Genomic DNA, 227063 nt, shown 5'->3' with positions numbered 1-227063 from the left:
TGGCTCACAAATCGAAAATCAGCTTAACCCTTGCCTCCGCGGGCTTTCAGTTCGGGTGGAATAAGTCGTTTTCCTCCTCGCAGCGGCTGCTAACATATTACGCGGAACGTAGGCCTGCGCGGCGGCGATTAGAGCCGTGCTTCGAGGTGATAAATCTGAGTCCCTTCTTTCTTTCTTTTTTTTTTCCTTTGTGTCGCGTTCGTGCCATACGCCAAGATAGGGACCTGCTGTACGTCGCGGATAGCTTCCTACGTGCATAGCTAAGAAAAGTAGCCGGCTCGTTCTTCCGGTACGACGTGCGTAAAAATTCCCGCGATCGGCTAGCAACGGTCGCAGCCTCGATACTCGTTGCGGATTTTAAAATTACGACCCTGGTTGTATATTTAAAATGTTACATATTTATAAAGTTCAATTTTTTGTAATCATCAATTAAAATCTTTTTGCGACTAACAAATAAATTCTGGTTTGCAACGTTCTTGACGGAAGATCTGCTACCGTAAAACGCGCCAACTTCACCTGTTTCTCCACCTGCGTGTATCCATTACCGAATAGTAATAGCAGCGGCGAACCGTACACGTGGGTCGCGTATTCGTGACGTTACACGATGATGACGCCGCAAAATGATCGTGGACCACGAGCGGCGACGGTGCATAGAGAAGAGGGCGGGGAGGGAGAAAGGGGGTATACCCCGAGGATAACGACCGAGTAGGTAATTTCTAATCCTTAGGGCACGAATATTTCCGGCGAGTCTAACCAATGTTGCGTGAGAACGATTTACGGTTTGTCAGAAAATAATTTTACTGACGAGGTAAAACACTCGGGGGGCAATCAGCTTCGAGATTGTGCAAAGACGTGAGTGCGGTTACTCGTATTTAAATAATCGTAAACAAAAATTTTGAAACTTTAATAATTAAAATTTTATTATACTAGAAAAAAAAAATTAAAAAAATTATGCTCGCGTTACTCCCTACTGTGTAAGCTCACGCAAATACGATCACCCTATACACGTATACTCGTTCATATGTAGATGCAATAATCGCTTATATTCGTAATCGTCTCGCTTCCGCCATTAGTGTTGAGTACTTTGCAGCAGCCGAGTTCGCTTTCAGCGTCCGCATGAACAAGTCGAGCACTGTCATCCACGGCGTACGACACTTTAAGTCGCTAAAAGAACCGTGACCACCCAAGAGAGTGCGGTTTTTTTTTTATTTTGTTGCGCGCGTTTCTTGGCACAGCAATTACGCGCAAGAGCGACGACAACTGTCCTCAGGTGCTTTTGAGCGCGTTTTTAAATGCCACGATGTACTCGCGCGATAGGCTAGATTTACGGCACCGGTTGTAAATGCTGCCGGACTGGTAGACTTTATATAAAGAAAAATTAATACTCACCCAAAAGATGCTCCGCTGATGCACGATTGCCCTTTTGTGCGCGGTGAATTTGCGAAGGCCGAGATTTGTTTAAACATCCTGCATGGTGTCCATTAACGTACAGTTGTACACGAATTCCTGCACAAAAAATTTTGTCAAAGGTTATTACGTATATTATGCCAAATTTCACTATAATCTATCACAAATATGAAACTTATGGATATACATATAATTATGGAAAGGTGCTTGAAAAGAATTTTGATGCATTCGACTTTTGACCGGCAGATGCCATTTTTACCGCGATTTCTTTTTATATTTCGAGGTCAATCGCGTTGATCGTAAATTCATCGAGCATCTTAGCGATATTGTATCCTGAAGAAATCGCACCTGTGATCCGTTCCTCTCGGTCAGATATTCGCACCGAATCCCATAATTGCGCGACATACTTTCGCGCTTATTTCGTCGATGCGCACGACTAATTATTTCGATTATTAGCGTTCGGGTTGTCGTCGCGCCTGGCGATCGTTCTCATCGCGGCTATCGATGCCTGCGCTTACCCAGGAGGATCAAAGATGCCCGACGCGTAATTGATGCCCGCTCCGACATCCCGTAAATGTTCCCGCGGGTCAATTATATCCGGCGCGCGTTGACGAGCTCTCTGGCAATATTACCAGGGGTATCCCGAGCGAGCAAACTCAAGGAATCTGCTTAAATGAGCTTCCCGAACCTTCTCTTTATTCTCTTTTTCTCTCTCTCGCGCGCGCGACTACTCACCGCGACCGATATTCGTAATTAAATCCTGTCTCTTATCTCGCGCAGTCATCTACCGCGCTTCTCCCGTCCCGCTTGATAATTATCGCAAGAGTTAAGTCTCATGCCGAACATCACGATCGAGCCGCGACATTTCCTCACTCTGAGATTTACATAAAAAGTCTTTCGCGGTCGAATCGTTTATTCGCGACAACTATTATCAATCCGAGATTCCAAAGTGGGCCCCGCGGAGCATCGGTGCCCCAACGGTCGTTTATCACCGTTCCCAGCAAAGCGACGTTACTTTATCAGTGGCAGCGCGACGCCACGCGCTTGTCGGCAAGGCCGACGACAGTTAAGATTATCGAATGCACCTCTTCGAGGAATTCGAGGAGAGGAACGAGCACGTCGGAGATTAATGAAAGAAAGCGCATGCATTGCCGGTTTACTAAAAAAAAAACTTATTTTGCCGTAAACGGTCGTTATCTAAAACTTCAATTTCCATTAACGGGACGCTTTGGTGGGCGTCATTGTTTGGCCAGCTCTCGGGTGAAAAATCAACGTGATTTAAACGTCGCGATCGGCGTCGGAATTCTTTCGGCCGTCCGTTGACGTTTCGCGTCGAATACGGTCAATGATGCATCGCGATACACTACAGTACACGCTGTGCGTATCTCCGCAGCTTCCATCTCCATTACAAATTAGCCGGACGCAGCACAAAGGCGGCGTGAGCGATTCGAGGATGAATCTTAGGTATACGTTACGCGTACACACTCGTATAATATTCGTATAGACATACGGACGTTTAAGCCCGGCAGTTATGGGAAATTGATGATCGGCGCAGATTTACACAGGACGCGATCGAGGTATACAAGCATTCGCGAAGATTGATGAGCACATCCATAGACGCCTTTAGATCTAGGATGAAACTCTGTAAACGCGCGACCCATGAAAGCGATGCTATCGGGTTCAGGAGGTTTCTAAGCTTCTAATCATCACATTGTTCGTTAGAGATACAAGTTTTCGTCATTATCTAAATTTATTTTCTCAGACGTGGACTTCATTAAACCGTGTAGCTCTCTTAATCTCTTGTACGTTCGCGATTTACAAAACGATGGCGCATATCGCAAATAAAATTTTTATTATTAAAAAGAAAAAAAATAGAAAGCATAATTTTTTCGGCAAGTTGAAAGTTAAAATAATTAAATATGTTCTGTCAACGTTTTTCACTTCGTAAACTTTCCCCTAAATGAAATTTCGAGTATTACTCACAAAATTATAGTACGGAAAAAATAATAATTTCTTTATGATATCGTTTTTTTTTTTCTTTTTCTCCTCTTTTTTTTGGCAATTTATACGCCGAAGTCATTTTCTATTGTCGCGTATCCACGCCGTTCGCTCAATTAGGTACAGTTAAACGGAATGACGGCATGCTTTGTCGTCTTACGAACGAGGTTTCGGGAGCAAAATGAGATGAGGGGAGTCGAGGGTGTCGAGTCAGCTTGTTTGGCCATTAAGTTCGCGTAGCGAAGAGATGTGATCGCCATCGATCAAAATAAATCGCGAGCGAAGCCCAGCCAGCGGACAGTATCGCCGAACTTCATCGTGTTAACTTCATAAACGAGGACCATGTGCATAAGTGGTTCCCGGAATAATTTACGAGTGCACCCTTTTCGACCGTGTTCGGCTGTCGGCCGTGTCGACGCATAACGATGAATAAATGCTGCGGCAGCGGCGCTTATCGAATTGTTAGCTCTCTTTTAACTGATCGCGCGGGGCAAAAGAATTCTTTATGGACAAAGAGTAGCGTGTCAGCGTTTTATTTTAAATATTAAATAGAAAAATGTGGGTATCTCATTAAATCTTGAATTTCTAAATTAACCTACTAGAAATTTAAAATTAATTGCTTTTACTGTAATAAAAAAGAATATTTATTGAGAATGTGATCGTTACGTGTCCGAAAAAAGGCAAACTCGATTAAAATCTTACCCAGGTTACATTCCGAATTTACATTAAATATTAACCATTTCACTTTAAGGCATTCCGTATATCGCGTATTTTATTTTACGTACCGCCCGCTGTTCTCCGTGTAAGGAAATCGAAAAAGTTAAAAAAAAAAAAGAAAAAAAGAAAGAAAAAAATCTCACGAGAGTGTAGTTTGGCCCACGAAATTTGTTGCCTCGTTACACAGAAGCCGACCGCTCCGATTTCTCGGCGCGAAATTGTGATCGCCAACCTCGGCGAAACGGCGCCGTCGCGAGATCGTCTGTACGCGATATCGACGATCGCAGCGATGATCGATGGACGGATCGGCTTATCTGGGGGTCGAAACGGAGCGACGGTGAGGAACTCCCAGGTTCATTGCCACCGATCGTGGCCGACCGGCCCTATGCGGCGCGGCGGTACAACCGTTAAATATTACGTTCCCGCTCATCTGCATACTCACGCGAGTGCGTGCACTAAGGGTGCAATCGCCGACGCTGCATTGTAATTTAACGCGTGAGCATAAGCGCCGATGATCGCCGATCAGCCGACGCGTCGAAGGCCTTGCAAACTCGTGGGCCGCCCGTGATTGAATAAACAATATCGAACCTTTCGCACACGTCGATTGTTGCGCATGTAGGCGGTGAGATGCGTTATTCGCCGATCGCTCTGCCTTGAAGATGCGATCACCGATAGAGAGGCGGTACCTATGCAGCGGGCGAAAGAAAACGCGATAAACAAGAAGAACGCCCTAGTGCGTAAATGCGTTGCCCTTTCGTGCACGCAAATTTCATTACGCGAACAATCGCTTCATCTCGCATATTGAAACGCGATTTGATCGCCTCGGAGGGGTTAATGGCGGCACGAGTCGGTTTAAAAACTACCTGGACCGGAGGAAAAGAACGTGCTTTCCGCATTTCTTTTGCGTTTATTACAGATCCCGCTCGAGTAGTCTGTCAAATCGTCAAACGGGCCAAGAAATATTATTCTTGTCTCACGTCGCCTCCGTCGTATTTTCTCGTGCGCAGGTGTATTTGGACAGTTCTCGCACGTTCACATGTGTATTTAAACAAGTCCACGTAGATCGCGCCCGCGGTTTACACAGCGCGTCCAGACGCGCTTGGAAACGATTTCATGCACCTCCCAAAGAGGTAGATAAGTAGATAGATGTAGCGATCGTTCGAGGTGGAAACGATTTGTTTGCGACCACCCCGACGCGGAATATCGCTAGACTAAAATCAAAGCGGGTAAGCAAGTCGGACTTGAAAACTGGCTCCCGACCGGACGACGAATTCCGGATGGCTTCTCTAACGGGTCGTAAGTCGAGTCATCGCGTGTATCAGGCTGAAGTGCCAAGCGAAATATATCTTGAAATATCTAATTCCCAATTCCACGATTGACGACGAATAAAGAGAATAAATAACCGCGGTCTGACAACTTCTTTTTTTTTTTTTTTTTTTTTTAGTACTTACTCCTTCGTGTTTTACAAACCGTAATTCCTGCTCGATAATGTCGCAAATGGACAGCGGATTGTTAATCGGTACTTTATCAAACGTAATTAAATAAGCATAGATATTCCTAAAAGTTCTCACACTTGAGATCTAAATTTGAAACGTGATACGTTACGTAATTACGTTTCCTTCGTAATGTCGCTTGAAGATCTACGACTCCGTTCATAACGCATGCACGAGGCGTATGCGGCTTTTTCAAGACCGAACTTAATTGATGAACACTTTGTGATTGGATCATAAATCACGGGTCCTACCCTAGCCGCGCAGGACCTGTAATTCGATCAGTTTAAATTTGCCATTACGCTCTGTTTATCGCCGGCCCGGTTCATTGAATACCCATTCTGTCATGCTAAATCACGGAAGGACGTCCATTATTTCCAAATAATATTACGGCCGTGCTTTTACATTAAATTAATAAAGCCCGAATATATGGCATGCTAAAAAAGTATTTATTGCGTACGTAATTTCTTCGAAGAGGCACGCGAAAACCACGAGACTTGGCGAGATGGAAAGTGTCGACAATATTTTTCTCGCTATCTTCTCTCTCGCGAATTTCATTCCGTTATTACGTTAAAGTTGCATTATTATTCACTTTGTTTTTTGACTTCGATTTAATTTTACGATCGTGGCATAAATCAGTCGAGCATCGCGTGACGCTGTATCTCTCACTATAGGAAACGCTCAGCGTCGGGCGTGCGTTTCTTCCGGGCATTCGGCACAATATACCAGGAATTTTTTAATCCGCTTTCGACGACGAAACGCGGCGGAAATGCGTGATCTGATATGCGGCGCGGTTGCGGGCAACGCTGCGAGCATCCGAGGTTGATTTGCGATACGATCGGCTTCGCAAGTAGTATTATTAGTCGATTGTAAAGTATTCAAGCTGAGGCTCGAAAATCGGCGTGCATTACAGATGATATTCCGCCGAGCGATACCGCTCGTAAAATTCCCGACCAGATTCGGTGGATTGCAGGTAGGTGCGAAAGCGCAGGATCGCAATAAATTCGCCAAACGGTATCGTATCTAGGCTAAGATCAATATGACCACGGGTAGTGAGCAAAAAAAATATTATCCCGCTCGCGAACCGCCGTATATTATTACGTCTGAGAGTTACGGCAAACAAAAAAGATTAATCCGACAATTCGTGCATAATTTTCAATGTTTTCTCTGCGCGCTTGGGTGCCGAAAGGTGGCCGGGATTCCTTCGTTCCGCGCTCTCGGCACCCGAAAAGATCGGTTTCTTTTTCTGAATAATGAAGTGCCAGAAAGTATGATTGAAAGTAATAGACCTGTTACGACCGCAATAAAAATGATAACGCCAATATTCGTATTCGGGACGTTAACAGGTGCAGCCGTGAGTCGACAGTTCGCCTGCCAATACGGATGCGATCGGATCTCGATGCTAAACAAATCAACCTGGGTCGTTGGCATCGAAATCGTAAATCGTATATTGAACGCGGCCTGAAAGTCGGCCAGCAGGCCTGCGAAGTCAATAGCGGCTTTTGCTTCCTTATTAAAGGGATCGACCGCGCGGGAGAAGGGACGTTGACCGGTTTTCCATGATTGCGAGTGCATGTGCGCGAGAAATCTGATGCGGGAACAGACGAGAGAATTAGTCATTAATTTAACACCGAACGTAACTATTAAGGATCAAGCAAGCGTACGATTGTCGGTTACGACATATTTATAACGTCGAAATCGGAAGGAAACGCAAGTATGCAAATTGTTAAAGAACGAAACTCGAATTACGTCAAAAATTATAGCGTTTACTTCTCGGTTGATAAAAATGTTTGCGTGCAAATCGCAATCGCTCTTCGGATTAGCGCGTTTTGTAAAGTTTACGCATGCAACAACGAGAAACGGCGTTACGGATGTTTCTTTTTTATTTATTTATTATTATTATTTTTTTTTTTTATTCTTTTGCCTGTCAGTCGTTCAATTTTATTATCCGCGTCATTGGTTACAATTCCTCGGTGAGTTTAATAAGGATTTACAAATAACGGTACATGCAGGGGAGTATACTTTGCGGAGCTGCACGTCTCGCACAGAAGTATATCTGCCACAGATGGTTGAGAAGGTTTTGTACCGGCGACTTTTTAGATTCCTCGCTTGGTACGCGGTAACCACGTTGCACCTCATCGGCACTTACTTAATCTCCGTCTCGCGCGATCATTCGCATACACAGTTAATTTCGGATCGTCCAGTCCGCTATTTTATTTCGCGACGCGTCGACGTGCCATTCATCGAATCACTTTGCAATTTCAAACGTGGTGTCTTTTGATTTTGTTAACGAGCTCGTTGGACTCGACAAAATTGCGCCGATTTTGTTCTTTTATTACCCTACTAGTAAGAAGGATCTTGACCGTGTCCGATTTATCAGTTTCTATGTCGAGTGGATAATATAATAAATGATTAATTATAGGTTTAGAGTGAAATACTCAACAAGCTTTCTCGCAAGAAATTTCCTTTTTTTCTTTTCATTAAAAAAAAATTTTATAAAATACGCGAAGCAACGCATTTATCTTGAATGCATGTTCCTCACAAATGGCCTTTTCTTTCAAGCCGTTTCTCGTCGGTAGCATTAAGACGTATTAAGACGTAAAGTGCCGCGCGAAAGATCGAACGCTTGATGAGACAAATAACTTTGTCTGATGCTTAAATACAGGCGGCCGGAATTTCAATGTAAATGAACCGATATTGCAGTAGCGAGAGCACTCAATTCGATCATATGAAATCACATGAAACTGGAGCCTCGGCGAAAGAATCGTAAAACTTGTCACGATAAAAGCGCTTAAGCGAAAGGGTTAAGGCGGACTTTATAGCGCCCCATCTCACCGCGATACAGCTCGCTCGATCTCGTTTTCGGAGGATGCGCGGCCCTTTATCCTCGTTAAAAGCCTCATTCTCCCCCCCCCCTTTTTTTATCCTTCTTTTTCTTCGTCTCTTATAATCGCGGCGATGTGGCGCGCGAAAAAAAAAAACGGCGAACAAGGAGATGACGAGGGCTGCCGTGGCGACGAAACGACATCGTTCGCCTGATGGAGCCGCAAAATTACAGGCATAGGGCCCTCGTCTGCGGTCCAGGACGAGATTCGTCTCTCGAGCAAGTAAACCTCGTTGCGATTAATCAAAACTTTTCTCGACGATCCCTTCGCGACGATCATCCGGTAACGGGGTGTTCCGCGTAAATGCTGGCAAGTGACGATCGAAGTGTTCTTACTAAATATTCATTGTTGACGTGTAAAGTAGCGTCGTCAGGTCCGCGTGCTCTTGTTCGCGTAAATATAATGATAGATCGTCGACCATCACGAGAAGTGTCGGCGTGATATGCCCCGAGCTATTCGGCGATTTCAAGACGAGAAGAATGCGAAATTTTTTTTTTTTTGGGGGGAAGAGAGCGTGGTTCATTTTACTTAATATGTTTTTGTCTCGATTCTAAAACTGCACGCACACGGACAAGCTAGGAATTTATCTACCGTATAATAGACTTCGCAATAATCGCGCCTCCGTTTATAAGAACTTTTCGAGTGGTCTTCTAGCAGAAACAGGTGGCTACGTCTCTTTTTTCCTCTCTCTCTTTCTCTCTCTTTCTCCTTTTCATATTACTGCCAAAGTGTTTTATCGAACAGCAATTTTTTGACGCTCGCATCATGTAATCAAACTTATCGAATACTATCGACAGATGTCCGAACGAGAAGCCCCGTCGAGCAGGACGTGTCGTGTTAAACGTAGGTTTCTTTCGTTTTGACGTCGACGACATTCGTCACGTTAAACGCTTTATACGAAAAAAAATTTTTTTTTTCTTGTAATACCTGTTATCACTAAAATTATTTTAAGTTTATAGGAATTAACCCGAAACGATAAATAAGTTTCAAATATAGATAAATATCACGATTTACGACCGATTCTCTTCTCGTTTCATCGTGCTTTCTTAATTAAGGAAAGATCCACGTAACGATATTTGGAAACGGGTACAACGGCACGGCGCGATTTATCGTTATTATCCTTAATGACTACTTATGTTTTATGCATTATTAAACTCGTGTACCAACATGAGTCGCGATTGAAATCGCACGCGGGCGAGTGCGTTTGATGTAATTCGTTCGCGCGACGCATCCGTCATGTACGGGACACCTCTCGATCTCCGTCTTGAGAAACGAGTTGTCGACAAACGATCGGAAGAAATGCGCGATACGAGTCAGGAATGAATAGAAGGTGGACGGAGTTTTATCTCGGGTTGCATCGCGGGAGAGAGAGAGAAAAAAAAAGGAAAGACGAGGCGGAAAGTGCTCTGTGCATAGTAACGATCTATTTAAGAGCGGAGCGGTGAAACCGCCGACAATTAATTGGACACTTTTGGACAATTTAATTACCGACATTTACGACCCTGCGCGAAAGGGCGACGCCTTCCGTGGCCGGATCCCGAGAGGAATGCGTAATTGTCGATTAATCGGGCGGAATTTCGGGTCGATGAAAACCGTAAATGCGTGCGGCAGGAATAAAAATACAATCTTTTTTTTCAGCCGCGTGAGCCGACGACTCTCGCTCGGACGGGAAAGAGAATTCCATCGAGAGTGAGTGAGATCGTGTAATCTATGACAGTTCCGTGGGACCAAAGTCCCGCTAAAGAAAAATCAATTTTACATCCAGGGAATTCGTAATGAAGAGAGAGCCGCCTGTTTTTGCGATCTGCTTGCTAAAGTTCACATTTGCGTCACGATAAGAACGCATAATCCACATATTTATGAATTGTAAACGTAGAGCCGTATAAACGGCGAATAAATAATATTCGCGGAGAAATGTAGATTGCCTCTTGTGTGGCAGTCCGCGGTAATCCGATCACGGTGCTAATTAATTTTCGTATACTTCATTAGACGTCGAATTCCAACGGCGATGGTAGAATTCGAAATTATCATGATTCTGCATTCGATATAATATATGCAAATACAATTCGCCGAGTACCTATTGCGTGCAGATACCGAATATTATCTCGATACAAAACGAAATGGAGCTCGTGTCTTGATATCGAGATATACTATAAACTTTGTTTATGGCCTGTTCTGCAAGCGAATTGCAAATTTTCGCGCAATATAAAACAATTTTAATGTGTGCGCTATGCAGAATTTAACGCTGTCGCAATAAACCTTGCATCATAATGACGATAATATCGATAATGGATACCTGCTTCTGACAGTTACAGCGCTTTAATCATCTGAGCGGCTACTCCTTTTAATTTAGAAATCGTCGCTTTTGAAGACCGGAGATTCATCGCGAGAGCCACGAATTTTCTACTAGTTGAATTAATTTTGTAGCAGACTATCCCGACGCATTCCATAAATTACAGCATATAAATCACTATTTTCAACATCGACTACTCCCCTATTTGCTAACTGTTATATTCCACTAGATCACTTTGTTAATTTTTAATTTTCTTTCGATGCCCCTGCCGTAAAAACGTCGCAACGATTAAACGCAGCGGGAGTGATTAATCGGCGCCCGGCAGGCTCGTCTTGTCGCTCGCGAGGGAAACGAACGAAAGCGGCGGGTGCTTCTTTTGCCGAAGCTGTAGGTCCATCTTTGGTAAAGTACGAGCCGAAGGCGACGATAATTAGCGGCGTGTCGAACGCCACGGAGGTACCTTTACGTGCTTATCGACTTTTTAAACGACGCCAATTCATATTTCGATACGGCCGCGTGTCATGCGTACAGTGGACCGCAAAGAGTCGTGCGGAATATTGATGGGTCCACCGCTCTTCCCGCGGCGACGGTAATTGCAAAAGCACGCGAAAAAGCCGGTATTAACATCGAGTTCGCGTGTATCTACGCGATAACGGTTACCCGTGTCACAATCGGAATTTCGAGCCCAAAATTTGTAGCACACGCTGATAATGAGACGTCGAACACGGACGATCAAGCAGCTTACGCGTTCGCAACATCCAACAATGTTGTAACTATAACTTTATGCACAGCTTCGCGACCGTACGTTTTCGTGTTAAAATTAATTCTCCCCTATTTTTCTGCGTTTTTTTTTTTTTTTCTCGAGACATATCCATGTCCTGTTGTACAAAGCACAAATAATCTACACTTGTATAAGACTCGTTTTAGCTTTTGCTTCATAAATCGTTTCTGACGTTTTTCGAAAATAAATGTCAATCGAGACTTTTTACACTTTACACAGTAAAATTCCTGAATAAATTATGTTACTTTGCGCAACAAGTTATGACGTGTTCATAGATCTCGCCTCGGCGTTTTTCCCCGTAGATTATAGATATTATTTTACGATCCCGTCGGACTATACTTCGGATAACAATCAGTCTGAATTGGCTATAAACTGGTGATTTAAGCAAGTTTTGTGATGCACGATAAATTTCAACGACTCATCGACGCCCCATTCTGGCACTTTTCTATAAATTCCAAATTGATGAGAAATCAGTCGGCCCGATATTGATGTCATCGTCTTAGAAATCATTGCTTTCTACCATTATTTCGTTCTGTCCGTTGACCGTGACTGTTGGCACTGTTACGAAATAATATGCGAGACACGCATTTCTAGTTCGCACTATCTAAATCACCATAATTTGTCGTCAAAGACATGTACATGCGCGAGTTGACCGAAGTGCACGGCACATTGAGCGAAAAACATCTTTATTTGTAACTTTCTAGCGCAGTTTGATCCGCTTTTTTTCTAAATTAAACGCACGTTATTTATAATTTAATATATTTGCATAAAAATAAATGAACGAATAACTATTAATTAAACCTGACGACTCGCTTGAATAGTAAAGTTACGACTCTCTCAAAAATCTAACACTAGAAACGAGTATGTCTCGAATAACAGGACATGAGCATATTTTATCTTTTTTAAAAAAAAACAAAACGAGTATAATTGAGTCATTACTGTAACATTGTTGGATATCGCTATTAAATTTTTTCAGGCTACAATTCTTAGTTCTGTGTGACGTTGTTTCGGTAGATTAGTGCTACAAGACGCGACGTACCGCGACACTGCTCGCCGAGTGATATGATAAAAAAAGAAAAAAAAAAAAAGGAAAGGAAACGCGGTCCCGGTATCACGCAGCGAAGATACTCGCGCGAACGGGCAGAAGAAATTCAGAATAGCTCACGTGTGTCCGGTAAAGACACCGTTCGGCGACCGCAAGGCATTATATCGGGCGCGTTCGATCTCCACCGAACATAATGCGAGCTTAGGAACGTCGTCGTTACATCTCGCGCGCGTGCAACGATATAAATTGCACCGTCGGCGCGTGCGATCGGGGGGCCAATAGAGCAAGAAACACCGGCGGGCAAAGTGCTGAACGTTATGCACAATCGGGCCGATGGCACGCGTAAGATAACACGTGCGCTGCGCGGAACGCGGGGCGAAAATCGGATGTGCATCTGACGCGGGTACCGGCGGATTTATAAAAGGGTATACGGCGGTTACACTTCCTGCTACGTCGACCTTCCGACGTAATTGCACCCTCCAACGTCTTACAATCGGTCACGTATCGTATTATTCTTTTACGTGACTCAAAAAAAGAAGTTACGCATTCGTATTTTTTAAGTACCGACTGGTTAATAAATATTTTTTATTTGCGCATTTATTTTCTTTTTTTTTTCTTTTTTATTAATTTGTTTCGATATTGAAACACTTGTTAAATATATCATAATAAATTCCGGATTAAATTGTGACATAAATAATTATAGCCCACCCGACACCTATGAGACGATAATAATGCCATAAGCTGGTACTAACAGATCGACACTAAACTCTTATTATCATAACGACAGTTAAACTAATGTTTTTTTTATTTATTTATTTTTTTTTATTAGATATAAACGTCAATATTTCGGCGTGCTATACGGTATCGGCAATAAATTTAGCAGTCTAGAAAATAAGATATTAGCATCTCATTATAGAGCGATACTAGCGGAACATATTTATTTTCACTGTGCATACGATTCAAAGTGATACCGCTTGACATGTCACGCATAATTAAGAAGCGTGGCATTTACGATCATTCGTAAAAGGGATTTATGACCGCGCAAGTTCGTCAATCGGTGGCCAGGTTTTATCAGCGATGACGAAATCTATCGAATTCTCCCAACATACCTCTCTATCGCAACGATCCCGAGAAAATCGTGAGAGAAAGAAAAAGACTCGTTAGTCATGACGAATCAAGCTTCCAAGAAACGATAACGTGGACGCTGTTCTCCTTCTAGTAACTAAATTTTGTGACGAGGTATGTCGCTTTTATAGAGGCACTTGGCCGCACCGTGAATTCTTAATTTTCTTTTAACGGGCGCACTTTTATCGCGTTCCCTCGAGATATTTTATTAGCCGTCTCGCTTTAACATCCGTCCAAATGATTCTCACATGTACGCCGTGCCGTGTTTATCTGCCCAACAAAAAAGATAACTTTTCTGGCGCGCAGAGACACTTTCTCTTAGCTGTCTTTTGACTGAGAGACTCTCGAGCGTACGTCGAAATAATTACATGAGAGAAGAAACTGTTTGATCGAGAAAGAAAAAAAAAAAAGAAGAGGGAAAAATGCAGCGTGGCTGAGAGATGCGTTTCAATGTGATCGCGTCATAAATAATTATTAACACGATTTCGCGGGAAATTCGCACTGTAATTACCGCGTGCTTGTCAGCACTTAAACGCGGCGCCTGAGCCGCGCGCTAAAATTCAATAATCGAACTTCGAATGCAACTCATCGGCCGATTAATATAATCGCGATAGCGCAATTTCCAGCATCTGGCATGGAAATTTTCCTCTGCCGAGAGAATTATTAAATCGAATGGATGATTGCGCGGACAAGTAACCAGTCATTTGCAGAGCTTATTAAATTTTTCGAGAACAAACGGCCGATACGTACAATTACGAGTCGAAAAACTTTACCACCCGTTTCGTCCGCGGACTTATTGAAAGTCGGCAAATCGAAGAGCAATCTAATACCGAAATAAGATTTTATCATATCTACGCTGTCACACTTATTTAAAGTGCTTTGCGTACAAGATTTACGACTAAAGGCACGGTGCTTATGACAAACGGTGAAATTAAGCGGGCGTCAAATATATCTCATTACTTTCAAGCACGATCTCGAACGTGTCAATAACGGGCTCTTGATTAATAATTATCGATCGCTCCGTTTCGTGACTTCTACTTCTTTTTTTTTTTTTTTTTTTTTTGCATCGGGCAAAAATACATCCGGTTTTTTCTCGCTATGTAGGATCGTCGCGGTAGAACTTTTGAAACGCTTGCGCCTGTCATCGGAGACTGATGAAATCATTCGACGAACGTGGCGCGATCGTTGAACGGCGATTTATCACTTGGCAAGTGAGATTATAATCAATCCCAATTCATCTGCCGAGTCGTAATTCATTCCCGCGATTAATATAATTTAAAAAAATTAAAAAACCGCAGTTGCCGCATGCTTGTCGTAGATTGATAACCGGTAGGAAATTTTGGCGATTAATCGGAAGATTGCAAAAAAATATTTGTCGATGCGGAAATGACTTTATAACATGAATTCAAATAATCTATAAAAATATAATCTATAAAAAAAAAAATCTTACGCGCTTCTAATTAGTTTCTTAACTAGCTGGCTGGCTGGGAAAGATAAAACGATTCGTGCCTCGTGAATTTCTCGCAAATCGCGCCAATACTACCATCGATTATAATATATAAAAAGCACGAGGAAAATATTGAAAGTTATCCGACCGAATCTTTTGCCGTACCTAGAGCTCAGGGTTGGGGTTAATTGCGATTTCATTTAACGTTATCATAACACTCGCTCAACCGGTCGTGTACCAGCATATTTAGAATGATTATTTTAATGACTGAATTAGCGGCCGTATCCTTTCAATCTTCAGCGTATAATCGTACGTTGAAAGGCAGATATGACGTTTGTTGCAGCGACGGCGGCTAGCGTACGTGATTTTGCAGTGGTGTGAATCAAGTCTCACACGAAGCGCGTTGACGGAAGTCTCTTGTACGTACGATATCGCGCAATTAAACAGCAGATTAATTCGAGGGACTTTCAACGTTCGACGCGGTTAATGAAACGCGTAAAACCACTGCGCTCTACGAATCACGATTTACATTTATTTTTGTATTACAGAATGCTGTGGGGAAGATGCGTTCTCTAGCCCTCGTTCTCACGAGCTTCATCCTCCTGCTAGTCGTTCACTGTCAGGAATTATCGGTCATCCGGCACACCGATGGAGACATTTTCACCATCGAAGGTAAATACGCTACTTATTATTTTACTTGCCTAGCACGTTTTTTTTTTTTTTTTTTTTTTTTTGCGTCAATCTTAAAGAAAGGCAATTTGGGGCGAGGACCGAAAGTATCGCGTTGAAAACGCTGTAACGCGACCTAACCGCTCGCTTGAAACAAGATTTTCACTCGCAGCCTTAATATCCATTTGCAATTTCTCGCAGTGCGTGTGGTAATGATGACATTACGACAATGCGTTGCATTTGGCGGTCCGATTCGCACCGGTGATATAGCGCAAAACCTTCCCGGAGTGACGTTCCAGTACGCGGAAGCAAAGCGATTCGAGAGTGCCGAACGTGTTTCCAGGACGATTTTGCGCGAAATCGTGACACAACCGCTGCGCGAAATAAAAAGACGTTCGTAACGGATTAACCGTGAAATTACGATGTAACGGTTTGACAGCTGTCCAGCCTGTCCTTGCTCGGCCGGATTATGCGACCTGAGGATCGCGACACGTAAATTTCAACCGGACGGGCTATACGTCCTCGAGGGCCTCGCGTTACCGAGATATCCTGCAAAACACGTTTGGCACACGAACAAGTCACGGATTCTCAAAAGATTGTTTAATTGACTGTTAATGTAATAGTATGTCTTACATTAATGCGCGATATGAACGAATGTGATGCTATTTAATTAAAAGCAGAAAAAAAACTTCAAATTAACATTAACGAAACACCGCGAAAAATTAAAAAAATAAAAAAATTAATCAATGATTCGTAGACGGTAGATAAAAATTAAGATTTAATTCTTGCCGCTTTTCCGTGGGGCTAATTGATTACGGTCGGAATCTAACGTTTCATTTTCAAATTAAACGGCGCAATCTAACGTGATTATGCACGTCGCACATTATTGAAATCTATTACAGGTTCTTGCACGGAAGCCTGCACGGTACTCAGCAGCGGCACCGCCAGTCCTTACTCCCGGAGTTCCTCGAGCTCGAGCCTACTTGTGCCGAACAGCTCCTGCACGTGCCAGTGCAATTTCGACCTACCCGTCTTTCGCGAGGATCTCCACATATGCGTTAACGACATCCACGGTAATGTACCGCGCAAAATGTTCTTCGTTATGATTTATTAAGTCATCTATCGCCGGAGCGGTGACGAGTCACCGCGCGAGACATTTAGCTGCCTTGACGTTAATAATTTTCGACTTGATTTGCGCCCACCGTTACATCCTCGTGCCAGCTGGTTCAAAACCAACCGGCAGAAGCGACGCGGATTTATACAGCTCATTCCCCCGTATTTAGTTCGTCACTGGAAATCACAGCGGTATTCATCGGCGCTATCAATCTTAAACACGTCGCTCTCGACGCCGCTCATAGTAATTGCGCGTGGCTCTCAGGCTGTTCCCTTCGCGAATTATCGTTCTTCCTGTTCTTTATTGTCGCGAGAACAAAGTACCGAGTCGTCGGAGTGTTCTTACTTTTGCGAGCCGTAGTAACGATATTTACACGTCGACGTTCACGACCGAGGGTGTAGGTAAACACCAAGTTTCGCCGTAACCGAGTCTCCTTATTTATTTTTTCCCTCGTGTAATACGAAATATATTATCATAAAAATATGGTCAGGATTGCGCGTGACAGCGGCGGTTCAATCTCTTCTCACTGTCGAATATATATAATTATCTCGAGCCATAAAAAGCGCAGGGGATGTATGATTACGGCCTCGTCGCTGATCGCGCTTTCTTTCCCCGCGATATTAATAATAATACGGCGTTATATTATTTATTACACCGTCATTAATTTTCACACAGCCGGACCAGTAATCGAAATATCGTCCGCGATAGGTGGTCGCCGTATGGTATCGGCATAACAGGTGTAGCCTCCCCGGAAGTGTGTCTCTCCCGCCACGTACGTCGACGTCGAGCGGTATACCTTTCGAGTACCGTTTTTAAGCTACCGGTCGCGATTGGTCGCCATTGGGCAGAGATGAGTCGCGCAAAAATGGCCGTTCGACCAATGCAATTTCGGGGGGGGGGAGAAATTTTTTAATGCGTACATACATACATACATACACGCATACCTACGTGGCAAACATCACGCGATTAAACCACCGCCAAAACGAAATTTGAATAACTTCCCTGTCTCTGTACTTTGTTCCCTTCCCTTTCCGCCCTCGCCACCGAGCTCGTCTCGCCAGCGAGCGATTTTTCCTCGGGTATCTCAGGCGGCTTCTGCGAGGGCCGGCCTAAATGAACACCGCGCTTACGAAAGAAACCCACCGTTCGATACCGCACGGAGGAACGTGATTACACGACGAAGGGCAGGAATCAGGCAAGGTTTAGGAACGCGAACGAAACGCGGCGGGATACCATCGCGTGCGCTGCCAGGGTTCCTGATGAATTGCCGGGTGTACGTTAGGACTCATTATAATTTACAACAAGAGCCTACTTTTCGGCGGACCGAGCCTGACTTTTTTTTTTTTTTTTTTTTGCACGAAGAAACGCGCGGCAATTTATTTAATAAAACGATGTTTCTTCGAATATGAATAATTAATGTTCCCGAAAATTTTGCCCGTCACTCGAAGACCCTTCGATTGTCAAATATACTTGTCGGTGTCCGAAAAAATTATTATTGACATGGTCAGCGGCACGAATGCCATTTAACTTATATCAAACGATAATAGAATTACGCGTAATTGCATGGAATTACCATAATCACAATGTTTTAGCAAAGGTAACAATTTACTACGATAAAGTGCTTAGCGAAATGACGCTCGCGAGTGCTACTAGTTTGTTAATGCATTTGAAATGGTAATGAGATGTCAACCCGCGGGATATAAATCTCGAGGGCTTAAACAATGCAGGTAATTACCGCGGCGTTTATCGGCGAGCCTTTGATAACGTCTTTGGAACCGCGTGGAAGTTCGCGCGTTGTTACAAAATCTGATCGGCCTAAGGAGACGGAAATGTTTTATCTGATCGTGTTATTTGACACGACGATCTTTCTTATTACGGGAACTCGGAACGCGAGATGCTCACGTCTACGTGCCGAAGTCAACACGAGTCTTCCTCATCTAGCAGCCGAGCGGATTTCTCGACGAGCGGGCATACCGCTTTCAATCGAACCGCGTCATCGGAAATGATTGCTCCAGCTGTTCGAGTGAACCGTCTGTCCGTCTTTCTAAATCGTCTGCCGTGAACGCGCCGCGGTATTAAGCGCCGCGCACTCGATGCATGTGCCAGCGACTTGTTTTTACCGCGGGTCGCTTTCCTGCCCCGGGTAATCCGTCTTATTTGCCTCCGACAACGATTGGGAGAGCCTGAACCTTGAGACTTTGAATAGCTTGTAAAAAGATAAGCCTGCAGATTTGCGAGCCTCGCGTTATAAGTGCGAAATTGTATCTAAAGTAGACCTTGCTCTTCGAACGTTTCAATCGCGGCTAAGGACACGTGGACTCGTAGACGTTAGTATTGCAAATGTGTAATACAAAAATAATTGAGTCGCAAATAATACGCTGATTGGCCCCAAGTCAATGACACTTTTTATTCGATGAGCTCTTAAACGGCTACATAATTCAATGGATATTAATCAGGATTACGGAGCCACCGCTTTCAAAAGCGGCATTGAAAATGTCTCGGGATTATTTATTCGAACAGTAGTAGGTATACGCTTTCAGGAAGCCTTTTTTTTTTTGAGCGAGTAAGGCCCCGCGCGTCACCGATTCTGATTTATGGCTTCTGTAGTTTTCAAGATCTCTCCCTCTTTCTCTATCTGTCCTTTTTTCCTTTCGTCTTTTAACTAATATATCATTTACTTCGTATATTAATTACTCTGTGTACCTTGTTTTTAATTCCGACAAGCGTGCCTGACTAATTTAAAGTGAACTGGCAGACTATTCTGCGCTACAACATTTATCGTCATAATCATTCGTCAATCCACCGCCTTGATATATTCGATACATTTAATCGTTCGGACACGTATAAGGACCTATTCAGGTTATAAATAATGAATCTCTCGTTACAATTATTTATTGCCGACAATCCATTATCATTCATTATCGCCGCATCCGCGGTTCTTTCAAGCGCGCTAAAACACCCCAAATTACGTGCCATCGCGAGCACGCACACCGGCCTTTTAGCCACTTAGCACGTTGATTTTTTTCCTTCGTCCGCTGTTACACTCCTCCGCAAGAGGTAACTTACGTCGCACATCATAAAGACCGCGTAAAATATGTATAGCGGTGGCGAGAAAAAAGAAAGAAAGAGAGAGAGAGAGAGACAGAGAGAGCTGACGTTTCAAAATTAATGCCACCGAACTCACACCGCGCCAGTGATAATGTTTTTATTTATTTATTTAATTTTTTTTACCGTTAGATTATCTCCGCAATTAATAGAAACAAGATTGCAAAAAATACCGCGTTTCGGTACGCGCGAAAAGCAACGCGGCCTATCATTTTGCCACCCCGCTATTATCAATATTATTTTGCTTGTTGAGTCAAGACGTGCGATCGGCGTTGTCTCCGAACTCTCGCCAGAGGACCGAATTTACGAGCAGCCGTAGATTAAAAACGCTTCGTGGAAGAGGACGAGTTCGGGAGAAATCGCGGAGATGCGCTTTGCGTCGCGCCGTGTTTATTATCAGCTCCATAATTTTTCGGCGTGCGCATCTTGTCAAAACAATTTTACTTAAAGCTCCATACGGTTCGCGACAGCAACAGCTATCGGCCGCTTGTATATTTGTACAAGTATTTCCGCGCAACATGTGAGAAAGATAGAAAGTTACACGGCAGATTTTATCCTCGTTAAAAAAAAATATCGAACAACCGAGCTATTACACTTGTAGCTCACTCGAAAATCTGTTTACCGTTTTATTTCACTAAAAGAAACCATGCGCGAGGTATTTTTTATGAGACCCCAATACAAACTACGAAAAAAAAAATTATGTGACTTACCAATCTGCTCGAGCGGAGTTGTCGAGTTCTGCCGGTGACTGTAACATAAAAAAGAAAATATTAATGTAGACATGTCAGTTTAATTAATGAGATCAATAAAAAAAAAAGATTTTTTTTTCTAATTTATACTTACTTAAAAGTTGCTCCCCCGATGTATGATGCCTATCCGAGGCCTGCTCCTCCTCTCAGATGGGACGTGACGAGTCATCCATCCGCGCACAAGTCACTCGCGAACGCGACCGTGATTTTAAATTCGCGTAAAATTATTGATCACTTGCGCGCGATATTTTTCGTCACTGCTGTAAAGAGAAAATCCTGAAAAAGAAAACAGGTTACTGACTTACCAATCTGCATACAGCGGAGTTGAAGAATTCTGCCGGTGACTGCAACATAAAAAGAAATATATTAATGTAGACACGTGTTATAGTTTGAAAATTAATAAAAAAAAAAGTAGAGGAAATCTTTTAATAAAGATTTTATTAGAGGAATTAATGCTTACCTAAAAGTTGCTCCGCCGATGCATGATGCCTCCTGGTGGGCCTGCTCATCCTCTCAGATGGGACGTGACGAGCCATCCTTCCGCGCACTGGTAACTCGCGAACGCAATCCCGTAAAAATAAAATCGTAAAAAAGACGCCCGAAAACTGCGGCACTCCCGAAACGACCGACGAACCGACTGCGGTTCGTATTCTCATTAATATCGGCGTGCGGTACTTTAATGTCTTATTAAACGATGCGCGGCAGCGGAGTTCCTCTTGATCTGTAACAGAGAAATGACAAAATTATATTGTAGATTTGGAATGTACCTAATTTGGAAGGAAAATTGACACTATGCTTACTCCTGGGTTGCTCCGCTGAGGCAGGATACCCTTCCTGGGCCTCCTCCTCCTCTCAGATAACACGTGTAGTCATTTTTCCGCGCACTGGACGCTCGCGAACACCCCGACCGTGATTTTACAATCGCGAGAATTGTTCGTCACCTCCCTACGGTCCAGTCCGGTACTCGCGTTTAGAACAAAACCAAAAAACTACGCCCGAATACTCTGCGGAAGTCCCGGGACGACCGACGAACCGGCTGCGACACGTGCTCTCCTCGCACGGAGAATCACATGTGCTCTCCTCACACGGAGAACGGAGAGGAGACGTATTCGCGTATTCGCGTTCCCGTATTCGCGAGGTTTTCGTTTAACGCAAATGCGAATTACTTCCGGTACGGAGACACGTGCTTACTGTGCAGTGCGTAGGACGTATGTGTACTCGCGCAACCGCTGGAGAAGGACAAAGCGGGAGTGGGAGTGGTGGGGGAAATATACCTAGCGCGCGGCACGTAGGCTCGCGCTCGCTCTCACCCCGTCCTCCCCCCAGCCCCCCCGCGGCTATCTATTCTTTACTCTCGTTCGATTTAATTGTAACATTGAATTAGTATGTCCAGACAAAGACGGTACTTCCACCAGGTCGTCCACGATCTCGAAAATCGCGAAGACCGTCTTTGCCTGGATATATTAATTAAATATTACAATTAAATTGAATCTCAAAATCGCCGACTCGATTGCCGACGTTGACTCTCGCTTGGCGTGAAGCAAGTCAAACGAGAGAGACCTAATTAGCGTCGGTTTTATTCAATTAAACATTCATGCGTCACCCACTAATTTTTTAAGATAGGAGGATAATTAAATCACTCGACATTACGGTGGTTAAATTTTCTCGTGTAACATCGGGATTCCATGCTGCTTTCACCTGAATTTATTAGGTGTTTGTCGTAGCAGACGATAATAAATTTACAGAGATTTATCTCGGTCGTTAATACGACAGCTCGCCCTTGTGCCCGTATACGCGAGACGTCGTGTTTTTGCGCGAGAGTCGAGATTACGGTAATCAAGTACGAAATCGCCTATCTCGGGGGTGCCTGCCGCCGGTATAGAGTCGATGCGACCTCGACGGTAACCTTGCACCAGCGCTCGTCATCAATCTTTAATTTCCACACTTGCACAGACAGATCAACGCGCGCGTGAGTCAGTCTTCGCGTGCGTGCCTCTACAACGTAGACGATCGGAGAGTGTCGAGTGTGCGAGTAGATCCCCGAGACCCTGACCCAGGTAAGAAACGGAGATCCTCGCCTGTAATAACACACCTGAGGACCGATGAAAGAAGCCCGTACGTTGGCTCGGTATCCCGTAGACTAGTCCGCGGACACCACGTGGCGTTAAAATGCCATTGTTAACACATCTCTCTCTATTTCTCTCTCTCTTTCTCTCTTCTATTAATATAACATTATCGTATCTCATTCCGTTAGTCAAAAGATGTTACACGTTGACTTTCATCCCTCTCGCGGAGGGCAGTCTTGGCAAAATGAGAGTCTTGATTATCCAAACGTTTATTACGAATTTATTTATCTGCTTAAAAGGTAAATCAATGTCGAAATAATATTCACGTTTAACGTGTACCTTTAAAAGTGGCTTAACAATATGCCTTAACAACCTGACAGCTTAATTTGTTGCCGATCGAATGGAGCGAGCGCCGTGGCATAGAAAGAACGTGTTCGTGAATAGTGGAGGGCTCATCGCCGCCTTTGCCTATTGAATCGAATCAATGAAATTGAAAATAGGTATCGCGCACCGTAATCAGGAAGCAGGCTGCTAGTTATCCGTTCGCTCGATGAATCGCTTCTCTTGTGAATAATAGTAGAACGCGCGAAAGACCGGTGATTTCTGCGGCCGACGAGAGCCACGTTGCACCTCGCTATGTTTATTAAAGCGATCTTAAGACCTATCTTGCTTAATCGTGCATTACGATGTCCAGAAGGTTCAATGGACGTTCTCTCGCGGTCGGTATTTATCCTCTCCGATTTTAGTAATTATCTGGTTTCCTATTCAATTAACCGTTTCTAATGTAAACTTGTAAAGCGTGTAAGCTATAACAATTGCTGGCAAACAGCCCCTTTCTACATATACCACAAACATAATTTCGATTCTCTTGCAGTTAAGATGTTCGTTAGGGAAACAAACGTTATATCAACGGCTACTGCTTTCTTTTTCCTTATCGTAATCACTTCGCGCGAGCATGAATTTCTCTTCTCTACCTCCATTAGCATACTGTATTTCACTCCCTGCATAAACAGATCGTATCTTCAACACGCTAAGAACCAGGGACCAGAAATCTATCTATTACTAAAGTAAGCAAATCGTGAAAGTCTAACTGTATAATTTCGCATACGTTTCGGGTCCGCTGTTATTTCTAATACCGATCAGAAAGTACAAGTGGACAGAATGCGAATAAACGAAGAAAAAAAAAAGAAAACGATTGCTACGTAAATAGGAGGGAAAAAAAAAAGAGCAATCTCTTCTGCTCGGCCGACGGTCGTTTCAGCTTTCGCTTTGCCACACGCGTCCCTTCGTGTTTTCTCCAACGTTGAATGCAACACGCGAGATGCACCGCCGGTCCTAATTTGTTCCACGCGTCTTTCGGTTCCCTCCGCCGTGCGACACTTTTCGCGAGGTCTTCGAGCCACGAAAATTACCATCGTGAATGAAGGGTCCGTTACAGAATCGTCCACTTTAGATCCCCCTAATTACGGAGATAACGTTTATCGGCACGTCACGTTCTTCACAAAGTAACGCTGCAACCATTGACCGCGTCGCGGATCGATCGTTAACGGTCTGGAAATCCGCACGCAACGCAATTCAAGTTCTTTCGACGCGCGGGAGAAGAAGTTCCTTGACTCCGCGTTTCCTTATTATGGGGATTTCTCGCCACCGCATCTCAGCTTCGCATATAATTATAATATTGCCAGACGGCGCGAGAAAATAACCAAGGACGAGTCGTCTTTGACACGCTGGCCGATCTTTCCTCGCGGTGATTTCGCAGAGGCTCTCCGCTCGCAAAGTATCTCGTAACACTTATTTGACGAACCGCGTGTTAAATTGCACGTCAAAAAAAATACACGTTGAGCTTTACGGCTCGATTCACTTTGATATCTATGCAATTCCCGAATTTGTCATGCTTGCGCGGAAAAAAACGCATGTATGCTCTCCCTTCAGGGATTATAAAATTTTGTAACGGGATTCGAGATACATTGCGTGGAGAAACTTCCAACAGTTAAAGAGTACAACAACGCGATTATTTAACTGTCTTTCAATAGTTTAAGTTTTACCGTCGTTTCGGTTAGTTGTATCGCTCGTTCAGCGCTACCTCTCGCGTATGCGTACCCATGAACTCTAAGGTTCATCCGCAAAGGTCACGCGAAGATTCCACCTCGCGGGCTCGAACACCTCGGAACCGTTCTTTCGCGCTCGGAAACCGCTCCAGTAATGATGCAATCGTGCGAGAGTACGTGTTCCTCTGTTATACGTGCGAAACTTAATTTCCAGCAGCGTACGCTGCTCATACGCTTTGTTTGGCACCTGAATTTCTTCGCTTCGTCTTACGCGGGTTTTAATTTAATATTCGTAATATACAACGATAATTTTTAATAACAATTAAATTGCATTAAAATTTAATTAATTTAAAAAAATGAAGATTAATATCGTTACAGATTGTTGATTACTGACATTTCTCTGCCTCGCGTTAATGACGACAAGTTTTGCAAATTCTGGGTTTAACGTTTTAATCGTTCTCGACTTCCGTGTCGCCGCGTTTGTGCGAAAAGCGTGTCTGACGTTAGCGAATTAATTATAATCGAAATAAAGGAAATCGAACGCGCGTTCCTTTTCGCGTCTGGTACGGATCGTAAATTACCGTCCCCGTCCACGCCGGAGGTGGAGACCATCTCGGCAGATGGTCGGTATATCACGCTGGACTACAGACATTGACAACCGGGACAACGACGACGACGACGACAAGCACGTCGAAGCGAGCTCATTCGCACCGAATGAATATTAATCGCGCGATATCTGTCTGTCACCGGCGTTGCAATTAGCGCTGATAATGACGGCGACATCCGGCGCCGCGACAAGTACCCGCGAAGATGAATCCTTTACGATTCGATGCGTGGCACGGAGATCATCGATATGCTAATGCAAAATGAAAATTGCCATCTAAAATGACAGTACCTTAGTCACCAATGACTGTGCGAGTCGCATTGAGAATCCGAAGATGAATCGCTCTACGGTGCACACCGGATCGGAGGCAAGATCCCGAAGATTAGAGGTTTTGTCGCGTATGGGAGTAGAATTGATTTCAGGAAAATTACCGCCATTAGCTTTTCGTTCGGCGATACGATCTATTGAATAATGAATTTTTCATTGACGTAAAAAAAAGTCGGCCAATTGTGCGAGTAACGGTCTGCGTCTGCACAAAATGTTTGACTGTCGCAAGTGGTGAACGTGGATAGCACGTGAATCGGAATAGCCACGTCGAGGAGCAATTACGATAAATAAATTGAGGAAGCAAAATGAAATTTCAGCTTTGGCGCTAATGACTGTTGGAATTCTCGTTCACAAGCTGTCGGGGCAATGAGAGCACGCAAGCAAATATCGGTATAAAACATTCATCCTTGTAACGCCGCGCGTACATCATCGAGGCAGCTCGCGCAATAGTTTTTATTCTATCGTAACGAGAAAAGATCGGAGCGTTTTTGAAACATCATGTTTTAGACTCGGTCTGATTCGCTATAAAGTAAAAGTTGATTTTACGGGCGTAACTATTTTCCTATTTAATTCTAACAACGTTAATATTATTTAAATTAAAATAGAACGGAGAGATTGGGTATAAAATATAAAATCGTCGAACCTGTATGTATCTTTATGTTATTCAATGATTGACGACTTGGATTTTAATAAGATACGCGACTTTTGCGCAATTAACGAATACGGAGACATTAATAATATGTAAGATTTGTGTGCACTCACGGCACCGTAAATTCTGCGCGACTGATGTTCATGGGAACGTCGCTTTACCTAATGATTCGATGTCACCGCTTATGCATTAAAATCCATTTTTGCTTTCTCCCACCCTCCAGAACGAGGTGCGTCGCAGATTTAGCATGACCGGTAATACAAGTAACACTCTTCCGCGGCGCGTGGAAAAATAACGATAATTGATGGAGGGGTCGTTACGGAAAATCAAGGTTCGCGAAGAGGTGCACCCCTCGGACGAGGCCTTTCCCAAGCTGTTGACTTGACTAATGTGCACGCGTGTACGAATCCGACGGTCCAGAAAGATAGCTCCGACACTATAATCCGTGAGGCGAGACACTATTAACACACTTGGTTATCGCATCGAATATTATTTACAGTACCTGTCTCCTCGACACGGCGATAACAAACGGATATATAAAAATATCTTCTAAAAAAAAAAAAAAAAAAAAATTAAGTGGCCTTCCACTTTATTCAGAACGTCTTTCAGTCGTTTCAAGATTTACTGATTATTTCGTTTTATTTAAAAGAAAAGTGTTTCAAGTTAAAACGAACATTACGCGCCATCGAAGTGTGTGTCGCAGCGCTTTGCCGACTTTCGAAAATTACGAGCGTTTCTCGCGCGGTATACCTAGATACAGAATCGATAGAATCAAGGTAAAAGGTTTCACGTTAGTCTCTACGGGGTCAAGCGGCCATGTCAAGCGTGTGGCTCTCCCCAAGGCCACGTGCGCTTGTTTCGCGACTAATAAATAAACGATTCGCGAAGATAACTCGTGCCACCGTCGCTAGCAGAATGAGAGAAAGCAAGTGTGGCATTTGCATCGGTGCGGCAATAGAAGAATTAAGTACCGCAAGAAACAATGTGCAGCGGCGCTGATTTCCCTCCGAGGAGAAAGGCAGATGGTCCCGTGGTACACGATCACGGCTACTGCTTTAAATTTATTAGGAGTGTTCGCGAAAGGAAAATTTTTTCATTCGCGTAAACGAGAATATTAAAAATGTATCGTAATATGTAACAAATTTTTTTTTTCCATTAATCATTATTAATACTTAATAAATTTTTTTATATATATTTGGAATAAAAATTATATTCATTATCCCTGCATGCGAATAGTAATTTTCTCTTTCAAAGGGAGCGAAACATTCTCTAGCGTAACTGCCGAGCGATACTTCGATATTAATTTCACGATTAATCAAGCGAATGACACTGCAATCTCCTCGGGTGTCAATCCCGGCAACCAGGTGTCAAGGCCAGTCGCGCGATACACCGCGGTAGCCGGAAGTCGCGCTTTCGGATGATGCCCACCGTAGCAACAGACGTTGAATGATAATGATTCGATGTAGTTACGTAGTTAGAATTCTTTCACGCCGCGTAAACGCATCGGAAGTCGGGATACGTCGGGGCTGTTCGCAAATTGAAAACACGACTCCGAATCTCCACGAGTACCTCGTGTGTTTGCGCGAATCGGTTCGAAGATTGCCGAGAAAATCTTTCATCAAAGTACCATCGAAGCGATCCTATGAAAGATTCACGGTTACGAGAATGGCAAAATCACGCGATTGGAGAGAAAATTGGTTGAGCGCGAAACCGCGAACGAGACTTCAACAAATTTTTGAAGCCTATAAAAAATTGACCCGCTCACAATTCCTCGGTGTTTCAATCATGCGCGTTTTTGCCGTCATCGATATATGACGTCGGGTATACGTTTAGCCTTGCAATCATCGTCGCGGCAGGAAGCGCCCAACAGAATATCGCTAAATATTAAGCAAGTGCTCGTTAAACTAATTTGCTGATTATCGCGACGTGTCATCGAAGAGACGCCGTGATGAAATATCCTTCGTGATAGATGACATTTACACGGTTTCCTACACGGGTATTACGTACTTCCACGATTTCAAGAACCGTAATTACGGGATAATTACAGACGCGAAATAATTCGTACGTTATAAGATCCACGTTTTAAATGATGTTTGAAATAATAACTTCGGGACGTAAGTACAATATTTTAATGCCAATTAATAATATTGATTATTTTAGATAAGTGTGCGAGACACGATTTTGTAGAGGCGAAGAAAGACAGGCCTTTTTTTTTTTTATTTTGGATGGATAAATAACAGATTCGTACTTGTACTAGGGACTTGCAGATTAACGTAATCGCTGTTAATTAATTCGCAAACAGTATGCTCGGTGGTCTGCAATCAGTTATCTAAGTACCGATAAGAAAACACGTAAACGTGTTAAAAATACAAGAAATACGCAGGAGGTGCGTACCTAACTGCAAGCAATCAGACTTATCCGAGTCTCACGTGGCCGTAAGCCGGCAATGGCTTTCGAGCGAGATGACACTATCTATCACCTGGCTCATAGAAAACCGGACGCTACTTCTAGTTTCGCGGATTCATCGTCGTCATCGTCGTCTTACGCGGGTCAGAGTTCAATCGCGGCCGGACTGCCGCTGACTTTTGCCTCGCCGGGGTGAGCTCGCCGATCGTTAATCAACCGGTCGTTATCCAACGCTGAATCGCGCGCGGATCCCGCGGCCAGAATGCCGGCAGAAGTAAGCAAACCGATTCTCGTATAACCGATAACGTAAATTGAGAATCGAGCGGCGTTAATTAGACGTGCCTCGTGATAAATGTAAATCAGTCTAACGTTATTTCTTACGATGCAAGTCCGGCTCGAACAACCGGCGCGTATACATTCCTCGACTGCAAAAAAATAATAACGACCCTCTATAGAATCAAGATATCCTATTATAGAAAAGAAAATTCGACATAATGCATATTTGTGAGGTGCCTTCTGTTATCGCGACGTCAATTGCGACTGCACAGAACGAAGAGATGCTATCGAATATCAAGTTCCATGCATCATCATCCGTAGGACTCTAGCCGGAGTCCCGATACATTATTTATAAACGATCGGCGGGATAACTTTAATATCGAGAATGTAAATTTGCCACGACCAAACGAACTCCTCCGACGGCGTTCAAACAGGTTCTACGCACCGGCGACCAACGGTGTAATTAAACCCAATAGATCCTACCGACTCGGCCGATTTATTGCGCTCTTTATCCAATAATGTACAGTGCAAATTAGAAATAACGCACACCTTGTGCCAAGCGTTACGCGCCGCGCAAAATTGGCGGTTATTGAATTTTATGTTCGTCCCGTTCAGGGAGTATTAATACCGCAGATTAATTCGCAGAAGGCGTTTGCATAATCAAATATGCAGTTAACGAAATTTGTAAGAACACTGGGCCGCATCCAGACCGATATAAATATTTCTCGATTAGCGTCTCCCTTCCGCGAAACCGGGTTTGATTCGCGGTCTCGGAGAAAAAGAAAAGTGAAGATACAGGTGCACGCAACACCTGGGTTTTCAATGAATGCAAATGAATATTACATTAAAGTTATTATTGCCCGCACGTTTCAATCATTAAACGAAATGTAATTACATGTGTCAAGCTGTTAATGTTACTAAACAAATTACTTTTGGTACGTACATACACGCTTCTGTTATTATTGATCCTCACGCGATTATTATCAAAAATCTCAGATAATAATTTGTAAAAATGTATGCATCATTATTGAATTATTCATCGTAAAACATTGCAGAAGAACGACTTATCAACTTATAAATTATACATTGCTTTATGTTCGAAATATTTTTATGTCGCGCAACAAACACTTTAAAAATACGGTAATAAGCTTGTCATATGATTACGACACATTTTCTCAGAGAAACACCGCGTTATGCTTCTGAATAAAAAAAAAGAAGTTAAAGGAAAAAAAAAAAAAAAAGAAAACTTGTCCGATTCTGTAGAGCTCTCTTCACGAAAAGAGTTCGTTCGTGCATGCAAGTTCGCCGCGTTTCCCAGCGTTCGCGAGATTTTCGATGTAAGCCGGATCCTCGTAAATTATTCAAATGTGGTCAAAATAGCGGGGCTAGCCGTAAGCGATATTTTGCTCGAAATTACAAGCTGTCTTACGCGTCCGTCGAAATTGTTGGGTGAAACGTACATGTGATTGCACGCAGGGAACTTAGTCGCCGTCGTCAAAGACACCTCAATTTCTTTTCCGAAAAACGATTATTTGTAGAATTTACAAATCTACTGTTCCTTTTTTTACATCGTATAATATATGAAATTATGTCATTACACGCTTTCCGCGACTTATACACCGCAGTTATACGTCATGTAATATATAAAATTACGGTATATTATTTCTCAGTATCACAGTATCTCGACTTATTAATTAAAAACTATGTTTAATATCATTTAGCGATATAAAATCTCAATATTCACGTCATTGATTATGCGATTTTGTTTTCAGAATGCAACGTTGCTGGATTTGTCAACGGCAACGGGCACGTGGAGAGAGTGCCGTATGTCTTCCTACCACAGCGGGGACAGATAATATATCCGCACGCGGAGATTCGCTTCGAAGGTAAATCCGTTTAAAGACGTTTCTTACATTTAAGAAAAATTAACGCATCTACTAGCACGAATTGAATTCTCTTTCTCAAGATAAGGGGCAGCGTGCGTGAGTTTATCTCGCATCTTTTATAAAAATTCAACCAGCGTCTCCCCATCAGCACTTATTATTCCATGCTCTTTTTTTCTTTTGCGCGATCGGGTTACCAAGAAAATTAATTACCTTTTGAAACTAGGTGTGACCACTCCTGTGTGCGGGATTGCCGGTGCCCAGCAATTGGGAAGAGCGGGATGGTCCGAGCTGCGAAATCTTTCCGACACCGAGCCTCCCTTCAGATTGTTCCGAGACGAGGGTAGAACGTTCCTCCAGGTTGGTAAAAAGGACAAGTCATTCGTCTTTCTGTTATCACACAAATGTAAAATTGCAATTAGCCACGTAAACAGTATAGAGCGAAATTTGATACGTATCGCATTCCCTCAAGAAACATAAAATGAGCTCTTGGAGCCAAAATTTTGCAGTTAAACGGCACCGAGGATGCTCTTAATCATCGTAATTAACCCACACCTCGACGCCGTTCTCGCGCAAAGGAAACGAGAAAACGGTTCTTTTTATTTTATTTTATTTTTTTGTATATATCGAAGCGCCATTAAAATGCTAAAGCGGTCCAATTACCACTTATCTGTTATCTCTATGATATCAATAATTAACTCGCGACGAAGCGGTGTCGTTTTAAGAAGCAAAAATAATTATCTTCGCATATCAAAAGTTTTAATTTAAAACGATGACAATTTAATTTAATTGTTACACTTAATTGCTAATTTATTGTTTTGTTATTTTGTTTACAATTTATTACGATAAATTGCTCGATCAATTATCTCGTCGATCAGTCGATTATTTTGATTATGTCAATCAATCAATTATTTCAGTGGATCGGTGAAGCTGGACTTAGAGACGCGGCGGAGGGACGAGTCGTAACGGTCAAGCTTGTCTGCAGAGATGCGTCACCGAAGTCAACGTTTACTGGAGTTTTCACACCTTGTGTGGCCTTTAGAGTAGCCGGTTCGCCATCGAAAAACAGTAAGTGCAACAAAACTAATGATCTAAACTATTTTTTAAACCTTACAATTTCTTATATAACGAGAACACTTCCGCAAAAAAATTAATCTAAATCGTCATACAAAAAAAATACATAATTTATTAAACTTGTATTTTTTTCCGACAAGGCGTACGAGAGGTGATTTTCTCGTCGACGTCGCAGGTGTCGCACGGATTATCAGCCACGGAATACACCGCCATCGGTCTCTCCTCTGTAATCCTAGCCCTCATATACGTAGCCAGCGTATCGTTATATTTGCATAGCAGAAGGACGAAGAGAAAATCCATCGAGGAAGCGAACATCACTCTCGACGGCGGTCGAGATGGCGGCGGATTGGTGAAGAGTAATCCGTTGTTGGCTGCCACCAGACACTTTGAAAGCGACACTAATAGTGGACTCACGGAGAGCGATTTAGGCGAGGATCTGCCTGTGAGCGATAACGAACAAAATTTCGAAAATGTAAGCGCAGCACAAGCCGTTGCTCTTCGACAGTTACTCGACTTTCCGACAAAAACCGTTCCGCAGATAATTAAATAATTTTATCTAAAAGCGTTGCTTCGCACACATGATACATAGATAAATATATATTTTTCCGAACGAAGATCTATGAGAAATTTTTCCAGAGGCAGATTGCAGATATATTTGTTTTGCCTGTAATCAGACCAAGTTTACATCACTTGAAAGGTGTTACGTGAATAATAGCGTAAATGCAAGGTGCGAAGCAACTCGTTTGGTTATCTCTTGGCGCGATTCGTGAGATCTTTCCATACAGAAAGTAATCCGTCTCTCTCGCGGGATCACCGCTCGCGTTTAATAATGCATCCAATTAGCGCATTGGTTTTGCGCTCCGTTAGTCCGTACTATTCCAAGTAGGTGAGGTGCATCCCACTTTTACGCCGTGTACCGGTTGTTAGAATATCACGCACCGCGATTTCAGCGTGCTCTGCAAACCGTTTCCAGTCTCCGCGTAGCGCAATTCTTTTCTTTACCGAAACAGCGCGAACGTAAGCCGCATCGTAGCCATAAGAGATCGGGCCTTCGTACAATCTAGTCCCGTGCCAAAGAATCCCAGTGATAACGCCAATCGTTGAATTTTAATTAGTTATTAAATTGATTAATTAATTTCATGAACTTAATTACGATTAATACGATTTTAATACGATTGAAATTAGTAAAACCGACGGATTTAACGTGAGAAAAAATAGATAAGTTTGTATAATATTGTTCGGTTCGGGATCGGGGACTTCGCTAATGGATTTATCTCGCTTTCGTCCGGCTAACGATGTCGCGCGTTTTTTCAGCAGATAACGTCCGCGATCGTTCATCCGCGCTGCGTGTATCTGGAACAGTCGGATGGACCCTTTCCCGCGGGTTCTATTCTGGGCGAGAGGCTACCGGAAGAGGATGTGCGCGTCGTGGAGACGGCTGACAATCCGCATCAGCAAGATGTACCGGTTCTTCCAGGTGCTCAACGAAGGAAATTGTACTTCAATCCCGCGTACTTCGATCGACAGCTATTGCTGGTGAGTTGTTTAACGGGGCGACAAGACGGTAGGAAAAAAAAAAAATGTTGCTTATTTCCCATTCGCGCTAGTCATCCGCGTGTGCGTTTTCGAACTCTGGAATGCTTTTAATGGACATACCCTCGACGTCTGTTCGATTCGTCCGCGCTTTTTACGCACTCGATCGGAGACAAGATAATTTGAAAACAGCCCGGCGTTTTCCTAGGCCCCACCTCCGGCTGCCATCGAGTTCCTGCTCAAAATCCGAGAAGTCATCTCCATCGCCAAGCACAAAATGGCAGCGAAGAGATTCGTTCCTACCCTCACTGGTGAGTGCATCTATACTCTTCGAAAGAGAAATCGATCCTTCGGCAACAAATTGTAAGAGTGAAACGCGTAATGATATGAGCGAAATATGTTTCTTTGTGACGTAAAGGACGTTAAATGATCGTTGCTTGTTACGGGGAACTGGTGAAAATCGTGAAAGTTCAATATTACGGTTTCAAACGTCCGCGCATTTTTAGTGTTCTCCGCGTTCCTACACACATCTGTAGATTTCCAACTATTTTATTTCTTTAGTCTCGCACACTTAATTTCTTGAATTTTCCGTAATCGCTTGAGTAGATTTCATGCGTCTAATGGAAAGCACGTAAGTATTTTTTAACAACGCGAAAGCAACGGGACTTTCACTCGCTACAATTAAGAATAATTAATTCGCTATTCTCGTTTTGTCGTCGTCGTAATGAAATTGATATAAATCTGATGCTTAGGTATTCCGGAAGAAGAGAGCGGTTCCGAGCGGTGCGAATCGGCAAAGTCAAGCAAGCAACAGCAGAGAACGACCCCAAGCTCCGTCCAGGGTGGATCGATCGCGAAATCGCGCAAGTCCCAGCGGTGTACCGGATGTCCTGGTTGCAGCGAGTCCCCTCGGCAGCTTCCTGCCCTTTCTGTGCCCGATCTACCCAGCCACGGTGAGAGCAAAGTGCGCGCCTGGCTAGAGGATGTGCGACCGCCGCAGCGCCGCTGGAGGGACGCCGAAGATACTCGGAGGAATTTCCAAGAAAACGCCCGAACGTTTGCGAGAAATCTGGAGTACCTGAAGGAGCTAGCCAGACGTGATTTCGGCGATTCGCCGGACGACCACGCTAATCTCGTCGGCAAGTCGGTGTCATCGTGGAAAGATAACCCACCAATGCTGAGGACCTTCCAAAATATCGCCGCCAGGAGCGAAATTCTGGAGAACAACGATCGATACAGCGTGTCCCGTCGGTCGACTAGATCTATGATCGAGGGATCTGGGTACGATCGTCACAACCATGGCAAGCGGGCGAACGGTAGACCGTTCCAATTTACCGCCGGCGACGACGCGATAAACGCTAAAGTCCGCAAAGCTATCGAGAATTCTTTTATCAAGCAGATGGAGGAAAACGCGGCCATAGAAAGCGAGACGAAGGAGAGCGTGAAAGACGATAGAAACAGCAAAAGTGAGGACGAGTCGGCGAAAACGGAGAGATCGTCTAGCAACACGGACAAATCGGAAAAGCCGCCGTCTCAGCAATCACAGAGCAAGCCAGTGCCAAAGAGATCGAGAAAGTCGAAGGCGCCGTGCGTGCCGTCGCCGAAGAAGGAACTTCCGGACATGATTAACGAATTACCCGGCGCAAAGAACACCGCGAAACGCATTATGGACGCCGTAATACGCGAAATGGTAGACGTAAAGGCGCTGGATCACCACGCTCGATCGTCTGACTGCGTTGCAGTGACCGGCGATTACGAAGTCGATAGTCTAGAACGTTCAAAGTGCAATCGTAAATCGTCGACGTCGCCGGATCAGTCGTCGACGGACAATCAGTCAAGTCCGGCCTTGTCCACGGCGCTACCGATGGACGAGGAGCTAACGATGCAAAACGCAGTGATAAACACGCGAACCGGCGAGATGACAATGTCGAAGCTTAGTAATCAAATTCTTGCCGAGAAAAACTGTTACAATAGTCTGCCGGAGTTGATTAGCAGCCAACGATCAGAAACGTACTCGCTGGTGAGCGAGGTCTACGTGAACGACGGCTACGCCAGTCCAGCCTGCAGCGACGACAGCGGTCCGGAGATTCAATACGAGCCAGAAAATCCGGGCCATTTAACTATCAAGGTCCAAGACTCGCCGGACAACTACGTGAAGCTCGACGAGTCCGAGTACGAGCCAGACACGCTGGACCGAAAGCCGATGAAGCTACGAATCAACGATGACGTGCAGTACAACCGAGGAGAAATCGCCGCCGAGATCTACGTGGACTCACTGGAGCGACCGGCTCAGATTCTACTCAAGAGCAAGGGCAGTTTTCGCGACGAGAATTCCGCGCTGCAACGCAACCACGGAAGCTTGCGAGAGATCTACGAAGCAAGAATCAAATCGAGCTTGAAAGATTCGCACTTGACAAACGGTCACGATGCCGAGTGCCAAATAACGAACAACGAGTCCGACGACGTTCACTCGTGGAAGAAATCCAGGTACTTGACACCAGATAGCAGACAAGCGAAGAGACAACGGCAGCCGCACAATCAACCGGACGTGGTGCCGCTACCGCCCACGGACGAGATCTATCAACGACCAAAACCACCGCGACGCGTCGAGAACGCAAAGCTGCCGCCGCTGTCTCCGTCAAAAAACGCCTGGGACGGGAGTCCTGTCGGAGCGGGTAACCCTACTGCCAGCAACGGCGCTCCTGTCCCGAAAGCTGACGAATATTATGTAGGGGACCAGACCTGCCTTTGTACGACTCAGACTCAGGTCGACGTCGCGACCAAGTATGAAGTTTACAACAAGGAGCATCGCAAGGACGTCGTTCCTTTAACGGAGACGGTGTTCTTCGATGAGAGAATCGGCGAATGTACAGTGACGAACGGCTGCAGGGATTGTCCATGCGAAACGCGGATCGAAATCGAAGTTCCCGAAGACAGGTACAGGTTCTACGGACACGTGGATACCAAGGAAGAAGTGCGAGGAGCGAAAGTGACGCGAGAGAAACGACCCGTCACTAGTTCGTCTCATCACCGAAATTCCGCGAGAAATGCGAAAGCACGGTCGTGGAGTATCGATCACCGCCGGAAGGACGAGGACAGACTCCTCGGCAAAACTCAGGGCTCCAAAACAAGGCAATTAATGAAAAGCTTTTCGAAGAGCTGCGACTCTAACTCGAACGTGCTGCCGTTAACGGACAGCCGGCGTGGCCACGTCAAGATCGAGGACAGTGGCTACCTAAGTAGTACCGATAGTAACGGCTCGCACAAGCGATTACTGAAGCACGAAGTAAGCAGTGTGTCCGAAGAAACCGACGAGACCGAATCGGTGTGTGACGGTGCCAGTGAGAGCGGTGCCGAGAGTATCGGCACCGACAGCGTATTCTTTGGCAATTTTCGCAGACTATCAGAAATTTCTAAGAGCGCCGACTCTGGGGTGGACTTAGAAGCGAGGACCTCGCCGTATTATCAACCGTTTTTCGGCACGAAAACTGAGACCGCGATTGTTCTAGAGAGAACGAACTTTAGTACAAGCGACAGCGAAACCGAGAGCCTCGTTACTGTATTGCCTCCCTGTAGCAGTCAGTGCAAATTGATAACATAAAATTAAGAGGATCAACCTTCTATGGGTTCTTACTTTTTTTTTTATCGAGTAATTTTCAATTTGTTAATTGCATTTGTCGAAAAACACTTACAAAATAACAAGCTTCTATGAAGATAACGATAACACAAAGATAAATAAATTAATTTTAATAAAGATAAAATAAAGATTAAAAAAAAATTATTTTTTTAGGATACAACGCAACACAATAGTTTTAAAATATAAGTAAAAATCAAAATACGATTTGCCATCGTACTAGATAGGGTATCTAATATCGTTTCTGCGAATCTAATATTGAAATTAAAATGTTAGTGAAATAAGATGTCAGATAAATTTTTCAAGCTTTGAGGCCAGTATGGAAAAGAAGTAATTTATAAATTCATTAAAATAAATATTTGACGCGATCGTAATAGTATTACAAATATTGTTAAGCACTAAGCGCCGTGCGTGCTTAAAAGTTCACCAAGCGGGTAAGCGATATATTTTCTTCGCTCAATTTAGAAGAATAATAATTAAAAGATTTCCGCGCACTAAATATTTTTTATATCAGTATATTATTAAGCTAACTTATATGCGGAAGATTAATTATATCTATGAAATATAATTAATTTATGAAATATGTCTAGAAACATGTCTAGATTATTGAATATATTAAAAAAAAATATATGTATATAAAAGAGACTTTTAAAATTAATTATTTATATTCGTAAAATAGGTTCTTATATATTGCACATATACATATATTTTTATTTATGTATTTATTTATATTTATTACTATTAATTAATTAATATGTTAGATAAGACATTTGTGGAGTAACTCCACGAAAAAAGTGATAATGTCTTTATTACGGATAATAATAAAAATGCTTATTATTCTTGATTGATTGCAATTAATAAAATTGTCACGGTGATTGCAATCAAAGCAATATACTAGACGCCTCATTGGCCGGAAGTGCAATATTAGTTCGTAATAAAGTAAAACTGCACAATTATAAATAAGCACGATAAATTTAGATTAGAATCAATACGACAATAATTATTTACAATGCACAAAGATGGTTTCCGTTGTTAGAAAGTGCTTTGGCACAGAGATAAAATAATTAATTAGTAAAATATTACTTTTATTACTATAAATAACCTTAAGTGTCTTTTTTCAAGAAGTTTTCAAAATTCTTAATCATTGTTTTAAAGATTTATTTGCTCGAAAAATCTAATGACAGAGGAATAATTGATGTAAATAAGTCACAAAAAATAACGATATCTTGCCAAAAAGGTATTAATATTTTATATACTTTTCTATTATTATTGTAGAGCCTATGATGTTACTATTACTGTTTTTCTTTTCTTTTTTTTTTTTAATTTCTAATTGCTATTAAAATTACCGCAAATAATTATTGCAAAATTATTAAGAAATGATTGTAAGCATCATTATTTTCACCGTTTATTATTAATGAAACAATTAATATCAATCAATATGCAAAATAATGTATAATACAAGAATTATATGTATATTGTGCAACATAATTTGCGAACTTATCTTTAGAATTTCACTTCGTAAGCACCGTATTTAAGATTAATTTACCGCTATTTCTCCAAGTTTATATAAAAGCGATATAATATATTTTTATGATGTTACTAGTTATTTTGTTTGCAAAAGTTTTATATTTAATATTTAATAATTATTTAAAACTAATACATATTTCTATTTAATTTTTAGAATTGTTGTAACATTAGAAGCGCACGCTTCCACGTACCTGCCAAATGTAAATATTTAAGATAGATTTTAATATATACTGTTAATTGCATTTATACATATATACTATTTAATGTATCATTTTGCGATATTCTGTTTTAATATACATATATTTTATAAAATGTTAACTAAAGTAATATAATCCACGAACATTATTTTGCAACTTATGCCATTATGATCGTAAATATTTTCGCGAACACATGAACAAGAGAAAAAATAAGTTACGTTAATTTATTTTTTATTTAATTTAAATTACGTTTGTATTTTAGCTTGTTAACAATTATTTTAAAATAATAAAATTGTAATAGTCATATTATTTATTATGTATAATGACTTCAAATCTGGTAGTTATGCGACTGCAATAAAAATAGGCTAATATTCTTTTAAATTCATTAATTATTATAGCCTATGTAATTTTCAAATCAGGTTGTGTATCTTGTTCAAATGTTTGCATAACGATCGTAACGTAGCATAAAAGATTATGGGATAAAATTTTTTTTAGAATTATCTGGCTACTTCGGCGCGAGTTGGTGTCGGTTGGTTATGGATACGCCAAGAACGCTTTGTAAAATAAAAATTATCTATTTTCGAAGAGAGTTGAGAGCTGAATGTCTGTTAATATATCTTATCATAATCTCATATTTTTTATAGCGCGGTAAAATATTGTTGAATATCTCATAATATTCAATTGAAAAAACATTATTATTCTAGATATATTGTACTTTATCCCAAAATGCATTGTAAAACATTGTGTAACTTACCGATCGATGCACAGAGCGGAGTTCCACAACGATCCTGTAACAAACAAATATAAAATTTAAATGTATATAGAGAGATTAAAATAATGTCTACCATATAAAAAAAAATTCACGCGTCTTTAATAAGTTAATTAAACATTTAAAACCAAAGTTATCTATTATCTCAACAAGGTTTCTAAGAGATGCAATTTTTCTAGAATTAAACTTTTTTTTCTTTTACTATTAAACTCTATTATTTCAATATAAAAAAAGCGATCTCGATGGCGCATAACTGTTAATTTTTTGGTGAATAAAAAATGATGCTCACCTCGACGTTGTTCCACCAAGTCACGATACCTTTCCGAGGTCTCCTCCTCCTCTCAGAACATCGAGGTTGTATCGTTCTTCCGCACAGGACACTCGCGAAACCGCGCACCGATAAACTACAGTCGCACGATAATAGTATACGACACTCCCGGTTTTAAATATCATTGAGCAAACGCCCGATACTTGCACGATATTCGCGAAACGACCGACGAACCGCCGGCGGCTCGTATATTTAATTATCGGCGACGAACGAACATCCCTTCTTCCTCGTACTTTTATCTGAACAGAATCAAATTTATTTGTTAGATATTATCCTCGGAATATCGAGTATACGCATCGCAAGGAGCTCGTACTCATACGGAAATGACTTCATGACATAGAAAGAGCGTGTAAAGAGCACGCACAGACTTTGAATCGCTATTCGAAGTAATCGTCATATATGTATTAAATACTATTCGATGTGTACGCTCACCTCACCCGCAACTATTAGCTGTGGAATGCGAAGGATGGAAATATGTACGCGAGGCGCTTACGGTACGACAAAGGTCGCGGTGATCTAAGATTGTTTATTTCAATTGCTACGCTTAACACCCTCGATATTAAAGTCTGTATTTTATTACATTACTGTGCCGCACTTTTGAGAAAATGGTTGACGAACCGGCAGCGTCAACTCACTTGAATTTAATCCCGACAGAGCATGTTAACTTCTCCTTCGAATTTTTACATATGCGAAACAAATGTTTTGCATAGATGAGATCCTCGAGATGTTGCACACTGAGAAGCAGGTACGGTGTATGTCGCGGCGACGATGCCAGCTAGCGTACATGAAACGGACGCGTAGATATACCGTGGAGTATCAGCCGCCGAGGAACGAAGGAAGGGTTGGAGAGAGATAGAGTCACGTACGCTAGCCGCCGTCCTCGCAGCAAACGCCCTATCTGCTTTTCAGTGTACAATACATGCGCACCTACCGCGACGAAGTGATACCCATAAGGGGAAGTGCTTTATAACGTAAATTCAAGTAGCCGATGTAAGAAGGACGAGACAAGGTACGAAAAATTCAAGTTAACTATATGGTAAGTATACACGTATACGAGTATTCTAATCGCGTTATATGTACTCTCCGCGTAGAGATAATTGGTCGCAGAGACTAATTAGCGCTAACTGATACCTTTTATTCATCAAATGCAGCTATTTTTCGTCCCTTACGAAGTACGGACTGCAGAGCTCTTCTAATTGCCGTCTTGCTCGTTCGACTTCCAGGTGACCAATGGCAGCGTCTGGCGTCGAGTCAGGTAGCACGTCGTATGATCCACGTAGTATGTATGTATGTGTATGTTAATAGTATGCATGTATGTATGTATACATACATACTGTTAACGAGAAAAATGCAATACGATATTTAACACATGCATTATTCCTGCAAATATATGTTTTTACATCTTTTTTGTATAATAAAAGTTTATCAATTACTAGTCAATTATATATTATAATTGTTCGCAACACTTAAACAAAGCACTAAAAATAGACATGATTTTTTCTATCACTTGCATAATTTATTATGTACTTTTCATATCGATTAAATCTTTATACGTAAAGCTATCGATCTATATACGCACATATTACTATTTTTGATATTATTATACAATATATGTGTTTATTATATTGTATAAGTACATAACAATAAATTACAAGTAACAATATGTATTAAAATATTATTTTTTTTTTTTTTACAATAATGTACACGACGACATTAATCCTTTAAGCTAGTTTCTGTAACATTTTCTATGGGTTCAGCTGACGCTTTTAGAAGATCTCCAAGAGTTTTAAATACGTCTTTTTTGTATTGCAATATTTTTACTGTATCAGGCAGATTTTCAAGATTATATCCTTGCGCAATCAATAAAAAGTCTACTAGATGCCTCACAATATATTTAAATTGCAACAACAGCGTAGCAGTTCTAAAAAAAAACAGCATAAATTTCGACAAATTTTCATATGTTATATTGTATTAAAAAATATAAATAAAAGAAAGAACAAAAACTACTTACTCAAAACTGTCACAAGCAAATCTTAAAGTATATTTGTTGTCGTTAACTGTCATTACAATTTCAGCCTTATTGTCATCCAACTAAAAATCATAATTATATTGTAAATTATATGTTATACATATATTCTGCTACAGCTGTACTTAATGGAATTTAATTATATAATTACCTTATGACATTCAAACTTCCACATTTCTTGTGCAGCAAAAAGAAGTACTGTGAGAGGTGATATCACGCTTGTTTCACGAATTACTGTGCTACGTCTTATTTGGCAGTGCGCAGCGTTAAAGTACGTCAAAAAAGAACTCGGCCACACTTTTCGATTATAATTAACACTTTCTCCCGAAATTACAGCCTTGGCACGACCTCTATAAAAATAAGATTATAAATAAAATTACTATAAATTCGAATCCACGATTACACAAAATTACTTACTGTATTCGAAGAGTGTTAACACCTTTCCTTATGATTCCATTTTTAAATCCTATGTTTTTTTGTTCTATTAATTGCTGTGTGGCAGCATATAATACGGCTTGCACCAATTCGTCATTATTTTCAAATTCATTAACTTCAATGTTAGATTTATAACCCAAATACTTTGTATCCTTAGGCAACATACGACATTGGATTAATTGCTGAATATATGTATCTCGTATTTCTGCAAGATTATGTCATTTTTTTTAAATCAACAAAAGAAAGATTTTGATTGAATATTACACAGTAACTTACAATGAAAAATAATATTTGTTACTTACTATTTAGTGTACGTATTTTGTACGGACGGAGTCTCATGTCATAACAAAATTTCTGTGTTAAAGATGGAGTTGTTTCATTACATGTGTACCATTGCTTAAATATCCATGCCATAGCGATATGATCACTGAATGGATGGTAAATTTTTTTATTTTTCCTAATTTCTGATTTTTTGTCTAGTACATTGTGAAAGAGACTATCTTCACTAGAGAAAATAGTGGCTATCGTTGTCACAGGATGCATGCAGCTATTATTAAAACAAAAACATTTATAATATAAAAATATAATTGAAAGATGACTGATTGAAATTATTATTTAAACTTACTTGAAGATAGTGGAAAGTACCATGGCTTTACTAAACTTAGGATATGTTGGAAATAGCAACATTCGTTTACCAAGAGGTGTAAGATATTCCTTATCAGACATAGCTCCTAGATCCATTAAATACTTTACTCCCTTCTTTATTGCAGATGACGTAGGTGGTTCTAAAAATCCATTTAGAAATTGCTCCGCAGATTCCAAAGTATATGCCTTACTGGTAAGAATTACTTTTTCCAACGGATTGCGCAACAACTCTGGTATTGGATGCGCATCTAAATTTTCATATTCCCGTTTTGAGATTAAGTGATAACTTTCGCCAGGTTTAACTCGTCCTGCTCTTCCTTTCCTAAGTAACAAGTTATTATTTTAATGTAAAATAATATTAAATTAAAAAAAAAATTATGTTTTTTACGATTCAAATTAGAATAAAATTTTTTAACGCAGTTTATTTTTGAGAATTACCTTTGTTGAATATTTGCTCGAGAGACCCAACAGTTACTTATGCTAGGTAAATCTTTGTCAGCGTCCCATCGCGATTCTTTTCGTATAGCAGAATCTACAACATAAACTACATCACTAACCGTAATACCCGTTTCAGCAATATCCGTGGCCAAGATAATTTTTCGCACATCTGCCGGTGTATGTTCAAAAATTTTGCGCTGTTCATTGTGCGATATTTTAGAATGCATCGGTAAAATCAAAAAATTTGCTGTACAGGACGATGTATCTTCGATCATACTTTGTACTTTCGTAATTTCAGCCCATCCTGGTAAAAAGCACAAAATGGCACCAGGCGGCTTATGCATCGAAATCCATTTTATAACTTGTACTATTTTCTCAAAATCAACTGAAAGTTTTTCGACTTCATCATTGTAGCGAGGGTTGATTGCGTATGTTCTGTATTTCTCAATATTTGGTAAATGCTGAATATCCTCCAAGAAATTCATTTTTACAGAATACAGTCTACCCGGTACTCGTACAACGGGGCAATCGAAATACTGTTGAAACATATGCGTATTTATAGTCGCTGACATTATTAGTACTTTTAAACTGGGATTTTTTTCCAGGCATCTCTTAAGCAAATTCATTAATATATCGGTATCAATCGTGCGTTCATGTGCCTCATCCAAAATGACATGAGAGTATCCTTCTAAATTAGGATTAAATTGCAATTTTCTTAACAGTATGCCAGTGGTGCAAAACACTATCGAGCCGAGCTCTTTTGGTAGCACTTGTTCTAATTTCACTTGAAAGCCCACAACATCTCCGACATCCTCTTTTCTTTCGCATGCAATGCGATCTGCTAGAGAGATTGCAGAGATTCTACGTGGCTGTGATATCAATATATTGCAATCTGTAGCATTGCCATTTTGTGCAAAAGAGTCTAATATGAATTGAGGAACTTGTGTAGTTTTGCCACAACCTGTATCGCCTTCTATTAATAAAACTCGATTGTTTTCCAACTTAGAAAGAATGTCATCTCTATAAAACAAAACAGGTATTAGAAAATTATAAAATATGTTATATACATATACATATGTAATAAGTAAAACAAATATATTACATACTTAAACTCATGGATTGGTAGAGTAACAATTTCATCGAATTGTCTTTTCGATACTCTGTCTTTTAAAATTTTGTTGCGAAAAGTATTCACATTATCAGAACTTCTATTTTTAATGTTGTATAAATCATTATAATCATTTACGAAACTACTTTCTAGACGATCACGTGCTAAATTCTCTGTATTATTTATTACTCCAGCTATGTCGTCCTAAATATCGTATACGTATTAAAATTACAAAAATTATTAAATATATAATAAAACATAGTTTTGTATAAAAAATTCCAATTTTACCTGATAATTTTGAACCAAGTGTGATATATTATTTAACATTTCAGAAGATAATTCAATATTTAAGGCAATAGGCTTTGATAGCATGCTTCGTAAATCTGTTTGGTCGTACATAATAGGTTTACCATTTTTCAATTTGCCATTTAATTCTAACCATTGCAAGCACTTCCAAGCCGCATTTTTAAAACAAAGTGCTTTGGTTTTGCCAATTTCTTTAAAGGACATAACTTCTGGCCATTTAACATTTAAAGTAATTTCCCATACTTTAAAATTTTTTATGTTTTTATATTTTGAAGTTAAAACTGTTTTGTCCTTTAGTTCATGACCTACTATTGCATAAATAGAGTCCAAAGTACATTTTGGATCTGAATACAAGCGTTCCACTCCTGCAATTTTTATTAATTTATTATACAAAATACATTGATTAAAAAATTCAACATCTATTTCTTAGATTTATAAAATTATAATATAAATTATACATACGTTTTTTAATCATATTATCCTTATTAATTCTTTGAGAGTCATTATGGTTTGTTTCAAATTGATTAAAATTTTCCTGTTAAAATTTTAACTTTTAATAAAATTTATATTCTAATTTACTTGTAATATTTAAGGAATTTATTAAAAACTGGTTACCTCTGTAAATTTTTCTGACTTAGTCTTGAATCGTAATCTATTAACTTTTGTACTTTTATATTCAATTTCTTTTACCTGCAATAGTAATATAAATTTTCATTAAAAATTGTTTTAAAGAAATTAAATTTGAAAAATTCAAGATATTTATACAATTAATAACTTTAAATATACCTGAGATAAGTTTTTTTCTTTATCTTTCACAGAAACACAGTACTGTGCTATACTACTATGTACATGAAAGTGTTTAATTATATTTCTACCTTGATATGCTGCACGACATTGTTCAAACCTATAATAAAATTAACTGCTTTATCATTGCTACTACATATATAACTAAGTTTTCTTTAACCAAACTCTAATTAACTACAACTAATTAACAATCAAACTGAGATTGTGCAATGTAAATATAATAGTTCGTCAGCGTAATATATGTCGTTACCCAATATACCAATTATATGTCGATCTTTGCCTCGAAAGCACTAGAGACATTCCCAACATTTTTCCTTCGTAAAACGTTTTCTTTATTCCACATACATTTATTTTCTAAAAAAAACAACATTGGTTGATTGACAGACTATGCAAAAGATTTAAACAAATTAATTCAAGTGGTCAAGACACATGTTCTTACAGAGGTTATGTTATTATCAAAGATACCTTCCACGACAAAAATTAACAGATTAATCCCAAATATTTACAGCAATGCTTGCACGTTAGAAAATATCGAAGTATACTCATTCATATAAAACAATTAAGCCAATAAAACTCCACTTTTAAAAAATAACTAATGACGAAACATTTCATACTTTACCCGGTATATATTATACAATGCATGAAAGTTTATTTTATATGTTAAAGTCCATTATCGGGTGATAGAAAACCCTAGCGTGCCGACCAATCAATCACTGTGCTCCATGGATCGCTTGATCGCGAGCTTGCAACAGGCTTACGTGACTCGTTCTACTACAAACGAGAGGATACGCGGCCACGTGGAAAGCATCGGTTTCGAGACGAAGACGTCGAGGCATCCGCGTGTGTCCTTTCACGGCTCATCATCGTGTACCTGTATCTAGTGAAACGCTGTGATTGGTCGACGCGTAGTTTCTCTAGCGCGCCGACCAATCACAGCGCTCCATCGATCGCCTGATAGCGAGCTCGTAAACTCGTGCTACTGCGTACTACAAGAGGTCACGGCGAGCACGCGGTTCGAGTTCGAAACGAAAATGTCGAGGCATCCGTGCGTCGTAGCCCGTTTCTCGTGTCGAATTCGAGGATTTAAGACGGTCGGGAATGTCGTGGACTATCTCGCGAGTGTCCAGTGCGCGGAAAAATGACTCGTCACTGCGTACTGCTAGAGAAATAGTGCCGCACGCCGATATCTATTTATACGAGCCGTAGCCGATTTGTCGGTCGTTTCGGGAGTGCCGCCAGTTTTCGAGCGTTTTTTTTACGATTATATCTTTTTACGGGAGTGCGTTCGCGAGTGTCCAGTGCCGCGGAAGGATGGCTCGTCACGTCCCATCTGAGAGGAGGAGCAGGCCCGGGACGGGCATCCTGCATCGGCGGAGCAACTTTTAGGTGAGAATAAATTTTTTAAATAAAATCTTTAATTAAAAAAAATTTACTTTTTTTTTTTAACTTTATGAATTGATATACCAGCATCTCTACATTAATATTTTGCATTTTATGTTACAGTCACCGGCAGAACTCTACACCTCCGCTGTATGCAGATTGGGTAAGTCAGTAACTTGTTTTTATTTTCAGGATTTTCTTTTTACAGCAGTGCCGAGAAATAACGCGCGCAAGTAGATCAATAATTATCGCGAATATAAAATCACGGTCGCGTTCGCGAGTGACTTGTGCGCGGAAGGAGGACTCGTCACGACGTCGCAACTGAGAGGAGGAGCAGGCTCAGGATGGGCATCCTGCATCGGCGGAGCAACTTATAGGTAAATATAAATTTTTTCTTGTTTAGAAAAGCTTGAAAAAAAATAAAGCTTTACCTTTATAATAATTTAAATAGCATCATGTCTACATTAATGTTTTATTTTATGTTACAGTCACCGGCAGTTTCAACTCCGCTGAAGCTCATGGAGATTGGTGAGTCGTAAGATTTTTTTTCATAGTTCGTAATTGAGTCTCTTGAACCAGCAACCCGTCGTCGATCATAGGTTATTCAATTGTAATTATTAAATAAAAATTATAATTAATTAATGCCCCCAATTATAATGACGCGCACGAATTAGGACCTTTCGGAAAATAGCGCACGTGAAGCGTGAGCATAGTTTGTTCTAGTATTAACAAATTTATCGTTTTGTTTCCTTTTAAGTTTCTCAACCACCTGCATAGGCGCACGATCAAATTTTGTTTAATAATGTTTAGTAAAATAGAAAAACGTTTTTGTTAAAAGGGTAAAAGTAAGTATAAATGATGTCGATAAATATAGGAAAGATAGCGGAGTATTAATTTATTTTAAATATAGTAAAAATAAAAAAATAATATATGCATATGTAGAGTTACAATACACGTTATTGTTAAATAAGTACATTTTTTACTACATATATAGCTTCATTGTCACAACCAAATAGTAGCGTTGATCTATTGATATCGATACTGTTTACTGGTTTGTGCATAGTAGCACATAATGAAGTCACATTAACTTTTCCATTTGTACTAATTGTGTTCAGCCAATGCATGTCTGAAGAATCTAACAAAAAAAATAAAATAGACACAAACAAACCGTTAAAATAAATTCTTTACAACAATCGTGTCTTACGCTAATTACATTCGAGATGCATACCGAGTTTGAGTTTTGAACTCTGTGCGTTATTCCAATGCCATAATTCTCCATTGACAGAACAAGTGAAAAGATTATCAGGTCTGTCTTGATGGAATAGTATTTCGCTGACAGCTTTAGTATGTGCATTGAGCTGTGACATTGGATAAGTATTCTGTCTTAAATCCCAGACGGTTAGACTACCGTCATCTCCACCAGCGATTACAATATGTCTTTGTGTAGGATGATGTGTGATACTTGTAGCTGCTGCCTGTAAAATCATTTAGTGCTTTATAAAACTCACATAAATTTAATGGAATCTTAATTGAAAAAAATTTAAAATTATATATTAAAGTTATAGCAAAAATAATATGAAACTTACTTTAACTTGGTCAGAAAGCATAAAAGTAGTTGCAGGTGCATCTCTGTCATTTCTCAAGTCCCAAACTTTCATGTGTCCTCTTGAATTTCCTGTAAGAACTTCATTGTGTTTTAAGAAGTCAACACAATATATAGAACAGCTATCAGCATTTTCTGAAAAGAAAATAATTTAATATAATTAAACTACATTTTACAAATATATATTAACCTTTTTAAACAAAGGAATTTTTTAAAATTTATATTTGCTTTCATGATTAAAATCAACCAATGATGTGTGTGTGTGTGTGTGTGTATTTTCCAAGTAATATTAAGACTAATATATTATTATAGTATTTACGGATAATTCTAATTGGTTTTTTTTCCACAGCTGTAAGAAGATTGAGCTTTCCATCTTCCCCTACTGAAGCTATATCTTGTTCAAAGGTAGATAAAGCAGTGCAAGAAGCATAATCTGTTGTTCTATAAAAAAAATATTTATGAGAATAGAATATTTATAACATTTTAACTTTCAGGTTTAGCACAACTAGTTTTATCAATTGCTTACTTAAAGCTATGTATAAACTCCCATGCCATATGTTCTTTAAATTCAGTACAGGTTTCCTCATCAATTTGCAATAATCTTATTGAACCTAAAGATGAACTAGCAACAAAGAAATCTTTGCTGATAAACTGAAAAAACATGCTTCATTAATTTTTTTATGCTTAAAATAATGATTAATTTAATCAAAGAATAATAGTACCTTCAGTTCAGTTACATCTCCAAGAAATGAATATGATGATTGGATTACAGGATATGGTTCTTCATCAAAATTTGTTTTAAATGTCCAATATGTTATTTTATTAACCTGAGTAAAAGAAATTTGAGGATCAAAGTTAAGTTTCAAACTGCTTCAACTCATCGTTGTTGCAGATTCTTAAAATTAACAGAATTGCTAATTTTATATGTAATTTACATTATAATTTATTTTATATATAAAAATAAAAAAATTATCTGCAATTTATAGGTTAGGTGAGCAGAGCTCTTACCGGGTTATCCCAACTACCGGTTAAAAAACTCCTTGCTTCCGTAAAATTTCCATGTTGCCACCTTATTTTCAAAATTTTTTCAGATACGAACGTCCCATGTACATTCTCACCCATCTTTTGATAAAAGCCGGTAGAAATTCAGCTGGAGATAAAAATTAAATATTACAGTGATCTGCAGCGATCACAGTTATATGAGTGACTAGGTGACCACCACTCCAACTTCGCACTTCTCCCGCTCAAATGATAAAGATGCCATTGGCTGTTATACAAAACTAATTTGTAGCGCTAACATGAAATGTTTTCTCGACGCGATCTCATCGGCAAAAAAACGAGTAAGTCTATTTTTAAGAGCGAGTGGAAGCCACTGCTGTTTATAATTTCGGTCACATGTGATGAATCCATAACGTTGACGTCCGGCGAGATGTCGAAGACCACAGGTTACCCCGCATCTTTGTTGTGCTTCATTTCGCTCTATTTGGCATGTAGTAGTGCCAGTGAATCTTTGAAAATACGTGAGTACTACATAATTATTGTACTACGTCAACAACTTTCGATGAATGTCCGGCAAAATGTAATTAAAATTTTTTTCTATGTGCTGCAGCTTGAAATTAAATTAAACTAATATTTAAAATATATATAATATATATATTTTTTTATAACTCTTTTATAGATATTCTGTCTTTAACATAGCATGCATTTTCTTTGTTTATCAAAGATATGGATTTATTTGCGGCATCATACTGCAATTTTTAGCGACGATTGAGGCCAATGTCAGCAACGACGACGTTACAGAAACGCAGCATACCACTTGTAAAATTGCGACAGAAGACGTGGTCGCAAATGCACGTGCCACTGTTAAAACAGTACTCACTGGAGTATGTAAAGGGAGTAAGCGAATATCAAGATTTATAATACAAAATATAATGTTAAAGATAAAATTGCAATATTTAATTAATTTATGTTATTTTACATGACAAGATTCTAGCGTGTTAAATAAGAGTTTATGAAGCTTTCAACTGTAAATTTAAATAAAGACAATCGTCATTTCCTCCGATGTTAAATTTAGTTTTAAAGTCGATTGACTTTTTTACTGAGACGATAAGAAGATAATCCCGGTCTCGTAAATTTAGAGAAAGTTAATTGTCATTGATGAAAACGTATGTTTTCAGAGACAATGGACGAAAAATTCACAAGTTTAGAGGAAAAATTGAGCAAGCAATTCGCGGATATTAAATGGTTACTTTACAACATTCTGGAGCAATCAAACTATTTAAGGAGTATGCGAACCGCCAATCTCCATATGTTCGACGACTATTTATTATCTCCGAGGCAAGATGAGATCGATAAATTAAATAACACCATTCAAAATTTATTAATATTAAATGGTGAGTATAATCATTATTACGCTGCACATTGCAAATTAAAATTTTTTAATGTTTATTATAATATGCATATATTAAGACAGTTTATATTTATAATACCGGTATACTAAAGTTAACTATGCTTTCAACTAAATTCAGAATAGTTCTTCAAGTAACTGATGAGATTTGAAGTCTCAAAACTTTGGAAGTGCCTCCACTATTATACAACAGCCTATCTTGCACGTATGAATGAAATTAAGGACTTGATGGTAAAAGAACGATCGATGTTCTAACAGCTACAAGTGCTTAATTTTATTTAATTATACATTTACATAACAATTAAAAATAAGTAGTTATTCTAACGTAAAATTTAAGCAAACAAATAATTTCTGTGTAATTAAATTGCATTCCAAAATTTAATATAAAAAATTAATTGGTTTTATTTTTATCGATTTAGTATAATGTATAATCTGTTTTCTAGAAGACAAGGTTACGCATAACGTGATGTTGTAGCTTTATACGTGTTATCGCTTGTGTAATTCTATTCTGGTATAATGAGACCCCGAAATATAACGTGGATGACGCGTGTAGAAGTCTTGCAGTACTTGCATAATATTCATTGTTATACTTTATAGCCTAAGCTAAGCATTTGTATGTAAGAGATCCACGGTTTTATGTAAATGGATTCTGCGTTGAGGAAAGAGAGAAGGTGAGAGTTCGCCTTGTTCACGGAAGGACAAAGCTGAAGCTTAGTCGGGATAAACATGATTCAAACAAAATGAATTGTATAACGAAGTACCGAGATTTATTTCAAGAGTTTCAGTACATGATTAACTTCGTTGCGTTTGAATAGTAAAAGCTTCGCTTAATCCGTTTAGAAACCGGTAAAAATTGTTGAATTTGTGCAATTATGTCGTATTATTATTATAAAATTTTAATTATTAAAATATATAAACATTTAATTAATAATTGATCGATTAATAAGTAAGACTAAATAATGTTTAATTTTTCAGTTTGAGCTAAAAATGCTCATTTTGTGATCTGGGATCAAACCTTTTAAATCTATGTTTTTTTTAATATATAAATTATAAAAATAATATATTAACGCAGAAAAAATAATGATTATGAGTAAAGAATTAAAACTCGAAATTGACAATTATTTCTTATTTCAGGTTCAGCGAATGCATTCGCTTATTATTGGCGCGTGAAGAACTTTAACATAATGCTGGCGAATTGGCCAACCGGCCGTTCAATGCGTAGTCCTACCTTTTATGCGGGTCACAGTGGATACGCCATGTATTTGAAAATTACTCCGAAATATTTTCCCGATGGTACAATCTTCGTAGGCGTCGGATTAACCCGTGGCAGTTATGACTCTGTTCTCGCGTGGCCGTTTCCTCACAGAATCCGTCTCGAGGTATGAGAAATGCGAACGAAGTTAAGTTAGATAATCCCAGAAATAAATCAGTGACTTTTAAATAAAATAGAATTTTAGAGGGTTTTAGAATCGTGAGTAATGCAATTGTGAAGTACAAACGAGAACCCGCGGGTGAGTCAGTGATTCTTTAATATATAGAAAGAAGAAAAACATTTACGCTGGGATGTCGAATCGAATTTTTATTACGACTATCTACGAAAATTTTTTGAGGAATTTTTAGAACAAAAGACTCTTAATACGATTGAATAATTTCGAACAGAGTTAAAAAATTGCGACTGCGTGGGATCTTCTGTCCTCGTATCGCATTACGAAAGGGAATCAATGCGTGATGAAATTATAATCACATTTTATTTATATATTTTTCTATTTTTCTTTATTTTCGCAAAGTAGAAGAAGTAAGAGATAACACAGTTCACGTTTATTTTCTATGAACTTATTTTTTAATAAGTCTATTTTATCTAACTAAATATAACATCTTTATGTTGTGTTATTAATAAAATATGATTAAATATTTATTTATGCACAAATAAATATTAACGTGATGCAACTTGGCAGGTATTAGATCATTCTTTGAGAGGAGCTCGTGAAGATCGACGGTCCCGAATTTGGGATCCAGTGACACTTTGTACAGAAGATTTCTGGGGTAGACCCACAAAAGCAGTGGACAATCCGGAATGCGTCGGACTGAGTATTCCCAAGCGCGTAATTTTACCAAAATCATTACCATCTCAACGATATTCAGGTAACACTAAATACATGTGGAATGGAAGTGTAATAATAAAACTTATCGTTTATCTGTAAGTAAGTAATATCATAATTATGTTTCTGTGCATATATATCAGTGAAACGATGTTTTCGTTACGTTTTTACAATATCATTTGCAATACTATAAACACTACTTTGATTACTCTTGCTTTAATTAAATAAAACATGTAATAATTGTATAAAATATTGGTAAAATATTAGTAAAAAAAAAAAAACAAGAAAGAGCAAAATCAATGAAGTCATTATCTTGTGTATGAATTAAGTGTATCTTATAGAATTTATTGAGTACAGATTTGATTTAACAATTATTTAAAAAATATGTAAATTTTTTAATTAACTGTTAACAAATTAATTTAAATGTTTCTTTGGGAGGATCAGGTACGAATAATTGCATAACTGTCAAAGTGCTCCTGCAAATAAATGAACGTTTCTAATCTAATTTTATCTAACACCAATATTATACTGATTACATTTTTATATGCTTCTTTTGTGAATACATTTGTAGCGATAAAATTCCCGGTAGTCGTACATAAAATTAAATATCATATAATTGTACAATCTCATTATTTCGATTTTTTTAATTACACAAAACGGAAAAACGAAATTAAGTGTATGAAGTTAGAGGCACCGTAAAGTGAACAAATTAATACAACGGCATTCTATTAAAAAAAAAAAAAAAAAATATATATATATATATATATATAAACTTCGCTTAAAACAATATGATTTCATTAATATAATTTCCATAGCATAATTGTAAATAATTTTAAGATATACATTTAACAACAAGAGGCCCAAATTAACTTTAACTGTTCAGTGATGCCCGTTCATCCGTTACGTTACGTCCATTAAAATTAGCTTTCCATCGTATCACGAAGAGGCAACTGACCCGAGGGATAAATCCGCGGTATTTGTTGTAATCGATAATCGGACTGGTCACGATCCATCGTCTTCCAAACATTCTGTTTGGCAGCGTTCAGTAGTGCCTTGTACAAAGAAATCGGTAGTTGAATGTTGTCCGTCATTTCAAGATCCTGTAAATCTCGTAGAGTGGAATAGCCTCTCTTCTTCATTCTTCTCTCTTCCGAAATAAATCTTCCGCATCCTATTAAATACGACAAACGTTTTAATATTTCCTAAAAAGCTTTTTGAATCATACATTTGTCTTATAAAGAATTATTAATTGCTCACTAAAAATTGTTTCTTACCTGTAAAAGCATTGCAAAAGGGTCTCTTTGATTTGATTGTTCTCTCCGGTTTTAAGGCATTTAAAAGCTGCCGTTCAAACTGTAAAAGTGAATTCTGACCATCCGACTCGATTAGAACGATTTTTATCTTTTTAAAAAGTGCAATATCCAATTGATATTTAGTATTAAGTTTGTATAGAAAATCATCCTCTTATTATTAATCCATTGTATGTTTTCGCAAAATAAAATGACAAGATTTGTCTGTATTTATCGCTATGATACAAACGCTTTGATATGTAAATTGAAAAAAGTATTAATTAAAATGCATATTTTTTTACCTTATCTCTTAGAGGAACTTCAGTATTTGCCATCTTCAACAAGCATATGCAAGCCAGCGTGCAGCAAAGATATTTGGTAATCTGTATGAATGAACGAAGAAATTAAGGAAAACATAAAATACTTTTGTACATTTTTTACAAGAACGCGACGAGTGAAGTAACAAAAATAACGATCATCAAACGGACGTTGTACGAACAGTTCACAATAAATGCTGACGTTATGTAAGTACCCAACATGTAAGCTGCTTAAACATCCGAGATCAATATTATATGATGGTTAATTAACAATTAGTGAAGTCGTTACGTTATTTGGAACGTCATATGAAATACATTCAATTTAACTTAATTAGTTTAACAAAGATAAAATCGATAATGATTTCGCATATATCAACGTTTTTTCTATTAATATAATATGCTTCACAGAAAATTAAAATCGACTTGCATAATATGAGAATGAAAAAACAAGATTTACGTCATCACCGTGGTATTTTAATATGCGATTGTTTCTTGTAAAAACGATCGGTAACATTTGTTATTTTATATTGGAGAAACGCTCGGCGTCTATAGATTAAACATTTTCTTATTACCATAAAATATTCAATAATGTGCATTTTATTTTAATATTTGCATATTTTCTTAAAACAAGAGTAATTTTTTAACATATAAACTTATTAGAAAGATTTTATATGCTATTATTTTTTTAAACTTACATGGTTAAATTGATTAAAAGTAGGCAAATCATAAACCAAGTAATAATTAAAATAAAATTAAATAAATTAAAATAATAATAAGTTCTGCTATCTATATACAAATATATTTTTACATACGTATGTATATATAAGTTTAAAATTTAATTTACATTTGTAGTTTTATAATATTACTTGCATTTATTAAAGCTGTTATTTGGTTTTTAATGATTTGCACGGATTCGTAATATTTAAATTTATAGCAATTAATAAATTGCACTATTTAAAAGCCAAGATAAAAAAATGTGCAGAGAATCGTTTTCATAGTTAATAAACTTTTTAATTGTAAAAATTTTTTCTTACTTGTCTATTCTAATTTTTCTAATACACTTTATGAAATTGTTTTAGAGAAAGAAGTCAAGTCTACCACCAACCTTCATATCGCGATCTTCCTTCCGGGTTTGTAAGACTTTTGGATTCTTCAAGACACACCCCCGAAGTGATTGATAAAGAAGTTACGTTCTCGATTAACTGTCGATTCGAAATACGTCTTTGTATGCCAAAGAACAGAATAATCGCGCGCGGTTGAAGCCGCGGCTTCTCCCTCTCGTTTGAGGGGCAAAATCGCGCGTCCGCTCTTCAAATACAATCCTCGCCAACCCCCACCGTTCGAGTACGTATCATGGGGTGAATGCAAACGCCTGGAGAACGCATGACCACAAGACTGTAGAATGACGATCGTATTTTACACCTCGGAAATCCCTTCTATCCTGAGGACACATTTCAGACACATTTCGTGGGCGACTTATAGTTTATACATCCGGCTTAATCCTCTCGAAACAATTCTTTTTCACATTTTTGTTAAATTTTGTTGAGCGACCAGTTGAGATGCAACCGAAAAATATTTTGCGTGGGTCGGTGATTTTTATTATATTTTATATTTAATAAAAAGATGAAATACTGTACGCGATTTTTCAATAACCGTTATATCAATAATGGTTATTCTATGATTACAGATTATAGATTGTAACCGAACTTGAAGATCGTGACCGTTCGCAGAATATGCATCTTATGCAGATCTAATAATTCATGTTGCTCCTTAGAACCTACGGATCATAAGTTATCATAGGTCACAGGATTTAACGATCAAGTCTCAACGAGATATTGACGCACCAACGCATCGCAACTATTTTATTGCGCACCGCTCGCGAGAAAATTCTCGTTCTCACACTTCGTTACGATATTGTACTAATTGGTTACGAATTTCAAAGCAATTTGGTACGTACGTGATATCCAAGTCTGCTACAAAACAATGACGATTAAATTGATATTTTTGACGAAAAAAATTGTAACGCAGTTCGTAGAAACTTTTATTGGAATATTGCAGAGATGTTCGAAATAAAAATTAATGTGGGTACATATGTGGCATCGATCGAACAGGAATTTTATAACGACGATGATTTGAGAGCTCGAAAGTGATTGATCTCGAAATCGCGAAAAAATGCTTGGTTCCTCTGTTTTAGGGAAAGACGTCTCGAACTCGGCGAGCGCATTAAACAAACTTAAACAGATCAACTAGACATTGAGCTCGGCGCTTTGAGAACTCCCTACTTTTAATTGATGCCAGAGTGCCAGCAAAGAATGGCAGGCCGGTCCAGACGTAAGAGTTTGCGACTTTGAGGATAAAAATCGCAGAAAAAACAGCCGGAGGTAAGTACTTACACCATTCTCACATCAGAACCCGCTGAGTTACGATTAGGTCGTTCAACCTTGGTGACCAGTTTTTCTTTTTTTCTTTTCTTTTCCCTTAACACACTCATCATCGACCAAATTTTCGATACAATTGCCAACAATTGTACAAAATTATTTATTTATTTTTAATATATTTCAATAGTATAAAAAAGAAAACTTTTCTATCGTTCAAATAAATGCCAAGTAAAATAGCAAAGTTTGAAAAAAGATAAGACTTCAAGATAGTTAAAAAAAAATTCTTTTTTTGATTCTCACGATAATTAATAGCATTATTTTACATAAAATTAATTAAATTATTAAATAATTGTAATTTAAATAATTTTTTACGACAGATATAAAGGCTAGTGTTAAATTAACGACGCCGGATAGTAAATTATTATTTAAAGCATCTGTATAATAGTTTACTTATGAATAAGAGATGTGCTTTATGTAAATAATGACATAGTTGTTTCTCGTATAATGAGATGTGCTTTTATTATTGGTTTTTTTAAGATTTAATAATGTTATTAATAATTTTTAAAATTTGTTAATAAGCATCAATAAAACATAAAATAATTATAGGTTTTATTTAATATAATTATAAATATTAGATTTTAATGCACAACATATGTGTATATACATATAAATTTTCAATTAGATGAGATAGAGTACAATATTGAGCTAAACTTGACATAATCGCCCGGATAGCTCAGTCGGTAGAGCATCAGACTTTTAATCTGAGGGTCCAGGGTTCGAGTCCCTGTTCGGGCGAATTTTTTTGCGATATAAAATCTAACTTCAATAATATGGATATATTTAATATTAATGATAATTAAATTTAATTGTTGGCATTTCTTTCTAAATTTATAAATTTTTTTTTATCTTGTACGTACGGATACATATTTAAATCATTAGTGCAATCTGAGTTTTTTTTTCAACATTATTTTTATTTTTTATTTACAAATGTCTAAAATTATATATCAAAAATATAATGTACAAATATATTGGAGCTTGCTTTTATACATATATTTATACAAGTGATTATTGCTTAATAATATAATTCGTACATTAATGTTTTTCCTCCAACTTCATAAAATTGGATGACATTTGGGTTACACTACCATCTGGCATACCGAAAAAAGCTTTTTCAGCCATATTTAAAAATAGGCCAGTTTCTACAACTCCAGGTATCAAAGATATTTCGTTGTTACTTTTGTTTAAACACGTTAAGTCTTGAGGGAAATGCCAATCCAAAATAAAATTACCATTATCTGTTATTACTGGACCCTGCAAGTAGCATATAAATTATAATTATGTTATTCATACTACTTAATTTGATTATTCAGATAAGAAAAAAAATATTTACAGCTTTAGCGATAGCCATTCTGAGTTTCACGGTACCTCCATATGTATTTTCAATTTTACGTTGCACTGGTACATATGCCATAGGAACTACTTCAATAGGAATTCCTTTTTTATAATGTTCACCAAGTCTTTGCGAAATTTTCCTAAAACGTAAAAAAAAAACATTTAAGAACAAATTATACAATTTCTATACTAAAATTTTATCATTAATAACCAATTTTCGCATTGAATTTATTATACTTACGTATAATCTGCAATGATAATAAGTCGCTTAGCACAAGAAGCAACTATTTTTTCTTGTAGTAAACAAGCTCCTCCACCCTTTATGAGATTCAGATTATTATCAACTTCATCTGCTCCATCAATTGCACAATCCAGCTGTGCCAATTTTAAAATTATTATAAAATTATTATAAAAATATACAGTAACATACGTAATGTAGAATATAAAAATTACCTGTGGATGAATCTCTAAATCACCTAAAGTTAAATGATTGTCTAATATAAGTTGACGAGCTTGGAATGATGTAGGAATGCAAACTACACTGAGTCCTTCTTCTTTAACTCGTTCGGCTAAAAATAAAATATCAATAATTATATATTGCAAGAAATTAATTTTTTTAAATAATATTGCACACTTCTTACATAGGTACAGATATACATCGTTATTGTTACATATATTTTAACGTGAAAAGTAGCATTAAACAAAAGCATATTAAAAAGCTAAAAGAATGTTAAATAATTAAATGTTAAATGTTGTTATTACCAAGTCGTTCAACGGCATAAACTACAGTAGACCCGCTGCCAATACCAATAGCAGTGTCATTCTAAAAAACAATGTGTTACTATAACCTCTGTCGTGATTTCGTTCAAGTAAATCTTCCTTACCTGAACGTACTCATTTACAGCTTTGTAAGCCGCAATTTTTTTAGCCTTCTCCACCGAGTTTTTATCCATTTTTCGTGAACTTCCTGAAACACTGTGTCGTAATTTAGACGTTACTAATATTCGAACAACAGAATGGAGCATTGGTATGTAAAAGGCAGATATGGCATTTAACTACGACGGCGGCTGGTGTACGTGACTTCTCCCTCTCTCGGCCGCCGAGTACGGGGGAAAAGTAGTAGGGCGCGCGTTCTTTTCCCCTCAGTCCTCTGTGACCGGTGCTTCGTAATACATCTGTGCGCGTGCTTCGTGTGCGATTCGACGAACACCACGCCAAGATCATGTACGATAGCCGCCTCACAGCATCACGAACACCATTCCTGACGGTAAGTGATACATACACTGAAAGATACACTCAAAAGCATATGTGAAGTCATCTTGTAGAATTATTTTTGTTATCTCAGGCACTATCTCGCGCGCGCGCATCGCGTACGTGTTCCATTTAAATTATTATAGAAAAATAAAATTGCGCCGTTAAATAATTTAAAAAATTGAAAAAATATAGATTGAACTAAGATCTTTTTTTTTTTAATTAATTTTATATGAATTAATAGGAAGGGAGAGTCAGTGTACACGGGTTTTTGATTGAATTTCCATTATATTCAGCGCGTCAGAGGTGTATAACGCAAGATACACAACCAAACACAATTTACATTTCGACAATCATTATATATAAGGTTTCGATTCTTCCTATTACTTATTTAGCAGTAATGCTTGTCAGTAGCTTGCAGCTATCAAAGAAGCGTCGCGTCAATGTGCAACGGCTTCCGCTTTATCAATTCTCTCATCTTTGCATCCTTTCTCTCTTCTCTTTTTCTCATTCATTCACTCGTTCTCACTTTCATTCATATATGCGTTTGCATAGCGTCGTCAATCATTAAGTCAGGTAAAAATCCGCGAAGATATCCCTCAACCGCAACGATTCGCTTTCAATAGGAGTGTTCCTTAATGGAACATAGCTCGAGGCTTCTCTCTTTCTGATGCTGCGTCTGAGAAAAGTCTCGATAAGGTTTACCAGTCGCTAAAATCGGCGACTCGGCGGTAATTACGTAAAATTTACCCCCTTCGTCAGCCAATTAAGCATCTTCCCCGAGAAATGACACAATTGGTTCACATTTCTCTTGTTTACAAAATTAAGTTTCGTCGATTCGAATCGAGTCTTAGAGACCACGTAACAGATGATTCTACTTGTGATAAAATGTGCGAACTCTAATTAACATCATCTGCCGCCGCAGTAAATGCCGGTTTTCTTTTGCATTTCGTATATTGGGAGATGGGACCTCTCCCATTTACTGACTTTCTGAGATTTTTCTTTATTATATATATATATGTATATATATATTTTTATTTTATTTTATTTTTTTTAAATTATCGCATGCCGTTTCTTCAGAAGAACAACACAATGGCAAACGTGCAAGTGACCCTAGAATTTTTTTGGGGAATCAGTAACTATCATTATACAGCGTATATTCCCTCCTTTCTACCATTTATACATTTCCTACATACGATTTTTCTAGTTTCTAAGATTTTTTTTCCTCGTGCACATCGCTTACATCTCTCTCCCTCTCTTTTTTCTTTTTTTTTTTTTCTTTTTTTTTGCAATTTGACTACAGCTCGTGAAGGGAAACACGCTATTGAAATTATATTTATATTGGAATTCTGGTTTGCGACACGAATTACAGCGAAATAGACAATACAAGATTTTCTTCAATATGAAATTTAGGGACAAATTTTACGAGAGTGAAACTTTGACGAACGTTTTATAAATTCTAGAATTCTACGTGAAACGCGAATTCAAGTATCTCGCTCTTGATCACGAGCTGGTCCGGAAAATAACAAATTTTTATGTTTTATAATTATACGTCCTGTTACATCTTTTTGCTGTCGGATTAGAGTCAAACCATTTTGAAAACGGGATAAAATGTACAGCTAAAACAAAAAGAGTTAATGTTCTTTCCTCGCAGTGTCGTTCCCTGTTCTTCCGTTTATAAAAAAAGCGATCTCGGTTATCGCATTGCAACGAATACGCGCATCACGGTCCACTATAATGGATCTAGGATCTTCTCTTCGAATAGCACATCGCTTTTACATCGTTTTTACACACGATCGTTCACGCGATAAATTATATTCGTCTATATATTCTATGTACATTATTTGTTTTCTCTCTCAACACTTCATGCAGACATGCTTTAATATTCGCTTATTCGTAAAGTTATTAAACGAGCGAAACGTTCGTGAAATTATTTTCATTTCAAGGAGGCAAATCGAAACCTGAGAACGATAACGGTGTATCATGTTCCATTCGATGTTGACAGAACTGCATGAATTATTTTACATGAAAAAAAAAACCCCACATATGCACATACAAATAAACATTCCTGTGTAATTAGATTACATAGCTGCAAACAGTTTTACTTAAATTTTCCCTTAATTTTTCTTTCTCTCTTATACATGCAACAACTCTACAAAACTCCTTCCATTTCAAAATTATTGATAACTATCCAATATGATACAATTGGGCGTCACATCGGGCTACAAATTCAGACAAGTCTTAAATAATTACTAGATTAGTACCTAATCGTTATTCATTAAGAAATAATAAGAATGACGGTATTACAATTTAAATAAGTTATCGAGATATAACAGAATCTACTTTCTGCCGATTCGCTCTTTAAGCTCTATATTCCATTGCTTTTTTTTATTCTTTTTTTAATTACATCATCTTTTTGTTACTTATCACGACCACATCGTTACTTTAAATTTGCTTCAGCACGTGCAAATATATTATTTATGTAACGCATATTCAAAAAATGGTATGCTAGCACGTATATGAGCACGTGCACATTTGCTCATTTTCCACTCTCTTTCTGTGCACCTTTATATTAATCTATATGTATATAATTCACTTATACGATAAACAACAGTACATAAAATGTAGTAAATAAAATCAAAAAATGATTTGTGGTGAAAAAGAAATACTCTTGTTTAACTGAAACAGAAACGAGAATGGAAAATGTCGTACGCTTTCTCCTTTTGGAGGAATTGTAACGATTATAATTATGCTGCGCTCAAATGAATTCCGTTCAGAATACATTTGTTAAACCGCGAAATATTTACTTGCATAAATTTTTTTTATACAATTTGTTCTATAATTTATAAATAAACTTCTAAAATTATTTTATAAATCAAGTCTTGACCGGTAATTATTTAGGATTAAATTTAAAGGATAATTCTATTTGAAAAGATTTTATCTTGTAAAATTCTAAAAAAAAATTACCTCACATCGTGATATAGTGACGTGGAAACAAGGCAAATATAATTTTTTATTCATAAAACAAACAAAAATGGCATAGTGTCCCAAACTTTTTAGATTTACGTTGCAAAGAAAATCAACTTTTGACTATTTGTAGAAAATGGATAAAAATTAAAGAGAAAACTAAAATTGTATAAGAGTCTTGCTTCGTTCCTAAACACAAATAATGATAAAGAAAGTGTGAATTATCGTCGACTTAAACGCTTGGTTAACGTAAAACGGTGCAATAATTTTCGCCAATACATATCGCAATTAAATAATTTGACATACGCATGTTTATTGAAATTAGCTTAATACAGTATTAATTTCGTTACGAAGCATCATGCGCAAAGACTTCCGCAATGCAAACACATCCGCTTCTTAAAAAAGACAGTCGATTCTTCCTATTAATTTTTCACAGGCATTTTGCATTAAGGCAATTAAGTGCACCCCGTCTTATTTACGTTTAGGATTCACTCTTCTGTAAATTGCAACTAATTACACGACACAAAATCGTGAACGACTATTTAAAAAATTGCTCAAAGTACACTTGCGTTGAATATTATAAATAAAAAGGAAAGCAGAACATCCAAGAACATTAAAGAATTACTAATTAAAAGTATAATAAATTTTCTTTACTGTTTCTTGCTTTCTTTTTTAATTTAGTTTTAAATCTTTTCGATTTTGCACACAAAAAATAAGATGATTAAGTTCCGAAGGGTATATTCTATCTATTGTAAATAGATTCGCACACTAAATATTTTAATTTTTCTTTTTTCAATGGATCTACGTGAATGCACATATACCATTTTTACGCACTTTTTTTAAAATGCTACATTGGCAGAACCACCACATTTTGCGAATACATGCTCACACAAGATTTTAGGTAAAAGATGGTTTCGATTAAAACCGTTGATGTAAGGGCAAGAAAAATTATTTATATACAATAGTATAGCGTTGAACGAGACAAATAATAGTATAAGAATAAAAACAAAAAAAAATAGGAGAAAAGCAGGCACTGATATACAGATTAAACATCTTTGAAATTTTTTACTTTTAATAGAAACCCTGCAGATGCACCTGTATCATTTCACATGCATACTCCGATGCAATGTTACGAATATTACCTTCATTATAAGAGTACTTTATAAAAGAAAGAAACAACGATCTCTATTTAAATACATTTGGTGGCGATCGTAACGCAATAAAGATGCAACGACGACGAAAAAAAAATTTGATTACGTTTTCTAAATGAGTAAATGTATAAACTTAAATACTATTTTAATAGATAAAATTCTTGACGGTTTACTGCAATTGCCTTAAAATGGAGTGATTAATTTCAAAAAAACTTTATTTCTCAACTTTGCGTCATACCGTAGTATATCTAATATAAAATTACATAATACACGTGAAATTAATAATTTGATAAATAGTACTTAAATATAAAATATTAAATACATTTAATAAGCGCTATAAAGTACATATTAAAAAAATTTTAATTTAATGGCTTCACATAAAACAATAATTTATGATATTTGAATGTAATCTCTCCATTTTACGACACTATAATTTTATGCCATGTTTGCCAAGGGATGGTCCGCCAGTACTGATTTTTAACGAATTATGTGTAATTAAATTTATTTAAAAAAGTCTAATACATAAAATTTATCTCCAATATGTTTCTATTTATGAATCTTTTATTTGGCTCTTATAAAATGCCACAGCGAGTAAATTATACTTAAATGAATTAAACGATAAAGGATTTATCTAGACTACAAACGATAATTATATAGATTGCAAATGACTTTCTTGTACATTATACCAATGGTTTATTGATTGTAAAGCATACAGGAGTCTATTATAACGAGAATTATAATCTAAGTAAACATTTGAAAAATATGCAGCAACGTTATTCTGCATTTTTATACCATTCGTGACATTCGTTCTTATTACATTTTGTATTTTATTTTTTCATTTTATTAGTGCGCCGGAGAAGTTATCTGTAAGTTAAAGCAATTTAAAAGCGTTAGTATTACGGACCAGCCCAGGCATGATTTTGCATTCGTGTATTCTTTTTTTTTTTTTAATCTCTTTAAAGGAGGCGTATTGTTTTCAAGTATACGAGACATTAGCGATCGTTCATCCAATTTACATTGGTTACGTTAATCAATAAAAACTTCTTGCACTTTATGATGTGATGATAAATGTGTATAATATATGTAAAATGCAATAATTTATACATTCACATACATATACACATTCAGTTACCATTGAATTAAGACATACTATTAGTATATTCGTGGTATTTATAAATGTATTTTTGAACTCTTGCCATTATGCCGATCCAAATATCTGATCCTTTTACATATTTCAGTAACTGAATAACAAAAAAACGCTAATGTCACTTGATCTTCATAAAAATTTCTTTATACACTTTTGTTGGTTCGTAAACATCTGCTCTCCAGCGAATAAAAGGTAACGCCGTATCGTGATAACACGTCAGCGTGGAAGAACGTGGCAAGACTCATTCGAATAGTAGTACACGCGAACGAATTCTATATATTTCGAACATGACTGCAAGAAGTGTGAGTTATGTACATTATTCGCAAAGATGCCGCAGCAGCTAGCGAATTAGCCCTTGCCCTTGTTCCATGTCACGTAACAGCAAAGATGGCGAGATTAAGTTCGGGAAAATTGTAATAGCATTAGGACACAAAAGGATAAGGATAAGGAGGATGAAGAGGAGAAAAAGGAGAAGGAAAGGAGAGGACGTTTTGAATAATTATTAATATATAATATTATAATAATAACAATAATGATGAGGTGTTCTAAACAGTGCTAGGACTAGTGCTAGGGGATCCTGTGTGAGGAATCAGGGTGGAGGATGGGTACATGGGCTAAGGAAGGGTTAGTGTGGGGGTGGCGGTTCCGTAGATTGATTTCTGCCGTCTACTGCCCTAACCGGCTTCCTACGCGAAGAGCCTGTCATTCCGACCGAGCCAACTCCACCTCTGAGGTAAGCGGGCGCCGGAGCTGCTATCGGTTCCCTGATAGTTCCGGTACCGGTATTCCTAATTGGTGGCGGCAGTGGTTGCTGCAATACCTAAGTCACACGAAATTCTATGAGGACTATTTCGATTTTCTATTTTCTTTCGACAGTTGTTCCGATAATATTGTTTGAAACTAAATATAGCTTATCTGAAAATAATATTGTAAATAATAAAATTAAATAATTGAGTAAAAGATAAATTCGTCCGGAAAAGATAGGCACTAGCTACATCAAGTTCGAAATATATCATATATTACTTTTATCACTTTTAAACCCTTAGTTTAACATACTATTTGCAAGAAAAATAGATACTTACCAATGGCTGAGGTAATACACTATGCATCAATGTTTGAACTATAGGTGGATTTTGCGTTGCAATGCTATTAGGATTCGAAGATAAGCCTTGATTTTGCAGACCTGAACCTACACTGCCAGTAGTAGTAGTAGTAGCAGCAGCAGCAGCGGCAGTCTGCAGAATATGCGATTCTTTTTGTTGCACAGATGTCTGTGATGTCACATGTTTACTTGTCGCTTGTTCCCTCTTCGCTTCCGGAGTCACTCCCAATTTCTTTGCAGAAACAACGGAAGTATTAGCGTTTGGTGTTTCAGGACTGGTCGTGGCAGTAGTCGCATTCGACACCGGTGTTTGCACAGCACACTGTTGCTGCATTAATTCTGGCAATGTTTGGGAAAGCGTCCCGACAATAAGTTCACGTGCAAAAAGGCTCCTATTTGCACTTTCACGTTCAATACTTTGCAGTTGTGAATCAGACGGCGTAGTTATAATGCATCTACACAAATATGAAAATAATTACAATTTAAAATAATCACAATCATAACACTTATTTTTCCGCTGCTTGCATATATTTTATATTTATATAATAAATGTGTTTCTCAATTATAAATACAACACGATGATATATGATAAAATGCATATCAATGATGTCTGGAATAGATCGATAGATATTTATAGCACAGTTTTTGGCAACTATTTATAACACATTTAGTATATATAAATATATATATAGAATATATATAGAAATATATATAGAAAGAAAAAATAAACTTTTTTTTTTAATTAGAATATAAGCTTTAATTATTTTTTATATATCGCATAATTTTCAATTCTAAATACATGTAAATAATAATTCAAATTAATATTTTACTTTAATTAAATGTACTTGAAGTTAAACTTTTTTTATTTAACGTAACTAATATCATCAAATTTCGTAAACTAGATTTTATATGCAACTTCGAGATATATCGTTAATAGTAGCAAAATTTAAAAGAAATATACGTACCTGGGTAACAAAGACATATTGTTTTGTGAATTAGTCGAAGACACACCGGACGGGTTGGCCGCATTGGTCACGTTATTATTACTACTTGTACTGTTCGTTGTCCCCATAGTAGTAGTATGACCGCCACCGCCACCACTGCCACCCCCGCTGCCACCACTTGCAGACCCGATTACTTGCGTTTGCCTCCTAGGTAATCTTTCCAATTGTTGTCTAGCAGCCTAAAAATATGTTATTTTAATAACTGCTTAATATGCAAATAATAATTAACTTTTTTTTTTTTACAAAAAAATATTGAGTTAATTATTTTAATGTTTTACATTTTATTACTGTTTACGATTAAATTTTTGCACAAAAAATATATATATAGATATATACCCGAACTTGTTGTCGCTCTAATTGCAATTGCATTTGTAATTGCTGTAGTTGTGTAGGTGCTGATGTATTTTGCCCACTCCCACCTCCAGTTCTACGTACTCCTGACAACTGAGATAGCAATTCCGCAATAGGATCTATACCTTCGCGATTACTTGGGCTCAACCCTCCAGATGAACTAAAATGCATATTGGACCTGTAGGTCCAATAATGTTCAATAAATATTATCAAAGCTAAAGTAAATTGAGATAATACTAGTAATAATATAAAAAAATTTTTAATTTTTTATTAATTATTACAGCTACACAAAATAATGTAAGATTTTTGTATTTTTTTTATTCGATCTATAATGGACATTTATTATCCTGTAAAACATCCTGAATATCATATTAAATGTTATATATATTAAATTAATAAGCAAATTAGTTAATAAATATATGCAATCTTGTACATACCTACGCCCGCGTGGAGCTCCAACAGCTCTAGATGGATGTGGTATCCGCCTAACACCGTGTCTACTTGCAGTTGGTTCATCCAGAAAAGAGATCAAATCTCTTGGTCCACTGCGATGTTCTAGTGTCAGATGACCAGCGAAATCATCAGTTACATGATTAGGATCTCCACCCGGCACTGCCGCGCACACTGGACAAACCTATAACATAAATACAGAATACATATATACATATATACTTATGTAATCATTATTGTATTTGTTTATACACATACAACTTCAAACGAAGTATCTGGATGATCAGCAGCAACATGTTCTTGTAACGTAGCCTCGGTGAAACCCATTTTTGTACAGTAAGGACAAGTCAAAGATTGAGGTTGTTCAACACTTACTCCTTCACCACCATAGTACAATTCTATAAAAAATTAATTATTTTACGAGCAAATAAATTAACAAGGTTTAATTATAATATTTTCGATAAATTATTTAATTATTAACTAATAATTCATAATTAATTCATAATAAAATAAATATTATATTTTAAATTTGAGATTTACCAAAGTCAGATCTAGTGAGTATGCATTGCATAGGATGATCTGTGAGGTGGCGAGTGGTACTGGCGCCTCCCTCATAGCAGCTGGCACATAGATCATAATCGAAACATACGAGGCACTTGTATCTACGACCCCGGAAATTTCCCTTCAAGCAGGAATCACAGCTAACCCCTAAAACAATACAGCTAAGTTCTAAAATCTTTTAAGTAGTTAATATTACATACATAAAAATTTTTTAACTTTGCATGAAAATTAATAATAAATTATTATTTCAAGAAAATCACGGCACATATTTCATATAAATATTAAAAATTAAAATCTTTGAAATCTTACAATATCAAGTAATATGTATTAATTAAATACTTTTTACATTATATTTAACATATTTTTCCCATAATTGCCTTAAGCAAATTAAAAAAATTTTTTTTTTAATTTAACTTGCCAATAAAAAATTATTAGTATATTCAGTTGGATGACTATACTATGCAACTATAAATAGCAATGTGCAATAAATATGAGTCAGTCTTGCAACAATGAAAAACAAGATTTGAGTACAATATATATCATTTAAATATAGTAAATACAAATAAATAATAAATTAATAATTCTGAAAAAAAAAGTGTAGAAATAATTATATGTATTTATATTTATTAATTAAATGCTGAAATTAATGTGGTCTTTATTTAGCTTTAAGTGAAAAATATTATACTTGTAGTTCACAATAAAATAAGTATCAGAATTTCTAAGTGACACTTCAGGTTGATCTATCATTTCTGTATCAGATATAATAATTATATAACATGTCTTGTTCTTAAAAAAAAAAAAAAGTACAAATTCCATTTAAAGAACATACAGGTTCTTTTATACAATACATGATATTAAACACATACTAAACTTAATTTTGCTTATTAAAATGTCAAGAGACAGGGGCTTAAAACCAATGTAGTTCATAATACTATTTTTATGACACACATTAAATGACAAAGTTGTGATCTTAAGAAAATAGCAGTACAGGTCTGATTAAGGGCACAAATCGCTATCTAGAATTTTTATTAACCACCTGTGCAATTAATTGTGTACAGGGAAACCTTGATAATATTAGAAAAAGACTGCAATATGTTCAGCAAAAAAGACTCCTGAAGAAAATGGATTGGGAGCTTAGGAGAGACTGTTGAAAGGAGTCAGCTGAAGTGGTACAGCGGTTTGACAGCTGATCGGATATAATGATTGACGATTGGGTGGTGTGCCGTAACAAACGGAAATCTAATATCGTTGCGATAACTCGGGAATCCTTCGGGAAATCGTAAGAAATCCTCAGAAATTTGCGTGAATTTTCACCGTGTGCTGCCATCTGGCCTCTGACATTAGGCCCCCTTGGCCACGGGAGCTTGCGGGACGTGTCCCGTGTTAAAAAAGACATCCCGTGGCTCGACGATCCCACGGGCGCCCCGATGAGTCCCCAAGGACTCTCGACGAATAATTTTGCGTGCCCAATGCGGCTCAGAAACCGCTCGCCACGGCGGAGGGCCCGCGTAACACCCGCGCGGTCCTCCGTCCTGCGGGCTGACTTGCTCGTCGGAGTACGTACATACCTTCATGTCGACTCATTTTCCGTTTAAAATCTCATATACGCCGAACCACGCGAATCCCTCGCGATCGCACGCTCTGCGAGACACAACCGCGGACTATCGTTGCGTGGGCACCTCGGCGTCGCTCGGTCACGGGTCGACGCGACACGGGGAAAACATCAATCGTCAAACAAAAAATTTGTCGTTAGAATTTCCAGCGTAAAACCTAACCCAACTAGGCTGACGAACGTGACGTCACGCTAGATCAACCTACCCAGGCATTTCGCGAAGGCGAGACGCCACCCGCGCCTCCTATTGACACCATCGCGCGATCGCCGTAACGTTGCCGAGGATAGTCGGATCCAACGTGAAACCCAGTCGCGGGTAATACGAACTTTACTCCGTTTTTTGAAAACGTCGTTATCGTCAAACGAAATTAATTGTCAGTTTACTAAATTATCAATTAAACGAACGCCATGCTTGTAATTTGTCTGGTGAAAGTGCAGTGGGCTTGTGTTAAATTTAAAAACTCCATCCATAATTATTTTTTTACCATCGAACATTAATGCGTGACGCTTATTGGTTCAGACAATCTTACGCCTCGCGTATGTAGATAATTTATAATCGAATGGTCATTCGCGATATGTAGTTCATGGCGAGGCTAGACAATTCCAATTCTTCAACTACACTTTCCGAAGGCCATTCCGCGCATTCTCGCACCGTTCCGCCAACGGTCGCGCAACTTCGGGGTGGAGTCGCGAAATCTCATTACTTATCAAACAATGGCTGCGGTGCTCGGACGTGTGATTGTATACGGAGGCAAGGGTGCCCTCGGCTCGGCCTGTGTATCGCAATTTAAATCGCAAAATTGGGTGAGTAAGAGGGACTCCCGAATGCCGTTGCACGCACGCGATCCGAATCTGATTAATCTCACAGCCGGCTTATCGATTTTGTCAATATGCCGCACAAAATTTGATTAAACTCTGCTTTATTTTATTAATTTAATTTATAAATGTGTAAAAGACGCGTACCGCACATGCACCACGTTGAAAGAATATATTAATATACCAAATATAAATATTAAAAAATGTATGAATAAGATAAAGTCAAGTTTTATCAACGATTTATTTCGTAACTCTCGTCCGATTATTCCGTAAATCGTACACCGTATTTTTATCCATATGTCGATTTTTTTTTAGCCAAAATTTGTCGTGATAAAATAAAAATATCTCTGCATGTGTATTTGTTATAATTAATGTTCGTTTAAGCGGTATTTAACAGGTATCGAATGGTGCATGAAAGTGCTATATAATTCGATCGAAACGGCAATCAACTGTTAAATTTCCTGTTCAATTTTCCCGGTTTTATTAAGCTGTGGCAATGATAAATGTTTCGTGGAGTATTTAATTCCAGATTACGCGCGATAATAGATAGTCTTTGATCAGATTATTATTTATTTTATTTTTATACATTTTAAATAAAATATAAATAAATTTTGCATTGCAATTAATGTAACAGTAAGTAAAAATACTTTAATACATATAATCATATAATTAAAAAAATGTTTAATTAAATTGAAATTAATATTTTATCTGCTTCATGTATATGTATATAAATGTCTGAAGGATGTTATGTAAAAACTATGTATACCAAGGTTGTTTGTAGTCAAGCAAGTCCTTTCACAAATCCTTCTAGAAACAATTTACTGAATACACATATAGATAAGTCATGCATAAAAGATAAATTATATGTCTTGTACTAAAAAGCTTATTTGTTATACTTAAATTATTTTTTAAATACAAATGTTACATATTTTATTGTCTATGTACCTAAAATTATTAAATTTCTATGGTACTGCTAGTTTGTCATATCAAATAATATTTATTATATTTAGTTTACATTAAACACTTTTATTTTTATGTATATATTTTATATTATAATTTTTAGTGGGTTGGTTCCATTGATATGAAGCCAAATGAGCAAGCAGATGCAAATATGATTGTAAATCCTGATGCTAATTGGCAACAACAGGTAATTCTTAATCGCTTACATTTTTATTATAAATTCAAATAATAAATATTAATTAATTCTTACAGCAAACTGAAATCTTGACTCAAATAAAAAATACATTGAAAGAAGAAAAAGTTGATGGCGTTATTTGTGTGGCTGGAGGATGGGCCGGCGGTAATGCGGCAAATAAAGATTTTGTGAAAAATAGCGATTTAATGTGGAAGCAAAGCGTTTGGAGTTCTGTTATAGCTGCCAGTATTGCGGCGGAATACTTAAAAGAAGGAGGATTCCTTTCTTTAACTGGTGCCAAGCCAGCCCTAGAAGAAACACCAGGTTTTTGTGATAATTAGTAATACAATAATTACACATTACATTTCTTGTCATATTTACTAAAGAGTTAGTTCTACTTGATTAGGAATGATTGGCTATGGCATGGCAAAGGCAGCAGTTCATCAATTGACAAAATCTTTGGCGGCTAAAGACAGTGGTCTTCCTTCCAATAGTTTGGTTGCTTGCATCTTACCTGTTACATTAGATACCCCAATGAACAGAAAATGGATGCCTAAAGCTGATACCAGCACATGGACTCCGCTTGATTTTGTGTCAAAGTAAAATAAAATATTTAATATCGAATTAATATTTTGTTGTAAGTTCTGTTACTGTTATTAAAATAATATCTTTTTGCAGGTTGTTTTGGCAATGGTCTCAAAATCAAGATCGACCTGTTAATGGTTCTCTTCTGCAACTAATTACAAAGGATAATAAAACAGAATTGATTGTGGGTTAAAGTTATCAAACAAGTAACATTTATGGGAACAAAGTCTGGAGCATTTATGACAATACGATAGTATATATGTATCTCGTTTATTATATGTTATATAAAGCAAAGAAATATGTTATTTGATGAGATAGTAAGTCTTCTAGAAATTTTTATTTTTGTATTATACAAATTTTTTACATGTATGGCTTTAAACATTTTTTAACGCCCATATTAAATCTGTATATTTTTGTACATCATTATATACGTAACTCATTTAATTATTTAAAGAAGATTATTGTTACGCATGTGCATTATATTCTGATACATATCTGTTCTTGTTATTGATGTGAAACATATATTATTGAATGTTGCAAAAACAAAATAAGAAAAAAAAAAAGAATTACTCAATGTATCGTGCATTTACGTTATCTTGTAGTTTTCTTTTCTTTTTTGAACTTTACATATCAAGTTATGTAATAGCAAACGTGTTTGCTATTATGCAGACCCATAATTTTCCTTTTCCTCAAAAGTGTTGTAACAAATGATTTAAATTTTTCTTTTACGATCCATGAAATTTTATTTTTTAATCCAATATAACGTTATTACAAAAGAATTTATTATTATAAGTAATTTCTAGTTTTTATTTAAAAAGATTATTAAATAATTTTAATGTCAGAGTAAATATGTGTCCATAGTAACTAACACATAGAAATAAATATAAAATATCCGCCCGGATAGCTCAGTCGGTAGAGCATCAGACTTTTAATCTGAGGGTCCAGGGTTCGAGTCCCTGTTCGGGCGTTTTTTTTTTCCTTAAAACAGACTAATATATCTTCAAATATTTATAATATTAGATATTATAAAACGCACGTTATTTATTAATTTTTTTTTTAAAGAAAGTTGTTTTACATTTAATAACTTTGGCTACGAACTACGAACGTATAATATGACATTTCAGCACCTCTCGTTTATTTAAATATGTATTAAGTAAAGGTTTTTTAAAGATAGGTAAGCATTTTAAATTATAAAAACATTTCATGGCGTATTTATCATACAATTTTTTATTTCTCATACATGGCAGATAACATTTAATCTTCATAGATCTTTATTTCTTTTTTGTACAATGTAAAATTTATTATTTTCGACAAAAATGTTGAAGTAGTATGTCGACTAGTTCTAAGAGAAAGATATATATAAATTAATTTTCCATTTATATATGTACTAATAGCAAATAAATGTTCATGTTGCTTTGGGTGCTAGATACTCGTCAAGCATTTTTTGTTCCGCTGAAAAGAAATAAGAACGAATTAGATTTAAGATATATTTTTTATTTGTAATGTATGTAAATTGTATGAGTGCGCCGATAGAAGTCGATCGACATGCTACAAGAAAATAGCATAACCTATTTAATCGAGCACGGGTAGTCGCTCAGTTGCAAGAAAATAGCTGGCCAGTGATTTTGTCAAAATTTTTTTCTAACGCGTCAATCGACTTCTATTAGCGTGCTCTGTATATCTATATGTACATCTACAGTCGAGTGTTTTTACCTATTAAAGCAAGTCTCTTCTCTTCAGCTAGCTGGGCATCACGTACAGGTTTAAGTCTCAAATCTTCTGCTCTACGAGCATCTTCTCGTTTCTTAAATCTCCTGTGATGGTATGCACCATAAACAATTCCAGTAAGGAGCAGACTCCAACGACAGAACTATAATAAGGTATACGTATAATTTATTAAAAAATAATATTAATGAATATTTTTTACACGTACTTAATTTTTTAATATGCCTTCGCAAAATTATGAAAAAATTATGTAATGAAGAGTTCGATTTCGATAAAAAATGGTGAGAGTTTATTCAGACGGTCGGAAAGAACAGCGTTTTAGCGTGTAACAAAACAAATGAGGAATATATACAGAAAGTTCATGGAATATTTCGCAAGGTGATATCTCTTACTTTAATAAAAGGAGAGACCCGCAAAGGTCTAGGACTCAGCTCGGCGGTCGACATCTTGCTCGTGGATAAGAATCCACGGAACGTATAGTATACAGTATAATATCGCGTAAGTACAAATTGTGGACGATTTTCAGCGCCTCTATCGATGGCCTATTAAACTTTCCGCGACATCCTACAGGCGTTGAAAATCTTTTACAATGGAGTGGAGAGAGTTCGGCCACCCGGAGTAAATACTGGGATATGCAGAAGGCGAAGAAGAAGAGTAAACCAAAGCCACGTCCTCCGTCCGTCGTCGATTCCGCAGAATTGCCGGCGGACGAGGACGTCGGCAAAGACTTCGGGACTCTCATAAACGCGCCGCTCTCGAAGGGCGGACACTTCGTCTTCAAATCAGAGCAGGCTTGGGCTATCGACTCGTCCCATTACTCTGAGCTCTTTACCCTAAATCTGAAGACGCTGTCGGCTGCAATCGACTGCATTCCGTTCAACGAGTACGTCGACATTCCTGACATGTATTTCGTAGTAAGTTAAGCTGTGTAAAAATATATTTAAATTATTCAAATTACCGATTAGTTTGACGACTTTTTGTTGCTTTTAGAGTGACCAGCTGACAAGCATTTACAACGATACTGAAAGAGGTAAGATGGCTTATAAAACGATCTTAGATGATCTAAATGAGACAACTTTATTGAACATACAAAGCGAAATGAAGGAGAGTACAAGACCCAACCAATCAAAAAACATTGAGGAAACAAATGCAGAACCAGAAATGGGTATCAATGATCTGGAAGAAGATCTTGATTTCTTATTGTCCCTGAAGGAACCTGTTCAGAGTACTGCAATAGGAATAGTACAGCCTGTATCATTGTCTACATCCCACAGCAGTGGTAAGATTAAAAAAAGTATTTTATTTTAATAATTTTGTTTTACAATTTTTGTTCTGAAAATGATAAAGCAGTTTTTATTTCTAAAGAATTAAATATGGAAGATTTGCATTATAGATATTTATTGATACTTTGTTGCAGACTCTAAAATAAAAATGAAAAACGTTTCAAGTAAACCACTAGACCTTGAAAAATGGTTAGATTCCGTTTTAGACGATTAATTTTTTTATATTATACGTTCGTGAATAAAAATTATCAACACTGATGTAAAGGGAAAAATAAATAGGTAATATAAAAAAGATATTTATTTAACATGTAAAATGTGTAAATTATATTTTTATAATTATAAAACTATAGATCTATTTTTTTACATGGAAAACAATAGGCTGTATGTATTAAATGCATTTTAAAGAGTTAGAGACTTAGTTCCTCACAGTTTCGCCTGAAATGGCTAAATATCTTTCAATTTTTTTGTAAGAAATATATGCATGTAGTCATATACGACGAGCATAATGGCACCGCCTGGCCCTAATCTCAGCACCTTTGGCACCAAACCTTTATATAAGGCTCTGAACCTGAAATGGCAAATTGTATTTGAGTGAGCAATCTTAAGTACAATTCTATCGTTAAGTAAAAACGTTATGTAAATACCCTTCTTTCTTGTAAACAATTCGCATGGTATTCAATGTTCCTTTATATTGTGTACCATCTTGCGATCCCTGAATACGACTCTTAGCCACATCAAATGGTATATTTAAGCAGGAAGCAACAGTGCCCGACACGAATCCTATAGCAACCTGAAAAAAAATTGTTAACGTGCTAAAAATTGACAACGGCCGGCAAGTACGCGTATATGTCCTGTGTTATTACATAAAACCGAATAATTACTTTAGTTAAAAATTCCAGCCAAGGTTCTTTCCTGGCTGGTATGTATCCTTTAACAGAATGATAAAAACCGAAGTAAAACGAATTAAACACTGCGTTTCTCATTATAGTGGCCGAGAGTCCTTTGTTTAGACCATTTAATCCAAGGCCGTGCTTTGAAATTATCTCTTTCGTCACTGCAAATGTTGACGGGCTTTCTTTAACATGCTTTCGATTAGACTGCAGGTTTACTTTGACCACTTCGAAAGGATTAACTAATATAGCCTCTGTAACACCGGCAAAGAAACCAGCGCATGAGAATGTCTGTAACGATTTAACTTTTTTTTTATTTCGTAAATAAGCAGCAAGTTATAAAAATCATATCTGAATAATTACCAATGGAGTGGGTGCGCTAGCGCCAAATAAGAAAAACTGTTTATATTGCTCGAATGTAAAGAACTAAAAAAATTTTAATAAAAATAATTTGCGCAAATAATACATAAATAAAATAATAAATGTTTATGTGCAAAAGTTTATATACGAAGTAATAGATACTCACTTTAACTGCACGCTTAGGAGTTTCTACAAGTATCGGAGGCAAAATTCCTTTCCAAAATGCCGGTAATCCTTCAGTCTTATACATTTTAGTCATACAGTCTCGAATTCCTATAATGTATTTTTAACATTTAATATATTGTGATCGAATCACAATACAAATAATTTAATTCTGTAAATACCTGTGTAATATAATGGGTCCGATTTCGTTGTCTTCACTTGCAGCTGGAAACGCGTTTTAACAAGATCCATTGGATGCATTATACAGACTTCAATGAAACCTGCCGACCCCCCCGCACCAATTTGAATGGCAGCATCCTTTAAAAGATTCTCTGTATTGAGCGTCATTTTTATAAATCTTAAAAAACAGATTTTTTCACGATCAGGTAATGCTCTATTGTTATTTGCTCGTTACTTGCATCTAAAAAAAATTAAATTTTTTTTATCATTAAATCGCAAACATAAATATACATTGCATTGCATATCATATATGTTTTAATTGTTTGACGTTCAATTATTTATTCTCACCAGTTTAATGAATTAAATAACGTGACACGTGCTTATCTTTTCCAGTTAAACATCAAAAAGTCCTAATTTGTATACCGATATTTGTACTTTTGCAGTACGAATCGAAATTTTTCCACTTTCATGCGACTGACACCTTATCCTGATACGAGCTCCTGTCAGTGTACTCCATACTACGTCCAAGAAACCACCACGACCTAAAAATATTTGTTGAGTTGGGATCTATTTTTAGAGCCGAGAAAAGAATTCTAACCTTCGGTGCGATCAACACTTATTCCCCTAAATTTGTACAAATTCTTACTCACAGTTAAAAAGTCATCCCATAATTATTTCTCAGTAATATTAAAAAATCGTTGCATATGCAAAAACGTACAAATTTACGTTTACGTGTGTATGTAATTAAGGTATATTAAAACGTTTTTGTTTCTTAAAAATATAAATTAAAAAGAAGTTAAATTCGCAGCATCACGAACGCTATTTCTCACGGTGAATATACGTTCGGATTCTTTTATCTCTCTGGCATATGTCACAAATATAATCAGGATATCTACGTTTTATCTACAACATAAATATTTCGACGCGCTTATGGTTCATCTGCTTGCATATAAAGAACTAACTATAAAACATGCGAACCTTCCTAAATAAAAAAAAAAATCCAGCAATCTTACATTTAAAATTTATCCAGTAAAAAAAAAAAAAAAAAAAAAAAATGTTGCCTTAAACCCGTTTTTAATATTATTATTATTATTAAATAACACTAATTGGAATTTTTATATACTTACAATAATGTACAATTAATCGGCTCGTATGTTCACAGATATTTAATTTCTTAAACGTATTGACAAGTTTGTGCTTCGAAAGAAAACGCGAGATATCATCGAGTCATCGCCACGAGTATGTCATTTATTATCTAACTGCATTGCATAATTGAATGATTAGATATTTTTTAATTTGTATCATACTATGAACTGTCCGCGACGAACAAACGCTCGTAATTGGCACGCAAAACCAACCGGATGAGCGAGAAGAATAAAAAGAAATAAAGATACGTTGAGCCAAATGTTTTACGTGGCTCAGCGGGTCTTCTTTTTCCTCTTTCTTTTCTTTTTAATAAATTACGCAAAAGAGCTCGAATGAAAGATGTTGAACGCTTTTCCCCGCCAGTTTCGCGATCACATGTTCTTCGTTATCTTCTCAAACACGCATAATCGGTCTTTTTCTTTCTTTCTTCCTTTTCTCTACTCACTATTTTAACGTTCAATTCGACGGTCACCGCTAAATTACGTCTATTTCAATCGCTTAATTAGATTCTCAGTGGTTCGCCGCACTGTTGTTGCCGTCAAGCGTATCCGACGGACAGTCTCGCAAAAGCCGAATTATCGCTCGTCTCTTTTTATCTCTTTCTCTTTCTCTAGTCACCTTTGTACCCCGAGATTTGCGATGGATGTTATCGTCGCTCACGTCACGTAATGACTCGCCGGTATAGGCGCCAACACTAATTGGTGTAGAACTCCCCGACGGGGCCCCACGGATACGATACTCGGCGAAGGCCGAGGAGCCACGCCGTGCAATTCGCGCTCCCAGTCTGCCGTAGTAGCCACCGCGTGATGAGTTTCGTTTGATTCTCTGTCTCCTCGACCGTTGATCGTCCTCGTTACCGTCCTCCGTCGAATAAAGGATGAGTTTGAGACATCGCAAGGTGCGTAAAGGCCGGTTCGAATTTCGAGCTACGACTCGCGTCCTGTCACGTGACATCGTCGTCGACACGCGACGAGCGCACTCTTGCCGTCGTCGTCCTCCGAGGGCTATTTTTTTCACATGTCGAGCGCCCGGCGGATCGTACAGGTCGCCCTAGATGCGATATACACTCGTGAGTGTCGAGATAACGCAAAAAACGGAGTCTTACCGCACGACGAGTCACTCGCGGTGAGGTTAGATCGTTCGCCTCTTTCCGTGTCGATCCAGGGTGACCTCGGGCTAATTAACTCAATTGGCGATCGACCTAGGATGGCCTTGACAAATTCCTACTGACTCGGCCAAGCTCCGCGATGCCGGAACACTTGTGCTTTATTAATTAGGCTGGAACAATAATTTGTTATGTTAGACGTAGGAAAAAAAGATCCAAGCGAATAGATTTTTTATTTTTTTTTATTTTTTGGGACGTTGTAACAGGACGCAATAAAAATTATAAATATTTGTTTATTGCTTTTTACTGTATTCTATGCCGAGCTCGTGTTTGGAGACTTTATTACACGGTTGAATTTAATCGCCAAGTTTAGTGGAGCTTTATCAAAATTTTCCTTGTTAAGTTATTCCTATATTTTATTAAAAATGAAGAGAATTAAGGCTTTTTTTCTGTAATATATAAAAAAAAAAGAATTAGGACAATAGAATATAATCGGAAATTTTGCTGTAAGCAGTTAGATTAAATTGAATTCAATTAACCTTTGATCTGAAAAATATTTCATTAAACTCATCTTGATTATCTGTAAAGATGATTTGTATCTTTTAAATTAATTAGAGCAGTCTTTTGAAGTCATATGTGTTATACTTTATTATCTCTAGAATATTTTTTATTTAAATATACTGTACTTCTAACATAAACTTACAATTATTCTGTTTTTTAGCTGAAAACTGAAAATGAGGTGAAGAGTGAAAATGAATTGGCATCCCACCAGAAGAAAACCACAAGTCAGCCTGGAAGGAAGTACTTTACCATGCTCTTAGTACTTGGTTCATTGTTCCTGGGTTACATAGCCATAGCAAATGACATAAAGCCAATTAGAATAGGAAGCAAGGCTATCGATAGCTTAGCATTATCGTTTAATTTACAAAAATCCTTCTACGTGGTCGTCATCGACGCTGGATCCACCGGCAGTCGTGTATTGGCATTCAGCTTTCACGAATCCATTGTTAATGGTAACTTAGAATTGGATAATGAACTTTTTAAGGAAGTGAAACCCGGATTGAGCTCGTTTGCCGACAAGCCGGAAGACGCCGCAAAATCTCTGACTGTGCTTTTAAATGAAGCAAAGGCGGTAATTCCACAGTCGGAATGGTCTCGTACCTTACTAACGATGAAGGCCACGGCAGGACTAAGATTATTGCCGGAACACAAAGCCAACAGTATACTGGAGGAGTGCCGAAAGCTATTCCAAACGTCCGGTTTTCAGATCGCAAGGAATTCCATCTCTGTAATGGAAGGCACAGATGAGGGGATTTTCTCCTGGTTCACTGTCAATTTCTTACTGGATCGTTTCAATTCGCTCAGCTTCCAAAGCACAGTGGCCGCGCTGGATCTTGGAGGTGGTTCCACGCAAGTCACATTCCAACCAGACAGCCTACAAGCCAAAAAACTGGATAAACACATTTACTCTATCAACGTATTCAATCACAACATGAGTCTGTATACGCACAGTTACTTAGGCATGGGTCTGATGGCCGCCAGAAAGGCAATTTTAACTTACAACATGAATCTCGATGATACAAATCCAAATGTTCCGATAGAGGTACATTCTGAGTGCATCAATCCGATCGTCTCCACCGATTGGTTTTATCACGGGCGTGACTACCGAGTGAAAGGTCCTGTAAATGGTACATACAAATTAGTGAAAACGCAAAACTTTGCTGGCGGAGATGAAAACAAGCCGATTGTACGTTTTGCTGAATGTTTAAAGATTATTGAAAATTATGTCGACACTCTCACGGAGAGACCAATTGGTTTGAAGGACCACGAAGTATATGCGTTCTCGTATTACTTTGAACGTGCAACTGAGGTAAATAATAAAATAATAATAAAAATTGTAGATATTTTTTAGACTTATATAAAATAATTAATAAATAAAATGTTAACTTAATTAATATTAAAAAAGCTATATAAATTTTAAAATATGATCTCTATAATAATACAATTGAAAAAAAATTAAATATATACGTGTATCAATTTTTCAGGTAGCATTAATAGATCCGTTTTCGGGCGGAAAAGTGCAACTGAGTTCAATTCTAAAACAAGCCATGGAAACGTGCGACTATCCGAATACGGACCAACCATTCATGTGCTTGGATTTAACATTTATTTATGTTCTATTAAGAAATGGATTTGGCTTGGAACCGTCGACTAATTTGCATGTAAATAAATAATTGGATATAAGTAGCGGTATTATTATGTTATGAGAGTATTTTCAGAAGTAATTAAATAATTTTAATTGTTTCAGCTTTATAAAAAAATCAACGGTCACGAATTGAGTTGGGCACTAGGAGCCGCGTTCAACGTTCTCCAAAATGGACTTTGACGCTGTGCAGCTTTATTATCGTTAAATAAGTTTTATTCTAGATTTGTACCTTGAAAAAATGAAGCAACGGAAACACATGCAATTGAGAGAGATGGCATGTTAGATATTAATGGAACTTAACGTTTTTTATATAAAAACTTGGAATTTGATGAAACATTTCATAATTATTATTAAGGTTTGTCGTACAACTACCTAATTGTACAACTGGTCTCTCCCGCCATTTGAAAAGAAATCCGTATTCGATCTACTTTTTAGGTACGAATGCAATATATTTTTATCTGAAGTATTTCGTTATCTTATCTGTCTGAAACGAGTCGCGTAATTATGATCGCTCTTTGAAACGTATTATTTTATGTCTGCGCATATTTTTAATCTTGCGGACAAATATGATTAATACGTTCACGACATAAATCAACGACAAGATCGATTTAGTCATTGTATAAAACTGATCGAAGTGCAATTCAGTAGAAAATAGAGCGAGATGACACGAATCTCGCGGCGACATATCTGCTACGAAATCGTTAATCGCGAAAAAACGGGGAACTGACATATCTTTAATGCACAAAAACTGCAGTTATCATCAGAAACTTAGTACAAATAGATTTTATCACCGATCCTGCTAACGTTTACCTGTTAAAGTATGCCAACGATGTACATAACATTCGATTTTTGTATGTATCACCGCACCGCGACGTTTTATGGAATTCCTTTTGCGATACCGCACAAGCAAATCCTTGTATTTATCGTAACATGGCCAGCAGAGCCGTGTAATAAATTACATATACGTTGCGTGTGTATAGATAAAATAAAAAGTATTGTTGAAATAATACGTATGGTTTGACATTAATACATTATTTATAAAGTTCATTTTTAAGACTATTCGAAGATTTAATTTGTATCTGTACTTGAAACTCTTATCAAACTATACATATTTAATTATTCTAATTTCTAATCCAATTCATTATCATTCTTTTAAATATATGAATTTTTTCTCTCTTTTTTCTTTTTTTTTTAAATTTTTAAAATGCAAAAATTAAAATTATGTTTGATTCTTCCTTGAAAACTTTGAAGAACTAATCCAGTTGCCAAAATCGATTTCTCACTTACGATAAATAAAGCCACGATAATTTTATGCACATCGAAGATTAATCGGAATTCGCGCATAAATCTATTTTAAGCCATCATCTGCAAAGTTCTGCGAATTTGCGGCGAACGCGGCGCAGCAGATACGTCGGAGACATCGCGATAACGCACGTGTATGTATGTTATGTGAGAGAATATTTACATGTCTATAAACCCATTGACAGTACAAGCGTAATCTATATTAAAGCGCGCATTGTGCGCGAGACCCTCGTCTTGATGCTTTTATCGCTAGATTATCGTTGATAATTCCATGGCAATAGTGCGCGCGTGGCTATCTCCATAAAAAGAGAAGGGAAACCTGGAAGCAAAGAATTTTGTGCAACGCATACGTTATCGGTGACGAGCATCGAAGACGCGACATTATTATTGAACGTTAACAAATCACCACTATTGAAAGAGACGCTGCGCTCTCACCTATGTCCGTTACATTAAAAGAAATAGAAACGATATGTTTTATTCAAGAAAAGATTGTGTTGCGGAACTTTCTGATTCTCTCTTAAAAGGCGGCTAGAGATCGTTTGTCGCCCTTACTTGTTATCGAGCTATTAGTCCACGAGCATCATCCGGGACAGACCAGCTTCTTTATCGTTTCTCGCTCGTCGTGGTGTGGTAGTGTATTTCAACAGTGGCCTCCAGTCTCTCCTTATCTTTGCTGCTTGTGCTTCTCATGTTCACTTCTACCAGTGTGGATTGACTTTAATCTTGGCTCGGCTTTCTTTTTATCTACTTTACGTCTGAGATCTGAAAGGAAATAAAATAGCGAGATTCAAGTTAGTCCGCATTGATAAAAATGAACGTAAGTTATCTCCCAATTACGTCCAGCCTTTATCTAAAAACGGAAAAATATTGTTTTAGCTGAGGAGTGTTTGGAGACTTATCATTAGAATATCAAGCAAAATATCAGCAATCTGTTATTAGAATGTAATAACAGACAAAATTACCTGCGGGACTTAATTGTCGTCACAAATAACCGCTATTGTCGCGTCAAGAGAAAAAGCGAGCCGGCGCAAAAAATTTGCTTCTCTCATTTACTCTTATTATTTTATTTGTCTCATAACTTTCCATGTCCGTTCCTCGATATATCTGCATCCTTGAACCATGTTTGTGGTCCAAGTTCATTAAAGTAATTGTCCGGGAACGTATTCGGCATTGTGCCGGTGCTAAATCAGTGATAAGCATACGAAATACGAATATAGGTCTAGGCTGTCCCCCTCTCGACCTTCCCTCGGCGGCACGCCGTTTACCTGCCATACGTGCGAATCTACGAGGACCGCGAGCAGCAGAGTGGAGAGCGAGCAGAGAGGCACACGAGATCGTCAAAATACTTCGAGATCAGTTGTTATTCAAGGTCAACGGTGATTTGAAATAATGGCTGGTGGCGTCGTATAGCTTATGTTAGAGATTGCGCGCGTCACCGTGAGAGCATACGAGCGAGAGCGAAAGATCGAGAGGTCAGGTCGCACCTCGCGACTCGCCTGAAGGGGTCTTCAGGGTCTTCACGTTGCCTCGGCGCGGCTACGTTTCCCTGTCGCGCGGTACGTATACGTCGTGGTGTTTGGTGGTGTTACCACGGTGACGACGCGCTAGTCCCCCAGCTCCCCAGACCCCGGATGTGAACGCAATGGTAGGCGCGTGAGAAAGAAAAAAAAAAAAAGAGCCTGCACCGATAAATGAGCTCGAGACTACTGCTGACGAGTGCCGCTTCTCTGCTGAACATAGCATGTAACGCACGGCCGGTGATCTCGCGAAAGGTGAGTCCAGCGAGTCGCGGGGCAGTGGTTCTCGCATACCCTTCGTCGCGACATATCCCGAGAGTTAATCTCCATCTCACTGCGTCGCTGGGCGAATGTTAGGTTAAGGTACCGATAAACCCTCCCTCGAGGAACGAACCTCTTGACTTAGTTTGTACTCGGTTCCAGTAACCGTTCACGGTCACAATCTCGTGACGCGGAAACTCTTTAGAAGCACAGCTTCTCGAGAAGAATCGAATAATACCCATTGTTTTTGCATTGCGATTAATTTTTATTTGATTGCATTTATCTTGTTTGTATCTGGCTTATTTTGTGTATGACCTCTCCTCAGATCTTTCGTAAGCTGGAGCTGACCTGGCAACGCTCATTGTTGGAGGAGCTATGTGTCTGCCAAATTCCTGACTGGGAAGCACTAATTTCAAATTACCTGGAGTTGTATTTTGCTTACTCTATGGATAATACTGTACCTCAGGAAAAGTACATGAAGAAAATTAATATGGAACCTTACAGTGATACATGCTACAATCAGAATAACGCCACCACAATGTGTGACATACCATTTCATGCAGCACCAAACACATTGTTTTATTGTCAGACTAAAGCATACACAGAGGTAACACATAGTGTTAAAGCTAATGTATGCACAGGAGACAATATGTATGGTAATTACATGAATAAGCAAAGGTATCAAGCCATAAGAAAATGGAGACGAATTGAAAAAGGTAAAAATCATATTAAATATTTAATAAATAAATGTATAATATTATTTATATAATTGACTGCTATTTCTAAAGACCATGATTTCTCAAATATTTTTAGATAGATCGTCCAATAATATAGAAGATTTTTTCATACTGAAGCTCTTGTCCTTCAATATCTTGGCACAAAACCTGTTGGAAGATCACTCATGCTTGTATATGAATCACAACAAGAAAGCACTGAATTGGAAAATACGGAAACCTCTTGTGTTACAAGAGATATTCGAGGCAGAGGCAAATGTACATATTTATTCTTCGGCATTTAATAATGCTGTCAAACCCGAAATGAGAACGTAAAAGAAATACCGTGTGCTATTGTATTATCGAATATTCCAGGTAATATGCCTTCAGGAAATGCAGGAAGAACATCTGTTAGATTTTGTGGCACCATTTAAACAGCACGGATATGAGTATCTGTACAAAAAGAGAACCAATGACAAAAAGGACGGCTTGCTTTTGCTATATCGTTCCAGCGAATTCATTCTACTAGATTATATAAAGGTGGAGCTGTATCAGTCTGGAATCGAGCGTTTAAGTAGAGACAATGTCGGAATAATCGCCAAGCTAGCTCTTAGAGATAACCCAGAGACGCAAATCGTGATTGCTACCACTCATTTGTTATATAATCCAAAACGTAACGATGTACGATTGGCGCAGATACAGCTTTTGTTAGCGGAAATAGAACGAATCGCGTTCATCGATAATACGATGTGAGGATATTTTATTATTAGAATTATTCGTGTCGTTTATTCTTGTGAAAGATTTTCAAACATTTATTAACGTCAATAATGTTTTAGGACGGGTCCGAAATACTTGCCGATTATATTAGCAGGAGATTTCAATCTAGAGCCATTCACTGGTGTTTATAAGTTCCTAACGGAGGGCTCGTTTAAGTATTACGGCAAAGGACGGAATTTAGAACCATCACAGTATCGTTCTTTATCCAATTCTTTAATACCACCGCGGTTATGTGTCACAGATAACTGTCAGCACTTTAATATTTTGACTCAGAGATTGCGAAGAGAAGGCACCGGCAAAGTTATGGTATGTAAGTCGATAATCGCGTTTAAAATCTATACTATATTCAATTTTTTTCCCAATTTATTAAAAAAATTGTTTTTCTAACTAAAGTTTATTTTTTTTTATTAGCTTCAAAACAGTGAATCGCGTCGTCAGAGGCAAGATGAAAGTGTACAAACGCCTTGTAATATAAATGTCCTGCAACAGAGTGGCAATAACGATAATAGCACGCAAGTCATCGAGATTGTACAAGGCCATTCCGCGAGATTTTCATCCGGTACTCTAACGCATCCCTTTAAAATGCGCAGTGTTTACACGCATATAAGTCCTCATGGTGAAAAAGAAGCGTCGACACATCAGGATGAATGGGTTAACGTGGATTATATATTTTACAGCGACATTCAACCATTGGAGAAATACACTCTCCCTACAGTAAGCCAATGTACCACGTTACCTACAATACCAAATTTTTTAGTAGGCAGCGATCATTTATGTTTAGGTGCCACCTTTCAGTTACCGAAAAAAAAATCTCTACTTTAACATTAGACGACTATCGTATTTATTTTTATTTTTTGTTTTTCAATACATTAAATTTAAATATTGACCAGAAAAAGATAATTGATAATTTATCTAATTTGTTTTTAGTAGTATCAAAAGACATCATCTTCCAATTTTCTAAAACTTGCAAAAATTGGAAAAAAGAAAGTTTTTTATTTTAAATTGAAGTAATTAATTTTTTGCGTTTATACCATTGACAACTTAAATTTTATTTTATTTTTATTAACAATTAACATATTTTCTAATACAAGTAGAGCAAGTAAAAATTAAAATTTTTTTTATGTGAAAATAACTTTCACGACGTTTAAAAAATTATAAATAAAGGTGGAAAAAATTTCTTTTTCTTTTTCGTCCTTAATTTTTTTTATGACACTTTCAACGAAAAAAAAAATTATTTTATTTTTTTCTAATGATAATTAACAGATAAAATATTTTATATTACGATTATCAAGATCTGTTTAAGATTTATGAAAAACGAAAAAATTTTATTTGTGCTTAAAACATAGATTCAAAAGTGTCACTCGCGTTTTATGTAAAATAAAATTGTAATTATCACACATATAGGACTGTGATATAGCAATTACTATATAAGGATTCCTGACACATAAAAAGTTAAGTAGAATATAGAACTGCGATTCTGTAAAACTATAATAATAATAATAATAAAAAAATGTAAAATACACTGTACAAATTTTATATACAGTAATGTTTAAAAAAATATCCGTAATAAATATACATATTACTATTATTAATCTCATTAATCTATGTACAGGCAGATTACGTTTTTCATAAAATTCTAACTGGGCTTATCTGCACTGCACCTTTATATGGATTTGGCTCTTTGTACGCTGTCACGCAAGTCTTACCCACGAGATTACTCTTCTCGCGCGGAGAACAATTTGCATGGCAAAATTTTGCGAACTCCTTGAATCTCACTTGCAACTCGACGTCGCCGCCGTTAGGACCGATCAAGAATTCGCATTTCAGCAGACTTACTCTTCCCTTTATACAACACTCCAGGTATCTGTAATCTGTTGTATAAATCTCACTAATGTTTTGAACGTTTATGTTTAAAGCGTGCCTTAAGATTCCAGTTATAAACACGTCGTCTATCCAAAAATATTCGTGGGAAGACTCGGCATAGTTAATCAGTTGTCTTGCCACCTGTGGACGCGTTACGTACAGCCAGCCAGAGACGAAGTCCGGATAAAAACTACCCGCATATTCCACGTTGCTCACATACCATTTGTTGGCTGGCTCTCGAACGGGAATCATATTTTTCATGAGGTAGCCGGACAGAGAGCTCTCCTTTACCACGCCCAAGTGTAACTTCTCTAGTATGCCGTACATATTTACAACGATATCGTCGTCCATCTTCACGATATATTTAACGTCTTTGCAATTGTTTACCGCCCAGTGAAGACCCATCAAGTGCTTGCGAGTCAAGTTTCTGTAAGTGTCTAAAAAGTCTCCCTGAAGTATGTCATTAAATCGTCGCGCCTCGTCTAATAATGAATTCTGCAGCATGTGGGTTTTCCTTTTTGCATCGTCGTTTAATGTACCGAGTAAAAATACTCTTCTGACGCCTAAAACTGCCAACTCTTCGTGTGTATAAGCTCGTCTTAAGGCACTTCTCGGTGAAGGTTCACCGGCATAAGATGTGACAATCCATACCAGAAACGTAGCATTGCACGGTGGTTCGATTATGATTCTAGGAGTTCTTGGCTTTCCAATCATTTCATATGTTGTCTGAAGGTGCACTAAATTTACTTTTGGAGTCGGTGATTGTAAGTATCTTTCCATAAATATAATAAATAGTAAAATGCATCCTGTGCAAACGAGCAGTAATAAGAATCTGTATTTTAAAAGTATGTGTCTAACCATACTGTGTTTAACCATGCTAAGATATGTTTAACTTATCATTTAGATATACTACTGACGTTTCTCGTGTGACCACTGTGACCGTCTGATTATCGGTGCGTTGACTCGTACTACTTGTTCGATTTGTCGGTGGTGGCTCGTAGCAAACTTTCCCGGTACTAAAAGAAAAAAAATTCTATTACTTGACTGGCAAATCGAGGTAACTTCGGGAGTCAACTTCGAAGTTGTAATAAATTTGGAGCTATTAGGTAAATAATTATAAATGCTTAATTTTTTTTTATTAGCAATATTTTTTTAATTGAGTTTACTTGAAATTTGTACGATTTGATAGTAGAGTCTTGCTTTATCGATGGTGATAAGTCGCATGGTTCAAAACGTCGACGCGAGGGATTCCGGCGTGCAATCGAGACGCGTGCGCGCCGGACAGTCGCACGCACGCTGCTGCCCATATAAGGTAATTTCCCCACATCCCCAGCGGCGATTGGGCCGCGCGACCAGCACGTCTCGCGTCAATGACTAATTCCTCCCGAAAACGCGTGGCGACGCGAAATCGATCTTGCGGGCTCGCGTTGGATTGATTCAGTCACTTTACGCTCATTTTTCTCGTTTCCGCGCGCTAATTGATCCCAATTCGCGATCCCTGTCCACGCGCTTCTGTTTCAAACCGCCGTTTTGTTCGGCACGTCGGCAATCCCGGCGAACGTCGCGCGCGACGCAGACATTCATCTGTTCGTGCATCCCGCGCGATTCCGGCTGCTGCGAATTCGGAAGGATTCGCGCGAGATTTTTCTCACGCGTGATGAAATTCCAACACGGCGGCGCGCAACCGCGAATTTTTGACGATGCAACAACGGGGCACGGGAGGCCGGACGCGAACCAATCAACGCGGCCGACCGTGGAGGCGCCACATACGCAGGCGTAGGGATACAGGATTCGCGGAGAGGAAGAGAGAGAGAAAGATAGAGCCGGCTGGTCGCCGCGAGAGAGGAGCCTCCCTTCCCGTTTCGCCCGTGAGAGCCAGCCGCGCGATCCCTTCGACTGTACTGGACTGCCGCTATTCAGTTCCACAACGACCGAGATACTCCGGGAAAAGTGTTGGTTAAAGTGCTCGTTCACGTGACTCTGTTCACCGGCTACATCGCCCGCAGCGAAAAATGGTAAATATCTCCGGACGCAGCTGCAACGGCGGCGACGATGATGGTAGTATCCATCGCCGTCATCGCCGCCGCCGCCGCCGCCGCTGTTGCTGACCGTTTTGCACACCCCGTCGTCCACGTACCCGCGTGCGAGGTTCTTTAACAATCCCCTCGGGTAGCAGGGAACATCTGCAAGAGACGCGACATCGAGGCCGTGCTGCGCGGGGTACGCGAGGGGCGAGGTCCATCCCGGCCCGGCCCGGCGCGGCGCGGCCGTCCGACGGCCTTTTTGTGGTTATGGCCGCAGCAGACGCGCCGGTCGGCCATTGCTGCCCGGCTATTCGACATACGCCTCCTTTCTCGTAACGGAGGAATCTCGTAGCTCGCCGCCGCGTCTCGTCCTCTCTGTCGCCCCGCACCGCCTCGCCACGGCCGTCTTGCCTAGGCCGCGGCTTCGTTGCCGGCCGCGGACCCCGCGGCGCCGACGGCGACGGGCTCGCCGTCGCTTCTAGGAAGCGCGTATGATTCATTTCTACTTTGGCGTGCCGACCGACCGAACGATTAGTGACGACGGCGAATCGCGCGTCACCGCGGCGTGAGATCGCGCTTTTACGCCTGGGAGATTGCGTTTTCTCGTTTTGCTTCTCTCTCTCTCTCTCTCTCTCTCTCTCTCTCTCTCTCTCTCTCTCTTGCGCTCTCTCTCTCTCTCGCTCTCCCTCGCTCGCTCTCTCTCGCTCGCTCTCTCTTCTTCCTATTAGCAAACGTCGCGCCCGATATCGCAACCGGTGTTGCTCTGGCGAGACCGGGTCCTGCGACTACAGAAGCGGACGCGCGGCCTCCCGATTGCGGTTTATTACACGACAAATTCGGCCGTTTCTATAAATATTGAATTCGAGTTAACCAGCAATCCTTCGCGGCTTCGTCTCTTTTTAGCTCCGTCCAGGAGGGAGACAATCCCGATTTGTCACCCCTCAGCGTGAGAGGCTGCGCCGCGGCGCTCGGGGAGGTCGAGGTGCGAGCTTTACGACGACCACCTCACCGACATCATCGCGGAAATTCCTCCGCGGAGTATCCCCTGAACGTCGCGGCGATCGCCACGACGTAAAAGGTAAACGACTCATCGCGAAAGACCGATGACTCGATTTGTCGTGCGACCGCGGCATTGTAATGGCGCCCTTGCGCCCGCGTGTACACACGCATACCAACACGCATACTAATGCGTGCACAAACTTTCACGTATACGTGCTTTCGTTAATTACTTGCATTATTATATATAGGTCGCCGATTCTCTGTCGGCTTTGCGTTTTTCAGGAGAAAAAAAAAGAAAAAAAATCACCAATCGCGCACGTAATACGCCCGATTTTAATCGAGTATATATACCGCTGTCAGCCTTGAGTTACGCGGAAGGGGAGAGCGATGCCGTTGTATTAAAAATATAATAACGAGATACACGGCGAAAGACGCAAACGTGTACTCCGAAACGTTTCCGGGATTGGTAAATTGATTTACGTTTATCTTTTTTTTTTTTTTTTTTTCTTTTTTCTATTTTTTTCTTTTTAATATGTGTTCGTGTGAATTTGCAGGGAGTTAGGAAACTTAGCACACGTTACGTTACGTGGAGAACGCGGCGAACAGAGCGAAGGAGGCTGCGTCGAGCGTCATCCTCGAGGGAAAAAACGCGTTTTATTTTGGCCAGGTGTTTCGAATCACGTACCGTCGTCACTTCTGCTCTCGAATCTCGGGTCGGCGGTTCTCTGTGAGACCTGTCGACAAATTGCCGGCGATTTTTGCGCTATCCCAACAACCGTTTGTACGATCGGCTCCTCTTTGGCACAATTGTTGGTTCCCTATCGGTGAAAAAACGGTAGGTTTTTTTTTCCCCCCCTCGCCGCCGCAAACGCGGACGTTCGAGATAGGAGAAACCTCGATAAAAATGCAAATTCTTCCGGTTCTCATTTACTCTTTCTTCATTACGACAGTTTAAATTATATTCTGTTATGATTAGACCCGAGTGACTGCAGGCGTAAACAGATCAAGAAGTTGACGGCTTGCATAGAAAATAATTAAGAACCTTATCTCGAGAGAGAGAGAGACTCGAGCTGATATTGATCTCACCGTTTGCACGTAATCAAACGGTGCCGATCAGGCGTTATCATATTACCGCGATTGGTCTTCAAAGCTTACGATAAATCTCGCGAGAGATTATTAAATTTTTTCCGAATTTTGCCGAAACATTAAAGCTGGACTCGGTTCCTTGGCACTGAAGTAAACTCGATAGGCACGAGATTGATAAACGAAGACACGGGAAATAAAAGACAGTTAAGTTCAAGTTTATCTAAGATATATATTTCTTTCAGCCTTGTCATTGTTCATTTATAAAAATTACAAAATAGAAAAATAAAATTTCAGGAACAAAAATCTTAGGAATATACGAGATGCGCAAGTTGCGGAGCATGTTACGAGTCGCGAAATGCCAGGCGAGCGACAACGGATAACGGAAACGTCCAGTTAATATCGCGAAAAGCTGCAACCAGTGCAACGCGACGAGGATGGCTCGCGCTCTCTTATCAGAACCACTTGCAACTCCCGCGCGGATATAAATAAGACCGTGACTCGGTGGGCTTATCGTCGGCGTCGTATCGTACCGTCGTCGTTCCCTGTCCGCGTGATTAAGCACGACCTTAACCCTCTCGCGGATTCACCTCCGCGGCGCCCTTTCGTCAACCGTTCTCTTCCCACGAGGAAATTTGCGTATGCACCAAGGAATAATTATAGAAGGCTGTGTGACGTCTCGACACCGTGTAAGTCTATTATCTATGTACAAGGTGTCTCGCAAGATAAGAACGTATGTCGAACATGCATTTTAGATTGTCTACGCTTTGCTCAATCAGTATTAATCATTTTTCCTGGAACGGTCATCTCGGCGTTAGGCGAAGAGAGCTCGTTCTTCTCGCGAGACTATCTTCTTCTATCCGTTAGCTCTCTCTCGGTACTCTCTCGCACTCCGCCGCCGCGTCTCGACGATGACAGTAAATTAAAGAGGCTCAGAGAGAAAGAGAGAGAAAGATGCAGCGGTGCACCGGTAGCTGTGGGAGAGGGAAAAATTCAATGAGCCTGTAAGGAGGTCGGTTATTTTCTTGCGGGCCAGCGACTCTCGAAGTTCACTGACGTCTCGTATCCGCGACGACGGCTAGTTGATTAAATCTTGCTATCGCGACTTCCACTTATCGCGTCACCTTAGCGTCGAAGACGTGCTCGCCTTGAGGTCGACCTTTGTCAATGAAAAAAGGTCTCGGTCGCATTAATTTAACAGGTTTCCATTAAATTTTCATTACTATATTTCATTATTACTGTTTGCATGTAAAAATAATTGGCGGCTTTGATCTATATCGCGCTTTATTTATTAGTTGAAACAGGTTTATCGGTGAGTCAGTCTCCGTTGACCTTGTGCGCGGTTTGTAACCGAGGGGGCATCATCCCTTTTACCGGCCCTCCCCCGTCGCCGCCCCGTCAGGATATCGACCCAGGGATTGCATTCTCCACGTTCTCGCCGTACACCCTCCAATCGCTGCGATTCTCGCAGGACCCTCTTTTGCGTTCGCTACGTTGTTTCGATTATGTGGAACGAGTGGCGATACGGCGAGTACGGGTGTCGGCTATCGAGAACGCCCGTGTTTGAGCCGCGTGCCAATTAACAAATCCGCATCGTGAACATTAATTTACTTCCGTGAAATTCGAGTCTACGCTGCGCGATGTAATTTAAGTGAACGATTGAGTCACTTCGGTGATTCAATCGCCAGAAAAAAAAAAAAAAATTATTTCTTGCGCAGAAGACTGTATCCGTGGGTACAGATACAGCTTAGACAATCTCTCAGAGTTCCTAGTGAAGTGTCATAATTTTCGAGAAAATATAAACGGATGCGGTAGATCATGTGACGCGTCCTCCCTTCGAGTGCCAGATTCATGCATTTGGCAGGAGCTAGAGAAATAATTTGATAGCGTTGTGGAATATTAAATTCTTGTAGATGGACCAACGCAGCTAAACGAAGAAATATTAAAAAAGAAAAAAAAAAGAAAGAATTATTTGTCGTTGCCTTTTTTTTTTTTTTTTATAGGATCGCTAAAATATTTGATACTGCAATTTTGATACGAGGCTATTGCTATCTTTTATGGATCTTAGAGACCTTTCTGTTGAACGATATAATTTAAAGTTAAGATTGCAAGACTTGAGAATGATGAGAAGTATTCTGGCTATTGAAAAGGTTTTCCTTCGGTCCATTCGCCTCCTGATATCAAGGTAATCCGGCGTCGCGGTCATATTTCACGAATTTTCACGACGCGGAGAGAAGAGACGATCGGACGAAAGTTCGTAGCGCGCGACACGTGCCCGAGAGCCAAGGGATAACTTTAGAAGTGGATCGTCGGATCTCTTTTAGCGTTGGGATTCGCGCGTGGGAAGAATTTATTTCGGTAGCGCGTCCCCTACGTATTTTGCCCGCGAAATGGGCTTAAACGGCCCGGTCGACACGGCAACGTGCGATGTGTGCCGATTGCCGAACGCCACGACGTTTATTGTATTGATGAGACAGTTCTGCTGCCCGCCCAGCACCCATTTCACCACCATACAACCAGTCTATAGTTCATCACGAACCTCCTTTGAAATTTATACGACACTTTTTGCCATTACTATGTCAATGGACTTGTGATTATATAAGCATATTGAATTTATATTGTAATAAAACAAAGTTTAATCGAATACTTCCCACTAATATAATTTATGTTTATTTTATTAGGCATCTGGAGTGACAGTCGCGGACGTTTGCAAGACAACGTACGAAGAGATAAAGAAAGACAAAAAGCATCGATATGTGATTTTCTACATCAAAGACGAAAGGCAGATAGACGTCGAAGTTATTGGACCTCGTGACGCGGCTTACGATGCCTTCCTCGAGGATTTACAGAAGGGCGGCAGCGGGGAATGCCGTTATGGCTTGTTCGACTTCGAATATACCCATCAATGTCAGGGTACTTCTGAGGTAATTACCATGTTCATTCTCGTGCAAATGTTATTTCCCGTGATGTATGCTTCGTAAGTGTTGACAGAGCTATCTGCTGACAGATTTGCTAACAGAAAATATCATTTTGTTCTCAGGCATCCAAGAAACAAAAATTGTTCTTGATGTCGTGGTGTCCCGACACGGCCAAGGTTAAGAAGAAGATGTTGTACTCGAGTTCCTTCGACGCTTTGAAAAAGTCCCTGGTTGGTGTGCAAAAGTACATACAGGCGACGGACTTGTCGGAGGCCTCTGAGGAGGCTGTCGAGGAGAAGCTTCGAGCTACCGACAGGAATTAGAAGTATTCCAGCAAAACCCAAAACCACTATTACGAGATAAGAAAAAGAAAAATCAAGTGGAATACAGTACGTCGCGAATTAACTTCCCAGATACAAACAAAAAACAAAAAAAAAACAAAAAAAAAATACAATAACGCTCTATACTGTCGTTGCATCGAGGGTTCACGTTTTTACACATTTTTCACTTTTAAACAAGACCGATTATCAAGTATTTTGCGCTACATATGTTAGTCATCATGGGAGCGAATATTAGCAAAGGTAAACAGAAATGGAAAAAAAAGGAAGAAAAAAAAAGGATCAGCAGCAAAGGGCCAAGCATCCCTTTTCATACTACGGACGTTGTGTGAATCTGTCTGATATAATATTAATATTATACTATATTATTATATAATTATAAGATAATTGTACAAGAATACAAAACAATTTACAACCAGTCAAGCAGTAACATCAGAATTATTACACTTATTTTTTTCTCACTGGCTGTACAACATTTAAATTAAATTCGTTTCATTATAACTCCTTACGATGTCCTGTCCATCAATGATGAAATAGCTTTGTAACACGTTGAAAAAACTCGCTCAATTTAGTGAAAGAAATGGAAAGGGTAAAGTAAAGTATAGTAAAGTATCAGTAGTCAATCTTTATTATTCCAGGTATTAATAAACATATGAAGGAACTTTTTAAAGCTTGCTGCCACTTTAATCTTTATGCATTTATTTAATCAAACGCAAAGTCTATAAGATAATTCTTATTTACATGTCAGTGAGCACTATCTTGCTCTCTCTCTGGTTTGGTACATTTTTTTAATATGAGCGATCTTACAAACAACGAACATCAATAAATTTCGAAAAACAAAATTATTTGTGGAAAGATGTTGGCCGATAATGTAGCTTTCGCAGAAAGACCGATTCTGCGGAAAGCGAAGTTTTGTAGTTACTCTCGACTGACGATACCAGCATCTTTCCAAGTGGAAAAGCAGGCTTTACTGAACTGTACAATTTACCGACGATATTCGCAGGCATATTTATTAATGTTTATTTTATACCGCCTTACTTATGTCATTCGCATAATTGTAAATTTCAAGATTAAATTTATAAAACAAATTTATATTAATTTTTAAGTATAATTTTTGAGAATGAGATGATCCATAACGTACAACAAATAATGCTACAGTAGTTTCGTTAATGAAAATGATTAATTAACTCAAACATGACTAACGATGGTAATGTTTTAACAATAGTATCGTATACGTATAAATTACAACAGTCTGTTTTGTATTCTTATCTACATTTTATACAACATTAATTAAAACCTGTTGTGTGTCATGATTAAGGTACACAGGATACTTAGTACCAACGGCAAGGCTTGTACTCGATAATGTGTCGATCCATTTGCATCCGATGGGTAATAATACTGCGAGCCGAATGAAAGTTGTACAACTACAACGAAGAAGCGTGAATTATTGACTTTCAATAATTATTAATTATCGTGTCTTAAAATCTATTTTATTTTTTCTTAATTTATCTATCCGTATTTTAAAAATTTACAAAGTATTTGAAACGCTGGTATTTACCTCCTATTTTGACCTGGTCTTGATCACCATCCATTTCGGAATTTTCACTGGAATCGACAGCTGCAACGTGCAAAATAGGACGCAATATACTATCACATGCGATCCCGAATTTCCTCTCACGGACTATCTCCTCGCAATCGCTATGTCGCGAGCGTGAAAGAGAAGCCACGAGAGCTAGAAACGGCGGATATATATATATGTGAACGACTTATCTTTATTACTTACGAGCACCTTCGGTGTGAAAGCGTAGTATCTCTGAAGGGTGGCTCCATCCGTAACGATTTCTGGACAAAACGACCGCTTCGTAATGGGTCGCCGCGTCCAGCCCTGTCAGATTGAAGGAGCCAACGTGCACCGGACTGACGATGTCATTGCCACCAGCAGGAATATACAATTTGTGCCAATCGCCTCCAGTACCTCTCTATAGTAAGTAAAAAAAAATATATATATATTATGGCAAACAATTTATCATGATTTAAGCAGTAAGAACAAGATAATAATTTCTGTGTTTTAAAGATTGCACAACGGTTAAATTACTTATTACATTATTTTTACATACAACTTCTGGTTCTTATCAAAATTTATTACATTCTTAACATTTCTTATAAATTATTTCAAGATTAACTTGAAATGCACGGTAAGACGAAGGAAATAAATTACCTTCTAAGAGATACAGGAAAAGAAAATATTGACTGATAAAGTAGTTTTCCGTCTTCGTTGAGTTTGCACGAGACAGAAAATGTAACAAATATTTTGTTATTTCAATATTCTGCATTTCGTTCTGCTTCCTCGGTATCTATTTCTCGCCTCATTGCAAATTCACGTACCGGTTAGAGTAAAAAGTACATTTTATGACTGAAAATTCTAGTAATAAGCCGTCGGGCATTGCCTTTTGTTCAATTATTCCTGCGACCCTTGCATGCGCAGCAGCTATCAGAATCGTAACGCGAGCAACGCACGAAACTGCGAACTGGATCTTGACGTTTGGTTCACGAGAAGCGAAACGAGACGAAGCATCGATTTAGTTTACGCCGATTTTCCCCGAGATTTCGCGTGGTAGAAAGCCGTGGGGTGTTACTGCCTATCGATCGGCAAATACGGTCGAATCATTCTCACCCTATATTTACGAAACCAGAACTGATACTCGATGATGGGACTGTAGCTGTCGACCTCCCAGATAAAATTGTACGACATGCCGGATGTGCTGCGCGACTCCTTTTTGAAGACCGCTGGATTCGCGGTCCCTTTCAGATCGACGATTTTCTCGGTGATTCCCAAAGAGTTCGACGCTCTGCAAAGGTAAGAACCGAAATCACTTGTCTTCACGTGCCTTATCAATAGACTGTGATCATTCCCGGCGTTATGTTTCACTATCCGCGACGAGTACTTCAACGTCTCATTGTTGAAGTACCATTCAACCTAAAAAAAAAAAAATATATATTTAGACGAGGAAAAAATTTCTTTAATTTGTTGAATCGTTAATTCTTACATCTTCTCGTTACGCGAGATCGGTAACGTTATCTCGGATCGATTGCCAAGTGCCCGCGGTAACACAATTCTCCCTCAACTCGCTCGCTTCCTTTTTCTTTCGTAAGAAAGTAAAAAAAAAAAAAGAAGAAAAAAAATAGGTACGGTAAGTCACGTTCTCTGCGAATCGATTTGTCACGTGCGACTGGCTTTAAGGGATCACGGTGAGAAATTGCTTGGCAGATAGGAGGGGTGGTTTCATTTAGTTACCGAGCGTGAAGAACTCGTTGAAATCTAAAAGACGAGTTGCCGTAACGGCGGAAAAATATTTCGTATTTGTATTGGACGTCGACACCTGGCTGATCGATCGCCGCTGCATCGGCTGCCTCGTTCCCGCGTGACATAAGGGAGAGAAAATTTTTAATCGTACGTTAGTTTCGGTGGCGTGGAAATTTATTTTTACTACGTACGCCGGGAGAAGCCGCGCCGGATCCCTCTTTCATTATTCAAAGCGCTTCACGTTGTTTCGCGATTAATAAGGGTGCGGAGATTATTCGACCAAGTAATCCCGTGGACACAATTTTGTATTGACCTCGAGAAACCAGAAAGCGGGCGGGAAAAGAAGGGACGAAAAGAGAAATAAGGTTCTTTATTCTTGCGGAAATAAATTTTGCCCCGTTCATTTTTTGACTCGCTTAATTTTTTTCTTTTTTTCCGTGAAAACGCGGCTCTTAAATCTCTGGTTAAAGGGACACGTTTGCACGACCGTGCTCGGCGCTCGCGTATTTACGATGTAATTAAAAGTCTGATTGGGAGTCACGCCGGGGCGAGTCGCGCTCGTTCTTCGCAAGTTCCGCCGTTAATTATTGCTCGAACCGTTAATTAACGCGTAATCACGCACCCTTGACAGTCTTAGAGAATGGCAGCCTCACCTTCGCCTCGGGCCAGGCAGTCACCGTGCAATCCAGCTGTACTCGTATCCCCGGATACGCGTGCACCCATGGTTTCTTTACGTAGATGTCCGGCTTATCTGTAAATTATTTTTTTTTAATAATTTTTTTTTGCGTAAATTAATTAACATTAAAAGATCGCAAAAGAATCACGATTTTGATCAATACTCGCTCGCGTTAATCGGTTTACTTAGAGCGATCTCGGTCAAGCACCGACAAACTCGCTCGGCGATTAACTCAACCGGCGGAATCGCGAAAGTAAAGTCGCAAGTTATGTAATTCGTTGTTTCTGATTTAATCCTTTTTCTTGTGTGCCGAGCAAGAAGTTGATAATTCTATCCGTTAAGAAAATAGAACGGGCGCCGTTTGATAAGTTAAGGAGTTTACCGGAGTTTAGTTTCGAAGTCACCCTTAGGTATTTAATCAGACATTAAAGTACACCCATACACACGCGATCGCGTTGTTTACGCCCTTTAAAGCCGCACTTCTGAAACGCACGTAGAACTCGTTTCGTGTCGTCGTTTAGGTATCGCGAGCGGCAAGAGGATGGCTGGGCTGATTAACATCTGCAAAACACTCGTGGCGACCGTGCAATCGGCATAATTGACTCGCTCATGCGTTTGATTGGAACACTAAAGGAGCAATCTCCCGGCAATTTCTTAATTGTGTGCTGCTCCGTGACGCGGAGGATACGGCGCGATTTGCATGCTCGTTTCGGCACGGGTGGTCGGTAATTAAACTCAATTAATCGCGGCTGTTCCCGAAACGACTCCGTAAAGCAGCTACGGTAACGCGATTAATAATCGAGTACACATGCGGGCAACCGTAGCGAGATTAGACGCGTATCGTACGGAGGATGAACTCACATTTGATACGTAGGTCCACGTACGCCTCCGCGGGATCGCCGATTCCGTTATTGGCGACGCAGGTGTACCTGCCGGAAAGATTCCGGTTGTCAGCGTGAAATCTCAATTGTGGCCGGGCATCCAATAATGGGATTTCTCCGTCCTAAAAAAAAGAAGAAGAAGTAAACGAGAAAGACGACGACAAGCCTTTACCATCCGCGACAACGCACCACTTCAATTTTAATTGACTTATTGTCCGGCCAGGAAAAATCTCGCAAACGGACATCCGTGTTCTCTCTTTTTTTTTTCCCTCCCCTTTTTTTCTCCATCTACTTTCGTCCTCTCCCTCCCCCCTTCTTCGCCGTCGGCAGTTTCCCATCAATCGCACTTTGACGCGGATCGTGTAATATCGTTCGCATAGGCAATGGTATATCGAATAGCCCAGGAATATCGATTACCTTCGTCCTCCAACTTATGACGGGGGCCGGTACACCCTTCGTCACGCATTGCATTTCCACCCTCTCTCCAAGATTGACCTCCAGCTCGCCGGACGCCGGCACCGTCTCCACGCTGGGTGGATCTAAAGCGGAATGAAGCGCGACATAAAATTTCACCCTTGTACACCCACGAGCAGCCGACTCTCAGTTTCAGATTCGCGGGAGTAAAAGACTCGCGATTCCTTTCGACGCGTCGATCTGTCTCGGTGTACGAGAGACAGATCACCCCTCGGGACGTTATGCGGGGGATGCTTATCGCAAAAGATATATATATATATATATATATATATATATATATATATATATATATATACGCAGAGTACTCACACATCACTTCGATTTCGTGTACTTGCGTGACGTGTCCCCAGGGAGACGGTCGGATCGCCTGGCACACATACTCCCCGCTGTCCTCCCGCTGCAGATGAAGCAGCCGCAGGCTGCCGTTGCCATAGAGGACGATTCCTTCGGGCGTGGGTCGCTCTTGCTCGAAGCTGTCGGCCAGGAGCACTTCCTCTCGCCACCATCTCACCCTCGTTTGCACGTCTACGCGAGCAGAAATAACAACCTTTTTCTGTACACTTGAGCAAATCCCCTTCCCGCGTTAGAAGCCTAAAGACCGACATTCGAACCCGACACACGTAGCACCTAACAAGGAACCGAGGAAACGAACCTCGGTGGAGGCTTTCCGTTTCCCTTTCCTTTAAAAAAAAAATTTTTTTTAATAAAAACATGGCGCGGGCATCATTTGACTGTGCGAAAGAACGGAGAAAGCAAGAAAAAAGTACGCAAATATACATAAATAGCAACGGTTTGCCTTAATGAAGCCGGGGGGCTTTAACAAGACTCATGACGACTCATTTATAACGACTGCCGGCGATACAAAAGCACAGCACGCGGTGCAGCTGCACGGTAATACAACCCTTTCCACGTGCCACTTTATCCTAATTCTGCACGCCCGCGTAGGTAGGAATAACGACGTTTCAAAAGACACCTCGCCGTTTGTTATCGCGTGGGTCGGGGATTGCGGTTTCGGTTCTGAGCGTTCAGGCAGTCTCGTAAATGGCGGCAATTCCGCGCCGGTGTACACGCGCTTTAGGTACTTGACGAAATCGCGCGAGGACGGGAAGCGGGCGATTAATCATTTTCGGGCCGAGCGGAGAGGCACGCTTGACCGATTGACGAGAGTACGGCTTTTACCTTCCACGTAGCAGGGCAGCAAAACCGTCTCGTTCTCGTGGATCTTGATCGTCATCGAATGGTCGTGGCTTGTCGCGGCGTGGATGCCTGCAACGTACAGAAATTCACATTGTACCTATAATACGAATAATAACGTAATGACAACTAAATTGTCATTTAACGACGTATCGCACGAGAGCGATCGTGCGCTGCGAAGTCATTCCCAGCTCATCCCGCTCCGTTCTCATGCGACGCGAAAAATCCAATCTCCACGGACCCATCTGTTATCCCGCACGCGCGCAGTGACCGCGCGGAAACTTATTTCCGCGGCCCCTGAGCGTGCAGCGGGAGATCCATTTCTTTCCTTGCGGATCGATCGCCGACGTTGCACCCTGGCTAGCCTTGCGAAAGCGAAACTTGCAGCGCAATTATGCCCTCGCACACGCACTCGCTCGCGTACAAGCACGTCGAGGGGGGTCAGAGCGCGCGAATCGATTGCCAAAGTTGCGTGCGACATGGGCTAGGGCACGAAGAGGCAAAGCGAAAACGTGCGGCGTCCCTATTCCTCCCTCTCGCGACCACCCCCCCTTGGTTTCCCTCTCAAAAAAATCGATCCACATACGGAAATACGGCTACAATTACGCCCGTAAGGAGATATTTCAGTCCGATTAACCTCCGCTCTGTTTCGATCTACGAGAGAACTGGGTTGCGCGAATGTGTTCTTCGTTATCGCAACGATTATCTAAAGTAGGAAAACAATAAGGTAAAAATTGAATCAATCATTCGCGTAAGTGCCCGCGGCTTCGCGCGAAGGGAGCTTTTAAAGAAATGAATATTTCCTCGTCTCTCTCTCTCTGGGATCTCTATAATGCCGCGCAATTCATTTCCCTCCCGCTTAATCCGCTAATTCCGAAACTCCGAAAGCGTATTTTTAACACCTCGAAAACGTCAACGGAATTATTCCTCCGAGCGCAAGATAGCTAAAGAGACGATGAGCCGTTCCAGTTTTTTTTTTTTTTTTTCTTCTTCATCGTTTTCCAATTTAATTCCACGAGTGCCCGCAAAACGCGCGAGAACAGCGAAACATCCCGAAAATAATAACGTGATTCGGATGATTTCGAAAAGTTCAACAATTTTTTGGTGTCGGCTTCTTTTCTTGAAAACGACACGGCGTTTCCTACCTTTAGTTCCGATTGTATAATTATCGGCGTAATTAATTAATACGATACCTGTCATGCAGACGTAAAGTATCCAAACGAGGGGTCCCATCTCTCGAGGCAGTTACACGCGCGTTACCCCGAAACCGTCCGCGTGGAAAAGAAAAAAAAAACAAAAAACCTCGTATCGAAATCGCACCGAGAAAACGCTCCCTCGTCGTGCACGTGACTCTCTCGGTCCTCCGCAAGGCACTGATCTCGCTTTAAGATGCGATTCGTCTTCCGCGCGATCTTAAACACACGCTCACGCACCGACACGCACACGCACGCGTATCATCGCGCGTAATTATGACCATTTGTCCATTGCACGAGTCAGACGGTACTCAATGCCGAGCCGCGTGTCGGGCCGACCTTTCTCATTAAATTACGTTTCCACCTTTGGGCGAGTTAATTAAAATATTTATGAGCGTTGCAGCCGACAATAAGCTAATTGTTACCGGCGCAAAATCAATGGCGGTGGAGCTGCTCTCCGTTCCAGAATACGGACCGCTATTCGCGGAGCTGAGATAAATCGATTTCGTCGGGGAATACTTTCAGGGAAACGATCGGAATATAATTTTACGCGGTGTCAGGTGGTGGTTCACGTCGGACTGGACCGCTTCTTCCCGAACGAGAGCGTGAGATATGAGAACCACCGTCTTCTGTTGCAAAGCCGCCGGAGCTATAGGGGCATAGGGTGTCCACCCACGAACGCCGAAGGCATTCTTCTATAATTTGTTCAATTTACGCACGGTCACACACCGTGTATAGACCCATTCGCCGGAGTTACCCATTAGACCGTTAATCCAATAAGCGATTCGCCGCTTCAACGCCTCTTAGAGATCATTGCGACAGCTTCCTTCGCGTCCCATCTTTTACAAATATATATTATAAATGGATAAAAAGAGGCTAAAGCAAGGGTCCCCGACACCGTTGCTGCTAACCCCGGTTCCCTCTTTTTTTTTCTCTCCTCCCCGCTTTTGTCGCTTTAATTATTTCCACCATCACAATCTAATGCATTTTTTAACCGTGTAATCGACGTCACGACGCATACAGACCTTCATTTTTCCCCGGCAGGATTAAAAAAAAAATTGCGCGTTCTCATCTATTATTACTGATTTATTTCCCGGGCGAGCCGTTTACCCTCGAGGCGGAAGTAGCAATAAACGGTTAACGCTTTATCGCCGGGTTTTAACTTTTCTTTTTTTTTTTTTTTTTTGCTTCCCTCGACATCCGTCGACGGGTATCTACAATTCAAAAATCTGAATACTTTATGCGGCGCTGTAAAACCTTTATGCATAAACTCACGAGCCGATCTTTTCATGATCCGTCTACACGCCAGATTCACTCGATCACAGCTCTGACTGTCCTCATTTGTGAATGAAAAGAGGTGAGCTTACGGCCCGCCGGATGTGCCATAAATAATTGTACAGCGCATGTCTAGATGTGGCACAGGTAATACATAATAAATAAAACGTATCACGATAAATAATCGTTAGATTGAACACGAAGGATTTTAATGCTTTACATTCGATCAAGGGCCTCAGAGTACCGTGTTAGATTTTACTTCGTTTGGTTAATTGTCTAAAAAAAAAAAAAAGGGAGTCATTGTACTTGTACACGTGCTGACTATTTCGTTTGGCACGTTCTTTAAAGTCTTGTCTCAGATCTCGTCTCACGCGACTAATTAAATGCTCGGAAAAATGTGTAGACGACACCTCGTGCCGTACGTCGTCGGTTCGAGGATGTCCAAGCCGCTCGAACTCTAAGACCGAAGTCCTATAGGACGCGAAGGTGCCGCTCGAGGGAAAAGTAATCCTCTTCGAGCCGCGCGTCCGTTGTATTTGTGCGAATCTATGTGAATATACTTAATCCAAGTCGAGAAGAAGGTGCTCGAAAGCGGTTCTCAATTATCTGATGCATCCATTAAAGCGCCGTCGGAGATCCTCTTAAATGGATTTTCGAAGGAATCCGCCAAGACAGCTGAGCTTTCGGCAAGCTCTGAATCGTGATAGATCGCCGATATATTTTTCGTCTCATCCCCCTCCCCCCGAGGACTAACTCTTGAGTCGCTCTTATAACCGTATTCGTAAAGCTGCGATACACTTTTCGAGTATCGCGTCCAGAACTCTTCGTGATTTATACCGGAGCGAAAATCCTTTGCGAGGAAAAATATATAAATCATTGTACCATTCATTTATTCACTCTGAATACGCTTGATATATATCCACGTTTTCCGATGTGATAATAAAATAACTTATTAATTTTTGTCCACGGAAAAAAAAATTGTTGAAAAGACACGAATGTAATTTTTTTTTTCCTTCGCTTAAAATTATATATTTAATAATCACTGATAATATAATGATAGAGGGGATTAAAATTAAAAAAAAGCGATTTCCGACAAGTAAATTTTTTTTTTACTGCTACTTAGACGAACAAAGAAAATTACGTGGAGTCGCGTATTCACGCCGCGCGTCGGCTAAAAAGTTATCACTTAATTGGCGCTAATTCACCGAAGCACCGGTCTCGGCGTTTCGATGACCGTGCCTTCCTCCTCGGTTAAATTGTGTTTACGGTGATCTCATAAGGCGGTGTTCACCGAACGGAAGTGAGGTCGCGGCTAGTTATTTCTCTGGAAAATTTTATTTCTCGCGCTAATTGTCGGTCATCTTGGCGTGACACTGACCGCTTCGTTCTTCTAATTTTTTTTTTTCTAGAGAAGTAGATTAAATTAATTGGCACGAAAGATTAAAGGAAAATATAATTGAATCGACGTCTTATTAATTAGAAAGGAGATTACATCTGCATTATTCAAAAAAGATATTTACATTTCTATTTGACAACACGGATCGTTGAATTTTTATGAGCGAAGACATTCCTAGAATGTTTGAAAGCAATCGTCGACATCGAATACAGCCCGAGATAAGAAAGATGAGGCTTATTTAACGAGATGGGAAAGAAATCTGTCGCTGCCGTAAATGTGAAGCACATCTGATGCCGGGAGTCGGTCTTAGAGTGTACGAGAGAATGATGATTAGTTTAGGACATAATTTACGGTCGCGGGAGCCGGTCTGGCGCGAATCTTCCGAGAAACGTTGGGGCAGATTAAGGGCAAGGGTATCGACCAACGGCTACGGTTATCCGTGAGTTTACCCTAGTTTCGGAGTCCGCTCAGACACTTGGAGATTGTCTACGGGTCGCGGATTCAAAGACGGACGGAAGGGGCTTTAGCGGGGCTAATGCCTCAAATTATTAAGTTGGGTCCTTTGTGTTTGCGTGAAAGCCAGTTTGGGTTGCCTTTGCTGCGTGCGCTCGCTTACGAAATCAAGCATTCCCGCTTGACGCCAGCCGCTAAAAATTCCTTTGCGTCTCTTCTCTTCGACTCAATTCGATTTGGCGACGGCGCGTCGCGCGCGAATCCGCGTGAAAACAGCGAGAGGAGAAAAAAAAAAAGAAAGAAAAAAAATGAACTTAAGCGATATAATTATTCTCGCCCTTGTGCCTCGGCGCATTTCAATGGCGAGCGATTTTATCGCACGTTGTTTCAAGCCGCACTATGGCAGTTCGGAATAATTAGAGCAGCACAACACCGCATTGTAAATTGCGTTATACACACCACGGCGGACTGATTAAACGGCCCGCGAAATAGCCCCCAAACGCTGACCAACTCTGCGTTGTATCAGCAGTGTTGCAGAGTGATTGCGTTTCATTAGTTTCATTAAAACTCGCTCGTTACCTCCAACTGTGCCAATAACAGCACGCATGAGCGAATTATGCTTCGATATTTTCTTTTCAAATCGCTTCTCGCGAAGGAAAAACAAACGGGAGCATCTGCACGGCGAGAGAATGCATAATGAACGCCTGTAATTACGAAACGTGTATCTCTGAATCATTTATTTCCATTTATTTCGCACCGTTTGTTTATTTCTTTGTTTATTCGACGGAATATATATATATATATTTTTTTTTCTTTTTATTAATCGCGAATGATTACGGTCGATTTCCCGTTTATTCGGGCCTCCGAGACGAGGCTGACGGCGAAGGCACCGATAAATGTAGATAGCGTTTTATCAGGTCAGCCCCACGATTTTATTTCCAAAGTCATATTTTCCTCCGGGATAGAACTCGCGTATTGCTGGTGGCGAAATCCAATTACCGTGCGCCATAACAATTGCACACGCGGAAAACAGTTTGGCTCTTTCGGAGAACCACGAAATTCTCTCGCTACAACTTCTGCCTCATTTCCGGCGGCCGTTCAACCGTAATCCGCGGTTGCTTACCATCGATTCCTCGCGCAGCCACTCGCGTTTTCCCTCCCCAGAAGAACGATTTTCCCTTAACAGAGATTCTATTTTCTCATTACGACGAATCTCATTATCCACGAGCGATATACATGGTTTTTCCTTCCGTTCGCGAAACTAGGTCAATCTGATTGATCCGTAACAATCGCTCGTTCTTACTGAATTTAAGAACGAATGCATTATACTTGCGCGTTCTCTGTCAAGTGGTGAAAAGAAAAAAAGAAAGAAAGAAAGAAAGAAAAAGAAAAAGAAAAAAAAAAGAAGTTCCCCGTTTACTGTAATGGGACTTTCTTTGAGGAAGCACGTGCGCTTCCGGCGAATGAAATCTAGCGATGTCGAGGACAGGGCGCGTTGGATTTTTCAAGATGCGTTTATACAATAAATTACCTTACCGCAACAAATAAGCGAAGTAGTAAAAAACGCTCCTTTCCTTGAAATTTTATTATCGAATGTTAATTAATATTATATAAATATATTAATTTCCTTAGGTTGATTACGTAAAGTTAAAGTGATTGAATAATCGACGGATATTATAGACTCGGCATATCTTATCTGTAATCTTAAAAAATTGGTATAACGCGTAAATTAGCTGTTAAAATAGTTGTAATTACTTGTAACGCAGCACGTTTAGTTTTCGTCAATTTTGCTAATAAAATATAACTCTTTTGTTTCAGATTAATCCAGAGGAAGACATTCGGCGAAGGAGCACGAACCAGACATTCCCGTCAGACTGGCCAGTGCTGAGAGGAGAAGGAGGATCTAGGAAAGGTATCGGGTATCGGAGAAACAACCCACTGGTAAGGATCAATTTCTTTTATCTTTACCGTTTTAACTTAATTTTATGGTATTAAATTAAAAAATCAGAGGCGCGTCTTATTTTTTTTTTTCTAAATAATTATTGAGATCACTACAAATTAATTTTTTTCATTTATTTGTTACAGATCATCTTGCCAACACTCCATCGAAAAGTGCCGCACGCCGAAACTGTTATAATAAATACGAACCGCAGCCGGTTCGTCGGTCGCTTCGGGAGTTGCGCAAAGTCATCGGGCGTTCTTCTTTTATATTAAAATTTTTTAACGGGAGTGTCGTGGACCGTCGCGCGAAAGTGTTGAATAAAAAAATTAATTCTCGCGATAAATAATTAATCGGGCGCGTTCGTGAGTGTCCAGTGCGCGGAAGGATGACTCGACACGTCCCATCTGAGAGGAGGAGCAGGCCCGGGAAGGGCATCATGCATCGGCGGAGCAACTTTTAGGTGAATATACATTTTTAAAATAAAATCTTTAATTAAAAAAAAAATTATTTTTTTTATTAACTTTATGAATTGATATACCAGCATTTCTACATTAATATTTTGCATTTTATGTTACAGTCACCGGCAGAAATCTACAACTCCGCTGAAGCTCATGCAGATTGGTAAGTCGCATGATTTTTTTTCCGTAGTTTGTGATTGGGCTCTCTTAAAAAATAGGACGCGTAGCGCGCATGTGGTTTTTTTAAGTACCCATTAAAATGAATATTAAATATAATATTTGGCGTATAACTTTTCGTACAACGCATTAAGCCGCATAGAGATGAAAAACCTGAAGAAAGCCGAGCAACTGGCTTATTGTCCCGCGTGACGTTGACTTCACCACAGCCGAATTTCTTTGGACAATCTCGGCCACGTACCATTCAAGTTGCGGAGGTCTCATAAATGCCGGCAAATAGTCATATCTTTCGTGGATAAAGCTGTAGGTTAACGCGGATTAGATTAATAGAATTCCGCAATTAATTCTCTCTCTACGCGAAGGGTATTTATAAATTTGTATTCATGTATTTGTTTCACGTATATCTCTTTCGCTCGATACGGATCAATTGCACGCACGAACGCGAGTGTATAAAATAGATTAAACTTCCCCCTTCGGGAGTGGCTAGGGTCTTGTTTCTCAATTCTCGCAAATGGCCCGAGGTAGCTGATTCAAATAAGAGATCGGTCCCGTCCTGTCCTGCGGTTTCGCGCGTATCAATATTGTTTCAGCATCAGAGTTCAGATTGCGGAGTGCGAAAGTAACACGGGCAGAGTCTGCGGCCAAGGCCATAATACGGCCAATGAGATAATTTGTGGCATGTAGCAGGAATGGTCGATAACCACCCCTGTTCACCCGGACGCAATTTGAACGTTCGCGTATGGTAATTAATACCGGATAATCGGTTTAATATATTTTGAGGCCTGGCCTACTGTCCGCGCTTTCGTTCAGCCCCCTCTTCCCTCCCCTCACCCCCGGTCAGCCTGGCGAGAGGGACAGTTTTAGAAAATGCAAAATAACTTAAATTAATCAGCGGCGTAAAACAGAAGTAGTAACCATCGCGATCCGTTATGAAAGATACCATACAGATTTAATAATCCTAAAAGCAAGTGGCGGCATGCACGTAGAACACGGACGAGCGCGCGCGGCTCGCAAAATTATTATTAGATCTCGTCCAATAATCGGGAACGTCAACATTTATTTGTGCAGATTTAGGATATTGCAGGACAAGAGAACTCTTCATTTTTAATTAACGAAACGGGAAATGAAAATAGAACGGTAATGACGCAGTACAGAGGTAGATACGCGTATATATGTATTGTATATACATAACGTCACGCGCGGCGAGAAGTAAGATAACCGTGGAGATATGTCAGTGAATATCTTCGCCACGTCGCTTGTACACCGCATGTTAATGACACTTCCTGAAACTACGTGCACCGCTACAGTGTCATCGCAATGAAATAGCATAATGCAATCCGCCAGCGGCTATGTACACGTAATCCGTAAACCGATACTTTCGTACAGCTTTGGAAACTGTAATAATAACGATTACACCGAGCGCATCCCTGGCAACCCACCCCCACTTGAATCCGTTTGAGAATATTATTTGTACTTGAACGTCGGCCTTTCCTCTCTCTTTCTCTCTTTCGTTCGTTTGCTCGCGATTATCACGGAACGTCAATATCTCGGGGACTGATCGGAGATTTTATTACACCTTTACGCGTGTCGCGAATGCATATGCAAATCTCTCCGCGCGCGAGTTCGTGTATATAATAAACCCGGTGGAATATAAATTGCGGGGAGTGCAGCGACGGGCGCGTTATAATATCCTAGGAAAGGGGTTGCGCCCTCGCGGCGACGGGGAGGAGAAAAAAAAAAAAAGAGAGAGCCCGAACCGCGTTGGTCTCTTTGCGCAATGCACGCCGCGCGATAAGCCCGCGACGTAAAACTGGAATTTACGGGCCTATAATTCTCCGGGCGAGAGACCGAAGGGGCGCAACGCGTTCGTAATCCGTTTAGAATCGGGAACTCGCCGCACCGCCGGCCGTCTCGCCGCAGAGACTAACGATTTCTGTACGACAGGATTGTTAAAAAGGCAGTTAAGAGTTGTCACGAACACGCGAGCCGCGGTGGGTGGACTAACGTGCCTCCGTCGCGGCTAGGTAATACCGCGAGGGAAACGGGAGCGAGAAAATAAAGAAAGGAAATAGAATTATCGCCGCGGTATCGAAAAGTTTAAAGTCTCACTCCGCGGAGCGCTTACTCGCCGTAATTAGCCCACTCGCAAGTTGTATCGGAAAATAAGCGGCCTCGCCGTTCTGATAACTAATCCCATCTCCAAAGGGAAATCACCGGATATATCCCGGGCGCATTATCCGCGGCCATTCAGCGGAATCCCCCCTGTTCTTATACATCGCTCTTGGATGATTCTTTCATGGGACGCCTCGGCAAATTGAATCGTCCAGCGATCGTACCCTAGGTGCCATTGTCAGGAAGCTATTTGAGAAGGCGCTATCGATCGTACCTGATAACCACCGCGCCGTATCCGGAGCGGAATAATTCGCGGAGCTCCGGACTCCGAGAAAGTTTCCAATTTTATACGGGAAAATTTCGATCGTATTTGCCGCTCAGCGGCAACCGGGCGGAACTCGATCGAACTTTGAAAATATAACTTTCGCCGTCCGGACTACTTCGCGACCATTATCGTACCGAGCCCTCCCTGCCCTCGTGACGCTTTGTTGTCCACTACGCGCCGCGCTTTGTCCGAGGATTGCCTCGTCAATGTCGACCGTATTCCCGCAAAATCCCCTTCATCCGCTTTTCTCGCGCCGACCCGCGAACGCGTACGTTACGCGTATCGCGTTAACTATTCGCCCTCTCCGAAAACGCGGGCAAATTTCAGCGAGAAAATTCACACGAGGCCGGCCGCAATCTGTCCCGCAAGCTTTTTAAAATTCAATCGTGAGATATCCCACCGATCAAGCCTTAAATTTAATTTCTTAAGGTAATCGATGGTGCGGTCACACCCTAAGGTCAGTCACATGAAGGAACGGGTAAAACGGTACAGATCCGACGGGGGTGGAAACAGTATAGGCGAACGAACAAGTGCGAGATGACGGGGGAGGGAAAGGGTGGAGGAAGACGGGGAGTAAATAAAAAGTGAAGTCACGTCGGGTGTCGTAGGCAGAATAGGGGATGCATGTAGAGAAATAGATACTTTATCAAACGTGTTTTAGAACGGTATTCTTTTTCAAGAAATATCACCCCGAAAAGTACGAGCTACGATGAGGTAATAAACCGAAGTAAAAAGAAAAAGATTACAATGAAGTAGTGGCGCCGGGTAGAAGTAATTAAGGATAAAAATAAAATGAGAGCAAGTGAGGATGAACTCGAGCATTAAAAGTCATGATAAAGCAAAAAAGAAAAAAAAAAAAATAAAAATAAAAATAAAAAAATAAAACCTAGCGTATTGTATAATTAATTAGTTTAGAAAGAGATAATGTTCATAAACGGTTCAGATTTAAACGGCTCGATAGAGCGAAAGTTCGGAGCGAGATTTATATCTCGGTGGCACCGAGTCTCAATTATCGGTAGCAGAAAATGATCTATGGTGCATGTAAGTCGTTTGAGCGATGAGATGATGTTCTTTCAAACTTTCTAAATGATAATGGAAATATTCTCGGGAGGTACTCCTTTGGAGAAAACGGGGAAAAGTACAGCACGAAGGTAAAGAATAGCCGACAAAGAGGCGGGAAAGCGGTTTAGCAAACAAGATCGGTTAACGACGACTCGGCCAGGGAGTTCTTATCAACCACGCCGTGCTATCTTCGGTCGGATCGCGAGAGAAAAGCGGGAATCTATATCCGCGCGACACTTACAATATTTTATTCGACGTTAGTGCGATCCAATAATATCAGGCCGATCGAATACTCGGGCGAGGAAGCCGACAATCGTGTTATCGCGAACGATGACGGCGACTCCCGATGCATAACTGCATCCAGATTGTTGTCAATTTGTATAATTATACAATATGAGTGTACCGTCGCGTGCACGCGCTCGTAATTCACGGGACGCGTGTACGGCGTCGAGTGCAACGCGCATAGATGCAAGCTGATGCGTGACATTTATAGAGTCGCAACTCAATTCCCGTTTTGCACAAAAGTCCACGTGTGGGTTACATACGTATATATATATATATAAATTCGCCCCGGCAAACAGCGCATTATGCGCCCCCGCCATTCATCACAATATCGCGTAATTGAAAATATTATTGTGTCAACGTGTCATCAAAATACATAAAAGCATTACCGCGATTTTGTGGAATTGTGCATCCCTAATCGGATTCCATCGACGGGCGCCGATTAGTCTTTCGAGCAGGCTTTTGAAATTGAATTTCCCTTCCAATACAACCGAAGCCCAAGCGGGAGCCGGAAGGAACGGTAAGCGGGTCTTCAGAGGGGGGAATCGAAGTTGAAAGACTTTTAGTCATACGCGGAGAAGTCGCTCTAACGTCGCGTGCTGCAGAAATTATGCGAATCCTTGGAATTTTCAGGCTCTAAAACTTTAAAGGGTAATAACGTTGCCGGAAGTTCGTCGAAGGGGCGAGATATAGGAAGACGACGGTGGTACGTGCATTGCGGATGGCGAAAGTATCACTGACGTGCGATGTCGTCGTCGTTGTCGTCGTCGAGATGCAACGTCAATTAATGCATCGAAATTGCGTTATGACGGTATAGCTTTTACGGCATACGAGGTACTTGAACGTCTCCGTGCAAAGTGGCTCCGACGAAACGCGGCACCGCGGGCGCATCGGCGCAACGGAATTGTATATGTTTCTCGGCTAAAAGTGCATTGCGGCCGTAATGCATACGATGGAGTATGTCAAAACGGGGCAACTTTCCTCGTGTCTTCTCGTACCGCTGCATATCTACTCTGTGTTACTTTAACGCAATTATTCCTCGACGGCATACGGTCCAAAACAATTTATTTCTTCCCAGCTCTTTTTTCCCGACGCATCTGCTTGTCTTTTCTTTACGTGAATAAAAAAAAACCGCCGAAACGGAACCACTAAAAAGTTATTTCCTTGGCGCGTCACTATTGCATTGTGATTTTCTAAATAATTGAACGTATAAAAATACCTTTAGAAATATTCATATGCATTTTATATTTCAAAAAAGAAGAAAACAGCGGGAGGGTCATTATTAAAACAAATTCGTCAACTTGGAAATTTGCTCCGTTGAAAATTGCACAAGCTGGAAACGGAAAACGGGTGCCCTAATTTTCAGATTTTCAAACTCAATTTTACGAAAACAAAGGTTCGTCGAAAAAAAAAAAAAAAAAAAAGTTTCGGCCCACTTTCGCATTGTATTTCGGAATCAGCGCCAATAACTATTCGACGCGTCTCTCGCTTGGCAACGGTTTCGCACCGTGCGCGATCGCTGCGGCCAAGGCGGCGGCGACACATGAGCGAATAAGAAAATGACGTTGTTTCACAGCAACGTTATTAAATAGAGGGGACAAATTGCCTATTTTTACGAGGGTTGCGAAACGCGAGGAAACGGTCGCAGTGGAGCGTCGTGGCGCGAGTCAGACATGCGCGCACGGTACAGGGTGGCGCGCGGCAGTGAAAGAGCTCGAGGGCGAAACCCACGTTTCAGTCCGTCGCGTGTGTTGCTACGGCTTGTATATCGCACCAAGAGCCTCCGCCGCCGCAGTGCTCCCTCGGTGATCTCGGGTGATCTCGGGCGGAGAAAAAAATGGAAAGCCGTGATGCCGTGACGCCGTAAGAAGAACGCACGCGAGAGCCACGCGTCACGTTACGTGACCGAGAGGAGGATCGGGGCGGTGGTGCGCGCGAGTCCCACGCGAGGAGGGCGAGATGACGTCTCGACGGAGCGCCGCGCGACCTCGCCGTTCGTCGCGGATCGCCGCTCCTCGCGCGTAAACCGAAAAATTCCGCTTCGCGATAATTTCCCGCCCGACCGCATCGGCCGACGTTCGATACCGAATCACGTCCGAGATCGTCGTACCGCGCGCGTCCCAAGTCGCCGAATTCACCCCGGAACGTTTCCGTCAAGCGACGAGATACGGTTCGCCTGGCTCGAGGAAGTGCACAGTTTGTACGTGGGTAACTCGTCCCACGAGACAACCTCCGCCGAGATAGATCCCCGTCGCGTCGGTCCGCCACCGAGATTGGAATTTAAATTCTTACGACAGGAAGAGAGGAAGGAAGGTACGCTCTGTAGGCTCAGCTCGCGCGAATTGAAGGATGCACGTGATCCTGTCCAACGTCACGTCCGATTAGAATATGTCGCGTAAGTCTTTAAAAAGCAAACGAGGGGAAAAGGTCGAGCACGCTGCAGCGACTACACCGCTCCGGTGGCGGCCGAGAGATGACTGTGCCATTGGCGAGAGAGAGAGAGAGAGGACGATAAGCCTATTATCAGCCAGCTTTAACTGAAGCGAGATTGATCGCGTAAAAATAACCGGCGCGTGGCACAAAAAAAAAAAAAGAAAAAAAGAAAGAGGATCACGTGGCGGGAATGCGCGCGAGGTGCACTTTGCGGCGGCGACTATATCGGTCCGCGATCGTCAAGACCGTGTGCGAGACCTCGTAGGTGACTTCCGGTCCGCGAGGGGTTCCGCCCGCCGCTCCGGAAAATGCACGCGGGAAGTGATCGCCGTAGTGCCGGGTGATGACGATTGGCGAGCGACGTGTCCGCAATAAGACTAGATGATGACGGATTCCCCGACGCCATCGACCAGCAGACATCACGACGATAAATGCGACAAGCCCGAAAGATCCGACAAGACGGTCTTATTGGTAAGCGAGTCCGGACGGCTGCGGAATCACCCCTTTTTCCCTGAGTCGATGTCACCCTCAACGGGCCTTCGCCGTGACCGCGACCATTTTTCACGTCGTCGCGACGAGATCTTTAATCCGATATGCGGTCTTTTCGATTCACTTCTGAAAAAGGGAAGGTGGAAGATGCCCCGGCGCCTTTCTATTTCACTCCGCCGAATATATACGCTATGTATACGCGCGCATAATCGATGCCTGGATAATTAAGTCCGAGAATAATATACAATATATAATAACATTTTGCATTAATAATTGCGGTCTGCACGGGTGATTAGCGCGACGTTATTTTTTAATTTTCAAGAGCCGCGTATCTCTCCGCGAGCGATCAGTAATTATTCGCGACGCGTATCGATTCGTAAATTATCTATAACGCGGCCCATTATCTGTCACTCTCAATTATTTAATAATAGCTTCACCGAATGTCGAATTATGCGGCGAGAGAGTTCCACGTTATGCAAACATATCGTTACGCGGGTGTTTGAACGAGAAAGCGTAAATGAGAAATTACTCGGGGAAATATAATAGGTAATAGCAAGGGCGCGACGAACGGGGGATGCGTTTATTGCCTCGTCGAGGCGCCGGTGTCCGGCGGTGTTTCCGTCACTCCAAATGGAAATAAATCGATGGTGCCCGATCGCGAGTTTCACTTTTCGTGCGTTTCAGCAAATCCAGGACATAAACAGTCAGGTAGCGCAGTTCCGCGATTTGCTCATTAACATCGGACAGCCGCGCGACTGTCCGGAGCTGCGCGAGAAAATACGGAAGCTGCGCCGCAGCTGCGTGGAGGCTTGCAAGAGTACGTCTCAACTGGTACTGCCGCACGTGAAAAGGTAAGGGACCTAAATCAATAGACGATCCTAAATCCCGAGAGCTTTTCGCAATGGGGTCCCCAGAAATCCGCGGTGATTTACGAATCCAAACGGCGCTACTTTATATACCTTGCGTTTTATCCGAGTTTTTCTTCGCGGAGAGACAGAATCCGCGGCGCACGTTAGAGCACGTTCGTTTGACCTGGGTATTTGCTCGGGATTGATACACAAGGAACGCAAAAGCGTACTATTCCGAGTTTCCTTCCGACTATACGCGCTCGATCAGTTAATCCGTTGAGAAGACCGGATTACCTATCTATCAAGCCGCAACGAGAGAGCACACTCTCGCCCGACTCGTTTCCTATGCAATTCCTTCCACAGTGCTTCTCAAAGCTCAAAGTTACCCCGCCAACTTTTCGGCAACGAGGCCAGGAATTTCTGTCCCGCACGCCGTTCGTGCGAGAGTGACATTTCTTTGCGCGACGTTGCGCGAACGTGAACGCAAGTCGCGGAATTAACGAGGACGTCGCCGCATATATAGGACAAGGTTCCGCCTAAACTCCCGAGGTTCGAGCTGGCTCGCGACGTGAGGGAGGAAAAGAGAGAAAGAGAAGAACTTTTTCTCGATTTCTTACATTGCTTTTGGCAGAGAAGTCCCTCGCGCGTTTAGCACAATGCAGGTCACCGTGAGAACGACGAACAACCGAACGCTCGAAGAATCACGGCCGTGAGAAAAACGTCATGTGCCGTCGAGCGCTTCCAATAACTTTCATTCCTTAAGTTTGCCAGGCGCGCCAAGCGTTGCTCTTATCATCGGTTTACGCGGGATTTCCGCCACCTTAGGCTCGCGATTGACTTTGCAATCTCTCTCGATGGAGGATTCCCGGCGAAAGTTCAATATTTTCGCAACGTAATTTCAATCAACTGATTAAATCATCTTGTTTATCTGCTAATACGGCTTCATTTAGTATTTCCAATTCAGCGATGTGCTCATCATCTCGCGCTGGAAACGCAACGCGAAGCGATGTAATAATAAATAAAACCTATTCTGGATTATAATCCAATACGCGGAGAAAAAAAAAAAAAAACGAAATAATAATAAATAAATAAATACATCGGTGGATAACGTATTTTACGCGGCCGTGGTAAATATTATTAGTTGCAGCAAAAAGATTAATCAAAAACACGAGTTTTATTTGCTGAAAATAATTTCGCCAGGTCTATACAAATTATTTCGGTGTTATTAATTTTCGCATAATTATTTCATTACGAAATGTATTCTAGAGATAAACCGTTTCGCTTTAACGGCATATTCATGCGAGGTCTTTCGGCGCGCAAAACAAGCCCGGCTGCAATATCGAATAATTGGTCGTGATAGAGAAGTTTGATTGCTTCCGCGTCGAATAGCGGAGTGCAGTTTTGCCGCAACAACGGAAAATCCGACCCTTTCCCGCCCACCGCGTTACTCGGGGAAATTAGAAAACATGTTTTCGAACTATCTGTCCATCTTAATTTCAGGCATTACCGGGGACGACACGGTCGCGAAGGAAAAGACCTGACGGAAACGTTGACAGCGTACATAACGCGGAGATTATTTACATAGAGTCGAATATATGCGAGTTACACCCGCGCATCTCCGTACGTGCTCGTGTGTGTGTGTGTGTGCTCGCGTAGAGCTGTACTTTGTCGATCTCGCTCGATCCAGGTCGCGGTAGCGCGCTTGCTCGCGGAAAGTTTTGCACTCCGGAGAGCCGGAGCTTACCCTGACACGTCGATCAAATATTAATGCCGGAGGATTATTGCCTCACGTTACGTTTGTTTTCAGTTGCTCGCAGCGGGGCGAGCCGCGGCTGGCGCCTTAACGGCACGAGAACGCACATAGGTTACCGCGTCTCGCAATTACCGCGGAGAATGCAGCTATCGCCGTCGGCACGAGATTGCCGAGCTCCGCGAACGACTCGCCCTCGAGGCCCTCGAGTGACAAGTAGACGTGCACGAGGCCGCCGAATAACATTCGAATTGACGAATGGCCGATAAAATGAAAACAGTGCTCGAAAGCGCAATAATCCTCGACCGTTTTTCATGAACGATACAAAAAAAGGGGGGGGGGGGAAAAAAAAAATAGTAGAAATTGCATCGGAAAAAGGGACGCAAAGCAAGAATGCGCGGTGAGGCGGGAAGAGAGTCGGATTATACCGGACAGGTCGAAACGTGCAAGGTGTGGGTCGTCTACAATTTCTCAATAATTAATTACCACGAATTGGCACATACCATATAATTCTGAACATGATCTCCGTTACGACACGTAGGAGTGTCGGTCGAGCTACCACGCTTTTGCAATTCGAAAAGCCGTGCGGGGTTTCTCGTAATTCCCGGATTAACGTTGGCTTTACTAAGCGTTGTGGCGCGGCCGGTCTGACGCTGTTGATCCCTTAATAAAAAAAAAAATGAAAAAAAAAGACGCAGGAATAAAATGTCGCGAATAATATGTTTTGCATAATCGATGCAGGAGCGTGTTGCGTGTCTCGCGGCGATATTGCGCACGAAATGCTCGCGTACGCTCCGCGCGAGGACGCGGAATCGAGCGACGTGGTGCATACGCGGCGCGATCAAACGCGCCGTGTAAAGATGATTGATTGATCGCGGATCGCCTCGAGGGAAAACCGGCGGGTATAGACACGAGAACGCAGGGCGGGAAAAGAAATTATGCCGCGGGGTATGCACCTGCAAAACTTCCTCAGAGCGCGAATGGTTCGTGACCCGCGCGAATAACAATTGGCGAGCGATTGAACTGTCGCGCGGCAAATACTGTCGGTGCAATCAAACGGAAAGAAACGCGGGCAATCGCTCGAAACGACGCACGTGTATTGTTGCGAGGTTGCGAGCAGAAGGAAGCGACGGACGCTGTAACGGGGACTGTCGGTGCAATAATTAACGTTTCCCAACAGCCGGGGGGATGATCCGGCTTAAGCGAAGTAGGTAAAACGGTGCGTGCACGCCGGGCATTTACAGCGGCGATAGTTATTCGACGTCGTATCTAATTAAACGCCGCTCATCGGAAAGCCCGTTACGCGCGGCCTCATATTCAACCGCGGCGCAATCTAATTCCGCGTTCGGTGAATAATTATTTCTCGCTCACCTGCGGAGACGCCGCGCTCTCCGCGGGTGGATATTCGGTTACAATTACTATCAAACGCGGCCTTTAAAACATTTCCCTGTGCTCTTATTTTTCTTTGTCTTTTTTTATTCCTCCCTCCGGGCACCGCGGTCAGGTACCGAGTCAAGTTTCGACCGAGGTGAAACTCGCCGTAAATTAATGTGGGAAAATGAAATTCCGTTGTCTGCCTACAATCCCCTCGCCTTCTGACGTTCTAACTGTGGCCTCGGCTCGCCGAAAACGAGTTTTTTTTTTTCACTTCCGCGGCTTGAACTGTTTCGCGGTTGAAGTTGAAATTAATCGCTTAGCAAAGTGAACGTAACGTAATAATAATGTCTCGAGTACTGGGCTATATACAGTCGTATAATATCGACGTGCATATTGCATGTTTGTCCTTTCACTTCGGATAGGAGGGTGCATGAAAGGAATTCCGAAGAAACGAATTCGTGAAACATTTAGGTTTTCATTAAGGTGTGTAAAGCCCCGGAAGATATTATTCAAAGGCGACTAAGCGGAGATGAGAGAGAATGAGGGAGAGAATAAGGGGCGAGGGAGAGAAAAAGAACGAGACGGGAGAGACGAAGGGAAAAGGAATCGGTAATTGGGGGTGGCGCTAACCTTTTTACGAAACTCACTTCTACCTTCGGTTCAACCTCCCTGGCTTAACTTTTTGCGAGGAACCAATCTGTGAAATCGATAGCTTTCTTTCCTTCAAACTGCAAACGGTTGTACGATGTGCCAGACGGGTTTTCTCGCAAAAGGATTTAAATTCCGACATATTGAAATCCGAGCCGTTCGTACAAAGCCGCCACGAGTTACGGCGAACGAGAGTAAACTCATTTCAATCCCCGTCTCTGTATCTCTTTCATTATAATATAATCCGAACTTTATTTCCTGAATGACTGACCCAGAGACAAGTCTGCAGGTTGCCTATTGTGCAAGATAAGTAATCAAGAAATATATAAAATAGCCAACCGAAATAGACGCGATGGTCTCGTGTAGAATCGTGAACAATACGTTTTCTTTTTTTTTCCAACGTATTTAACGTTTCGTAAACGTTGAAAAAAACGTGCAAAAAAAGGACCTCAGTACGTTACTCGGGTAATTAATAGCTTCGGTAATCAGTCGCCTCAACAGCGGCAAGAAACGTCACGAATTTGCTCGCAGATCGAGATCGGTCGCGCCAATCCATTTCGCACGTTAATTGGAATCTCATTAAACGGAAGCCAACCGAAATGGTTTCTCTGCAAGGACTTCGCTCAATGCTCGACCGATGCGGTAATTGGCGTAAAACGGGTTAATCAGAGTACTTGGTTTTCCTGCGGCCTTCTATCGGCGCTACCTCCCCCCCCTCTCTCTCCTGTGCCGCGATTTTACGGTTATCGGATTACGTTTTACGGCATATTTCACAAAATATCGCCGGTGACTCTCTTCAGAAGCTCGGGGAGAACGTATTTATTATGCAAAATCCGCTGCGGAAAGGTGATATCGGATCGAAGCCGTTTACAAGCTTGCGTTTGCTCCTCCGCTCAAGATAATACATCATCTAAAGCTAAGGATTGCGTTCCGACGAGATCGCCCTAAAAAAGCTCGCTTTTCTCCACCGTCCTTGACAATTCTTACGTGCGCTCTCGAGCACGTCGCTGATGCCGCGGCGTATTTTTATTTACCGTAGCAAATGTCACCGAAAGAAAAAGAGACGGGCAAGGGAATGCCGCGAGATGTAACACGGCAAGTACTTAAACATGTCTGCGAGTGGTGGGCGCGTTAATGAGACCGGTACTCGCGCTCCGCGCGGGCGACTCCCTCGCGTAAGCAGTAGTAATAATGTTTTTAATGTAATTAACTTTGCGAACTACGGCGCGGCGGCGGGACGGAGGAGGAAATCAGATTTACGGATTTCCAACTGAAATTGCACGCACTCGACAAGGAACTTGTTAAAGCAATTTGTATCTCTTGCGATAACGCGACTCGCCCCGTCGTGCATTCCAGCAACGCGATCTTCCACGACTTTATTCATTGCGGTCTGCCATTCGTGAAGTCGCGTCTACATCTGCTCTTTTCTTTCGTTTTCTTATTTCTTTTTTTTTTTTCTTCCCCCATAAGATACAAAAACGGCAGTAAATACTTAAGATTCTCTACGAACGCACGTTCTTATCGAGGAACAATCTTTTTTGGGAACTTCTTTGCAGTGCTATGGACGTCGGGATACCAGTCGACAGTCCAAACCTGGTGCTACTGTTTTACGTGGCTCAACTCTTCTTACGCGAGTTGCACAAGAGTAAAAACCTCATACGAATCATACCCATGGACATGTCCGGATATTACGGTGAGTTGTGCACGGTTAATTATCTTTAAATTGATTGAAGCGCTCGCGGGCGCGGGAAAATAAAGGGAAAATAATTTTAATCCCGAGAGATAAATGAATACTCGTCGATAACAAGGTGAAATTCAATTCAACGTCGTTTTTTTTGTATTTTTTTTTTGGCAATATAGCATTTGATTATACTCCCACGCGAGTGAGGTTTGCGCGAAAGATCATAAGAACGAAGCGGTAAAGGTGTCCTCGGAATCGAGTCACGTTGCGTTATCGGCTTGCAACGTTAAATCGGTTTCTGCGGCCGCTTTGAGCCAGACCGGATAGACTGATTTACAACGTGTATATCCCAACGGACCATAACTCTCAAAACTACCGCGTGCAGTTATAGGCCGCCACGCGTTCGGCAAATCCGAATTTCGAACTACACGCTTCCTACAATCGAGCCGCATTCTACTGTACGTTACGAGAAAGAGGGAGATAGAGAGTGAGAGTGAGAGAAAGAAAGAGAGAGAGAGAGAGAGAGAGAGCACGTGGTGTGTGTGAGTGACAAATCATTGCAAGCGTAGCATTAATACATGGTTTTTTTTTTTTTTTTTTTTTCTTTTAGCAGAGTTTATCAAGTAACAAGTAAACCACAATACAAAGTATCTCCCTCTTTCATAAGTGAAACTTTGCTCCGAATAATTTATAACGATTTCCTTGACATTAGCGCTATAGCTTGTTCCGGGCTCTCGCTTATTTCTCCCTCCGTTGCACATATTAAGGTTTATGGAAGCTTTTTTAAATCTCGTCGAAAAAAACGGGCAAGAAAAGCCGTGTGCACTTTTATATTAAAGCCACGCTAAACAGAGCGTTACGTATTACATTAACATATTATATTATTAATAAAATCGTGACTATTATTTCCGCCTCACTTAAGGTATTTTCCTTGCGAAATGTAGGAAAGAGAGAAAACGAGAGAAAAAAAAAAAAAAAAAAAAAAAAAAGAAAAGGGAACACGTCACCGAAATTGAATGACACCGTCGATATCTAACGACACAGTTTTCGTTATCGCGTTACAGAGAACCGCGCCGGCCCTTCGTATATCGGCAATGTGGTCTCCCAGATCCTCCTGTGCAAACAGATTAGACCGGACTTCAACGAGGAGGAACTCTGCAGCATCCGAAAGGACTCGGAAGAGATTGGCCAGCTGATAGCGGAGCTACAAGAATTTATGCCCCAATCTGAGGCTGACACGGGTACAATTCCGCCAGTACCTTCGCTCATATTCCGCCCGAGAATCCTTTGCCCTATTCAGTAACGATTGTCCCCACGAATCTGCGAAACGCGGCTTTCCCGACGACAGATTTACGAAGCAATACGCAACGGAAAGGAAAAGTGATTAATGGTTAAACGTTATAAAAGCGATTAGAACTTCTATTATCCGATCCAGTCGGCGAGATAAAATATTTCGGCTGATCTAATTTCCCCCGATTCTCTTTCGCGAGCAATTAAGCATCTGCGTTCACAAGCGAAAGTATAATGAATCTATTTATCACAGAACGTTCTGTGAATTGTGACGAAATAGAAATTATCACGGTAATTTAACAGTTTTCTTCATCCTCCGTTCTATTCAGTCTTTCCGAGCTGCTTAATTTACATATTTTCCTTGGCATATTGCAGCGAGACCGCGCTTTCTTTCTGTATTCCCGTAACATTTGAGATCCTGTCTCTGAAGTGGAGAACATGCTTCAGAATGACTGGAAATGTGGTTCTCGAGCGTTTACATTGCTTGTTGGCGCACGTACACGCTTGTTTTAGACTTCTACGACTGGAATGAAGACATCTGTTACATCATGTGCAATGCAACACAAGCTTACATGTGTTTACGTAATGTGTATGAAATGAGAGTGCATTTTCATTCTCTTAACAATGCCGGTTGGATAACCGAACTTAAACGGTATTCGGATAATAGAGGTTTTATCATGTACGTATAAAATTCCTCGCACGCGCACACACACGCACGCGCATACATACACATATATGTTCTTTGTACCTATTGAAACATTTTCCTCAGCGCTGCTCAGGAAAGTCAAAAATTTTTCCAATTTTTGCGAGGCGTAATTAAAAGGGTCGATGGGGCTGGAATAAGTAGGTCGGGAAGTCTGTAGAACTTGATTCTGAAACGAGGCGGAAGAAATACGGAATAGGCTTGGTCGATGTAATATGCGGAACGGGAAAGGGCATTGTGGGCTTTCGGGCACGTCGTCGGTGCGTATGCCACAAACGTGTTGATATATGACGAACGCGAGAGAACGCCGTATGACCCTTAGACCCCGGCGATACAGGTCAAGGATGAACCGATCTGCAAAATCCGTTTGTCCGAGCTTCATTCCTCCGGCCGGCGAAGAAAGCGCGAACGGGCGAAAGTGGCAAATGCCAGAGGGCAAAAGAGCGGCTAGGGCGCGGAAAAAAAAAAAAAAAAAAAAGTACAGTAAAAATCGGGGGAAAAATATACTCGTCGGCCAACAAATCTAGACTGCCGTTCGTAAAACAATCTAGCCCGTTTGTTCGATAAATATTGCCTTCCATTGTGCCGCTGGAAGTTGACTTAACCGTGGAATGACGGGAGAGTAGGAAGGAGGAGGACGGGGAGGGCGAAGGAAAAGGTGGAGAAGAAGCCGAGACCGAGAAAGACGAAAGGGTGGTTTAAGCGCGAATTAAACTATGTTTCCGCTTCATAAATCAATGTAACGACGAAATAATAGCGCAGTTATATCTGCGACAGTCGTATTATTAATGAATGCGTAACACTCTCGGCAGAGAGGTCCGGGATATCCCGCAAGTGCTTCAGGCTTCGAATGCTTGAGTAATAATGACAAATAAATGTGGCATATATTCACCGGGATGGCGAGACGCGACCGCTAAAAATTCTCTTTCCGGCACAAGCGTAGCAATCAGCACAATGCTTTATGGTACTTCGAGCATGAAAAATTTCGAGCAAATCGGAAAAAAAAAAGGGGGAGGGAAAATGATGAGATCTGACGAACTCGACTAACGAATGACCGAAGGGAGGGACGGACAGATTCCAGGATTTACGGAAACGATATCGATGAACGTTTTCATATCGCTCTCATCTGCATTCATGTTGCGAATTTGTCAATGGTCAAAGACAACGTAATACGTAAGTGTGTGCCTGTGTGTGTATGCGTGACGTGGTTTGCATATGTAAAGAGAATGTCGCGTTTTCCATATGGGAAATCTCAATTTGTTGAATGTCATAATCAAACGCACACAAAACGTACTCGTCGTACCTGATTCTGGTCGCGCAATGGTTTTTACTCGACAGCTAAATTTTAATCGATTTTAATGCGCTCCGCCGTCGGGGTGCGAGCTTGTTTTGCAAATGTATTCGCAACTAAATTAGTAATTAACAGGCAGAAGGGGAGGACATGGGTGGAGCGGGAAGGGGATTTCGAACGCGAGCGCAATTCGGGAACAAGGTCGGAGCTGCGAGATCCAGCTTCCGAGGTACATCAGGCGAGCGACGTTGGCAAGAGCGAGCTCGTGGACGCGGCTCGGTTATCGAGAGGAAAAGCGGCCAGCGTTTGACACGGTGCCCTGATGCGGGTCAAGGCTGTGAGTCGCGGAATCGAGACGATTTTCATCTCGCGAGATACGCGAGATGAAACGTGATTTTTTGGTAAAGCAATCGGGGAAAACGTCGCGCGAGGGGAAAAAAAAACAAAAAAAACAGGACGTGTTTCGCATCGCGGCGAAGAATACGCGGTATTACGGCGAGTATATACACTTGCCCGTAGGGGCGGATTTGCAAACAATCCCGCGGAATTTGTAAAACAATTCCCGATGCTTTAGGAGGAAGGGAGTTCGACAAGCATTTCCGTCGAGCGGAAACGCGACGCCACGAAACGGAATTACCGCCTCCCGCGCGCCGCCCATTCGACTTTGCAACCCCCTCACCTGTTTCGCGATACAGTCAATACATTGAATTAATCCAACGCCGTGGCTAACACAATATTCTTTGTTGAGGTGCACAATTGTGCTTTTCTACGAGATGCAAAACCGAATTGCTGTCGTCCAATTTTGTCAGTGTTTCGGTACACATTTTTTAGATTTCTTGCTGTTTTTATTTTATTTCATTTTATTTTATTTTTTATTTTAATAAACTATTTAGCTCAACGATAATTCGCGATTTATTAAATTTCCACGATTACGCGTCACTTCGTTTCGATGATGTAATCCCGAATGCACATTCCGCGTATTGCGAAATAATCGGAATTGCACGAAATTAATTTCGTTTCGCCGGACAGATAAATACAGTCGGTGATAATGGATGAAGCTTATCTAACCGGAATATATGTGTTACATCCGTTATTTGAGATTAACACGAGCGCCGACATCCTTCTCGCGTGTTACGTCAAACCTCGCGAGATTATCCTTGTACGCTCTCAATCTCTCGCGGAATTTCATATTCCTGTCGCTACCGACGTTATCCGGGAAGAACCCTCCGATGGCATTGCAATTTATAGCGATCGTCGCGTTGACAGAATTAAGTCCCTCTTTTCACCGGGAGAAATCGCGATACTTTTTTACCTCCATCCTCGTGAGATTCGAAACACGTTAGCTACCTACGTTTTTAATTAAAAAAAAAAAGAAAGAAAAGAGGAAAAGAGGGGAAAAAAAATATCACTTGAATAAAGACACTTTGCACGGTGCCACTGATTTTTGCCACGTTATCACGAGGTGTCTCTTTAAATCTACACGACAACTCGGACATTTTAGTACCCTGATCTCTTTCTTCGGGCACATAGGCCACGACAAGATAGCGATCTACGTCATAAAATGCTCTCTCTCTGATTCTCTCCCTAGAGAAGCCCGTGGCCCTTCACAATCCTGGGAACAAAATCAATCGGAACAACGGAACACGGAGGATGCACCGATGGAGCAGCAACAGAGACCGGCAATCGTCCTACTTCCGCAACGGTTTCAGATTTCTCTGCTGCGCCGCGAGCACTAATTACGTTTAACGTACATATAATTCATCCTGTCTCATTAAAACGTAATATAGTTCCGATTATGTGAATAATTAATGCGCACCCGATATTTTCGCAGTGATTTTAATGCGAAATTCCCTAAAATAAAGTTATCACAGGTAACCGACTGCTCGGTAAACGAATCGCGGTGGAAAAAGTCACGCTTATCGAGTGCCCCGAGAGAGGCGTGTAATAGTTGGCCGATTTATTTTCTAGGGAGCTCAAAGTCGCTTCACTTTCGACGAAACTTTAATATATCGCGTCTCCATTTACCGTAATTTCTCAGCTAGTTCCCGCGTCATTAATATACGTCTCTTGCGGGTTACTCGCTGCGAAGGAGAACAGATAGAGGGACGTCGCAACGATTAACGTCGGGAGAAAAAAAATAAAAAAATGCACTTCGAGGCCTAATCGAGAGGCCTAAACCTGTCCACGCTTGAAGGATATCCCTGGAGCAAATTTTTAACGCACGTATACAGCCGGTGACAATCAAAGTAGAAGCTCGCGGCGGTTGATCAAATTATTAACAAGCCGTGCCGCGGCGAACACGGATAAACAAACGATTGGAACGGATAGGTGAAAAAAGAAGAAAAAAAAAGAAAGAAAGGAGAGAGAGAGGGAATTTCAGCACCTTTTACGTCTTTCAGCAAGAATTCTAGTGGCACTTGATACTGCTCTCATTTTTTCTTTTTTTTTTATCGTCATTCTAGTCCTTCCTAAGAACTCCGCTGCCCCATTAAATTTCCAAGTCGCGGACAAAAGGGCCGCCCGATGTTGAGGAGCCCTTTATTCAAGTCCACTCCACGTGATCGTTTCATCAATCCCGCCTACGATTGCTCGGATAATCTAACTTGGAGCTTTTCCGAAATCGTATCTCACGCACGGTAAGATCAATTTCTCCTCTCCTTCCCCCCTTCCCCCACTTCGTCGCGTTTTAGATTTTTAGATTTATCGTTCGTGTCAGATTTAATCGAGGGATCGTAATCAAAATTAGCTTGTAATCTCCGATTAACCGGGTCTCTACTAATTCCCCGGGCGGAACACTCTAGCCGAGCGCATTCGAAATATACCGCGCGGAGTTTAACGCGTCTATGTCGTGTCTAAGCGAAGTAGATTGTGGAGCAATTATAATATCCTAGCGTATTTACAAGTGAGTGGACCAACCTCGATCTATTTATAATGCGCGGCGGGCGCGCACGCATTGTAGCCGTAGGTACGCGCGTTTCGCATCTCGCGTATATATATGTATATAGAGATTGTCTACAAAGCAATACGTAGGAGTACGCACGCAGAAAAGCGTTGCGCAAAGATACATATATATATATGTATGTATGTATACTTACATATACATATATATGTGTATAAATAACTATAGATTTAGTCGCGCACGCCCGTTCATACATTTCTCGCGCATGTATGAGATACATAGCCGGAAGCACAATCTCGTAACTTTAACCCTAATCAGTAACGACGTTAAAAAAAAAAAAGAGAAAGAGGAGAGAAATGTATAAAATAAAAGAGAAATGAGAGAAAGACCCCCCCAGCTTCACCGATCAGTTTTTATTCCGCAAGGTTTGCCTCTCACGCTTTAATTCGTGATGATAAATCCGTATCGCAGGAAAAAGGGGATATTTTTGTATTTTCGCACAAGTAGAGCGTTACTGTTTCGGGTTAATGACGATGCTGCGTGCGACCGGCCGGCGGGCGTCTATGAAGGAACAAAAAAATAAAAGAGAAAAGGAAAGACAAGATCGATACTCATCAGAGAACGTCAAATACGGCCGTATATATAATATATATATACATATATATACATATATACCGCAATAATATAACGTTAAAAGATACGAGATATTTTGTTACTTTCCCTTTCTATCCGAAAACGTTCCGACATACTTTTTTAAACACGCGATCGCACCATTGAGTCTTACGTTGCAATTATTACGTTCTCACGATGAGGATCATACGTGATACCTCGAGCGTTCCGGAGTAACTCGATTTGAGTTGTTACGTATGTAAATTAGACTAAGATCGTACTCGTGTACGCGCAACAGGAGAGAGTGACTATTTTATATGAGCGTTGCGCGCGAAAAGGCGGAAAAGCACTCGCGGTGGAAATGACCATATCTCGTTCTGTCCATCTAAGGAAGAAAGCCTTAGCTCCTGAGATAAGATAAAAGCTTCCAGAACGATAAAACGCACTATCATTTTAATTAAATTAAACAAATATTAAGCAATAAGATATTTTCTGTTATTACAAATATACATGTAGGGGAAATAAAAAAGAATTTTACATGTTAATTTAATCTGGATATATTACTTATAGTATTTATCTTAAAGTAAATTTAGTCTATTCTGTTAATGATTTAAAAGAATTAAGACGGAAAATGCTCCGAATTTTTCTTTTACTTTTTTGGAGCCAAGGCTTTGTCCTCGGCGGAACAGCGATCTGCTTCTGTTCCAAAGCAACGCGAGAGTGTACGTACGTTCGATTAAATTACACATATCAATCGTGATCGGGATCGAGGAAGGGTAATAAAAAGGGAGAAGAAGATGACCTGGCGACCTAAATCACCGCACTCAATAATCGTCAGCTTCGGAATGTGTAGGATTGTGGAATAGCGATCGACAATTCGATCATCTCTGCGTTCCTTTATTCCTGTCGCGGTATTAAAAAAAAAAAAGAAAAAAAAAGGGACCGAAACTACTCGAATATTTCACTTCGTCGAATTTTACGTTTGAGGGAACACAAAAACGAATAGAAAATAAAAATAAAAATAAAAAAAGGACATTAGCGTTCGACACGTGTCGTATTTTTAGGCGATATAGAGAAAAGAAAAGTGCGTTAGAAAAAAACCCGGCCGCTCAGGCCTCGCAAATCGACGCAAATAGCAAAATCAAATTAAGATGAGACATAATGTATCACGTTGATGAAATATAAATTTGATTCGTTCGAAACGAATCGATCATTGTCGCTGCCATTATATGTTAATCCTTCCACTCCCAAAGTCTCTCAACTTTTTCAACCTCTCGCGTCCCCCTCGGCGTAACATATAATATATATATAATATATATATATATATATCTCGATACGCTCCTCGGGTCCGGGATTAAAGGGACGAGGAATAAACCCTTCGTTCATTTCGCTCGAGACAAGACGCGCGATATCCCCAGATACAACCTCCGAATTTCGGAGCCGCAGAGACACGAGCCGTTGATCCTCGGCAAATTTAAAAAGTTTGAAGAAAGAAGACTTACTTGCTAGGCCACGTCACGTTCTCGACCTCCTTCCCATCCTTCCTTGGCCCTCCGTTTCCTTGAATTTTTCACCTGTCCGCAGCTCCGTTTGATTAACACTCGCGCGCACACGTAATTAGCAACGCGAGTTCACATTCCGAATCCGAGATTCCGGGACGCGCCGCGAATACTGACGCGGCCACCCGACGCGATCGGACTCTTAGCGACATCTCGCGCGCGACTTCGGATCGCGACTCTTGTTCCTCGAATTAAGGTTCTGTTTCACTTCGAACCCAACCATCCCACGATCAGCGACGTTATACGAGCCGATTATCAACGCCGGGCCATTGTATTTATACTCCTCTTGCACGCTGGTAATTAATGAACCGTTTAAACACGATTTCGGATCGCGATGCTCGCGTTTTTCCTACGTATTTACTGCAAAAACGAGAGACCCGTTTCAGCGTAAGACCGTTGTAGCCGAGAGCGCGCCATCACACTAGCGATGGAGACACCACCTAGGAGCCGCGTCGTTACCGAATTCATGTGGTATACAGATTGTGTTACCGATAGCGAAACTTGTTCGTGTAATGTAGAACGTTGAACGTTGGTGGCAGTAGAGTACAAGAGTATTTTTGCATTATATAATGGTGGCTGAGTAAAGATCGTACCTTCGCTCCTTCGATCGCTGTCGAGATCCGTAAAAATGTCTGTTGGTCGAATAATTGTGAGTACATATGAAAATACACGCGTGTTAAAGTATTCTTGAATCCCCGACGATAGGATTATTCACGTCTCACGTTCGAAAGCGTTATCGTAAACATATTACATAAATTAAACGTATTTGTTGCCTGTATAACAATGTGGATATCTTGCCAATGGTATTAATTACTTATTATTAATGTAAATAATTTTTGTTTCAGACGCGTACTTTTTCGACGACTACTGCCGCGCAACAGCTGGTGAAGGTATTCAATAGTTTTTTCTTTTTTTTTTTTCATCTAACAAACGAACTCTGCATGCAGATGATGAGCCTGACTGTAAACTTTTGGATACAGTTACTTTAATGCTTTAATTCCTCTGTGATTTCTTTTTATTATTCTGTAAATAATTGTTTATGTATGTGTATTAATTACCTTTGATTAATTTACATTATTACAGCCACCAATACAAGTCTTTGGATTAGAAGGCAGATATGCTACAGCTCTTTTTTCAGCAGCATCCAAACAGAAAACTTTGGATGCAGTGGAGAAGGATTTAGTTGGTTTTCAGGTATGATTTATAAGAATAAAAAATTATATTTGCTTGTGATATTAATTAGATTTACCATCACATCAATTTCAAATATTAATCTGCAATTATATACAAATCAGGATCAATTAAAGAAAAATGCCACATTGACCGATTTTATAAAGAATCCTTCCATAAAACGAAAAGACAAAGTGGAGGCTTTCAAGGCCATTGGAAGTAAGGGTAACATGAATCCAGCCACAGGAAATCTTCTGACACTGCTTGCAGAAAATGGCCGGTTACCTAAACTCAATGCTATTATTAATTTGTATAAGCTCCTCATGTCAGCTAACAGAGGAGAAGTGGTATGTGAAGTAATTACTGCAAATCCACTTGATGCCGACACAAAAACGAAATTGGAATCAACCCTAAAGCGTTTCTTGAAAAAGGGTCAGACTATTTTACTCACTGCCAAAGTAGATCCTTCCCTCATTGGCGGTATGGTAGTATCAGTAGGTGATAAATACATAGATATGAGTGTTGCTAGTAAAGTTAAAATGTATACTGAGCTCATTGAAGCTGCAGCGTAAAAAAGCATAGTAATGCAAAATAATAAAGTAATGAGTATTGCATACTCACATATTTCGAGTATCCTGTAAATTATGAAACAAACAGAAATAAAAACTATAATCAGTTTACCTAAATTTCCCATAATTTTTTTTTGTTTTATCGATGTGTTAAAACGCGAAAAATAGTATACGTTGATCAACTTTAAAACTAACTTTATTGGATGTAGTTTTTATAAAGGGTTAATAATTTGATAGTTACATAAATGATTATTTATCAACAATTTATATTTAAATTTTTGTGTCTTATAACATTAATGTGTGGCAAAGTGATGTATGTATTTGAGTGGCATAAATTCTCACAAGTTTACAATTTTTTTTTCCTTGCATAAACGTATACAAACTAGAGGCAAATAAGCAATAATACATTATTAATATAAAAAAAGAAACATTTATGTTTAGTGTCTCGAGAATCGCGATTTGCCTTATAAAATCATAATATAAGAATATATTACTAGTGCCGGATTTTTAAACTAAAATGTAGATTTGTATAAAACATTGATCAAATAAAAATTTTAATAATAGTAAAACGTTGAGTGATGATGTACCATTCAAATGGTACACTGTATACTCAATAAGTGTAAAACATGTAAAAATACTATTTAATATATAAAATTTTCCGAAAATTAAATGATTAAAAAGTTTAATAACAAAAATAATGTTATATAAATATTTCTTATAAAATATTAAATTTGTAAAAGATTACGTTCGCTAAACACAAATATATTAACAATTACAACATATTAATATCCTAAAATCAAAATATGCTAATTATTATGCTAACTATTATGCTAAAATTAAAACATTGACTAGTATTATATTTCAATTTTCATAATTATAAAATGTAATTTTACTCCTTAATGAAAATAATCATAATGTGTATATCTCGAGATTTTATTGCATATTATTTTATAAAAATGATTAATTTTTTTATCAGATATATAAATAAAATTAAAAAAAAATTTAAGTTTTTATAATAAAGTAAAAATTAATTTATAATCAAATAATAGAATAAATTAATTATAAAAAAATGCAACACGTTCTACAAAAGAAAACAAATTTACGATGAAAAATTTACTCGTTACTCGACACTCGAACAAGAATTATTAACTTGATAGCCTTCGTAGAGTATAGACGTTTATAACAGCCAAGAATAAAATCATCTTTAAAATACGAAACCACGGTGTGCTGAACTTATTAGAAAGTATTTACCACTTCATTAAGTCATAAACAGATGGTATATCATCTTTGACTAAAACCCAATCTTCTTCTTCTTCAAGAATAGCAGATGTCGCGCTTTCTTTTGCCAAAGCTGCAAGTTTAGGAATATTTTCTAATATTTATTTGATCGTATTATTCAAATATTACGTTTTCGATCATTTGTTAATTACCTACCATTAAATTGATGTTCTAATTCGTCACGATTTGTAGGCGGCTCTTGACGAATATCGATAAAATTATTACAGGCTACTGAAGTATCATCTAGTTCAGTTTGCAAAAGAGCCTTTCTACATTCTTTAAGATCTTCTAACAGCTTCAATTCAGTGCGATAGCTAACATCTTCTTCCCCTGATTCAGTTCCCGTATGATCGCTCTGTTCGATATTTTCATTTTCCTCATTTATAATTTGTTCTTCATCGTTCATCGCGTTGTTAGAGTGTATATTACAATCTATGCACGTTATATTATTTATATGATTTGATACACTCAAGTCATCATTGTCTATTCGACTGCTTGTCATGTATTTCGATAAATCAAAATCCAGAACATCTGCTAACAGTTTCTCTTTATTCTCCACATCCCGTTGAATAGTTTCTAAATCTCGATCTGACTTCAATATAAAATCATCGTCGAAGCTCAATTGCATTAAAGAGGGATAGGTTGTCGTCGTCGTCGTCGTCGTCGTAGTCTTACTAGCGTTCGTGTGATTAGTGCTTAGATTGCCCGATAAATGATCTGTGTTGCCGTCTGGCAATGTAGCACTTTCACTTCCATTCAATGTCTTATTTCGAGATTTTTTTTGTTTTCTTTCAGGCGTAAAAACAACGTCTTCGAATTCTTGCTGACCAATTTTTTTAAATATCTCTCGCCGATCATTATTTTTTACATCTTCCGCGTTTCTTATTCTATTACTGTCATTATATTCCGGTATTCTATTAATATCAGTTATAAGTGGAGTATTTAAATCTATTGGAACTATCGGCGGCACTTCTACAGCTTCTTCTGCGTTTGTAATCGCATCGGCGTCGGTACCAGCCGTGACAATTGGTACGATGCTGAAAATTAATTTGTTATTTTTAATTCAAAAGTATTAAAATTTTAGACTAAATAAAATAATCTTTTACCTACCCTACAGATTGAATAATATTAGTCGGATTGATTTTAGGAAAGGGAATAGCTGGTACTATACTACTTTCCTTTAATTTCGATGTTAGTTCTAGTATACCATTAGCAACAGGTTTACTGTATTCAGCAAATGACAGTAAAGGATCCATGGTTTGTTTTGATTCTTCTGTAAAAAAATAATTTAATGATTATTTTAGTGTGATTATTTTTTATTTAATTGCATCTACTTTGGAAACAGTGATTATGTTTACCTGTAAAAATATCATTTTCTGGATAATAGGCGATTCGTAAAATATTTCTTTCTCCTTCTAATACAAATATTTCGTCTTTAGTGCAAGCCACATCGGTAACGCGCCGTAAATCATTTACGATCGATGTTATTGCAATAGTATTTGGATTTACTACGTAGACTACGTCATCACAGTAGGTTACTAATAAATCGTCACAAAACGGTAATACTATGCCGAATGAAGGTTCGCCACGATTCTTTCTTGACCCTTCGGGTGCAGGATTTAATAGCGCTACTTCTGTATGACCAGATCTAACTGCATCCTTTTTAAAATATTTATGATTTGATAATTTTATTTTTAAAAAATTGTACAAGTGCACATGCATTAGCTTAATACCTTAAATATGAGCGTTTTCAAGACAGTACCAAGCTTATCGGCTTGCCATAAACGTAGTCCTGGTCTACTTGCATAGATTATTGGTTCTTGCACATAATTTTGCCGAGAACCAAATACTGCTCCAAGTTTACCTAATCTAAAGCAGCAACATATTATATTTTTTCAATTTATATTACGATGGATATAAAAATACTAACGTTTTACGTTCTTTTTGACCAACTTGCGTTACTTTCCCATTTTCATTTCTGTTCACTAAAATTGTACGCAATGTCGTTGAAACTAGTAACAAACCGTGTTGATAGCTCAATTGTACCACAGAATATTTCTCGTTCAACAATTTCGACGATTTAGATAAATGCTATTAAAAAAAAAAAATAGAATAAAATATCAAAATATATCGAGAAAAAAATAAAAAAAGCAAAAAAAAAATTTGTTATCTACTTACCATATAAAAATCAATTTCCGTTAAAACTACTAAACCATCTTTATCTCCACTGAATAATTTCATACCGTTTTTTGACCATTCCACTGCTGTAACTTCGGTTTTATGTAAACCACTTATGTTATACCTCTCCACCTTATAAAAAATAACATTCATAGATCTATTATTTTTTTCACGACATGTATATTAATATTTCCAACTTACATGTTTTTTTTGTTTTGGTTTTAAACTCTTTGGCAGCAAATCTGACGGACTTTTGGGAATTTGAAAAACTGTAACAACACCATGTTCATTTCCTGCTGCAACCATATAGTCAACCGTAGAAATTACTTGGACACTCGTGATTTTGGAGTTAGCATTCTGCAAAATTACAAAAGTTATTTTTACTATAATGAACACAATTGGGGCAAACATTTTGCAAGTACCTCACAACGCAATCTTTGCAAATCCTGCTTTTGTCTGTTGTACCAGTAAACAAGCCCTTGATTAGTTCCAATGGCAATAAACTCTGTTAGGGCGTCAATACAAGTAAAGCTGATGTCCTGTGTGAAAATGCCATTTTGTACCTTAGCAGGTATCTGCTGTAAAAGGACGGCAAGCGGTGCCCACTCTCTCAATGGTCCACCATCTTCACACATTGGTGTTGTCATTATTACTACAAGCATATTGCCATTACAATATAATCATTATATTACATTTAATAAATAATTATTCCATTCTATAAACGTAAAAAAAAAAAAAAGAAAGCTACTTACCACCAAAATGTCGACAGGGGGTACTTCGAAAAATGTTTGTAAAAAATTAATGTATCCAGTGCTATAACTGTCCGTGTAAAGAGAAAGTGGCAAATTTTTAATTAACAATTTCCAAGCATATGATAATTAATTGCCACTTCAATGACGATCGCGGAGTTTACTCAACATTGAAGAAAATTAAAAAGTACCTCCACTTCGGTCAGCTGGACGAGAGAAGGCCCAGATCAACCGGTATGTCTCTTCCTTCCTTTTTTTTTCTTTCAAGCGTTACGTTTCCTGCATTCCGATAAACGAATGTCTCGTTACAGTTAACCGTTTATAATTACGTGTGCACAGTAGTGCACGGCACAACATATGTACCTGTATCGATATGCTAAACTGCTAAAGCTAAGTATTAAATACATTCGAACTGTTTCTCTCTCTTTCTCTCTCTAAAATCTTTTATTACGTTGTGTCATTTATGTGGCAATCGCTGCAGTATATCTTGTTATGTTTCCACTGCGCTCGCATCTGCAATCGTTTATATTTTAACGAGTCGATAAACCCACGCGCGATAATACTGCATCGGGAAATACACTTGCTTTGACGTTGACAGTTGACATGGCATGTGATGCAGCGCGCGCGCACTCGTGCCTTTAAAGCTGCGTTCCGAAATATACATAGAACACATTTATACTGACATGTAACGCATTTACACAAATCCTACATATACTAATTTACACCGAAAAAGGTGTAGTTTTTTTATATGTAGTGCATTTCCTGCCAATATATTATTATCTACTGTATAAATTGCGGAATTCGTACGTATTCGAGCGAAACTTGAAAGATCGATCGGCGCGGCCTCGGAGGCTCCGAATCCCAATTGATCAATCTCGATCGCGCCAAGTTGGAGGTCGCGGCAATCGACAACGTCGCCCATCTACATTCCGCCGTCCGCCCGTTTCATGCCGCAAAAGCTGCCATATTTTTTCCGAGGGGGGCCCTGCCAGTAGGGGGTCAATCGAATTGTTGGTGTTCGGAGATGGCCGTGCGATGATGGTTTGCGATGACCAAACGGTGCGCGTGATAAGCGGCTGAGGAAGGCCACCGGGAAGCAGAGGAGCAACGGCAGGTACGCAGGACGCCAGCGGGCACGCGAGCGCGCGGAAACGCTCGCGGCCACGGGGCGAAGCCTTCCGCGCGCCCGAGCGCGCTTCCTGCCTGCGCGCTCGGGGAGGCTCTACGTCACACGCGGTAGGCCCCGACCGCGAACCGCGAGTGGTGCTACGTCGCGGCGAGGTTATAAACCGCGGAATCCGGGACGGCCGACGGCGACGGTGCGCGCGCGCGCGCTCGCGCAACCGCCCGGATTCCGTGTCGGAATTCCGCGACCCGCAAACGCCTATCTCGGCGCGCACTATTTTTACCCCCCCGCGCTTTTTTGTTTAGGCTCCTGCGTTCCTCCTGTTGCGCGTTCTCGCGCGGAGCATCAGCGCGGCTATCTTCGTCGCGGTTACGTAATTTCTCAACGTGAACGGTCGCCGGCGATCCTCGGGCAGAAAGGTGCGCTTGGTCTCGAGTGCGCCTGGCGTATTTGCGTGGTACCCGTGATACGATGACGAGGACGAGGAGACCGATTTTTACTATTCTTCCCGTATGTTCTTTCACATGTTGACGAGTAATATTCTTTTGGGGCTTAGACCGACTCCGGAAATCCAACGTTAAACAGATTGTAAATAATCATTTTTTTAATTTGAATGAAGATGCACTTTTAAAAGGAATTTTGCTTATAGTGCAATTTCTCATTCTATTTTTTTTTTTTTTTTTTTTTTTTAATTCTTAACTTGTTAAATTTTTTACACATTTGCTGTTGCTCTTTTTTTTATTTCGAATAAAAATATAACTACTATATAAAGATAAAAAAATTTATTACTTTACATTTATTACACAGAGGAATACAAAATTCTAGATCTTGTGTTATAATTGGATTGCAGTCTTTTTTTTCACTCCTATTTTCTTACTAAAAGGAAAGAAAAAAAATACTTCGAAACATTTGCAGTGTATTCTATACCTATATAATTATGTTGTTAATATGTAAGAACTTGATGAGATTATTTTTATTGTTACAGAATCACTACAGAAGATTTATTTAAACATAACAATGTGGCATAAGGAGGCAAAGGCGAGTCATGACAATGGAAATGTCAAATATAGATTGTGGTAAAAAGCAACTTTGTCGACAAAACGACATGTCCGACTCGTCGCGGTATCTTTATGGTCATCTCCCTCCTGACATTATGTCGAAAGGACTTCCCAACAATGGTAATGATGTATTAATATCGTTTGATATACAATTGCGAGAAAAATTATCTTATTCGGATATGCTTGTATAATCTACTTTTTATATGCAATTTTTTAATTTATTTATATTTAGTTCGTAAATGTACTGTATTGTTTAGGCATAGGAGGAAAATTACATCAACTCGAAGGACTATTCATTGGCAGTTCGCCCCAAAGTGGACGAACGAGTCATACTGTTTCAATCGAGACACTTATCGATGTTTTGCTCGTCCTCTACGATGAATGCTGCAATTCCTCATTACGTCGTGAAAAGACTGTTTCTGACTTTATTGAGTTCGGTAAATAACGGTTTTTTTTTATTTTATCTCCGTGAGATAAGATTAGAAACGACAATAGACAACAATATAGCTTTATTACTTTTATATTTAAATTTCGAGTGTATTAAATTGTCGCATACATTTTATGTAATTTTCTTAACAGTGAAACCAATAGCTTCGTGCATCAAGAATTTGCAATTGACACGGGATGACTTCGAAATTGTCAAAGTCATCGGCAGAGGTGCTTTCGGGGAAGTATGTGTCGTAAGAATGCGCGGTTCAGACAAGGTATTCGCTATGAAGATTTTGAACAAATGGGAAATGTTGAAACGGGCTGAAACCGCATGCTTTAGAGAGGAAAGGGATGTATTGGTGTACGGTGATCGCAGATGGATCACGAATCTGCATTATGCCTTTCAAGATGACAATAACTTGGTAAGTTTCGCTTTGCATTGTACTTTTTGCAAAAAAAATAATATTGGGGTTAGTCAATCCTAATATTTATTTAATTTTTGCATCCATTTTCGTAGTATCTGGTCATGGATTATTATTGCGGAGGAGATTTATTGACGTTGCTAAGCAAATTTGAAGATCGTCTACCCGAAGATATGGCTCGGTTTTACATAGCGGAGATGGTGCTAGCTATAGGTTCTATACATGACTTGCGCTATGTGCATCGTGACATTAAACCCGACAATGTTTTACTCGACGCGAACGGTCATATCAGATTAGCTGATTTTGGCTCCTGTTTACGACTGTTTGAAGACGGCACTGTGCAAAGTAACGTTGCTGTTGGCACTCCGGATTACATTTCACCAGAGATATTGAGGGTATAATTTTTTTGTCCCATATTGCATTCATTTTTTTTCCTTAGCTTTCAAAATATGCGCGTTATTGTATTCTTATATTATTACTTGTTAGGCGATGGAAGACGGTCAGGGACAGTACGGCCCCGAATGCGACTGGTGGTCTCTTGGAGTATGTATGTACGAGATGCTATATGGCGAAACACCTTTCTACGCGGAATCTCTAGTCGAGACTTATGGAAAAATTATGAATCATAAGGTAATATATTTAGATTTTTACGGGAATTTAAATTTGTGTATTGACGCGATACTTATTAATCTTTTTTTTTATAGAATTGTTTTGATTTCCCTCCTACGGACACCATGTACGATGTTTCCGAAGAAGCCAAAGATCTGATGCGAAAGTTAATTTGCAGTTCTGAATTTAGACTAGGTCAAAACGGAATTGAAGACTTCAAGGTAATTTTTGCTTCAAAAATTTTCGACGACATATTTCACGATTTAATCTACGTTTTATCTTTCGAAATGCAGAAACATCCCTGGTTCGAAGGAGTCGACTGGGATACGCTCAGAGATAGCGATGCGCCATACATTCCTGAAGTTTCATCACCCAGCGACACATCTAACTTTGACGTGGACGATACCGATATTCGTACTTCCGATGCTGTCCCGCCAGCTGCAAACTCTGCTTTTTCTGCGCTTCACTTGCCATTTGTTGGTTTTAGTTTCACACAAGGAAGGTATATCTTTTTCTATTTTTACTGCATGCACAATGCGAATTGTTAGCGCTTTATTATTTGTTTGAGCCTCGCGATATAAAAGATGATAGAAGCAAGTTATATATATATATTATTTAATTAATAATTAAATAATAATAAGTAAAATAAATATGACGAGAAATACACTTGTTTGTATCTAATCGAATCTTTTGTTGTTCTGTAAAAATTTGCGCAATATAATCGATATTTTTTACATTGCAGTTGCATATCAGATTTGGGTTGCATTTCTGCCCAAGTTCAAACAGACAAACGTGTCCAGATACTTGAGGAAGAAAACGCACGATTATTGCAAACAATTGACGATATGAAAAATCAATCGGGCATAGGTCATTCTTCTCCTGGTATTTCCCCAGATTCTAATAATGCGACCAGAAAGCTTCAAGATGAAATAAATACGCTTACGAAACGGAATTGCGGTAAAGTTACAAGTTTTAATTGTTACGATTTATCTATATCTGTTCGTGTATGTTTTATAGCATCAAAATTGCTTTTTCTTTATAGAATTGGAGTCGCAGTTGAAATCTATGGACATCCCACGTGAATTACGAACTTTGGATAATGGTGACGTGACAAAATTCCGAGAACTCGAGAAACTAGTTCGATGTTTGCGTTCGGAGAAGGAAGAAGCTCTCAAAGACAAGTTGGATGCACAGGAAAAACTGAAGCTTCAAGACAAAGAGCTAAAAGACGCACTTACGCAACGTAAGCTTGCGATGGCGGAATATACGGAAGTGTCAGACAAATTATCTGAATTGCGGCAGCAAAAGCAAAAACTATCGAGACAAGTTCGAGATAAGGAAGAAGAGTTGGAAGTCGCGATGCAGAAGGTCGATACTTTACGTCACGATATACGAAAAGCTGAAAAGTTGCGCAGAGAGCTGGAGAATAGAATTGACGAAGCGATGGCGGAGACCAGTAAAGAAAGAAAATTGAGAGAGCGCAGTGAAGAATATTGCAAACAAATGCAGGAAGAGACGGAGAAGATCAGACAACGTTCTCTCGGTAACGACGCTAGCGCGAATCACGCACTAGCAACTCAAGAGATTAACAGGCTAAAAGCAGAAGTTGAAAAGCTTGAAGTACAGTATAACGAAAATTTGACTCAGCAACAGGGCAGGTTTAATCTTGAGATTCGAAGTCTGCAAGAACAATTGCATGAAGCGGAAACCAGAAGAGAGCTATTAGAGAGAGAGGTTCAACTCACCAAAGAAAAATTAGATGCTGCGAGATTGGAAAATATCACCGACAGCGAGGAAACTATAAGCGAGTTGAATAGACGTCACGAAAGAGAAAAAATTATGCTGGTTGAAGAAAACAAGAAGCTTGTACTGGAACTCGGTGCTCTTACCGATAGTGTAAATAGATTACAAGGCGAAAGGAGACAATTAGAAGATGAATATGAGGAGTTGAGAAATAAGAAAGAAGCGATTGCACAGTGGGAGGCTCAGATTACTGAAATTATACAATGGGTATCGGATGAAAAAGATGCTCGTGGATATTTGCAGGTACGTTTCAGTTTTGGAAATCTTGATTTTATTAAAAAAAAAAAAATTTTTATGGAAATATATTCGCAAAGAAGAGAATTTACTTATTTCAATTTTAGGCGTTGGCTACGAAAATGACGGAAGAATTAGAATTCTTAAAACATTCTGGTGGAGTTAGCGGCGTTGGAAGCGGAACCACGATGGCAGATAAAAATTGGCGAAACCGTCGGTCGCAAAAGCTCGATAAGATGGAACTTTTGAATTTGCAAAGTTCCTTACAAAGTGAAATACAAGCGAAACAGGCAATTTCAGAAGAACTCACTAAAACTCGTTCGGATTTGATAGCTGCGCAAAAGTAATTTTTGTTAATAAAAAAAAATTTTTAATTCTGAAAAAAATTATAAATAAGACACATTAACAAATCGATTATGTTTGTCTTGTTTTATAAATTTAATTTTTTTTTTTTATAGGGAATTGAGAGATTTCAAGCAGAGATTGGATACTATGTCGCACGAGTTGAAGCGAAAAGACATGCAAGTAAAAGAACTGCAAGCGCGTCTCGATACCGGGGATGGCTGTAAGTACACTTTAATTGACAATGTGAAAAGCACAGATGAAAAATGCACAAAAGTTCGTTTGTTATATCGCTATGGAAATATTGCGTCTACATTTGTTCTGCAAGTTGCAGCTATACATGTTGCATACATATTTGGTAGATGTGTTGATCTCTCTACAAGCACTGAACCTGTTTTAAATTCTAGTCTTACACTAAAGAAATTACTGGTGCACGCGCGCGCGATACATACGAATATTTTATTGGGATTATTCTAATCTTATTAAAATTTTTTTACATTTAATTTATGCACTTTCGACAGCTTTTGCATGCGTATATTCGAATCAATGTAGTTTTGTGACAATATTATGTAATGATAATTTTTTTTTTTTTTTATACAATATTTTGTTATGATATTATGTTACGATTGCATTTATACTGTTTGGTCAAATATTTTTTAATTGCGAATGAAGAATGAAGAATCGTTAAACGTATGTTGGAAAATAATTCTCAAGCAACGATCAAGATAAAAATAATGTGTCGCAAAGTCGGACGCAATAATCTTTTATTAGTATTTTATACGGTCTAGTTGGAATAAAGCGATGGAGGCACTATGAAATTTTTATACAGATAATTACGAAGAAACGATAAATCAATAATGTCGTCTCTCCACTTTTATTTCTTTATTTGCAAGATTCAATATTATATTCTGATTGCAATATTTTATTATCATTACGTGCATAAATGTACTCTTGTTTAAACTCGAGCTACGTTTGCCAATATTTCTCTTTTGATAGTGAATATAAAATTAAAAATTATCGTTTTAATTAAAAATGACCGTTTCTTTGACAAAATATACTTTGTGCGACATATACTTCAACAGTTTCTTCTAAATGCTAGAAAAGAGAGAGGCGACTGTTATTTACGTGCGATAATTTATCAATGTATACAATATGTTATTTGAATCTGCACTGGGGAAAATCTTTTTTCTTTTCTTTTCTTTTTTTTTAGAAAACTTAAAGAAATTTTATATTGTTCACTAAATTTGTTTTGTGTCAATACGCAATTATAGAGATCGTTATTACTGGGATCTATGTAGCATGGTAACTCGATTCTCCAGTACGGTGTGCGATTCTGATTTTCTAGACTACAAAGTGCCTCTGTTTATTGGCGTAACGAGCTGCGTGTGGGGCCTCTTGTTGCTCATCTTCAAACTATATTTGTGACAGCTGTCTCATCCAGCGAAGCAACAAGCAAATCTCCAAACGTCGTTAGCACCAAACCCCAACGTATCATCGTACATCAGCCGTCGTCACCCCTACCAGTAATGCGCGCCCCCCGCATCACGACTTGTCGCTTATTAACTAGATTCGTTCCAGTCAACACGTTCATCAGTCAGAATGCCGTTGCCATCGTATCGCCGCCCGGTAAATGATGTGGCAGCAAAAAAGCGACTTTGGATTGGATATTTTATTGCCTAATTACATCGTGCAGCGCTACGGTTTACTTCCCCTTTTCATTATTCTATCTCCCACATAGTGGCTTCTCGGAACAATTCTATAGAACGTATTCTATAGAAGTAAAACATAGCGCTGCATTGCCTTTGAAGCTTGTAATAAGCAAGCGTTGATGTGTGACGTCCGATACTACCTTAGTTGCAATATCATTAATGAATTTTTTAAATGTTTTTTTTTCTGACGGTACAATCTTTAATAATCTATTCAATCAATTGGATTTAATTCTATTTTTGGCCAGTGGATTAACAGATATGCGCGTTGTGTGAACTGTTTTGTTTTCTGTGTCAGTAAAAACTAATTGTAACATTTTTTTTTATTTTTTCTAGCGCAATTCCATCTTACAAGCTGTATTTGTCATGAAAGAATGTACAAAGTATTGTTTTTAGTATTTTTTTTACATGTAATTTTGACGCAAAAACATTAGGAACTCTCGCACGTGGTGCTTTTTTTTTTACTTTTTTTTATTAATCGGAAAGCATGTGTATTTTATAAATGTATAATGCGTGCTAAAAAATTTACTGTATTTTCAGATAAGATATTAGATGTTGCTGAAATCTTAGCGCTAGGATGGTGTTATTTTTCCCATGTTCGCAAATATTTTACACACCTCACCGCTTTTCTTTACCACTAACCAGGTTTTTATTCGATCTTTCTCTTGTTAGTTTTAGAACGTCCCACATCGCAGATGTCATATCTCGAGCACTTCCTTAAAGAAACGACTGGTAGCACGCGTCACGGAAGCGTCGACAGTGTAGAAGGTGACATCGAAGACAATCGTGCACCTAGTATTACGAGCAGCAAAAGTAATCTGTCTGAACTTAGTATTGTAAGTATTTTAATTTATTCTTAATTTATTTTATATACACATATACTTTTTTAAATCCTATCTAAAAAAAAAAAATTTTTTGTTTTTTTTTCAGGATCCAACTTCTCCATTATCCCACGAACTTCTGAACAAATCATCGTCTACTCATGGTCAAGCTAATTTGCAACCAAAGCCTAAATCACACCAGTTTCTTGTACGGACGTTTTCCGCGCCTACGAAGTGTAATCACTGCACGTCTCTGATGGTCGGTTTAACGAGGCAAGGAGTCGTGTGCGAAGTGTGCGGCTTCGCCTGCCATATGCCTTGTTGTGACAAAGTACCTCCAATGTGTCCTGTGCCTCATGATCAAAGTAATTTAAATATAAAATAATTTTTTATTTTATTCGTAGATTTAATATCTATATATTATATTTATAACTTATATAATATAACATTCCCAATTTCAACTATTGCGTCTTGTTTCAGCAAAACGACCACTGGGGATTGATCCTACACGTGGGATAGGTACTGCGTATGAAGGATATGTTAAAGTGCCAAAAATGGGTGGTGTCAAGAAGGGTTGGGTGCGTCAATTCGTCGTAGTTTGCGACTTCAAGTTATTTCTGTACGATATTTCACCGGACCGCAATGCTCTGCCGTCTGTGTACGTTTCACAAGTTCTGGATATGCGAGATGAAGAATTTAGCGTCAGCTCCGTTCGCGATTCTGACGTGATACACGCCACAAAGAAGGACATTCCGTGTATATTTAGGGTAATGTTTTGATATTAAGTTTTAATTATTCGTTTATAATACATTTCTTTTTCATATTTTGCTTAAAAATAGTTGGTTTTCTTTCTTATTTAGATAACTACGTCATTATTGGAACCTCCTGGATTGAGAAATCACACGTTAATGTTGGCGGATACGGAGAGCGAAAAAACAAAATGGGTGGTAGCCTTAAGTGAGCTTCATAGGATTTTAAAGAGAAACAATCTTCCAAATACAACGGTACGTAATTAGTAATTAAAAAAAAATTATATATTTTTTTATTTTATTCTTTTTTTAATAATTTTTTTTTAATAATTTTAATTTTTATAAAAAGCAAAAGTTTATAAATATGTTCTTATTATGAATGTAAACTTTAATATGCTTTTAAGCTAATGCTTAATATATTGTTTTGTTACAGATTTTTAGAGCGAAGGAACTATTGGACAATACCTTGGCATTCATTAAAAATGTTATGTCAGGAGCGGTTATTGATCCGGATCGTCTAGTCATTGGTACAGAGGAAGGCCTCTTTTGCTTAGATTTAGATCGTAGTGGTGAGTTATCGAACTATAATAATTTTTAAACACGATAGAACCGTCAGTAAATTAACAAATATATACGTAAGATTGTACAGGTGATCACACATACTGAAATAAATTAAAAAATTTCCAGAAATTGCAAGAGTCGGAGAAGGAAAGAAAATATATCTTCTTGAATACGTTACTGAGGAGCAATTAATTGTGGTATTGAGCGGAAAACAACGTCATGTACGGCTGGTTCCAGTACGTGCCTTGGATGGAGACGAAGTTGAGTGGATTAAAGTAGCGGAGACTAAGGGATGTATTACGCTAACGACTGGTGTAGTGCGTCGTAATCCGCTTAATTATTGCTTATGCGTTGCAATAAAGAAACAGGTAAGAGCACGTAATTAGTATACGTTATACATAATACGTAACATACGTATTTTAACGCATATATTTTTATAGAATGCATCGCAGATTATCATCTACGAAATAACACGTACGAAAACGAGGCATAAACGTATACGTGAATTGATGTTACCATGTCACGCGCAAACCTTACAAGTTCTCTCCGAGGGACGCTTGTGCGTCGGTTATCCGTCTGGTTTTACGATTTACAGCATTTTAGGAGATCATCATCCTATTTGTAAGTATGACATATGTCATAATATGTTCTCGATATTATTGTTTAGTCGTATTGCAATTAGCATTTTCTTTATCGAAACTTTTTCATGCTCGTTGCAGCTTTGGTCCATGCTGAGAATACACTTTTGGGTTTCCTCACCTATAGTGCAGTGGACGCTTTACGTTGCATCGAGCTAGCACGCGGTGAATTCTTATTAGTCTTCCATACGTTAGCAGTGTATGTTGATAGTCAGGGAAGAAAGAGTCGAGATCGAGAGATAATGTATCCCGCAGTTCCTACAGCAGTTAGTAAGTATTGCCACTGCAACTTTTATTTGATTATGTTACTCTTGTAACAATCAGATCGCATTAGTTTTAAAATCTCTTGTGTCGTTTATTCTATTTATGAAACATTTGTTTCAAATTTCAGGCTATTGCGAGGGATATCTTTTAGTGTATAGCGAAACTCATATCGACGTGTTTGACTGCACATCCGGAGATTGGTTACAAACGTTGAACGTGAAACGTGCCCGACCGTTGAATATTTCGGGTTCTCTTACGTCCTGCGTGATAAATGACATGCCGTATGTTATTTATCTTGGCAATCTACACCAGCGTAAGTATATTTTGCAATTAATAATAATTCTAAAGCGGTGCGTAGCGTAATAAGACCTAATTTAACCTGCTTATCGTAACGCTGTTTCAAAAATTCACATGCAAGTGCAATTAATGTGATTTTTTTTCAATAAAGTACAAATTAATACTTAACTTGAGAGCAAATTTTGTGTTGTATAATAAGTTATCGTTTGAAAACGTTCAATATTATGCTACTTTAGGAGAACTGTTAAATCTGATACCGCTAGATGCGAGCGGTAGACAAATGACAAGGCCACGACGAAGATTTTCACTACGAGAGGGCAACAGAGCCGCACGTCCTACAGACAGACGTTCAAAAATGATTTCTGCACCGACAAATTTCAATCACATTAGTCACATGGGTCCAGGAAATGGGATACAGGTATGTAAAAAATATAACGAATTAAAGAAGACTAAATTTTAGTTTTTATTTCTAGTATTTTGTATAATAGTTACACTCGCGCAGTCATATTTTAATCGTTTCTCTTCTAATCATATAGATACAGCGTTTATTAGATTTGCCCACGACGTTGGAGACTGCTGATCAGCAGCATACGAGCCATCATAGTAGTTCTCATCTTCATAGTAGCCAACAAAGAGTGAGTAACGTAAATCATTAATTTTTTAATGGATGAATAAATTTGAACAATTTTCTTACAAGTCCAGTTTTACTGAGTCAAAGAAATATGTTTCTTTAATTTATTAATTTTATTATTAATTTTTTTTTTATAGCTATACGACTCTACTCTTCAAACACCGAACAAGCCAGCACCACTGCCTCCTAGGCATCCCCCTTCCGACGCACGTCGTCTAAGTTCACATATGTCGAGAAACTCCGGATATTCACCGCACAACGGTAAATCAGTGCAATCAATTAGCGTAATGCGATCGTAAGGCGTATATGACACGTTTACAAATTCAGTTTCTTTTTTTTTTTTTTTACGTTTTTCTAATAAATAAAATTGTAGGTTCGACAACAGCACGAAGAGGTCCTGCGCCACCACGGCCAACTGCCACGCCTCCTTCTTTACCACGTACTCCTGTGGACCAAATCGATTCCGAATCGGTACATTTGCGTTCACATACCCCGCTCTCTCTTGGCAGTATCGCCTCTTTACATAACAAGGTAATTTATTGATTTTACTATAACTATATACTGTCATAAACTTGTGATTAATTATTACTGCAATATAAAGAGTCAACTTTATTGGGTATTGAATTTATTCGTATGTTTGTATAACTGTTAAAAATAGGTGGCATATTTTTTAATTATTAAACGTGCATATAATTCCAAAAAAAAAATTTTTTTTTCTTATTAGGAGCATCCATCTGGTGGTAGTCCTAGACATTCGATAGCTTCGAACAATAGCTCAAATCCATCAACGCCACCGAGTCCCGCCCACGATCATGGATCGTCATCATACGATTCATAAATTTATTTAATATTTACGAAGGTTTAAGTAAACGGTATGTATCTAGTACGTATTTAAGAGAATCAATGAATTCGATATATACATACGCATATATATATCTATACGCGTCCTTATATGTGTGTATATATATACATATATGTTTTATGTATATATTTATATATATAAAACATATATGTATATGTATATATATGTTAAGCTCTTATATTTTTACTATACATTTTCATTCTCTATTTTTTCCTCGACATCGTCGAAAACGCAGATTTTAATTAATTGCCGTTGACTACGTTAACTTATTGGTCAAAAATCCAAACTTATTAGCTTAAAATCTTCGTTGTTTGACAAATCGAAATTTAATTTCAGACTCGAGCCTAACATATATAGTCATATATTTGTAATGTACTTCACAAGCAAACATTACTCGTGTTTAATCCTTAAAATGGAAAATTATTTGCGGTATTGCCTTACCGTCGTGCAATATAATTATGCATATTTAACGTTATATGAGTCAAAACGATATCGTAATCGTACGCTTTGACGATTCTGTAATACACCGACGCGCTGCGCGAATAATGCGTGTGTATATGCACACGAGCGCACAAGCGTGAACATAAATTGCGGCGAATCTTTTTCGCAAATGCATCGACGCATTTCTATAATTTTCTAATTTTCAAGAGTTTATATGTAATAATTTATGACCACACTTAACGAAGACGATTTATTATTATTTTATTATTATATAACGGTAAATTATTGTAAATATTTCATACTTAACGAGAGGAACGACGTGTCGTTAAGCTCGCTTTGCGATGCCATATCCATTTCTTTTTCTCCTCGGTTAGTTGTCGGCTTTTTTCGAGCGAGAATAATTTTGTACAAGAAAATTGGAATCTCAGTCAAATTAACTAGCAATAAAATTTTAAACTATTTAATGTATCGTACGTATATTCGACTTTAGACGAGAGCAGTAGCTGCGAACGTATAAGTATACTTAACTATCGTTACACCGGGAATAACTGCGCGATTTTTACAACGCAGCGTCTCATTTTGTAGAAATCATGATGAACGAAATTTCACGAAGCGTTACGAGTCGAATCTCCGTCGATTTTTTCTTTCATCGCGCGGATGATAGCTCTCTCTTTCTTTCCTTTTCTCATATCTTTTTCTTGCCGGTGCAATCGTAATATTTTATCATTGATAAGCGAAGTCGGGATAAGTATCTATAGCCAATTATTCGTAGTCCATTTTTAATTCAGGATCGTCGGAAGTAACATCTTAAAACGCTAATAACGATTGCACCAAAATCAAACGAAATTGCAAGTACTTAAGACGATTTTAAATATAAAAACGGATTATGAATATCAGTATGTATCACCTTTATGATAAATCGCGCTCCGCGCGATTATTCCCGGTCTAGCGAGACGACGAATTAGATGGAGCGCGGAGTCGATTCAATGCCTTACGACTAAACGTTTTCTATCGCGTCACGACGCGCCAATCTGCATGGTATTATTCGATTGTGTGAATAGTAGAGTGACCGAGCTCCTGCTGATAATAAGTAGCTGTTAAGAGAAGAACTCACCTGCGTGCGCCGCAGGCGTACGCCTCGTGTGTATATCGAGTGTGTACCCTAACTGGTTAATTAAACTGAACGAGAGAGCACCGTCTTAATCGTGGGAATAATTATCACTGATTAATCGGATCTTAGCGCGGATTATTTGGAGGCGCTAGTTTGACGTAGAAGAATAAAAACCCGTACTACAACTCGTGGCAATTACTAGACGTATGGATTACATAAATACATTTAAGTGCAATGTATCGAAATTAAGAATAACGCTGATACAAACTAGGCGGCGAAGAAATATCGTCACCGAGCCGGATCGTTCGATGAATAGTTTTTTCCCCTTTTGTAAATTAGTGTATGCGAATTAGGTTTTACACAGTGTACATTATTACGAGACTGCTGCGACGCGCTTTCGTTACTTTTGTACGTACGAGTGGGCGATGTGCCAGTATGCGAGGCGTATTTACGACCAAGTAAAGCTAATTTATTTCAAGCGAGAAGCGTACCTCTGGTCCTCGAGTCAACAATTTACAGTTTTACATCGATTGCTACTGGTTCTATCGTTAACGACTGTAGCAACGTTTTGTAGTTATTGAAGACGCGGTGGAGTGAGTTAAATTAAATTATCGAAACTCATTATTTCTAAACGCGCTTTGTAACAGGATTGTGTATGTGCACACAATTGAAATACAAGAAAGAGGGTGTTGCAATTACAGCGGTACATTTACTGAAAGAGGAGAGAAGAAAAAATAGCTGCGGAAAAAAAAAAGAGTCGCAACAGTTTGTACACGTAAGGGTAGAGATGGCGTTTGCTACGGCGATTGCAGCTAGCGTACGTGACTCTAGTGTGGTGTACGTCGAGTCTCGCACGAAGCACGCAGTATGGGATATGTGTGCCACGGAGGATTGAGGGAGAACGTGCCTTACTACTACTTTCTCCGTCCTCGGCGGCCGAGGGAGGGAATCGAGAAAAGGGAAGTCACGTATGCTTAGCCCACCGTCGCCGCAGCGAATGCCATATCCGCCTTTCATTGTACGAGAGGACAACCGTCTCAGGATTCTATGCCAGTAGTTTTAGTGCGGTGTAACGTAACCTAACGTACTTCGAGAACATCCTTCATGTATCTGCTTCCTAAACACGCATTGCAAACGCAAAGTTACTACGATAAGCTCAACAGCCTTATTCTCAACAGACAGAAGAAAATTCTGCTACGGCAGACGCAGTCAATGAAAGAGATCGTATTGTTATCGCAAATAACGCCGGTTTTTCCGAAATAAAAGCAAGACGAAAAGTTTGCTTCGTGAACTTGAAAGAAATATGTACGAAATACGGGACGTCGCGCTGTACTTATCGAGATAATAAATCGAATGATCCGCCTATTCTTCCGTTATTATTACTTAAGGGTTTTAAGACGTGAGATATCGACCGTTCGTATATTTCGGTTACGCCGCAGTTCGCTTTCGGCCAGGATTTTTTGACGATTGATGCATTACACGGATTAAAGGAATTGTCATTCCTGTATATAGCACTGATTTTCACGATTTTTGTAAATATCTTCAATTCCGGTCTACTTCTCGGATCTATTTAAGATATATATATATAATATATATTATATATATTATATATTCCCAGTGACCGATTAATTTGTGAGCCTATATCGTTATTTATATCATGTTCTCCGTGGGGCTACTAAAAACTTTATCCGGTTTATTTTATATGTAAAAATGCGGGTATCGTTAGATGCGTGTATCGTTTTCATTTAATCCGAGATACGGCATTCTGCACGCGACAACAATTTATGTATCCGTTGTTCTTCAGCTTTTCAACGCGGAAAATTTTATGATAAAATTAATAATTGGATTATAAAGGGTCGAAGAAACTCCGTTAAATTGTTAATCTCTATAACGGTAAGAATAATTATCATTTTTGAAAATGATTAAATGACAAGTTAAATGACAAGGACTCTCCTCCATCCCTCTCGCGCATACACACAACACACGTTATTTATTAACAATATACGCGTACCGTTAGCAATATTTATTAAAGACGTATAGCGAAATATTATTTGCGCTTTGGATAAAAGTTGTACTTTATTGTAAATTATCGCGTGTGAGCTACTATTAGAAGGAAGAGACCAAACTTTATGTATCTAGTATCTCGCTATATATAAGGCGTCGAAACGCCTGTTTCTGTAGATTTTGTAGTATTTATATCGCTTGTCATATTCTTTCTCGCGTGTGAGACTACCGAAAGGGTAGCAAGACGTGTACAATATATTTTTTATTTTGTCCATTTGAAAGCGATCTAATTTTCCTGTGTAGAATAGCGATATTAATAAAAGTAAAGGAGAGCCCATGCCTTTTGTAATTAATCATTTTACTTTGGTTATCAATATTTAATTTTTTATAATCTTATATTCTGAAATAACTTCCTTCTTTAATAATGATTTAAAAAAATTATTTTTATCCTGAAATTGATTTTTATTATACGACTTAATTCATACGTAATTGGAAAGGAAATTATAAATAAAAATGTGAAGTATATTCGAATATCAAAAATAATAAGTTAATACATGCATACATAATCTTTATATACAATACCTATTAATCAGGCAGAGGAAATAAGTGTTCGTCATTGTTCTATTCCATAATTTCAGCTTTAATTTCTTGATATTTTCGAAGTATGAGTACATTGTGATGATTCTCTTCCTCTTCAAAACGTAAGTAGCTTCTGGGAACCATTTGCATCCAATCGTTTGAAAAGTTTGTACAATGTAACGTAAAACATACTAAATTTTCAGTAAAAAAGCAATGTAAACCATTACATGATCATTCTATTTTTCTTTTCTGTTAAACAAAATTTGACGCGGAAAGCGCCAATAATAACAATTATAGCTATTTATTTACCCAATATGCTAAAAAAAAACGTAAGCAACCGGCTGATCTTGTTACCGTTCTTAATTAAATAAATGTACAAAACGTATCGCCTCGCTTTTACATGCAGATATATCCTGCACTATTTTGTTTCCTTCGTTATAATTACATTTTATTATTCTTGTTCGAATTTTTTATTTATAATTGCCTCTCACGAATTGCGCAAAATAAAATTCATAGTAAATCGACGTTGTAATTGTATACAACACCTTCAGCAATATTATTCGAATTACAATATTTAAATAGGTATTTAAATATGGTGCGCGGACTTGAGGTTACAATTTGTCAAGGTATGCATTCAAGTCTGGGAGACCCTCCTTCAATCCCTTCCTCTTACGTGTATCCTGTAAAAATATTTTTTGTTTTATACGCTAGTTTAATTACAACTGTGACAATTATAATTATCTCTATATTTAAAAAATTGTACGTTTTCCCTATTCAGGCAAACCAGAACAAACTACTGGAATACCAAAACTATAAAACATTTTCTTTTCCACGAGTATAAAAATAGCGCACCTTAAAATAGTATCGCTATCAGTTATGACGTGGTAAAATATCAACCGTTCAGTGATAGAATGTTAAAGTAATGAAATATCTATTCATAACGACATTTAGGTATTTTTTCCTTATTGAGAAAAGCTATTGCTTTAATTAAAAGAAAAAAAAAAGTACGTACCTGCACGACTTGGTAAGGTCGAGAGGTGAGTTCTAGTGGGTCACCCGGCAGGATTTGCCAGTGATCGAACACGCACTGTGGGAAAGCCTGACCACCGGTATTGGAGCGCAAATCGGCAGTGAAGCCGAAGGATTCGTTTACGGGGAGGTACGCTTTAACTACGAACATGGGAGTACCCGCCACCTGTTGTTCTTCGAATACGTGACCTCTCCTACGATTCAGCACGCCGTAGATACCACCTACTGCTACCTCCGGGCACTGCAAATAGAAATTTAATTATCTTATCCGATTTTCTACTGCAATTTATATAATCGACAACGAACGCTGTTGTTAAAACGACGTAATCGCGAAACTTACCTGAATTTCGCATAAATAAACAGGTTCCATGATACGGGGTGAGGCAGTGAGAAGACAGGCATAAAGGCAACGTCTTGTAGTAGGGATAATTTGACCACCACCTCTGTGGATCGCGTCGGCATGTAGTGTTACATCGTGTATGTTGAAACGTACACCTCTCAAATTTTCCTCCGAAAGTGCGCCCTGCAACAAAATAAAAATGAATTAGCGCGTCAACGTTAATAATGTACTTGATTCAAAGCAAAAATCTTTTCACCTCTTTCGTAGCCCATTGGAATCCAGCTACCATAGAGTCCTTAATTTCGTTGAGATACTGTACACCCTTGGTGCAGTCGACCAGTATATTAGGTCCGCTGCCGTCAGGTCCAAAGCACCAGATTTTTCTTGCCTCCGTTACGTCGTAATCGTATTTCTCGTTCAAATAACGAGCACGTACTTTAAAGTCGTCTCGTGGATTAACATCACCCTGCAAAATATAAAAAGATTATAATTAATTATTAACTTAAAATATTGATTTAATCAATCGATTATAAACTAATATTTTTCTCATTTTTATTGGTATTATATCTTATTTAATTTTATTAAAAGTACAGGTTGATTAAATTTCTGTAAAAAAAAAAAAAGTAAAACTTACGCTGTCGATATCCTCGGCAAGACCATCTGGCATAGGGCAAGCCATCATGAACAAACGATTATGTTTGTTCGGCGATTTCGATAAACACATCTGATTTGATTGTTCGGAGATTGTTTCTCTGTACGATACGACGGGATCGGATTTTTTGATCGGAATACAGGCGTGATCTTCCTCCAGATCTTTCAGACAAATCTCAAGATGTAATTCACCAGCACCGGCGATAATGTGCTCGCCGGATTCTTCGATAATACACTGTACCATAGGATCGGACTTGGCCAAGCGTTTGAGCCCTGTCAAATTAAGCACAATTGAATCATGTACACGCGAACAAACGAATAAATAACAGTTAATATTTTTCGATATATCAGATAAAAAATTAGAATCACGAGTTGTCATAACCCAATGCTCAAATAAATCTCATCATAAAAAATAAATAATATTTCAGTTTTATTAGAGAGTGGCAATATTTAATATGAGAATAGTGCGATAAGAATACGTTTAGTGATCTAAAGTTGACGTACCTTCAACCAATTTTGGTAAATCAGCAGGATTCTTCGGCTCGACTGCGACGCGTACAACAGGTGACACAGAGAACTTCATAACTTTCATGTTGTGCGCATCTTTAAACGTCGTGATGGTGCCGGTTTTAACTAAGAACTGATCGACGCCGACAAGACCGCAAATATTACCTGCGCAAATAAATGCAATTAGTTATAATGTAAATACGTTATAAACAACATCTTTATTTTTCATTTAATTAAATCAGCTGGCCGTTCTATCTATCTATCACGGGTAAATCAGAACAGGTCTGTAGAACAAACATCATGCTAAGAAATCGAAGTAAAGAAAGCGCTGCGTAAAATCATAATACTAACCGGAAGGCACGTCTTCAATAGCTTCGACGTAACGACCCATCATCAAGATCGTACGCTGAATAGCTTTTTCATACAGATCTTCTTTCTTGCCTGGTTGGAAGTTGGGTCCCATGATACGAGCCTTCATACCGGTGGATACTTTGCCTGAAAACACTCGGCCGAAAGCGTAAAAACGTCCTTTATCCGAAGTCGGTACCATTTTCGAAACATACATCATCAGTGGGCCATTCGGATCGCAGTTCTACAAAAAAATAACTTAATTAATAAAAGTAAAATCTTTCAATAAATTTTAATGTAATTTTTTAAAAGTCAGTACTCGTTATTCTTTCATTATTTTTCAGTACAGGTCTGTGAAAAGTATCATCATACGTGTGTATTAACTATTCGAGGATTGGATATATACTACGTACCTTGATTCCGATAGCAGCCTCGTCATCGAGCGGCCCTTCGTACAGCATCTCCATACGATATTTTTGAGCAGTGACAGGGGATGGCAGGTGAATGGCAATCATCTGAAGAAGAGCCTCTCCGGCAGGTAACCATGTTCTCATAACAACCTATAAAAAAAAAAAAAAAATTATTTGATGTAAAACAATTCCAGATAAAATTAATTAACATGCAATTAAATATTCTTCAGATTTTGTAATCTCTCATTATTTATCGGAAGAGATGTCAGAAAAAGCTATAAAATTCATCATTTTTAATCGAATAAATATCTATACAACAATTAAATAAAATCCTACCTTCAACAAAGCTTTTCCGTCCTTGTCTTTATCCTCGGGTTTCAACACAATACCCAGTTTCTGCAAAAGATTGTCTGCCTCCTCCTTCTTGTAATTCATAATACTATCAAACACCTATAAAGAATTTTTTTTACTTTAGTTATCAATATTTTTACGATAATAAGGCAAATATAGATAATTCTCCACCTTCGAGATTGCAAAAACTTACCTTATAAATTGGGTCTAAGACGTACATGCAGAAAGATCGTTTATTATCAGCTTCCTTTTGTTTGCTCCACTTTTTAGTCTTGGGATTAAAGAAAGATTCACCCCACAGTCTGTTCATTAGTTTCACCACGTCAATCTTGAATTTTTCGGCGTACATCTCGGAAAATTGTTTTAGGGTAAAGGCCCAACCATGAAGACCAGAACCGAAACCTACAGATCCTTTACTGGGATCTACCTACAATTAAATATTTAAAATCAGTATATAAAATTCTTGTATTGTTTTTTCATAATAATAAATTTTATTTTGCTTACTCTAACTTCGCCCATAGGTCCATCGTCGTCAGAATACGTTGCAATAATAACGTTAACGTTTTCAACAATACGTTGGAAAGTTTGATAGAGATCTTCGCTATCGAGCTGGAGTTCCAGCAGCGCGCGGTCCATTTTATTCATGAATAAAACAGGTTTGATACGTTCAGCAATCGCTTGACGCAGAACAGTTTCAGTTTGTACACACACACCTAGAAAGAAAATGAGCAAATTACAATTACTATTATTTCAAAAAATTATTTAATTATTAAATTATTTGTTTTCTTTTAATTATCGCTACAAAACAGAAAACATCTCTTTAAGATAGTACGGTAATTTAATAAATAGGCAATGTCGCATTTGTATCGTAGCGTGCTAATAACGGACATAAGGATAGAGGTCCACTAACAGCGTTTAAACACAATTGCTTTTTTATTCTTCTTCCATTGCACTGTCAACACTGTCGATGTATGCCGATCAGTTTATGCAAACCAAACTGCATACTACAGAGTAACCCTTGTGTGCTGGAAGATCAATCTATCGTTGCAAAAATCTTTTATGTAAAAAATTAATAAGTGAAATTCATGAAACACATACCGGATACGCAATCAACAACAACAAGAGCTCCATCGGTAACACGGAGGGCAGCTGTGACTTCACTCGAAAAGTCTACGTGTCCGGGTGAATCAATCAAATTAATTAAAAAGCCCTTTTCGTCTTTGTCACGTTGATCGGGATTTTTGATAAAAACCAAATCTTTTTCGCTGAGCTCGAAGAACATGGAAATAGCGCTGGAAGAAGAGCGATAAGCATTATTAATGTGCGACGATAACGATTAATATAGAATTCAAACAAGAGCATAAAAAAAATTCACTTACGTAGATTTGATAGTGATGCAACGTTCTTGTTCATCTTTACGTGTGTCCGTGAATCGAGTCTCACCAGCCTTTGCACCGGCAATAATACCTGCCTTGGATACAAGGGAGTCGGTCAGAGTTGACTTTCCATGATCAACGTGTGCAATGACGGACATGTTTCGGATGTTTTTCTTCTTGTCCATCATGGCACGGATCTCATCTACTGTGAAGTTCACCTATAAAAAATTTTTCGTAAAAAAATCTTATAAAAATTGCAACTTATAATTATCACTATGTGATAAATTAAATTAAAAATTCAACATTAATTTGTCGTTTAAATTAATAAAAACTAATTATCAGTGCAAATATAGATATATAACAAACGGTTAGTCAGTAATAATTTGATTTGCTACATATAGTTTTTCACACAATTATTGCAACATATTGTGAGACTGAAAAAAATTCATTTTTTATACAATGGGTTTAAAAAGTTTCCTTTCTAGGATACTCATAAGATATAAAAAAACATTTTTATTTCTTATATAAGCCCTATATACCTTTATAAAAAATTGCAACAATAACCATATTGAAGCATGCTTCTTAACTATCTCCACATCTCTAAAATATCGTAAAATATCTAACGCTTAATATTTTCAATTCTCAAATTATTTACCATAAAAAAAAAAAAACTTGTTCCATTGTTCTGTGCGCAATTATATTATTTGCAATATATATTAAAATCCCACAAAGATATCTCTATGTTTAACAGCATTTCTTGCATGCTTTTTGCATTTCAATTTGCATCGCCAGAATCGTCGCCGAGAAAAGTTCCGACGGAACAACTGCCTGGAAACGATGTTGCCTGCTGTGGTGAAAGGGCGCACAAAGAGGCCCACCACGTTGCGAGCGCGGCAGCGAAACATATTTCTTCGATTTGGAGCACCCTGCGACGACTCTCGGAGGATGCTGAGCATCCGACGCGATTCCCCGCGCGCAGATGGTCGATCCTTTTAGCGTCGAGCTCATGAATCGAGGAAGAACGGCGTTGCTCCCCGACCCCTTCGCCCCTTCGCGAGCACGTTGCGTGTCGGCAGCCACGCGAGGCGCACCATGACACGTTGCGGACCATATTTCCGCCTTCGAAATTTTCCGATCCCGCGCATCCGCTCTCGTGGTGACACCTCGTCCAGTCTGGCGGCCGATAATCCGGACCCGGATGGCACACACGGATCCGCAATTGCCCCGTGAATCTCGAACGGATAGAATTGCGCAATCCGGAGTAATCGCGCCGTGGCAGCGAGATGCAACGAGAGAGAGGAACGAACGCGGCGTACGCGGGGCGGGAGAGGGTGACCCGCGCGCGAGGTGAAGCCCTCGGCGTGTTCTAGACGGTGGGATTTTCTGCGAAAAATATTGGCGACCGCGCGAGAAGGACCGGGTGCCGCCGTGAACGCTGTAGCGTCGTCGCGACGCGGCTACATACCATCTTGGATGTTGCCCGATTGTCGATGGCCTGGTCCGAATAATACGTGCACCAACTATGGCGGACTCCCTCGGAAAGAACAAGCTATCCGCCGTGAGCCTGAATATCGCTTCTTATGCGTGAACGGAGCGCCGCGTTGCGGCGGCGTAAAAGCTAGCGCCGTCTTGCGGCTTGACGACGCTCTCGTACCCCAGCGTTGCGTGTCAACTTGCGCACGCACTCTTTATTGCGTTCAAATCGCGTGGGATTGATTAGCTGGAGTTTCGGAATGCAATACAAATTGCACTTTCGACACTTGCACGAATCGCGTGTCTCCAAACGCGCCCAATATTAGCCTACGAGTGCACGCATGTCTGATAATAAAAGAAATAGCAGCGCAAAAGAAATAAAGGTGAGGTTAAGGGTCGACGAAAATACAAAGAATTCAGTGGGGATCGCACGTTCTACGCGTCAAGAAGTAAGTCTTTCGACCCTGGTTCGAAAGCTCGCGCCTCGGTTGAGTGACGTCGAATTAGAATTGATCGAAATTCCATGTTACTCGTGTCGACTCCTTCAGCTCGTTCTCTATTTTAGGCCGTGAGTGATTGCGAGACAATTATTCATATATATATATATATATATTTTTTAACGAGCGACACAAATGTGTGCCTTTCTCGATAAGTGCTTTTGCATTCGCTAGTCGATGTAAAAAGAAGTTCGTGTTTTATCATGTTTTATTTTACAAGTGTATAATGTTCTGGGCTGATAAGATCGACAGGTATACTCGAGTATACTCTACGTGATAAGACGTACCATTTAAAGGCATGTAAATAAGCGTCAGGTGATTGGGAGTGTTCCCTTTTAATTAGGTGTTTCAGCAAGATATCTGCAATTCTTTAACATTTCGTTATAACATCGCAAATAAGGAAGTTTTAATAATAAAATTATATAAGTAAACTTCAGACCAAGTGAGAAACATACATTGTATAGGTGACAAATGACTTTTATGACCGACACACACTTTATTCTTTTATAGTCATTGTATGTAATAATCAGTTGAGATGGGAAGTGTGCCAATTAACTTTTAATAAAAAATATAATTTTTGTTGGATAATTGTATTTCTACATACATATATTGCAGCTATCTTTTTGAGATTTTGCACTGGTGCAAAGAAACATTTATTACAGTAGTGGGAGATTTATTTTTAAAATGACATTAAAATTAATAATCAATTTTTATTGTTGAATTTTATTACAGCTGAGGCAAGATGTCTGAGAAGCTCTCAAGTAATCAACCACAGCCCATTGTGAAGATAGGCCATTATACATTAGGCCAAACTTTGGGTGTTGGTACATTTGGCAAAGTAAAAAGTATGTATATAATATAAAACTATTTATTTATTATTATTTTATTTAAAATAGTTCTCTCATATATTGTATAATTCCTAGTTGGGGAGCATGTTTTAACAAAGCACAAAGTTGCTGTGAAAATTCTAAATCGCCAAAAAATCAAGAGCTTAGATGTGGTAGGCAAAATTCGCAGAGAAATACAAAATCTTAAACTCTTTAGACATCCCCATATCATTAAGCTGTAAGTATTAAGTGATTATAATTTTTAGTTTTATTCATGTACAACTTATGTTAGGTGTTTATTTTCAAAATTGTATAATAGTTTTTAAATTTATAAATTTAAGATTTTAATTTAAAAAAAAAAAAAAAGGTGTATAATACATCAAATGAGACATACATACACATTCCTCTTTAAATAAATACCTGATATAATTTAAATTAAAATTTTTACGTAAACAGATATCAGGTTATAAGTACTCCAACGGATATATTCATGATAATGGAATACGTCTCAGGAGGAGAGCTGTTCGATTATATCGTTAAACACGGCAAGCTCAAAGAATACGAAGCGCGACGATTTTTCCAACAGATTATATCAGGCGTCGATTACTGTCATCGACACATGATAGTGCACCGTGATTTAAAACCAGAAAATCTTCTATTAGATCACAATCTCCATGTGAAAATTGCGGATTTCGGTACTTGGAAATAATTGGCATAATCGACTTGCCCGTTTCATATAAATGATAAAATGTTGTACAAAAATATAGGTTTGTCAAACATGATGATGGATGGCGAGTTCTTGCGTACGTCGTGTGGCTCTCCAAATTACGCTGCACCTGAAGTGATATCCGGGAAATTGTACGCTGGTCCCGAAGTCGATATTTGGTCATGTGGTGTTATATTGTACGCGCTACTCTGCGGTACCTTACCATTCGATGACGAGCATGTTCCTACTCTTTTTCGCAAAATTAAATGTGAGTTGTCTTTAAAAAAGAAACATTAACCGAATATTTTCTCAAAAAGCATTTTTAATGACGACTGAATAAAATCTTTAATTTTAGCCGGCGTTTTTCCTATTCCGGAATATTTGAACAAGAGTGTCGTTAGTCTCTTATGTCACATGCTACAAGTAGACCCGATGAAAAGAGCAACTATTGAAGATATTAAGTATATCACATAATACATTTTTTAATCGTGTAATTAATTAATATTGTTATATTTGACACATTTCTTTATTTCAGAAAACATGAGTGGTTCCAAAAAGATTTACCGTCATATTTGTTTCCGTCACCTGTCGAACAAGATTCATCTGTTATCGATATAGATGCTGTAAATGAAGTATGCGAGAAGTTTAATGTGAAAGAGCCGGAAGTGCATTCTGCACTATTAGGCGGCGATCCACACGATCAATTGGCGATCGCTTATCATTTAATCATTGACAATAAAAGAATCGCAGATGAAGCCGCCAAGGCAGAATTAAAAGATTTTTATGTGGCGTCCAGCCCTCCGCCGGTAGCGTTTAGTCCTAACGAGACTAATAGCAGTCCATTGAGGCCCCACCCAGAAAGAATTGCACGTATGTTAAAATATGAGACAGTTAATATTAATTTTTTACAAGTCTATCTTCTATTTATGAGTAAATCGGTAAAGATTATTACGAAAAATTGTTCTTTGCATGTAGCTATATATTTGCAATAATGTTTCAGCTTATCGGGAACGTCAAGGTTCACAAGGCAGTGCACCTATTCAGACACAGGGAAATCGTGGCACACCTGTAAAGAGAGCGAAGTGGCATTTAGGAATTAGATCGCAATCCAAACCCAACGATATCATGAATGAAGTTTATCGTGCTATGAAGGCGCTCAATTTTGTAAGATTAATAAGGAGTGATATCTAATTGTTTAAATATGTGACATTACGTAAAATGTTTTTTTTTTTTCAGGAATGGAAGATCATTAACACATACAGCGTTAGAGTAAGACATAAAAACAAATTGACCGACAGATATAGCAAAATGTCGTTACAATTATATCAAGTTGACCATAAGAGTTATTTATTAGATTTTAAATCCTTGTCCAACGAAGAAGAGGACATTGGACGAGGTAAATGTTCTTTTCATGTCTATGTAATGCAAGTGATTATGCGCGCACACGCGTATGTATGTGAAACTGCAATTCTAATCTATATAAAAAGAAATATATATGTTCTTTTAGATCCGACATTGCCGCCTCCGCAGGCAACTGGTCATCACACAATGGAATTTTTTGAAATGTGTGCGGCATTAATTACACAATTAGCACGATAACGTGCCTGTTTTTTTTTTTATTACATTAAATTGTTATATACTATGCTTTTAACATTGTATAGTTTAAAATAAATGCAGCTATTATAAAACACAAAATAAAAGTCTTGCCCTTTACAAAATAATTTTAATAATAAAGGCTGTTTTTCGACCTCAAGTTGCCTCAAGTTTTTTTAAAATCTTATAGAAATAACAAATAGCAGCATTTACATACATAATCATTTATTATCGAGTGTGCTATAATTGAACGTTACATCATTATGATTTATTATAAATTACAACACAAATATATATTTATCTAAAGATTATTAACCTTATTACTTATTACCGTATTTTATTCATGAAGTCGGCTCGCTATTAGAAAAACTAAAAAATATGTGTGCATACGCTTATAGAAAAATATACATTACTATATCCTTGTCGTATTTAAATTTGTCTCATGTTATACATACAACTGAACTTGCTTTGATGAGTCATGTATATGAAAATTCGATCTAAATTATTTATGACGTTATAATCGTGATTTTGTTTTCTAATGATTCATTGACTGAATTAAATTTGTAATAAAAATTCCTAAAATTAATATACACAACAATTAACTATCGCGTGAAAATGTACGCTGTAATTGGTGTAAATTACTTAAACATTTGTATATCACCATATGATGTCTTATGCTGAAATTCATTTAAGCACCATCTGTCATTGGAATATTGGTAATTAAAGATAAATATACTTAATGGCACATACCAGACCTTCCCTTCCTTTACAAATCCACGATTTGAATCACGTAATGCTGCCAAAGAAACTGCCTGTAATTTATTATTCAGCTTGCCTTGTTACACATATCAAAATTGACAAAAAAAAATACATTTAACTATTTTATATTTTACCATATGTTCAAACATTAAACGGAAGAGAATCTTGCCCGAACGCATGATTTATTGATATGGAATAATCCAGTTTTGTCTTAATACTGCGCATAATTTTAGGAAGATTATGGAAAACTTATACACGCTGTAACTACAATGATGATGATAATGGAATGACGATGATGGAAATGTCAAATGCACATATTAAATCAAGAAGTTTGAGTGACAAAATACAATGCGCGTGATTGTGAAAAAATGAAGTAAAATTTCGTCGCTAGCGGTTACGTGGCGTTAATGTGTTGCTGAAAACATGTAACAGAGCTACGTTTGAGAAGGTACCAATATGAGAATTCATATAATACCGATGGTCATAAAATATTTTACTATTATTTAAATAGCAGTGCTTCGGCAATCAAATTTCTGATAATTTTAGAATTTATCCGCAATAAAAGTTTCGTTAAAAATTTAATATTCACATTAAAAAAGTTCGCTATTAAAATAATTCTTATTAAATTCTGCGTAACTATAAACAACTTTTTGATACAATTAACCTTTCCATCATTATATATATAAATACAACTTTCTAGCACAATATGTTGCTCCATTGGTGGCACAACCTATGGCTAACAGATATTGTATGTACCATAACATCGAAGCTTTAAACTCCTAAAGACAACTGTACTTCTATCGAAATATTTTAGCGCCTTGACTATTTTTTGTTTTTTTATTTTCTCAAGTGTTAATAGCAAAATAAAATAAAATCAAGTAAGTATATATACAGTATGCTTTATCATAGTCACTTATGACTAGAAGTATTATCGTATATTCAATGCAGAATATACTATTCCACAATTTTAGGAATATATAATCGTAGTAATTGCTAATAAAACATTTTAAGGAGCACACACATGCTTTTTTTTCATCGCAATATCCATAAATAAAAGTGATAAATTACATTTATCAATAATATAATTATAATCTTCTATAATCAACAAGTCCATGATGAGAAATTGTTGAGTGTAAATGAAAAACTGTGCATGTACCAAAACCATTTCGAGCACTAATAAATTTCTAAATAAACAATAAAAACTTAAACATAAGTGAACGTTAAACTAGTGCATTATATTAATATCTATATAAGAAAATGTAGAGTATTATATATGCAACATGGTAGCTGCATATATAAATATGTCTGTAAATTAAAACTGTTTAGTATATATCAGAGTATACACCTTATAAATATCGTACTTTATAAAAATTATGTTGTTCGTTATTTCATTCAAATACAGCTTCGATTTTTAATAAAATAAAATCGTATTAATATTTCTGGATACGATAAATATGTATTATATCTAAGAATAACTTTATAAAATTATGGTTGTGCTTTGGGCAATTAGCAATGTATAATATAAAATGATGGATTGACATGTGACTAAATTAACATACTGCAGAAATACTAACACAAATCTCTATACAAACATTCCTTACGTTTCACCGTATTGCACAAAAGTCTGGTGTTAATTTTCTTATTATATACAACAGATGTAGAGAAGGTACAGTTGTTTAGACTTGGATGTAATCGCATCTTTGAAATGGCACATATAATAGATGTTATTAGTAACTCTAAATTTTGATAATATAGGAGGTGTTTTTCTTCCCATTGTTTCGCACGTGTGGTGCACATCACCGTTAAAGAATTTTTGTTAAATCTCCTGATTGTCTTCACCAGTCTCATTATCTACAAATTCCACATGCGTAAACGGGAAGTGTCCAACTTTGCCATGTAATTCACCTTCCCATTGACCGTTAATATTAGTCTTTGTCACTTTTATCATATCACCTACTTCTAATTTTAACGCAGTTTTGTCATACGCGTTCGGCACTCTCGCCTGCTTCACTTTGGCAAAGGCCGGCAGTGTTCTTTGAATATTCGATCTTCGCGTTATCGTCGCCTGTCCCGTCGGTTCTACGTGAGGCACCTGCGACGTAGGCCCTGAATTCGAGTTAGAGCCGGAACTACCGCCACTTTCAGGCCGTGAGTTATTTTCTATTATCATATGACTATCGTCGTCGTACTTCTGAACGTACGGTACCGGGATCGAACCAGTTTGGCCAACACTGTTTCGAGCTGTCCACCATTGTTCCTCATCTTTTGATATTACAGTGAGTATATCACCTATGTTATAAATTTTTTATTAATACAACTGTGGAAAGTAGAACTCGGAATATATTATAAACGTGAAATCAAAGAAAATTATTATATACCTTTCCTAAAAGGTAAGTCCTCAGAGTCATTGCCTTCAAAATCATATTTTGCAATAACCCTTTGCGTTTTCTTTGGCGCCGGCCTAATTAACGGTGTGGTATCTAAATAATGAAGTTTATAAAAGGCGAGAAGACTTGGAATATCTGGAAACATCTGGTCACCAATTCGATAACGAATCTGATCGCCTTGCTGGATTTTATTGATGATGTAGTGGCTAACTTTGCTGTCTTCTCTTACACACAGTACGAAATCCCCATGTATGGAAGTGCTATCTCTCACCAGAAACACACCCCCTTCTTTTTCGCCCATCAATAAGTCAGATGCATCCTGTCGCGACATAGCACCAAAGTACCAGCTAGAAAAAAAAAAATCCAATGATCGAAATAAATAATTTTTCGATGAGAACGATATTTTCTTTTAAATCGAAAAATATAAAACAATCTTGTTATAATTATTCTTAGATATTAAAGTGTAAAATAATTAAACAATTAAGCTTTATTTAATAATTTTCAGAACAAAATATATAAAAAAAAAAAATTAAGTTATAATTATCGTTTATTATAAAAAGATCTTGTTATAATTATTCTTAGATATTAAAGTGTAAAATAATTAAACAATTAAACTTTATTTAATTATTTTCAGAACAAAATATATTTAAAAAAAACAATTAAAATTATAATTATCGTTTATTATAAAAAGATCTTGTTATAATTATTCTTAGATAATAAAATGTAAAATAATTAAACAATTAAGCTTTATTTAATAATTTTCAGAACAAAATATATAAAAAAAAGAAAATTAAAATTATAATTATCGTTTATTATAAAAAGATGTCTACAAACCAAGTGCTCGCAAGAAAAATCCGACAAAACGTTTAAAAAATAGCGAAGAAATAAAGAAATTAAACTCGCCTGATCGAGTTGACAGTTCGAAGCGAGCAACTACTCGTACCGCATGGACTAAAGATAAGCTATCCAGTGCTCCGAGATTGGGTGAGTTAAAAGAATAATAATAATCATAGCTTTTCCCAAAGGGTCGTTAAGTGATATGCGACACAGTTTCAAACGCCATTACGCCAATGATACTTAATGCAGGGCCATGACACTTGGCCGATGAATCAAAACATGGGAATTCTCCCGCACGTACCTCGACTTGTCGTACTGATCGAAGGTCGCAGCCATTGTCGTGCCGATTAGGGGCTTCCAGGAGAGGGACAGCGAAAGAAGTCTTTCGTTAATAGTGAATTAATATGTTACGGGGCGCGTTTGACGGGGCGGAAAGGAGGGTGAGGAACTCGGTCCAGGCTCCTGCATAGTAAGAGACGGCCGGTCGGTCAAACTGCTGCTGCGGTCCGGATCCGTCGACGGCCGAGAGATGCTACGCGTCCGTACACCGTCGCCCGAGGGGTACCCCGGTCCAAGGAAACTATCACTCCGCCGCCGAACGTCTCTCGCGCGGCGCGGTCTCGTGTGAGCGGATCGTCGACGACATGTCGAGAGACCGCGCGTCTTCTTCTTCCGTCTCTCCCTCTCGAGTGAAACCCTTCGAGATTTGATGTTGCGAAATCGCCACGTGTTGTATATACGTCGCTCACTCGCCACTCGCGCACCAAAGACCCGTCGAGTAAACGACGAACTCACAAAAATGGTCGCCGCCGTAATACGACATTTGTCGGTGAATGCTGAAGAGCAGATCCGCAATGCTCGTCGCGCGACACATGAAACACCAGGCTTAAGCTTGACGTAAATTTTTTACGGCAACGGTTACGGATTGGTCGAAAGCCTTACTGTTACTATTACGGTAAGTGTGTGTGGCCAGCTTAAATTGCGCTGGTGTGCATCCAGCATTAGCCTATCACGATGATATTGCGTGTGAATACCTCAGAACCGTCCCGTAGTGACAAGTAAAAAGGAGCGTAGAGAACGTAAGGTTATGTTGCGCTGAATTGTTCCTTGTCGAACACGAATAACAGAAGTCTGTGGCATATTTGTTTGCGAGACACTTGTTTCTACCTCGTCAATCATGACGCTCACAAATAAAGTAAGAAATACATTTAATGTTATTTTATTTCGTTTTATCGTTTTCTATTTATTTGAGACGAAAAAAATTTTTTAGATGGAGATCGACGAGAAGAATGCCAAGGGAGAGGGTTTCAAACCGTATTACATTACAAAAATTGAAGAATTGCAATTAATTGTCGCTGAGAAGAGTCAAAATTTAAGGAGATTGCAAGCACAGCGTAATGAGCTCAACGCAAAAGGTATTTATTTCGAAACAAAATTTTTACAAAACTCATTTAAGTTCTATTTGATCTTTGTGTAAAAATGTTTATAGTGCGTATGTTACGCGAGGAGTTGCAACTTTTGCAAGAGCAAGGCTCCTACGTTGGTGAAGTAGTTAAACCAATGGACAAAAAAAAGGTCTTAGTCAAAGTACATCCAGAAGGAAAGTTTGTGGTGGACATAGATAAAAACATTGACATCAATGATGTGACTCCTAACTCGCGAGTAGCTCTTCGTAATGAAAGTTACACCTTGCATAAAATACTACCAAATAAAGTTGACCCACTTGTTTCTCTCATGATGGTGGAGAAAGTGCCAGATTCCACATATGAAATGGTTGGGGGTTTGGATAAGCAGATAAAGGAGATAAAAGAAGTCATAGAGTTGCCAGTAAAGCATCCAGAATTATTTGATGCTCTGGGAATTGCTCAGCCTAAAGGTGTACTTCTGTATGGACCACCAGGTAACAATTATTTTATTAAAAACGTATTTTTTTATTTTATTAAAAACGCATTTTTTATTTTATTAAAAACGCATTTTTTTATTTTATTAAAAACGCATTTTTTTTATTTTATTAAAAACGCATATCGCATTTTATTAAAAATGTATATCGCATTTTATTAAACGCATTTTATTGAAAATGCATATCGCATTTTATTAAACGCATTTTATTAAAAATGCATATCGCATTTGATTAAAAATGCATATCAGATTTGCATATTCTGTTTTGTCTGATGTGCAAAATCTTTTAGGTACTGGTAAGACTCTGCTAGCAAGAGCAGTTGCGCACCACACCGAGTGCACTTTTATTCGTGTATCTGGATCCGAGTTAGTGCAAAAATTTATCGGAGAAGGTTCTCGTATGGTACGCGAACTGTTCGTCATGGCAAGAGAACACGCACCGTCCATAATATTTATGGACGAAATCGATTCCATCGGAAGCTCTCGAATTGAGTCTGGATCTGGTGGTGATAGTGAAGTATGTACGAAGTATGAATACAAAATAATTGTATAATTATTCTGTATTAATCTAACATTGTATTTTTTCAGGTACAACGTACAATGTTAGAATTACTTAATCAATTGGACGGTTTTGAAGCAACGAAAAACATAAAAGTTATTATGGCTACAAACAGAATTGATATTCTCGATCCCGCATTATTACGACCCGGACGCATTGATCGTAAGATCGAATTTCCACCTCCAAATGAAGAGGCTAGATTGGATATTCTAAAGATTCATTCTAGAAAAATGAATTTGACACGTGGAATAAATCTGAGAAAAATAGCCGAACTTATGCCTGGTGCTTCAGGAGCAGAAGTAAAGGTAATGTTATGTAAAATTACATCACGATTTCATAGCAGTTAGTATAAAATAAATAACAAATTTAAATTTAAATATCTGCTCTTTATAGGGTGTGTGTACGGAAGCTGGAATGTACGCGCTTAGAGAACGCCGAGTTCATGTAACTCAGGAAGATTTTGAGATGGCTGTAGCAAAGGTAATGCAAAAAGATTCTGAGAAAAATATGTCGATTAAGAAGTTATGGAAGTAATTAATTTTGTAATTTTTTCAATGTTGCAAACACAAATAATCTATGCTATTCTCTTGTAAACGGATTATTTTAAATGACAAATATATTTAAGATGTGTGTGAACTTTATCTATAAAAAATAATACAATAAAACTTCAAAATAATATCACGATAAAATTTTTTATATGAAATTATTTTATTATCAATTACGATATTAAAAATGCCATACCATTATTATTAAATATAATTTAAAACATTTTTGATTATGCATATATCTTACATAGTAACAGTAATACTGTTGAAACAATGTTTTTCATAATCATGTCTATTGATATTAATAGCGAGTTGTGACTTAAGTATTTTCTCGTAAAATATGGGATATCTGCCAGTACATACTGTTTGACATTTCATAAAATTAAAAAAAAAATAAAACCATCAACCATGTACTTTATTCCGAAAATACAATAAAATATCCTACAATGCAAAAAAAAAAGAAGGAAAAAAAACATACTTGGTACACAGACGTACAAAAAAATGTATGAAAAAATTTAAATAAAATTATATCGTTGCTGCAAAGGAATATTGATTGCTGCATTGCACAATATAATTTCTAGATTAACTTGCATTCTAGCTGACTGCCTCATAAAGATTTGCCCCGAGTATTTTAAGATCATTATTTATCATCAAACACTGGAGCCAATCTGCTGGAAAATCGTTCTGTGTTGGATTATCCGGAACCTGGCCGTTCACAATAGGGATAATTTTGGCCAAGGCCATAGTGGTTTTGTTAACATCTATAAATCCACTCGAATCATCCGTCGCTCCTTCTATTATCGGATTTTCAACGCTTGAGCTCGAGGGTGATGTACTGTTCAGCATGCCGTCAATTTTGCAAGGTTCACCAAAGTACGTGGATATACGATCTAGCAGTAAAACAAATCCACTTCGAACATTTTTCTGCATTAAATCCTGAACTTCCTCGCTCTCCAACATATCTAGCATTTGATCCCTCAGTTTCGAATAGACAGACGTGTCGCTATTTTTAATATCCTGTTCCAATGTGTAACAAATAAAGTTTTTTATAGGATCTCTAGAGCTGTCGGCGGATATTGAAGACGTGATTGTCCAATAAATCTGTAGTAAGTCTCTCAATGTTAACCGCTCAGTCAGAGACATAGAAGCCATGACTTCTTCAACTTTACATTTTATGAAACTGCTCAAACTCTTAATACCGTTGTATATAAAGTAACTAGAAAGAGCCATGTATCGAGCTTGCACCTCGCTGCCGATCGTTCCGTTGTCCACGCTCTGCATGCCTTTGTACATGTGCCCGCTGATCAAATTGAGCTGGATTCTAAGAAATGTAACTAGCATTGTATAAGAATAAATTATTACAGTCGATCGCGTAATTGCTAACACTTTTAATCGACTCCAGGATTTTATCTTATCAGCGGAGCCAGTTCTAAGCTGATATATGATGACCTCCGTATCGTTTTCCTTGATCACGGAGTTCCTTAAATTCACCGCGAGCGACGATATCATTTGATTGCAGGTTCTCTCTGTACTTTCGTAGTACTGTCGTTTCCGTGACGTCTCCATCAGCATCCTAATCTCATTTTCTTGCCACTCCCGCAATTTACGTTGCGTGTAACGCGTCAGGAAAATAACGCTGCTTATGACGACACTCCCGAATATGAACTTGCGTCTGTGCCGGCTTAAAAATCCTCGAATGCTCGAAAACATGTCTAGCCGTTTATCCAGTGCATATATAAATATATTTCAGAGCTCTTAGAATCTATGCATGATAAACTTTTATACATAATATTTAGAGTAACAGCGTGTTCACTCCATGCTACTCGAGTCGGACATATTCATAGCAACGCGTTCCAGCCTGTTTGTAATATAATTAGTTGTGTCAATAAATCTCTCCACGCAATTGACAAGACACTTATGAACCTTGGGCTCTAAGTGCAATGATGGCTTATCCATGCAAATTTCCCAGCAGAGATCTGTCAACTCATGTACCAGTCCCTAAAAATATTATCTCCGATTATGTAAGTAATCTATCGTTCTTTACACGTGTAACATCGAGAGATAGGTTAAGAAATATTTAATAAAATAGATAGATAATTCGAGGTATATTTATAAAGTACCGATAAAACTTTAAAATTAAATTATTCAACAATACTGAAAATAATAACAGCAACGTAAATAAATTATTACGGTAAATGTATAGAAAACGGGCCTACTCTCCGATCTTCTTTAAATTTTGCACACGCGTAAATTTTGACCTGTAAAAAACGATTTTGATAATTAAAATTGTCGTAAAGCATTAATAACAGGGTTACGAATTTTTTTTAATTGACACGTAGTAAATTAGGTAATATGTCACAACAAATATCTACGCATACTCTGCATGCTCTCTTACCTTTTTTTTTGCTTTAACATACCCCCCTTACTTGCCCATCTTACCATTTTATTTAAGTTATTTTAAAGCAGGAAAATATAATAAAACAGTAAAAAAAATTATTTAATTTTATAATTTAATTATTTATATAAATATTATAAAATTAAATAATTTTTCTACTGTTTATGTAAATTATTTTAAAGCAGGAAAATGGTAAGGAGGGCATATTAAAGCAGAACAAAGGTAAGGGGGCAGGCAGAGTATGCGTAGACATTCGTGGTGTGACATATTACCTAACCTAATAATTATTCATTTGAAAAAAATCATAACTTTATTACTCATGCTTTACGATAATTTTAACAAACAGATTCGTTATTTACAGGTCGAAATCTACGCGTAACCAAAATTTCAAGAAGATCGAAGAGTAGGCCCGTTTTCTATACATTTACCATTATTACAAATTAAATTATAAATTAATTAATAATTAATGTCATTATCTAATATTTTTCTTGATACCGCAGACATAATAAAAAAAAATTTTTTAATCTACTACGTCGAGGAACTAACCTGAAATTGCTGCTTTTTTGTTTCAGTCTCGATGAAATGTTGCAACTGATCGTCCAAGACAACCTGCGTGTTAGAGTTTTCCATAAGACTCATACTTCAAATCCTCACGATTGTATATCTCTCCGCGATAATGCAAATTCTCGGCCTTTTAGATAAAACACCCGTAGTTTTGTGCAAGGTAACGATATTCCGAACCGGTTTACATATTCGCAAGCAAGTCCTAACTTATTTTTTGTCTGCAGTATTTATTCCGCATCACTCACGCATAGAGATGATAGAGAGTCAGAGAGATAGCTGCGCACAAAGAGCTGGCCTTGCACTTGTGTGCAAAATCGTGGCAGCCAATTGGCGAACGAATTTACGAAGATCTGATTTTGATGTCAAATTGGAAAAAAGCTACACACGAAACGAGCACGCCCACTGGATCTTCTGTTGAACCTAACCTTTTACAACACGTTGACCAGTCCGCCCCACCTTCAGTTCAGTGGTCGCAGATTTTAGACGGGCAACATACGCACACTAGGCACAATGCCGTGTCCGTGTGTGCCCGTAGCGCCAGCTAATGCCTCGGACGCAGAGAGCCCAACTCGGAATCGCGGCTTCCACGCGTTCAGATATAGAGACTCGTCCGTGTGAAGCCAGCGTTTCGGCTGCCGTCGGATAGAAGAACAGGCCAGACCTATACACTGTCTGTCCTGTTCTTTCGTGGCGTCGCCGGCACATATCGCAGATCCGCTTCTCGGTAACATCGCGGAGTCTTAAATAATTTTAAATAGTACGAAATCCGAGTCACCGAATTGTGTATTGTACGACATTTTCAAGATATAATGTAATATAAATTTTTAATGTACAATGCAGCAAAAATTTTCCGTCCCACTTAAACAGACTGCGGACTGTCGGTTGTATATACTTTTCATATTTTCTGCAAGTACAACCGGTGTGGTTAAAAATTTTTGATGCATTCTACACATCACTCATACCTAGTTTAAATTATTATAAAACAAGGAAAAATTGTTCGAATAGGACTTATAAAACTACTGAAATACGCGTCGCACAATCCGGCGTAACGCGAATCTCAAGCAGCAGATGCCAATTTCCCGAATTGCGTGCAGTAGCGCACGCACTATCAGTCACGGCTAACGAAACAGAAAACGACACTCCGCGAGGGACCGACGAATACTCCGGGCTGTACAACGATCAATTAAAAATAAATTGAAAACGCGAATTATAACCCGAGAGCGCGAAACAATATTCCGATCACGAGAAAAGCGACCTTGTTTTATAATAACTTAAACACAACACCCCGTATAATATACAAAAACGCAAAACTGTACGCTCACACTCACACTCGCTCACATAATATTCACCGCGCACTTCATAACACTATGACTCATATTCACCGCGCATTTTATTACAATATCACTCATACTTAGTTTAAATTATTATAAAACAAGGAAAAATTGTTCGAATAGGACTTATAAAACTACTGAAATACGCGTCGCACAATCCGGCGTAACGCGAATCTCAAGCAGCAGATGCCAATTTCCCGAATTGCGTGCAGTAGCGCACGCACTATCAGTCACGGCTAACGAAACAGAAAACGACACTCCGCGAGGGACCGACGAATACTCCGGGCTGTACAACGATCAATTAAAAATAAATTGAAAACGCGAATTATAACCCGAGAGCGCGAAACAATATTCCGATCACGAGAAAAGCGACCTTGTTTTATAATAACTTAAACACAACACCCCGTATAATATACAAAAACGCAAAACTGTACGCTCACACTCACACTCACACTCACTCACATAATACTTCATCGCGCATTAGATCGCTCGCAGGATAGTCCACGACGCTTCCGTTAAATCCTCGATCTTGACAAAAGAAATATGATGTATCTTGATGTATCTTGATGTATCTTGATGTATCTTGATGTATCGTCGATGAAACTTTTATTTAATTATTACTCCTCAAGGCGCTGACTAATCGAAGTGACCGTGAACTTAAACTTGAACTCCGGTAGAGAACAGTTATCCCCCCTTTACACATCCGTTCCCGACTACATTTAGGCGCGAAATGAGGGTAGCGCGGTCGTGATAACGGTACTTATGTTGAGGGGGTAATTAATTGGCGCACTAGGGAAAAAACGTTCCCACCTATCAGGTGATAAGAGAAGGGTTGTAATTGGTCGGCATGGGGATGATACCGCGAGTGTCCAATGAGTGTGAAAAATTTTGTATTGCGACCCGTTTATTTTTACCGTTATGCGCACTTTTTTGGCGCCGTTCATTCCGCTGACAACAAACTTTTTGAAAAATAGCGGATGCAAAGCGTGCGCATGGTTTGTTTTAATATTCAAAAAAGAAAATAATTTAAACGGCTATGGACAATTTTTTTCCCGCGAAGCATACTCGTAAAGGCAATTATTTAGACATTTGTCGGTATAAGAAAAAGAGAGTTCGCAGTTTTACAATAAGTTAATCCGTAGAAAGCGAGAGTGATAACGTGCAAAAAAGCCACTCAATTATTTCGACGATTATTGTGGATAAAAATTAGACATGCCGCTTCTCATCCGCGATATCGTAAAGTCAAATAGAGCTTTAGTGACCAGCACGCGCGAGTGATTTTCACATACGCGGTGTAAAACGAACCCCGCTAATTAAATTATATGTAGAAATTTAATCCGCTCATTAACAATAAACGATCCGATCGATAGCGTTCGTTTTAATCTAGAAACGTGAGATTGAGTTATCGCATAATAGCTACGCGCATTAAAGCGCGTTTCACCGATGCACATATCGGCAAAAATCTTAAATAAATTTATACTTGTTCGCGATCAAAATCTTTCTCTCTACGCGCTGAAATCTCTAATGGTCAGTTTAGCCGCGGAGCCTCAGCGTGCGGGTGTGTTGTTAATCGCTCCGCAATTACGCGTATTTAATTATAAAATCATTATAAAATCTTTTTATTTTACTGTTAAGTTTATATTTCTGCTCTCATCTTATAACTCGGCGATGTTAGTGTGAAGCGAATCTGTGATAACTGCCGGCGACGCCGCGAAAGAGTAGGACAGTGTATAGTTCTGGCCTTTTTTTCTATCCGACGGCAGCCGAAACGCTGGCTTCACACGGACGAGTTTCTATATCTGTACGCGTGGAAGCCGCGATTCCGAGTTCGACTCTCTGCGTCCGAGGCAGGCGCTACGGGCACACACGGACACGGCATTGTGCGTAGTGTGCGTATGTTGCCCGTCTGAAATCTGCGACCACTGCTTCAGTTAAGTTTTCTGTCACCGTCGCGAATGTCGCGGTCGGGAACGTATGGTTCGTCGTGCGTCGACACGATTTCATTTCACTCACTCGAGCGGCGCTCCTTATCAGTCTTATCACCTCGCCCTCGCGTCGATATGGCCTGGCTGTCCGGTCTTGCTGACAAGGCGGAGAACCTGTTGAACAAAATTGACAAGAACACCGCGGCCGTCTTGAATAAAGACAAATACGAGATGCCACAGGGTCACCTGTCAGAAGTTACGTGGCTCTCTCCGGAATCTGGGTAATTGCGTTCATGTCAATCTCAGGTTACCACCGAAATACTTAAGCCCGACGACCACATCCCGTCAGTTTGTTATCTCGCTTTATTTCTGCACAGTGGAATATAAGTAGTGTAAATTTATCTTGTCAGAATGTTACTTCGATTTTTGTTAACATATTGCTGCTAAAAACCAAGACCACTGGAAGAATACATGATAAAAAGTGAATATTAAAAGTATTAAATTTATGATTTACAGAAGTATATTATATTCTTTTTTTTTTTTTCTCTTACTCAGGATAAATGAAAGTGCATCCAAAACGCCTCTATTAGGACTACAGGATCATATTCCTTACACAGCTGCAACTTCAAGCTTGACATCAGTGAATCTGTTGAATGTAGGAGCACCTAAGGAGGATGCATTGTTTACATACTTGAATACACCTGATCCAAGTCCAAAGAGAATGACAGAGTCCTATAAATCACCATCAACTACATCATCATTATTGGTGGAGCATCCTACTGATGATACAGACTCAGATCTATCAATTCAGAGTGGTCAACTTAGTCCAACTCCATCTCATGTCTCAATAGAAATGATTCCCAATACCTTGGATAATACAGATGCAGAGATAAATGTAGAAAATGCAAATTTACACTTATATAATGGAACTGAAGGCCAGGACTATGAAGATGTGAGTAAGTCAACAATGGATTCTATACAGAATGGTAAGTGTAAATTTTTACATAAAATATCAATCTCTAGGGTCTCATTTCTAACATATTTTTTATTTTTATATTACAGAACACAATACTGTGGAAGAACATTCAAACACATCTTATCCTCAGTTGAAATACAAAATAAACTCAAACAGTGTAAAAGTAGAGAGTTTAGATAATGAAATTGATTCAGTCAATAAACGAAAATATATAAGAGAGATGGAGAGGCACTTGGAGAAACAAAACGAGTTTCTTGGAAAGCAAACAGATTATCAAAAGGAAATTATAGCTTTAAATGAAAAGCTTAAAGCCTTAGAAACGGAAAAATTGGAGCAGTCAAGGCAAATAATAGATTTACAATCGATTATTGACAGAAACAGGCAGGAAATGAACTCTATTAGATCCGAACTGGAACAGCATAAAGCTAGGGCGCTAAGAACCTTACAAGAAAAGGAAAAACTTATAACAGAACTTAAGAGCAATACACCTACAGCCATGGATGAAGCCACCATCATGGAGTTAAATCAATTAAAGTAATGTTAATTAACATTTTATAAATTAATTTCGACACCTGAGGTTGATCTATGAACATTATATGTTTTATTAAATCAGACAGGAACGTGACAGCGTCAGAGAGGAAAATCAACAAATGTGTCAACAGCTGAAATTACTGCGCGAAGAATTGGTAAATACAGATCTGAATTTAGAAAAAATAAAACAAAAATCAGCAGAAACAAATCTACAAAATCAAGAAATTCTTGCCAATGAAAGACGTCGAAGATTAGAGGCGGAAGAAGATATGAGATTACACTCGGAAGTAAATTAAAGTATTTTTTACATCTTTAAATTATTTAATTAATAAATTAAAACGATTAAAAATAATAAATAATTTTTTAGGAAATAAGATCTTTAAAAGACGAATTAATTAGTCAACGTAATGGATTTAGTTTACAATTGCAAAAGCAGAATTCAGAGATTTCTAAGCTTAAGTTACAACTATCAGCACCGGCAACACTAAGCAATGAAATGGATTCGAGAATAGCAACTCTTACTCAAACTCTGGTTTTAAAGCAACAAGCATTGGAATGTTTAACGACAGAAAGAAATGCATTACGTCTTCAGCTTGAGAAGATCGAGGTAAATACAGTAGTTTACGATATTTTTATAGCGATTACTTTTTAGTATAAAGTTTTGGTATTATAAAATATTTTATTTTCTAAAAAATAGTTTTGTGAACTTTATGTGTATGTGTGGATACTAACAACAGTTTTTTGAACAGCATGAGTACAGGAATGCTGCAGGCAGTTTACGGAGAAACATATCATATAATAATATAAACGACACGGACGATGCAAAAGCTCAAGTTCCCACTTTTTTAATGGAAACGCCGTTTGACACCAGCGTTACTAGAAGAGTGAAAAGAGCTTACTCTTCGTTGGACGCTATAAGTATTCGTACAGGAGTATTTTTAAGGAGATATCCATTAGCAAGAATTTTAGTACTAACTTACATGGTAAGTATATAAATAAGTAATGTTGTAAAATAAATTACGCTTATAAAGGAATGATATATATTTTTATAGGCACTGCTCCAGTTATGGGTTTTAATAGTTCTCTTATCTCAATCACCAGAGGCCCATTAATAAAAATAAGAATCTCTACATTATAAAACTTTTTATGAATATCAGAAAGCAATATTTATGACAGATTAGAACTTGTACAGTTTAAAATATCGTAGTTTTATCTATAAAATTGTTGTTAAATAAGCGTTTAAATAAAATTGAATGATAAATCAGCGATACTCGCAAAATGTATATGATTGTAAAATTCTTTATTTTTATACTATGTATTTAAAAGCGTATGATGTTACAAGACAATATGCATTTAAAAGAAAAATGTTAAAGACAAAGGGTATAAATAAATTGTTACACATATAATACTACGTTACAGAAATAATGTAATTATAATTTATTATCGAGTTTGAGATTTTTTTACGGCAACGAAAATTGGTTTCGTCTTTTAAAGAATCCAAAGAAACACAGTGTGTATTTCAAGTGTATATTTTCCCCATAATTTTTAAGTCACACAAGCTATACAAAATATATTGATATACGATATAATTACGAATATTGCTCTGTTAAATACGAATTTTTTTTATTACAATATTTGATTCCGTTGTTTCTAATAGTATCAGGAATAATTAAGCACAGTGATATGACAAGACATTATTTGTAAATACATTTGTAATGGATTTATACCTGCGCACACGCGCACGAATACATACACACGCATACCTACATATTTGCACAAGATCAAATTTATGAAATACGTTGTAATCATGCTGACAGAAAAATATCCTTATTTATATAAATACGGCAAATATTACGACAGACATAAGGTCTAATTGTAACATTAGATCTAATTGTAAATAGTGTCTAATCGCCACACATTGTAGATATATATATATATATATATATATATATATATATATATATATATATATATATATGTACATATATATATATATATATATATATATATGTATTGCTCCAGTGATTGGAAAGTAGCGCGTACATGCACTTTAGGCACAAATTCTCTATTCGCGTATAATTTGATTGAATATAATGCTAAAAGGATATTTATCACATAACTTTCAGTATGAAATTATTAATTGTATCCCTGAAATATGTATGTATATATATGTAACTATGATTTTATCACACAATTCTCTCTAAAGTATATTAAATGCGGCATTAACATTGCTTTCAATTCATTACTCATGTAGATATCTCAAAAGTACACTAGAATCGTAAAATAAAGATTTGTTACTTCTTGAAGGATATCAAACCTTTTCTTTGTATGTATTGTACTCGCATCGCGCCACTTTAAAGTTTAAATAGTTATACGCCCAAAGCAATCGTTCAAGTTGAAATTAAATTAAAACTTTTAGTAATTATACATACTTGATACGTCAAGCTGGACGTGTGCCAAACTAGTAAAAAAGTATCACAAAAAGTTGTCGACAAAATTTCTTCGTACTAATCTTAATTAAGCATGCTCATAATTATGAACCGTCGTGTGGGTGATCCTAGCTTATTGTTGTAAAACGTAAAACATAGTTAATGCTAAAGAAAAAAAAAAGAAAAAAAAAGGTAATAAGTAGGCTGTTTATGAACATAGAAAATTTGTATGATTTGACTTTAGCATGTTATATTGTGACCTGGTATTAATTCTCGCAATATAATTATATCAACTCCAACGCCTTTTCTTTTTTTATATAAAAAGGAAAGAATTTGTATAGTAAATTTTTGTATATAGTAATTTAATGAGTGAACAATTATGTGAGTATTTATAATAAATGTCACACACGTTAAACTAAAGTTTTTCTGTAAAGTTACGTATTAACATATGTGCAGTCACGGAACATCCGTTTGACGGAATGGCCACGTAAATTCGAAAAGATTGCAAAGAAAATAGTGCAGATGTAAATACAAAAACTTCACAGCCATATAACAGCAACAGGGTTCGCTCAATTAACATTTAAATTGTTAGACATTACTGCTTCAACGAAAATCTGCGAGATAATCCTTTTAATGACTTTGATTGGAATATTATTGTAATTATGTAATTTAAAGAATTAATGTTATAAGAAATTTCAAGTTTTCGAAAATTGTAATATTAAAACAGCGCAGATCTTCACCACTTTTAATTTGAAAATACTGTAAGTTGTTTTAAGAAAAGTAATCGATGATAAAGGTGCTATCAACGAAAGATCGTCTGAAGATAACTTGATCGTCCTAATGAATGAATTAATTAATGGCGTTCTTTCCGTATCTTAATTATGTTATTCGAAGCGATTGTGCACTTTTAAATGTTCGTACCGTTTAAATCTTTACTAATTGTACGATAAGGTTCGATCAAAGACTACTTGCGCTGTCTAAACTTAACGCTCAACGCTTTATTCGCACTCGGATAATTCGGAATTGTCCGAGAGGAACAATTTCTTTTTTTTCCACTATCCCAAACTGCGAAAATCATAAAAAAAAGGTTTACGAAGTCTAATTGTATATAACGACGTCTAAGAATATTATAATTTTTTTTCACTACTGGTCGGAATAGCTGCGCACGGAATGAAATGCGTACTGGAATTTCTTTTATGTTTTTCAACGTCGCGTTAAATTCTCCAGCTTAATGTTACGAATCGAACATGTTAACGCGAAGCAATTCATTTGTTCGGCGAAATCTCTATCGCGATGCTCCAGATATCGCGGCACGCGAATGTGGAAGCGAAGGGCGCGCACCGAAAGATACAAAAATCGGAACATGCAGCATCGCTTCCTTCTTAAAACTGGAAGTAGTAGGAAGTCACGTTCTCTTTCTAACGATATTACGGAGGAACATTATTCTAAAATCCTCACACTCGAATAGCTCAACCTCATCTTAATCGAGTTTCTGACCAGAACTCCCGTTGAATTTATCCCGATAACGCGCGACAAATATAATTTATCAATAATCGCCGGTAATAATAAACGAATTATATTTGCCGCACGTTATTGGAATAAATTTAACGAAGACGCTGGTGCACAAAGGGAGTTACGAAGAGTCCGTAGGACTAACTTATCAAGAAATACATCTGTCAGTTTCTTTTTTTTCTCCTCTCTCTTTTCTGTGTAAAACAGAAGAAGAGTATGTTGGAGTTTCCTTTTAAAGAGAAGAATATTAAAATATGTGTAAAGTCTATATATGCGGAATAGGCAAGTGCCTAAATGACTATTACCCGCTCTCGCGTGATTGGGGGTTTATCAATCAACGTCCGGGCGACGAAGAATCAACTTCTGCTTGCAACCGAATCTTCAAACCGGAACTCGACTCGCCGTCGGGACATTTGCGATCGCGGCAGGGGGAATCGCGAAAAGAACATCTCGTCGCATCAGCGTCCAGCGGGGACGTTAAATTCGACGTGTCCTCTTCTGCAGAGGATGACTCTTCCGGATGCGCCGCTATTCGTGGCATGTCGGATTGGTCTTCCGGATTGCTCGACAAGGAGCTGAGATACTGCTGCGTTTCTGCTCGCAATGCGTCCAGCCGCTTCTGTAGCAGGTGATTGCGTCGTACAAGATGGATCGTGCGTATCACGATGCTCAGGAGATCTGTGGGAGGGATCGAGAGCGTGAAACGTGGACCGAATATTGTGCGGGAAAGCGGAGGTGAGTCTTGCAGGTTATTCATAAAGAATTATTGTTATTGTCATTATCGCTTACTTATGAAATAATAATAGTTATAAAATAATCTCAAAATAAAATGCAATAGGCAGATCGTAATGCCACGCTTGAGCTTTACCTCTCCGTTCTTCAACGAGTTGTCTGTAGCTCTTGTTTACGTTCGTAGCATGCTCCCTACTTCGGACTTTCGCCATGGAGTAATTCGTCACCATGTTCGTGCCCTCAGATCTCCGTGGACAGTTTTCATCGGGCAGCAAGAATCTCTCGGCGATTGTCCCGTTTCGCAATATCTCTTCCAAAGCAAATATCGGCCGTTTTGCGTCACTCTTGGTCCTTTGTCGACGGCGCACGTATGTCCGAACGGCAGTACCCACCATCGGAACCTCAGATACGCAAATGGTCGGTGCCATTTCCGATTTTAGAATCCTGAAACAGAATTACCAACATGATTTACGATGTTTAATAGAGATATTTAATTATTAAAAAGTTGTAAATTTTTTAAATATTTTTTTTACAATTTAAAACTTTTTGTTTGTTACAGGATCGTCGTAGTTGTTTAAATCAACTGCTGCGTATTGGCCGGTGAGTTATATATTTTTTTGATTAATATAAAGCTGAGGAAAAAATATATTATTTCTGAAAAATAATAATTATAATATGTTCATGCAAAGACGGTCTTCACGATTTTTCCGCGATCGTCAGTGATTGTTTTCGGGCTAATCGACAATTCGGGAAGAGATAAGTGCCCTAGTACGCCGACCAATCATAGCGCTCCCTCGATCGCCTAATTGCAAACAATCTACGCGACCCGTTGCGTAGTTGAGAAAACACGCCGGTCACATGCAGAGCGGCTTTCGGTTTTCGAGACGGATATCGAGGTATCTGCGTATGTTTTACGTATTTGTAGTCGGGCGACGATACGACGAGCATGAAAATCTGTCTAAGAGTCGAAATCTCTTACGATCAGTTCAATTGCGGAGTCTCGGGCGTGAGGACGTATCGGTAATCGCTCCGCAATTACGCGTGTTTTCGGCCACAGGGAGAACAGTCTCGCGTACGAATAAGTGTCGATGTCGTCGACTAGGGAACGGGCGATCGTATTCTGTCCTCCTGTGTCGTTCCACTCGTCGTCTTGGGCTCGGTTTCGTGCGTCGAAAGAGTGCTTCGGAACGATAAGGTTACGTAGTGGGTGCAGCTGACGGAGCGTCCGATCTGATATTAGCCGCGTCGCCCGCGATCAAGATTACCGACCCGCTTCTCTCGCCATCTTCTTCAGCGGTATTCAGCGAGTTCCGGGATTCGCCATTGTGAGTACGCGAAATCTCCACCTCGCGCGTCTTCTCCGTCGTACAGATTCTCAACCCGTTTCGAGTCAGTGATTTTTGTGGAACTTTAAGAAGATGAAGTGCGCGGAGAACATTTCACATCGCAGCCCGTCTCATTACGCCGCACGGGAATTAAAAGACTTGGACTTCGCTTTACGTTGCAGCCAATTTTTTGCGTCGAGATCAACAAGAGTGCCGTAGACTATCTCACGAGCATTCAGTACGCGGAAGAAGAACTCGACACGTCCCATCCGAGAGGAGGAGCAGGCCCAGGAAGGGTATCCTGCACCAACAGAGCAGCCCCAGGGTAAGCATAAATTTTTCTTAGTAATTATTTATGGAATTAAATAGTTTAGAATTTTGATAACGTTTTCTTATTTTTTTTTTTTTTATTTAATTAGATTTGATGTCTACAACATAATTTTGTTATTTTTCTGTTACAGATTAGAAGTTCAGTGAGAGATGAAAGTGCCGCACGCCGATATTTAATTATACGAACCGTAGCCGGTTCGTCGGTCGCTTCGGGGATGCCGCTAATTATCGGGCGCTTTTTATTACGATTTTTTTACGGGAGTGCCGAAAAAAAACGCGCGACAGTGTTCAATAATTTTCGCGATAGTAATTGTCCGGGCGCGTTCGCGAGTATCTAGTGCGTGGATGGATGGCTCGTCACGTCCCATCTGAGAGGAGGAGCAGGCCCGGGAAGGACACGGGGCATCATGCATCGGCGGAGCAACTTTTAGGTGAGAAATAATTCTTTTTATAAAATATTAAATAAAAACTTTTACCTTTTTTTTTATTAATTTTATGAACTAATATACCGGCATGTATATATTAATATTTTCCATTTTATGTTACAGCCACCGGCAGAACTCTTCAACTCCGCTGAAGCTCATGCAGAATGGTGAGTGGCATAATTTTTTTTTCGTAGTTTGACTGTCTTGAACCGGCAAGAAATTATTATAATTAATTAACGTCTTTAATTATAATAACGCGCACGAATTGGGACCTATCAAAAAATACGCGAAGCGTGTGCAGGTTTTGTTTTAATTAATATAAAAAAATTGATACTATTTCTCAAACAATGCGCGGTAAAATAATGCATTTGCAAAATAGACAAAACGTGTCATAATTTTTTATTCATGTGCAACTGAATGAGGATACCTATAAATATTTAGAAACACATGTAAGTCCAAGTTGCTGACAGGAAATTATACAGCAATATATGCGGAAAAAAAAGGCTTTTAATACAATGCGGGGAAACGGAATTTTCAACCGGTCAAATTTCTTACTCCTGCTGCTCGTTTCTTTCGCATTGTGCAATAGATCGGCTATTGTCACTGCAATTTTTGCAAAACGCGCGGTCATTATCGGGGGCGACATGCCTCTCTCAATGCTTCTGAATAACATCCGGCGTTTTGACCTATGTGTTCCGCACGTGGGATATCCTGCCACCGCTTTCCGTTCCCCTCCCCCACCTCCCCCCGATGCGATCGATGCAGGCGATGACCTGATTACCGCCGACGTCACTGCACGTGCCTGCACCGAAATAATGCCGAAGCCGCGACGCGACTCCCACTCGCCTCACGGAGCGTATATTTGAGATTGCCTCGACCTCGAGTTCTCCACGTGCGGAGCGTGACGTCGCGACCCGCCACCGCAAGACGCGCGATAAATAAGTGGTAGAGTCCTTGACACGCGGGTGCGTGACGACCAGATAAAGGGCCGCCCGTATTGTCTTCCTGCACTCTCGTCCCTTAATTATTCACCCTCCTCTGTAATTTTGAGTTAATTTTTGGGACCCCCGTCGCGTTAGCCTCGCATTAGATTTCTATTCCGATTATTGCGATTTTGCAGATTTTTTTAAATGCGCTTTTTTTACGCGATTGGGTACTGTATTTAAATTGACGTTTGTTGAATAGTTGGCATACATATAAATATATTTACAGTCTGGTGCAATTTATAATACTAATCGCAGACGCTCTTTTTTTTTTAATATATGTAGTTTTCTAAATATGTTTATATAAAATAATAAGTGAAAATAAATATACTCAGCTAACCATTTGCCTGCGAAATTGAACCGGGAAGCAATTTCTCGTCGAAGCTGTCAAAGTCCAAAGGCCCTACGTGGCCTCAAATGCGCCTTAACTAAAAAATATTTAAAAAAAAAAAAAAAAAAAAAAAAAGAGAAAAAAAATTGTAAAGTTACATATTGGTATCAAATTGAATGCAGTGCCAGCACAATTTTATCTATAGAAACTACGACAGGTATTAAATTGCATATTACGAAGAACAACACTCGAGGCATGCATCCAAGAAATGCATATTGAGCGTTATTCTTTGAGAATGAAAGGAGCCAAGAATAGCGGCCGAGATCTTCATTCATCGCCGGCGTGAAATATCGCAAGATTAATACGCGAGAGTCGGTAATTATATCTTTTTGCGGTGAAACCTTCGCCGACCGTTTATTTCCGCCGGTTCTATTTCAAATCTACGTGTCCGTTCGGTTTCACGTCCCCAGACCGCCTTTTATTGAGCTATATACCCGCGTGACGAAGGCGAGTTTCCTCGTACTAGATAAGTGCGGTCGCGGCACACGTAACCCCGCCACGCTTTCAGGAAGGCGTATCGGACTCGGCACAAAAGCGATCTTTATTTTCCCCGAGCCCTGGCACGTGTCGGCGATTAATGCGTGCCCCGCCGCAGTTATTCGCGCTTTTTGCAAACTGTGCTGAAAATGACGGCGCGTGACGCGTGCGACATTACGCGCGATAATTTCGGCACTTCCGACTCGCTCGCGTAAAAGTTTCCAGCAAACTTCAAAAGTCACATTGATATAATATACGCATAGATATTTTACTCTCTTCGATTCTTTGATCGATTGCCGCAACCTCGCGGATATTGCAAGCTAATAGACGTATTACAAATAATTAAAACTAAATTTAAAATCGTCATTTGCATCTGGAGATTAATCTCGTATTATATAAGTCTTTTCGGTCGGTTCGGTCAAAAAAAAAAAAAAATTTTGGGTTGCGGAAGGCTGAGGCGTCGAGGTTGCGAGGCGAAGCACGCGCAAGAACCGCTGCGGCGACGAGGGCGGGCACGTGGAAGGCCGTCTTACGTCACTCGTACGCTCGTTCTACTGCGGAAGATGGCGAGCGGGGGTAGAGGGGAAAGGGGGTGGGGCCGCGGGCGACACGCGCCGACCTAGCTGTATATAGGCAACGCCGACGCGACACGTGCGCGCGCTGACATCATTCGCCGACGCCGGGACACGTGTTAATGAGGAAGCGCATTTCACGCCGCGCCGCGTGGAATATACCCCGATTTTTTTTTTTTTCACGGCCGAGGGGAACGCACGTGTCGACCCTTCGCTGGTGCGAAAGGTGGAGGAAGCGGGGCATACACTCGATAGAGCGTGCATCTCAAGTCCGCGTCAGACTCGAAGTAGATTAGATTGAAATACCGGGGCAACGGAAGCGAGGGGGCTGCATCTCGGATTGGTTCTATCTCTCTGCTGGTTAAATTTTAATTCCACCTTCACGGCTTACGAATTGGATCGAGATCGAAATCGGATTAGATTCTGGACCCACCAAAACGAATTTTCAAGGACTCGGGATCGAGATCGAATCTGAGTTTGACCAAAGTGAAGTTCGAATGACACTCTTTTTTTTTTCTTCCGATCGATCGCAGCTTGATTATCGAATCGATTTTAATCTTCGGTCTGATACAAGCTTTACGAATCTCCCCGGACACGTAATTCTTGATACGGAAGACCGCGCGATTGAGGAAAGGCGAGGGGGCGTCTTATCAAACCTCGGCCGATGTGTTTTACATGACAGCCTCTGAGATATTAATCTCGCCCGACCGCGCGGTTTAATCTACGAGCACTTTTCCGAAATATTTTTGTACTTCACGCGTTTTCAATCTTTCACGTTTTTATACTCCGACGCTCTCCTCACGTCTGTCTTTCTCCCTTTTATTCCGTCTATCTCACCAGATTTCTTTATTTCTTTATTCCGTAAGTCATTGGTGTATTAATTATACCTGTCTGTATATTTTCAACATTTATCAGTCTCGTTATCTTTTCGCTTAGTCAGTCTCGTGGCTCATCATTTCTACGACTTCCTCGTGATTTCTGTTACCGATTTCCAGCCTTGCAATACAAATACAACAATCCCGTCGAGCATCAATTCCTTACTAATTATATACGCCTGTAAACGAATACAGGATGCCTCGAAATTATCTCTAAAATTTCATGGTTTCAAACGTTCGCAGCCATTGTGCAATTGGCTGTCGAAACAACAATAAAAACTCTTTTTTTTGTGTAACACGTGCAAATATCGATTCGGAATGCTTTGGCGGAATTTCAATTAGAGTTTAGCCTACTCACATACATATATTAAGTAGCCGGATTTGCATATAAATTAAACGCGCGTTGAAGCAACGTGGTTTAAAGAGCCTTGCGCTATGAAAGTCCTTTCTGATAAACAATTTATCAGCGAATTATTGATACACTTGCATTATTAATAATTCACTTCTACGGCGACACAAATGATATCGAGATCAAATCTGATAACTGAACGTTCCAAGTTTTTTTTTTTTTCTTCCACCTATTTACGTTATATATCTGGCGTACGATAATTTTCTAATTTCGGTTTCCACTCTACAATTTACGGTCGTGTTATCTATTTAAACTTTGCACTTATCTTTATTTTTTCTTGTCGTTTTGCGTTACAGTTTCACGTCTCATAAACTATCGCAATAAAATGAGGAAAAAATACATCACAGGGTAAAGATAGCGAAAGATCTTCGTGTTGTTTTATTTCTCGTGAAAATAAAATAGTATAAAAAAAAAAGACATTAATTTTTTCTTTTCTTTTTTTTTTATTTGGCAAGCCAGGTAGATTTTATTCTTTAATTCCAAGTTCAGGTAGATATCATTTTTTGTATGAGTTTTATGTAAATGGCTTAATTGCAAATGAGATTAATTGTCTGAAATCAAAAGATGACAATCGATAGCGCGCCTTATTATTTTCGTGGAAAAAGAAATAATTCTAATTTGAGCCGGAATTTATCATTTCAAGTAAAGATGAAAAATGTGAAACATTGTGTATACAATTTTCATCCTGAATTATTAGTTACTGCTCCGCGAACTCGTATATCTTTCAAGACCATAACAACATTGATAAAGGCCAGAGTCAACGGTTTATTTTTTTAATACAAAATTGTACAGCAAATTAGAAAATTAGTGACGCGATACGATTTTTAAAACTAAAACCACCGGCATTATTTTAATATATCTTTCACACACAAAAACATCTTGCACGCAGGGCTCAAAGTGGTTGACGACAAAAATTAATTATAAATATAAAATTATCTTTTCTTTTCTGAATAAAAATGTCTGTAAAAATATTTTGACAAATTTACAGTTTGAAAAAAGGAAATTGTAGATTCTTTTTATGCGAGGTGGTTGTTCTGGTATTAAAAATATATTATCGCTATCAAGTATCGATAAATTAATATTCGAAGTATAAATTACGGAATTACGTACGGTCATCATCGTAAACCTATCAATTAATTTTGCATATTTAAAATCTTGAGGCTAAAATATATTTTATATTATATAATATTCATCTCCGAAATTACTTTATCTCGAAAATACTTTTTTTTTTTTTTGCATATTTAGTCGAACGTTCTCTGATTGGATACTTAAACTATCTTTCACATTTTATTGCGAGATGAGGCTTATCGTAGATGATTGTTTCATTGCGCTAATTAAATTGCCAATCGCGAAAAAATTAAATTAAAAAAATCGATACGTTTATGTGCGTTTAACATTTGGTCTTCAACAACCGTTGCACCCTGCAATTAAAAAATAAAGGACGTATTTGAATTGCAAGTGCTGCTTAAATAAATTTAAATCTTGATCGGCCAGAATTGTCATGACTCGCACGTGATGAATGCATTTGTCAGATCGTTCAATTCAAACGATTATTAAGTTTCTTTATTAATCAAATAATTATTGATTCAATAATTCAAATTTACAATTACAATTTTTATCGATAAGAATTCAAATTTAATTCAAATATCAGAAGTATATGCGCGTTTATTATTATTAATTTTAGTTAACAATCATGTTTGTTCGAGAGAAAGGCGCTGACAGACTAACTGCGTTAATCGTCTCCTTTTCTCTTCTCACGTCCGTGAATTCGTTGTAGACACCGAATTCCCGTTTTTTTTTTTTTTTTTCTTTCCTTTTTTTTCTGCACACGAGGAGTACTACACGTGGCGGCTGCGAAGTTCAACGACTCCAGCAATGCCTGCAATATTCCCATCGAAGAAGGACGGACACGCGCGCAATTCTCCTCACTCTCGCGTTATTCGCACCCTAGGATTCGCTCTCCTCCTGTTTCTCGGTTCGCAATTAAGATCATGTTGTACGAGCATGCGCGAATTCGTAGACTCCGCACGCAAAAAAAAAAAAAAAAAAAAAAAACAGGCAAGGAGGAAGACACGAGGACGATGAGTCAAATCTTATCGACGTGCGCGAGGACTTAATATGCCCGCAATTTTTTTCAAAACGCACGCGAGACTATCTCCGTCTCGTCACGTCGTTCTAAATACGTCACGAGTTCCTGGAATAATATTAAGCCGGAAGTGAAAATTTATACTCGTTCGTATTTCCTTATTGTAGGCTAATGTTTAAAAGTATATACCGATGGTAATCTTTTGCTTAAAAATATTATCGGACGCATTGAAATAATACACGTTTTGAGATTGTGCTTTGAGATACTGTATTGCTCTTAATTAATTGGCCAATTTAATTAAAAGCGATAAGTTATTAAATGAACAACGTAATAAATTGTTGTGTTTTAGAATCTTTGGGAATACTGGTTTTAATATTTTAATAAATTAACTAAGAACAATAATTTATTATTAAATTAATTAATTAATTAATTAATTGTTGCATTTCAGAATCTTTTGAAATTGTATTGTCTTGAATGAACCAGTGAATCAATTCAGAGCAACAATTGATTATTGAACGATTAAAGTAATAAATTGTTATATTTTAGAATCCTTTGTTCCTAGTAACGGTTATGCGAATGCCGAGCGGCGATAATGCGACGTTTTGTGACCGCGACGCGATCGAACGTGCATTTCTAACGTAATGAATATCGTTAAATGGAACAATGGAATTCCGCTTTCTATTGCTGTCAATTTTGCACGACCTCGAAACTTTGCATCGCGACTGATAAGGGAAAGTTGTGGACTCTGGTTGAAACGTGAGGAGTCGGAGGTCGAGTTTCGGGGTCCGGCACGAGTCCCGAGAACTCGCATTGATCACCGGCCGCAACGAACGTTAGGGCTCTCTCCTCCTGTTGCATTTGCGTCATTCACGAACAAGAAGCGCTGGCGGGGGCGGCGGAACAATGCGAGCCCTCAGCGTCTCGTGAAACCCGACCTGCGCCGTGATCCCGTCGCGTTCGATCCTTTCGCACGCGAAACCGGCTCGCGGAGACGCGTGCAATTTCCGGTCGCGGAAAATAATAACGAGAGGAAGAAAGAAAGAAAAAAAAACTGAGCCACACGTGTCGCGGTCGCCACGTAACCCGCGCGCAAAACACAAAGATAAAACAATCACGTACAGTTCTTTTTTTTTCTGTATATAAATTTAAAATAAAAAAAAATACAACATAATTATAAAATATAAAATTTATATTAAAAAAAATTTTTAATAGAACGAAATAAAAAATATATATAAATGCATATAAAATTATAGACGTGCTACTTACAGTGCGATGTTGGAAGAGCGATCACTCGACGTCGTCACGTCCCTCTCTCATTGATCTACGCGCACTGGTGGTCGCAAATCGACTAAACCACGTCAGGCAGTCGCCATGTTATATTCCGACAGTGCCGAGGGCACGTCGTCGTCGCCGCCGCCGCCGCCGCCGACGGTCACGCACGCACGCTTGCGCGCGCGCGCGCACGTACGCACGCTATATCGGCGAAGTACACGGGCAAAGATTCGAATTCACTCGGATGTATTATATCACAATGACAAAAGGGACGACACGTGCGTCCCCACCAACGACCCGCCGCCGCTCCCGTCGCTCCCCCCTCCCGTCCCCCTCACTCCTCTTCTTTCCCCCCGGTCACTGCCGTCACCGTGTCGGTCGGTGAGATATTTCGCGATAATGCCGGCAAGGCGGGACGAGACGATCTCAGGCCCCTCGATTAAATCAGGGTCGGTCCGTTCGAATCGTACCGAAAAGAATAAAAAAAAAAGAGAAAAAAAATAAAAAAAAACGCGGCCGGAAAAACGGTTTTCGGAGGGAAGGGAAGAAATCGATGCGGCGGCCGTAACTTGTGGCACGTGGGATAAAAAACGATGGGGAAAAGGAAAAGGCTTCTCGAAACCTCGCTGAGTTATCTTTCTTGAAGGTATTTGCGAACATCTACCTTGTCTTTGAAAAATGTTCCATTTTAGGGGAAGCTGCGGAAAGACCCGAAATGTGCAATTAATCTCGCGTACCCTGATACATTTATTTAAAAAACTTGTTTTGTGAAATGTAATATACATATATCATATATGCATGTAATATTTTGCTTTACATATTATAATATATAATAGAGATGATTTATTTCACGAATAAAAAATATGTCGCTTCCGAGATATTTGTAAAGCCGACGCAAATACTTATCTCGCAAGGGCATCTCGACATTCTTACAGAAATCCAGAGCGTCTCTTAAAGGTATGAGAAGGCCGCGATGCGAAATCGAGTACCATTTATAATATATGGAAAGTGCATGAAAACGGGCAATGAGATTCGCGAGAAGCACGCGAGTAAGCACCTGCGTTTACAAACGTTAGCGAGCGCATGCAGAAAAAAAAAAAGAAAGATAAAAAAAAGAAGCGCGCGATGTGCACAATTCGCAATTCTAAGCGAAATCGGTGAACGTAATATCACACAAGCGTTCTCCGTTTCGACGACGTTCAACATAATCCGATCGATGCTATTTAAAGATTCGCAACGATACGAAAGCCGACCGTGTTGAAATAAAGACGTGTAATTCCGCTTCTTGACACGATCCGGACTATTGAAATCTGAATATTCCGACAACGCGGCTGTCCTCGATCGATGAAAGTGATCCGGATCAATTACAATTCGTGATTGTAACTGAATAAAATTGCACCCTTTGTTTAAATTAAATTCAGGAAAAACCCGAGACGTGCGATTTTATCGTCACTATTAGTTTAATCGGCGTCGTAAGTGCAGCTCGTATTTTTATTTGCTTTCTTTCTCTGTCATTTTTGCGGCCGCAGCCTTTGAAATTTCCAGATGAACTTATCTCACCTCGAGATTAGCGGAGGAACGATACACGCGAATTTTAAACGCATGTCTTTAATTACGCAGAAGCTCGACTGTGCCCGAATTGAAGAAGCTCAATTCGGGAATTTGTTGCTGTTCTTTTTGCAGCTTACGTAATCGAATAATTGATTTGCTTTTTGACTTCTCTTCGGTGTTATTAGACCGTTTTTGCGACCGACCGTGAGTCAATATCGCTGAGCCTTGACTGCGCTCTTTCAATTTCCTTTTTTTTACAATTAACTCTTTGTAACGTTGAATCGCTTTCATGTAGATTGCAAACCATTTTTTCGGATCAAGCACAAAGTAGAGCGTCTTGCTATCTATTTTCGTCTGTTTATCGTCGCTGTAAGCCGTTAACCAAATTAGTAGATACAATATCTCTCGTTTAAATATTATTTACTCAAACTACTTTTTTTTTTTTTTTTTTTTCCTTATCATCGTTTTTGCCACGTTAAATCCATGAACATTACTCGGAGTGAGCTTGTGCGTTAAAGCGTTATGATGTTTCATTAATACTTGTATTAATTAATTATGAATCCGAGAACGAGATAATTATTAAGGAACGCAAACGTTTTTTTTTTTTTTTTTTTTTTTTTTTTTTTTTTTTTTTTTTTCCCACAAAAATAGTTTTTGTGTTGCAAATAACTTTCTAGCGATAAATACTTTTTAATCAAATGAATTCTAGTAAAACTTGATAACAATTATAATAATATATATTTCTGATTTTCTATTAACATTCGAGTCACAAAATACATCTACGATACAGTTCGAAATACGTCGTCACTTTCGCGTGCAGCTCGTCGATTTTTTTTACTAATTCCAATTTATCATTACTGCGCAATGGAATGTAAGCTACAATCACAGCTTTACATACATTTACATTTATAATAAGCGAGAGAAAAAATCGTTTAAATTGATAATTTTATCGCCTGTTAAGCCATCGACTTATCTCTTTTTTTTGCTCTCCATTACAAATTATCTGAATGACGAAAGGGCGGTGAAGTAAGATACGGCTGCCTGTATCATCTTAAAATTCAAAATATATTTCTACACTGTTTGTACACAGTGGATGCTGCGAGTTTAAGGAAGTCGTTCTTACCGAGGCGTAATTCGCCATTGACAACACGTAGATTTTGCCGGCGGTTAATGTGCAGGGTGTGAGACCTCTGTAAAGTAATATGCTCAAGAGCTGGGTTGTTCTCCGCGACGTTTTGTACCATAGCATGCTGTATCTAGAAAGAATAATTGGAAACATAATTTATTTTATAATCTTTCTTGTTAACATTTTAACATATTTTATAATTTAAATTATTATTTATATAATTCAGTTAATTTTATAATTTATCATCGTTTATATAACTTATTTATATAATTTATTATTATCCGCAAAATTTATTTACGCCTTGTGGAACACATCTGTGCTGTGATCCATTATCCTCTGACCGGGATAGCTTAAGACGAAGAGGTGTATGAAAGCGCCTATCACTATCGCTACGTATCTGATCATCTCCTCTTTGCGATTCATTAAGGAAATTATCTGCGGGACAGTTAAGTTCTAGGTTGATTGAAGGTAGCGCGGTTTTTATTGGGGTGACTCAACGTTTGTCGCGCGCTTACTTGAATTCCCAGCAGACTCATGATTATGATAGTGATGAAAAGCAACATGAATGAATACAGCTCGAATGAAGAATCCAGCAAACGGACGTATCTGAAAGAATTGAACGTGAAAGACCCAACGCGGTAAGCATTCAGAAAACTCACTGAAGGCTCAGCTGATGCTTCCGCAAAAGCGACACGAATTCGCGATAGATCTCGTTCTCATAATCTCGCGATTTCCATCTACACATCGCGTCTGCATCCTTAAAACGGCCGCTGCCCTTTGAATTTTTTTCCGAAATCAGATTTTCCAATCGGTACCTTTGAAACATGAAAAAGTTGTTTTGCATTAACAAACAATTTATTTGCGATACAATATTTGAGAGAAAAAAAAAGTGCTTTCAGGGGTTTTCTGAAAGTAAATGATGTAGATACAATACCCAATCGCGGCGAACAGGCTGCACGCGTGTTGCGCGAGCGACATGTAGCTCGTATCGGTTATTATCATAACGCTCATAGTCAACACGGTCGTTAAGTACGAGTGGAGCAATACGGGATAGTAATACACCTCTCTGTCGAAGCCGTAGTCGACATCGAATAGGTATTTGTAAGGACGTGATTTGTTGAGAGGCATGAGGAGATCCAATAATTGCGGTGTTACTGGGATCAGCATGTAAAGGCTCATCAACGAATAAATCATCACTGCAACTTGCATTATTGCGCTCATTATTATGACGTAAAAGAACTACATACCGACGAATAAATAAGCAAACCGCATTTTTTATAATTACGAGCGATTGTGCAATTCATGATGACGAGCGTGAAAATAAGTGCGGCGCGATAACCGTGATTAGTCTGTCTGGGACTGTCGTGCACAAAAAGCTGAAGAAAGATACTCAAGACGTGAGATTTTCAATTTTAAAAACAGAATTTCTGGCGTTGATAACGTTTCGAAATAGCCACTTAAGCTTTCGTTTGTAGCTCGTCGCTTTCCTTACGTCTTAAGTCGTTTGCACGCAGTATATAAAATATTATGATGTGAAACTGGAGAAAAGAGTTTAAGAATTTCGTTGTTAATTGTGCGACATCGTGGATTCTTACCGGCGTAACTTATTGCCATTTTTCGTCCTATGACAGCGTACTCGTGCATAATTTGCACCTCCATTGAATGCGTGAAGACGCGCCAGTGGTAGTCGATAAGCGACAACATTTGTTCAATCTAGGAAGCAACAAAGAGTACAATTAGCGGCCTTTATTTCTTGAGCAAAAAAGCGCAATCGGCGAGATCTTACGTTTTTGTTTTTGAGAACTATGATGTACAGCTTGATGTAGCCGCCGATTGTTATAATTATCAGGATAAAACACTCGCAGTCCTCGGTCATGCTCCTCCATGTTTCAGATAATCTCACGAACTAAAAATCGGCGACAGTAATTGCGAAACTTCAGCTCATCTCTAACGTTTCACCTACCTATTATTATTAACATATTATTACTAAAGCAAAGATATTATTAAAAAAAAAAATTAACACTTTATTCAAGTTTTTATAACGTCATCGCGAATGGAATTGATTACTTACTGACTGTAAAAATATTATGAAAATTTATAAATAAACGGTCTTAAATATTAATGAGTGAATAAAGAAAAAGCCGCTTTTTTAGTGTTCTTTTAAAAAGGTCATTGAAGATTTTTTAAAAAGTTTTATATGAATATAAAACTTCTGGTTTTTGGATATTTCTGTTTAAATATTGACACGTGCAATGTTAAAAAGTGATAATGATCTGAAATTGCCTGTCGCACTGTTCGATCCGACAATTTTATTGACCGTGAGTCACGAACATCGTTTTGAAGTTGAATTTTTAATTATTGAAGCACGCAACCATTTACACCCATACAAATACATATATTGATAATATTTCTCTGAACGAGGTACGAATAGTATTTTTAATATTAAGTCTTTAATATTAAAATGATAAACAAAATTGCTTTATTTTATTACCTTAAAGAATTTAGAAAGTAACTTCGCGAAGTGAACTTCGTACATACTTCTACGATTGCGTCACTAAATCCTCTAAAATACGTTTTGCGTATGCTAAGTACATGAGAATTTTTTCTCTCTCACGTTCTCCCTTCTTCTTTTACTCTCGCGAATATTATTTGAGCTGCGGGTTGCGCGAGCACGGATAGCGCTGGAAATTTACCTCGAGAAAGCCGATGCTGAAAATAAATGACGTTATTATAGTCGGCAACAATATCTTCATGAATCTGCTTTGCGTTGGCCAGCCGCCAAGTTTCGACAACAGGCTCTTGTTAATGCTGTAATAACGCTTAACGGCTGACTGCATCCTCCTGGTGCAGTTCTACCGCGCGGATGTTAAGGTGTCGTCTACGAGATCTGAGCCCACATTTTCTGACCGGTCCCCCTATATCAGCAATAAGTGCCGCGTATCGGCTAATACCGCGTTTTCCTTTCTTTCTTTCTTTTTTTTTTTTTTTTTTTTTTTTTCTTTTTTTTCTTTCTTCAAATTGCGGCATTGTCTAACAATAATCACGGGTTGTCGAAAGACAAGTGTTGGTGTTCTAGGCGTCTCCATTCTTCATTCCCGCCGCTGTCGCGGCGAAAAAAGCCGATTGACGTCGCAAAAATTACACCAAGCGAAACGTCAATCTTTATAGTGACACACGGTCACCCTCGCCCTTTATTTCAGCCCATACATTTTTTTTTCTTTTTTTTTTTTTCTCATTCGGTGATAACGTGTAATTTACAGTGCGATCTGTACCACGACGATAAGCGCGAGATTAACGGGAGGAAAAGCCAAAGTGGCTTCGGAAGTAAACCTGTGAAATTACGGAGTCTGTGAAATTTTACGAGGATGCAGAAAATGCTAATCTCAAATAATTCTTTTTTTTATTTGGTTTTTTTTTATTTTACTTAGTTCCAGGACATTTAATCTCGAACGCTCTGGTTTGCTTATGATCAATCAATAAGTGTGATAAAAAAAAAATTAAAATCAATAATTGTGTATTTTGCACATTAATGAGAAGTTGAATGCATCGAGGGGTCTGCAAAGATAAATTGAAATAAAAGGAAACGAAACATTTCCATTGAGAAAACGAAGTAGTATTTAAATATTTACTTTTTGAAAGGAGAAAGAAATGTGCGGTATTGGATATTAATGCGATACTTCCAAGCCTAATTTGTAATAAATACCATCGATAAATCTTTTTTTTTTTGTTTTTTTTTATTAAATAATAACTTTTGTACAAATATTTTATACAAATTACTTGTAGATTTAAAATTCTTTTCCTTTTATTGATATCAGCTCGCGTCATAGAATTTATACAAAAAGAAAAAACTTAATTTTAGACATTACAGAGCGCGTGATTTACTTTTACTTCCTTTACGTTAAAGAAATTTTTATTTATTTTACTTATATTGTGAAAGAATATTTGACAAGTTACTTTCTTATTAAAATGTATATTAACAATCGAATAAATAATATTTGATTCTCAATTACAATTAAATAAAAATAGTAATTTAATCATGCGCTCATATAGATACTTAGTCGAGAAATTAAAATTTAAATGAAATAATACCTTCATCAATATCAAAGTTTCGCACGCTGGTGATTAGCCCATATGGACCAATCGAATAATAGAATGTTTTTTTATTAGTTTCTAGAAAATGCGCCACTACGGGCCGCCACTAACAGATTCGAGGTTGGGACGAAATCGAGTATGAGGTTATGAACAATTTGAACACAAAATGACGTTATAGTGCGAATTGTAGATAATTAAAAAGACAAATTGAATTGATTTTTGCGTCCCTCATTAGCAGTTATTATCAGTGACTTGCAGTGGTTCCGAATTAACCCCTTTTCTTATCTCCCATTCTATGGGAGTCGCGGAACACACACGAGCACGCGTTCGCAGAAGTTTAGCCCACGAAAGAAACGAGAAACGCGATTTGGCTTTTCACTCTGTCTGCATTTCGCGAAAGCATGAAGTATTTTTGTCGTGAAATGTGATAAACTAATTACCACACGTTCAATACAACCAGTCGACATCGTCTAAGTCCAGGGTGAAAGTTCGTAAGAAAATTTCGCTTGAGAATGGCCGGGAACTTCTGGCAAAGCTCGCACCAGTAAGTTGTAAATTGCATATTGTTTACATTATTTAATCAACTGAATTTTCAATCAAGTTTCTTGTTTCTGACAGCCAACAGTGGTTGCTGGATAAACAGGATTTGGTCAGGGAACGGCAGCACGATCTGTCAGTGCTAACGGAAGAAGAGTATCAGAAAATTTTCATTTTCTTTTCTAGCAGTGAGTTACAAAAATTCTAGCAATTAAAATAATGTGTTTTACACCTAACGACTAATTCTTTCTATATATCAGACCCCCTGTATAAGATTATTAATTCTGACAAATTATGCAATGTTAAATAAAATATAAATTAACATAAATAATTTTAAAATACATTAAAACATTTGAAGATTTTGTTTGACAAAAATATCTACTTTGATGAAATTAATAATTCGTATAAGATAAATCGTTAATATCATTAAAAAAAAATTTTTTATTTATTAAATTGTAATTGTAACTGATTATAAATTCGGAAATTCATACTACATTTTGTTACAAAATTACATGTAATATCTGTAATATGATTTGTAATTACATGAATGTATACCTCCTGTCGTTAGTGATACAGATGATAGGTGAACAGTTAAAGTTGAGGCAGCAAGTGGTAGCCACTGCAACAGTCTATTTTAAAAGGTTTTATGCTCGCAATAGCTTAAAGTGCATAGACCCTTTATTATTAGCTCCTACCACAGTCTTTTTGGCATCAAAAGTAGAAGAGTTTGGAGTTATTTCTAATAGTAGACTGATATCGACAATGGGAAATGTAAGTAAGTTCCATGACACTATTGGATCCTGTTGCAATTTGCTGAAGACTTACAGCATTGAACAAAAAAATTATTTTTACTAACATTTTTTCTTTTTCTTTGCAGTTAAGAACAAATTTAGTTACGCATATTCGCAGGAGTTTCCATATCGTACAAATCACATCTTGGAGTGTGAGTTTTATCTTTTAGAGCATTTGGATTGCTGTTTAATAGTGTATCAGCCATACCGGCCTTTGTTAACATTAATTCAGGATGTGGGACCAGACGACCAGCTGCTCATGCTGGCGTGGCGTATCATTAACGATAGTCTAAGGACGGATGTATGTTTGTTATATCCACCTTATCAAATAGCTATCGGTAAGAACAGCACTCAATAGAAAATTCAAACTTAGATATTTTAATTTCGCAAAAAATTCGATGGAGTGGTATTCTTTTGCAGGATGTTTGCAAATAGCTTGTGTGATACTGCAGAAAGATCTCAAGTCATGGTTTGCGGAATTGAACGCGGATATGGAAAAGATTCAAGAGATAGCACGGTATATAATTAATTTGTATGAACTTTGGAAGAAGTATGACGAAAAAAACGAGATGCCAGCGATACTAGCCAAAATGCCAAAGCCAAAAGCAGCGCCGCAGCGTTGACAATAAGCTCTTGAGTCATTGAACGTGTGGGATTTATGCTAACGCAGTGCTTTGATTAAATATCTCTTCTCGCAATATATATATATATATATACAATATATAAATCGACGAAACTGTGGCAGTTTCTTATATCGTAATATCTTTATTACGATATAAGAAATGGCCATAGAGTTTCGTATGAAAAATCGAACTGATAAACTTTGAATAATTCCTTTCTGACTGTATAAATTTTATAACTGAAATAGAGAAATGAAATAGAACACGAAACACCTACTTACCTTATTAATTTTTCATTGCACACAAGATTTGAAATAACTTTTCAATGTTAATTAAAAAGAAAACATTTTTCCAGTCCACAACGAAAAAATGATCAGGAAATACATTTAAATTTTTATGCATATTATATCTGTATATAATTTTTTAACGACAAATTTGCGATTTAATAAATCGCAAAAAAAAAAAAATTGCGGATTAGAAAAAAGTGTCAATGTTATAACGGTAGCAGCTGTGTTTTAATTTTTATTAAGACAGAAAAATAAATCTACAATACGTTCTAAAACGCCTCTTTACTTTAAATTTTTTTTGTCACTGCTGCGCAATAAAATCACACGTTTATTAATGAAAAGTCACTTTCCAATCGCTAATCTAATTCGATAGTTTAACGTAATTATTTTTTCTATTTTTTTTTTTTTGCACCACATGTTACGACTGGAATGACGTCAGAGTGGTGAAATAGGAAAAGGTTGCCTGCATCACCTTAAAATTCGAAATAACATTCTGCAATGTCATGAACATTCTACAATTAAAAAACAAAGCCGTTCTTACCGAGGCATAATTTTGAAACGACAACACGTATATCTTGCCAGCCGTTAAAACACAAGGTTCCAAACTTCTATAAAGTAATATGCTCAATAATTTTGTTGTTTTTCGAGACGTTTTGTACCACATCATATTATACCTGAAAAATATTCATGCAATAATATTATAAATATATTATAAATTGCAATTTTTTATTTTCGAATTTTTAGGGGTTTGCAGTACAAAAATGGAAAAGAATTTTTAGATCTCTTCCGAAATATCTATGTTACTCATATTATTTAATCCTATTATTTTCATCACACAATGTATGTACATTGATGCCATATACTTACGCTTTATGGAACACCTCTGAGCTATGGTCTATTATCTCCTGGCCGGGAAAACTCAAAACGAGAAGGTGTATGAAGCCACCTATTACCATCGCCAAATATCTGACTAATATCGTTTTCTCACTCATGAAGTTAATTACCTGCAAGACGGTTAAATTCCAAAATTGATTGAAGAAAGTTACGGAGCGAGGTCCGATCATCAGCGTTTTGTAATGTCAACGTGCGCTCACTTGAACTCCTACGAGGCTCATAACGATAAAGTGGAGTAAGATCATCGAGAATGAGTACATTGAGTACAGAGACTCCAGCATACCGACATATCTAAAAGATATACAAAGAGAATAACAAACTTATTGAATTTTATAGTTCAACTTTACGCATATAATAATTATTATAGTGTGCGATGCAATTCAAGACTCAAGACTCACTCAATACTCATCTGGTGTTTCCGCAATATAAGCACCAATTCGCGGTAGACCGTTTCGTCGTAATTTGGCGGCTCACATTTGCTACTTGCTATTATGTCCGTGATGTGATAATTACTCTTCTTTTTCAGATTCATTACTGTCGTCAAATTTTCCAGTCGGCATCTTCAAAGAGCAATTAATCGAAAATTTATCTGCAATTTAGAAAAAAAAAACATTTATCGGGGAACAATAAATGTGATACGATACCCAATGGCAGCAAACAAACTGGACGCGTGGTGAGCGAACATCATGTAACTCGTGTCGGTTATCAGCATCGTAGTTATGGCCAGAATAATTGTTACGTATGCATGAAGTAGCACGTAGTAAAAGTATGTGTCCCGATCGAAACTATAGTCGATGTCGAATAGATATATGTAAGGGCGCGACTCGTTGAGGGGTATAATGAGGTCCATGATCTGCGGTGTTAGGGCCATCATCATGAAAACAATTGCCAACGAGTAACAGGCAACTGCAAGTCGTATTATTATTGTTATATACACTACGATATAAAAAATGTAGGCGAACAAACAGTCAAGTCGCATTATTCATTATCTAATTATTACTGGAATACGTAATGGTCATTTTCCTTCCCACAAGAGCATATTCGTGCATAATTTCCACCTCCAAAGTGTGTGTGAAAATGCGCCAGTGATAGTCGATGAGAGACATCAGGTATTCTAACTGAAAGAAAAATGGAATAAAACAGAAGATTAGTATTCCGGGGTTTTCACTTGGGCTCTTTAATGAAGAAAAATTGCGAAATCTTACGTCTTTATTCTTTATAACTACGATGAACAGTTTGATATAAGCACCAAGCCCGAGCAAACATATGATGCAGGACTCGCAGTCTTCGGCCAGCCTTTTCCAGATTTCGGATAACTTTATGAACTGAAAATTCGACAATAATAATTGCGAATACCTTTACACGGTTTTTGCATTTCACTTATCTGAGTGAAGTAAAATGACCGACGTGAATAAATAATCGGGAAAAATAATTTCAGACACGACAGAATATTTTTAGCGTATAAAATTATATATAATTATAAATAAATTTTTTTAAATTGAATTTAATATAATAAATTTGTTCTACTTAAAAAAAGATAGCAATTAAAGAACATTTCTTTGTAAAATTTATACAGCGTGTTTCTCTAATTAATAAATATAAGTAGCCGAAATAATTCGCTCGTGTATCAATCACGGTTGTATTTTTTTATATCTCTTGCAAACTATATGAAAACTATATAAAAAACTAAGTTTTTACCTTGACTATCGCTTGCGTATATTATACAAAAAAGAACTCCTTGACGGACATTTACCTCGAGTATAGCGATGCTGAAAATAAGAGCCGTCAGGATGGTCGGCAGCGCAACTTTCACGAACACGTGCTGCTTCGGCCAGATGCCCATTTTCGTCATAAGCATCTTGTTAATATTGTAATAATGTGTCATAGCTGACTGCATTTTCTCGGTCTCGCGTCGGACGCTAAGTTGCCTTCAGACTCCATCTGACATTTTCCGGCTGGTCTCCTATATCCCACGGCGCCGCGTACCCGCCAGCAATCACACCGACGTTATCTCTGATAATCACGGGCTGTCGCGAGGGCCACCCTGTGCTCCTTCGGTTTCCCATTTATCATTTATCAGTGGCGCGTAAGAAAAGAAGACGTCGCGGAAATTACCCTTTGCCTTTGCGACACGTTGATCGACCACCGGTTATCCACGTGCCTGTCACCTAGAACTCTCACATTGTAAGAATATCATATCCTTTTTTTTTCTACTTTGATGCCCAAGCCGTTATATTTTTCTTTTCTTTTCCGAAGTTGCTCGAAGTTTTACGCGAGCGGTGTTCCCAGAAGTCCAAGATAGGCAAGAGCACGAAGAGAAGCACGAAACATTACGCGACATAAGTCAAAGTTATAGTGTCTAAAAAGTGACGCGTGCTGTGATAAAAATCTGGCGGTTAATTAATTTACTTTTAACATTTGGGTGCTTTTTAAATTTGATTTTTAATTATTATTTATATTCACCAGGCAAAAATATTTTATTGGAACTAATTTGGAGGTAATGTAAATTTTCTTAAAACGAATGAAGAATTTAAACGATCGTTATAACGGTAACAACTATTTGCAAATTTAATTAAAAGAGAAAAATTAATTTACAACTCATTTGAAAATACATCTTTGCTTTCATATCCACGCGTTTCTATCGAACACCGCTACGCGAATTATTTTTTTTTTATTAATCTACTCCCTTAATCGTTAATTCATCACTTGAGATTCCAATGTAGTTATTAATCTCATTTTTTTTTTTTTTTTTACTTGAACGACGAAAGAGCGGTGAAATAGGAGAAAGTTCCTTGCATCACCTTAAAATTCAAAACGACAATATACTTCCGTAACGTAGATATCGTATGAATCAAAAGATGCTATATTTTCTTACTGAGGCGTAATTTTGGAACGACAGCACGTACATTTTTCCCGCTGTTAGTATGCAGGGCATAAAACTCCTATAGAGCAATACACTCAGCAGTTTCGTCGTTTTCCGAGACATCCTGTACCATATCATATTGTATCTGCAAACAATTCGTAGCTTAATATAAATTTCGATCGCCTCAATTGATTATCTTTAAATACCTACTAGAATATTTAAAATTTCAAAAGAAAGAACATAAAAAAAAATATAATACTTTGGAGAACACTTCTAATTTTTACGCTTTGTGGAATATATCTGCACTGTGATCCATTATTTCTTGGCCGGGATAACTTAGCACGAGAAGATGAAAAAAGCCACCTATTCCTATTGAGACGTATCTAATCATCTCCTCTTTGCGATCTATCAAAGACATAATCTGCAAGGCGATCAAATTCTAGATTGATTAAGGAGGATCACAGGACAACTTTCGATAGATAACGTTTTAATACCATCGCATGCTCACTTGAACTCCTAAAAGACTCATGACGATAATGTGTATAAAGATCATTGAAAACGAATATATTTCATACAAAGATTCCAGTAAATTGACGTATCTGAAAAATACAAATGATATATCGGACGCAAAGTACTCTGTGCGGCGTAGAAAAGTGTATATGTAAAAAATGAAATATATTTTCAGGAGGTATGCTATGTGATTCGAAACTTACTCAATAGTCAGCTGATGTTTCCAGAGGAGAAGTATCAGCTCGCGATAGATCTTGTCTTCATTTGCTGAGTTGCGCTCGTTGTTAGGTACCTTCGTGTACTTAATGTGATAGCTGGTTCTGTTAAAATTTACTTCCGAGGTCAGACTTTCCAATCGACATCTTTGGAACACAATTAAACATTTATTAGCAGTGTGGTTAATTAAAAAAAAATTATTTAATAATTTTACTTTTTTTAATTATTTATTTATTTAGTCACTGATTTATTTAGGAACAAAATATGTTATTTTTTTTTGCGTTAGTCTCTTGAAAGATATATAATTTAGGATACGGTACCCAATAGCGGCGAAGAGACCGCACGCGTGTTGCGCAAGTGATAAGTAACTCGTGTCGGTTACTACCATAACACTCACGGCCATCACCGTTGTCAGGTACGAGTAGATTAATACGGGGTAGTAATACACTTCCCTGTCGAAGCTGTAGTCAACGTCGAACAGATATTTGTAAGGGCGCGACTGATTGAGAGGCAAGAATATGTCCATTAACTTCGGCGTTACCGGGATCAGCATGTAAAGGCTCATCAGTGAATAAATTATCACTGCAACTCGCATTATTATTACGATGTAAAAACGGTACACTGGTGTTTCCACATTGTAATTTTACATCTATTACAATTGGCAACTTAAGAATAATTTTTTTAATTTGATTAATTATTTTTTTTTTAGTGTATGCAAATTACTTATCTCATAATTACCGGCGTAACTAATTGTCATTTTCCTTCCTACGAGAGCATATTCGTGCATGATTTTCATCTCTAAAGCGTGCGTGAATACGTGCCAGTGATAGTCGATCAGAGACAAAAGATGTTCCACCTGGAAAGCAAAAATCGTAATGAATAGAAATGCAATTCGCACAATTTTTTTTTTCTTTTCTTGTGCTTACATTTTTGTTCTTGAAGACTATAAGCAACAATTTTATGGAGGCGCCGAACGCAAGCAGCACCATGATGAAAGACTCGCAATCCTCGGTCAGCTTCTCCCATATCTCGCACAATCTTACAAACTGAAAATCGGCGATAATTACGAACGCCGCGCATTTTTAACGTTTGACCTACCTGCATAAAAAGAAAAAAAAATTAAAAACAATTGTTCTTTTCGTTTCCGATCAGAAGATCGGAGAGCAGGGTAATACAATTATTTAAAGTTTTTTTCCCTTACAATTTTTAATTTTACAAATTTGTGGAATTATTTTATTTAATTAGTTATTACGCGAAAAGCGGCGAAGACTTACCTCGAGAAAAGCGATGCAAAAAAAGAAAGACGTTATTATGGTCGGCAACACTATCTTCATGAACACACTCTGCTCTGGCCAAATTCCCAGGTTTGACATGAAGATTTTGTTGATATTGTAATAATATTTTACCGCCGCATGCATCTTCTTATTTTTGTGGATGTCAATTTCTTTCCAAGATCAATCTGATTTTTTTCAGACGGTCCCCTATATCCAGATATACTCCGGCACGCACTAGCAACGGCTATACTAATGAACTGTTGTCTTTGATAATCATGGGTTGTCGGAAAAAATGTTCCTGCTTCGTATGTCTTATTTCGTTGTAGGGTAGAAAAAAAAAAAAAAAAAAAAAAAAGTATTAAGAATTGTATTTCATGAAGCGTCAATCATCGCAATATTCATCGCGTCAAGAATATTATTTCTATAATATTTTTTCTTGGTACATTGTTTAATGTTTCATGCGTGGAGTGTCACGCCAATAAATGTAAGGCAGCAGGAAAGACGAGTGATGCGGAAAAGTACTAAATTACAGCGTCTACGACGGCTCGCGTAACGCGAGGGGACTCGTGAGAATTAAAAAAATAATATATTTTTTATTTTCAAATGTTCCTCCTGTCGTTGTAGTTTCGCGATCTAACAGTAAGTTAGAAGTATTTATTATATCTAGTTTACCGATATTGTATATACGTTTTTTAAATGTATGCTCGTACATTTGCATATTTTTTTACATTACACTAAGTTTGTTTTAAAAACGTGATGGTCAAAATATATTAAAAGACGGCTATGCTGTTCATCTTTCGATAAATTTATTTACGTGAGATCACAATAGCCCTTACTACGGCAAATTAAATTGACGAGTTTTAAACAGTGCTTTTGCATCCAATTGTATGAATTTGATAATTGCAGCGGAAATGTAGAAACAATATTAAATAGCTAAAAAAGAACTTACTTGAATATCACACTCGTTATCAAAACCTAGTCCGACTTGAGAAAGCTTTGGCATCGATTAAAAAGAAAACGTTACTTCTTCAGTCTATGTCAAAAACACTTCTCCAGTTTTTCTAGGCACTTTCTTGGGGCAATATTTTTTTGTCGCTACGTAGAAAACGTAATACCATACATAAAGCGCTTAAAATTAAATTATATTTATCTAATATTAGCTCGAGCCTTTTGAGTACCGCTTCCAAAATTTTTTTACGTCGTCGTGACCGGCTTTGGTAACCACCATAGTTCTCTTCCTGCAAAAAAAAAATGTTATTTATAATTAATTGCATTTGTTACAATAATTGCTCGAGAAAAAATTACATATTTAATATTTGAAGTTATTTATATTTAAAATATAACCACCTTTCACTTTGCCAAATTAATACTCCAGTTGAGACCGCATGGTCCCGAAGAACCTCGAAATCAGTTTGTGAGAGGAACTGACTGTACAGAACTCCTTCGCTGAATAGAAATCTATTTCTTTCATTTTCCCATAGCTTAATTTGATCGACGATAGTAGGTGGTAGTACGGGTGGCCCTGCTTCTATCATTTTACTATGTGAGTGTTGTTGCAAATAGCTGTTGACGTAAAGTAACATATTAACAAAAATATTTCTAGATTTTGTTTTAAATATTCAAGATGTTAACACCATACGTACCCTACTATTTGAGAAGCAGTTATTCCACTCTTTAACGCTTGTCTGACAGAGTCTCTTGTCAATATCGACACAACTAAATTTGGAAACCTGAAAACAGAACGACATAATTATTTATTTAAACTTGTTAATATATATTATACGCATTTTTAAATGCGTTGCACCGACCTATATAACATTTCACAGAAAAGTCCAAGCAGTGCAACTTGCAGGTTTGAATTCGTGTAGGCGTAAACTCGGTAATTTGTTTCCACAATTATATACCCTTCCTTATCCGTATCTCTAGTTAAAGGTTTGTTTTCACCCGTAGCAATGTTCAAAGCTAATCGGGTTGGATAAAATCTTGAAACATAAATTAATATAAATCAGTCAGCATTTCATTATCACGCGGCAAATAATACATATATTATATTTCATCTATTTTACCTTCCCGCTTTTCGTTTTCGTTGATAAACAAGTCCGAATTCTCTTAAGTGTTGTAAAAACGTTAAGAGTCCCTCGGACATACCTTCTGTACTATAATCTTTACCAAGCGTGGAGAAATTTAATTGAAACAAGAAGGTAAGGCACTCTACCAAATCAAGACCACGCGCCTCAATGGTGTCGAGATATTGTAGAATAAAATACCATACCTATTAAAAAAAAAAAAAAAAATTATATCGTTTTTGATACAATACATATATTTTTTATATAACAAAAAAATCATAAAGAAGTGATATTACCTGTGAAGCTGTATCTAAAAGCAAAAACTGAAAACCAGCTTGAGTTATTACTGGACTTCCATCAGCTTCATCTCTCTTCATCAAGCCAGCATGCAGAAGAATCCTTACAGCATCCGCGGATATACCTATTGCAATATTTAAAAATATTACCAAATTTTTTAAAAACTTTTACACAAAATATAAATTACGATATATATTTTAGAATGCATAAAAAATGGAATTTCTAAAAGACCTCACCTTCTTGTTGCTGGGAACCAACCATGTAGTGCAAGACACACTCCCATCTTTCCAAAGCATAGGAATCAAGGAAGGCTACATCTCGAGGCTTGCTGTCAGTCTCTAACTGATTTGACATGGTCCAGGGTTTACCACCTCCTAGCAACACAATCTTCAGATTCTTCTTGAATGTGTTATTCAAGATCCAGCCCGGTAAGCCACCAGGTATAGACGCCTCTTTCCACACATATAGTTCATTCAGGATCTGCACCACCTTTTGATGCTCTTCAAAGTACAGCTTAGAGCACCAGGACGCTATGACAGCCTGTGGCACTGGCTGCTCGACGAACAGAAGCCTCATGACGTAGTGTTTAGCGATGATGGGCAGCTCGCGAAATACAGCTAAGCATATCGGCGGCTTGTGGTACAGTTTGTTTAAAGTGTCGGGCGTGCGGGATTTTAAATACTCGTGCAAGTTTTTGCACTGCAGACTGTTCGGCCGCAGCCAGTTCTTTCCGTTTATCGTGGACATGCTGCGTTCTTCAACTGTGATTACATTTTTTTAATGAATAAATATGAATGTTGCTTAGGAGCTTAAAAAGTAAGAGGTATCGTTGTTCCAAATAAAATATTATTTTCGTTGCGATTGAACTTAAACTTCTATGATTGTGCAGATTAATGTCTTCGTCACGAATGCCATCGTAATTACGTTCATTCGGTGGATTTTACACGAAACGACAACAAATTGATAGAAGTCAACGTCGTTCTTCTCCGGGAAGCAAGGTATCGTTGAATTTGATGTTCATTCAAGTTAGCTAGGTTATAAAGTCAGTCGCGCCAATTTATAGCGATGCGAGAAGCGCGCGAGTTTTTAAGAGCACCGGCTGGAAAGCACTAATATTCTTAGGTAATTTATTTGGTATTTAAATCGATTAAACAATTTTTTATTTATATCATTTATTATTATTACTATTATCTTTTTATTTTATCATATCACATTTCATGATATATATATAATTCATGCGACATACATTTATTTATTCGCATTTGAGATACGTTTCAATTTTTCCTCTATCCTGTTTGTAATTAAAGAGATAACCATGAACGAAAATCCTGAAACTGATAATCTCATTTGGTTTAATATTTCATATTCGTTGGTCTAGTTTTGCAGCCAATTAATGGCGTCGCAAGCGACACACATAGCGAACGACAGAGGGCAATGTCACTAGCCTCCATCATGAGGAAAAGAAAGAAAATAAGAAGATGGTGGAGGAAGAAAAGGGAGAGAAAAGGAGAAAGAGAGACAGAGTGCGAACTTTTCCCTGCGACATATGTATGCGCGTGTCGTAGAGGAGTGGAAAGAAGGAGCAAAAGAACGACGGAGAAAGAGATGCGCGAGCTATTCCTGTACGCGAGTTGCAGGCGGAATAATAACGCCATGTTGCCTGGCGTGGTGAACTCGAGGAAAATCCCGAAACGGAATGTAGGTATCCGCGCGATGAGAGCGATAATAGTTGTTTAATTTTCCAATAAAATCACAGAGTCCCCGGATTGCGGTAACGCAACATAAATTTGTATTTGATATTCAAGAAGATATTAAAATATATTGAATCTAATTGTTGAGATATTAAAAAATTATCTGTTTATTAAAATATTGCATTTAAGATTATATTACATAATATGCGCTTACAGGAATATTGAACTACTTAAGAATATATCTCGACGATGACATCAAAGGACGTCATAAGGCAAAGTGAGTAATCCGACTAAAGCGATATGATGCAGTCAACTCCAAATGATATTATTACGACATCCGCTGCGTATATCATTGTTATGCATCTCAAATCGCTTCCCGGAATATACATACAAGCTTACGACCCACGATTCGAAGTTGATTTTCTCCCTCAACTGAAGTTTCCCCAGCTAAAGAAAATCGTGACTTTAAATTGTAAGTAAAATATCTCTTTTCGCAACAAATTCAATCTAACTAAATTCAGGTTAATTCTCTCTCGCCCGATCTATTTGCGTGCTAAGCACAATTCTCCCCCTTTTCTCCTGACATCATTATCACACAATAAATTGAATAATACATTTAAATTCGATTTACAGTTCTCCAAATTCTTCTGGAATAAATTAACGAGGACCGTCGCCGCCTTCGCCTTTCTCCAGGGTACCAATTTGCGAAAGAGCGAATCCTCGACGAACTTTGCGGAGGATTTTCCCGCGGTTATTACGCTCTCCGCAATTCTCTTTCTGGGCACTTGGCAAGTTCTCACTCTCCCCAGTGCCCCTCTGCCCCTCCGTCTTTGCTCCACCAGCGAGAGGGGCCTTTGTATTACCTCTCTGTCCCCGGTACTTCCTGTGTTCCGCCAACACGCTCACCTGTCTGCCGTCACCTGCCTTAGCGGTTACCTAGGCGTACACGGGGCCCCGCGAGCTCCGCGCGTGCCCCGTCGAGCGTGATATCCCGAGGGACCTTAGTCTCGCCTAGCGCAACGGTGGGGCCGCGATCTCGTCGCGTGCACCGGTAATGCGACTTGCACGCGATTGTGCAGTCGACATCACGCTGTCGCGCGAACGGGCCCGCCACGCCGTCGTGCTGATAAGCGGCCACGAGAGCTGGACAACAGATAGAAGACGGTCTCGCGGTTCGACGAACTCCGGCGCTATAGATTCCTCAAGAGACGCCCCGCGGGTCTCTCCTCGCGGGAGGAGGCTGGGAAGGCCTCGCGAGTGCCAGGTCCGCTGAAGAGGGGAAGTATCGTGTATCAAACGTCGATCTATGATGCCAGCCGGATACCTGAAGCGGTAAGTTCGCAATGATTATGATTTCCCTGCGCTTGGTTTTGCCGACGTTACAGAATGATAACGACAATAAGATAGAAAAATGATATACATATCATTTAATTAAGGCTTTTGAAAGTTTATCAAAAAGTAAATCTTTTTATTTGGCAATGTCGTGCAAGACCATTCAGCATGTGGTATTTCCTTCTGACGTTTCTGACTTAATATGATACATTTATCGCTTGCGTTCGGTCGAAAAAGCTGCCTCGCGATTGTAAGTTCGAATTCGATTGTTGTATCCCCTTAATTTTGAGCACACGCCAACGAATATAACACTTCTGCAGCGTTTTGCGAGTAGCCAGGTGATTCACTTCGAGGTGTTCTCGCGAGTGTAGGCTTTATTATCCGGTTGTGGTTTATAACGCGGCCGACCGTACCTTTGTGCGCCACACACGCGCACGTAGAAGCCGAGGAGCGAGCTGGTTATCGAATTGGGCAGCAATGCGCCGCACTTTGGTGCAGCTGCCATCATCCGATACGTTCTGGAGGCGATCGAACAGCTGCGCATACCATTACTGTGTGACTACCCCAATTCCTGGCTTTAAAATCGTCTGATTAGAAAAGGGAGGGTGGAAACTTTAACGCACTAAGAACACGGAATGTAAAATGAAGGAAAGTGAAAAAAAGCAACGAACTGTGCTTGGCGTAGGAAAAGAAAGAAAATTAATTAATTGATTTTAATTAATTTTATGTATTCAGCTTATTTATTTATTTTAATTAGTTATCAATTTTTTTTTTTTAGAATTTGGGATGTTAGGAATATTTAAGATGTTAGAAATGTTTGGTTTGACAGAAAGACGGGAAAAAACGAGAAAATATTAACATACGTATATGTGAGTTGAGATATTTATTGCAAATCGAGTTTCACTCATCTTAATTCTCGTCTTGTTACTGAATCGAGTAAGAAATTTATCTAAAAAAAAAAAGAAAAAAGAGTCTTACCATAAGTAAAAAATATTACTTGTCTCAGATATCACGTTTTTATCTCGAAATCTCGAATTCCTTGATTAGCTTCACTTCCACAACAAGAATAACTTATTTAGAAAAACAGACTCTTCTCGTAGATGTTATACATCGATCGATGATCAATCTCGACACGATCTAGTTATACAACCGTGCATAAAATTATTTTTCATTTTTTAATCGTTCCTTTTTCTTCTTCTCTCTGCCTTGTTCATTATGATATGTCGTAAAACGGCAGCTGAAAGTCTCCTACGAGTGGCGTCGCTGTTGAAACGAAAAAAGGTACTCCGTTCAAGGCCCGAGATAAGCGAGTAACGTGTCGAAGAACCGATATCGCCACTAAAGAATCCACTATTTCATCCGGCGCACGAAACGCCGCGAAACTTTCCTTTCACCTAGCCGTTTTGCGACACGAGTCTTCCATTGCGCTTCCAGCCGTGCCAGCGTCGATTACGCAAGCGTAAATAATCACAGGCGATCGTAAAGGTCCATATGTAGATATGGGGCGGGAATAAGTTTCCTTGATTTCTTTTTTTCCCTTCCTTTTTAACTCTGAGGCTGATAAGATTATTCCGAGTTCGTCGAAAAGCGCAAATGGGGCAAAACCGATTGTCCCGATCAACTGTATCTTTTATTCAGTATCTCGGCGAGTAGTGGCTGCTGTTGCATCAATCTCGTTTGAATGCATACGTATCTGCGTATTATAGTAAAAGCGAAATTGAGTTATTATGGTGACGTGAAAGAAGCGCGAGAGTTAAGTTAATTTAAGTACGTGGCAAAAAGCCATCGGAGAAAAATTGATAAATAATAAATTCGAGATTCAGAATAGCAAGGCGTGGATTAAATATATACATATATATTTTATTATATATATAAATTTCAAGATTGGTGAACGTAACGTCGCCTCGCCCGCTCTCGTCGTGGAGATATGTTGCGCAGCATCCATTACGGATGTGCCATAGGGAGGCAGATGTGTGGGCAGGGTAGGAAGTTTAGTTTTACAAGAGGAGCGCAGATGCTGGCGGACCACTCCATCTCGCAACGATATCCTTTCTTCCTCGCGACAGTGGCTGTTGCTCTCGAAATTGAGTTGAGATGCGGGTCCTCCTCCCGCGTAAAATAAAATAGATTACAATCGCTGATCACTTAGAGAACAATTTGCCCCCCTCTCCCCTCTCCCGACAATCGGGATAAGCGAAATTTATTAAGTAAAAGTAGTAAATGTTATCAGCGAAAAATATATAAAACACAAGCGTGACTTGAAATTAATTTTTTAAATCATAATTGATATAACAATTGATCCTATTGGAAAATCTAATAAAATGATATCAGTATAAGATAAACGAACTGGTCTGGAAGCTTGATAAAAATCCTGAGAATGGTACGTTCACGGTTACACGCTATATTTAAATAAATTAAAGGCATAGATTTTGATAAATTAATAAATTAAATTTATGGTAAACGTGTCGACCAGATGTTTATTCCAATAGACTTGCTTCCAAGATAATATAACAGCACGGAAGGCATCCGTGGCATGTCTGAAAGACTCTGAAAGACATAAAGGTCGCTGAGGGACATTCTAATCGCTGATACGTGCTTGGAACCATCTTTCAGCCTTCCGTTGCCATGCCGGCATGGCTTCCAGCTGCGTTCGCCATCTCCTTGCGACCAAGTATAAAATCCGTAAAAGAATCAGTATGCCAAGGCAAGAATTAGTCGATACGTGGCAAAAGGCGCAGGAGGCGCCGGTGGAAAGCCGGCCGGGCAAAAAGAAGAGGCCGGCAGAAGGAAGGCTCGCAGCTGCTGTGACAGCTGCACACTTCCCGACGTCGCTCCCCGGCCGGCGCGCGCTCCGTTTGTATCCTCATCCGCGCTTGGTCCCTCCTGATCGCTGTCTTGCCAGGTGCGCTTCGCCTCGAAAGGGGCCACCTTTGTACTCCGCGGCCCGCTGAGGACCGCGCGCATGAGGACTCAACGAATCCCTACCTCGAAAGAAAAAATTTTTCGATCGCGATCGCATCGATTCCACCTGCGATCCACGTTAAGTAGAACAGATGCAGTGCAAGCGCGCGACTGGCGAACTATTGGGTAACGCGTTGTTAAGCAACTATACTAATTAAACACGCTACTTTCGGTTTTTATATTTTAATTTTACTTTATTGCTATTCACTTCTTTTTTTTCTCTTTTTATTTTGTCTAGTTTTACGTATTAAATGTCTTAGACATGTGTATGCTATTTGGGTGGGAAAATACAAGCTCGGCCTACGTATGATTTTTCAGCTTCGTGACCGATTATCTATCGAGAACCCGGTGATCCACGTTAGATGGATCGCCCTCGCGATTATCGGAGGGCCTGGGACGGGCCGTCGCCGGTCAAGAGAGATAGGGCTTCCTCCCTTCGCCGATCATCGGTGGGGGGAAGGTCGAAGAAGGCCGCAGCTGGTTAGATCCGGTCCGCGGGCAGTTGAATGCACGCCGTGCATACCGGGCGGAAATATAGGTCCGGTGATAGCGTTATTTCCTCTTTCTCCCAATTTTCTTTTTATCTTCCTCTCTCTTTTTTTTTTTCTCTCTTTCCATTTTTCTTTCGCGTCCCTTCCACCTCCGCTCGTTACTCCACACAGCGCAGTTAGCAACACGTATCTCTTTCTCTTTTTCTTTTTTTTTTTTTTTTTTTCTTGCTAATTGCGTCGCCTATAGAGATCTTTGTCTTCGAAAAGACGATTTTGAAATCGGAAATCAGGCTCGCCAAGTCTTTCTTTGCACATTAATCAAACTTTTTTTTGTATCACGAATCTCGCAATAAATCATAAAATTTTACTAATAAAATTTCTTTTCAATAATCGAAAAAAAAAGAGAGAAAGATACTTTGATAATTGTATACCTCGTAAATAAATCAGGAGTAAAATGATGCCTTAATTATCAAGGAATGATCTAAGTAAACGTTTTGAAAGGTACTCTGCGGGATTGTACAGGATCGTACCTGTTCGCCACCTGAGAAGAGGAAGAAAAGAGGGAAGAGAAAGAGAGAGAGAGAGCGCATTCCTGTTTTACATGCACGCGCACCTTCATTCACGACCTGCCTCTCCCACCTCTGAACGGTCTTCCTTTCTCGGTTATCACGTTCCTCCCCAGTTATCTTTCTTCGAGACGAAAGTCTCGCGGGGGCGGGTTTGATACATGAAATCTTCCGTATAAAAAAACCCCTCGACGTCCCTTGGTCTCGATCTCAATCTCGGTTAATTCTTTTAATTTTCTCTCGCTTCTAAGTAAGACTCCGGACTGACCAAATTAAGTCAAAGTCGACGTTACCTAGAAACCCACGAACCGTGGACTGCAATTTGCGAGATAAGTCGCTCGCTCGCTCGCGATCGCTTTCGTCATTCATCAGTTCGAGTTCTCACACTGTTTCGGGAGATGGTTTTCAGGAAGCTGGGGGGATAATGATTGCGGGCAAGACGAGAAAACTGGGAAACTGCACGCGCTCGCATGATCGTGCACTATCCAGTCTCTCGGCCGCTCGAACGGCTCTTCTGGCTCGCGACCGAGTCTCCCCCCGTCGTCCCTCTCGCAGCTGCTCCCTCGCCTCTTCCTCTTCCTCCTCTACCCTCCACCCTCCATCCTCCACCGCCGGCGTGACCACCACCACTACCTCGACATCATGGGGTCCAGAGGAGCCAGTCGCAGCTTGCGTGTCAGTTCATAAGTGAGCTCGGTCTTGCGCGTTGCTGAAGCCAGGCCTCGACTTGGTCCGCGTTTAGCAGCTTCTTCGAGGTTCAGGAGCCGAGTAGGGTCGCGGCGTACTTAGGTCAGACGACTTCCGGTCGGGTGTCAGGTCCCCGCGTCGCGAGACCTCTCGTGACCGCGAGCGAGGAGTCGGCGGGCCCGTGGGAACGCGATTTAAACGACCATGCCTCACCTGCGCGAGTCGCGGGTCTGAAACTGAATGGTAGCGAGTCGATCCGGGAGTGCGAGTGACGCTGGTGCCTTTAATTTTGAAGATGGTGCGCGGTTTGTCGCAGTGGACCAAGACCCTGAGCTTCCCGGCGAGGGTGTCGCCGCAGAGGCCTGCGAAGGAGACCAAGGGCTTCCACGTGAGCCCCAGCGCTAGCCCCACGTCACCACCCAGTCCAATCAACGACACCATGGACAAAGCGCCTATAATTACGGACGAGGTTTGATTCTTTTTCACTTTTCAAACATTTCCCTTCATTTTCGTGCACGGGTGTATTTTGCTTTTCATCTCGCGAAACGAATAATTAATAAAATAAGTCTGTCGATACTCGGGCATTTGAAACGTCGCGTCTCACGCTCGTCTTCCTCTCTTCGGAAGAAGCTCGTGTTATTCTCGATGACATTTGAGCCGCACGTGGGAGAAAGAGAAAGAGAGAGAGAAAGAGAAAAAGAACTCGTCGTAAGTGCGTCGGCGGAAACAGCGGTTTCCGATATCAGCGGGGCCGTTTCCGGCGCGGAGTTGAGAATAAGTTTAGGCGATTACGCGCGGGAGACCGTTGACTCCGAGATACGGGAGAGTTCCTGCCTGGAGAACGGTTCTTCTCGACGGCAGCCGCGTTTTAATATTGCTACCAGATGCTGCGCCGACTTGGCGACGAAAGGGTTTTCCTTCGCGCCCGTATGATTCGTGGAATTTCGTGCGCGAATGCCGTCAGAATAAAATGCCGGGCTGAAGGCACGACCGGCGGAAGCGTGGGAACCAAGCGTAACAGATGGCCTCGACCGCTTCCGAAGTCGTTCGACCTCTCCTCCCGTTGCGCGGCTTCTTCTCGACGAACGACGGCGGGAACGGCGAAACGCTCGGTTAAAAGAATTTCATAATTGATTCGGTCGCCGCAATTTCCGGCTCCCCGACTCTGCGAGGAGAATACACGTCGGATTGGCAAACATTGATACCGGTCTTAATCGGACGGGATTCTTAATCGACCTCAAAGCTCCGGTTTTACAATTCTCAACTTTTATCTGAATAAATAGCACGAGGAATTAATAATATTAATTAATAAGAGTATTAATTTTAACGTAACGATTTTTTTTTCTCCGTTTCTATAAAATAAAACAAAAAGATAGGACGTACTTCGGTGAACTTTAAAATTTTCGACGCGGTGTGCACCGTCCTTCCTTTGTCGGTAGAAACGAACGGAAGATACGATCGCGTTGTATAACGCGGTACTGGCGAATTCAATGAGACTTAGAAAGTGGAAAGACGCTTCCTTCTTTTTTCTTTCTTTCCCGGGGCGAAATTCCAACGCGTGGGTCCACTTCGCCGTGAACTCCAGCTGCGAGCGCGTGGTTTCAAATTCAAGCTAAACGCGCGCCGCGTTCTTTTATGATTCTCCGTGTCATATGCCGCCGCTCGGGAATGCGAGATAACGCGGGTCGGCGGTTACATTTAGTCCGCTGAGGACAGTAATTACGGTGTTATATTAAAAGCAGTCGGCCTCTTCTTTCTCTTCGTTCTTTCATTCTTGTTCTCTCCCTCTTTCTTTCTCGCTCCCTTCCCTTCCCACGACGACGACGACGACGACGACGGAGTCGGCGTTCCCTGGTCGGTCTGCGCCGGAAGTGGCAACGGCTTTGCGCTCTGCCCCTCTCCCCCGCGCATTGTTCCTCGTCGTGCATTCCACGGCGATGAACTCCGCCGTTCGAGTGAACGAGAACGTTACGCTTCGCGGCATGGGCGCAGCCCTACGCGAGAGGAAGCCGCGCGAGCGGATGGAGATTCTGGCGCGGCATCAGACGTCTTCGAACGTAAACAACCGCATTATCTTTTTCGCGAAACGGCCGTATTCTCGCTTGGTATCCTCGGCTTTCGAGGCGATCCCGGAAGAAATATCGAAAGGTTATTAGTTCTCGAAGTTGCACGAAGGGCTTAATTAAATTTTATTAAAAGAAAAAAGTAGATAATATGACGTGCGTCCACATTAAATTTCTTTTACATTGGTACCCCACGAAATCGCCGAATTATCTTCATTCCGAGGCTTAATAAAGATCGACAATACTATAAATTAATTAGCGATCGATGATCTTAAGTATAACGATCGAGAAATAACTATAAAACTGCCGTGCGGATCGTGGAGAAAATTATAAAGGGCGGTTTCTGCATCGCAATTAATAGCTGAAACGTTCCGTTTTTTCACAATCTCGGCGTGACATATACTGTCTATACATATACTGCCCGTTCGGAGATTCGACCGTTTTTGGGAACGACGAGGCGGCGAGATCAACGCACGCACACGTCGCGTCGTATGTTAATTCCCGGCCGTTCGCCAAGGTCGTGCACTCGGGACCGAAAAGAGACGGCCGTTCGGAGTCCACGGCGGTCAGATTCGTGGGAATATCCTGGTGTCGCCAAGGAGAACGCGAGGTCTAATTTTTAATGACTCTTGCACTGCCCAGAACCGCCTAAATCAGAAAATAATAAAGCCAATGTACTAAAATCAAAATTGGTTTTTTAATAATTTAATTGGCAGTTAAATGAAGAAAATTAATTATAATAAAATTAAAAAGTAAATAAAAATTAAGATAAACTTTTGCAGTTGCATGAGTGGGACGTATTTTACACGCCAAATCTTTTTTTGTGCTAGAAAAACGAGTTTCTTTTTTTTTTCCTTCCCAGAAAGAAACATTAAAGATTTAATTGATCTTTATAGTAACGATATGTTTGCGTAATTTGATGTAACGATAAGAAAATGTTATGCGACTCGCTCGTTGCTGCAACGCGGATCTCGATCTAGATCGCGTCCGTTTGACCGAGGTCAGGCGGAGGGAAAGAAAAAAATCCTGTTGCACGTAAAGTGCGCCGATTGACCGCTTATGATGGCATTAAACGACACTGAATATTGGACGTTGAACGTTCGGCGCTGCGAGGTACGGAGAGTAAGTGGAACATGCGAAGATCGATTGTCCGTTACTTTACCGTAACGTCATGCTTACCTGCCGCGGCACGCTGGTATTCTAATGCGACGCAAAGAGGAGAGACCCCCGTTCGAACAATGAACTACTTAGTAGAGCAGAAACCTCCAGATAAATTATATCTACCATATTATTATCCCAATAATTTGATTTTCAGATTATTAATTTAATAAAAATTATTCCGGTTATATTTATTAATTATTAAATTAATAATTTGCCATTAAAATAATTTATTATATATTTTTTAAATTGTATTAAGAATTATTTTCTTTTTTCTTTTCTTTTTTTTTTATTTTTTTATTTTTTGTAATCTGCTTTTTGCAGTTTCTTCAGTATGGCTTCTTTAGCAATCTTCGCTCTGTAATGCATCCGCAACACATTTATTCTCCGCCTCGTATCACCTTATTCTGAGCCTGCGACGAGACTCGGGTCTCTGCCTTCGACTTCTTCATGCGTCTCCATTTCTTCCCTCTTTATAATTTCTTTTTTCTGCTGCCGAAGCGTTCGATATAAAGTGTCCGAGAGCGATCTCGAAAGCGAGAAGGCAGGTCTGTCTCCTTCATTTCTTTTCCGTTTATATCTCGCCACTAACGGCCGGGCTGATTGCGCTAGGTTCCTCGACCTTGCTGGTCGTGCAGGTTTCAACGTTCAAGCACATCCCGAGCGCACATTTATACACTGGACTCGTCCGTATACGAATGGCATAAGGCTGATCGTATCTCATGGCTCCTTTTTCTAAAACCTACGTGCTCTTCGAGAAAATCCTCTCGAAAAACATATTCGAAGGAAAATAGATAGACAAATGTACGGAGCTTCCTATCAATCTTGTGTAATTTATTTTATAAAAAAATAATTAATTATTTATTCAAATACTTTATAAAAAAAAAATTAATTAGCGTTAATTGGAATTATGTATATCGGTTGTTTGCTCGAGTAATGTGACGATAGTTTCAAGTATTCTTGGCTTTGCACCACCCACGTGGTTCTCTGCACGAGGTAGCATCTCTCCCAAGGCGTTTCACCCCGTGTTACCGTCTCGCTATTCCGAAAAGTAAACTGACAATGGTTAGCTTCGAAAATAGTTCAGCAATTGCCGGACGAAGTTTTAAACGCGGTCGAATAATTTTGCACGTCATCGCAAATATTTAGATAAATGATCTGGAGCGAGGTAACGGCGTCTCGCTAAACAGATTTCTCGAAAGCCGTAAATTTTTAATCCGCTAACAAACGCAAATAACATTTCTCTCCCGATAACTTGCAGAACTTTCAAGATACGGAGGCAGAAAAGGCAATAATGGGTTCCATTGTATACTGTATACACCACAAGGACGGCTGCAAATGGTCGGACGAGCTCAGGAAGCTGAAGGTAAGATCACCGTAAAGAGTATTCTGTCACTAATGAGCGAGCCTCTCAATGTCCCGATCTCCGGCTGAATTTAATTTTTTTTCCTTTGTCACAGGCACACCTAAACACGTGCAAGCACGATGCGGTCCCATGCGGCAACAAATGCGGGGCGATGATACCCCGGGTGCTCATGGAAGATCACCTGAAGTACACCTGCGCCCAGCGTAGGGCCCGCTGCGACTTTTGTGCCAAAGAGTTTACCGGACACACTTTAGAGGTATAGTAATTGAACGATTTCACATGTGGGAATTTACGAGATTTAGACAATAATTGCAAAATTAAAAATAAAAAAAATTATTAACAATTGAGTAAATAATATTAATTTATGGCTTTTTAAAATTAGAATTAATGATGTAATATTCATAGTAATACAATATTTCCTAATCTTTCCAGAAACACACGGGGACGTGCGGGTACGAGCCTCTCTACTGCGAAAACAAATGCGGCATGAAGGTCCAGAGGCGGCATCTCGGCCAGCACAAGCTGGGCGAGTGTGCCAAGAGATTGGTCGCCTGTCGCTACTGCACCAAGGAATTCGTTTTCGACACGCTCGGCGCCCATCACGCGAAATGCGGCCGATTCCCTGTTGCGTGCCCCCATCGTTGCGAAACCGCGGTTTTGCCTCGGGAGGATCTCGAGATTCACCTAAAAGATCATTGCACCACGCATCTGCTTTCCTGTACGTTCAAGGACGCCGGTTGCCGCTTCAAGGTACTATTTTTTCGCGGGTTATAGCTTATATCCGCTTGCATAAAAGATAAATAAATCAGCACGCATTGAAACAGGTTTCGTTTCAGCGAAATAGAATACCCGATGTTTGGACTACGAGATTTTTATCATTTTTTTTAATATGCTGTCTTAAATATCTTGATATCTCAATTAATTCAATTTAAAATTTTCAAAATTTATATTTAATTATAATCCGTTTATTTGTTAAATAAAAAGTCTTTCGTGTAATAATTTAATTTATTTTTAGTTAAAAAAAAAAAACGAATGTTACATCATGATTTTTTTACAACAGGGAAATAGGTTCTCTTTGGACAAGCATTTGGAGGAATCGGCAAAGATGCATCTAAGTCTCATGTGCAGTTTAGTTACAAAGCAGCAACATCAAATTACGAGCTTGAAATCAGCGATTAGCAAGCTGTCGTTAAATTATACGGGCACGCTCATATGGAAGATCACGGACTACGCCGCGAAAATGTCTGAAGCGAAGGCGAAAGAGGGTATGGAGCTCGTCAGTCCGCCTTTTTATACTAGTCAATACGGATATAAATTACAGGTACGTGTGCCGTACAAATTATTGTACGATAGATCATCGATCAAGTCTCCATACTTTTCTCGGATATCTTTCCATGTACATATCTCATCATTGAACTAATCAAAGTTCTTAAATAAAATGCAAAGCGTTAATTTCTTATTTCAATTTTACAGGCATCTATTTTCCTAAACGGGAATGGGACCGGCGAGGGCAGTCACATCTCGATATACATAAAAATCCTCCCTGGCGAGTACGACGCGCTTTTGCGGTGGCCGTTCTCGCACAGTGTATCCTTCACGATGTTCGATCAAACGGTGATCGCGGAGAAGGCCTGCAATATCGTCGAGAGTTTCATACCGGACCCAACATGGAAGAACTTCCAGCGGCCAAGTCGCGAGCCGGACTCCCTTGGCTTCGGCTTTCCGAGATTCGTTTCTCACGAAATGGTGAAGAAGCGGCACTTCGTCAAAGACGACACGATGTTTATCCGAGTCAAAGTAGACCCGAGTAAAATCGTAGCGGTCTAAGGGAACGTGCAACTTCGAGAATACGTTCCCAAAAATAGACTTTATCCGACAATTTCGCAGTCCGATCTTTTATTCAGATCGCTTTAAACGAGATCTCAAAACGTTGTACAGTTGTTTCATCGATTGGAGTTTTAAGAGTGATCCTTGATCTGATTCGAGGTCTTGAATACGAAGTTATACTACGAATTCCACCTAATGTGATATTTTCGAGTGCTCGCTTGAGCGAGACGTTCAGTACTTACGTCGGTTTAAATAAAAGATAATAGTTTATATTAAAATCGACTAAAAGCGAAAACTATGCTGCCTACTTGCATTAATATTTTAACGTTAACTCATGCTGTTGCAAATATTGCCGGTTGCAATAATTAATTGATTAACATTGACAAATGTGTAACGCGTCAAAGTACATTATTTAATTTTTTTATCTTAATTTTCCGTGTAAAATCGAAGAACATAAAAACTTAATAATTACTACTTATTATTATGTGACGTTTTACAAGTACTTTTGCTGCCTTTTTAATAATTCTTACATAAATTTAAACTTATATTATCGAAAAATTTACCAAATAAGAGCAAAGTCTAAATTCTTTAAATAAATGGCCTTACAGCTGCGCGATTATTTTTAAAGAGAACAAATCAAAGATTGTTAAGGGATTGTGTGTACTACGAACTTAGTAACTGTAAATATAAATGCAGATTGCCATACAATAGTGGACAACGAAGAGCAATCGAGACGAATGCACCGATGTAAATATGCACTTAATACATATATAGAAATAATAATAAAATGTGATCGACATATGCTAGTGAATATAACAATTCGAAGATAATTCGGCTAATAAAAGCATTGTGTAATATATATATTCGCATATAAATGTATCTAGTGTTTTATTTCCTACATTATAAATCCAACATATGACTGAATAAAGTGCTACATATACATTTGTATTTAAACGCAGAACTTTGAAAATTTAAATGTGAAAACTTTATCGTATAATTTATTCATCAAAATATTCACATTAATTTCTATTGGCATTGCAATACATCAACATGAGTAAACACTTAATAGACTTTCTTTATATACTTCCACTGCTTTGTTGAGAATTTTCTTCTCTGACATTTGCCTATAACAACATAGAAACGAGTTAAATGTAACAGTGAAGTTTTATCACTATTATTTCTTTTTATGTAGATGTTTAAAAGCTTGTACTTACATATTGTATTCGTAACATTTGATCCAACGCGTGTGGCAGCAATGGACGTATTCCGTTGATCTCCATGGCAGTTAAATGATCGACTCTCGCATGCATTCTGTTACTTTTCATAAAAGCATCCATGGATGTGCGCAGTTTTGACATTCTTATATCCCATATATCCTGTAAAATTTTTATTTTTAGCTTCGTTATAACGTACAGGTAGCAACGTGTATACCTTTACGGCGATTCTTATTCCGTCCGAGTCAGAGATGTCGTCGTTTGCGATGTTCAACAGGATTTGACTCTCGTCCATGTAATGACAGCTGGGCATCTCCGTGAACAGCCTGATCGCAGGAATGTTGATGAATAGGCATTTCTCTAGCGAGTCAATTTATTCAAATTTAACTGAAGTACCAGAGGCATCAGTCAAGCAAGTAATTAAGAACGCCAGAAGTGGACTTACTTGGACATTTTCTCCATCTCCTTTCTCTCGTTCAAGTTCTCGACGTTCATCCAGTCTTGGCCGACGACACGGCATTTTTGCTTCTGTTTCAGGCACACTGCGAGCCAGATCGGTACTCGGACGGGCAGACCAGCGCGGAACGGCCCCACCGAGCCCGAGATCAAGTGGATCACGTCGGAATTGAAGTTCGGCACGATGCTAACTAACCGTTTCTCACCGAGAAACTCGACTTCGCTCGGGTCCATACTTTGTTCCGAATTTCAAGTTAATTGATGTTCAATACTAAAACTCCCGAGACCACTCTCCAACGCTTCCTGACACATTCTAAGCGATCTGAACTCGTCGCACTGCCCTCGACCCTCCAACGTGCGCTCCAGCGATGCTTGAAAGGCTCGTAGCAGCTCAAATCATAGCAGCTTGAAGCAAGGGATCGAAAAAGGCGGGAACGCGTAGCTGTGGGCGCCGCCACGTTTTCTTGCGCCTGTTGCATCTGTTAAGGGGCTTGTTTGGCTCGTTCTTTGCTATAGCTTATAATTTATCTCTCTTTTTTTCTGATAATTAAAAAAAAAGATGATCTCTGAACTGGTGCAGATTAATACAGCAGTTCAATTTTAGCGAACAAGCTTAAACAGGCCGTACGCACTTTTGAAAGGAAAAAATACGAATTCTGAATTCTTGTTACATGCTTTATTACACACATATCTCGCTTTCCGGCCGATTTTATTTTCCTATACACGTAACATAGATAATAGTACTCAATTGCAAGATTTCATAAACACTTTGGTGTTTGATAAAAAAAAAAAAAATGGCACCAGGAATTTTTCTTACTATTTGACGCGATTGACGTTGAAATAAATAAGATACAAAAGGTTTAGTAAGGGAGGGAAGACGTGGTCGTTGAAACAATCGATGTAACATTAAGTATATTGTCCTCCCTCGGCGTACGTACATATATCATTCGATAACTCTGCTGTATATGACATATGTATTGCACGTATTATCCTTGCGAGTGCCATCGTGAGTCTCTCGATATTTAGCCTAGTTTTTATTTACAATACGTGATAAAAACGGAAAGTCACTTGCTCTTCTTCGGACTTCAAATTAAATACCCGCTTTATTTCGATATTACGTAACACTCCTCAACGTTATTCGTTAACGCTGTATTTAAATAACTATATGGCACGCTTAATGGGCAACTGCAAATAAAAGAATCCCAGCAAACGCAGAATATTAAAAGGAAAGATCCGAGTGCAAAATATATTTACAATATAATGTTCCTTTTCTAGAATTTAATTAATTTGTTAGCCGCCCAGCCACGTCAACTCCGTCCCGGGATTCTTCCAAAACGAGAAGATGGTCGGCGTGATTCACCACATCGGCTTCGATCACGAAGATCGACGCAGGTGGCGTTTCCTCGACGCGATCTTCCTCAGCGGGTAGCAGCGGTGCCAGGGACTTATACGTTTGCAGCTCCATCGAGGGCGAGATGTCGCGGTCAGCTGCGTCGCCGTTGCGATCGACGACGTCGCCGTCGCTGGCTAGGTCTTCTTGGCTCGTCTGCGTGTCCGGGACGGAGTTGCCGATCGGCACCGGGCCTTTCGTCACATTCTGAGGCGGCTCTTTTTCTCGAAACGACGATCTGCCCGAGACGCGTTTTTCAGGATACGCACCGTCCAGCTTTCTGCTTCCGTCGATCGCCTGCGAATATATTTGCATATTTTATTTAAATGCAACCTCACTGTACATCATTTAACTTTATAATTTTAATTCTTTAAACATAAAACTGAGACGACTAATAAGAGCAAGTTGGATTACCTGGCGCAACAGGCTCGGCCTCTGACTTCTAGGCTGGTCGAAGCCGCTAAATCGCCTCTGGAGCCTCTGCGATCCGACAAGGGACCCTCGATCGTGGATCACGCTGATCACACTAGACTTGACATTACTGTGCGGGAAGAGTAGACTCCAGACGAAGTTTTTGAGGGCGATACGGAAGTCTTTGAGATGGTAGGCGTAGAGCAGAGGATTGCCAACCGAGTTGATGTGCGATAAAATGATGCAGAACTTCATGAGAAAATCGTCCACTTCGCATTGCGGACAGAAGGCCATCACGCAGTTGATCGTGTACAGCGGAAACCAGCAGACGATGAAAAAGACGACGATACGGGAAAGGTTTTGCGTCGCCTTGACCTCGCGTTTGCGTGCCGCCCCGAGGCACCTCAGCATAGTCCCCGTCGTCTGGTGATGATTGCGCCCACCGAGCCGCAGGACACCAATGCGTCGTATAGTGCCGCTCCCTGGGTCGCCGGGGTCCATCGTGACGATTTGCTGTAACTGA

General features: G+C 39.1%; 33 protein-coding genes, 2 long non-coding RNA genes and 2 other non-coding genes across 69 annotated transcripts; 18 read left to right on the top strand and 19 right to left on the bottom strand.

Annotated features, from left to right (window-relative positions):
- Positions 1-15740: 15740 nt before the first annotated feature.
- On the top strand, positions 15741-37880 carry Sha (shavenoid). Its single transcript, XM_070660601.1, has 9 exons — positions 15741-15860; positions 16760-16930; positions 30974-31087; positions 31311-31444; positions 32002-32152; positions 32299-32630; positions 33473-33694; positions 33900-34002; positions 34444-37880. The coding sequence occupies exons 1-9, from the start codon at positions 15752-15754 to the stop codon at positions 37290-37292; spliced, it is 4185 nt and encodes a 1394-aa protein (XP_070516702.1). The 5' UTR covers positions 15741-15751; the 3' UTR covers positions 37293-37880.
- Positions 37881-41575: 3695 nt separating this feature from the next.
- On the bottom strand, positions 41576-46797 carry LOC139104570 (ATP-dependent RNA helicase DHX30). 7 transcript variants are annotated; one of them, XM_070660119.1, is made up of 14 exons: positions 46528-46797; positions 46159-46262; positions 45891-46008; positions 45720-45794; positions 45567-45639; positions 45087-45469; positions 44797-45002; positions 43691-44710; positions 43233-43574; positions 42910-43154; positions 42590-42812; positions 42324-42522; positions 42158-42237; positions 41576-42067 (listed from the first exon to the last, which is right to left on the bottom strand). In XM_070660119.1, the coding sequence occupies exons 2-14, from the start codon at positions 46215-46217 to the stop codon at positions 41860-41862; spliced, it is 3231 nt and encodes a 1076-aa protein (XP_070516220.1). In that variant the 5' UTR covers positions 46218-46262; positions 46528-46797; the 3' UTR covers positions 41576-41859. The 7 variants fall into 7 exon arrangements, with proteins under 7 accessions (XP_070516220.1, XP_070516223.1, XP_070516221.1 ...); XM_070660122.1 differs by having other exon boundaries at positions 46168-46262; XM_070660120.1 differs by lacking the exon at positions 46528-46797 and adding an exon at positions 46348-46521.
- A 133-nt stretch (positions 46798-46930) lies between these two features.
- LOC139105206 (uncharacterized) lies at positions 46931-48071 on the top strand. Its single transcript, XR_011546142.1, has 3 exons — positions 46931-47294; positions 47412-47665; positions 47777-48071. It is a non-coding gene; the product is annotated as an uncharacterized lncRNA (long non-coding RNA).
- An 86-nt stretch (positions 48072-48157) lies between these two features.
- On the bottom strand, positions 48158-50099 carry Dhx15 (DEAH-box helicase 15). Its single transcript, XM_070661191.1, has 7 exons — positions 49900-50099; positions 49614-49718; positions 49418-49542; positions 49211-49332; positions 48875-49026; positions 48517-48763; positions 48158-48423 (listed from the first exon to the last, which is right to left on the bottom strand). The coding sequence occupies exons 1-7, from the start codon at positions 50011-50013 to the stop codon at positions 48251-48253; spliced, it is 1038 nt and encodes a 345-aa protein (XP_070517292.1). The 5' UTR covers positions 50014-50099; the 3' UTR covers positions 48158-48250.
- Positions 50046-57988, top strand: LOC139105203 (TNF receptor-associated factor 6). 3 transcript variants are annotated; one of them, XM_070661188.1, is made up of 8 exons: positions 50046-50411; positions 50653-50787; positions 51069-51284; positions 52433-52677; positions 53254-53440; positions 55001-55210; positions 56083-56588; positions 56691-57988. In XM_070661188.1, exons 1-6 carry the CDS (start codon positions 50195-50197, stop codon positions 55066-55068), a joined length of 1068 nt encoding a protein of 355 aa, XP_070517289.1. In that variant the 5' UTR covers positions 50046-50194; the 3' UTR covers positions 55069-55210; positions 56083-56588; positions 56691-57988. The 3 variants fall into 3 exon arrangements, with proteins under 3 accessions (XP_070517289.1, XP_070517288.1, XP_070517290.1); XM_070661187.1 differs by having other exon boundaries at positions 56083-57988; XM_070661189.1 differs by having other exon boundaries at positions 50047-50470; positions 50615-50787; positions 56083-57988.
- A 115-nt stretch (positions 57989-58103) lies between these two features.
- Trnak-uuu (transfer RNA lysine (anticodon UUU)) lies at positions 58104-58176 on the top strand. The gene has a single exon. It is a non-coding gene; the product is annotated as a tRNA-Lys (tRNA).
- Positions 58177-58343: 167 nt separating this feature from the next.
- On the bottom strand, positions 58344-61134 carry Rpi (Ribose-5-phosphate isomerase). Its single transcript, XM_070661192.1, has 6 exons — positions 59658-61134; positions 59536-59596; positions 59227-59342; positions 59015-59148; positions 58772-58913; positions 58344-58692 (listed from the first exon to the last, which is right to left on the bottom strand). The coding sequence occupies exons 1-6, from the start codon at positions 59796-59798 to the stop codon at positions 58474-58476; spliced, it is 813 nt and encodes a 270-aa protein (XP_070517293.1). The 5' UTR covers positions 59799-61134; the 3' UTR covers positions 58344-58473.
- A 3941-nt stretch (positions 61135-65075) lies between these two features.
- LOC139105201 (E3 ubiquitin-protein ligase KCMF1) lies at positions 65076-70524 on the bottom strand. Of its 2 annotated transcripts, none has more exons than XM_070661185.1 (8): positions 70326-70519; positions 68737-68904; positions 68455-68594; positions 68184-68380; positions 67732-67924; positions 67357-67574; positions 66372-66846; positions 65076-66109 (listed from the first exon to the last, which is right to left on the bottom strand). In XM_070661185.1, exons 1-8 carry the CDS (start codon positions 70339-70341, stop codon positions 65915-65917), a joined length of 1602 nt encoding a protein of 533 aa, XP_070517286.1. In that variant the 5' UTR covers positions 70342-70519; the 3' UTR covers positions 65076-65914. The 2 variants fall into 2 exon arrangements, with proteins under 2 accessions (XP_070517286.1, XP_070517287.1); XM_070661186.1 differs by having other exon boundaries at positions 65993-66126; positions 70326-70524.
- A 463-nt stretch (positions 70525-70987) lies between these two features.
- Dhpr (dihydropteridine reductase) lies at positions 70988-73499 on the top strand. The gene is made up of 5 exons (XM_070660493.1): positions 70988-71173; positions 72249-72332; positions 72398-72644; positions 72727-72919; positions 72999-73499. Exons 1-5 carry the CDS (start codon positions 71084-71086, stop codon positions 73096-73098), a joined length of 714 nt encoding a protein of 237 aa, XP_070516594.1. The 5' UTR covers positions 70988-71083; the 3' UTR covers positions 73099-73499.
- A 300-nt stretch (positions 73500-73799) lies between these two features.
- On the top strand, positions 73800-73872 carry Trnak-uuu (transfer RNA lysine (anticodon UUU)). The gene has a single exon. It is a non-coding gene; the product is annotated as a tRNA-Lys (tRNA).
- A 242-nt stretch (positions 73873-74114) lies between these two features.
- On the bottom strand, positions 74115-75150 carry Atpsyne (ATP synthase, subunit E). Its single transcript, XM_070660503.1, has 3 exons — positions 75023-75150; positions 74619-74775; positions 74115-74357 (listed from the first exon to the last, which is right to left on the bottom strand). The coding sequence occupies exons 1-3, from the start codon at positions 75074-75076 to the stop codon at positions 74311-74313; spliced, it is 258 nt and encodes an 85-aa protein (XP_070516604.1). The 5' UTR covers positions 75077-75150; the 3' UTR covers positions 74115-74310.
- On the top strand, positions 75023-77824 carry LOC139104786 (uncharacterized). 2 transcript variants are annotated; one of them, XM_070660494.1, is made up of 5 exons: positions 75023-75128; positions 75201-75544; positions 75621-75909; positions 76048-76192; positions 77551-77824. In XM_070660494.1, the coding sequence occupies exons 2-4, from the start codon at positions 75263-75265 to the stop codon at positions 76125-76127; spliced, it is 651 nt and encodes a 216-aa protein (XP_070516595.1). In that variant the 5' UTR covers positions 75023-75128; positions 75201-75262; the 3' UTR covers positions 76128-76192; positions 77551-77824. The 2 variants fall into 2 exon arrangements, with proteins under 2 accessions (XP_070516595.1, XP_070516596.1); XM_070660495.1 differs by lacking the exon at positions 75023-75128 and having other exon boundaries at positions 75192-75544.
- LOC139104782 (mitochondrial 2-oxodicarboxylate carrier) lies at positions 76194-77673 on the bottom strand. The gene is made up of 6 exons (XM_070660490.1): positions 77508-77673; positions 77330-77436; positions 77167-77229; positions 76795-77094; positions 76558-76703; positions 76194-76481 (listed from the first exon to the last, which is right to left on the bottom strand). Exons 1-6 carry the CDS (start codon positions 77671-77673, stop codon positions 76358-76360), a joined length of 906 nt encoding a protein of 301 aa, XP_070516591.1. The 3' UTR covers positions 76194-76357.
- Positions 77825-79410: 1586 nt separating the features above from the next.
- On the top strand, positions 79411-82969 carry LOC139104777 (ectonucleoside triphosphate diphosphohydrolase 5-like). Of its 2 annotated transcripts, none has more exons than XM_070660483.1 (4): positions 79411-79549; positions 80478-81626; positions 81802-81978; positions 82065-82969. In XM_070660483.1, exons 1-4 carry the CDS (start codon positions 79529-79531, stop codon positions 82140-82142), a joined length of 1425 nt encoding a protein of 474 aa, XP_070516584.1. In that variant the 5' UTR covers positions 79411-79528; the 3' UTR covers positions 82143-82969. The 2 variants fall into 2 exon arrangements, with proteins under 2 accessions (XP_070516584.1, XP_070516585.1); XM_070660484.1 differs by lacking the exon at positions 79411-79549 and adding an exon at positions 79586-79720.
- LOC139104793 (uncharacterized) lies at positions 80595-84419 on the bottom strand. 2 transcript variants are annotated; one of them, XR_011546091.1, is made up of 4 exons: positions 84227-84419; positions 83817-84114; positions 83428-83583; positions 80595-81435 (listed from the first exon to the last, which is right to left on the bottom strand). It is a non-coding gene; the product is annotated as an uncharacterized lncRNA (long non-coding RNA). The 2 variants fall into 2 exon arrangements; XR_011546092.1 differs by having other exon boundaries at positions 83817-84026.
- Positions 83804-89491, top strand: Angel (protein angel homolog 2). 6 transcript variants are annotated; one of them, XR_011546087.1, is made up of 10 exons: positions 84567-85036; positions 85368-85758; positions 85856-86034; positions 86131-86504; positions 86592-86838; positions 86944-87246; positions 88145-88392; positions 88460-88824; positions 88897-89159; positions 89300-89489. XR_011546087.1 is itself a non-coding variant. In XM_070660475.1 (8 exons), the coding sequence occupies exons 1-8, from the start codon at positions 84956-84958 to the stop codon at positions 88470-88472; spliced, it is 1836 nt and encodes a 611-aa protein (XP_070516576.1). In that variant the 5' UTR covers positions 84567-84955; the 3' UTR covers positions 88473-89199. The 6 variants fall into 6 exon arrangements, 1 of the variants encoding a protein (XP_070516576.1); XR_011546090.1 differs by lacking the exon at positions 84567-85036 and adding an exon at positions 83804-83894 and having other exon boundaries at positions 88460-89159; positions 89300-89491; XR_011546088.1 differs by lacking the exon at positions 84567-85036 and adding an exon at positions 83959-84081 and having other exon boundaries at positions 88460-89159; positions 89300-89491.
- LOC139104863 (beta-1,3-galactosyltransferase 2) lies at positions 88521-89271 on the bottom strand. Its single transcript, XM_070660592.1, has 2 exons — positions 88616-89271; positions 88521-88536 (listed from the first exon to the last, which is right to left on the bottom strand). Exons 1-2 carry the CDS (start codon positions 89269-89271, stop codon positions 88521-88523), a joined length of 672 nt encoding a protein of 223 aa, XP_070516693.1.
- A 96-nt stretch (positions 89492-89587) lies between the features above and the next one.
- Tsr (Cofilin/actin-depolymerizing factor homolog tsr) lies at positions 89588-96175 on the top strand. Of its 2 annotated transcripts, none has more exons than XM_070660500.1 (3): positions 89588-89707; positions 95183-95425; positions 95542-96175. In XM_070660500.1, exons 1-3 carry the CDS (start codon positions 89603-89605, stop codon positions 95740-95742), a joined length of 549 nt encoding a protein of 182 aa, XP_070516601.1. In that variant the 5' UTR covers positions 89588-89602; the 3' UTR covers positions 95743-96175. The 2 variants fall into 2 exon arrangements, with proteins under 2 accessions (XP_070516601.1, XP_070516602.1); XM_070660501.1 differs by lacking the exon at positions 89588-89707 and adding an exon at positions 90234-90410.
- A 48-nt stretch (positions 96176-96223) lies between these two features.
- Positions 96224-131364, bottom strand: LOC139104779 (neurotrimin). 2 transcript variants are annotated; one of them, XM_070660486.1, is made up of 10 exons: positions 130482-131364; positions 102272-102358; positions 101402-101617; positions 101036-101157; positions 100599-100740; positions 99715-99812; positions 98432-98734; positions 97541-97736; positions 97316-97375; positions 96224-97181 (listed from the first exon to the last, which is right to left on the bottom strand). In XM_070660486.1, the coding sequence occupies exons 2-10, from the start codon at positions 102324-102326 to the stop codon at positions 97048-97050; spliced, it is 1326 nt and encodes a 441-aa protein (XP_070516587.1). In that variant the 5' UTR covers positions 102327-102358; positions 130482-131364; the 3' UTR covers positions 96224-97047. The 2 variants fall into 2 exon arrangements, with proteins under 2 accessions (XP_070516587.1, XP_070516586.1); XM_070660485.1 differs by lacking the exon at positions 130482-131364 and adding an exon at positions 103480-103698.
- Dcma (decima) lies at positions 114446-130185 on the top strand. The gene is made up of 5 exons (XM_070660492.1): positions 114446-115865; positions 116568-116734; positions 122063-122199; positions 123252-123428; positions 127060-130185. The coding sequence occupies exons 1-5, from the start codon at positions 115776-115778 to the stop codon at positions 127215-127217; spliced, it is 729 nt and encodes a 242-aa protein (XP_070516593.1). The 5' UTR covers positions 114446-115775; the 3' UTR covers positions 127218-130185.
- Atpsyno (ATP synthase subunit O, mitochondrial) lies at positions 131055-132394 on the top strand. Its single transcript, XM_070660498.1, has 4 exons — positions 131055-131187; positions 131384-131428; positions 131622-131732; positions 131834-132394. Exons 1-4 carry the CDS (start codon positions 131167-131169, stop codon positions 132278-132280), a joined length of 624 nt encoding a protein of 207 aa, XP_070516599.1. The 5' UTR covers positions 131055-131166; the 3' UTR covers positions 132281-132394.
- A 63-nt stretch (positions 132395-132457) lies between these two features.
- LOC139104773 (WD repeat-containing protein CG11141) lies at positions 132458-137430 on the bottom strand. Its single transcript, XM_070660473.1, has 12 exons — positions 136846-137430; positions 136674-136761; positions 136486-136552; positions 136156-136385; positions 135935-136090; positions 135734-135865; positions 135486-135646; positions 135289-135424; positions 134914-135214; positions 134666-134828; positions 133712-134592; positions 132458-133628 (listed from the first exon to the last, which is right to left on the bottom strand). Exons 4-12 carry the CDS (start codon positions 136378-136380, stop codon positions 133525-133527), a joined length of 2259 nt encoding a protein of 752 aa, XP_070516574.1. The 5' UTR covers positions 136381-136385; positions 136486-136552; positions 136674-136761; positions 136846-137430; the 3' UTR covers positions 132458-133524.
- Positions 137431-137480: 50 nt separating this feature from the next.
- On the top strand, positions 137481-152927 carry Gek (serine/threonine-protein kinase gek). Of its 5 annotated transcripts, none has more exons than XM_070660469.1 (28): positions 137482-137596; positions 137914-138118; positions 138594-138786; positions 138924-139103; positions 139246-139517; positions 139613-139912; positions 140004-140147; positions 140222-140347; positions 140420-140628; positions 140869-141083; positions 141169-142172; positions 142271-142506; positions 142622-142728; positions 143934-144131; positions 144884-145047; positions 145142-145397; positions 145513-145799; positions 145893-146036; positions 146215-146350; positions 146469-146710; positions 146783-146963; positions 147062-147250; positions 147372-147557; positions 147778-147959; positions 148078-148176; positions 148310-148433; positions 148546-148703; positions 148897-152927. In XM_070660469.1, the coding sequence occupies exons 3-28, from the start codon at positions 138654-138656 to the stop codon at positions 149008-149010; spliced, it is 5586 nt and encodes a 1861-aa protein (XP_070516570.1). In that variant the 5' UTR covers positions 137482-137596; positions 137914-138118; positions 138594-138653; the 3' UTR covers positions 149011-152927. The 5 variants fall into 5 exon arrangements, with proteins under 5 accessions (XP_070516571.1, XP_070516570.1, XP_070516569.1 ...); XM_070660468.1 differs by having other exon boundaries at positions 137914-138196; XM_070660470.1 differs by lacking the exon at positions 137914-138118 and having other exon boundaries at positions 137481-137596; positions 147805-147959.
- Positions 152928-153206: 279 nt separating this feature from the next.
- Eef2 (eukaryotic translation elongation factor 2) lies at positions 153207-159803 on the bottom strand. The gene is made up of 14 exons (XM_070660472.1): positions 159647-159803; positions 158185-158399; positions 157904-158097; positions 157310-157518; positions 156999-157232; positions 156791-156904; positions 156458-156604; positions 156048-156288; positions 155694-155861; positions 155173-155462; positions 154795-155004; positions 154539-154721; positions 154182-154439; positions 153207-153849 (listed from the first exon to the last, which is right to left on the bottom strand). Exons 1-14 carry the CDS (start codon positions 159647-159649, stop codon positions 153781-153783), a joined length of 2535 nt encoding a protein of 844 aa, XP_070516573.1. The 5' UTR covers positions 159650-159803; the 3' UTR covers positions 153207-153780.
- A 91-nt stretch (positions 159804-159894) lies between these two features.
- On the top strand, positions 159895-163437 carry Ampkalpha (AMP-activated protein kinase alpha subunit). Of its 6 annotated transcripts, none has more exons than XM_070660479.1 (10): positions 159895-160037; positions 160884-160996; positions 161075-161216; positions 161435-161673; positions 161746-161952; positions 162040-162145; positions 162220-162554; positions 162685-162848; positions 162921-163080; positions 163192-163437. In XM_070660479.1, exons 2-10 carry the CDS (start codon positions 160894-160896, stop codon positions 163281-163283), a joined length of 1548 nt encoding a protein of 515 aa, XP_070516580.1. In that variant the 5' UTR covers positions 159895-160037; positions 160884-160893; the 3' UTR covers positions 163284-163437. The 6 variants fall into 6 exon arrangements, with proteins under 6 accessions (XP_070516580.1, XP_070516581.1, XP_070516583.1 ...); XM_070660480.1 differs by having other exon boundaries at positions 160009-160103; XM_070660482.1 differs by lacking the exon at positions 159895-160037 and adding an exon at positions 160200-160222.
- A 636-nt stretch (positions 163438-164073) lies between these two features.
- Crk (Crk proto-oncogene, adaptor protein) lies at positions 164074-168088 on the bottom strand. Its single transcript, XM_070660491.1, has 3 exons — positions 167562-168088; positions 166415-166770; positions 164074-166325 (listed from the first exon to the last, which is right to left on the bottom strand). The coding sequence occupies exons 1-3, from the start codon at positions 167594-167596 to the stop codon at positions 165853-165855; spliced, it is 864 nt and encodes a 287-aa protein (XP_070516592.1). The 5' UTR covers positions 167597-168088; the 3' UTR covers positions 164074-165852.
- Positions 168089-168206: 118 nt separating this feature from the next.
- Rpt6 (26S proteasome regulatory subunit Rpt6) lies at positions 168207-170407 on the top strand. The gene is made up of 6 exons (XM_070660488.1): positions 168207-168455; positions 168531-168675; positions 168750-169160; positions 169450-169676; positions 169748-170023; positions 170112-170407. Exons 1-6 carry the CDS (start codon positions 168438-168440, stop codon positions 170250-170252), a joined length of 1218 nt encoding a protein of 405 aa, XP_070516589.1. The 5' UTR covers positions 168207-168437; the 3' UTR covers positions 170253-170407.
- A 250-nt stretch (positions 170408-170657) lies between these two features.
- Pex3 (peroxin 3) lies at positions 170658-171973 on the bottom strand. Its single transcript, XM_070660489.1, has one exon. It carries the CDS (start codon positions 171971-171973, stop codon positions 170858-170860), a length of 1116 nt encoding a protein of 371 aa, XP_070516590.1. The 3' UTR covers positions 170658-170857.
- A 99-nt stretch (positions 171974-172072) lies between these two features.
- Positions 172073-173638, bottom strand: LOC139104791 (mitochondrial import inner membrane translocase subunit Tim8 A-like). The gene is made up of 2 exons (XM_070660502.1): positions 173205-173638; positions 172073-172261 (listed from the first exon to the last, which is right to left on the bottom strand). The coding sequence occupies exons 1-2, from the start codon at positions 173295-173297 to the stop codon at positions 172073-172075; spliced, it is 282 nt and encodes a 93-aa protein (XP_070516603.1). The 5' UTR covers positions 173298-173638.
- Positions 173639-176468: 2830 nt separating this feature from the next.
- Golgin84 (golgin A5) lies at positions 176469-180301 on the top strand. Its single transcript, XM_070660474.1, has 7 exons — positions 176469-176759; positions 177034-177464; positions 177541-177988; positions 178068-178272; positions 178353-178592; positions 178735-178968; positions 179038-180301. The coding sequence occupies exons 1-7, from the start codon at positions 176509-176511 to the stop codon at positions 179095-179097; spliced, it is 1869 nt and encodes a 622-aa protein (XP_070516575.1). The 5' UTR covers positions 176469-176508; the 3' UTR covers positions 179098-180301.
- On the bottom strand, positions 179499-191944 carry LOC139104788 (uncharacterized). 2 transcript variants are annotated; one of them, XM_070660497.1, is made up of 4 exons: positions 191798-191894; positions 186062-186149; positions 182795-183102; positions 179499-182604 (listed from the first exon to the last, which is right to left on the bottom strand). In XM_070660497.1, the coding sequence occupies exons 3-4, from the start codon at positions 183084-183086 to the stop codon at positions 182261-182263; spliced, it is 636 nt and encodes a 211-aa protein (XP_070516598.1). In that variant the 5' UTR covers positions 183087-183102; positions 186062-186149; positions 191798-191894; the 3' UTR covers positions 179499-182260. The 2 variants fall into 2 exon arrangements, with proteins under 2 accessions (XP_070516598.1, XP_070516597.1); XM_070660496.1 differs by lacking the exon at positions 186062-186149 and having other exon boundaries at positions 191798-191944.
- Positions 191945-194028: 2084 nt separating this feature from the next.
- LOC139104679 (odorant receptor 9a-like) lies at positions 194029-197317 on the bottom strand. The gene is made up of 9 exons (XM_070660304.1): positions 197174-197317; positions 196267-196386; positions 196076-196193; positions 195415-195676; positions 195140-195295; positions 194996-195086; positions 194779-194915; positions 194478-194610; positions 194029-194404 (listed from the first exon to the last, which is right to left on the bottom strand). The coding sequence occupies exons 1-9, from the start codon at positions 197315-197317 to the stop codon at positions 194354-194356; spliced, it is 1212 nt and encodes a 403-aa protein (XP_070516405.1). The 3' UTR covers positions 194029-194353.
- A 1073-nt stretch (positions 197318-198390) lies between these two features.
- Positions 198391-200790, top strand: Cycc (cyclin C). The gene is made up of 5 exons (XM_070660297.1): positions 198391-199116; positions 199191-199297; positions 199678-199884; positions 199987-200238; positions 200321-200790. The coding sequence occupies exons 1-5, from the start codon at positions 199085-199087 to the stop codon at positions 200521-200523; spliced, it is 801 nt and encodes a 266-aa protein (XP_070516398.1). The 5' UTR covers positions 198391-199084; the 3' UTR covers positions 200524-200790.
- Positions 200791-201045: 255 nt separating this feature from the next.
- LOC139104862 (uncharacterized) lies at positions 201046-206357 on the bottom strand. Its single transcript, XM_070660591.1, has 16 exons — positions 206217-206357; positions 206029-206146; positions 205611-205872; positions 205278-205436; positions 205073-205163; positions 204849-204985; positions 204577-204709; positions 204456-204502; positions 203455-203629; positions 202907-203026; positions 202702-202819; positions 202346-202607; positions 202100-202261; positions 201902-201992; positions 201675-201811; positions 201046-201481 (listed from the first exon to the last, which is right to left on the bottom strand). Exons 1-16 carry the CDS (start codon positions 206277-206279, stop codon positions 201226-201228), a joined length of 2331 nt encoding a protein of 776 aa, XP_070516692.1. The 5' UTR covers positions 206280-206357; the 3' UTR covers positions 201046-201225.
- A 991-nt stretch (positions 206358-207348) lies between these two features.
- Positions 207349-209674, bottom strand: Mrn (general transcription factor IIH subunit 4 marionette). The gene is made up of 7 exons (XM_070660285.1): positions 209164-209674; positions 208927-209051; positions 208631-208836; positions 208373-208546; positions 208208-208294; positions 207912-208127; positions 207349-207802 (listed from the first exon to the last, which is right to left on the bottom strand). Exons 1-7 carry the CDS (start codon positions 209672-209674, stop codon positions 207721-207723), a joined length of 1401 nt encoding a protein of 466 aa, XP_070516386.1. The 3' UTR covers positions 207349-207720.
- Positions 209675-209826: 152 nt separating this feature from the next.
- On the top strand, positions 209827-223937 carry Traf4 (TNF receptor associated factor 4). Of its 4 annotated transcripts, none has more exons than XM_070660288.1 (10): positions 209827-209925; positions 210306-210625; positions 210835-211090; positions 211252-211950; positions 216972-217124; positions 221138-221242; positions 221337-221498; positions 221675-221992; positions 222303-222563; positions 222716-223937. In XM_070660288.1, the coding sequence occupies exons 5-10, from the start codon at positions 217095-217097 to the stop codon at positions 223067-223069; spliced, it is 1230 nt and encodes a 409-aa protein (XP_070516389.1). In that variant the 5' UTR covers positions 209827-209925; positions 210306-210625; positions 210835-211090; positions 211252-211950; positions 216972-217094; the 3' UTR covers positions 223070-223937. The 4 variants fall into 4 exon arrangements, with proteins under 4 accessions (XP_070516389.1, XP_070516387.1, XP_070516390.1 ...); XM_070660286.1 differs by having other exon boundaries at positions 216951-217124; XM_070660289.1 differs by lacking the exon at positions 216972-217124.
- Position 223938: 1 nt separating this feature from the next.
- On the bottom strand, positions 223939-225155 carry Psf2 (DNA replication complex GINS protein PSF2-like protein). Its single transcript, XM_070660300.1, has 4 exons — positions 224729-225155; positions 224501-224609; positions 224284-224445; positions 223939-224193 (listed from the first exon to the last, which is right to left on the bottom strand). The coding sequence occupies exons 1-4, from the start codon at positions 224971-224973 to the stop codon at positions 224146-224148; spliced, it is 564 nt and encodes a 187-aa protein (XP_070516401.1). The 5' UTR covers positions 224974-225155; the 3' UTR covers positions 223939-224145.
- Between the last annotated feature and the right edge of the window lie 1908 nt (positions 225156-227063).

The sequence above is a fragment of the Cardiocondyla obscurior genome, linkage group LG08 (genome assembly GCF_019399895.1).
Source record: "Cardiocondyla obscurior isolate alpha-2009 linkage group LG08, Cobs3.1, whole genome shotgun sequence".
Classification (NCBI taxonomy): domain Eukaryota; kingdom Metazoa; phylum Arthropoda; class Insecta; order Hymenoptera; family Formicidae; genus Cardiocondyla; species Cardiocondyla obscurior.
This window is presented reverse-complemented; position numbering and strand designations above follow the sequence as displayed.

What these genes read in the sequence shown, in the direction of transcription:
- Angel (XM_070660475.1), top strand. Translation starts at nt 84,956, where the DNA reads ATGAGCTCGAGACTACTGCTGACGAGTGCCGCTTCTCTGCTGAACATA. An exon ending in ATGGAGACGAATTGAAAAAG is followed by an intron (nt 85,759 to 85,855) that starts GTAAAAATCATA and finishes AAATATTTTTAG; the next exon opens with ATAGATCGTCCAATAATATA. An exon ending in AGAAATACACTCTCCCTACA is followed by an intron (nt 87,247 to 88,144) that starts GTAAGCCAATGT and finishes ATCTATGTACAG; the next exon opens with GCAGATTACGTTTTTCATAA.
- Sha (XM_070660601.1), top strand. Translation starts at nt 15,752, where the DNA reads ATGCGTTCTCTAGCCCTCGTTCTCACGAGCTTCATCCTCCTGCTAGTC. An exon ending in AGGGTAGAACGTTCCTCCAG is followed by an intron (nt 31,445 to 32,001) that starts GTTGGTAAAAAG and finishes CAATTATTTCAG; the next exon opens with TGGATCGGTGAAGCTGGACT. An exon ending in ACGAACAAAATTTCGAAAAT is followed by an intron (nt 32,631 to 33,472) that starts GTAAGCGCAGCA and finishes GCGTTTTTTCAG; the next exon opens with CAGATAACGTCCGCGATCGT.
- LOC139104779 (XM_070660485.1), bottom strand. Translation starts at nt 103,519, where the DNA reads ATGGGACCCCTCGTTTGGATACTTTACGTCTGCATGACAG. An exon ending in TCATAAGTTGGAGGACGAAG is followed by an intron (nt 100,741 to 101,035) that starts GTAATCGATATT and finishes TCTTTTTTTTAG; the next exon opens with GACGGAGAAATCCCATTATT. An exon ending in CGTGGACCTACGTATCAAAT is followed by an intron (nt 99,813 to 100,598) that starts GTGAGTTCATCC and finishes AATAATTTACAG; the next exon opens with ATAAGCCGGACATCTACGTA.
- LOC139105201 (XM_070661185.1), bottom strand. An exon ending in CAGATACTTCGTTTGAAGTT is followed by an intron (nt 68,381 to 68,454) that starts GTATGTGTATAA and finishes TTTATGTTATAG; the next exon opens with GTTTGTCCAGTGTGCGCGGC. An exon ending in GTGTATTACCTCAGCCATTG is followed by an intron (nt 66,110 to 66,371) that starts GTAAGTATCTAT and finishes CGTGTGACTTAG; the next exon opens with GTATTGCAGCAACCACTGCC.
- Cycc (XM_070660297.1), top strand. Translation starts at nt 199,085, where the DNA reads ATGGCCGGGAACTTCTGGCAAAGCTCGCACCA. An exon ending in TTTCATTTTCTTTTCTAGCA is followed by an intron (nt 199,298 to 199,677) that starts GTGAGTTACAAA and finishes TCCTGTCGTTAG; the next exon opens with TGATACAGATGATAGGTGAA. An exon ending in ATCGACAATGGGAAATGTAA is followed by an intron (nt 199,885 to 199,986) that starts GTAAGTTCCATG and finishes TTTTCTTTGCAG; the next exon opens with TTAAGAACAAATTTAGTTAC.
- LOC139104679 (XM_070660304.1), bottom strand. Translation starts at nt 197,317, where the DNA reads ATGCAGTCAGCCGTTAAGCGTTATTACAGCATTAACAAGAGCCTGTTG. An exon ending in TGAGTCTGCTGGGAATTCAA is followed by an intron (nt 194,916 to 194,995) that starts GTAAGCGCGCGA and finishes ACTGTCCCGCAG; the next exon opens with ATAATTTCCTTAATGAATCG. An exon ending in ACAGATGTGTTCCACAAGGC is followed by an intron (nt 194,611 to 194,778) that starts GTAAATAAATTT and finishes TATTCTTTCTAG; the next exon opens with ATACAGCATGCTATGGTACA.
- Ampkalpha (XM_070660479.1), top strand. Translation starts at nt 160,894, where the DNA reads ATGTCTGAGAAGCTCTCAAGTAATCAACCACAGCCCATTGTGAAGATA. An exon ending in TACATTTGGCAAAGTAAAAA is followed by an intron (nt 160,997 to 161,074) that starts GTATGTATATAA and finishes TATAATTCCTAG; the next exon opens with TTGGGGAGCATGTTTTAACA. An exon ending in AGAAGAGGACATTGGACGAG is followed by an intron (nt 163,081 to 163,191) that starts GTAAATGTTCTT and finishes ATGTTCTTTTAG; the next exon opens with ATCCGACATTGCCGCCTCCG.
- Crk (XM_070660491.1), bottom strand. Translation starts at nt 167,596, where the DNA reads ATGGCTGCGACCTTCGATCAGTACGACAAGTCGAG. An exon ending in GATCAGTACGACAAGTCGAG is followed by an intron (nt 166,771 to 167,561) that starts GTACGTGCGGGA and finishes TTTTTTTTCTAG; the next exon opens with CTGGTACTTTGGTGCTATGT. An exon ending in GGACTTACCTTTTAGGAAAG is followed by an intron (nt 166,326 to 166,414) that starts GTATATAATAAT and finishes TTTATAACATAG; the next exon opens with GTGATATACTCACTGTAATA.
- LOC139104570 (XM_070660119.1), bottom strand. Translation starts at nt 46,217, where the DNA reads ATGTTGGGAATGTCTCTAGTGCTTTCGAGGCAAAGATCGACATATAAT. An exon ending in CTACCAATCCATGAGTTTAA is followed by an intron (nt 44,711 to 44,796) that starts GTATGTAATATA and finishes TTTGTTTTATAG; the next exon opens with AGATGACATTCTTTCTAAGT. An exon ending in CAAAATACGTACACTAAATA is followed by an intron (nt 42,813 to 42,909) that starts GTAAGTAACAAA and finishes ATAATCTTGCAG; the next exon opens with AAATACGAGATACATATATT.
- LOC139104777 (XM_070660483.1), top strand. Translation starts at nt 79,529, where the DNA reads ATGAGTTTGAGACATCGCAAG. An exon ending in ACTTTGAACGTGCAACTGAG is followed by an intron (nt 81,627 to 81,801) that starts GTAAATAATAAA and finishes TCAATTTTTCAG; the next exon opens with GTAGCATTAATAGATCCGTT. An exon ending in AACCGTCGACTAATTTGCAT is followed by an intron (nt 81,979 to 82,064) that starts GTAAATAAATAA and finishes TAATTGTTTCAG; the next exon opens with CTTTATAAAAAAATCAACGG.
- Traf4 (XM_070660286.1), top strand. Translation starts at nt 216,951, where the DNA reads ATGGTGCGCGGTTTGTCGCAGTGGACCAAGACCCTGAGCTTCCCGGCG. An exon ending in ACGAGCTCAGGAAGCTGAAG is followed by an intron (nt 221,243 to 221,336) that starts GTAAGATCACCG and finishes CCTTTGTCACAG; the next exon opens with GCACACCTAAACACGTGCAA. An exon ending in ACGCCGGTTGCCGCTTCAAG is followed by an intron (nt 221,993 to 222,302) that starts GTACTATTTTTT and finishes TTTTTACAACAG; the next exon opens with GGAAATAGGTTCTCTTTGGA.
- Rpt6 (XM_070660488.1), top strand. An exon ending in ACTTCTGTATGGACCACCAG is followed by an intron (nt 169,161 to 169,449) that starts GTAACAATTATT and finishes AAAATCTTTTAG; the next exon opens with GTACTGGTAAGACTCTGCTA. An exon ending in CTTCAGGAGCAGAAGTAAAG is followed by an intron (nt 170,024 to 170,111) that starts GTAATGTTATGT and finishes TGCTCTTTATAG; the next exon opens with GGTGTGTGTACGGAAGCTGG.
- Golgin84 (XM_070660474.1), top strand. Translation starts at nt 176,509, where the DNA reads ATGTCGCGGTCGGGAACGTATGGTTCGTCGTGCGTCGACACGATTTCA. An exon ending in TGGCTCTCTCCGGAATCTGG is followed by an intron (nt 176,760 to 177,033) that starts GTAATTGCGTTC and finishes TCTCTTACTCAG; the next exon opens with GATAAATGAAAGTGCATCCA. An exon ending in ATATGAGATTACACTCGGAA is followed by an intron (nt 178,273 to 178,352) that starts GTAAATTAAAGT and finishes ATAATTTTTTAG; the next exon opens with GAAATAAGATCTTTAAAAGA.
- Psf2 (XM_070660300.1), bottom strand. Translation starts at nt 224,973, where the DNA reads ATGGACCCGAGCGAAGTCGAGTTTCTCGGTGAGAAACGGTTAGTTAGC. An exon ending in GAGATGGAGAAAATGTCCAA is followed by an intron (nt 224,610 to 224,728) that starts GTAAGTCCACTT and finishes TCCTGCGATCAG; the next exon opens with GCTGTTCACGGAGATGCCCA. An exon ending in AAATGTTACGAATACAATAT is followed by an intron (nt 224,194 to 224,283) that starts GTAAGTACAAGC and finishes ATGTTGTTATAG; the next exon opens with GCAAATGTCAGAGAAGAAAA.
- Gek (XM_070660466.1), top strand. Translation starts at nt 138,654, where the DNA reads ATGACAATGGAAATGTCAAATATAGATTGTGGTAAAAAGCAACTTTGT. An exon ending in ACAATCTTCCAAATACAACG is followed by an intron (nt 146,037 to 146,214) that starts GTACGTAATTAG and finishes GTTTTGTTACAG; the next exon opens with ATTTTTAGAGCGAAGGAACT. An exon ending in GCGTTGCAATAAAGAAACAG is followed by an intron (nt 146,711 to 146,782) that starts GTAAGAGCACGT and finishes ATATTTTTATAG; the next exon opens with AATGCATCGCAGATTATCAT.
- Rpi (XM_070661192.1), bottom strand. Translation starts at nt 59,798, where the DNA reads ATGCTCCATTCTGTTGTTCGAATATTAGTAACGTCTAAATTACGACAC. An exon ending in CTGTAAATGAGTACGTTCAG is followed by an intron (nt 59,597 to 59,657) that starts GTAAGGAAGATT and finishes ATTGTTTTTTAG; the next exon opens with AATGACACTGCTATTGGTAT. An exon ending in ATTTAGAGATTCATCCACAG is followed by an intron (nt 59,149 to 59,226) that starts GTAATTTTTATA and finishes AAATTGGCACAG; the next exon opens with CTGGATTGTGCAATTGATGG.
- Mrn (XM_070660285.1), bottom strand. Translation starts at nt 209,674, where the DNA reads ATGTCCACGATAAACGGAAAGAACTGGCTGCGGCCGAACAGTCTGCAG. An exon ending in TGGTTCCCAGCAACAAGAAG is followed by an intron (nt 209,052 to 209,163) that starts GTGAGGTCTTTT and finishes ATATTGCAATAG; the next exon opens with GTATATCCGCGGATGCTGTA. An exon ending in TTCTGTGAAATGTTATATAG is followed by an intron (nt 208,295 to 208,372) that starts GTCGGTGCAACG and finishes TTCTGTTTTCAG; the next exon opens with GTTTCCAAATTTAGTTGTGT.
- LOC139104791 (XM_070660502.1), bottom strand. Translation starts at nt 173,297, where the DNA reads ATGAGTCTTATGGAAAACTCTAACACGCAGGTTGTCTTGGACGATCAG. An exon ending in CAAAAAAGCAGCAATTTCAG is followed by an intron (nt 172,262 to 173,204) that starts GTTAGTTCCTCG and finishes TAATATTTTTAG; the next exon opens with GGACTGGTACATGAGTTGAC.
- Pex3 (XM_070660489.1), bottom strand. Translation starts at nt 171,973, where the DNA reads ATGTTTTCGAGCATTCGAGGATTTTTAAGCCGGCACAGACGCAAGTTC.
- Dhpr (XM_070660493.1), top strand. Translation starts at nt 71,084, where the DNA reads ATGGCTGCGGTGCTCGGACGTGTGATTGTATACGGAGGCAAGGGTGCC. An exon ending in AATTTAAATCGCAAAATTGG is followed by an intron (nt 71,174 to 72,248) that starts GTGAGTAAGAGG and finishes TATAATTTTTAG; the next exon opens with TGGGTTGGTTCCATTGATAT. An exon ending in CCGCTTGATTTTGTGTCAAA is followed by an intron (nt 72,920 to 72,998) that starts GTAAAATAAAAT and finishes ATCTTTTTGCAG; the next exon opens with GTTGTTTTGGCAATGGTCTC.
- LOC139104773 (XM_070660473.1), bottom strand. Translation starts at nt 136,380, where the DNA reads ATGACAACACCAATGTGTGAAGATGGTGGACCATTGAGAGAGTGGGCA. An exon ending in GGTCAAAAAGAACGTAAAAC is followed by an intron (nt 135,425 to 135,485) that starts GTTAGTATTTTT and finishes TTGCTGCTTTAG; the next exon opens with ATTAGGTAAACTTGGAGCAG. An exon ending in ATTAGAACATCAATTTAATG is followed by an intron (nt 133,629 to 133,711) that starts GTAGGTAATTAA and finishes CTAAACTTGCAG; the next exon opens with CTTTGGCAAAAGAAAGCGCG.
- LOC139104788 (XM_070660496.1), bottom strand. Translation starts at nt 183,086, where the DNA reads ATGGCACCGACCATTTGCGTATCTGAGGTTCCGATGGTGGGTACTGCC. An exon ending in ACTCGTTGAAGAACGGAGAG is followed by an intron (nt 182,605 to 182,794) that starts GTAAAGCTCAAG and finishes TCCCTCCCACAG; the next exon opens with ATCTCCTGAGCATCGTGATA.
- Tsr (XM_070660500.1), top strand. Translation starts at nt 89,603, where the DNA reads ATGGTGATAAGTCGCATGGTTCAAAACGTCGACGCGAGGGATTCCGGC. An exon ending in CACGCTGCTGCCCATATAAG is followed by an intron (nt 89,708 to 95,182) that starts GTAATTTCCCCA and finishes TTATTTTATTAG; the next exon opens with GCATCTGGAGTGACAGTCGC. An exon ending in AATGTCAGGGTACTTCTGAG is followed by an intron (nt 95,426 to 95,541) that starts GTAATTACCATG and finishes TTTTGTTCTCAG; the next exon opens with GCATCCAAGAAACAAAAATT.
- Dcma (XM_070660492.1), top strand. Translation starts at nt 115,776, where the DNA reads ATGATGACGGATTCCCCGACGCCATCGACCAGCAGACATCACGACGAT. An exon ending in CCGACAAGACGGTCTTATTG is followed by an intron (nt 115,866 to 116,567) that starts GTAAGCGAGTCC and finishes CGTGCGTTTCAG; the next exon opens with CAAATCCAGGACATAAACAG. An exon ending in CCAATCTGAGGCTGACACGG is followed by an intron (nt 123,429 to 127,059) that starts GTACAATTCCGC and finishes TTCTCTCCCTAG; the next exon opens with AGAAGCCCGTGGCCCTTCAC.
- Dhx15 (XM_070661191.1), bottom strand. Translation starts at nt 50,013, where the DNA reads ATGGGTGAGAATGTACATGGGACGTTCGTATCTGAAAAAATTTTGAAA. An exon ending in GAGTTTATACATAGCTTTAA is followed by an intron (nt 49,333 to 49,417) that starts GTAAGCAATTGA and finishes TTTTTTTTATAG; the next exon opens with AACAACAGATTATGCTTCTT. An exon ending in GAGTTCAAAACTCAAACTCG is followed by an intron (nt 48,424 to 48,516) that starts GTATGCATCTCG and finishes TTTTTTTGTTAG; the next exon opens with ATTCTTCAGACATGCATTGG.
- LOC139105203 (XM_070661188.1), top strand. Translation starts at nt 50,195, where the DNA reads ATGTTTTCTCGACGCGATCTCATCGGCAAAAAAACGAGTAAGTCTATT. An exon ending in CACTGGAGTATGTAAAGGGA is followed by an intron (nt 50,788 to 51,068) that starts GTAAGCGAATAT and finishes GTATGTTTTCAG; the next exon opens with AGACAATGGACGAAAAATTC. An exon ending in ACCATCTCAACGATATTCAG is followed by an intron (nt 53,441 to 55,000) that starts GTAACACTAAAT and finishes CTTATCTCTTAG; the next exon opens with AGGAACTTCAGTATTTGCCA.
- LOC139104862 (XM_070660591.1), bottom strand. Translation starts at nt 206,279, where the DNA reads ATGGTGCTGCTTGCGTTCGGCGCCTCCATAAAATTGTTGCTTATAGTC. An exon ending in AATGACAATTAGTTACGCCG is followed by an intron (nt 205,873 to 206,028) that starts GTAATTATGAGA and finishes TGCGAGTTGCAG; the next exon opens with TGATAATTTATTCACTGATG. An exon ending in AGTTTGTTTGCTGCCATTGG is followed by an intron (nt 202,262 to 202,345) that starts GTATCGTATCAC and finishes TGCTCTTTGAAG; the next exon opens with ATGCCGACTGGAAAATTTGA.
- LOC139104782 (XM_070660490.1), bottom strand. Translation starts at nt 77,673, where the DNA reads ATGACGCTCAATACAGAGAATCTTTTAAAGGATGCTGCCATTCAAATT. An exon ending in CTCCTAAGCGTGCAGTTAAA is followed by an intron (nt 77,230 to 77,329) that starts GTGAGTATCTAT and finishes AAATTTTTTTAG; the next exon opens with TTCTTTACATTCGAGCAATA. An exon ending in CTAGCGCACCCACTCCATTG is followed by an intron (nt 77,095 to 77,166) that starts GTAATTATTCAG and finishes AAATCGTTACAG; the next exon opens with ACATTCTCATGCGCTGGTTT.
- LOC139104786 (XM_070660494.1), top strand. Translation starts at nt 75,263, where the DNA reads ATGCAGAAGGCGAAGAAGAAGAGTAAACCAAAGCCACGTCCTCCGTCC. An exon ending in TTCCTGACATGTATTTCGTA is followed by an intron (nt 75,545 to 75,620) that starts GTAAGTTAAGCT and finishes TGTTGCTTTTAG; the next exon opens with AGTGACCAGCTGACAAGCAT. An exon ending in GTCTACATCCCACAGCAGTG is followed by an intron (nt 75,910 to 76,047) that starts GTAAGATTAAAA and finishes ACTTTGTTGCAG; the next exon opens with ACTCTAAAATAAAAATGAAA.
- Atpsyno (XM_070660498.1), top strand. Translation starts at nt 131,167, where the DNA reads ATGTCTGTTGGTCGAATAATT. An exon ending in CCGCGCAACAGCTGGTGAAG is followed by an intron (nt 131,429 to 131,621) that starts GTATTCAATAGT and finishes ACATTATTACAG; the next exon opens with CCACCAATACAAGTCTTTGG. An exon ending in AGGATTTAGTTGGTTTTCAG is followed by an intron (nt 131,733 to 131,833) that starts GTATGATTTATA and finishes TATACAAATCAG; the next exon opens with GATCAATTAAAGAAAAATGC.
- Atpsyne (XM_070660503.1), bottom strand. Translation starts at nt 75,076, where the DNA reads ATGTCGACCGCCGAGCTGAGTCCTAGACCTTTGCGGGTCTCTCCTTTT. An exon ending in GGGTCTCTCCTTTTATTAAA is followed by an intron (nt 74,776 to 75,022) that starts GTAAGAGATATC and finishes ACCTTATTATAG; the next exon opens with TTCTGTCGTTGGAGTCTGCT. An exon ending in GAAGAGACTTGCTTTAATAG is followed by an intron (nt 74,358 to 74,618) that starts GTAAAAACACTC and finishes ATTTCTTTTCAG; the next exon opens with CGGAACAAAAAATGCTTGAC.
- LOC139104863 (XM_070660592.1), bottom strand. Translation starts at nt 89,271, where the DNA reads ATGGTTAAACACAGTATGGTTAGACACATACTTTTAAAATACAGATTC.
- Eef2 (XM_070660472.1), bottom strand. An exon ending in GACCTATGGGCGAAGTTAGA is followed by an intron (nt 157,233 to 157,309) that starts GTAAGCAAAATA and finishes ATTTAATTGTAG; the next exon opens with GTAGATCCCAGTAAAGGATC. An exon ending in AGGCTGCTATCGGAATCAAG is followed by an intron (nt 156,289 to 156,457) that starts GTACGTAGTATA and finishes ATTTTTTTGTAG; the next exon opens with AACTGCGATCCGAATGGCCC.